Genomic DNA, 206,431 nt, shown 5'->3' with positions numbered 1-206,431 from the left:
GCCCCATCTAAAATGGATGTAAAAGGGCCTGTTTAAAGAAGAGTAGGGAGGTCTCCCTGGTGTCCTGACCAATGTCATTAAAACACATTAGGTGGTCATTTATTTCATTGTTGTTTGTAGGATCTTACTGTGTGCAAATTGGCTGCCGTGTTTCCTATATTACAACAATGACTATATTTCAAAAATACTTCATTAGTTGTGAGGTGTGCTGAAGCAGCCTGAGATTGTGAAAAGCACTAGACAGCTGCAAGTTCTTTCATTAACCCTTTTTTTTCACCTCCAAGTACACACTAGAAGCACATTGCCCCCAACTTGTTCATTAACCTGTCAACCAAGCCCACTCTGTAAACCGACCATTCATTTCAAGAATATGGATCTGATCTTGCAATTCCATTACACCTTACATTTGGCAACGTTCCTTCCTTTAGTACATATCCTCATTGTAAAACTGAACAACTGACAAAAGAACACAAGCCTCTTAACACATCAGTGAAAGAAGGCCCTTAGTGACTATCTTGTGAACTAACATTTAGATCAATGTAAACACCATCAGCTTTAGTTTTGCGAAGAGTACTTTGAAGATTAGAGAGAGATATTCTAAACATCAGCTTTCAGAAAATGATCCATCTGTTCATTTGCAAGATTTTTTATTTTAACAAATGCATGCTGTAAAGGGGGTGGTGGTGGGATCGTAAGTTGATATATAACAGAGACATATATGGAGTCATAGTCAGCATTGATAACAGTCAATGATGTCATCGAGATAGCAGTGCCTGCCCAAAATATTATTATTCATGCACACAATTTAGCATTAGCATTAATGATTGGGATTAAGTCTCTCTCACTATTTTTTTCCAGTTCAGGTTTTCTTACTTCTTTTTCCGCCTCAAGTTTTTTCATTTCTAACTGAATCCTAGACAATGCCACTGCATCACTTTCCGACCTTCTTGTTCCTCTTATTGCCCTTCATCATCATCATCATCATCATTTTCTTCTAATTCCAGATGTTTGGCTACTATGTCAATTTTCTCTGCTTTTTTTGGCATCTAATTTTAATTCCACCCCCAATTTCACTGCCAATTCTTTTAATTTGTTTTTAGTTAAAGTTATCAAGTCACTCAGGGTAACATTCTGCTTTCCCAAAAACTCTGCTGCAACCATTAATGCCATTACAGTAGTATAGACTGTACCTTATTATACAGGAGACCTGGTTCTTTTATTTCTTTGTAATTGGCGTTAGATTTAGATCCTAACAATCAAGTTTCCAATTGAAATGATCCCAAATGCGAGAGAAATTAAATATGATGCCAGACACCAGACCCCAATTTAAATATGTTATTCCAGAAATGAGCAGTTAATGTGATTCCAAATGCGAGCCCTCCAATTAGTCTGATTCTGATCCCAGACATGAGCCACCTAATTAAATATGATTCAATCCTGGACGGTCCCCCAATTAATATGTTATGACTGACTGCTCAAGACAAAGCCCCCAATCAAAATATATGATTCTGATTGCGGTGGGAGAAATGCACTGTCAATTCAGTCCTGTCCCTCCACAGATCGTCTAACATATCACTTTAAACTTTACAAATTAAAGAAAGACACAGCCAACTTGAACCACCAAATGAGGTGAACCAAACCAGGTGTCTTTAAATCAACAAATTAACTGTTTATTAGAGAAAACTAAATTCTTAAACACTACTAAGATATAAACAACATTTTTTTAAAAAGTAAATACAATAAAGTCCATGCAGATTTACACTCCTGCCGAAGTGGAATCTTCCAATGTGGAACTGTCCAAGGTTGCTTGAAGTCCTCGCAGCCATCCAATGGGAAATTTTTAAAAAGTCCAACATCCGAAGCTGCAACTCCTCGTTCATTCAGTGATGACCACTTGCAAACACTTTTCAATGAATCAATTTGGCTTTAGAATTTTTTGAGGGATAAAAGATTGTCACAGTCTAACTTTCCTTCCTTCAGTTTAAATTATCAGAGATCGCTGTTCCGTTCATGCTGGTCCAGCTGTCTGTCTCCACTAAAAGCCAGTTCAAAATTTAATTGCAACGTTGTATAATCGATTCTCAGTCTCAGACACATCACATACTTCCCGAAATTAAAAAAAAGCTGGATCATAACAATACCTCCGGATAGTAATCTGGCACTCGGATTCATTTCTAGAGGGATAGAATTGAAAAGCAGAGAAGTTATGTTAAACTTATGTAGTACCTTGGTTGGACTGCACTTGCTGCACTATTAACAGTTCCAGTCTTCATGTTATAAAAAGAATGTAGAGGCACTGGAGAGGATGCAAAAATGATTTACGAGGATGATACCAGAACTTAGAGGATATACTGATCAGGAAGGTTCAACATGTTGGGCTCTTTTCTATAGAAAAGAAGAAGTCTTCAAGATTATGGTAGGGTTTGATAGGGTGGACTGACTTAGAAATGTTTCTACTTGCAAGGGAGACAAAAATAAGGGCCATAAATACCATTGTGACGAATAAATCCAATAGGGAATTCAGGAAAAACTTCTTGACCCAGAGAGTGTTTTGAAGGTGGAACACACTACTATGGGGAGTCGTTGAGTTGGAGAGAATAGATGCACTTGAGTAGAAGCCAGATAAGTACGTGAGAGAAAAAGGACATGCTGATAGGGTGAGCTGAAAAGGGGTGGGAGGAGACTTGGGTGAAACGCAAAGGCAGCATTAGGCCAGTTGGGTCTTTGCAATGTTAGTTTTGGCAGGAGGAAATGCAAGTAAGAGTTTGATTGATGGCGGGCGGGGAGAGTTGTTGATGTGTGGAGTGCACGGTGGATGCCTGCGAGAGGGACAATGACTGAGAGCCGGTTGTACGGGCTGCTGGGCTCGGTCTATCCCTACGTTTGCCCCATCCAGCAGTTCATTGCAGAGATCGGCGGGGCTGCATCGCCAGCTCTCCTGGAGCCGAGTGACGCCGAAAACTACAAGCGCTTCGTCTCCCATCTCATCGTGTGTGTCCCCGGGGAGGCAAAGGCTGTGTGCCGGCCGCTCACATTTCAGCAGGTATGGGTTCGGGAGGCGAGTCCGCTCTCAAACCGCCAGCAAATGCATTTAGCAGTGGGTGCAAATATAAACGTGTGGCGCCTTCTACAGATCCCAATGGCATTACTTTATCGCGGGAAAGTGCTTTTGGTTCTCTGCAAAATATTAAATTAACTGCCAGCTTGACCTACAGAGCAGTTAGTGAAAAAAAAAGTTTGTTTGCTAATGTTAACAGTGCAAACGTTTTAATCCAGACACAACTGTTTTGTGAATGATTTTCCTGAAAGTTTGCGCCCAGATTTACAGTGTGCAGAAATTTCAGGAAATTATAGGATAACTGACTTTTGCCATTTCGTATCCCACGCCTAAATTTCCTGACCGCCTCCCCGAAACAGTTAATAATCAAAGATGATCATAATTTTGGTGAATTATTGCCTCACCGTATGCCGGAGAGCGTTACGCTCCATGAGTTGGATTTATTTGCCCTGTTTCTCATCTACAAGCTGCCCCTTGGCGACATCGTCCAAGAACACAACGCCAGTTTCCGCGTGTTCGATGACAACGCTCAGCTCCAGCTCACCGTCACCTCTCTCAACGCCCGCCCCCGACTGACATATCCAACATCAGTACCGGATGAACCGAAACTTCCTCTGCTGCCGAAATCCTCATCCATGCCTTTGTTATGTCCAGGCTTGACTATTCTAATCCACTGCTGCCCGCCTTTTTATATTATACCCTCCGCAAATGTGAGGCCGTCCAAAACTCTACTGCCTATGTACTAACTCATATCAAATGCAGTTCACCCATCACCCCTGTGCTCGCTCACCTACATTGGCTCCCAGATAAACAACACCTTTTTTGGCTTTAAAATTCTCATCCTTGTTTTCAATTCCCTCCCTAGCCTCACCCCTCCCTATCTCTGTATTCTCCTCCAGCCCCACAACCCTTCAAGATACCTGCACTTCTATAATTACGGCCTCTTAAGTATCCCTGATTTTAATCACTCCACCATTGGTGGCCGTGCCTTCAGTTACCTATGCCCTAAACTCTGGAATTCCCTCCCTAAACCTCTCCGACTCTCTCCCTTGCTTTCTTCCTTTAAGGCACTCCTTAAAACCTGCCTCTTTGACCAAGCTTTTGGAGTCATGTTTTATAATGGTCCTGTGAAGTGCCTTGGAACGTTTTAATACATTAAAGGCGCTATATAAATACGAGTTGTTCTGCTTCATCTCCAATTTTTTTGAGCCGTAAGCTGCTGGAAGTGTAAACTGATAATGGTGCGGTGCATTTAACAAGGCATCTGGGACCTTGGTGAACACCAGAGCCAACAATCAATCTTAACCAAGCCAACTCTTTGGTAGAGCCAGTTAGTCCCACTCCGCTGCTCTTTGCCCATAACCCTGTAGATTTTTCCTTTTCAAGTATTCATCCAATTTCCTATTGAAAATTATCATTGAATCTGCTGCCACCAACCTTTCAGGTGGTGCCTTCCAGATCAGAACAACTCACTGTTTATAAAAGCGTTTCCTCATGTCATCTGTGGCGCAGTGGTTAGCACCGCAGCCTCACAGCTCCAGCGACCTGGGTTCGATTCTGGGTACTGCCTGTGTGGAGTTTGCAAGTTCTCCCTGTGTCTGCGTGGGTTTTCTCCGGGTGCTCCGGTTTCCTCCCACAAGCCAAAAGACTTGCAGGTTGGTAGGTAAATTGGCCATTATAAATTGCCCCTAGTATAGGTAGGTGGTAGGGAAATATAGGGACAGGTGGGGATGTGGCAGGAATATGGGATTAGTGTAGGATTAGTATAAATGGGTGGTTGATGGTCGGCACAGACTCGGTGGGCCGAAGGGCCTGTTTCAGTGCTGTATCTCTAAAAAACTAAAACTAATCTCTGGTCCTTTTGCCAATTACTTTAAATCTGTGTCCTCTGGTTACCACCCCTTCTGCCACTGAAAACAGTTTCCCCTTATTTACTGTATCCAAACCCTTCAAGATTGTGAAAACTCTGTCTGATCTCCCCTTAACCTTCACAGCTGTAAGGGGAACAACCCCTTTTTCTCCAGTCTCTCCTCACAACTGAAGTCTTTCAGCCCTGGTACCATCCTAGGAACTATTCTCTGTACTCTCTCCAAGGCCTTGACATCCTTCCAAAGGGTGATCAGTATTGACCACAATACTCCATCTGGGGCCCAACCATGATTTACAAAGATTTATCTCCCACTGTCTAAGTTGAGTATTTTCTTGATACAGTTTAAGGCCTGTTAAAGAAGTGGAATTTATAACATCAGAATATCATGCTGTATCAGCAAAAGGGTGCCCCATGGACATTAACAGTAATTAATGACATGAAAAGCCTCTTGGTGCCACATTTATAGGTGAGAATTATGACATTTCCTGCATTTATAGTAAGGATTCCTTTTTAAAAAAGGAATTTATAAATTTGTGTTGTGTGTAGCGAGGGGAAAAAACCACTCGGATATTTCTAAATGCCCGTTTCCCTAAATGACTATTTACAAAAGTGGGAATAATCCCCAGCACCTTGGATCTGCATTGGACATTCACCGTGTTGTTTCACTCGCAGTGATGCTTGTTGTGGTGTACTCAAATGAGTTCACCAGTAAATTTTGGTGTAACTTCACCAGTGGGGGATCAGTGAGCACAACGGTCTTAACTTATGGTTTTCAGAGGCAAATGCACCATTCCAGGAAAACACAGCCTGTTATCTCTGTTGTTAAAGTATCCTTAATCTATCTCGCTTGCTCTTAAAACTCGAAGAATTTCCATGATGCATGGGATAATTGTCAGCCCAGGTTGAAAGCCATGTGTATATACTGGTGGCCCCTCATATTTTTGATGTTTAACCGCAGAATAACTAATATTTTTTCAACTTCTTTTCAGCTATCTGCACAGAGCGATGTGGTTTTGCGAGTAATTCAGAGGATTTGTAACAAGGGGAAAAGAAATGTACTCAACTTTGGTTACGCCTGTGTAAATGAAACAAGCTTCATACGTGTCAGATCTGCCCCCAACATATGTAGTTACCAACCAAATCCCACTACAGTTACTATCAAGAACAGTGTGCTATGGAAAACACTACTCAGCAGGATTGGTGATGATATTATGATGTATTTATTGGAGCACTGCTCCCTCTTTATGCTGGTTCCACCAAGCTGTTGCTTTCAGTTATGTGGGGTTCCCATCTACAGCCTCATTACAAGTGGCACTAGGCTCCCATCTACCTGGCTCAGGCAGAACCCAGTCAAATATCGGTGCAATATTTCGCTCAAATGTGTTCAAAAGAAAGTCAGATATTATAAAGGGTTCCTGTCAAAGAGCAGGAAATGGAAGGAAAGATTACCAGGAGATGGAGTTGCGAATGCAGCACAAGCTGCTGGCTCCAGCAGGCTTAAACGTCGAACAATCCTAAGTGTTCCTGAATGCATATCTGCAAAGAGGGCTAGACTTGAAGTTGGTTTTGGCAGATGGACATCAAAGGATGTGGACACCACAGAAATAAAGTCACTAAAAAGATGTCTGAATGTTGATAAAGTAGAGTCTTCTGCAAAGAGGGTAAACGGAAGCCATCTGTCAGCACTGGCGCAAGATATAGCCTGCCATTCAACAGAGCATGACCACCTGCTTGTGGAAAATAAACCAAATGCGTCTCCTGAAATAACTGAGCAATCTGGTGTTGCAATGGATCAACCAAATAAAGGAGTCTTCGAATGGAAGGGAGAAGATAGCAGTAACATTGATGTTTGTAAACCAAAACATCCCAAATTCGATGCACACTTGAGCACAGTGGAGGAAAGTACCACTGCAGAATACAAAAGACAGGATCCAGGTCCCAAAGTACCTGAACCGTTTGAAGGAAGAGGAGATAAAAGCAGTAGGAGTGGACCCTTCGTGAATAGGGTAGAGATTATTTCTGCTGGTAAAGACCTTTACTCCACTGTAGTTGACGGGGAAAATTCAGAGCACACAAGGCTGCAGGCTAAAAATATAGTAACAGGTTATGAATCTGGTAAGGGCTGTGCTAATTCCATTGTTGCAGAAAGTGGAGAACGACAAAAATGTAAGGAAGTGGACCGAGCAAGAAGCAGAAAGTCTAATCAAAATGGCACATTCTCAGATAGAAGTACAAACAATACACATAGTACTGAATCAGCCACTGGAAAGAACGCCGATGCACATAGACCGTGCCATGGAATGGTCGGTGTGTTAGCAGAACCTATGTTTGCTGGGGTGCCACGACCAACTTCTATAGATGCTGCAGCAGGGAAGAATAGAAGAAAATGGGGTACAATTTATGTTGGAAGAGGGGATATAATGTACTGTAATAATAACAGGGAATGTTTGCCAAACATGTTTATACTAAATCGCTTGCAGGACTTGAGCACAGGCGGTCAAAGACTTGTAGAAACTATCTTCTTGAACAATCATACATTTGGGAAGAAGAAAACCCAAGCACATCCTAGTAACTACTGGAGAAAGAAGCGGTTTCCAAAGCGTTACTGGCAGATGAGAAATATTTTCTTTCGACTGCTGAGAAATCATAAGCGTTGCTCATATCTGCAGCTGTTGAAGAGAAATTGCCATGTTAACACCCAAAAAGAAACTAAGAGCTTTCGTGCTTCAAATGTTGTGGGAAAGGCTGAGTCAAGGAATGAGTCAAATTCTTCTTCCGTCTTGAAGGGGGCTTGCAGGCCTTTCAGCGGTTATGATGCAGGGTTGAAAATGAATCGTTCTGTTGGTGCAACCTTTCACCCAATTGAAAAACAGGGTGAATTCTTGAACAAGAACTTAAAGGATCATAATTCAATGAGAACGGATCTCCGAGGCCATGGTTCTACAATTGAAATGCAATTGGAGGCGCAGACAGATTCTTTGAGATTGTCAGAGCATCCTGGCCTGTGTTCTCAGCCAAGTTGTCTACCTGAACATCCAGCAATGAAACATAAAGCAAATGACAAAGTCAGCGTGTCTAGAGACTTCGACCATAACAAAGAGTCACCTGACTCGGACAAGCCCTTGCTGCACTTGCTTAAACAGTACAGCAGTCCACTTCAAGTTCACCGATTTCTAAGAGAGTGTCTGCTCAAAGTTGTACCAGTTGAGCTGTGGGGTTCTAACCACAATAAATGCAGGTTCCTGAAGAATGTGAAGAAGTTTATTTCCTTGGGGAAGTTTGACAAATTCTCTTGCAGTGAGCTAATGTGGAAGATGAGAGTGAATGACTGCACATGGCTTCAGCTCACCAAAGGTAATCCATTATTAATCCATTAATTGTCTTCATAATGTCACTAGAATTAACTAGTTTTATTTATCTGCACTAATGTTTCAGAAGTGGTAAGGGCTTTATGTGTAGGAGCTTTTACACTCCTTTTTTAAAAACACAAGTCACTTGCAGTTTCGCCGCAGTTGAACAGTGTGGTACCGAATTTACTGATTTAGTTCTTAGAGTTTAGGGGAAAATACGGACCCATTTTGATATCTAAAGTCTTGTTAGGGAGTAACAGGAAGCTATTTGGGGCTCCTCCATGGATTATTGAAAATATTCTAATTAAAACTAAATGCCCATAGATATGATCTAAATTGAATGAGGCTTAAGCTGAGAGCAAGTGTTTAACTCATATGAACAAACAAACTCCTTGTTGTGTCTAGGTTTTTCATTCCACTCTCCTCAATATTTTCTGGTGGTTAAAGCAAAAACAGAAAATGCTGGAAATCCACCATAGGTCCATCAACATATTAGTATCCTTTTTCAGAAATGAAGATTGTAGATGCTGTTTTAGGAAATAGGACTTTGCACCTTCACTTATTCCTTTAGTGTCTTGCCAGCAGCTCGGGACTCCTAAGATTAGGTCAACCCAGAATGAACCCCCTTCATTTTTTTCAAGTTCTTTCATTTCCCACTTGTTTCCATCTGTTAGCCTGTTCGTGAACACTTATTAGCTGTTAACTAATATGGTGGAACACTGCATCATCTTTACAACTTGAATATCTCTATTTTTTAATCCCAGTTTTTTTCACTTTCTCTCCTGACCTTTGCTGGGATAACTTTCCACGAGTGCCGGCATTCCTCTCGTACAACCATTCCTCACCTGTGTGTGTTGGCAGCCTTTTGGTCCACAGAGAGCATGATCTGTGATTCTGATCATGTCCTCACCTACTAGACAGATTTGTCGACAGAAGACAGTCAGGAGAGGAAACTATAACTGAATTTTCCCTTCCTAACCCAAGGGTATCAGAACATAAGAAATAGGAGCTGGAGTAGGCTATACAGACCCCTTGACCCTGCTCCACCATTCAGTAAGATCACGGCTGAACCTTTTCATTAACTCCATTTTCCTCATAACCTTTGATTTCCTTAGTGCCCAAAAATCTGTCAATCTCAATATTGAATATACTCAACGACTAAGCATCCACAGTCTTCTGGGGTAGAGAATGCCAAAGATTCACAAACCTCTGAATGAAGAAACTTCTCATCTCAGCCTAAATGGCCCACCCATTATCCTGAGACTATTTCCCCTAGTTTCAGACTCTCCAGCCAGAGCTAACAGTCTCTTAGCTTCTACCCTGGCGAGCCCTCTCAGAATTTTATACATTTCAATGAGATCACCTCTCATTCCTCTAAACTCCAGAGAACATAGGCCCATTCTGTTTGATCTCTCCTTATAGGACAGACCCCTCATCCCAGCCTGGGAGTGTGGTGGAGGCAGATTCAGTCATGGCTTTTAAAAAGGTGCTGAATAATTATCTGAAGAGAAAAAAATTTGCAGGGCTACGGGGAAAATGCAGGGGAGCAGGGCCAGCTGAGCTGCTCTTGTAGAGGCTGGCACGGACACAGTGGGTCAACTGTCCTCCTCCTGTGCTGAAAGCATTCTGTTGAAGCCAATTGCAGCATCCCAAATATTTACGTGGCTGAGGCCAACCAGCTGAGTAGAGACTGGGGATGGAACCGAGAACCATCTGTTCTCATGGCTCAATATTGCACCCTACAATGCATTCATCCCCTTTGCTGTCAGGGAGCTAATGTGTGGCTTTATAGTGTGTGTGAAGATCCCATGTATCATTTTTGTGCTCATTAACTTTCTCTATGTTTAGGTTTTAACACTTGGTCCAGGCTTGATATAACTGTTGATTAAACAAGACATAATTTAAACAGAAATCTGAGGCTGTTCAATGCTGTAGACCCATAGAATGTTGTAGCACAGAAAAAGGCAATTCGGCTCATTATATCTTTACCAGATCCCACTGCCGTGCGCTCGTCCTGTAACCCTGTATTTTCCTGTGTTGCAACATATTGTGACGTTCAGATTATTTTATTGAGTTGAGTTCTGACTCTTATAACACACATTAAGGATCAATTCCATGTTTATTTTTTGAATCTTCCCCCTTTGTCTTTTGGTGATTGTTACTCTTGTACTATGCACTGCCATGCTTGGAATGCTAGCAAGCTCCTGCACCTCTGAATCTGCAGCTTTGTAGTTTAATACTAATAGACACTTATAATATTTTTCAACCTCTCTCCACTCCATCACTCCTAACCTCCTTTTGGAAAACTCAACTCACATACATTTGTGTGATCCAGATTTGCAGCCTGACAATGCATGGTACTGCGGAGGTAAGTCTAGTTCCTATTGCTTGTTGCACATGTTTATCCTAGATGAGCAGAGAGATCTTGGTGTCCAGGTACATAAATCCCTGAAAGTTGCCACCCAGGTTAATAGAGCTGTTAAGAAGGCATATGGTGTGTTAGCTTTTATTAGTAGGGGGATCGAGTTTAGGAGCCACGAGGTCATGCTGCAGCTGTACAGAACTCTGGTGCGGCCGCACCTGGAGTGTTGCGTGCAGTTCTGGTCACCGCATTATAGGAAGGATGTGGAAGCTTTGGAAAAGGTGCAGAGGAGATTTACTAGGATGTTGCCTGGTATGGAGGGAAGGTCTTACGAGGAAAGGCTGAGGGACTTGAGGTTGTTATCGTTAGAGAGAAGGAGGAGAAGAGGTGACTTAATAGAGACATATAAGATAATCAGAGGGTTGGACAGGGTGGATAGTGAGAGCCTTTTTCCTTGGATGGTGATGGCAAACACGAGGGGACATAGCTTTAAGTTGAGGGGTGATAGATATAGGACAGATGTCAGAGGTAGTTTCTTTACACAGATAGTAGTAGGGGCGTGGAACGCCCTGCCTGCAACAGTAGTAGACTCGCCAACTTTAAGGGCATTTAAGTGGTCATTGGATAGACATATGGATGAAAATGGAATAGTGTAGGTCAGATGGTTTCACAGGTCGGCGCAACATCGAGGGCTGAAGGGCCTGTACTGCGCTGTAATGTTCTATGTTCTAAATATAAAGGAATGCTTTTATCTCCCAGGTCAGCACTTTGTTCCCGCATCAGAACACCAGTTGCGTGAAGAAATCCTGTCTAAGTTCCTCTTTTGGTTAATGGACGCTTACGTGGTACAGCTGCTCAAGTCCTTTTTCTATGTTACTGAGACAACATTCATGAAAAACACGCTTTTCTACTACAGAAAATGTATCTGGAATGAGGTGCAGGCAATTGGTGTTCGGTAAGGGTCAGCTGTTATGTCACGATAACTTGAGCTAATCTGGCTTTCAATCCCCTCAGTTTCAAAGTCCCTCTCTATCAGGGATCCTCTATTAGCTGTGGGGATGTGAATTGGTTAGATTGGTGTCTTCTCTGTATGCGGTCTAAATGGATGTCTGTGATAGGCAAACAGAAGGTGTGATTCATGCTGCATGATTACAGGGCAGAAGGAGGGCCAGAAAGTAAAGATATCCTAGCAAGTTGCATTCAAACGGAATCCATGTGACAGATAATTGTTGTTGGTGTGTTGTAGATGTTAGGAATTAAGAAAGAAAATCCATTACAGACGAACAAATAGCAGAGATAAGATTCACGGCGAGATCTGCAGAAAATAACACTTTTTCCACAGCTAATCACCTCCTTCAGGGGCTAAATAGATTGGCTAAAGGCCATAATTAGCTAAATTGTACATTGCATATTGATGCCAGGTCTAATGGGCCAAATATTTGTTATGTTTGTATATAATCCTTTAAGGTAAAAAAGGGGCGCATTAAAAGTTAGACTGATTAATTGAGTTTAAAACTTAAAAGGAGTCATATAAAACTAGAGCCAACAAATACTAAAGAAAATCATGAGGAATACAGAGCTGTTACTGGGGAAATGAAAGGGGAATTTAGATTGCAAGAGAACATGAAAAGGCTAGGAGATAATATAAAAGGAAATGTCATGCTAGGCCCCCACCTGCCAAGAATGAGGCACATTAATTTTGTCATGAACATTGATTTTAAACTGTTGCTGGAGTGAGGAAATGACTTGTTAAACAGATCAGCTGTTGCTGGAAAAGACATTTACATATTAACAAACAGTGCTTGGAAGGACAAAGGACCATTCCCTGACACATTCAACCCACAATGGACCTTGATCACCAGGTATTGTGTGTAAGAGGAACATTCCAGAGACGGCTAAGGTGATACAATCAAGGACTGGTTAGACCGGCTAGTCACATAACTAACTGGCTGTTTCAGGGTTTTTTGAACTAGCCATAAAGAGTTTGAACAGAAAGACTGCTTGCTCGTGGACTGAGACGATCTCTCCTGTATGCTCCCATCTCTTTCTCACAAGCTTCTGAATCCACTGAAGACACATGAACCCCAAGAGAGAAAAGTCTCCTACAGCGAACAAGGTTTAAGAAGAATATTGGGCCCCAACGAAAAGCAAGATCTACCTGCAATCAAGGACTGTACAGTGAGCTCGAAGAACCATAACAAAAACGCTTCAGATCTTGCCTCAAACTTTTCTACTTTATTTTTCTTCTGCTCTTTTCTGTCTCTATTTGCATGTGTGTATTGCGTATGCATGCTAGTGTGGGTGCGTCGTGTTCCGGTAGGCGTCAACCGAATTAGAGTTTAAGTTCAAGTTTAATAAATTTCAACTTTTCTTCTTTAAAGCTAAGAAAACCTGTTTGTGCTGGTTTATTTGTCTTATAATTGAAAAGCGGTGAACAAGGATTCACCAAAGGGGAGCTAAAAACATGGTGTGTTTAAAAATAAAACCCTGTTATGGTAAGACCTGGTTAAGGCTGAGAGGGACCCCTAGAAACCTTTCTCACCTGGTGGTAACAGAAATAATAACGTTTCTAGGCATACTGTAAGTGAAAGAATGATTAAAGATAGTAGATTGCTCAGAGATGAAAACGACAGTCTAATTTTGAAAGATGTGGCAGTGATATTAAATATTGTGTGTCAGTATTTTCAAATAATTGTAAAATTAAGAATGTCAGTGTGCCAGAAGAGGGTGTGAAAAAATTGTTAAAGATAACTGTGGCAAAGGAATTGGTTCTGGAAAAAAAGCAAAAAACAACCTAAATCACAAGACACTAGTGGCAGCAGTGTGTACCATCTACAAGATGCCCTGCAGCAACTCACCAAGACTCCTTTGACAGCACCTTCCAAACCTGCGACCTCTACCACCTAGAAAGACAAGGGCAGCATGGGAACACCACCACCTGCAAGTTCCCCTCCAAGCCACACACCATCCTGACTTGGAACTATATCACCGTTCCTTCACTGTCGCTGGGTTAAAATGCTGGAACTCCCTAACAGTACTGTCGGTGTACTTACACCACGTGGACTGCAGCGGTTCAAGAATGTGTTTCACCACCATCTTCTCAAGGGTAATTAGGGATGGGCAACAAATGTTGGCCTTGCCAGCGACACTCGTATCCCAAGAACAAATTTTTAAAAATGGGATACGCCCTAGATTGTTGAAAGAAATCACATAGGAGATGGCAAAGGGATACGAGAGGAGAGTCACTAACACCTGTTTAAGAAGGTGAATAAGGATAAAGTGATTAACTACAGACCAGTGGTTTGAGGCAAACTTTTGGAATTTATAATTTTAGATCAAATTAATGAACATTTAGAAATGCTTAAGAACATTAAGGATAGTTAGCAGGGATTTAAAGGCAAATGTTTGTAAATGTAACTTAGAGAAGTGACTGGATGCATAAGGAGAATGCAATAGCTGTCATGTATATGGACTTGCAGACGATGTTTATTGAGATGAATTGCAGTCAAAGTTAATGAATATCAGGCACTGCGTGTGACGAGGTGGCCGAGGCGATACTGCCTGTTCTGCAGCACCGCCAAAGACAAATGTCGATCCCTTAGAGTAAGTCAAGATTCAGTGCCTGGATATGTTAACAAGTATGGGCTTTCTACAGATATTGCTGCACTCTGAGATTCCCTGCAAGTATCGGTACACTTCCAGAGGCCTCCCGTAAATGTTCACATCCTCCCAGAAAACCCTTGACCAAAGACAGTCAGCTATCCAAAGATTTGATTTGATTTTTTCTTTTTAATTTGTGTACAGCAGTAGGCATTATTGATGTTTTAATGTTTCATCACATGCTTCCTCCTGATAAGCATCCAGCAAAGTATGTTCGTTCATGTTGATCTCTACGGAGCGAATGTTGTTCATTCACAAGCCTCCTCATTATTGTCAGGTAAAATGTTGTCTGTTGAGTGACTGGACCCAAAATAGCAGGTCTCTGGGAAGAGCGGGAGGCAAAATAAACTAAAAAGTCAAGCTTTGCTTAATTACGTTTAATATTATTACTTAAGTCAGGGAATATTTTAGGGAGCTTTTATGCTGCAAGTTTAGTTTTGCCATAAATGAAAGTCAGGATCCTACCTGACTCTGCAGTGGGTCTCCTCACACTGTTTGGACTTAAAGCTGCTAAGAGAATAAATCCAGTGTAGTATTAAACCTGATTTACAAAGTTCCTCAGGGCTAAACCGAAAATACTGGAAATACTCAGCAAGTCTGGCAGCATCTGAGCGAGAAACAGAGTTAACGTATCAGGTCTGGGACCTTTCATCCGTTCTTTTATTTATATGCCGTATGCTGTTTTAATATTGTATTCGAAGTGAAAGATGCTAAAGGATTTTCTTTTTGCGTACTACTGCAGAAACCATCTAGCAAAAGTACAGCTGCAACCAATTTCACATCAGGAGGTGGAACAGAAACTGCGACAGAAAACCATCCCACCCCCGTCCAGCCTGCGGTTTATTCCAAAGACAAATGGCCTGCGCCCAATAGTGAAAATGCGGAACATAGCAGCACCAAAGTCCTCTGTGAAAGGGAGCAGATTTAGAAAGGTTAGTGACCACTTTCGTCTTTGTGTGTGGTCTGTACAGCAGATGAGTCTAGAATGCCTCTTCCCTGACACATATTTTTCTAAGATGTTAAGGTGTCAGCCTGGGCTCAGTGGTAATACTCTTGCCTTGTTGTCAGAAGGTTTTGGGTTCAAGCCCCACTCAAGAGACTTGAGTACGTAGTCTAAGTTGACAATTATTATACTGAGGGAGTGCTGCACTGTTGGAGGTGCTGTCTTTCAGATGTGGTGCTAAACCGAGGCCCTGTTTGCCCTCTCTGTGGGAGTCAAAGATCCCTCGGCAATATTTTGAAGGAGAGGTGTTCTCGCCGGTGCCCTGGCCAATATTTTTCCCTCCGCCAACATCACTAAAGCAGGGTACTGGGTCATTATCTCATTGCTAACTGTGCACGTATTAGCTGCTGCGTTGCCACATTAACACAATGCCTACATTTCAGAAGCACTGTAAAGTGCTTTAGGACATTCTGAGGTCATGAAAGTGCTATATAAATGCAAGTCTTTCTTTACGCTAACTCTACACTTTTTTTTCCAAGATGATAATAGAGAAGGTCCCTCCAAGCCCTGTCTGTCAGTATGCAGAAGTGTCTGGTGATTTTTTTTTTTAACAAGTCCTTTCTTCACTCTAGTAACATTTTAATATCAATGTTCATATGACAAAATTAATATGCCTCATTCTTGGCAGGTGGGGGCCTGCATGACACTGTACACTAAATTAAAAGAAATACCAGTAAGTTGCTGTTTTACCTGGAAGGAATGTTTGTGGCTCTGGACTGTGGGAAAGGGAGGTGGTAAAAGGGCAAGTTCTTGCACCTCCTGCGCTTGCACAGAAAGTTGCAATGAGAAGGGAAGTGGGGTGTTGGGGGTGATTGAAGAATGGATCAGGGTGTCTCAGAAGGAAGAGTCCCTGCAGGATCTGCTGACAACTGGATGATTGACTTTTACATTCAATTTTACATAGTGTCTCAGTGTTTCCCAATGCTCAGAAGAAAATGATTGAATATCAGCTGTGTTTGTGTGTGTGTGTGTCTGCTTTTCTCAAGAGAATAAATGGGTGAATTACTTATTTGAACAATACATCCGTTCTCCCTCCCTTTTTAATTCCTTTATCGCCCCCTTAGTCATTCCTCATAGTAACGATGTGGCGTTATTCATTGTTAGACGGCAGCCATGTAATCTAAACAGAAGAGCTGTGACATTGTTGAGTTAGAATCAACTGTTTTTCTGGTTTTATTTTATACTCAGATTAACTGGAACTGGTTGGTCTCCCAATGCTGTCCTTCCTCAACTATAATACGTTGCTGTGAAGAAAGCATCTTGCCACAATTAGCCCACTTGAAGAATAAATGATTTCCAGTTAGTGCAGGGCAGTTGTTATGCTATGTATAGTTGTTGCTCAGATTTTAGGTATTTTAACAGTTTTTAAAAAAATTATATATTCAAAACAGATCCAACACTCGGACTCCCAGATGAAAGTCCTGTTTGGTGTACTGAATTATGAGTGTCAACAGAACCCGGCCCTGATAGGCTCCTCAGTCTTTGGACTTGATGACATTTACAAAGCATGGAGTGAGTTTGTGTTACAGAGTTTGAAAGCCGGAAAAGTGAGGGAGAGACGTCCTTATTACTTTGTGAAAGTGAGTTTAAAGTCCTGATACTACACCAGAATATATGATACCTTGTTCATTATTTTAAACAAATTGACAACAGTGATGTGTTGTCTTGACGGGTATTGATCGACTGCATTGTATTCTTGAAGGTGAACATTCATTTATAAGCACCTATAACTGTTAAAATTGATATATTTATTAGCTATGAGAAGCCTCATGCTTTCCTAATACATTGTAATACCTGGAACTTCAAGTAACTTGCTCATTAAGCATGAAGCTGGAATGATCTCTGAAAATTGGCATGCATTGTCTCATGTAGTACTGAGCCATGTACATCAGAAAGGTCCTGGGTTCAGTCCCTGATTTGCGCTAGGTTTAGATGGGGCAGCAATGGGGACACTATACTTGGTCATAGCTCTTTTGAGCTAAAGAGGAGAAAAGTCAACCATGGCTCCTGCTTCTGGTGCATGAGGGTAGAATTAAGCTTGATGATCCTTTCAATTGCCAGAATTCATTATCCGAACTCACACTTGGGAGAGACACTAGAGGGTGTCTGTGAGTCGTGCCCCAGGATGTATTGGCAGCGACAGGAAAGGAAGGGAGAGCATTGGAGGAAAAGTAAATAACTGTCCTTGCCTTTTAACTGCACAGTGAATTTCATCTCTCAGTCATTCATATTCACTTTCTCCCCACTCCATCAATTATATTACACTTTCATGATGCTCCATAACTTTGTGTATCCTTCCTTTGAGATTGTGCCTATCTGTACCTGACAACTTCTGAAAAACTGACTGTGGCGTGGTGGTAATGTCACTGATCTAGGAATCTAAAAGCCCAGGCTAATGTCCTGGAGGTACAGGTTCAAATCCCACCAAAGCAGCTGGTGGAATTTAAATTCAATTAATTAATAACTTCAATTAATTATTAAAACAAAATCTGGAATTGAAATCCAGTCTCTGTAATGGTGCCATGAAACTACTGTTGACTGTTGTAAAAACCCATCTGGTTCACTAATGTCCTTTAGGGAAGGAAATCTGCCGTCCTTACCTGGTCTGGCCTACATGTGACTCCAGACACACAACAATGACGTTGACTCTTAACTGCCCTCTGCAATGGCTTAGCAACTACTCAGTTGTCAAGGGCAATTAGGAATGGGCAACAAGTGCTGGCCTTGCCAGCGGTGCCCACATCCAATGGATTTTTTTTTAAAATTAGCAACATTGCTGTCTGGGTCAGTGGGCTTATTAGCAGCTGCATGTCACTGAATGTATCCTTCTGTCACTTTGACATTGATAGATATGTCCTAAAGACATTTGGAATTCTCATAATTCCATCTGTAAACTCACCCTAAATATCGAAATGTGGGTAAATTCCATTCCAGCCGACATCCACATGAAAACAAGTGTCAGCATTTGGCCAATTTTGTCGATGAGCCAGGTGCTTTGAAGAGCACCCATCTAATCAATTCAAAGAAACTGTTACTCAAACAAAACAATAGCAAAGTACCGGTTACTTTTAAACAGGTAATCTTCAGAAGAGGCAGCAACCTGAAGCTTCTACCTTCTACAACTACCTGCATTTATATAGCGGCTTTAACGTAACTGAATTTGTCACTAAGCCACATAAGGAGATAATAGGACAGATAACCAAAAGCTTGGTCAAAGAGGTAGGCTTTAAGGAACATCTTCAAGGAGGAGGGAGAGACAGAGGGATTTAGGGAGGGAATTCCAGAGACTAGGGCCTCGATAGTTGAAGGCATGGCCACCAGTGGAGCAGTGACAATCAGGGATGCACAAGAGGTCGGAATTGGAAGAGCGCAGAAATCTCAGAGGGTTGTAGAACTGGAGGAGGTTACAGAGATGGGGAAGAGTGAGACTGTGGAGGGATTTGAAAACAAGGGGCTGCATTTTAAAAGCCTGCTGCCGAAATAGGCGGCGGGTGGGAAAATTTGCGGCCCGCATGCACAGGGCCCACGGCGCGGAATGCCGCAATTCCAAACACGGTGGCTCATTAATATGTCCGGGGCGGCCCCCCCGATGACGTGGGGGAGGGGTGAGCTGTCCCTGGCAAATGCGTCCGGCGCCATTTTTAAAGGGCTTACAGCCTTCAATGAGCATTTACATTTTAAAGGTACAGTGACTTTTAGAGTTTTAAAAATGAATAAAATAAACTTTCCATGCCCTCTCCTACCCCCACAATGGCAATACTCATCATTTCTGCCCTTTTCCCCCCCGGAATACTTACCGTGAAAAATTGACCCCCGCTCCCCCCCACCCCCTCACAAAGTTCAGAATCTTTGTCCTTTACCCCTTCCCATCACACCCCCAATCAATCCGAAGCATTTTAACCCCACTCCCCCCGCACAGAGAAAATCACCTCCTCCTCACTCCCCACAGGTGTCATGCCTCGTTTCCCTGAATGGGGATTCGAAGGCACGGCATTGCCGGCCGCCCGAATGAAGATTGGCGCGGTGAATAAGGAGGTGACGGGACCTTCATTAATTCAGCTAGGTAAATTAATTTAAGTATGCAAATTGTGGTCCCATCACCCAGCAGCAGGGCAGCCACTACGAGGCCTTGCCACCGCTGAGATCGGTACGGGGCCTGCCGGTGGCGGTCCTCCTCCATTGCTGTTTTCATTCCCCCCACCCCCCGCCACTGTTCCTGGCTTCGGAGAGACTTTAAAATCCAGCCCAAGGATGAGAATTTTAAAATCGAGGCCTCGGGGGGTGATAGATGAACAAGTCTTGGTGCGAATTAGAATGCGAGCAGTAGAGTTTTGGATGAGCTCAACTTTACGGAGGATGATAGGTGGAGGTCCAGCCAGGAGTGTGTTGGAAGAGTTGAGTCTGGAAGTAACAAAGGAAGGGATGAGGGTTTTAGCAACACTGAGCTGGGACAGGGATAGAAACCAAGCATTGTGACCTGTGTCCAGTTATAAATCTGACCAATTTTCTGAATCTCACATTGATGTAAATTAAAAACAGTAATGATTCAAATCTGAGCCCTAAAATATACATAGAATGATAGAATGTTTACAACACTGAAGGAGGCCTTTCGGCCTGTTGAGTCTGTGCCAGCTCTTTGCAAGAGCAGTTGAGCTAGTCCTACTACCCTGCCTTCAGGTGCTTAGCCAATTCCCTGTTGAAAGACACGATTGAATTTGCCTCCACCACACTCTCAGGCAGTGCATTCCAGATCCTGACTACTCGCTGCGTAAAGAGAAAGTTTGCCTTTAGTTTTTTTGCCAATCACCTTAAATCTGTGTCCTCTGGTCCTTGGCCCCTCCACTAGACAACAAAAACAACAACAACTTGTATTTATATATCACCTTTAATGTAATAAAACATCCCAAGGTGCTTCACGGCAGCATTACAAAACAAAATGTAACACCAGGCCTCACAAGGAGATATTAGGTCAAATGACCAAAAGCTAGGTCAAAGAGGTAGGTTTTAAGGAGTGGCTTAAAGGAGGAAAGCGAGATAGAGAGGCAGAGAATTGTAGGGAGGGTGTTCCTGAGCTTGGAGCTTAAACAACTGATGGCATGGCCAGCAATGGAATTGATATCGGAAATGCTCAAGAGGCCAGATTTAGAGGAGTGCTAATCTCCCGGAGTGTTGTGAGCTGTAGAAATTTGACCAGTTTCTCTCTATCTACTTTGTCTAGACCCCTCATGATTTTGAACACCTCTAACAAATCTCATCTCAACCTCCTCTTCTCGAAGGAGAACAACTCCAACTTCTCCAATCTATTCATGTAACTGAAGTCCCTCATCCTCGGAACCATTATTGTCAATCTTTTCTGCACCCTCTCTAATGCATTCATGTCCTTCCTAAAGTGCCTTGTCCAGAATTGGAAGCAATACTCCAGTTGAGGCTGATCCAGTGTTTTATAAAGGTTCGTCATAACTTGCTTGCTTTTATGTACCTCGATTTATAAAGCCCAGGATCCCATATGCCTTTTTAACCACTTCCTCAACCTGCACTGCCACCTTCAATGATTTTGTGCACATACACCCCCAGGTTTCTCTGTTCCTGCACCTTTAGAGTTATACCCTTTGGTTTATTTTGCCTCTCCTCGTTCTTCCTACTGAAATGTAATACTTCACATTTCTCTGTATTAAATTTCACCTGCCACGTGTCCGCCCATTCCAGTAGCCTGTCTATGTCCTCTTGAAGTCTATCACTATCCTCCTCACAGTTCACAATACTTCCAAGTTTTATGTAATCTGCAAATTTTGGAATTGTGCCCTGTACACCCAGTCTAGGTCATATATATCAAGAAAAACAATGGTCCTAGTACTGACCCCTGGGGAACACCACCTTTCCCCAGTCCAAAAAACAAATGCTCTCTGTTTCCTGTCACTCAGCCAACTTCATATCCATGCTGCCAATGTTTCTTTTATTCCATGGGTCTGAACTTTGCTAACAAGCCTGTTATGCAGCACTTTATCAAATGCCTTCTGGAAGTCCATATATGTCACATCAGCCATATTACCCTCATCAAGTGACTGTTAAATTTGTCTGGATTATCGTTTCTAAAAGCTTTCCCACCACTGAGTTTAAACTGACTGGCCTGGAGTTGCTGGGTTTATCCTTACACCCTTTTTTGAACAGGGGTGTACCATTTGCAATTCTCCAGGCCTCTGGCACTAGCCCCCTCTCTAAGAGGATTGAAAATTATGGCCAGTATCTCTGCAATTTCCACTGTTACTTCCCTCAACATCCTCCGATGCATCCCATCTGGTCCTGATGATTTATCAACTTTAACTACAGTCAGCCATTCTAGTACCTCCACTTTTATCAATTTTTCACTCATCCAGTGTCTCAGTTATTCCAATTACCTCCTCCTTCACTATGACGTTGGCAGCATCTTCTTCCTTGGTACTTTCAAACAAGGCATCTGAATGAACAAAACTGTAAATAAATGCACTTGGTTGCAGTTTAGTTTGTTTAGATGCCCTATTTGAAATTAAATGTGTTTAAGTTTTTCCACTGTGGATTAATGAGATTGTGCAGGGTGGCATTGTGATCCTGTTCTGCTCTATGTTCTTGCCATACCCCATTAATCCATTGTGGGGGGGAGGGCAGGGAAAGAATCCTACTTCGAAATCGTGTGCCCCTCATTTTATAATACAATGACTATATCATTACAAGTTGATCTCCATACTGATTTTTTTTCAATTTCCAATTCTTTAAAAGACAATTTCTCATTTCTCTCAAGACCAAGGGTTATGAAACCAAGGCGGGTAGATGGAGTTAAGATGCAGATGAACCAGAATCTAATTGAAAGAATGAACAAGCTCAAGGGGCTGAATGGCCTGCTGCTGTGCTCCAACCTAAAGTCCAAATTTAATCTTTCTTGATCTGTTGACATTTGGCCTCACTGTCTCCTTGATCTCATGTAGAACTCCCACATTTTCATTGCTGAAGCTGTAGAAAGAAACACAGTTTCCTCATTCATGGCAATCTCTCTTGGTCTGAACAACTTCTAATTCTCAAGTCTGTCTCAGATTTGAATACTGCTCCAGTATCTGGGAGGGTACTTCTAACACGTGTCTTGCACTCCAGGACAAGATACAAGAAAAACTTTGACACATGAACTCCTCCTTTTCCCCATCCTCCCTGTGTTGTAGCCTTTCTTGTCTTTCTGGTTTTATTGGTAATACCATGGTCAACGATCCTCTGAACTTCCCTCTTTTGTTCTTCCTGAAATACAAATTTGCCATCCAATATGCTTTCATCTCCTGTGTGCTTACTGTTTTGAAATCAAGACCTCTGCACTAAGTCTTTCATTCCCATGACCTCAAACCCTTGGAACTTCTTAGCTCCCTTGGTCTTTCCTCCTATAATTTTCATGCTTGAAAGCCTGATCGCACAGTTGCTGGTTACTTACCTTGTCTTTTGCTCCACTCTTTTCAACCCCTGTGGTGTTCACATACTGTATAGCTCTTAAAATAGAGTATGACACAATATTGTAATCACTGAAATTATAATAATTAAATTCTCAACAGTTGCATGCCTTTACGTAATTCTTTATAATGCTTAATAGAAAATGGCTGTTTTTCAAATATGTGGTACAATTTCATTCTTGCCTTTCTTATTTTTGTATTTATATAGCATCCTTCAGGTCCTTGATATAAACTAAAGCTAATGAATTATTTTTGAAGGTCATGTTTGTTGGTTTAACCTTGTCAAACTTGGCAGCTGGCTTATGCACGGATTGCAAATGAAGTAAATGACCATTTAATCTGTTTTGATGATATTTGCGGGAGAAATGTTGGCCGGGACACGAGGAGAATGTCCTGCTAGCCTATGAATAATTCCATAGGAACCCATACATTCATTTGAACAGACAGATGTGACCTTGGGTTAACATCTGCCTGAAAGACAGGACCTCTGACAATGCAGCATTGCCTTAGTACTGCACTGAATTGTCAGCCTAGATTATAGACTTAAACCCACAACCTTCGAGGCAGGTGCACTGCCACTGAGTCAAGCTGGCATGGCTCGTCTGAAAGTTGCGCAGGGGGTATTGTACTGGGTAGTTAAACATAAAACTATTCTTGTTTCAGGCAGATGTTACTGGTGCCTATGACGCCATTCCACATGCCAAGTTAATGGAAGTGATTTCGGGAATACTAGATCCCACAGTACAAGAGAGCTACTGTATCCGACGCTACACAAAGGTCTGGATGGATTCTAGTGGACAAATTAGAAAGTCATTCAAAAGTCAGGTACAGGCTCGTGGCATTCTGTGTGTGAGCATTAGCTGAGGGTCATTGATCTTACAACTGAAAATAGCTGTGTATTGCTGAAAATAGAGACATGTTGTCGAAGTTTTTTGTCTTGCACTCATCAGGACAATCGCAACAATAACCAATGTAAGGGGAAACAACAACTTATACTGCATGAGAAGAGAGTGCTGATTGGTTGGCAAGTAAACTCTGATTGGTAGAGGCGTTGCCATGGCAAATGCACCAGTTTACGCTGACTGACAGTTAACTGCCAAGCTTGTTTAAAATTTAAACCAGGCAACTTGACCATTTGCCAACCAATCAGCACTCTCATCTCATGCAGTATAAGTTGTTGTTTTCCCTTACATTGGTTATTCTTGTGAATTGTCCTGATGAGTGCAAGACGAAAAGATTCGACAACATGTCTCTATTTTCAGCAATACTCAAGTTCTGTACTACTAAACGACTATTTGAAAATAGCTGCTTGAAAATGTGGAGTATTGTTAAGTTGCCTAACTTTGAATACTGTTTCATCTTCTGTATGTGGAATCTAAATCTAGGATCTGTATACATTTTGGGCCTGAAAGGATCATTTTCTTTTTCAAAAGTGTCAGTTATTTACAAACTTTCTACATGGTGCTTGTGGCATTCACAGTAATATGTTTAGTAGATGCTAGAAGTGCAGCTTCAAATGAGTTGTGAGACTGGTCTGGCAAGTTTCCATGCACTTGGGAGGCTGGTAAAAGGAGAGCTGAACAGAGAATCTTACAGACAACAACAGATCATTTGGCTCATGAAGTCTGCTTTTCCCGTAAGAGTCAATTAGTTTATTCCCAATCTCTTGGTTGTGCCTCTTACCAATTAATATTTTTGTTTTCCAAGTGGCATCTAATGCTCTTCAAAATAATTTATGAACTCTTCCTGACAATAGTTTGTGGAAAAGAATTCCACTGTATAAAGAATTCTTTTCTAACCTCCCCTTTTAATTTTTTTTTTTGTTCCTTATTTACATTCTCGTAAATATTCGATCACCTCAGCTCTTTGAAAAAGCACCAATTTCTCTTTTTTTTTTGCATAACTTCGACCCTGTATCTTTTGTTACTGGTTCTGTCCTGTTTTCAGAAGTGAATTCCACATTCATATTATTACTAATTATTATATTATTACTTGCACAAAGGGGTTAAATAATCCCAGAATTTTCACTCATTTAAAATATCTCATCAATGAAACCAATTATTAATTCTATGTTAAAATGACATAATTGGGTGCACATTTTGTCTGTCACACTTTTCTGATGCAGTGCTTCGAAGCGAAACATTTAAAGGTCATATTTTGACCTGGTTGCCTGAAATGACATCCTCAAGAATGAAAGTATGTATTCAATAAATATCGAGAAATGTGATTTGTTGATGTGCAGATTTTGTAATTATGATTGATTTGCATGAAGGTTTCTTAAACAAACGGAAGGGTAACCAACTGAAGCAGTCACGTTGATCAAAATGCTGTGGGGCAGAGTTTCATTTTGCACATAGTCGGTGGAACCTGCGCCCAAAAAATTGCGCCCATTTTAAAAAGTGATTTCTTTCCCTCAAGTTTTTGCTCAAACATATTTGCATATCACTAAACGTAAAATCTGCCATGAATCTCTACAGTGTTTTAAAACATAATTTTTTAAAAATACTTTTGCTTTAAAATATCCTTTGATACATTTAAGAGTGGTAACTTGGCCTAGTTTGATACATATAGCTGAAAATGTGTTTATCACAAAAAATAGACATTTTTAATTGGTGTCAATCCAGCACTTGAGTGACCCGATCTTAAATTACTGAAAATAAGTTTAAAAAAATATATACAGAACCTTTTGCTCATTATACTGGAGTGCAATATCAATTTCTTAGTAAATTGAAAAAAGTTTTATATCCAAAAGCTTTTGAAGTGTACCTGGTACAGCTTAATTTTTAGGGGCTCATTGAAGGCCCTGCAAACGAGCATCATTAGCAGTAACTCCCATTGGTGATTAATTCAATCTGGGGCTTGTCCAGTTTTGTGAGCAGGGTCAGCTTCTAGCTTGCTGTTTTTAAACTAGCGCAAAAGGTCGTGGAAAGTCATTTAGTACTGAATGTAATTTGTACTCAAATTTCCGTGATCTTTTAATTTCATCCTAATTATGCCAAAAAACCAGAGCAACCATGTGGAAACTCCAGGCATTTTACTCTTAACTGTTCATCATAGGTTGTATCTTACGGACTCAGTGCTGAACTTTTCCATTGTTTTCATTTCCTTCAAATAATGAAGTGTGCAAAACTGTGTACGATACTCCAGTGCTGGTCGCACTATTTATCCCTTTCCTGGGCAGCCTTCAGAGGAATAAGAACAGGAAGCTACAGCCACTGATCCAGCGTCGTTTTCAAGATATGAGATACAGGTTTTTAAAACCCAGTCTTGATGTCACCCCATCACTCCTCCTTGATTTCCTCGTCTTTTCTCCTCCTGCTTTGTAACCATGCTGATGTCCTATGTAAGGGTTTTGGTCCATTACCTTCCCTTCTCACCGCTACACCTTTGTACATTTTTCGAAAAAATAGTAATGTCGCTGTTTTTTCTTCTGCCACGTGCGATCGATATTCAGGTTTCCACTATGATGGATCTATTGCCGAACATGAAGGAATTTGTGTCCCATCTACAGCAGGATCTCTCTCTGCAACACACTGTACTAGTAGAGCAGGTAAGATGAGTTGATTACGCTTCTGTCCGTCTCAGGCTTCACGCCATTTTCCCTGCCTCGGAAGGAAGAGGCTATCTAAGTTGGTTGTGATGTTTTTTTTTGCTGCTGTTTTATATTTAGAAACATTCTCAAATATTTGATTGAGCTCAGAAGCAGTTCTTAAAAGTATCAAACCAATTCTTTTCTGTGGGAGTGCGCTGTATTTAGAGTATTGGCTCTAAATTTCTATCTATTTATCTGCTTTGACAAATCCAATAATACTTCACATCTAATCAACCCTAATGAAATCTCTGCATTGTAGACAGGATTATCTCTGTGCATTGATAGGTTCATAACCTTTTGGGTTTTTTTTCAGGGTCTGACATTGAACGAGTCCTCTGGACAAGTGTTCATTTACTTCAAGCAAATGATTGAGAACAGCACGATCAGAATAGGAGACAAGTAAGCAGCATGTTCTTGGAATATTTGATTGAGAGCTGATAAGCCAGTTTCACCATCACATGAGATACAAGTCTATAGAAAGATTAGTTTACAATGAGTGTCCTTACAGTTGCCAGCAGGTGATGTCAATAGATGCTTGGTTACTCTTACATGTGTGACTTGTAAAGGCTGTGCTCTGTTGTTCTAGGCTGTACTGTTAAGAGTCCCACGTTATACAGTATTTGATTACTACTACCAGTGCAATCCAATTCAGGTTATTTTCTCTGTTTAAAACCGATTGAAGGATTCTCAATGAGTTTGAGCAATTGAACTTGAAATTTATGATTTAGACCAGTAAATGTGCTTTGAGACTTGCTTAATGAAATTACCCATATTTAGCAACCTCAAAGCCCTTTATGGAATTTCAGTCACCGGAATTAAATACACGTTCTCACGCATTCACCTCATATCCATGCTGAGAAATCTTTGCAGAGACTGTACATATTTAATGACTGGGCCATTAAATGCACGTTAGCAAGTGAAAATGAGCAGGGTGCATAGTAAATTGCATTTCTAGTTAGCTCCCAGTAAGGACCTGCAGTGACCCATTGATCTTGAATGCTACAAGAGTTTGCAGGAAAATAGGGCAGAAGGCACTAATTCTGTCAGCACCATCTGAAAGAGCTGAGGTCAAATACAAATAACAGTTAGTCTATTGTCCTGAGCTAGAGAATTGTGGATAGAATGGTCAATTGGACAATGAGCCACACAGGTCAAGTATGGCAAGAAATAGATACCCTCAATTATCAGTACGGTATGGGCATCTCTACCTTATTTTCTACAGAGGCGAATCAAGTTTTTAGTCAGATTAGTTGTTGGACTGGAATTATTTAAATTAAATGTTGGGAAAGAGATCTTCGTCCAACTTTTGCTTATAGTGTTAAATGCGTGGTTATATCGCTCCGTTTACATCCCTTTGAGGGCCCCATTTTGATGCGAATGTATCCAGATCTGTTTTTGTAAGTAAAAGTTGTGTCTGTATACAAGTGAGCTTGCTGCTGTCAATGTCTGTATTTGACACAGGAAGCTGTGTTTAGAGTTTTCCTAAAAGCAGCTAACTTGTTGCATGTATTTGAGGTGCTTCATTAATATTTCTTAAATGTTCTTTCAAAAACTGCAGAAGTGTTTTTTTGGGTATTGAACTGAATGTGATCAAAAACAGTTGAAGTCCAAAATTGCTTATGAATATTGCAGCGATTAAAAAAAAAAAACCTCTTTGTATATAATTATAATATACATTACCTGAAAAGAATTAAACCCACACTCCCTGTTCCCAGGTACTATGTCCAGTGTTGTGGAATACCGCAGGGCTCCCTCCTCTCAACCTTGCTTTGCAGCTTGTGTTATGGTGACATGGAGAACAAGCTCTTCAGTGGAATTCAGGAGGATGGGTAAATGATAGAACCTTTCCATTTAGACATTAAGCTTAAAATGTTTAACAGCCTTGCTAATAGCTTGCGATTTAGAACTGCTTTTTGTTTTTGCAAGTTGGCTTTAGTTTGCAGTTTTTCTTGCTTGTTCCAATGATCAATAGGGATATTTATTTTCTTTAGGTTGATGCTGCGATTGATTGATGACTTTTTGCTGGTTACTCCACACTTAGCAAATGCAAAACGGTTTCTAAGGTATGTCGGGTGGAGCAAGAAGTAACTACACATCAGCTGTGAGCTGAAATGTTAATTCCTCATTCAGCATTCTCTGTACAACAGAGGAGTGTATTGGAACAAGGTTTCCACAATTTAGTTATGGTGTCTTCGCACAGAACACTTTACACAGTGTAGACAGCTATTGGTTTTCTCTGGTGCAAGGATCCAAGACAAACTGGGGTTGTTAAATGTTTGATCGACATTTACTACTATTGTACAATGCAAAACCCCAGGAACAAGTCAAGAGCCACACCACCTGTTCCATAGCCACTTTGTGGATATCTCTTAGTTAGGCTGCAATTTATAATTTATGCAAAACTGTCAAAAGACGTGATCTTCATTGTTGTCTATAATTAATTGCATGTGGCATATTGTTAATTTTGGTTAACTTGTCTTGAAGAGTTACTGCAATGCAGGGTTCCCGCCCATGTAAATTAATAATATTTTAATATGTTTCTGTGATGCATGGAGGATTGAAGAGAGGTACATTATCTGCCTGATGTACATTCTCCCTACATCATGATCCAACCTCTTTGAGCAGTGCAGGGTTGGGTGGAAAATACTCTGTAAGTGGGTGGTTAGTTTTATTTTGGCTTCAGGTCAAAAATGGTGCAGATGCTGGGGCTTTATACCCTGTGGAAGTAGAAGAGCTTCCACTGCATCAGCTATCTGCAACATTGTTGGATGGGTGTGCTTAAGTACTTAGTTTCTCCAGAACTTAAACTAGGCTATGCTGATTTGAATGGCGGGAGTCCATTTGTGAAATGGAGACGACACTGTCAGGTAGGAAATCTAATTCAGTTGTCAAATAATCGAATGACTGTTTTATACAGCTCCCCAAATGACTCATAATGTTGATTAGGAATCGTGTTTGCCTCTGCAGTAATGCAAGGTCAGTTGAATTAAATGCTGCTCCCACCGTGTTTTTCTGAAGATGTGCCGGCTTTGTCAGGCATGACTTGCTATCCTAGCAAAAGCAAATGGCTGTTAGCACCTCAGGGCTCAATGAAGTTTTTGAAGATGGGGGGGAAGGATGGTGCCTGAACAGAAGCATCCTGTTTTGAGGTCCAGCAGCTCAGCAGCAAATAGGCTGAGTGGTCACAATGGAAGGACAAATAACTTTAAAAAATTCTGCAGCATCCATTTGTAACGGGCACTGAGCATAGCTGAGGCATTCCAGCCGTCGTGTTGTCTTTGTAGCTCTTCCGATAATTTCTGAGCCCTCACTGAGCCCTTGCATGCACTTGAATGACAACTGCACTTTTGGGCCTGACTTGATAATATGCTTAACCACTGCGATATTAGCCCCAGTGAGTCAATCTAGTGGCACATTCAGATGAATACAGCCCCTGATGTGATTTGAACTATAGCCTGTTTCGAATTGGCTGATTTGAGCTGAGCATCAGTGAAGGCTCTCCAATTATTTTCACCACCTTCCTGAGTAAAGCAGTTGAAATTTGACCACTGTTCCTGCAGCTGATCACTATTCAGTGACCTGTGCTGGAAGTATGTAGATACGGAGTGGAAGCAGGATTGAACTAGATTGTACACTCTTGGAGATGAGAGCGTGCCAACACTTTCTGTTGAGGCTCAAAAGTGAATAGAATTCGATTGGGCAACACTCTGAAAGTATCCTTGGAACTGTATGCCAGTAAAAATTCCTTGAGAGCGAGTTTTAAATGACACTTTATGTTCCTTCTGCAACTTTGCAAGAGGCTTATAATTCATCTGACTCCACCAGAATAACTACAATTGACTTTACAAAACTGGAAGCAAGAATTGAGGGGGAGAAAGAGTTCAAAAATAAAAATTAGCTCCAGTTTCTGCTTTGTTAATAATTGATAAACTTTTATTAATACTCTAGAATACTAAATTTAGCCTACTCCAGACAAATTTCACTCATGCTAAGATGTTCTTTTTGTTCTTTCATGGGATGTGGGCAGCATTTATTGGCCATCCCTAATTGCCCTTGACAACTGAGTGGCTTGCTAGGCCATTTCAAAGGGCAGTTAAGAATCAACCACATTGCTGGGGGTCTGGACTCACTTGTAGGCCAGACCAGGTAAAGATGGCAGATTTCCTTCCCTAAAGGACATTAGTGAACCATTTGGTATTTTTTTTAATGACAATCGATGATAGTTTCATGGTGGCATAAAACTGAGACTAGCTTTCAATTCCAGATCTTTATTAATTAATTGCATTTATTAGTTCATTGAATTTAAATTCCACCGACTGCCGTGGTGGGATTTGAACCTGACCTCCCAGGGCATTAGCCTGGGCCTCTGGATTATTAGTCCAGTGACATTACCACTATGCCACCATCTGTGATATCTGCACTCTTCCAATCTGGTCTCTTGCGCATGTGATTTTAATTTAAACCATAGTCAGCTGTAATTTCAGTCCTCAGCACTGGAGTTTCTCTCTAAATCTCTCCACCTCTCTACCTCTCTTTCCTCCTTTAAGACACTTGCTAAAACCTACCTGTTTGACTAAGCTTCAGGCTTTTGGTCATCTGCACAACATCTTGTGTGCTTAGTGTTGAATTTTCTTTGACGCTCCTGTGCAGTTCCTTGAAACGCTTTGCCATGTTGAAGGCGCTATATAAATGCAAGTTGTTGTGTCACATTAACCCATTGTTAATGACCTACAGCTGTGCTGACCAGCAACCGATTAAGTCTTCACTCAGATCTGTTTCTCGTACAGTTGCTGCAATTACTTTAGATTCAGTTTAAATGAGTTCAAATTCAGTCAACATTAACTCCGTTTCTCTCTCCACGGATGCTGCCAGACCTGCTGAGTATTTCCAGCACTTTCTATTCTGTTTTTGTGATGTTGATTGAAAGATAAATATTGGCCAGCACACTGGGGATAACTCCCCTGCTCTTCTTCAAAATAGCACAATGGGATCTTTTACATCCACCTAAGAGAGCAGATAGGGCCTCGATTTAACATCTTATCCGAAAGATGGCACCTCTGACAATGCAGAACTCCTTCGGTACTGCACTAGAGTGTTGGCCTTAATTTTTGTTTGTGCTCATGCGCTGGAGTGGGACTCGAACCCGGAACCTTGTGACTCGGAGGCAAGAGCCACGGCTGACACCAAATAGAGAGAATACACTATTGTTTTTTTCCCCATTGTTGTGAACTAATGCTCTGTAGGTCACTTATGAGGTCATACTGATTAACTAATTATTTATGTTTCTTAATGATCAAGAATTCTGGCTGCAGGAATCCCAGAGTATGGATGTTTTATTAGCCCCCATAAAACAGTGATCAACTTCGCTCTTGATGAGAACCTTCCGGGCTTCAGCAAGGTGAAGACATTGCCAGAGCACTCTCTCTTTCCTTGGTGTGGCCTGCTGTTCGATACACAGACACTTGAAGTCTACTGCGACTATTCCAGGTAGGAGATGTATTGCATCGGACCTGTTCATGTAATGACAGTTCCTGAAAATGACAAGTTGACAATCTCAGCCATACAGTTGGGAGGAATTATTGAGCAGTGGCTGAGTGAGGAGTCTATGTGGGAGGAAGGGAGATGATCGAAGACTGTGGTAGCACCTCCTTGTCGGCAGTTATTTAATGGGATCGATTGAAATTGAGAGCAGGTTATCTGATGGCTCCTCTCAGTTGGGGAGTGTGATGAAGAATACATTTTAAAGGGGGCAAGCTTTAGTATGATGCTGAGCAATAGCTTCATTCCTTGATCATTTAATAGCTGAGGAACTGAGGAACCTTTTCTGTCCACTGGTTGTTCCCATCAAAAGACTTTTAGTGAGTAATACTTTCATACAAATCTGGTTTCACAAATTAAATTATAATCTATAATTTCGGGTTTGAATTAATAGCAAAATAAACTGACATCTTCAAATGGATTTGATCTTTATGTTACAGTGGAGGAGTTCAGTGTTATAATCTATGCATGACATTGTGTATATGCTTGATTAATCTATAAAATACTACAGAAAAGAGAGACATGTTGCTGAAGCTTTTCGTCTTGCACTCATCAGGACAAATGCAAGAATGCCAGATTTCAAATGATCACAACAATTTATACTGCAGGAGAAAAGGGTGCTGATTGCCTGGCAAGTTGACTCTGATTGGCGGAGTTGTTGCCATGGAGGAAGCATCGGGGAACTATAAGCTCCCCAAGCTTTTGGGTCATTCAGAAAAGGCGCAAGGCTTGAACATATTCCTTTTGTTTGCAGAGAATGGGTCCCTGTGTGTGATCACGTCTAGCAATTGTAAATGAGCCACTTCACGAGCTCGACAGATTATCTTAAATTGGTTGTTAGTGTAGCTATTAGTGCACTCAGGATTGGGCAGCACTCACTGAACAATTGTAAAATCACAACAGTAGACGTTTTGTTTTGGGTTTTATAAGCATGTGCTGGTTGAGTACGGTCAGTACTCTGCCTATTACGAACAGCCGAAGGAACACGTTGTTTGATCAGCCAATTGTATGCCGTAGATAGCTGGCATTGCACCAGCACTTCAATCCATACACAGTGTTGCTCAATTGTGTGGTAGGTAGAACATCTTTTTGGACTGATGGCACGTCTTATTAGTGGAAATACCACTTGTGTCGCCACTGCAGTGTAGCAATGTGCAATGGCTTGCTTAACCTGTTGTTCAAATTTTTGAGATGCTTACGCTAAATCTATGCTCCATGGTTATGGACCCTTCAACCAAGGGGATCAGGGTCTTTTTATCCACTTTATCTAGAACCCTCATAATTTTATACACTTCAGTTAGGTCTCCCCTCAGCCTCCCCTTCCAAAGAAAACAACCTTAACCTGCCCAGTCTTTCCTCATAGCTAAAATTCTGCAGTCAAAGCAACATCCTCGTAAATTTCTTCTGGACTGTGATAGTGCTATCACATCTTTCCTATAGTGTGGCGACTAGAACCGCATGTAGTACTCGAGCTGTGTGCTAACTGGTAATTTATACAGTTGCAGCATAACCCCCCCAGGTCTTATATTCTGTGCCTCAGCTAATAAAGGCAAGTATCCCATTAAGTATACTTGAGCGTTCACAGGGTTGGATTTTAAGAGCCCACCACCGGTGTCAGCGGTGAGCTCAAAAAATGGCGGGCTTCACACCAAAGCTCGCCGTAGTCTCAAGCGTGGCAGCTTATTTAAATAGCTGGGGCGGCCTGCCCACTCCCCCAATCTCATGGAGGGGGCGGGCTGTCCGTCCCCGGAAATAGTGTCAGCTGCCTGTGCGCAGGCGCTGGCACCATTTTTAAAGGGCAGCCAACCCTGCTGCTGAATTTAAATTTTTAAAGTCCTAAGCCCCCCCCCCCACCTAAAATGAACTCGATACATTTCTAACACCCCTTTCCCACCCCCCCCACAATAACAATTACAATAACTATTTGCCCTTCCCCCTCCCAAAACATTTACCTTTTACATCTGACCTTCCCCCACCCCCCATCCCAAACTGCACAAAGTTTAAGGTTCAACCCTTCCAGCTATCCCCTACACCCATTATGTATTTATGTATATTTGACCACCCCCACCCCCCCACTGCACTGACAAACTTACCTCTTCCCCCCTCCCCACCAGTGTGGTGCCACATTTCCCCGGACGGGGATCTGAAGGCGTGTGAGTGCCAGCCGCCGCCCTCAAGAATGCTGATAAGTCTATTTAAATGTAATAATTTTATTCATTTACTATTTAAATTGTGGTCCCGTTGCCCAGTGGTTGGAGGCCGCCACGGAGCCTCGCCGCTGCTGGGAGGATCGGGATGGGCCCTCATGGCGTCAAGGTCCGTGGTGGGCCTCATCCAGAGCCATCTTCAGGCACATCCCCCCCCCCCACCACTGCCACGGAACCCGACCCCTGGGGGAGAACAAAATCCAGCCCACAATTTATTTTGTCACGTACTCCAGACAAAAGTACAGTACAACTCAGTTCAAATCACATGACACAACAGTGTACCTTCTCACCACCAGCTTCTCAAATTGTGGTATAATAGTGCTGTAGTACAGATCATGGGATTTCATTATGGAAGTTGCAACTATCACTGTCAGTCATGATAACAAATGGAATAAGTAGTGAAATTGATCAGAATACCAGCAACTTTGTCAGAATGACAGCTTCAGAAGCTATTGACAGGAGCAAGAAGAGACTTCTGAGAACTGCAGAAATATTGGCCATGCATCCAGCTGAGTGAGTGTAAATTCCCAATATTGGCAGTGTTGATAGATAAGGTAGTGTCTAGATTATGGTACTGGACTAGAAACCCAGAGGTTCTAAGTTCAACTCTCACCATGGTGCATTGTGAAATTGAATTCAATGCATCTGAAAAAACAAAAATCAAAACTTGCTAAAAAAAACTATCTACCTCACTGAACGCGCCCTGTGTGTGTGTGTGTGTGTGTGTGTGTGTGTGTGTGTATGTATGTATGTATGTATGTATGTATGTATGTATATATATATATATGTTGATGAGCAGGCCTATCTCTCCTTCCCTGAAATGTTTGAGTTTCAGATTATTTCCTAACATTTTATAGTTAGTGAGGGTGATGCCTGAATCATAAATCCAGATCACGCTGTATCCTTCTGATCTGTAAGGCGACTCATTTGCATGACTTTGGCTTGCATTCAATTTGACAGGTTTAATCACTACTGGGAGCATTAATGTACTCACAAGATTGCAAGATAAATTGTGTTAGCTCTTCTTTTGGTAAATTGCCAATATTACCCAGATACGTAGTCCAAATACTCCTGCCGTCCACTTCTAACTAGGTGTTCTTTGCAAAAAGGCTGTCAGTGCAGAAAGTGCCTAGCATGCATGCTTCTGATGCTCTGTCATGCTAGCATTTTTCTGGTATATCGTGCTGTTTGTTTTTATCATGGCTCCTAATTAAATGAGGCTGTATCAGTGATTTCCCCACCGTCCTTGAAACAGCTGTGAATTAGTGCACAACATATACTCTTTAGGAGTAATTAAACTTAAAGTTGATTAGAAATGGCAGTCTTTTCAAATCGTGCGTGTTGTGTTCTCGCCTTTTCGTGCTATCGATGTCCTTTTAATGTTTAGCCTACAGTGAGGACTGAATGATCCTTGAAACTTAATAGGACATTTCAGTGTAAACAACTGTTGCTTGTCAACTGTTGCAGTGTTGAGATTGCTAGCAATGATTTCCCTTATCTCTGTGCTAGGACTTTGGTTAAAAGGCTTTGCATCGTTGGTCAATTTGGATTCTTGAGCTCTCATGGCCAAGCCCTTGATCTGATGGACTCCTTATGGTACTATTTATCAGCTGCTTGCAATATATCAACAGCTATCTTTTCTAAAGGAGGTTAAAGCCCTGTTGGTAAATTGCCGAACCCAAAATATTTTGCATCAATATTTAGATAGTTCCTAGGTGTTGAGTGTATATCTTGCTGTAGTACACCAGAGTTTGGCATTGATGATAATAAACCATCAGTAGCGGTGCATCTTTATTGCTTTGGGTGAAGGTTCTTTTGCTCAATAAAAATCACTGCAGTCTTCAGTATGTTATGACAGTAAGGGCAGGATTTTCATCTGTCAACCACCATGCTCCCACCCCCCCCCCCCCCCCCACACAAAAAATTAGTGGTAAAGGTGGGAAAATGGGGCAGTTGAGCCTGCTGCTGCTTTCCCACTTTATTCTCAACTTCCCTCCTTCCACCCCAACCAGCAGTGACCGCTGCCTGCAACATCCTCGAACACCATGTGTCACTGGGGAGGTGGAGCGTGGAAAGCTGTATCATTTCCTTACAGATACAATTTGATGTCTCAACTGACCCCAGTTATTGCCAGGAGAAAGTTGGCTGTGCCCCTTTGGCAGCAGTGGTAAGTTGCAAGATAGAGGGAGAAGGCCAAGTCGTGCAGTATTCCTTAATATAGGCCCACAATCACCAAAATTTATCAGGGCACTGTGTTCAACATCTTGTTTAGGTAAAGAGCCAAGCATTATTTTTATCACTGTATATTGGAGAAACAATGGGCATAATCTATTCTTGGCAAAATTTCAGACATTGCAACCATTTCTAGGCCCCTACCCCACTTAGGTCAGAGGTGCACTGACGGGGCATCTTCCAGGAGACAGCCAATTAAGAGGCGTCTCCACGTTCGCTGTCCATTTAAATATAGCAGGCAGGAGGAGTGTAGGACATCACGGCCACTCTTTCGGAGACCGGCAGCCCCCAGGTTAGACCAGTTGGGAACACTACAGAGGGCCAGACTGATGGAATCACAGAGAGGTACTGCAGCCATCATTAGGCCCCGCAAAGCACTTTGAAAAGGTGAATGAATATGGCCAGCGAGACATCCATCTCCATTATTTCATAGCTCAATGGCAAGGCTACGATATGGACAGACAGCAGGCCTTGCCATTTGCTGCCACGGAGTTCCTCCACAGCCTGAACATTAATGAGACTCCAACCTCCCGCTCTGTGGCCGCCTCCTCTCACCTGCCGGGGGGACTGACACAGCGGCGGGTCCACACACAAGATCACCTAGCACTCTGTTCAACTCTTCCAAATTGTATGTAAATTAGCCTAATTGCCTATAATAAAAACAGAAAGTGGTGGAAATATTCAGCAGATTAGAACCTTTGAGATGAGGAAAACATTAAAAAAAAGTTCTGTATTTGTTACTCAAGCTTTTAAATTAGCAAGAATTATATAAGATGATGAAAAATTATCATTACTCCAAAACAGTAATGTGCTCTGAAACTTTGTGTCCAGGATTCTATATGAATAAGTTCATGTATTTTTTAATTTAGCTATGCAGACACCTCCATCAGATCAAGCCTGACTTTCAACTGTAGTTCCGAAGCTGGAAACAATATGAGGAGAAAACTACTGGCTGTTTTGAAGCTCAAGTGTCACCAAATCTTCTTGGATCTGGAGGTGAGATGTGACGTGCATCACATAGCACAGTTGTATGTGATTTTCTTTTCCTCACTTTGTGAGCAGTGCTTTCCTGCTGTTGAACTTGATAGCAACTTGGTGGATTTTGTATTAAACTCGTCCAGTACCCACTACATCTATTAAAGTCAATGATACGTAATGCGATTTAGATAGTGTAGGCCAACATGCCACATGTGTTCTTGGACACCAGAATTACTACCCAAATGTGTGGGAGCAAATGTTGTTGTTGTTGTAGCCATAGTCCCAAAGGACCATAGGCATCTCTCCCATTTGAGAGGGACAGTTGGTGTTGTCGAGCTTGAGGGTTGCCACTTCACAAGTGTGGGGCAAGGTGAGGAGACAGGCCTAACTCTACTACCACAGACGGTATGGGGATCGAACCTGCGCTGGTGGGGTCTTTTTGCATCACACACTAGTCGTCTCACCAGCTGAGCTAACTGACCCCCCAGGGAACAAATGTAGACTGCACAAATTGGATTGTTTCAATCGATATCTAATTTATTGTTCCTTATACCACAGTGCAAGTTCTTCAAATAACTCGAGAGAGGAAGTGGTGGCGTAGTGGTATTATCAGTGACCCAGGGTATTGCTCTCGGGACATGGGTTTGAATCCCACCACGGCAGAAGGTGGAATTTGAATTCAATTAAAAGCCACTGGAATTAAAAAGCCACTGGAAACAGCTTTCCATTTGCAGTTACATCTGTCGACTACTACCCTTTGTTTCCTGTCCCAATTTTGGACCAACCTGCCACATTCCTCTGTATCCCATGGTCTTTCATTTTTCTGACAAGTCTGCCATGCGGGACCTTGTCAAATGCCTTATTAAAATCCATGTAGATCGCATCCACTGCACTACCCTCATCCTTGTTATGTCCTCAAAAACTCAATCAAGTTTATTCTGTCTCTCAGAATTGATTCTAATAATTTACCCACCACCAAGGTCAGACTGACGGGCCTATAATTATTTGGCCTATCCCTCGCACCCTGTTTAACAATGATATAACGTTCGCAGACCTTCAATCCTGTGACGCCTTGCCCGTATCCAGTGAGGATTTGAAGATGATCCTCAGCACATCCGCTGTTTCCTCTCTGGCTTCCTTTAACAACCAGGGATACAATCCATCCGACCCTGGTGATTTATCCACTTTCAAGGATGTCAGACCCTCTAGTACTACTTCTCTCATTATTCTTCCTTCTCTTTAACTACAATGTCTGCATCAACTCCTTCCTTTGTGAAGACAGAGACAAAAAACTCATTAAGAACATTGCCCACATCTTCTGCATCCATGCATAAGTTCCCTTTTCTGATAGGCCCTACCCTTATTCTCTTGCTCTTAATGCACTGATAAAACATCTTTGGGTTTTCCTTGATTTTACCTGCCAGTAGTTTTTCATGTCCTCTCTTTGCTTTTCTAATTTCCTTTTTTTAATTCACCCCTGCACTTTCTATACCCTTCTTGGCTTTAATCTGTTGCATTAATCAGTTGGAAAATTTAAGCATTTTGATTTAAACAGAAGTATTTGATATCATGGTAAAATATAACTACAGAAGTATTTTGCCTTGCTATACTTCAAAATTATCGGAAGCACATTTAAGTAGCTCTGTGGAGAGCCAGCATGGACTCGATGGGCCAGATGGCCTCCTTCTGTGCCATAAATGACTCTTATGAAATGCCAAACGAGGAAATGGGTCTTCAGAACCCTCTCCCTGCAGGGTTTGGTACAGTTAACATAACTACATTTTTTAACCTTGATTTAGTGTAATTGCCCAGAGATTAAAATACCAAGTACACATTGCATTGTTGCTGCAAACTTGGAAAAAAAACCTATGTGTATATAGACAAGTATAAATCTGATGATCAGCTGGAAATCTCTCAATGCATGTTTGTAATTTCTGCAGGTCAATACACTGAGAACAGTCAGCATCAATATCTACAAGATATTTCTTCTCCAGGCTTACAGGTACTTTCCAAAGAGTTGTGTATCTTTTGGTTATTTTCATTCACTTTAGAACAGTGCATTTCGAAGGGATGAATGGTTGGGAACATGAGACTAGAAATAAGACTGTCTGACCCCTTAGGTTTATTTCAATTTGAAGTTTATTTCATGTGCCATTGTCTTGTCTTTGTATTGCTCTTGCTTCTCTGCACATTCTGTACCCAGCAACTTGTCCCTTTTCTAGTTGGAACATTTCAGACATCCTGTCTGATCCATTCCTTCTTTGCACCAACAAACTGTCGTGCAGAATTAGCTACCAGCCCTGTCGCCATCAGTGTTTAGAACAGACAGGAAAGTTTGTTTATATTCTCTTTTACAACTTAGCATGTTAGGAAGTAAAACGAGATTGCTTTTTAACAAAAGTAAAGGGTGAATAATCTTTATCAATGAGTTATCTGAACCTGGCTGACAAATAGTTTTGCCACATATTCTGCGTTGTGGATACGGGTTATGAACACAATGCTGCAAATGCGTCATTTGACATGCACATTTTGGCCGGGATTTTATGTGGCCCCCTGAGGCAGGGTTGAAGACGGGGGGGCACGGAGTATCATGGTGGGGAGGCAAAGAGCCCCTCGCCTCCCTGTCGCCAAGTGATCTTCCGCGGTTGGGTTAGGCCGATGACGGCCTTCCTACCCAGAGTTCAGTTGGGACCCTTAAGTGGCCTACTAACAGCCAATTAAGGGCCTCTTCCCGCCGCCGCTGAGATCTTACCAAGACTAGGGATGCCTTCGCCACACGGGGAGGGCACTTTGTAACACGGAGCGCACCTCCTGTGGGCTTGGGGTGATGGGGGAGGAACTCCACTGGGAACCAGTTTAACCCACTGGGACACCCTCCCCCTGGACTGCACGACCACACCCGCCCCATCCTCCCTCGCCGGGGCTTTCCAGACTGGCCCCAGCGACCCCATCTCTCATACCTGAGGCCTGGGTTTCCAGTGCTGGGCCCGTGTCCAAGGACTCTGTAGTACCAGCAGTGGCCACTGTGGTACTTCTGATACTGCTGAGCTGCCGGCCCTCTGATTGGCTGGCAGCTCTTGGAGGCGGGATCCCCGTCTTTAAAGGGACAGGGTTCCCAGCTCCTGAAACTTAGATTTAAAAAGACCGGAGGATCGCTCCTGGGGGTCAGTAAAAGGCAGAGCCTTTTTGGCCCAGCGCTGGGAGCCCTGCCTCCAGCACAAAATCTAGCCTTTTGTATTTTGTTGCCAGGCGAGTATCCTATTTTTCACAGGCTTACCAGGCCATAAGGTTTTTGCCTTGCATATGAAGTTGAATGAAGCGATTGCTAGTGACCTTTGCAGAGTGAAATCTCATGTTTGAACAGTCAAAGTCGTCATAAGTACAAAAGCAAAACACTACAGGTGCTGGAAACCGTAAATAAAAACAGAGAATGCTGGAAATACTCAGCAGGTTGGAGAGAGAAACAGAGTTCACATTTTAGGTCAATGAATCTTCTCCTTTGGACTCCTTGTCTCGAGAGGTAATGGGTAAGCGCCTGGAGGTGGTCAGTGATTTGTGAAGCAGCTCCTGGAGTGGTTATAAAGGCCAATTCTAGAGTGACGGACTCTTCCACAGGTGCTGCAGGTAAAATTGGTTGTTGGGGCTGTTACACAGTTGGTCTCTCTGTGCACTTCTGTCTTTTTTCCTGCCATCTGCTAAGTCTCTTCGACTTGCCACTCTTTAGCCCCGCCTTTATGGCTGCCCGCCAGCTCTGGCGATCACTGGCAACTGACTCCCACGACTTGTGACCAGTGTCACAGGACTTCATGTCGCGTTTGCAGATGTCTTTAAAGCGGAGACATGGATGGCCGGTGGGTCTGATACCTGTGATGAGCTCGTTGTACAATGCGTCCTTGGGGATCCTGCCATCTTCCATGCGGCTCACATGGCCAAGCCATCTCAAGCGTCGCTGGCTCAGTAGGGTGTATATGCTGGGGATGTTGGCTGCTTCGAGGTCAATGAATAGTTCTGATGAAAGGCCATCAACCTGAAACACTAACTGTCAGGACATTTTGTGGCACTCGTGCTTATCTACATTACCCAAATAGTGTGTTTGAATATGAATTTACCTTATAGGGCAGATTTCTAAAAATCACTTTGATCTGCAATGTCTGTCCTGTCCCATACACCCAAGGTTATAAAATAGTAACATTGCATATAGATATAGCCTAATTGTGGCATTAGGAGAGTACTACATTGTCTGAAGTGTAGTCTTTCAGATCACGTTAAACCAAGGCCCTGTCTTCCTGTTGCGGTGGATGTATGAATTCTCACTCTGATCCCACTAAGAATACAGGGAGTTCTTCTGATGTTCTGACCAACATCCATCTCCAATACCACCAAAAGCAGACGAACTGTTCATCTCACCAGCTGTTTGTAGGATATTTCTGTGAGACAGGTAACTACAATAATCCTTGTGACGAGCTTTGACATAATAAGGCACACTATAAATTCTTCCTTTCTTGGGGAAAGTAACACATCACAGACATGCGATCCTGGCATTCTTCTGTTCTACCCACTTTTTTTTACAGTGTGTTAAAGATCAAGTAGAGCCTGAATTGCTGGGTTCCTCTGCCAGCATCGTGTCCCACGATATGTGAGCCCAGGTTATACATTAATCTACAGTATTGATGCTGTGATTCTGTGCTTTTACACAAAAGGATCTGACACTAACTAGAATCGTACAGCCCAGAAGGAGACTATTCAGCTCATTGTGTCTCTGCTGGCTCTTTGAAAGAGCTATTCAATTAGTTCCAATCCCTTATTCCCATAGCCTTATAAATTTCTCCTTTTCAAGTATACAATCAAACCGGTAAATTGTGGACATCTAAGGGACTGGCATCAACTGTCTTTTTTTTGTAGGAGTTGTTAGTTTCAAAATGATTATTATTTGTATTAATTTTTTTCCAAAAATTTTTCAGAATGAGCTGAGATTATTGTTGGCATCTAGTCAGCTGCAACAATGCTAAGAGCCATCTGTAACACACCAGCGTTCAGCTCTTAACAGTTTTGCAGTCTAAATTTCCCTTTCATTTCAAACCACAGCCACTGGACAAAAAATAAGGGGAAGTGTGATGACAGGTTGTGCTGGTGTATTCAAGCTTCCAATGGCAAGTCTTAGAACGATTGAGAATATTTAGGATGGAAAACACAACAGGTCACATCGTGTGTAGCAGTGAAACTGTAGTTTTCTGGTTGAGCAGCAAGTCTGCAGGGACATTGACTGCTGGCTGGGACTCTCCAACCTGTCCATCTCTCTACAGAGCAGCAGAGAACGAGCCCAGAGACAGTCTTCCGCCATCATTCCACAAAGCCAAAGCACCTCAAAGAAGCAGGTGCAGCCAAGGGAAAGCCAATGGCAGGGTCAGGGGGAGAGGAGCTGCCAGGAGCCGCTGAAAGAGTGTATGGGCACGGTGTGGGAAAGGAACGGAAGACTGCTTTCTTAGTTTGCACGCGCTTTCCGTGATTTGGGAGGCTGATGAGTAGGGTCACCAACACAGGTCGGAGGAAATCCTGGAGGTTTGACTACATGACAGCTGAATATGATGTTTGAGCACCTGAAGTCGGATCACTTGACACCTGATCACAAGCTCCAAGTCTCTGTCTCTCCTATCCCAGTCCCCATTCCCCAGTCTCCATCTCTCTCTATCCCAGCCCCCATTCCCCAGTCTTTATCTTTCCTATCCCAGCCTCTATTCTCCATCTCTCTCTATCCCAGTCCCCATTACCCAGTCTTCATCTCTCTCTATCCCAGCCCCCATTCCCCAGTCTTTATCTTTCCTATCCCAGCCTCTATTCTCCATCTCTCTCTATCCCAGCCCCCATTACCCAGTCTTCATCTTTCCTATCCCAGTCCCCATTCCCCAGTTTCCATCTCTTGCCAACTCCTGAGGCCCACCAGTTTCCGCCCATCGAGTGATTGCGACACATTAGCCGGTCCCGCTCTCTGTGTCGGTGGGGGAGGGGAGTGTGACATCATTGGGCTGAAAGCGTAAAGTTACACTACACAGTAGATCCCAGTGCAATTGGCAACTGAATAAGAACTGAAGGGGAGGTAGAATGACGCCTGTTTTTTAAGTTGTAAAAGGGCATGGTGCATTGGTTCGTAATTTGCAAGTGTCCGTGGTTTCAGAGTGCCTCTTGTGTATTTCATCAAGTAAGTTATTTAGGCCTCTCAGTAAGTGTCCGTTTATCATTGTTTTCACTGCATAACCAATTCCCTTTTCAAAGTTTCTCTTCAATCTGCTTCCTTCGCCTTTTCAGGCAGTGCATTCCAGATCATCATAACTCTGCATAAAAAAACTTATCCTTATCTCCCCTCTGGTTCTTTTGCCAAATACCTTATATCTGTGGTCTCTGGTTACAGACTGTCCTGCCAATGGAAACAGTTTCTCCCAATCTACCTTATCAAAACCCCTCATAATTTTGAATGTCTCTATTAAATCACCCTATAACCTTTTGTGCTCTAAGAAGAACAGTTTCAGCCTCTCTAGTCTCTCCACATAACTGAAGTCCCAGATTCCTGGTGTCATTCTGGTAAATCTCCTCTGCTCCCTCTCCAAGGCCTTGACAGTTGTGCTAAAGTGTGGTGCCCAAAATTTGGCACAGTACTCTAGCTGAGGCCTAAGTATACTCAGTAGGGTGTATATGCTGGGCATATACACCCTACTGAGCCAGCAGTGCTTGAGATGGCTTGGCCATGTGAGCCGCATGGAAGATGGCAGGATCCCCTAGGACACATTGTACAGCGAGCTCGTCACTGGTATCAGACCCACCGGCCATCCATGTCTCCGCTTTAAAGACGTCTGCAAACGCGACATGAAGTCCTGTGACATTGATCACAAGTCGTGGGAGTCAGTTGCCAGTGATCGCCAGAGCTGGCAGACAGCCATAAAGGCGGGACTAAAGAGTGCCGAGTCGAAGAGACTTAGCAGTTGGCAGGAAAAACGAATGAAGTGCAAGGGGAGAGCCAACTGTGTAACAGCCCCGACAACCAATTTTATCTGCAGCGCCTGTGGAAGAGTTGTCACTCTAGAATTGGCCTTTATAGCCACTCCAGGCGCTGCTTCACAAACCACTGACCACCTCTAGGCGCTTACCCATTATCTCTCGAGTCAAGGAGGCCAAAGAATAGTATATTATACTAGTGTCCATGTGGAGCTTGTGAACGTCTCAGAAATGCACATACTGGTAAAATATCTGCAATCTTTGAACTCTCTGTGTTTATGGAGAAAACTACCTGCTGTACACCTCCCATTGTCCTGTAACTGGGACACAGAAATGACTTTTGAATCATCTCACATAGACGTCCTGTGTAACCAGGCTGCATTGGGAATAAATCCTGTGATTTGACACAAGCTGGGAATTCACTTGATTTCTGTATCCCTGACTTTACTCACGTGTTCCTGTCTCTGCCTTAAAACAAACCAATATCATTAGGACTAACAGATGGTCCCAGAGTAAATGGACAATTCACTTTAATGAAAGGAAAATCCACAGTTTCTGTTTCCTGTGTGCAGTATGCCCTGTCAGCATTTCCTTTCTGTGCTCTGCCCAAAGGCATGATCAAGCTACTGTCCCTGGACAGTAGTCTTTTAGTATACACTGCCAGCCTAATACAAACAACCCTCAATTGTAACATGTTCACTTGAGAGGACTGAGGTCATAGAAATATAGAAAAATAGGAGCAGGAGTAGGCCATTCGGCCCTTCGAGCCTGCTCCACCATTCAATACGATCATGGCTGATCATCCAAACTCAGTACCCTGTTCCCACTTTCGCCCAGTATCCTTTGATCCCTTTAGCCCTAAGAACTAACTCTTTCTTGAATATATTTAATGATTTGGTCTCAACTGCTTTCTGTGGTAGAGAATTCCACAGGTTCACCACTCTCTGGGTGAAGAAATCTCTCCTCATCTCAGTCCTAAATGGCTTACCCCTTATCCTTAGACTGTGACCCCTGGTCCTGGACTCCCCCACCATCGGGAACATCCTTCCTGCATCTAGTCTGTCCAGTCCTGTTAGAATTTTGTAGGTTTCTATGAGATCCCCTCTCATTCTTCTAAACTCTAGCAAATATAAGCCTAATCGACCCAATCTCTGTTCATACATCAGTCCTGCCATCCCAGAAATCAGTCTGGTGAACCTTTGCTGTACTCCCTCCATAGCAAGAACATCCTTCCTGAGATATGGAGACCAAAACTGCACACAATACTCCAGATGTGATGGAATGTAATGGAAGATGCTTGCTAGCACTGCTGCTCAGTTGTGGGGAGTGGAGTGGAGTGGAATGTACTGCACCAATTATCCCTCTTCAATCTATTCCAACTTGAATCAATGAGCAACGTTCGGAATGGAGTTGACTTTAATCCTGGTTTTTTAAGAAGTTAGTTAGCATTTAAGTTTACTTTACTGAATGTGTTATTGATTAGCATTTTATAACCCTCTTTAAAAAAAAATGTATTGACGGTTAACAATTTAACAGCTTTGTTTGCCTCCATGATCATTCACTTGAACTTTAATGTTTAGAACTATAGCAAGAACCTCAGGACTCATCATGCAGGTTTTACATTGATTGTTTATATAGTCTTCAGGGGCATTAGCAGTTCTATTGTGTGAAAATTGACTTATTTTCCAGACTGATTTTGTACAAATGTCCTAATTGGTTAAACTGCCAGTGAGTTGGAGGGGCAGGACTTTGTTTAAAAAGTCAGTTTAACAAAGTAACATTTAACAATGTCTGTCTTTGTATGGAGTATAAAAATTGAACAGTTAACTGTTTCAGGAAATACAAACACTTTTTTTAAACCAGTTAATAGGCACATGTAGGATGGAATGATTTGCTACAATTGTGTCTCGGTTTGCATGTCTGAAATTAAAGCAAAGCAAAAGCTGTGTTCTGGTTATGCTAGTGTACGTTGGCACAACTAATGAATCTATTGCACTTTGAAAAGCTGCATCAAAAGTTAACCTGTTTGCATTTATTTTGAGAGCAACATAAAACCACTACTGTGCATTCAAATCTTATTCCAATCCAGTTTTATATCCCAGTGAGCAACTCAGTAATGGCTAAATTTGCATTCTGATGTCAATGATGGGAAATCCATTGTAGCCAAAATAGACATAAGAATTAGTTATATTGTGATGCTTTCCCTGCTGTCCTAAGACAACTTTCTGTTGCCTTTAACTTCTAGAAAGAACTGCATTTGTATGCAGTATTATACTTGCACCATCTGCACTCAGCATGGGCAGCTGCAGATATCAGACAAATGACATGAATGATTTTCCATTAGACTAGGTGTCCGTTACAAGGCAAAGCTTGTAATGTGTTAAACATGCCGATTATTTCAGACAGGTCAATAAGTACTTAGGCTGCACTTGCCCATTTGAAAGGCTCTGCTGATTTTGGCCAAAGCTGGGTCTTATAGCAGTTTCAGTCAGCTGCTCATGCCTCATTTAAAGTCTGACCATCTTAGTGATTGAGATTCTCGATGCTAACAGTTAGGAGAGGCAGTTGCGAAGAGATTGCCTTTCCTTCCCCTCCCTCTCCACTTTTTGCTTTTACTGTGCACCATGTATAGCGAGCAAATCGTGTTAGCTCTCATAGCGCCGTTAGTGCAGGGGATTGTCATGTCTTTCAGGACGTCCCAACAATCTTTAAAACCGATGACGTACTTTTTGAACTGTTGTTACCGTAGCGGCTAATTTGCACACAAGATCTCACAAATAGCAAAGAAATAAATGAACAGATTTTGCATTTTTGGTGTTGGTTGAGGAGGGATCAATGGAATCAATGTTGGCCAGGACTTTGGGAGACCCCTCCGTTCTTTGAATAGTGCCATGGAATCTTTTATGCCCATCTGAAAGGGCTGACAGAGCCTCAGTTCATTGTTCCCTCTGGATGACAGTATCTTCATTTAGTACTTAGGTTCCAAGTTTTGACAACACATCAACGTTTGCTGGAGCTCAGACCTATTCTGCAGGTTAATGTGAAAGGCTTTAATGTGAATTTTCAGTACAGGCTGTTCCAAGGCTCTTTGTACCTTTCCTTGTGACCCCATCCCCAGTGCAGTGACAGCACTTCTTGACAATATTGTACTCCGGTGATACAGCATTTCAGTTCTTCACAATTAACCCCATTTAACTTCTGGATGGTGAAAGGTAGTTTGTAACTTGGTAGAATTAATAGTGACTGTTCTTTGCTGAGAGAAAAATGGCAGTCTTCCATCCATGAACATTCCCTTTCATTTGGAGGAGGTTGTTCATTGATGACACAGCTCCAGTGCTTTTGTGAAGTGATTTATTGATGCTCGTCTTGTGTTATCTATAGGGGCAGGGAATTATTTTTTAACTATTGCTACAAAAAGTAATTAATTGATTATGAGGTGCTTTGTAATGTCCTGAGCGCATGAAAGGATCTGTAAAAACGCATGTTGTTAACTGGGAATCAAGCTGCTAATCTAATTCAGTTTGTAGTATTCCACTGTGCACAAAATGGCCGTCATGTTTGTGCACAAAATGGCCGTCGTGTTTGCACCTAAAATAGATGTTGTACTTCACAGTAATTCATTGCGTGTGAATGTTTTGAGATATCTGACTGGAATGGTAAGGTGCTAAAAAAAAAATCCAATTCTCTTTTCTTTCATTAATGTGAATTGATAAAAAGAAACACACACCACTTTTATTGATTATTTCCAATGCTCTTAGGTTCCATGCTTGTGTTCTAAGGCTCCCATTTGGTCAAAGAGTAAGAGACAACCCTTCGTTCTTCCTTGAGGTCATCTCTGACATGACTGTTTGTTGCTACTCCATTCTTAAAGCTAAAAACCGAGGTGAGGTTTTTATCTTCAGTGATGGTGGGGGGCAGTAGACTAAATAGGTTACCACAGAATGCTTGGTATGTATGTAATGTGGGAAGAATATACTGTGTGTAGCACAGAATCATATAAAGCTGTTTTTTTCTGGATGGAATGGGTTTCTACCACACTGGGGATGGTTTGGCAAAAGGCTGGTTTGGCTAAAAGAATTGTATGGAAACATGGCTTGTGCCACAGGACTTTGCTGAAGATACCATTTCCTTTTTAAGAATATAAAGATCAGAATGGTAATATGTAAAGGAGGCCAATCCACTTAGTCAATTTTCTTTTAATTTAAAAAAAAAAGATATTTAATAGTAAGAGGAACTAATGCGTTGTTTGACTTTGCTTATTGAAAGAAAATCACCTGTTATAGAATAAATAATGTTTACATCCATTTTTAGCTGGTTTTATTCAATTCATAGTCCATAATAAAGGTTAGAATACAAGTTGTGGCACTTTATGCAGTGATCTTTCATTGCCAGACTGACATGTGTCACAGTATGATTAAGCATTTTCTGTGACTCTGGTAAGTATTTGTAAAGAAAGACTAGAAAATACATAAAATAGCAGTCATTACTTTTACTGGTGTATACATGATAAATTAGAAAAGTTCACTTACACTGGAGCAAGCAAGAATGAATTGTATTTTCTATTTTATTTAAAATGTCTTGAAGAATAGTGATTTTTAAATTAAAATTTACAAGACACTTTTTTTTTCAGGGATTTCTCTCGGATCCAAAGATGCTTCTGGTCCTTTTCCTTATGAAGCTGCCCAATGGCTGTGCTGCCGTGCTTTCACTGTCAAACTGTCCAATCACAAGGCTGTTTACAAGTGTCTGCTTGGACCGCTAAGAACCTGTAAGTATCTGTTGATGAAACACTCACGTTGACTCTTGAGCAGTGATTTGATTCTGTTGCTTTTTCAGCAATCATTTGGGAAATATAATGGGCATGAACAAAATGATCAAGTTAAATATTAAATTAAACAATCTGCTGGTAAAAGCTGTGTGTGTGTTCAGTATTATTTACAAAATGTTTGTTAGACATCGGAAATCCATTATATACTGTAGACTCCCTTGTTTAAAACTGGTGGAATAGATAGTGAGTAATTGAGAAAGGCCATATAATAAAACTAATAAGCACCAGAGATATGACTGACTTGTGTAGCTAAACCTGGCATGCAACATAAACTGTGAAACATATCTGCCAATTCATCTGTTTCTTCTTGTGTGAAGCTTTGTTCTTTTTTAAATTAAATCATATTTTGCTGTCTTTTTTTTGAATTGCTTTTATTATAGTCATACTACCGTGCAAGCTAAAGGAAGGCTGAAATACCAGTTGTAACTCTTTTTAAAAACTTGGGGGAATAGGAGGGACGTATAGTTTGGAACATCACCAAGATTGAAAAGGTTTTGAGAGGACAAACTAAATCAGAAAGTGCTGAAAACATGACCCTAAGTTTGGGTTTTAAACGCTTATAAAATCGTAGGGGACAGGGAAGTCTAAGTGTAGACAGTTCTATGGTTTTCGCATGCAATTAAGGAAAAATATTGTGTTCGAATGGAAGATGCTTTTTTGAGTGGGAATGCCGAAGGAGTACAGGATTGCGATTGCATATTGGCAACTTGTGAGAATAAGTGATAGAGTTTGGCGAAGGACTTCCCTGTAATGTGCTTTATTTGCCTTTTAAGATAGTATACACTCCTGAATAGTTCCTCCCATTTTGTTCTGTTTCTATTCATAGATTAAATAATTACGACTTAGGGATTTTTATCCTGACCTTATTTATATTGACATATGTAATAAAACCCAGCCTATCGCCTTTGTAAAGAAGTTGGTATCTTAACTCTTAGTACAGTCTGACGTACACACATGTGTTTCGGGCTGATGTTTACTAATCAGTAGTAATAAATGCTCTATTTCCACAGGTAATTAAGATTCATTTTGGTACATTTAATTCAGAAAAGATGCTTGATTAGTTTACTTACTGTGGAAGTGAAATGGTACCTAATTGCCTTCTGTGTGACATCATTTTAGTTAAACATTTCCCTTTGTATGATATGAACTTCCTTCTTCAATAAAAAGGACACTCTTAATACAGGCTTGGAAATTTCCACTAATTAACTAGTTGATAACCAAGGAAATTCTCCAGGTTGCAACTAAGCATTAGTTTGTGTGCTTTATCTTATCTCCATTTCTTTGTTCATTTCTCTGTTTCTGTTTTGCATGTTTAACCTTGTCATCAAACTGGCAAATGCTTTTTCTGTTCTGATGGTGCATTTAATTTCTTTTTTAGGATTAATTTCCTTTTGAACAAAAGTTATCAGACAAGTTTGCAAAAAGTTCTGCTTTTTCAGCAACAAGTACCCTTAAAAATATTTTGTAGCGCTTTCCTTCAACATTTGTCCTTCTTAAGATAGGTTATAGTAATCAATTTTGTCAATATTTCACACCAGTCATGGTGCATTCTTAGAGTTTGTGTAGGTCTGTTATAAGACATGAGTGAATTAATGTGTGATATCTCTTTGTACTGAAGAGGCGGTCAGTTTATGCAATGTCCATTATCAATAATTGTGGGTTCTTACAGCTACTGATGGATATGATAAGTGGAGAGCCTTACTGACTCTCTCGCCGTAGGAATTTTTCACTACTATGTTTAAATGAAGTGTTGGACACAGTTCGATAAAATAACAACAGGCCTAACAGGCTCAGGGGTCAAAGGTCAATAGGTATTTTTGTGACTGGAAGACAGTTTCCACAGGGCTTGGTACTGGGTCTCTTGCTATTCATGGTATATATCAATGATATATGTAGGGAGCATGATTAAGAAGTTTGCAATTGATACAAAAATTGGTCATTGATAATGAGGAAGAAAGCTGTAGACTGCAGGAAAGTATCAATGGACTGATCAGGTGAGCAGGAAGGTGGCAAATGGAATTCAACATAAAGAAGTGTGAGGTAATGTATTTGAGGGGGGACAAACAAGGCAAGGGAATACACAATGAATAATAGGATACTGAGAAGTGTAGAGGAAAAGAGGGACTTTGAAGTCCACAGGTTCCTGAAGGTAGCAGGACAGGTAGACAAGGTCATTAAGAAGGCATATGGGATATTTTCCTTTATTGTCCAAGGCATAGAGTATAAGAGCAGGGAGGTTATGCTAGAACTGTCTAAAACACTAATCAGGCCACAGCTAGAGTACAGCTAACAGTTCTGGTCACAGCATTATTGGAAGAATGTGTTCATATTAGAGAGGGTACAGAGGAGATTGATGAGGATGTTGCCAGGGATGGAAAATTAGAGCTATGAGGAAAGATTGGATAGGCTGGGGTTTGTTTTCTTTGGAACAGAGGAGGCAGAGGGAACATTTAATTGTGGTGTACAAAATTATGAGGGGCCTGGATAGAATGGATAGCAAGGAAATATTTCCATTAATCAGAGGACATAGATTTAAAGTAATTGGCAGAAGGTTTAGAGGGGATTTGAGGATTGAGGAGGATTGTTTTTCATCAAGAGGGTGGTGGGGGTCTGGAACTCATGTCTTGAAAGTGTGCTCGAGGCAAAAACCCTCATTGCATTTAAAAAACACTTGGATATGCACTAAGTGCTGTAACCTACAGGGCTATGGACCAAGAGTTGGAAAGTGGGATCAGACTGGATCACTCTTTATTGACTGGCCATAAATTTCCTATGTTTCTGTAGCATTACAGTTTATCATTCAATATTTCCAATCTCCCATAGTGCCTCAACAATAGGTGTAATAAGGTACATCCCAGCAGGCTTCATTTCTGACACAGTGAAACAAGGCAGTTGACAGTATAACGTAAAGGGTACAACTCTAAAAGGGATGCAAGAGCAGAGGAACCTGGAGGTATATGTACATAAGTCATTGAAGGTGGCAGGACAGGTTGCGAGAGTGGTTAATAAAGCATACAGTGTCCTAGGCTTTATTAATACGGGCATAGCATACAAGAGCAAGGAAGTTATGTTGAACTTGTATCTGACATTAGTTTGTCCTCAGCTGGAGTATTGCGTATAGTTCTGGGTGCCGCACTTTAGGAAAGATGTGAGGGCATTGGAGAGAGTACAGAAAAGATTCACAAGAATGGTTCCAGGGATGAGGAACTTCAGTTATGAAGATAGATTGGAAAAATTGGGACTCATCCTTGGAGAAGAGAAGGCTGAGAGGAGATTTGATAGAGGTATTCAAAATCATGAGGGGTCTGGATAGAGGACAGGGAAAATCTGTTTCCTTTCGTGAAAGGATCGAGAATAAGAGGGCACAGATTTCAAGAAGCAAAAGCGACATGAGGAAAAACTTCTTCACACAGCGAGTGCTTTGGGTCTGGAATGCACTGCCTGGGAGTATGGTGGAGGCACGTTCAATCGAGGCATTCAGTAGGGAATTAGACTGTTACCTGAAGAGGAAGAATGTACAGGATTATGGGGAGAAGGCGGGGGAATGGCACTAGGTGAAATGCTCATTAGGAGAGCCAGTGCAGACACGATGGGCCGAATGGCCTCCTTCTGCACTGTAACAATTCTGTAATTCTGAGTTGTAAGTCAGAAACCAAAGCAATTTAGGTGCTATTCAGGATCAATTTCTCACACTCACTTTGACAGACAGTGCAACTTTGGATGAGGCAGTCCATGCTAAAAGCTCTCTTATTGCTCCTGTGTAAAGTGGGAAGTTAATATCTAGATGTTATTGCCTTCCTGTAAATATTTCCCTTAGTATTTCAGCAGCCAGAGAAATGAAAATTTTCCTATTCCATGTTTTCTCATTCTCAATGTATATACCTATCAAAAACTACAGACTATATTTGTCTTTATGACTATTGTTCTATGCCTTTATTCTGAATTATGGTTACATTATTCCCACCCATCTTTCAAAAGAATTTCATTAAAAACAGAAGTCTGGATTTTCAGTTTGCACATTAGCCTGACCAGAAGGGCAGCGATGGGAGAATAACAGCTGCCTGGAAAGGGAATCCAGAAGTCTTCTATAGGCATATAAATAGTAAAAGGTGGTTAGTGGAGGGGTGGGGCCAATTAAGGACCATAAAGGAGATCTACAGGTAGAAGCAGAGGGCATGGCTGAGGTACTAAATGTGCACTTTGCATCTTTCTTTACCAAGGAAGTGGATGCTACCACAAAGTCATAGTGAAAGAGGGAGTAGTTGAGATACTGGATGGGCTAAGAAGTGATAGAGCAGAAGTTCTAGAAAGGCTGGCTGTACTTAAAGTTGATAAGTCACCAGGACCAGATGGGATGCATCCAAGGATACTGAAAGAAGTAAAGGTGGGAATTGCAGAGGCACTGGCCATGATCTTCCGATCCTTCTTCCATACAGGGCTGGTTCCAGAGGCCTGGCGAATTGCAAATGTTACGCCCTTGTTCAAAAAAGGGTGTAAGGATAAGCGCAGCAACTACAGGCCAGTCAGTTTAACCTCGATGGTGGGAAAGCTTTTAGAAACGATAATCTGGGACAAAATTGAAAGTCACTTGGACAGGTGTGGATTAATTAAGGAAAGCCAGCGTGGATTTGTTAAAGGCAAATTGTATTCAACTAACTGGATTGAGATTGTGACGAGGTTGATGAGGGTAATGTAGTTGATGTGGTGTATGTGGACTTGCAAAAGGCATTTGTTAAAGTGCCACATAATAGGCTTGTCCGTAAAGTTGAAGCCCATGGGATAAAAGAGACGGTGGCAGCATGGATATGAAGTTGCCTGAGCGACAGAAAACAGTAGTGGTGAAAGGTTGTTTTTCAGACTGGAGGAAGGTATATATTGGTGTTCCCTAGGGGTCAGTACTAGGACCTCTGCTTTTCTTGATCTGTATTAATGATTTAGACTTGGATATACAGGGCACAATTTCAAAATTTGCAGGTGACACAAAACTTGTAAGCATTGTGAATCGTAAGGAGGATAGTGATAGACTTCAGGAGGACATAGGCTGGTGGAATGGGCAGACACAATTCAGATGCATTTTAACGCAGAAAAGTGTGAAGTGGTATATTTTGGTAGGAAGATTGAGGAAAGTCAATATAAAATAAAGAATACAATTCTAAAGGGGGTGCAGGAATAGAGCGACCTGGGAGTATTTGTGTAGAAATCGTTGAAGGTACCAGCGCAGATAGACAAAGTGGTTAAAAAGGAGTGTGGGATCTTGAGTTTATAAGTAGAGGCATAAAGTACAAATGCAAGGAAGTAATGCTGAAATTTTCTAAAATACTGGTTCACCGTCAACTGGAGTATTGTGTCAAATTCTGGGCAGCACACTTTAGGAAGGATGTGAAGACTTTTGAGAAGGTGCAGAAAAGATTTTTGAGATCAGTTCCATGGATGCGGAACTTCAGTTATGTGGATATATTGGAAAAGCTTGGGTCATTCTCCTTAGAGAAGAGAAGGTTGAGAGAAGTGGTCAAGATCATGAGGGATCGCGACAGAGCAGATAGTAAGTGGAGGTTATGAGAACCAGAGGACACAAATTTAAAGCTATTGGCAAAAGAACCAAAGGTGACATGAGGAAGAGCTTATTTTACACAGTGAGCAGTTAGGATCTGGAATGCACTGTCTGAAAGGATGATGGAGGCAGATTGAATCGTGGCTTTCAAAAGGGAGTTGGATAGCATCTGAAGGGAAGAAATTTGTAGGGCTACAGGGAATGGGCAGGGGTGTGGAACTAGCTGAGTTGCTCTTGCAGAGAGCCGCATAGACACAATGGGCCGAATGGCCTCCTTCTGCGCTGTAACCCTTTTATGATTCTAGGATGATTCTGTGATCCATAATGTGCTGACCCTGCACACAATTCCAGGGTCAGTGTTAACTTGAATAAAAGGCATGAGCTCTAGCTTAAAGGGGCAAGCGTTGTGGTTTGGAACGCAGCAAGCTTGGTTGTAAGAAAACTAGGTCCTGAATTTCTGCAGTGCTCCCCCAAACTCCAGCCTTAATTTTGGTAGGAGATAAGTGGAACTTCGAGGGAAATGGTCAAAAGGCTGATTTTAACCGTTTGTGCTATTTCTTGGAGATTTCCACAGATCTCCCACTGGAGAACCCCTATGGGGTTTACAGGGATTAATGTTTGTAAGACATGCCGGAGGACAGGGAGGATCCCATTTCCTGGAATGGGACCATTTAACTTCCCCTGGAAGAAGCGAACAGGGATGAGACACCACAAAAAGCAGATGGCACCCACTTGTCAGCTGTCCCACTCTAGAATACGTAGATATTCTAAGCACTCTGACCTCTTGCTAGCCCAGTTTCAACAACTACTTACAATTATAATTATAATTCATAATTTTTTTTCATGTTAATGTAATGAGAAGCTTTTTATGTTGTCTGGCAACATAAGTGAGTTGCGTGGAGTTCAACTGATTGAAAATCTCAAACAAGTTTTTTAAACAGTTATCGAGTATACACAGAGCAGAGCTAACTATTTACAGGACTTGCCTCTTGGTGTTACAGTTACAGAGTGCCTCTGGCAAGTAGTCACATGGCTGCATCTTGGCACTTAGCTCATTAGCATACTAAAATCTTAAAGGGACATCACTCTTAAAGGCAGTCACACAATAGTTAATGTTAATGCCTTGTTAGTGTTCATGAAACAATATCATTATAAAAGACGGTGGTTATGTTGAGGACTAGAAATTTGTACTGTATCGTCTTGAAACGTTATAAATCATGCTTTCATATGCCATTTACAGTTTTCTCTATGCTGTGTGCATCCAGAGTTATTAAAGTTTAAAGTTGCCCATGGACTTTACAAACACCCTGTACAAAGAAAAAGAGCGGGAGATACAAGTGTTCCTTCAATTATATTTTTATATTCTAATTATCCTGTTTTCATTTAAAGGCAGGACCAAATTGCAGCGGGTTCTTCAACGCTCCACAGTCCTGCAGCTACAGTCTGTAACAGAACCTGCTCTTCATCAAGATTTTGCTGTCATCTTGGATTAAAGAGAAGCTGGTATGCAGGTCCAAAATTCATTTGTCAGCAGACAGCATTGTAAAATCGTACAGCCCATCATGCCTGTGTCAACTCTTTGAAAAAGCTATCCAATTGGTCCCATTCTCCTGCTCAATACCCATAGCCCTACAAACTTTTCCTCTTTATGTGGTTATCCAGTTCCCTTTTGAAAGTTATTATTGAATCTGCTTCCATCACCTTTTCAGGCAGTGCACTCCAGATCATCATAACACACTTCTTAAATATGATTCTGCTTATCTCACCTCTGGTTCCTTTGCCAATTAGCTTAAATCTGTGTCCTCTGGTTAACAACCCATCTGCCACTGGAAGTAGGTTTTGATAGAGAAATTAATGATAAAACTTTCATAGTTTTGAACACCTCTATTAAATCACCCCTTATCTTTCTCTGCTCGAGGAAGAACAAGCCCAGCTTCTCTATTCTCTCTACTTAATTGAAGTAATGCATTATTCTAGTAAATCTCCTCTGCACTCTCTCCAAGGTCTTGACATCCTTACTAAAATGTGGTGCCCAGAATGGACACAATACACTCCATCTGGAGTCTAACCAGTGATTTAAAAATGATTTGTATAACTTCCTTGCTTTTGCATTCTATGGGCTGGATTTTACCAGCCCCTTGTGTCGTAGATCATGGCGGGGAGGCCTGTAAAATACTTGTGGGAGCGGCCCGCCATGACCCATGACCCCGGAAGGCCTCGCCGCATATTACCGCCGACAGCAAGGCCTTGGTGCGGCACAGCAGGGCCTTCATTTAAATGATCAACTTCGTTTAAATTAAATGCAAATTGCCCTACCCGCTCCCGGCGGCCGTCCCAGGCCGATTTTACAGCCGCCGGCCGCAACTTGCGCACCTTCAAAACTCTGTATGGAGTTCCGAGGTGAGACACTGGTGGGGAGGGGGGAGGACTGAAATTATCAGGGCCGGGACGGGGGAAGGACTGAAGTTATCAGGGCCGGGACGGGGGAAGGACTGAAATTATCAGGGCCGGGACGGGGGAAGGACTGAAATTATCAGGGCCGGGACGGGGGAAGGACTGAAATTATCAGGGCCGGGACGGGGGAAGGACTGAAATTATCAGGGCCGGGACTGGGGAGGGGTGGTGGAACGGGAAAATCATTTCTTATTGGCTGTGGGGATGGTGGGAAGGGGCTTAGCGTCAAAGGGAATAAAGTTCGGGGTGGGGGGGGGGGGTGGTGGCGGAAAGGTCGTGAGTGAGAACTCATTTTTTTGGGAGTGATCGCGCAAAAAACTGTTTATTCATTGGGGGGGGGTGGGAGAGAGGATTGCAGGTGTGAACAGATCTTTATTTAAATTTGTTAACAAACCAGTCCCTTTAAGCATTGAAATTTCATCTAAGGGCTTGAAGCCCTTTAAAAATGGCAGTGACGCTGGACACCATTGCCAGCAGCCGCCCCCTCTACGTCATTGAGGGCGGCCGTTCCACCCCCTCCATTTAAATGAGCCCCCACGTGTAATATCCTTTCTGTCTCTCAAGCTGCCGTTGTCCTTTAATCCCATCGGCTTCAGTTTCGATAACAAGTGGTGCTTTATCAAATGCCTTCTGAAAATCCATATAAACAATATTAACTGCACTACCTTCATCAACCCTTTCTGTTACTTCATTAAAGAAGCCAATTGGGAATTAATGAAACACAATTTGCCTTCAACAGATCTGTGCTGGCTGTCATTTATTAATCCAAGGGACAATTAATTTTGTCTCAGATTATTGTCTCTAAGAGTTTCCCCACCACTGACGTTAAGCTGACTGGGCTGTAGTTGACAGGGTTTATCCCCTTTTATGCAGAGTATAACATTTGCACATATCTGAGGACAGCAGCCTAGAATGCATACCATCCAAACTGGGTGACTTCTCTACTTTGAGCAATTCCAAGCTTTTAAGTATCTCATATCTATTTCTATCCTCTCTAATTTCTCTACTAGCTCCTCCTTTACTGTGACATTGGCAGTGTCCTCTTTAGTGAAGACAGATACAAAGTACTCACTTAATACCTCAGCCATAAACTCCGCCTCCACAAGAAGATCTAATTTTTGTTTCCGAATAGGCCCCATCCTTCTTTTGCCTATCCTGTCACTATTTATATGTTTATAGAATGTTTTTGAGTTCCCCTTTATGTTAACTACTGATCTAATTTGTACCTGCTTTTTGCCCCTTTTATTTCCTTTATCAGTTCTCCTGTGTACTTTCTGCAGTTTTTTACTGTATTATGAACTGAATGTTTGTTTAACATAAGACTCCTTTTTCTATTTCATTTTATTCTCTATATCTTTAGTCATCTAGGGAGCTCTAGCTTCAGATACTTCTACATTTCCCTTGTGGGAATGTATCTAGTCTGTACCCCGAACTATCTCTTTGAAAGCTTCCCAGTGCTCATTTGTAGTTTTACCTTCCAATCTTTGTTTTCAACCCACCTGGGCCAGATCCCCTTTCAACTCATTGAAATTAACCCTCCTCCAGTTGAGTATTTTCACATTTGATTGTTCCTTGCCCCTGTCCATAATTACTTTGAACCTAATAATATTACATACGAATTAGGAGCAGGAGTAGGCCACTCGGCCCTTTGAGCCTGCTCTGCCATTCATTAAGTTCATGGCTGAACTGATTACTCCGCATTTCCACCTACCCCCGTTAACCTAAAATATTGTAACACTCTTTCCCAAATTCTCCCCTACTGAAACATCCTCGACTTGCCCCACTCATTCCCCAAAACCAGATCAATACTGCTTCCTTTCACCTTGGGCTTTAAACATACTGATCAAGAAAGCTCTCGTACACATTTCAGCAATTTCTCTCTCCTTTGCCCTTTAAACTGTTATTTCCTCAGTCTATATTAGGATCATTGAAGTCCCACCACTATCACCACTCTATAGTTCTTGCATATTTCTGAAGCTTGTTGTAAATTTTCTCCTCTATCTCCTTTCCACTCTATACACCCAGCAGCACTGCTGTTCCTCTATTCTTCCTTAATTCTAACAAGATTCTGTCTTTGAACCCGCAAGTGCATCATCTTTTCTAGTGCTGCAACAGTATCTTTGATCAAGAGTGCCACCCCATCCCTCTACTTTTTTTGCACTCTGTTTCCTGGTAGCCAGGAATATTAAGTTAACCAATCCTCCTATTGTTTTAGCCAGGTCTCTGCTATTGCCACCATATTGTAATCCCATGTGGCAATTCATGCCTGCAGCTCACCAACCCTTATTACCGTGCTCCATGCATTCATGCACGTGCACTCCAAACTCATCCTAATCTGCTGAGCATTCCCCCTGTCTGATCCCCCTGTTTCTGAACTACTGTTATGCTGTTTGTCTCTCCCAGACCGCTCTCCAACTCTTCATCCTGGTGCCCCTTGCTCTGACAAATTTGTTTAAACCTTCCCACATGGTGTTAATTGACCTCCCCACAAGGACATTGGTCCCAGTCCTGTTGAGGTGCAACCTGTCCATTTTGTACAGGCCCCTCCTGCCCCTGAACTGGTCCCAATGCCCCAGGAATCTGAAGCCCTGCCTCCCTCACCATTTCTCCAGCTATGTTTTAACCTGTCTTATCTTATGCTCCTATACTCACTAGCACATGGCTCTGGGAGTAATCCCAAAGTTATTACCTATTGAGGTCTGACTGTTTAACTTCCTCCCTAGCTCCTGAAATTCTGCCTACAGGACCTCAACCCTGTCCCTTCCTAACATGGACCATGACGTCTGGCTGTTCTACTTTTTCCCCTGTCCCAATGAATGCTATGCACCCATTCCCTAGCATCCTATTAGATAGCAACAAAAATTGCTTGAATCATATGTTGTTGAAATGTTAATTCATTAAAGCACACTCATTTCTGCATGCTTCATGCACTTTAATCAATTCACAGTCCCTTTTTTTTATTCCTGTTGATAGGAAGAACAGTAATGGATGCTGGGAAGTCAAGAGTTTAACCAACAAGTTGAGCTGACATTATTGACACCTTGCCATTACCTTTTGCGGACTATAAACTGTTATCTCAACCCTGCTGTTTACAATATTTTATAATGTACATTGTGCTTGTTGATTGTTGCTATATTCGTGCCCTTGATAAATGATTAAGTAATGTTTGCAGAAGAATATTAATAAACTTGCATTGATAATGTAACAAACCAACATAAAAAGAATCTTAACAGTGTCATTTCCCAGTTAGGCTATGCCTATTTGAACAGATATGCTTACCAACATTAAGGCTGGGTGCCACTTATTCATCCAAGGTTGAGTTGGTCCAAATGGATGAATTTCAATAAAACTGCATTGGGGCAATAAATGTACCTTGTGTCTTTTCCATGAAAGCATAATTGCTCTTTGGAACAGCTGTCAGCAGTTTTGTAAAAGTAAACCTGTTGGATCTTCCATGACCTGTGTTTTGAAACTTGATAAAGTGCTAGTTAATGCCTGGTTAGCTGATAACGAGTGCAGAGATAACCTGAATTAGCTCCACTTACACAAGGCTTTACCTAAGTGCTATGGGGCAATTTCAGTTGTGTTTTTTTTTGAAAGTCTGTGGGGTGGATTTAAAAGGGGGGGGGGGGGGGGGGTTGTCGTGTTGGGCTATCATCGCCTCGGTGAGAGTTACAGAGATCCCAGAAAAATGCCCTGATCAATGTTTGTCATTTTCTGGAGGTTCTGCAATTCCTCCCTCATAGTTCAGCAGATGAGTGAGAGAACCTCTATGTAAATTCAACCTTGGTTTCTTTGGTGGACTGGCCAGTCTTTTGGGGGAATTGTCACTGTTCTAGATAATCCTCAATGAGGGGTTCTCTTTGCCACAGTTTTAATGAACCGCGATAATAGCTGCCAGTATTAAATATTAGGAGAAAAACAATCGCAGGAATGAACTGTAATTGGTTGTTGATCTGTTTTGAAGATAATATGATTTGTTTATGGTCCATGTATGAGAGGAACTCATGCAATGCTCCGAGGTTTCAACTACAGAATGTGTTGATTGGAAACTCTGGCACCTTTGGACTTTTCAGTATGTGGGTGTTTATGTCATGTTTACTGTCCTAGAATGGCAGTGTAAATAAATGTGATCTTTAACTGTATTTGGCAGTCACATCAAGGTCGTACAGCACATCAGTCACAGTATGAAATGATTTTGAATGATCACTGCACTTTTGAAACTTTCCAACATGTTAACCCAGAATTTTTTTTATCATCCTTGATTGTGAGGAGTCAGTTGTCCTCGCTGTGGTAAGATTGAATTAGTGACCACAATTGGGCTGTCTTCCAAAGTCTTTATGGGACTTGATAAATTTGATGTATTTTTCTTCTCACTAAATCAAAAACCAAACGTGATCATGGATCATGCATTACTCTATTCTGAAATAGGCATAGATAATTACAATTTTTTCAAATTAACAACTTTCACTTAATGTAGAAAAATGTCCTGAGCCTTTTCACAGAAGGGAATTGGGCAAAAATGGATACTGAGACAATGAAGGAGATATTTGGAGGGGTGAAAGAGGTGGATTGTAAAAAGGCCTTCGAGGAGGAGAGGTGAAGCAGTTTTACAAAAAGCAAACTAAAGTACGAATTCGAGAGTATGTAATTGAAAAATGATTTTATGTAAGATGTGCTATATCATTTGACTCATGAATCCTCTCTGGGCCTGCCTGTGTTTATAAGATGTCTTTCTGTCTTGGTTCTGGAGACTGAATCCGTACCTGAGAACGAGAGGGCACAGATTTAAAGTGATTGGCAAAAGAAGCAAAAGTGACACGAGGAAAAACTTCTTCACACCACGAGTGGTTAAGATCTGGAATGCACTGCCTGAGAGTGTGGTGGAAGCAGCTTCAATCGAGGCATTCAAAAGGGAATTAGACTGTTACCTGAAGAGGAAGAATGTGCAGGATTACGGGGAGAAGGCGAGGAAATGGCATTAGGTGAAATGCTCATTCGGAGAACTGGTGCAGACACGATGGGCTGTTACATCCTTCTGCATGTAACAATTCTGTGATTCTGAAATACTGACCCAGATTTTGCTGGAGTGAGGCATCTCAAGGCATCCTGGGTTAGTTGGATGCTTTTCCTCCCCCTTCAGCTTGATAAATGTTTGCTTTGTAACTTTCTAACTTTCTGAAAGTGTGAAGGCATTGGGATATCTGGAACCTTGGTGAATGATGGGTTCAATGGTCTTACTCCCTAACCAATGCAATTTAAGGATTGAGACTGAAACAGAGGAACACCAGAGAAGGAAGTAGGGTGAATTGAGTGAAATCAAGTCTAGAAAGAGAGGGAGGGAAAGCAAGACGGGATGAAGAGGAGGAGGGGGTGGGGTGGGGGGAAAAGAGAATGGAAAAGAAATAAATTTTTTAAAAGTTAAAGTTTAAAAAACTCTAAGATTAATTTACTACATTTAGGAATGAGACTAAATGACTTCAATTGACCCCTATCTAGCCGTCTTTAAAAAGATACGTATGCTGTTAAGTACTGGCCTTAACTTTCTGCAGCAAGTTTAATTGGGAAGTGCAAATGCAGAAATTTCTTGGGGAAAAAAGACTTGCATTTATATAGCGCCTTTCAAAGCACTTTACAGCCAATGGAGTACTTTTGAAGTGTAGACTTTGTTGTAATGTATGAAAAGTGGCAGCCATATTGCACAAAGCAAGTCCCACAAACTGCAATGTGATAATGAGCAGATAATCTGTTATTGTGATGTTGATTGAGGGAGAAGGATTGGCCTGCACACTGGGGATAACTCGCCTACTCTTCAAAATAGTGCCATGGGATCTTTTACATCCAGTTGAGAAGACTGACAGGGCCTTGGTTTAATGTCTCATCCAAAAGACAGCAACTCCAACAGTGCAGCACTCCCTCAGTACTGGAGTGTTAGCCTTGATTTTTGTACTCAAGTCTTGGGGTGGGACTTGAACCCACAACCTTCTGAATCAGAGATAATGAGTGCTACCAACTGAGCCACAACTGACCCTCACAGCTGAAAGTCACGGGGAGGTTTATGGCGAGCTGCGGTCTTTGCAAGGGTATTGGTGGAGTGGCGCAAATTATCAGCAACATCTGACAATTCACAATTCATGGACTATCTCTTCCTTCCCAAAAGTCAGTGGAAGATTAACACATTAATAGCGATGAGTGTCATTAAACGTGCCTTTATTTTGGCAGCAAAATTTGAGCATTTCAGACTTCCAACATCTGCAATATTTTGCTTTTTATTTCTACATGTGACTTGTTTCATCTCTGGATTTTGGTGAAGGGCACAGCAGGTGTAAAATGCCAAGCTGGAAGAGAATGTATAAATCCCAATGTTGTATCCCAACCATGTCTGCTTTCAAATTGTGATTGGTGCACCAAATTTGGAAATATTTTTTCTATTAGATGACAGACAGCATTGAATATTCTTAACGTAGCTTATTTAGTTATGTTGTATCACCTAATGTCCCATCCTACCTTTATTCTCATTATATCTATCTTTTTACTTTTGTGGCTCACTGTGACTCCAGAATCACATTGATGCGCCTATACATAGACCATTGGAATCCAGATCACAGCATGTCCATTTTCCTGCCCAAGTCCGCTATGCCTGCAAACAGGACTGATTTAAGCCAAGAAGTAAAAACAATACTCAGCAGGTCTGGCAGCAACTGTGGAGAGAGAAACAGAGTTAATGTTTCAGGTCTGTGACCTATCATCAGAAAGGCCAAGGTCATGGCTGAGACATTCAATATGAAAAGTTTTTATCTCCTCACCTGTATAAAAGTGGGCATATTTGTGTGCTCTTTTGGGGAAGGGCACTGCCAATCCTTTGGACCCAGCACCCATTGCTGCAATTTTCTGCCTCCCACCTCTGGCAGGCAGGTGCCGAACATTAACCTTGCCTGGTTTATCTAAAAGAAGTGTCTTGACTCTGCCAAGTGGGTGCCCACTGTAAATGGGCTATGAATGGCAGCCTGCGTTGTTTTGTTCCCCGTTATGTTTTGCTATTTTTAAGTGGTCACTGACCGACTGCAACTGAAAGATAAGTTTTTGTTCAAAAAAAAAATTGCGATGGAGCCAGGAGGTGTAGTAGTTCTTCCCTGTCTGCACAGTATCCCATCACTCCCCCTCCCATTGCCACTCCACCCCCACCTTCTTGGGGGAAAACATTTATTTCTTCAAATGGGCAAGCTCCCTCTGGAAGTGCGGTAGGCACCCAATTAATATTAATGAGGCTCAAGGTCCAATTAGGGGCTGGCCAAGGGCCTCCGGGTTTGGGTGCATGTTGTCACCTTTGTGATCCGGACCAGGCGCATTGAAGAATTTATCTCCCTGACCCTTTTCATGTAGATGAGAACTCGACTTCAGGAATGTTTCTGTTTCCGTATGTCTTCTTATCCAGAAACACCACCTGAATATTTTCGTAGTTAGCGTCCGGACACTGTGTAAGAATTACCAGTCAGTGTTGCCAAGAATGACAACAGGATTTTTTTGAAAATGATTAATGAGGAAACTGGCAATATTTTTCTTCAGATTTTTCATTAGTCTAAATTCCAGTATTTTCATTTCACAATATCCTGAAATGTTCCGTCATTTCACATTCCAAGCAGAATACAATACATTCTTTAAAATTGAGATCAGTAGCAGCCTGGATACCATTTTTAAAAAATAATATTTTAGCAAAGAAATGTAATAAATATTAACATGAACTGAAAAATAGTTTAATCATTATAAATCATTTTGGGTGCGCCAGCCAATGAGATAATTGGTATAAGTGTAATTCTTGTCTGCAATACAAAGCAGTGTCGTGGGGAAGGAAAGCTGAAACATTTTAAATAACCACTAGCACATCTTGACCTGAATTCGAAGGGTTAAATTAGATGCGGCTGAAGGCCCTGAGCTAAATGGCAGCAGGTGGCAACAGGGTGGTAAATGCAGCACTGAGATTTTAAGATCACAACACCCTAATTCTGCTGGGCAGGTGTTCAGTATAAATTAACTGAATAATAGCTAACTAGCAAATGAATGGTGTTTATTACTGAGCAAAAACGGTTCCTTCACAAAAGCGCAAAGGAGGATAAATACAAATCGGAGTTTCTACAGTACATGGAATCCTTTATAGTTGAAAAGCTATGTTGTCACAGGGATTCTCTGCTCTTTTCCTGTGTCTTCTGAATTTAGATCTGATGAGATGATAGAGAGCAGTAAGCGGGATAAACATGGAGGGTAGAGTGACCAGGAACACACAGATAAATACCACCCAGCTTGTATAATCCTTCTCTTCTTTCTTCGGGAACTCTACCTGTTGGTTTAAAATAAATTGTTAGAAATATTTCATTTTGAAACTCTTGTATTTTGGATGCAAATATTTTAATTACTCTGTTTCCAGAAACAGCAGCAGACTTGTTGGCCCACCAAGCCGACTGTCATTTTGTTAGCCTTGGAAATTCTTTTAAAAACCCTTGCCCTGACCTTTCTCTATATCTCTCAACACCTTCACTTCACAAGTATCTACCTCCATTTTAAGCCTCAGGTGTCTGTGTCTACAGCCTTCTTCTCTGTGTGTTCTCACTATTCTTTGTGTGAGGAATTTTTTCTCAGGAATTTTTTTTTTACATGCTTAGTTCAAATCCTAACATTATATCCCCTAGTTTCTGGATTCTTCCAAAGAAAGGAAGAATCATTTGCCTTCTACACTTCCCTCCATTACTTTAAGCACCTCACTCTGAGCCTACTCAGATCAAGGGAATAAAACTAAGTTTACTCTGTCTCATCATAGCTATGAATTCGCTTCCTGGATATCAGTCTGGTGACCCACCGCTGGACTTCTCTAAGTGATTACTAAAGTGATGTTCCAAATGAGATCTGATAAACACTCCATGGGTGGAATCTTCTCTGCCCCAGCAAGGCATCAGAACAGCACCCTCCTCCCCCTCCCCCACTGAGTTGGTTTCCCCTCCACACTGATGACACTAAGATGTGTGGCCCTTCTGAATTTTTAACTCTGAGGCAGGCTTCAAAGGGCACCTCCATTTAGTGGTGCCGTCACACTCCCCCATCTGCTTCAGCAGCATCCAGTGCTGCAGGCCCTCTGATTAGGCCTCCCGCCTCAGGAACCCACTCACTTTCCTTAATTGGACAGCGAATGTGGAGGCGGCCTCTCCATTGGCTGCCTCCCTGAAGACTCCCCCCCTCCCCCCACCACAGCTCTGACCCACGCGGAGTCGGGACCCATAAATGGTCCCAACTCCCAAAATTTTTCAGAGTGCAGAAGATTCTGCCTCATACGTACAGCAGTATTTACTTGTTCTTCTATTCAGTACCTCATGTGATGAAGCCCAGCATCCCATTAAGCTTATTCAATCAGCGAGCCAGCTTTTCCTGATGCAGGTACCTGGACCCTAAATCATTCTCCATCTTTCCACACTCCTCCCCTCCTCCCTATGTCCTGCTATTGGTGGCAAAGCCTTCAGTCACCTCAGTGCTGCTCGCTGGAAATCCAACCCTAAGCTCTTCCACCTCTCTGCTTCTGAGTCTTCTAAAATCCTTCTCATAAGCCATCTTTCCAATCATGTTTTGGTCACCTCTTTTAACACTCCCTCCATGGCTCAGCATCTGTTCCTTTCTCCATTTATTTTTTTGCAGTGCTCTGAAGTGCTTTCGGAAATTTTCTACACTGCAAATACCATGTAAATATACGTTGTTATGTATTATTTTTACACAGCAAGTTGCTGTGATCTGGAATGCACTGCCTGAAAGGGTGGTGGAATTTGATTCAACTGCATTTAGATTCAATAGTAATTTTGAAAAGGAAATTGTATTTATTCTTCAGAAAGAAAACTGCAGGCCTGTGGGGAAAGAGCCAAGGATTCATTGGGTAACACTTTCAAAGAGCTAACACAGGCATGATGGGCAGAATGGCTGCCTACTGCGCTTTAAAATTCTTTAACTTTGAACAGGGAATGTACGTACATGCAGATCCAAGAGGCTGATTAAAAAAACACATCAATGGGAAATTTTAATCTTGGCTATTGATCAGGAGAGACCAAAAGGTGTTGCAGGGGATATTAGGTTGGAGGTTGCACAAATAAGCTGGGCCGAGGATCTGGCCAATTTGAAAATGAGAATAATTTGAAGTGTTGGGGAGTAGTGAGTATGGTGGGCGAGGACAGGTTGTCTCAGTTCTGGACATATGATGAAGGATGGAAGGCCAGAAAGGAAGACACTGGAGAAATGAAGTCGAGACTAAAGAGTGGATAATGGTTTCAATGGTGATGTGGTTGAGATAGGGTGGAGGCACACAGTGTTATGGAAGTCTTGGTGATGGATGTGATGTGGGGTTTGAAACCAGGCTCTGGGTCAAACAAGATTCCATGATTTTGCATGCTCTGGTTCAATTTGAACTGGCTCAGAAATAACTGTGGAGTTTGTGGTGGAGATCAAAAACCATAATACTGGTGTCTCTAATTTTGGCTTATCCATGAATTGCCATTGGACGTGCTGTCTGACAGAATAGAAATGGTTGTCAGGTTAAATGAAGAGATGGACCTGAGTCTCATCCGCATACAGATAGAAGCTGATTTCCACAGCCACGTAGATCAGGAAAAGGAAAAGGATTAGAATTATCTTGTGGTACTCTGAAGGTGTCTGTGTGAGGGTGAGAGGACAAACCTTACCTGGAAATGCGTTACCTGTGTTTGGATAGGTAGGAGTAGGAGCCCATGAGGGCAGTCCCACTTAACTGTACAGCAGAGGAAAAAGCGATGGAGGATGATGGTGTGGAGAAGATCAGGACGAGGGAGGGATATCTCATTGAGGTCAGTCATGACTTTGGCTAGGGTAGGCTCTGTGCTGTGAGACAGTAGGAGACAGATTGAAGGATTCAAATAGACTTTTGGGAGACTGGGACATTGAGAAAGGATGGCATTGACACATTTGAGGACCTTAGGGAGGTAAAGATAAGGTGATAGTTGAAGATGATGGATTTTTTTTTTGAGGACCAGGATGTTGATTAGTGTTTTGTAAAGAGGAGGATTGCAGACTGAACAAGAGCACTATTAACAAGATAAGGTAGTCGAATGGTCGAGAGTTTAGTGGAAAGGAGATTGAAGGAGTGGGGAGTGTTTCTGATGCAAGAAGTGAGCTTTGAGAGGTTGGTTGAGAATCTGCAGGGCGACAGAAGATTGGAGCTAAAGTGACAGCTACAGGGAAGATATCAATCTTAAGGAAAGAAATCCATGAGTTCCTCGCAGGCACAGTTAGTGATAACTCACTGAATCAGGGTTGCTAGAATGTTCTTTAGACAATATAATGTCTCATTAGTACCCCAACACAAATTCCACAGGCTTTTTGTGCTTGATGAAACCAGTTGCCATTATGTTACCCAATATACCTTCCAGTATTCAAACCAATGATGTCATTTGTGGAAATAATAGTAAACTAAATATGATCTAATTTAAAAGAATACTTCATGGAAAAATTAAGAAATAGCTACTGCCAAGTGCAGTAGGTATTTCAATATGTATATACATACATAGTTGGGATTCCATGCCTCGTACGATAAGCGATGCTGAACTTCAATAGCAACATAGGCCACAAAGACTGAAAACAGAAGTAAAGGGCTGATAAATCTCCAGGTCACGTGCCAGTAAAGGTTGGGTCTCCGACCAGTCATAAATTCCAAATCATCACAAAATCTGAGGAAAAGAAAATGTAACGTTCAAGTCATGTCTTTAGTACAAGTTCAAATTAAAAATAATAACTGTCCTGTTCAGATAAGTATGTTATATATTTAATGTAACAGCACAACCAGTTAACAGAGGTAGAATACTTGGTTGTAACCACAGTTCCCTACATGGTGAGCAATGATGTAAATTACCACTATTGCTTGATTTTCTTTCAGGAGAGAAAGGGGAAGGAACTTGGAGAATCCTTAAATTATGGAACCAGTGGTTTAATCTGCAATAAAAAAAATATACATGGAGATTTTGGATGAGTCCTGCCATGTTTCCATTTATTTTTTGGGATGCATCCTCAGTTTCTGAGGGAAGAGAGGGATGAAATTCAGGAACTGCTGGTTGCAGAGGTGCTGCTAAAGTACTGGAAGATTGCAAATGTTACCCCCTTGTTCAAAAAGGAGGAAAAGGATAAAGCTGGCAATTACAGACCTGTCAGTTTAACATTAGTGGAAGGGAAGCTTTTAGAAGTAGCAATCCAGGAGAAAATTAACAGCCAATTGGACAAGCATGAACTAATAAATGAAAATACATTAAGGGCATATTGTATTTGATTAACTTGATTGAGGGTTTTTATGAGGTAATAGAGAGGGTCAATGTAGGCAGTGCAATTGATGTGTATATGGACTTTCAAAAGGCATTTGATAAAGTACCACGTATTAGGTTTGTTAGTAAAATTGAGGTCAATTGATGAAAGGGGTGATGACAGCATGGATACAACATTGGCTAAGATATAGGAAACAGTGTTGTGCTGAATGGGCTGTTTTTCAAATTGGTGGGAGGCATACACTGGGATTCCCTGAGGTTCAGAACTAGGAATACTGCTGTTTTTGATATACATTAATGACTTGGACTTGGGGGTACAGGGTATCATTTTGAAATGTGGAGATGACATGAAACTTGAAAGTGTAATAAGCACTGAGGAAGTTAGTAATAGACTTCAGAGAACATAGACAGGCTAGTGGAATGTGTGGATACATGGAAGATGAAATTCAAAGCAGAAAAATGTGAGATGATACATACTGGTAGGATGAATGAGGAGAGACGATATATGCTAAATGGTACTATTTTAATAGAGGTGCAGGAAGAGAGAGATCTGGAGGTGTCTGTGCACAAATCTTTGAAGGTGGCAGGGCAATTTGACAAAGCAATTAATAAAATTTATGGGAATAGAATACAAAAGCCAGAAAGTTATGCAAAACCTATATAAAACACTAGTTTGGCCCCAACTGGTGTATTGTGTCCAATTATGGGCACCACACTATAGAAAAGAAGTGAAGGCTTTGGAGAGGATACAGAAGATATTTATTAGAATGGTTCCAGCGATTAGGGATTACAGTTATGTGTATAAACGGGAGAATCTGGGGTTGTTCTCCTTACAGCAGCAAAGGCTAAGAGGAGACTTCATGATTTTACATACATCTATCAAGGGTTTAGATAGACTAAATATAGCAAAACTTTCCAATGGCTGAGGGGTCAATAACCAGAGGGCACTGATTTAAGGTGATTGCTGAAAGAATCAAAGACGGCACGAGGGAAAGCTTTCTCATACACGAGTGGTTAGGATTTGGAATGTACTGTCTGATAGGGCGGTGGATACAGATTCAATAGTAGCTTTCAGAATGGAATTGGATAAATAATTGAAGTATAACTTGCAGGGATATGGGGAAAGAGCGGGAGAGTGGAAATAACTGGCTTGCTCTTCAAAAGAGCCAGCACAGACTTGGGCTGAATGGCCTCCTTCTGTGCTGTACTGTTCGATGATTCTATGATTGGATGGAGCAAGCATAAGGTCTTTTCTCACTCTCGACATTAGTCAGCTACTGTTGTTCCTGGGTTAGTGTTTCGCCTCTGAGTCAGGGTTTCCCGAAGGAGCTACATCGAAGATGTTAAACTATCCCCCTCTTTCGGTTGTGCCTTTTCAGTATTTTCAATTTCTATTTTAGATCTCCAGTATTCATGGTTTTCGCAAGGTGAGTTCAGACATTGGCAAATTTAACAGGGTGAAGCGCTAAGAAATGTAGGGTAAGTTACAATGGGACGTTTCTAAGTGCTTGCTCAAGGATGGATCCAGGGCAGTCTGGAGCCAATAAGAGATTTAAGAAACTAATGATGAAATGATATTATTCTGACATTTATTCCAGCAGAAGGAGGTTTAAGGAGAATGGAATAAAATAAACATTTCGAACAAGAACAAAAAACCAAAGATCATGATTCAGGAACACCATCCAAGGCAGTGGGTAAATAGTTATTCTAAAGTTTGTTACTTACTTATTAATTCCGTATACATAAATAACCCCAATCAGCTCAAAGAAGGCAATGATCAGTAGAGGAAGAGCAGTTCCGTAATTGTCAAAAATGGTCAGCCAGTAATTCCCAGATGCTGTAGTGAAAATGAGCGCTATCAAAAAGGACACCAGACATATTATGGCTAAAGAAAAGACAAAAACAATTGATTAGTTTTTGACAAACCATTTTTCTAAGTAATACACCTACAGAGTAAGGGAACAACCTAAATCAGATGGGGTGAAGTTTTGCGCATGTTCTCTCAATGGTCATAACTTTGGCGGAAAAGCCAAAGAAATCCTGGAAAAACATCATAAACAGTTTCCATGATTGATCAGGAAATTCTCTGTGGAAGTTCACCCCCGATGAGTCATTGTGGCTGATTCAATGCTCAATTTCAATGAGTTTTGACTTAGAGTAGAGCCGTATAGACTCCCTGCAGCTGTGTAGGAGTAACATTGGCAGTGGCTGGGATTGTGAAACCAGCACTCTGCTTATATAATGAACAGCATTGTAATTTTACTGATAAAATGTAAGGGGGTAGTAATTGGTTCTTGGCCCATTCTCAGAGGCATATCCAAAGGCACCGACAATCTCCTGCACAGCAGGGCTACACACCTTGCCGCTCAACTCATTCCTCTCTCTGCACGTACCTCACATCCCCATCTGAGCAGCCAACACTCACCCTCAACCTAGTGCCCTCTCACACCCTTGCCTCCACAAATGGGGTCCTTCACGCCTCTGAACATTCCTAAAACCCCCACCTCCCTATTTACTCTCCTTGCAGGAGAAGTGAGTGTCACAGACACGCGGTGGTGGGGGTGGGGAACAGGGGAGGCGTGGGCCTTCAGAGGAAGACCTCTTGTCAGGCACTGGCAACGCATGGCCGCCTGGTCCGCCATGAAGGTGGTCAGGCAGCATGAGGATGCAGATGTCAGCAGCAAGCTGTGGTCAGACCCTAAGCCTCCTGAGGCTCAGGTGTTCTCACATGTTGGGATAACTGGTCCATTGCCTGCAGAACCTTTGTTGGGGATCTGGCCTCCTTCCACCCGTAACTCAGTGCCCACTCCTTCTGTTCTATGGAGGGGCATCTGATGCGAAGTAGGCAGCTGGTGCTGCACTGGAGCATGTTGCATGGGAAAGCCCCATGCCTTGATGCTCAGCAGTGGTGTGGCTGCATAAAGCTGCTCCCTTGCCACTCTGAAAGTTGGCAGCAAGGAAGTGCAGCTAAGGGTAGGTGAAGTGCTGGTCAGATGAAGTGCCTTCCTGGCAATTGGCAGTATAATGATCAAAGCCTTCACAGCTTCTCAGTTTCACTGAGGCAGTCCGTCCTGCTGTGCCTTCTCCTCACTGCTGGGTTGGGGACACAGTGTGAGACTATTCCGCTGTTGGAAAAGAGGGTTTTTGCTGGGAAAATCCATCTTAATTGGCTTCTTAACAGGTTCCTGCCACGGCCAAGCAAATGGCCGCCAGGGCACGCAACCCGCCCCTGGGAAAAGTGGGAGAAGGTGGGAACACTTCAGGATAGCTGTCCGCCAGCATTTTTTCTAATTTCCTTCCCGCCCCCCTCCCCCCTCAATCGCGCTCCCCCCTCCAAAACTGCCCCCATGGGCCTGGAAAAGCTCCCCCTAGTTGTTCAGATGTGCAGCGGTGCCAATTTAACTGAAAGAAGCTAATTCAGGATAAGAACCTTATATTTCAATGATGCCTGTATTGTCACCATGGACACCTATCAAGCTGCATTGTGTACATTTCTAGTGCACCACTGGTATGGAATGTCAGCTGCTGTATTGGACTTGGTGACATCCCAAAAACATGTGAGATGTATGGCAATTTCTACCCCATGATACCCAGTTAGAATCACCAGTATGTTACACCCTGAGCTTACGCTATCATATAACTGGAATGTTGGACAGCATAGGCACACTCCTGAATATAAGACCCTCAGACCACTTACGGGAGTAATCAGCACCACTGCACCCAAGACAATATCTAAGGCAGACATGAAACTTGTATCAGGGTGAATGACCTGCTTCCAGGGTTTTCTCTGCAACTGGCTGTAGGGAGGAGTGGGAGCGTGGCCAATCCTCTGTTCCTGTTATAAAGAAGCTCCTTCTCCTTGCTCAGAAACTCCTCTGATGGTTTAAGTAAGACAGGCAAGTCACCATGGATGGAATTACAGGGCACAGTCATGCTGCTCTCCAACAGACTGCAACATCACCTCTAGAAGTATGGGAAAAACTAGTAGAAGGAAGAACTTTCATTTATATAGCAACTATTAAATCCCCAGAACATTCCAAAGCACTTCACAGTCAGTTGTTTTATAGGCAAAAAAATGGTAGTCAGTTTACAGCAATAAGATGAATGATCAGTTAATCTATTTTTGGGGGTGATGGTTGAGGAGAGAACGCCGTGCTGCTCTTTAAACCGTGTAATAGGATCGTTTACGTCCACCATTACAGTTTAGCATCTCATCTAACAATACCACAATCTCTCAGTACTTTACTGAAGTATTAACCCAGATTATGTGCTTGTGTTTGGGATTGGGGCTTGAATCCATAACCTGAGTCAAGCTGACTCTTCTACTAGTTTTATTAGCTTTATTTACCTTTTGCCGGACCATCCCGATTTTGGAAATTTTCCACCACATCACTTTCCTTTTAAATCCTTCCACTGGAAATGTTCCCCCCCACACCCACCCACACTCGCCACCACCCCCGCCACACCCACCCCCACCCCCTCCACCCACCCACCATGCAGCGGAAAGATTCTTAACTCTGCCTTATGAGAGAAAGAGTTGCGTTATGATCACAGCACAATTTTGAAAGTCGCGTGTGTTCTGGGCAATGACTTTATAAGCCCACTGGATGGAAATGATGGTGGCGCAGCTAAAAATTGCTAATATGCTTACGGAATTAGCCACTGCTATGACCTTATTCAATAGTTAGCCTCGCGAGTTGTAACACAATGGTAGTCAATGCATCGTACAATGAGAGTGACCATTTACCTGTAATGATTTCTTTAGGAACACATTTTGGAAACACCTTTAGATCTAACAACGGAGTAAGAATTCCCTCTATGTTGCCAAACATGGATGACAGGCCCAGATTAAACAGCATGATGAAGAACAGGATGGACCAAACCTGAGAAACAGGCATTCGGACAATTGCTTCAGTAAAAGATATAAAAGCAAGTCCAGTGCCTGATGTACTCTGAACAGGAGAACGAAAAAAAAGAATGTTATCAAACATTTTATATTTTACATGAGCAAATCAATAAGAAAAATGATTCACATCAGCTTTGGCTGTTCCTTGCACGAAGACACTCCACCTTCGAAAGGATTGCCATAAGCTCCTTTGTTCTAATGAACAAAGACCAAAGTCTTTGCATTTGTATTTCCTCATACCAGACAGCATCCTTGTGAGTCTGCATTGTATTCTCAACATCCTGACAATAGCATAGAGTCCAATGCTGCACACAGTATTCTAAATGAGGTCTTATTAAGATTGTGTAATTGGGGAAGGGTAGTTTCAGTCTGTAGTGTTTTGATTCCACAGCGTGCGTTGTTTCTTTGAACAGATTTCTTTCCCAGAAGCCAACCTGATTGACAAGCTTGGCTCCCTGTCGGGAGTGGGGGGGTGTTTTGGAGGCGGCCATAGCTGCAGGAGCAGGGAATGTAAGGGAAGGAGCATGGGGGCAAAGGTTTGCGGATCTTGGGGGGTGGGGTCCAATCCGTGATCCTGGTGGGGGGCCAGATCCCTGTCAGGCAGAGTGTCAGATCCCTAATTCCGGGGGTGAGGGGTATTCGGTCCCCAATCCCAAGGGTTGGTGGGGCGGGGTCTTTTTGGATTAGGTGTCTGATCTCAGGGAAAAAGGCAGTTTGGTAAGCCAGGGAGGTGGCAGCACTCCTGCTCCCCCAGGCCCACAAACAGTGCTATGGGGCACTCACCTTTTCCTCAGAACTGTCCTCGCCTCCCTTCAGCTGCCAGATTTCCCAAATCCTGGGAAACCTGGCGGGCCAGGGTTAAACCTGTAAAACAGATTTTATGTGAGGCTCCCAGTCTCAGTATAATATTTGAAAGTCCAACCTGCCTCCTTGGCATACATTGACTGCCTATGCCATGCCACAGCTTTGTTAAACCTGGAAGTGGGTAGGTTGGAGGCGAATTGGGATCGGGTTTGAGACTTTTTAAATTATTACATCTCACCCATAGCCAACCCACCCATTTTGGGGGTTAAAGATCTGTTGATCCAATACCTGAACCAAACAGATCCACAGAAATCCAAGGCACTGTTAAAGTTGATCACCCCCTAGCTAATTCACAAATGAGACTGATTCTTTTCATTTGGCCCCAACACGCCCAGTGAGAAGATTCTCCAATGGATAGCTGATACTTACTGGGCTAGCAATGGCAAGCAGTTGTCCTGTAGGACAATGCTTTAATGATTTCCAGCTTCTGCAGTATTTTGCTTTTAATTTAATGTTTTAATGATGTTGGTTGAGGGATAAATATTGACCAGGTCATTAGAACGCCATGCTCTTCTTCAAATAATATCATGAGATCTCTTATGTCTACCTGAAAGTGGTTTAACCTCATCCAAAATACTTCCTCAATACTGCACTGAATTGTCAGCCTTCATTGCATGTTCAAGGCTTTAAGTGCAGTTTGAACATATGACCTGCTCCTTCAGTGGCAAGATGCTGCCACTGAGCCAAGGCTGACATCTCATCCTCCCCACTATTCCTCTCTAACATGAAAAGTCAAACGTTAAGTGCAACTCAAACTCTAATCCAACAGCACAACAGCAAAATACTGCAGATGCTGGAAATCTGACTGAAAACAAAGACAGAAAATGTAGGAAAATACTCAGCAGGTCAGGCAGCATGTGTGGAGAGAAAAACAGTTAACGTTTCAGATCTGTGTGACATTTCATCACAACTGGCACCTCCGTTCAGTCTGCAAGTGCGACTGTGAGCTTCCTGTCATTTATCATTTTAATTCTCTACCTTGCTCCCACTCTAACCTTTCAGTCCTTGGCCTGTTACAGTGTTCCAATGAAGCTCAATGCAAGCTTGAGGAACAGCACCTCATCTTTCGACTGGGTACTTTACAGGCTTCTGGATTCAACACTGAGTTCAACAATTTTTGATCACAACCTCTGCCCCTTTTTTTTTTCTATTTTAGTGTTCTTTTTTGCTGGTTCGCTTTTTTTACCACACCCCTTGTTCTTTTCTTAATCCCTTTGCTTTGTGTTCAGACGACTGCTTTCCTGTCATTTACACCTCATCCAGACACATCTTTTGTTTCTTCACTTGTCCCATTACCACTCCCTTTGGCCTTGCACGACCAACTCTTTTGTCATTTCATCTCTCCTGTCTTTCATCTTATCACAGACCTTCCCTTTTGTTCTTCTATGCCCCCAACCCCCACCCCCCCACATTCACTTGCTGAAAATCTATTACATTTCTAACTTTTGTCAATTCTGATGAAAGGTCACACAGACCTGAAACATTAACTCTGTTTTTCAAACTCTAATCTCTCTCAACCGATCCTCTGTCTCTCATTCTCTGCTTTCCCTATCTCACAGATTGCTAAGGCAACTCTCCAACTCCTACTTTAAACACACCTATATTTTGGAAAAAGTAGCATCTTGTCAGCATTTTGTTATGTCTGAGTCAGGAATATTTCTAACTATCAGCGTAATGTTCATTTTACTGAGAGATAAAATATGCAGGGTAAAGGTCAGAGAGATACAAAACAAGTAATGTAACTTAATTGGTTGGTTACGATAATTTATATTGGTCTTCTGACATTGCTTAAACCATGGATTAAATTACAGTCCTATTTCCTGCTTCTTGCTATTCATAATTCATTTTTGTTCTAGTCATTGCACAAACTATTCAAATGCATTCATCAGCTTGTATGATATCAGACACGTAACTCATTATTTGATTATGAATTTATATTTATGAAGCTATTTCAGTTAGATGTTCAGGTTGAGGGGTGTTATTTGTACTATTTTTTCTTGTACTCTAGCCTAACAATGTAGCTGAACTGCAACTGTGGTATACAGTAGGGAGGGAGTTGCCCTGCGAGTCCTCAACATTGACTCTGGACCCCATGAAGTCTCAAGGCATCAGGCAAGGTAACCTCCTACTGATTACCACCTACCACCCTCCCTCAGTTGATGACTCAGTACTCCTCCATGTTGAACACCAATTGGAGGAAGCACTGTGGGTGGCAAGGGCACAAAATGTACTCTGGGTGGGGGACTTCAATGTCCATCACCAAGAGTGGCTCGGTAGCACCACTACTGACCGAGCTGGCCGAGTCCTAAAGGACATAGCTGCTAGACTGGGTCTGCGGCAGGTGGTGGGGGAACCAACACAAGGGAAAAACAGACTTGACCTCGTCCTCATCAATCTGCCTGCCGCAGATGCTTCTGTCCATGACAGTATTGGTAGGAGTGACCACCGCACAGTCCTTGTGGAGACGAAGTCCCACATTCACATTGAGGATACCGTCCATCATGTTGTGTGGCACTATCACCGTGCTGAATGGGATAGATTTCGAACAGATCTAGCAATGCAAAACTGGGCATCCATGAGGCGCTGTGGGCCATCAGCAACAGCAGAATTGTACTCAACCACAATCTGTAACCTCATGGCCTGGCATATCCTCCACTCTACCATTACCATTAAGCCAGGAGACCAACCCTGGTTCAATGAAGAGTGCAAGAGGGCATGCCAGGAGCAGCACCAGGCATAGGTCAAAATGAGGTGTCAACCTGGTGAAGCTACAACCCAGGACTACTTGCATGCCAAACTGCATAAGCAGCATGCGATAGACAGAGCTAAGCGATTCCATAACCAACGGATCAGATCTAAGCTCTGCAGTCCTGCCACATCCAGCCGTGAATGGTGGTGGACAATTAAACAACTAACTGGAGGAGGTGGCTCCACAAATATCCCCATCCTCAATGATGGGGGAGCCCAGCACATCAGTGCGAAAGATAAGGCTGAAGCATTTGCAACATTCTTCAGCCAGAAGTGCCGAGTTGATGATCCATCTCGGCCTCCTCCTGAAGTCCCCAGCATCACAGATGCCAGACTTCAGTCAATTCGATTCACTCTGCGTGATATCAAGAAACGACTGAAGGCACTGGATACTGCAAAAGCTATGGGCCCTGACAATATTCCGGCAATAGTACTGAAGACCTGTGCTCCAGAACTTGCCGCACCCCAGCCAAGCTGTTCCAGTACAGCTACAATGCTGGCATCTACTCTGCAATGTGGAAAATTGCCCAGGAATGTCCTGTACACAAAAAGCAGGAAAAGTCCAACCCGGCCAATTACCACCCTATCACTCTACTCTTAATCATCAGTGAAGTGATGGAAGGTGTCATCAACAGTGCCATCAAGCGGCACTTGCTTAGCAATAACCTGCTCAGTGATGCTCAGTTTGGGTTCTGCCAGGGCCACTCAGCTCCTGACCTCATTACAGCCTTTGTTCAAACATGGACAAAAGAGCTGAACTCAAGAGGTGAGGTGAGAGTGACTGCCCTTGACATCAAGGCAGCATTTGACCGAGTATGGCATCAAGGAGCCCGAGCAAAACTGAGGTCAATGGGAATCTGGGGAAAACCCTCCGCTGGCTGGAGTCATACCTAGCGCAAAGGAAGATGGTTGTGGTTGTTGGAGGTCAATCATCTCAGCTCCAGGACATCACTGCAGGAGTTCCTCAGGGTAGTGTCCTGGGTCCAACCATCTTCAGCTGCTTCGTCAATTACCTTCCTTCAATCATAAGGTCAGAAGTGGGGATGTTCGCTGATGATTACACAATGTTCAGCACCATTCGTGACTCCTCAGATACTGAAGCAGTCCGTGTAGAAATGCAGCAAGACCTGGACAATATCCAGGCTTGGGCTGATAAGTGGCAAGTAACATTCGCGCCACACAAGTGCCAGGCAATGACCATCTCCAACAAGAGAGAATTTAACCATCTCGCCTTGACATTCAATGGCATTACCATCGCTGAATCCCCCACTATCAACATCCTAGTGGCTACCATTGACCAGAAACTGAACTGGAGTAGCCATATAAATACCATGGCTACAAGAGCAGGTCAGAGGCTAGGAATCCTGAGTCGAGTAACTCACCTCCTAACTCCTCAAAGCCTGTCCACCATTTACAAGGCACATGACAGGAGTGTGATGGAATACTCTCCACTTGCCTGGATGGGTGCAGCTCCAACAACACTAGACAGCACCTTCCAAACCCGCAACCTCTACCAACTAGAAGGACAAGGGCAGCAAATACATGGGAACACCACCACCTGCAAGTTCCCTTGCAAGTCACACTCCATCCTGACTTGGAACTATATCGCCGTTCCTTCACTGTTGCTGGGTCAAAATCCTGGAACTCCCTTCCTAACAGCACTGTGAGTATACCTACCCCAAATGGACTGCAGCGGTTCACCTTCTCGAGGGCAATTAGGGATGGGCAATAAATGCTGGCCTGGCCAGTGACGCCCACATCCCATGAATGAATAAAAAAAAAGCTCTGCATTGATGTGTCACTGCCAGCTCACATGACCCATGCTTACGGCACTGGCCATTTATTGGGGTGAGTTGAGATTGGGATGAAATTGCTCTGTTTCATATAGATTCCTTGCAGCCAGCAAGATGTAAGCAAAATGTCATTTCATGAGCCAGAGCTAGATGTTTGATGAAGTAGTGGAGGGGATTGATGAGGGTAGTGCAGTTGATGTTGTGTATATGGACTTATAAAAGCTGTTCCATAAAATACCACGTAATAGACTTATTAGCAAAATGGAAGCCAGTGGGATTAAACGGACAGTGGCTGCATGGATAAGAAATTGGCTAAGGTACAGAAAGCAGAGAGTAGTGGTGAACAGTTGTTTTACAGACTGGAGGGAAGCATGCAGTCATGTGCTCCAGGGGTTGGTATTAGGAGCACTGCTCTTTTTGATATCTGTTAATGATCTGGACTTGGGTATACGGAGCATAATTTCGAAGTTTGCACATGGCACAAAACTTAAAAAGTGAGGAAAATAGTCAAAGACTTTAGGAGGACATAGAAACACTGGTGAAATGGGCAGACAAAAGGCAAATTTAATTTAATGCAGAGTGGTGTGAAGTGATACATTTTGGTAGCAAGAATGAGGAGAGGCAATATAAAATAAATGGTCCAATTTTAAAGGGGTGCAGGGACAGAGAGACCTAGTGCTATATGTGCACAAGTCTTTGAAGATGCCGGTCTGTCAATAAGGCATACGGGATCCTTGGCTTTATATATAGAGGCATAGAGTACAAATGCAAGGAAGTTATGTTAAACCTTTATAAAACGCTGGTTATGCCCCTGCTGGAATATTGTGTCCAATTCTGGGCAGCAATCTTTAGGAAGGATACCAAGGCCTTAGAGAGGGTGCAGAGAAAATTTATTAGAACAGTACCAGGCATTAAAGATTTCAGTTACATGGTGAAACTAGAGAAACTGGGGTTCTCCTTAAGGCAGAGAAGATTAAGAGGAAATTTAATAGAGGTGTTCATAATCAGGAAGGGTTTTGATAGAGTAAGGAGAAACTGTTTTCAGTGTCACAGTATGGTAACCAGAGAACACAGATTTAAGATAATTGACAAATGAACCAGAGGCAACATGAAGGAAAACATTTTTATGCAGAAAATTATTATGATTTGGAATGTACTGCCTGAAAGGGTGTTGAAAGCAAATTCAATAATTGCTTTCAAAAGAGAATTGGATAGATATTTCAAGTGGAAAAAAATTGCAGGGCTATGGGGAAAGAGCAGAGGAGTAGGACTAATGGGATAGCTCTACCAAAATGCCAGCACAGTCATGATGGGCCGAATGGATTCTTTCTGTGCTGTACCATTCTATAATTCTATGATGTGAACAGAAGTCTCAGATTGAAGTGAAAGGAAAGCTAATCTACTCTGCCCTCTGGTCCCAGGAATTCTGACTTTAGGAAACTGACCTAAAATAGGCAAGTTTGTTGCTAATGGAAAATGTATAGAAATACCTGATCAAGAAAGTCCTTAAGGACGCAATTCTTTAAAGTAAGAACTGAGATTCTGTCTTGATGGGTAGCATTTAGATCATCGACCCAACGAAAATAATTTTCTCTTGTAACATTTCCATCCTGAATTTCGAATTCATTTGAAATGAGTAGTATATTCCTGTTGAGAGAAGTTAATGTAAATACACATAAACTACAATGATCAAGCAGCCACCATCTTCATGAAAAAGGCAAACTTTTTTTTTCATTCACAACCATGCAATGCAGTGAAATAAAACACATCCAAATGCATCACTGCTTTGTTTATGAGTCATATCTTTGTGTTAAAAATGAAGCAGCCAGCAGCAGGCTACTTGTGGCTGGGATTTTGGAGAAGAATTCTTGTCAATGCGTAACTCATGGGAATTCATTGCAGAGATTTTGACCCTCCACTTGGCTGTCTTGCTGCCTTTTTCTCCCCCATCCTGTATGGTCCTCAGCCATCTCCACTCCATTGCCTCCAATCATGTCATTCCATAGTACCGCCACCATCCGTCCCAATCTCATTTCTTTCGTGGGACCCACCTCCTGGATTCTTGATTCTCCCCTCAACTCTCCTTCTAATCATTCTACTCAGCTCAATGTCATTATCTATGGCTCCTCTGTTCAGACACTGGTCACCTGAGAAGACTGGTGTTATTACCTCTCTCCTCAAAGACCCTTCCTTAACCCCTCTGTCTTCTCCAACCTCCTCTATATTTCTAAAATCCTTCAGCATGTTGTGGCACCCAGCTCACTGCAAACCTCTCCTATCCATTCATCTTTGAATCCCTTCAGTTTGGCTTCCAGCCAGCTCAGTGCTAGGACTGTCCTCATCAGCTGCCAATGACACTCTTGGTGACTTATTTTCAGTGCCATATCCCTTTCCATCCTCATTGATCACACTGACCCTTCCACCATCTCTCCTCTGTGTATCCTTCCTCCCCTTCCTGTCTGAACACATTTCCTATAATGACCAGGACTTCTCCTTTAACAGCTTACTGTCATGCTCTAGTATCCTCATATCGTCCATGCCCCAAAACTGCACCCATGATCCCATCTTTTCCATCGATCTTCCACCAAAGTTATGGCTGGTGATCTGAAATATCACCACGGAAATTCAATCCCCAAGGGTTTAAGAACCCAATAGGACATTAAGGTTAGGGGCCATTGCAAGTGTTTGGCCTGGAATTCCTGCTGTGACATTGAGTGTTCCCCAGGGCTAAGTGTACAGCAAAAAAAATGTATTAACATAGAAACATAGGAAATTTACACAGAAGGAGGCCATTTGGCCCATAGTGTTTTGTGCTGGCTGGAAAAGAGCTATCCAGACTAATGCCATCTTTGAGCTCTTGGTCCATAGCCCTGTACGTTATGGCATTTTGGGTGCATATCCATTAACATTAACATGCAATAAAATGCTTTCAAAGTAAATATGTAGGGTTCTGAAATTAATACATTTTTGATTAAACTGGTATAGATAATAATTAGTGCAAGTACACAGTAGGTTGTGGAGTTCTACTTACTTGTCTAAGCATTCCCAGTAAGCTGCAGTTGCCTTAAACCCAAGGATGGAGAAGATAGGAATAGAAGCAAAGATAGAGGTAATGCTGTTGATAATGGCTACTGTCACGGCATCTACCTCACAGTCATTCCTGAAAAGCAGAAGAGTCTTTTTTTTTAAATCACATCTCTTTTTTGTAACCCGCTTTCTCTCCTCTTTCACCTCGCTTGTGCATTTGCCCAGAACAGGAATCTGAATGTCAGCATTCAGAGATATCCCTATTCATTCAGCTGCCTGATCTATACCACAGAATAGTTTCATGCACAGAAAGGGAAAATATAACTGTGGCCAAGAATTTTCTTTTATTTGTTCATAGGATGTGGGCATCGCTGGCAAGCCCAGCACTTATTGCCCAACCTTAATTGTCCCTGAGAAGGTGGTGGTGAGCTGCCTTTTTAACCACTTCAGTACATGTGGTGTAAGCATATACACAGTGCTGTAAGGGAGTTCCAGGAACAGTGATATATGTCCAAGTCAGGATGGTGTGTGGCTTGGAGGGGAACTTCCAGGTGGTGGTGTTCCCATGCGCCTGCTGCCCTTGTCCTTCTAAGTGGTAGAGGTCGCAGATTTAGGAGGTGCTGTTAAAGAAGCTTTAGTGAGTTACCGCTATGCATCTTGTAGATGGTATACTCTGCTGCCACTATGCGCCAGTAGTGAAGAGAGTGAATGTTTAAGGTGGTGGATGGGATATTGATCAAACAGTTGCTTTGTCCTGGATGCTGTTAAGCTTCTTGAGTGTTGTTAGAGCTGCACTCATCCAGGCAAATGGAGAGAATTCCATCACAATGCTGACTTGTGCCTTGTAGATGGTGGAAAAAATAATCCAAACTGTTAGGTACGAAGGTAAGGTAGTCACTTACTCTTATGTTTGTTCATGCCATTAATTCAGTGGTTAAAACCCATTGAATAGGGGCTGGAGTTCTAGCTTTGGTCCAGACTAAGACTTGCCATAACAATGGTTGCAAACCATAATACTTTTTTTCTGGCAGTTTGATTTCTATTTGTGACTATAATACTCTCCTTATTACTCAGTGGTGAATGGAATAAGTGTACCTTTCTATTGTGTTTAGCTGACATTCACTCATTTTATATTCCATGCTCTTAGAAAGTGCACCCAAGTGCACAGTTGCATGTCTGTCTGTACTGAAGGGCAATTTCTAACACTGGGTCCATTTCCCCAATCTTGGGTGTCAACCATGACTCAAAGGTAGCACTCTCAACTCTGAGTTAGAAGGTTGTGGGTTCAAGCCCCACTCCAGAGATTTGAGCTTGAAATCTCGTCTGACACTTCAGTGCAGCAGTGAGGGAGTCTTTAGAATGTGATGTTAAACCTCACTACCATCTTCCCACTCAGGTAGACATAAAAATATCCCGTGGCACAATTGAAAGAAGAGCTGGGGAGTTTATCTAGTGTCCTGACAAGTACTTATCGCTCAATAAACAGCACTAAAACAGATTATCTGCTTGTTTATCTCATTTCTGTTTGTGGGAATGTCCTGCCCTACATTACAACAGTATTGACACTTCACAGTGAAATGCACTGGGATATCCTGAGGTTGTTAAAGGTAGTACAAAAATGCAAACTATTTCAATTGGTATAAATCCAACTGCAACTTACTACTATCTTCTCAGGTCCGGAAAATTTGCTGTCATCTGCAAGTTTAATTATTAGGAAGCCGATTTTCACCTTCAGATGAATTTTATGAACAAGCAGTACTGAGCACCAAACCCTGGGGGATGGCACTTGTGACTGAATGGACCCCACTGGGAAACTACCTCATTTAAAATGACCCCTTTGCTTATGATCCCTCAGCCATTTTGTCTTCCACACAATAACACCTAATTTTCAGCCGCAATCCGTCATGCGGCACTTTATTGAAACTCTTTAGAATTCTCACATCGTGAGATATTAGCATTTGGATTTTTAACACATTCGCATGAAATTTCTGTGTCCACTATTTTAATGGATGCTATTTTGCCGGATGGGTTAACAGTTTTATAAAAGTAGCAGGGAAAGTATTTTCACATGAACATGGCAAGCTAATATGACAAGGTGTGATCTCCAAGTTAATCTCCAAGTCTTTGTAAATTCCTATAATATTCCTCTGGTCTGGGAGATCCTTTACTTGAGAAGGCTATTACAGAAGGTAACATTCTTACATCAATGCTTACTTTGGTGGGTTATAGCTGGAGAATGCAATAAGTCCTCCAAAACCTAAAGACATTGAGAAAAAGATCTGGGTCGCTGCATCTAACCACACTCTTGGTTGGCTCAAAACAGTCAGCTGGAATAAAATGAAATGAAATGAAAGAACAAATGCATTTACTAGAAATAATCAGTTATTATTAACTTTAGCTCACGTAATTTTCTTGGTCAGCTGGATGTCTGACGCATGTGGAAACTCATCATCACATATAAAAATCTCTAAATCAAGCTACTGAGATATATTCCCTGTCTCTCCCCTGTAGAAATACACCCCAAAGTCCAAGTCTGGACACCTTAGTCACAGGTTATCAGAGCCAAGGTTTAGAACTCTGAAGTGTGTGCAGGTTTTTACTGGAGTTTGAGTAGCCTAAATCACAAATCTTACCGATACAGAGCAATGAATATATGAGCACATGTTCTCATACCTGGCCTCCAGAATAATGCCTTCCTATAGCTGTCACTCCAAGTGTCCTTACATGTATGGTGGGCATTTGCCTTGATGGTGAAAGGATCTACAAAGAGCAATTTGAATTGCCAACTGCCTTGGTGTTTTAGCAGTTCTAGGTACAATGCTGCATTCCAGGCTTACTCATCGCCACCTACATAGTCCAGATTCTTATGTAAAGGGCTTAACCAAAGAGTTACAGTGGTTGTAAGGCTGACTTCTCCACCAACTACACTCCCCTTACTCCCAGCACACTCAGTGACATTTCAGTGTAGATCAGCATCTTAGCTTTCTCCTGGGTTACGTGCATAGGCCAGAGATAGTTGGTCAATTTGCATGCCTGGGATGTCTGAACAATGAAAGGGAATGATTTGGACACATGCTTTATAAGCCACAAGCTGAACTTGCTTTTCTTCAATTGCACCAAAAGTCAATGAAAGAAAGATCAAAATGTCTTTTGCCCCATTCAGCACAATTCAGAAGAACTGCAAAACAGCAGCAAAATTCTGTGGTTGCTGGAAATCTGAAATAAAAACAGAAAATGCTGGAAATACTCAATGGGTCAGGCAGCATCTGTGGAGAGAGACACAGAGTTAACGTTTCAGATCGACGACCTTTCATCAGAAGACTTGACCTGAAATGTTAACTCTGTTTTTCTCTCAAAAGAACTGCATTCATGCCAACCCAGAAAACCAGCAAAAGCTGAACAACTGCTTCAAAATGATAACTCAGCATCAAAAATGCTAACAGCTCAAGAATATCCTTCACACATTCATGGACTATTGTCTCTCATCCAATTCCACACCCCTTCACAGAAAATATATCTTCTACTACAATCCTCCTTGTATATACTGATACTCTTCCCATTTAGTTCATTCTGGTATTCACTATCTCTGCTACCTTAGTTAATGCTGCCAATCTCCTTCATTCCCTACTGTACCCTAATTGACACAGAATGTAATATACCACAGATATATCTAGAGGCAGTCCCGACACTCATTATTGTCATACAATTATATGTACTTACATCTGGAGTAATTAGATAGACCAAGCCATGTAAGGCCCCAGGCAGTGTTAATCCTTGTACAAGGAGAATGAGTAGTACCAAGTAAGGGAAAGTTACAGTGAAGTAGACGGCCTGCAATAAAGTAAGATTTTAAGTGGTTGGCAAAGTTTTCGCAACTCTTGAGCCCTGAAATTGCTCGATTATTAATCCTGCAAGTTTATGCTGGAATCATGCCCAAATATGCCCCGCCAGAACTGACACCATTGACATTTTGGGGTCAGTGAGTGGGCAGCTAACTAGCCTGGGGCAGGCAGGTGCAAGTGCCACTTTGGACACATCTCTGGTGCCCACCTGTTCCCTGCTAATAGAAACCTGGGATGGGGAGGTTGTTATTTGCCTGTAAGGGTCTCTGCTGTTTCCCTGGGGTGATGGAGAGGGAGAGTGATTGGGATTCCACAAACTCCTGCTTAAGTTATGTCACATATCAGTCTGAAGAATCGCACCTGAAGTCACAGATTTAACTTTAACAAAGATTTAACAGGCTTTAATAAAAAGACTTCTGTAGAGTTCTTGCTTACTGCTGCTCACTGTGGCTACATAGCCCATCTGACCTTACAACAGCCCCCAAGTCAGGTGTTTTCCCCAAAACACCGAGTTACTTTCAGTTTCACTTCCGAGTACCATATAGTTTCTCATACTCAATCCCACACAAAGAATCACGAGAAGTTATGGTGAGAGCCGAGTGGATCCCCTGATGAATTTCAGCCCTCTGGTGACTAATGTAAGATTGATGTGATTGCAGTCAGGTAAAAAGTAGGTTTTAGTTTTATAGAAATCTTCCTGTGGAGATCCAAATTCCATCCCCAACAGCCTATGTGGAACTGATGCTTTGAGACCGGTGGGGATCCTATTCACTACCCTGTGTAGAGATAACAGCCTTTCAATGAGGTAAAAAAAAAGCTGAAGGAAACTGCTGACAGAACTTACAAACTGATGTAATGAAAGATTTGCATTTTTATAGCCGTGTCCCAAAACTTTTTATAACCAATGATTGCTTTTGAATTGTTGTATTGTAAGAAATGCACAGCAAGATATCACTAACAGCATAATAACCACATAAGCTGTTTTAGTTACATTGGTTGAGGGATAGATATTGGTCAAGACACTGGGGAGAAGGCCCCTTTTTTAAAAATAGTGGTACTGGATTTTTTCCATCCACCTGAGAGGGCAGAGGGGAGCTCAATTTAACATCTCATCCAAAAGATGGCACTTGCAACAGTGCAGCACTCCCTCTGCATCGGATTGCCAGCCTAAGTTATGTGGTTAAGTCCCATGGAGTGGGATTTGAACCACCACCTTGCTGATTCAGTAGATAACAGTGCCACCACTCAGCCAAATTTTACACTTGTAGGGCTGGACTTTAACAGCCCGCCGCTGAGAGTGGTGGCGGGCGAAAAGAATGGCGGCCCGCATGTACGGGCTACATGCCTCAGAGCCACCGCGATCTCCCGTGCAGTGATTCATCTAAATAACCGGGGAGGCTCAAGCCCTGCCCCACAATCACTTGGAGGGGACAGGCTGTCCGACACTGGCAATGGCGTCAGCTGCCTTTGCACAAATGCTGGTGCCCTTTTTAAAGGGCAGCCGGCCTTGCTGGTCAATTTGAATTTTTGAAGTAGTATCTCCCCCAATATCTACCAAATAAAATTGTTAAGCCCCATTCCCACCCCCAATAACAATTACATTAACTATTTGCCCTTCCCCCAAAACACTTACCTTTGAAATCTGACCTTCCCCTCCCACCAAGACTGTAGAAAGTTTAAAGTTCACCCCTTCCCACCATCCCCTACACTCATTATGTTTATTTGACCCTGTTACCCCCTCCCCACCCACCACACTAACAATCTTAACTCCCCCCACCCCTCCCCTCCCCACCAGTGTCACGCCAGTTTTCCCCAGATGGGGAGGTGAAGGTGCACGAGTGCCGGCTGTCGACTGAAGATCGCGGTGGGCCCGGCAGATTGGAGGTGAGTGTATTTAAATGTATTCATTTTATTGATTTACATATTGAAATTCAGGTCCTGTTGCCCAGCGACGGGGGTGCCACCACAGAGCCTCGCCTCCGCTGGGAGGAATGGGCTGGGTCCTCCCAGCTATGAGCTCCGTGGCGGGCCTCTGCCAGAGACATCCTCTGGTCCCCCCCACCGCCACGGAACCCAATGACACGGCCGCAGGGGTTAAGTTAAAATTGTATGGCAATTCATATGGCTAAGGTTGAGGTTAATGTGCAGATAAGTAGGTTTGAAAATAGTTGGGAGTGACCTTCATCTGAGATGCAGACCGGAATTTTCCCAGCACCTGGGAATCGGATTTGGAGGCGGGGGTGCCTGAAAAGTGTCGGGCAAAGCATCGGCCAGGCTCCCGGTATCTTCCCACCTCCATCTTTCACCTGTGTCATGGCATTGGAGCACTAACAGCTACCTGCTCTTTTTTTAATTTATTCATTCATGGGATGTGGGCGTCGCTGGCCAGGCCAGCATTTATTACCCATCCCTAATTGCCCTAACTGAGTGGCTTGCTAGGCCATTTCAGAGGGCATGTGAGAGTTGCTGTGGGTCTGGAGTCACACGTAGGCCAGACCAGGTAAGGACAGCAGATTTCCTTCCCTAAAGGACATTAGTGAACCAGATGGGTTTTTACAACAATCGACAATGGTTTCATGGCCATCGTTAGACTAGCTTTTAATTCCAGATTTATTAATTAAATTCAAATTCCCCCTTCTGCTGTGGCGGGATTTGAACCCATGTCCCCAGAGCAATACCCTGGGTCTCTGGGTTACTAGTCCAGTGACAATACCACTACGCCACCGCCTCCTCTGCAGTGGCGAGAAGCTAATTAAGGCAATTGATGAGGCAATTAAGGTGAATTTTCCTGTGCCATTCCACTTTTCCCTGAAGTGACCAGGACCTCTGCAGTGTGCAGGACTCACCAGCTTCCAGGAGGCGAGTGCACAGCAGGAGGACCCAGCACCTTGAGCTTCCCATGCAATCTGTGAATGATCTGATGAAAACAGGAAGCCCACAGTTAGCAGTAAGCAGAGTGCTGCTATTGCTGCACCCTCTCATGGAGCCTGCTGCCACTGAGAGTGCTGAGGCTTAAAAGCAAAGCATCTGGCGCATTCATCCCCACCTCCATTCTTGTTGTGGTTCTCCCTCTTGTGTCCCATTCACTGTAGCCACCCTCCTTCATATCCTGGTTCCTGATTGACCGTCCCAGCTCCTTAGCCCACCCACCAACCCTAATTGGACGGTAAATGTGGAGGCAGCTTGTTAATTTGGCCACCTCCTGTAAGATTGCACCGGAGGGCACACGGCAGAAGCCAGAAATGGCCCCAAAGCCTGAAAATGTTTTAAGTGGAAAAGATTCTGGCCACAGTTACAGACTAAGATGTAAATAGTAAATATCCTTACCAAATATACTTCAATTACTACTAAACCTAAAATACAGTACAATTATTCATTTAAAACTCACCTTTCCCAAACTTTCAATTCCTTTTAAAACACAACTGTATACAATCAACCAAGCGACAACAAGGCATATAATCAGCCACCATTGCTGGCCATCTCCATTCACGGTAATATCAGGGCTGATATTCAACGTTTTCCTGTACCAGAAGTAATCCACTGGAGTGGCCTGCTCGCACTCTTTAATAAACCCTACAAAAGATATGAAACAAGATCAGTCGATACCCAAAAGCCAAGGTGTCAAAAACATTGCTTAATGAGTGGGGTTAGATATGGTAAGGAATTTACATTAACGTACATGGTCTTGGAAGTGATGAAACTGAGAGAATATAGATGTTTTAATTTCACTGCAATGAATAATCTTGGAACTCAAGATATGCATGTGAATTTAGTAAGTGGGCCAAACCAGTGAAACAGAAATTTGAATTATATAAGAGAATAAGTTTGCAACAATCAAAGACTGTTCACTCGATCAAGCCCATTCCCTTCATAGACCATGTACCAGTTCGCCTGACTGTGACATCTTTCCAACCCACTCAAACCCATGAGTGAAGGGATCAGTCAAAGCAGGCCTGCAAAAGAAACCTCTGCAAAACTACCTAACACCATCAAATAATCAAGGAAGCTCCCGTCTTTTAGTTCAACCCTTAAACCACACCATTCAACTTGAACCATGGATAACATTTTATTGCTTCAAACCTCAAAGAACTGTTTTGCAACACCGAGCAATTCATCATCCATTTCGAACTTTATAAGGACATAAGAAATAGGAGCAGGAGTAGACCATACGGCTCATCTGGTCCATATGGTCTCTCTACACCTCCATCCCCCACCAGGACAGTTTGAGGGCTCTCCGCTTCTTCCTTGAACAGAGGCCCAACCAGTCCCCATCCACCACCACCCTCCTCCGCCTGGCTGAACCTGTTCTCACATTGAACAACTTTCTCCTTCAACTCCACTCACTTCCTTCAAGTAAAAGGTGTTGCTATGGTTACCTGCATGGGTCCGAGTTATGCCTGTCTTTTTGCAGGATATGTCGAACATTCCTTGTTCCAGTCCTACTCAGGCCCCCTCCCCCAACTCTTTTTCCGGTACATTGATGACTGTATCGGTGCCGTTTCCTGCTCCCGCCCCGAACTGGAAAACTTTATCAACTTTGCTTCCAATTTCCACCCTTCTCTCACCTTTACATGGTCCATCTCTGACACTTCCCTTCCCTTCCTCAACTTCTCTGTCTCCATCTCTGTGGATAGGCTGTCTACTAATATCCATTATAAGCCCACCAACTCCCACAGCTACCTCAACTACACCCTGCCTCCTGTAAGGACTCCATTCCATTCTCCCAGTTTCTCCGTCTCCAATGCATCTGCTCTGATGACGCTACCTTCCATGACAGCGCTTCTGATATGTCTTCCTTTTTCCTCAACCGAGGATTTCCCCCCACTGTGGTTGACAGGGCCCTCAACCGTGTCCGGCCCATTCCCCGCACCTCTACCCTCACCCCTTCCGCTCCCTCCCAGAACTGTGACAGGGTTCCACTTGTCCTCACTTTCCACCCCATCAGCCTCCATATCCAAAGGATCATCCTCCGCCATTTCCGCCACCTCCAGCGTGATGCCACTACCAAAGGCATCTACCCCTCCCTTCCCCTGTCAGCATTCCGAAGGGATTGTTCCCTCTGTGACACCCTGGTCCACTCCTCCATTACCCCCACCACCTTCCCCTGCAATCGGAGGAGGTGTAATGCCTGACCATTTACCTCCTCTCTCCTGACTATCCCAGGCCCCAAACACTCCTTTCAGGTGAAGCAGCGATTTACTTGTACTTCTTTCAATGTAGTATACTGTATTCACTGCTCACAATGTGGTCTCCTCTACACTGGGGAGACCAAACACAGACTGTGTGACCGCTTTGCGGATCACCTCCGCTCAGTCCGCAAGCAGGACCCCGAGCTTCTGGTTGCCTGCCATTTCAACACTCCCCCCTGCTCTCATGCTCACATCTCTGTCCTGGGACTGCTGCAGTGTTCCAGTGAACATCAATGCAAGCTCGAGGAACAGCATTTCATTTACCAATTAGTCACACTACAGCCTGCCGGACTGAAGATTGAGTTCAATAATTTCAGAGCATGACTGGCCTCCCATTTTACTTTTATTTTTAGTTATTTTTTTCTTTTTCCTTTTTTTAATATTCTTTTTGTGTTTATTTTATTTTATTTCATCTTAGTTTGTTCAGTTTGCTTATCCACTTTTTTTCACGTTTGTACTTGCGGCTGTTCAATTTTCAGTCCGTTAACACCCTATCTGTACTAATGCTTTGTCTTTCAACACACCATTAACATATTGTTTGCCTTTGCTCCATGACCTTCTGGTCAGATATTCTGTGACCTTGTCCTATCTACACCTTCTCCTTTGTTATCTCTTGCCCCACCTCTGCTTTACTTGCTTATAACCTAATATTTGCCAGTTCTGATGAAGGGTCACTGACCTGAAATGTTAACTCTGCTTCTCTCTCCACAGATGCTGCCAGACCTGCTGAGTATTTCCAGCATTTCTTGTTTTTATTTCAGATTTCCAGCATCTGCAGTATTTTGCTTTTATTATATGGCCCATCGAGCCTGCTCCGCCATTCAATACGATCATGGCTGACCTTAGGCTTCAATTCCACTTTCCCACCCACTCCCCATATCCCTTGATGCCCTGAGAGACCAAAAATCTGTCTATCCCAGCCTTAAATTTAACAATGGAGCATCCACAACCCTCTGGCGTAGAGAATTCCAAAGATTCACAACCCTTTGAGTGAAGACATTTCTCCTCATCTAAGTCCAAAATGATCGTCCCCTTATCCTGAACACTGTGCCCCTGTGTTTTAGATTCCCCAGCCAGTGGAAACAATCTCTCATTGTCTACCCTATCCAGCCCCTTCAGAATATTGTAAGTTTCATTGAGATCACCTCTCATTCTTCTAAACTCCAGAGAATATAGGCTCAATTTACTCAGTCTCTCAGCATAGGACAACACTCTCATACCTCAGGGACCAATTTAGTAAATCTTCATTGCACTGCTTCCAATGCAAGTATATCCTTCCTTTAATATGAAGACCAAAACTGCACACATTCCAGTTGTGGTCTCACCAAAACCCTGTACAATTGTAACAAGACTTCCTTATTCTTGTACTCCAATCCCCTTGCAATAAAGGCTAACATGTCATTTGCCTTCCTAATTGCTTGCTTACCTGTATGCCAACCGTCTGTGTTCCTTGAACGAGCACACCCAAGTCTCTCTGAACATTAACATTTACAAATTTCACACCTTTTAAAAAATATTCTGCTTTTCTATTCTTACGACCAAAGTGAATAACCTCACACTTCCCCTCATTATACTCCATCTGTCCCCTCACTTAATATCACCAGGTTTCTTGTTTTAACCTGATATATATCCAATATAATCACAATATTTATTGTGGAGTCTTTGGAAATTATCCCTGGGAAAAATCTTCTCATTACCAACTTCACTGAAAGCTTGCCTGATTTCTACTTACCCTCCAGGTTGGTAAACACAAACCAAATTAAGTAATCTGCTTAAATGCCTAGTACATATGCCATTTATCATTTTAGATACCTTGACTTGGTCCCTTCTTTCTCCTGTTTAAACATGTTAAATTCTGTAAGTTTTTGCTCATGGCTAAAACCTCGATTTAAACTGGGAGCAGGAATCGACCAGGCCGGATGCAGAGAGTGCTGAGCTACCCTAACTTTCAGCAGAGTGAGGCCTATCAGATTTTAACTTCCCCGTCTTGAAGTGTATTCCCTCAGTCAGTTGACCACTCCAAATCAATGGGAAGTGCCAGTTGGCCGGTGGGTAGGAGCCTAATTTTGGGTGGCAGGAATGATCCCTGGCAAACAGGTAATTCTTCGGGAGAGGGCTTCCGGAGCCTCTCGTGATCAGGAAAAGGTAGAGCTTATCCTGAGGCAGGAGAAGCTAAACATTACTTGTGGGACCCAGAGGAATATTTCTGCTCCTCTTGGCCCCATAAGGAAAGGAAAGGTCTTTGGACCTCTTCTAACCCCAGCTTCTCTTTACCACTATCTTCATTTGATGGGAAAGCCACAATGGCTTCCCTGATCAAGCCACCAGTTAAAATTGCTCTTTGGGCAAATATGCCATCAGACCCCAATCTGCATATTAAAAGAAGGACTCCAATCTGCCGGTTTCAGGTGGGTCTCCTTGCCGCCTGCTCGGAAGAGCAGGTTAAAATAGGAAATGGAAGGAATGGAACAGGACATTGGCGGGTAAGTGTCCCGTCAATTTTAACTGAGCAGTTAGGTTTAATATTGCCTAGAATTATCATATGGATGTCATATATCCAAATATGCTACAGTAACATTTTAAATATATTTAAATAACTTTTATGTTAATACAATATATGTGCAATTTTGTTGTGTGGAGTTTAACTCTGTGGCATCATAGGAAAAACCCCAGAATCTTTACTGTGAGTCAGTGTTATTTACACATTAAATGTTTCAGGTCAGTGACCCGAAACGTTAACTCTGCTTCTCTCTCCACAGATGCTGCCAGACCTGCTGAGTATTTCCAGCATTTCTTGTTTTTATTTCAGATTTCCAGCATCTGCAGTATTTTGCTTCTATTTACACATCTGCTGGGCCTGATTTTAACTCTGTGCAAGGGAATGTGTTTTGAAAGAGTTAAAATCTTGTCCTGGTCAGTGTTGGAGACAAGAGAAAGAAGGACAGGTAAAATTGGAAGGATAGAGGCAGCAGGATATTATAAAGAGAGTGAGTTCCAACTGTAGTTTCAGAATATACATTAGAATAAGAGATATTCAGCACTGTGCTTTCAGCAAGTGTATTTTAATACAGTTTTGTTAACATTTTGTGCAGTTTTTTTTAGGAAGCCCAAGCAGCTTGTATTTCGTCTGTAGAGAATCTGATTACAATAACATTCATGATATTGAATGGACATGCCACACAAACATCCCAATATGTCAAAATCCAGGCCCTGCTGCTGTAAGTGAATACATTCACAGAACCAACCTGAAATATGTGGCACTAGTCTAAAAGTAAGAACTTCCTACTGATTGTGCTTATCTGTTCCTTTAAAGCAATGGATTGTCAGACTGGGGATACTCAGCATTCTGTTATCAAAAGGTCACCACAACGCCTAACAATCCAGTAAAGCATTAATGTGATAAATGCAAAAGGTACTAGGTGTGTATTTTCTAACAATTTTTCGGGAGCTACTGGCAGCCATCCACCCTTCAGGTAGTCAAACAGCACGGCTATAGGCAGCAGCTAACCACCAGCAGCAGCCAGCCAGCCTGTAGCTGTCAAACCATCACCGACAAAAGGTAGCTAGCTTGCCAGCTTGTGGCCATCAGGCCAACACCAGCAGAAGATGATGGAGGGTTCAAGTTCCTCATATCTTGCAAGCATGAGCATGAGCAACAGAATCATCAGTGACAGAATCTGGTGTCGGAGAGTCAGTCAAAGCAGGAGTGGGAGAGTTTCGAGAGACACGCTGAAGTTCTACAGTGAACTTCCTGTTTAATAAAAGGCTAGCTCCTACTGCTGTTACTGCCCAGATCCTGTTGGTGAGCAGGGAGAATCGTTGCTGTATTGGCCAAATTCCACAATAGTTTCCACAACAGCAGAATTGAGCATAAGGAGTCCTCGTTATACTTTCTGGCTCTTGTACTGAAATGTGGAATTTCCATCAATCATACTATACCACCCCAAAGGAGAAAAGTGGCAGGAAATTATGTTAAGCCTTCACTTTACAAACAAAATACCAATGGGACGATGACTCTGACTTCTGTTAAACATTCACTTATCGTAATGGATTGGGTGGCGCCGTGGTTAAGCACAGTTTCCTTTAACCTTTAGGACTTGATTTTAATTCTAGATTAGATTCCTGCCAGGAATGTTTCCTTTTACAGTGGCTGTGTAGCGTGTCTGTGAAGTTACGATGTTTATCCACGCTCAGTTCTTCGTAAGTGGTTCCGTGCACAGCACGAATCTCATAATTTAACAACAAGTAATCTCACTTATAACCACCAACAGATTTATGGGAGGCAAGTTTTGTCTTGTTTCTGCCTCAATTTCAAGTGGTAACTGGATCCAAGAGGGAGGGAAATCCAATGGAATGCAGTTCCGCTGGATTCCCACTCAGTTAGGGCCCTGCTTGGTATTTACATCATCCCTAGGATGGCCATCTGAAGCTCCCCCCGCCATCAAAGCTTCATTACCATTACCAGGACAAAGCAGCCCGCTTGATTGGCACCCCATACACAAACATTCACTCCCTCCACCACCGATGCACAGTGGCAGCAGTATGTACCATCTACAAGATGCACTGCAGCAACTCACCAAGGCTCCTTAGACAGCACCTTCCAAACCCACGACCTCTACCACCTAGAAGGACAAGAGCAGCAAATGCACGGGAACACCACCACCTGCAAGCTCCCCTCCAAGCCACACATCATCCGGACTCAGAACTATATTGCTGTTACTTCACTGTCGCTGGGTCAAAATCCTGCAACCCTTCCTAACAGCACTGTGGGTGTACCTACCCCACATGGACTACAACGGTTCAAGAAGGCAGTTCACCACCATTTTCTCAAGGGCAATTAGGGATGGGCAATAAATGTTGGCCTAGCCAGCGACGCCCACATCCCACGAGCAAATAAAAAAAACGGGACATGGAAGGGTTGCACATCACTTTCAGTCTCAAGGACATGTTAGATGCCTAGTCTCCACTATGCCTTGGGAAACCTGGTGGGCAGCAGGACATTAGGCAGACCTGCAAATTGGAGAGGATTTAAAAGGCCCACATACTTTTTCAAGCTTATGTGCATTAGACATTTTAAAGCCACTTTTTGTATTTTTCTTGTTTCCAGCTGGCACCGACATGAACCTTAGTGCTAGCTGGAATTATTTATTTACAATACTGCATACTCCCTTTTTTGGCACCGGAAAGTTTGCCACCAAGTTTCAAGGTGATGTGTTTGCAGGAAAAGTGGATCCTTGGAAGGATAGTAGGCAGGTCAGGATACTCTAGAGGGGGGCTGGACCCTCCCAGCCGCACCTGAACTCTCACCCCAACACATGCAGAGTGAGGTAGAGAACCTCACTTGGTGCAGTTGTTGTTGGAGGAGCTTTCTATCTCCAGTGAGGACTGTGCCAGCAGACCTCCCAGTGGCATCACAAGGAGAGGAAAATGCCAGCCTAGCTTTTATGCTGGAAGGTAACGAAGACACATCAGGCTGATCAGGAGCCAGTGGTAATTATTTGGCCAGATGGACCAACCATGCCTGCAGGTCCTGGGAAAACCACCTGAGAAAGACTATGGTAACCTGCCCATTTGGAGTCTGGATCAGCAGGGGGCAGGATGGGGGGAAAATACCAATCTCTGCCATCTGCTGCTAGGGCACCTGAAGCTACTGTGCAGCATAGAGCTTGCACATTTGCAGAGTCCATAATGTTCATCTGCAGCCTGAAACTTGGTTGCACCTTCTTGCAGGCTGTGCTGATCTGTGGGATGGTGCAGACTGGCACAGAGGAAACCCCCCCCTCCCCCCCCCCACCTCACTAGTATCTGGTGCTGCACCAACTTGACTGCAGCAATCACCAAAGAGGAGGCAAAGTGCTGGCCTGCAATGTTGCCTGTCTATCGATTTATGCCTGCACCTACATCTCGCTCTACCATTACTTAATCCCATGCCTCTTCAGCCTTTGCAAAGATTGCTCAGAGAAATAATGCCTTTCCCAGAAATGATCTAATTTTTTGAGCTTCCTTGTGACACTCCCCTTTATTGAACCCAATCCTTTAAGTTCAACTTCCATGCATTTTATATCTCCTACCTGCGTAGAACCAATGGCATTTGCACCCGGAATTGTAAATCATTATCCAACTCAGGTTAGACACAAGATTTTATTTTACTCGCACTTGGAATTCTGATCAAACTTAAAGCAGTGATAACTGAAGTAGAATCATTGAGTCATTGAAACATTTACAGCATAGAAGGAGGCCATTTGACCCAACGAGTCCATTCTGGCTCTCCACAGAGCAGTCCAGTCAGTCCCACTTACCTGCTTGATCCCCCTAGCCCTGCAAGTTTATTTCCTTCAAGTGCCCACCCAATTTCCTTTTGAGGTCATTGATTATCTCTGCTTCCACCACCCTCATAGGCAACCAGTTCCAGATCATTACCACATGCTACGTAAAAGAATTCTTCCTCGCATTCCCCCGAATCTCTTGCAGAAAACCTTCAATATGTGTCCCCTAATCCTTGTACCATCAGTTTAACTTATCTTAGCCTGTCATAATCTTGTACACTTCTATTAAATTTCCCCTCAATATCCTTTGTTTTAAGGGGAACAAACCCAGCTTTTCCAACCTAACCTTGTAACTAGAATTTCCCCATCCCTGGAGCCATTCTGGTAAATCTTCCCCAACCCTCTCAAGGACCCTCACATCCTTTCTCAAGTGTGGTGACCAGAACTGGATGTAATACTCTCGTTGGGGCCTAACCAGAGCTTTAGAAAGCTTCCTAGAATCATACAGCAACAAAGGAGGCCATTCGGCCCAGTGTTCCAGTGCTGGCTCTTTAAAAGAGCTAAGCAATTGGCCCACTGTCCTGCTTTTTTCCAATAGCCCTGCAAATATTTATGTGTGAAAAACTTTTTTACACTTAATGATGCAAATTGCCACCATTGTAACTTTTTGCTCTCACCACCTGGGCAGTAACCTGGCTACCCATTGTAGTACCTGCCCAATCTTCATCTCATTGATGGGGGGGGGGGGGGGGGTTCTCCAGTGGTAGGGGAGATGGTATCAAAGTTAATTATTCAATGTTTTTCACAGATCAGGCGGGCGTTCTGGACACCTAAGGAGAAGCTCGATCCAATATGGCAGGTGGCGCACTTCCAGCTCATAATGAGTATGTGCTTCCTCCTGCCATATTGCAGACTTAGGCATGTGGTATGTGAAAATCAGGGGTGGCACGATCAACTTTCTAGACCATTGCTTGCTTTGAGCAGTGGGAGTTTTACTGTGCATAGGGCTGATTTACATTCCAAAATTTGGGCAGGAACAGGTCAGTAGCTACTTACCAGTGATATGCCCGCCGCCATTTCTATCCGGTCCTGGAAATGGATGGCCAGAGGACCCAGTCACAAATTCAAGGTACAAAGGACAGAGCTTGGACTGTGCATGTTCCCGCCATTGGTATTTGGCATAGAGAAGTCTCAGCAACAGTCCTTGAAGGGATTGCTGTAGGCTACTAAAGGTGTTCCCACTTCCTGCTAATCCCTCTGTCGCCAACAGAGATCAAGTGCAACATGAAGCCACTTAAGGCTTCAATTGCAACTTGGCTCTGCATAGGTGCTAACAGATCTCCCTCCTGCCTCCCCTCTGTGATTGCTGAGCTGTGTGTCAAATGATGCCCGACTTTGAAAATGGTTCAGACCTCACACAGAAGTGGTAGGCTCTCAATTTACAGTTCCTGCCCGATGGAACATAAGAACAGGAGTAGGCCATTCAGCCCCTCGAGCCTGCTCTGTCGTTCAATTTTATTATGGCTGATCTATACCTCAGTTCCATGTACCCCACTTTGATCCATACCTCCTGATACTCTCATCAAATAAAGTTCTATCAATCTTGGTTTTGAAAATTTCAATTGACCCAGCATCCACAATATCTTTGTGGCGGAGAAAGTTCCATATTTCTACAACCTGTTTTGTGAAAAGGTGCTTCTTAATTTCACTCTTGAATGGCCGAGCTCTAATTTTAAGATTCTGCCCCTTGTTCTGGACACCCCCAGGAGAGCAGATAGTTTCTTTCCATCAACCCTATCAAATCCCCTTATAATTTGAAAGAACTTGATCAGACCCTTCCTCAACCATCTCAATTCAAGGAATACAAAGCAAGTTTCTGCAACCTGTCCTCACAATTTAACCCTAGAAATTGGACACATGAAAATTTACCCCCCATGTGTTCATGTTGTACTTGATCAAGTAATGATCACTGTTGATAGTGAATGTAAAGTAAAGTTCCATTACCCAGCAAAGGTGTCCCTCATCATAGCAGACACAAAGATAAAAAACAGTTACATGTCTCCTCACTGGATGATTGATTAAATATTTCTAAATTTTTAACCTGTTTTATTGTTGTTTAAAGGACAATTTTTCCATGGTAGTGGTTCCTCGAATGAATGAAAAAAGTACCAGAGTACCCATGCAAGGATGGTGTTATAATACAACCCCAAGAGGAAGGAAACCAGCATGGAGGCGATGCCTGCAACATAATAAATTAAAGAAAATTGATCAAAAGAATTGCAAGTTTCTTTAATGATGTGCATGAGACATAATGAACTGCAGTGCATTTTATGCTAGAATTGGAGATTAAAAATACAAGCATAAACATACTGGAACTTTAATTTGCTCTTAACGTTAGCAGATAAGTAGCACTTTAGAAACATGAGCTTTTACGTCACTGTAATGGCTGCTTGGTTTTATAGAATATATCAACTAATGGCCAATGAGTAGCTACTTACCCTCCTCATTACTGCTGTAATCCATTCATTCAAGTGCACAGCAGATAGCTATGCGTTTGGGCTGTGCTCAACAAATACGCCACTTTTTTCAAGGATTCAGGTTGACGGGTATTGAAATTGTAATCTTCCTGTTTTTACAATGGCGAATATTTTCCAATATAGTTATGAGATTGGGCTAATCAGATACAGATCGAAAACACTAAGGTCACACAGAAATGTGCATGTTTACAAATGGCAGATGAAGATATGTTGATGATTGTAGAGTGGTCCATTGGATTTGAGGCAAACAAGAGTTGGACGAGGTGTGGCTGCTCCAGCTTCTCTCTTTGTGGCTCTCTAGCAAATGGATTGCAAAAATTAAACCAAATGGACAGAGAGCTGCAGCCATTATGTTTGTTAAGGATGGTGTCATGCAAGCCAAGAATGAGGCACATAATCGACATTAAATTTTAAAATGGTTGCTGGGAAGAAAAGAAGGCCTATTACAAGGGGTTGCCAAGCCCCTGGCTGGAAATACATTTTTTTTCATACTGGCGGACAGTGTTGGAACAAAGGAACCAGTCCTTGCTCCCCAATACACAGAAGAGACCGGGTCAAACTAGTCAGTCACGTGACCACCTGCTGGCCAACTAGGGGAGTTTTAAATTGGAAAAACAGTGTTTGAAGACAGAAAGCTGTTTGCTCCTGGACTGAAAAGACCTCTCTCCTGTCTGCTCTCATCTCGTTCTCAACAGCTTCAGAATCCATTGAAGACATATGAACCCCAAGAGAGAAAAGTCTCCTACAGTGAACAAGGTTTAAGAAGAATACTGGGCCCCAACGAAAAGCAAGGACTACAGCAAGCTCGAAGTACAGTAACAAAAACCCCTCTTCAGATATTGCCTCAAACCTCTCTATTTTTCTTCTGCTGTTTTCTGTCTCTGTTTGTATGTACATATCACATGTGCATGTTAGCGTGGGCACGTCGTATATCCGTAGGTGTTAAACGAATTAGAGTTTAAGGTTAAGTTTTAATAAATTTCACTTTTCTTCTTTAAACCTGAGAAAACCTGGTGCATTGGTTTCTTTGCCTTATCGTTGGAGAGCGGTGAACAAGGATTCACCAAGAGGGAGCTCAAAACACAGTGTGTTTAAAACAAAACTCTGTTACAATAAGACCAGGTGAAGGCTCAGAAAGACCCCTAGACACCTTTCTCACCTGGTCATAACAATGATGTCAGTTTGAAAAGCAGACCAGACCATCAAGTTGGCACAAGCATGATGCTATGGAATGAAAGGACTTAGGTGTTTACATGGAATTTCCAGCATTGTGAAGTCTTCATCTCTGCCATTAGGAGAAGGACTAGCCATTCCTCAGATGAAAGAGAATCAGCAGCTGACCACCCTTTGGCCACTCCTGCAATGCTTTCAATGATCAATTCAATATTTCTTCCATGTCCACACCATGGCTCAGAAATTATTGGAAAGATAGTGGCAAGTTCATGGTGCCTACCGCTATTCGTGAGTAAAAATCGCAGCAATTTGTAGCAAGGAAGAGGTGCGGCGTGATTTGCCAACTGCCACAAATTGCTGGATGAATCACGCCTTTCCATCATTAGCCTCACAAAAATAAATAATTGCCATCAACCTCCCCATGAGTGTCAAGAAATAGCTGGATTTATGTGTAAATACGAATGAATCTTGTCACAGATTCGGGCTGCTATTTCACAGCATAACAACCCTGCTAATGACGTGATTGAGGTCCCGACATGAAGCTCAACGGTGTAGGTTTAGAATAAAAACAATTGAAACTGTGCAGCCTCACTCCTGCAGGTAGTAAATTGTTTCTAGAGGTTTCTTGAATTTTAAATTTTAACATTTTTTCTTGCTTTTCCTTTCTGAATCTTCTTTCAATCCAATCTTTCTTTTGTCTCTTTATTTATCTTTATCTAATTTGTCACCAATTCACCTTATTTTCTTCTCTGTCTTTCCCTCTGTTTCTTTCTCTATCCTTAAATTTCATTGGTTAAGCTGATAGACCATTGGACCCACGTTAATGAGGCCCTGGATGCCCTGTTGATAACGCCGTGCCATTATCAATTTGCACTTCCAGCAATTTGTGGCACAAAAATAATACAGCCTGAAGGGTGAGGAAAATAATCCAATTCATGTGTTCCCATGGGATGTCGCAATTCAGCAATTTTTGTGCCCTCGTTTCCATGGTGCTGTGTGCCAGTAACAGCTGTACCATGAAGCAGTGTTACGCAGATTTTCATCGTCGTTATTTATTACTTTATATTTTCTATGATTGTTTGAGATGTGAAATGATTTGCTTAGACTTTTATATTAGTTTGTATGTTTGGCCCTTGTTAATATTGCCCTGGAAATTAAACTACTGCTTATTAAATGGTGTACAACTTCTGCTGAAATCAGCAACCAACCTCATAATAAAATAGGACACTTTTAAATCAAAAGGTTAGTTTCCCTTTTGCAGCACAAACTCTTATAGTCATCTTACGTTTAAGATTGGAGTCTCTGGGAATCACAAATACTTTTTACAATTTATATAGATGACCTGGCTGAAGGGACCGAAGGTATGGTTGCTAAATTTGCTGATGACACAAAGATAGGTAGGAAAGTAACTTGTGAAGAGGACACAGGGGGCAACAATGGGATATAGATAGGTTAAGTGAGTGGGCAAAGATCTGGCAAATAGAGTATATTGTGGGAAAGTGTGAAATTGTCCACTTTGACAGGAAGAATAAAAAAGAAGCATATTATCTAAATGATGAGAGCTCTGAGATGCAGAGGGATCTCAGTGCATGAATCGCAAAAGGTTAGTATGCAGGTTCAGCACATAATTAGAAAAGCTAATAAAATGTTATCGTTTATCGAAAGGGGAATTGAATATAAAATTAGGGAGGTTATTCTTCAGCTATACAGAGGATTGGTGAGACCACATCTGGAGTACTGTGTACAGTACTGCTCTCCTTATTTAAGGAAGGATGTAAATGAGTTGGAGGCAGTACAGAGTTGGTTTACTAGACTAATACCTGGAATAGGCGGGCTGTCTTACAAGGAAAGATTGGACAGATTAGGCATCTGCTGGAATATAAAAAGGTAAGAGGAGACTTGATTGGAACATATAAGATCCTGAGGGGTCTTGACAGGGTGGATGTGGAAAGGATGTTTCCCCTTGTGGGAGAATCTAGAACTAGGGGTCACTGTTTAAAAATAAGGGGTCCCCTATTTAAGACAGAGATGGGGAGAAATTTTTTCTCTGAGGGCCGTGAGCCTTTGGAATTCTCTTCCTCAAAAGGCGGTGGAAGCAGAGTCTTTGAATATTTTTAAGGCAAAGGTAGATAGATTCTTGATAAGCAAGGGGGTGGAAGATTATCGGGGATAGGTGAAAATGTGTAGTAATCAGTTCAGCCATGACTTTATTGAATGGCAGAGCAGGCTCGATTGGCCTACTCCTGCTCCTAATTCGTATGTTCGTACAATCATTTTTTAGGACATCAAAGATGTCCATTTGCTAAATAAAAACAGCACCTAATTTCTTTTTAAATGTTAAAAGCAAGACCTTACCGACTCCTCCGAGGTAAGGGGAAATGGAGTTCCAGACACCGATACTACCTTTCCGGATACGCTGTCCGATTGCCAGTTCAAGGTGGAGTAGTGGAATTCCCTCAAAGATCAGTGCAATGAGGTATGGAATTAAAAAGGCTCCTGTGGTCGCAAACAGTAAGAACAAAGAAAGAACTTCAGCCAGTTTTCTTTTACTTATTTACACTTATGCATCTTTCTTTTCTCTCTGCAATTCTTCACCTCTTTGACCCAGTTACATTTTGAGATTTTTTTTGAACATTTTCACTGCAGAAAGTATTTGGAAAAAGAGTTGTTTTTAATTGTCTTTAAAAGCAAAGTGTATTTTCGTAACTTAAAAGGCACAAGCTGATAAGTGGTTAAAAATCTAATGAGCTGAGATTTGATGTTGCTTCTCCTTACATGTAAATAATGAGCAATTTCTTAGCTTGTCTTCATAATGGATAAACACCTCACAACCATTGCGTTGAGAAGTCTCTGATCCCTTGTGATTAAAAACTGAGAGGCATAAAAAATAGATGCAGAAACGAGGGCAGTCAGGATTTTTAAAACAGAATGCTGTGAAGATTGTCAATCACAGCAAAGGTTACAAGAAGGTTACAATGAAGGAAACTAATTAGAAGTTACTTTGTTGAAGCCCTGAAAATGGGCGTGGTGATCTGGGTAGCTTGTTCATTATTTTATTTTTACATTAATACATGTTGGAATAAGTGAATCCAAAAATAACTGTTACTCTGTGTGTTCACATACTGTAAGCCAGCAGCTGAACAATTTGTATCTTTTCTTGTCTCATCAAGCACTATTTCTGTCTGCTTTCAAAGAGGTTGAAGTTGGACATGTGTTAAAGACACAAATAACTAGCTCAGCCCGCACAAGAGGATATATCCCTGGGTTACACCATCCTAAAGTTAGCAAGTGGACAATACAAGCTAACCCTGAAACATTTTTAGTTCTGTACCCAAGAGAATACCTAATGGAAAACTTGAAACTTTTGTAGCAGCGACCTCGGACATTGGCTTACGCTGGTGACAATGGCAATTCAAAATGTTTAAAATCTAAAAGCAAAACGGATAGAAACACTGACATTTAAATAATTCAAAGAAGCTGAACTTGACTGGTGAAGGGGAAGAGAAGAAAAGCGAGCTTCACCTGAAAGATGGTGGCAGGTGGCATTTTTGGCTACCGCCTGTAATTGACAGAATCTACTGGATGGCCACATCCCCCACTGCTGAACAACAACAACTTATATTTATATAGTGCATTTAATGTAATAAAGTGCCTCAAGGTGCTACACAATCATTAGGAAATAAAGTATGACACCGAGCCACAGAAGGAGATATTAGGTCAAGTGACCAAAAGCTTTGTCAAGGAGGCAGATTTTAAGGATTGTCTTAAAGGAGCAAAGTAAGGTAGAGAGGCGGAGAGGTTTAAGGAGGGTTTCCAGAGATTAGGGTCCAGGCAGCTGAAGGCACGGCAACAATGGTGGAGCGATTAAAATCGGGAATGCTCAAGAGGACAGAATTAGAGGAGCGCAGATATCTCAGAGGGTTGTAGGGCTGGAGGAGACTGCAGGCATAGGGAGGGGCTAGGCCATGGAGAAATTTGAAAATAAGAATGAGAATTTTAAAATCAATGCATTGTTTAACCTGGAGCCAGTGTAGGTCAGCAAGCAAAGGGCTGATATGTGAATGACATTTGGTGTGAGTTAGGGCACATGCAGCAGAATTTAGGAGGACCTCAACTTTACAAATAATAGAAAGTGGGAGACTGGCCAGGAGTGCATTAGAATAGTCATGTCAGGAGATAAGAAAGGCAAGCATGAGGGTGCCAGCAACAGAAGAGTTGAGGCAGGGGCGGAGATGGGCGATGTTACAATAGAGGTCTTAGGGATGTCATAGGTATGTGGTATAAATCTTATCTTGAGGTCAAATATGACGCTGAAGTTTTTTTTTTCATTTGTTTGTGGGATGTGGGCATCACTGACTAGGTCAGCATTTATTGCCCCACTGGGTGGTTTGCTAGGCCATTTAAGAGTCAACCACATTGCTGTTGGTCTGGAGTCACATGTAGGCCAGACGAGGTAAGGATGGCAGATTTCCTTCCCTAAAGGGCATAGTGAACCAGATGGGTTTTTACGACAATTGACGATGGTTTCATGGCCATCATTAGACTAGCTTTTAATCCCAGATTTTTTTTATTAATTGAAGTCAAATTTCATTATCTGCCATGGTGGGATTTGAACCCATTTCCCCAGAGTATTAGCCAGGGCCTCTGGATTACTAGTCCAGTGACATTACCACTCTGCCACCACCTTCCTCCTTTGCATTCCAGGTTGTGAACAGTCTGGTTCAGCCTCAGACAGTTGCCAGAGAGAGGGATGGAATCGGTGACCAGGGAGCAGAGTTTGTGGTAGGGACTGAAGGCAATGGCTCCAGTCTTCCCTATATTTAATTGAAGGAAATTTCTGCTCATTATAATGCTGGATGTCGGATAAGCAGTCTGATAATTTGGACAGTGGAGGAGTCAAGAGAGGTGGTGATGAGGTAGAGCTGGTTCTCATCAGCAAACATGGAGAAACTGATGTGTATTCGGATGATGTCGCTGAGGGGCAGCATGTAGATGAGAAAAAAGAGGGGTCCAAGGATCAATCCTTGTGGGACACCAGAGATAACTGCGTGGCAATGGGAGGAAAAGCCATTGACAGCAATTGTCTGGCGAGTGCAGTTCCACCCAACTGGACGACAGTGGAGAGATGTTGGAAGAGGATGGTGTGGTCACTGTGTCAAAGGCTGCAGACAGGTCGAGAAGGATGAGGAGGGATAGATTACCCTTGTCACAGTCATACAGGATGTCATTTATGACTTTGATAAGATTGTTTTTGGTACTGATTGAAGGGATTCAAACATGCAGTTCCGGGAAAGATGGGCACCAATTTGGGAGGTGACAATACATTCAAGGACTTTGGAGCGGAAAGGGAGTTTGGAGATGGAGCAGTAGCTTGCTAGGATAGAGGGGTCAAGGTTTTTTTTAGGATAGTGGTGATGAAGGCAGATTTGAAGGACATTGGGTCAGAACCTGAGCAGAGAGAACCATTAACAATGCCAGTTAACATGGGAGCCAGGAGGAGAAGTTGGGCAGTCAGTGGTTTAGTGGAAATAGTGTTGAGAGAGTAGGAGGTGGGCTGCATGGACAAGATGAGCGCAGAGAGAACAGCTAATGTGGTCCCACTATTTCAGAAAGGTTGTAGAGATAAGCCAGGGAACTACAGACCAGTGAGTCTCACGTCAGTGGTAGGGAAACTATTGGAGAAAATTCTGAAGGAGAGAATCTATCTCCACTTGGAGAGGCAAAATTTGATTAGGAATAGTCAGCATGGCTTTGACAGAGGGAGGTCATGACTAACAAATTTGATTGAATTTTTTGAGCATGTGACCAGGTGTGTAGATGAGGGTAGTGCAGTTGCTGTAGTTTACATGGATTTCAGCAAAGCCTTTGACAAGGTCCCACATGGGAGACTTATCAAGAAAGCAAATGCACATGGGATACAAGGTAACTTGATAAGGTGGATTCAAAATTGGCTTAGTTGTAGGAGACAGAGAGTGATGACAGACGGCTGTTTTAGTGACTGGAAGCCAGTGTCCAGTGGCGTACCACAGGGATCTGTGCTGGGTCTCCTATTGTTTGTCATTTATATAAATGACATAGATGACTATGTGAGGGGTAGGATCAGTAAGTTCGCGGATGACACAAAGATTGGCCGAGTGGTTAACAGTGAGGTGGAGTGTCTTAGGTTACAGGAAGATATAGATGGGATGGTCAAATGGGCAGAAAAGTGGCAGATGGAATTTAACGCTGAAAAGTGTGAGGTGATACACTTTGAAAGGAGGAATGTGACACGGAAGTAGTTTAGTGAATGGCCTGATACTGGGAAGTTCTGAGGAACAAAGGGACCTTGGTGTGTTTGTCCATAGATCTCTGAAGGCAGAAGGGCAGATTAATAGGGTGGTGAAAAAGGCATATAGGACACTTGCCTTTATCAATCGAGGCATAGATTACAAAAGCAGGGAGGTTATGTTAGAGTTGTACAGAACTTTGGTAAGGCCACAGCTGGAGTACTGTGTGCAATTCTGGTCGCCACATTATAGGAAGGATGTGATTGCATTGGAGGGGGTGCAGAGGCGATTCACCAGGATGTTGCGTGGGTGGGAACATTTAAGCTATGAAGAGAGGTTGGATAGGCTTGGGTTGTTTTCACTGGAGCAGAGAAGACTGAGGGGTGACCTGATCGAGGTGTACAAGATTATGAGGGGCATGGACAGGGTGGATAGGGAGCAGCTGTTCCCCTTAGTTGAAGGGTCAGTTACGAGGGGTCACAAATTTTAGGTGAGGGGCGGGAGGTTTAAGGGGGATTTGAGGAAGAACTTTTTTACCCAGAGGGTGGTGACGGTCTGGAATGTACTGCCTGGGTGGGTGGTAGAGGCAGGTTGCCTCACATCCTTTAAAAAGTACCTGGATGAGCACTTGGCACGTCATAACATTCAAGGCTATGGGCCAAATGCTGGCAAACGGGATTAGGTAGACAGATCAGGTGTCTTTAATGCATCGGTGCAGACTCGATGGGCCGAAGGGCCTCTTCTGCACTGTATTATTCTGTGATTCTGTGATTCTGTGATATGAGGGGCCTGCTATTGTTACTATGGCATCATTCGATATTGGGCAATGCTGGTGCTAAACAGAAGATGCTCAGTCTGCTTATGGGAACCAGTGTCTCTGAGAGAGGGTCTATGAGTGAACTTGTAACTCTTCCTTCAGAGTGAGAATTTAAGTCACAGAACTTGCTTTAAATTCATGTTTTGTTGAATCATTGGCTCATTGTGCCTGTGCCAACTCTTTGAAAGAGCAATCAAATTAGTCCCACTCCCCTGTTGTTTCTCCCTAGCCCAGCAATCTTTTCCTGTTCAAGTACATATCAAATTTCCTTTTGAATTACTATTGAATTTGCTTCCACTGCAGTGCAATCCAGAAATAAAATAACGCGTTGTATAAAAAAATTCTCTCATCGCCTCTTTGATTCTGGTTAACCGACCCTCTTGCCAGTGGAAACAGGTTCTCCCTACATATTCTATCAAAACCCTCCACAATTTTGAACACCTCTATTTGATCTCCCCTTAACCTTCTGTGCTATAAGGAGAACAAGCCCAGCTTCTCTAGTGTCTTCATTCACATAACTGAAGTCCCTCATCTCTGGTATTGCTCCAGCAAATCTGCTCTGCACCCTCTCCAATGCCTTGACATCCTTCCTAAAGTGTGGTGCCAATAATTGAACACAATGCTCCAGCTGAGACATTTTTCTCCCATCTTTTATGTCGGTCCAACTCATTCATAGAATCATAGAGCAGAGAAAGAGGCCATTCGACCCATCAAGCCCATGCTGGCTCTCTGAAAGAGCTTTCCAATTAGTCCCACTGCCCTGTTCGTTCCTCATGGCCCTGCAAATGTTTCATTTAAAAAAAATATTTATTCAATTCCCTTTTGAAAGTTATTATTGAATCTGCTTCCATTGCCCTTTCAGGCAATGCATTTCAGATCAGAGCAACTTGCTGAGTGAAAAGAATTCTCCTCATCTCTCCCTCTGTCTTTGTTCCGATTTTCTTAAATCTGTGTCTTTTGGTTATTAACCATCCTGCCAGTGTAAACATTTCCTCCCTATCTACTCTTATCAAAATCCTTATAATTTTGAACACCTCTACTAAAGATCAAACCTAAGTGTAGGCTCTGAGGTCAGTCTTTGAGGATGTGCAGCAACAGACAGGTGTGGCTGTGGAACCTACTGCTTTCATTTGAAGAATTGAGGAAGCTGTTTCTTCATTGCAGACATAAAGAAATGTGCAGCAGCTGTTTAGGAATGCCTGACGGGTCACAATTTCAGAACCATGCCTCCTCTTCCTTCAGCACAGTCGCACAACCTGTTGCGATGGTGGTACAGGGGGAGAGAATAGTCTTGCACCCTTTGTACCATCTTTAAGACATGGAAGGGCTAGAAGGCAGTATGCTGTCTCTTGGGGTTCACAGGATCTGATTGTTGCTCATTGGGCCAGTGGATATGCAGTGATGCAAACAGCCTAAGAAAATACCACGACAGAAATTGTTGTTGGATGAGTGAGTGCCATTGGACATTATTCATAGGGAGGCATTCACTCAGGTTCCACACAGGAGACAGTTAACAAAAATGAGAGTGCACGGAATTGGAGGCAAACTATAAATATGGGTAGGAAATTGGTTAGGAAGTAGAAGATGGAAAATAAGGATAATGAGTATGCACAATAAGTGTGACTAATGGTGTCGCCCAGGGATCTGTACTGGGGCCTCAACTTTTCACTATGTTTACAAATGACATGGATGAAGGAATAGGGAGCTATATATCCAAGTTTTCTGATGACGCAAAGTTAGGTGGCACAGTAAATAGTGTAGATAGGAGCAGGAAGTTGCAAAAGGCCACTGATAGATTACGTGAGTGGGCAAAATTGTGGCAATGCAGTTCAATGTAGGAAAATGTGAGGTCATTCACTTTGGACCTAAAAGGTAAGAAGCTGGGAACTGTGGAGGAGCAGAGGGATTTGGGAATCCAAGTATAGAAATTACTAAAAGGTAGTGGACAGATACAAAAAATAATTTAAAAAGCTAATGGAAAGTTGGCTTTTATTCAAAGGGGCTGGAATACAGAGGGGTGAAAGTTATATTACAGCTATGTAAAGTTCTGGTCAGACCCCATGTAGAGTCCTGCATCCACTCTGGTTCTGCATTTTAAGAAGGATTTATTGGCCTTTGATGGAGGTACAGCTCAGATTCACCAGAATGTTACTAGGGCTAAAAGCATTAAGTTATGAGGACAGGTTGCATAGATTAGACTTGTATTCCCTCGAATATCAATTAAGGGATGATCAAATCGAGGTGTATAAGATGATAAAACGATTTGATAGGGTAGATGGAGAGAAACTTAGGAGTCCAGAACAAGGGGGCATAACTTTAAAATTCGAGCTAGGCCAATCAGGGTTGACGTCAGGAAGCACTTTTTCACACATAGCGTAGTGGAAATCTGGAGCACCCTGCCCCAAAAAGCTGTTGAGGCTTGGGATTGTTAATTGTATATTAATTGGATGTTTAATTGTATTTAGGTAGAGGGCATTAACTGGGGAGTCACTTGTGCTCCTATATATATAGTACCAGACTGAAACTGTGTTTGGAGGTGCATATGTGTAATGTGTATCTCAGTAAATCAATGATTATAAGTGTGTAAACACTAGGCTGCAGTTCTACCCTTCACTGCCCAACTATCTGACATGTGTCTAAACTGAGAATGCCCAGCTTTTATTCGGTAAGGGTATTAAAGGATATGGAAACAAATTGGGCAAATGGAGTTAAGATACAGATCAACTACGATCTAACTGAATGGCCGAACAGTCTCGAAGGACTGAAGGCCTGCTCCTGGTCCCATGTTCCTATGATATTACAGATGAGCATTTAACAGACATGTACAACATTTCTGTGTCCATCACTTTAATGAAGTTATGAATCTATTGAAAAGAAACCAAGTTAATGTCTTTGTTGTTGTCATATCTTCACACTCTTCCCTTGGAGAATAATATATTCACAGGCTAATTAAGAGTCTGAGGGAGGAACAACATGAATGCTCCATCCATGGCTGTGACTGTCTTTATACCAGCCGGTAAGGTGATCACTTCTTTATGGTGGGAGGGTTTTATTGGATCCCACAACACATATGATGATGAGGAACTGGGGGCAGGGTGGGGTGTCTTCCATATCCACTGGATGCAAGCATCTCACTGGATGTCAACCCGTGTTCCTATTGTACTGCAATTGGCACTGCAGCTGGAAAATGAGAAACGTTCCAATGATATCTTCAGCTTGAGAAGCTTTTATTACACCAAATGAAAAGCATAAATGGCTAGAAATTGGTCACAGGCAGTGGTGCAAAATGAGTGATATCTGATCGGCCACCCATCACATGCCCGGCCTGGCATTCAGTTCCATTGCAGTCAATGGAATTAAACCTCAGGTTCTGCTTATAACGGGCAGTTAATCCAATAATGCCTATTTTGCACCACCATCCATGATGAATTTCTAGCCCTATATCTCTTTAGAAATTGCAATATACTTGGAAATCATTAATGGGTCATCCTTTGGCGAGTTGCAAAACGATTGCCACGATTTCAACAATTTAATGTGTCCCAGGAACAGACGCGCACGCACTTACACACACATATACAAACATGAACGTATCAAAAAACATGCAAACATGCGCACAAATACACACTGCACCAGTGGGCCGGGGTGGGGTTGGGGGTTGTACTTTAACAGCCTGCGGGTTTGCAGTGGGAAACTGCTGCTTTCAGTTATTTTCCCGCCTGGCCATAGAAGAATGAGGCCACACCACTGTAAACCACTGGGCCTCATCAATAAACCTTCCAGAGTGAGTGGGAGGTGGGCAGGAAGCAGTAACTGGTCTCAAGAAATTCACACAGTCCCTAGCTGCTTGTTGGCACTCAGGTAATTGTAATCCAGTAGGGAAAGGTGAAGGAGGCTTTCGATCCGGGGCAGTGAATGCCAAAAATATTCTTATAGGCAAAGAGAAAAACTTACTTGGACAGTCTCTATAGCTTTCTGATCATTTCAGGCTGGCCTTCACCTAGCAGGAAAGCTGCAGCACCATGCCTGCTGAGGCCAAAGTTATCATCACTGTCAAAGCCCAATGACGTCTTTGAACTCCTGCAACTTAGGACACCTCGGCAGCGGATGGGTGGCTTAGCCGCCTTCCAGAGGTTTCTGTTAATATTCAAAATGGGGGGATCTGGGCGGTTTTTCAGTGGGTAAAGTAACACAGGACGTTTTAGCTGCCCATTCACATAGGGCAAGTTAAAATCGGGCCCATTGCCAGGTAGGCAGGGGCAATGTTACCACCATATATACACACATACACGAACACACACACACAGTACACTCACATATACATAGGCATACATACACATACACACATAGATACACATGCATACACACACAGACATACATGCACACACATAGACACACACATACTTAGACACACAAATGCATAGACACATATATACACGCATACATACATAGATACACATATACATGCATACACACATACACTCACATACTTATTCAGACATAAGTACATGGGGAAAACCTTGCAATGGCTGGCTGTCTGTTCCTCGCCTGAAATCTGGAAGGGGCCTTCGACAGCTGTTTACCAACTAGAATTAACTTTCAGGCAGAAGGCTTTTCAGATATGCAAATTTAAGTCTTATGTCTGTTGCAGGACCCCGATTGCAGCTTTCAGAGAGAATGGGCAAAGTATGCTTCATGCATTCAGTTCCATTTCTTCAGTGCTAAGAGCCCCAACTCATGGTCTTTAGAGGCCCATTGGAGGCCTCTCCAATATAGAGCAGGAGTGCTCCTACAGGCCTCACAAATATCTACTAGCCTACTGCTGGCCTGTAATTGGACATCTATCGCTGTTCCTTCATTGCCACTTGGTCAAAATACTGGAACTCCCTACCTAACAGCCTGTGTGGAGTTTGCAAGTTCTCCCTGTGTCTGCATGGGTTTCCTCCGGGTGCTCCGGTTTCCTCCCACATGCCAAAGACTTGCAGGTTGATAGGTAAATTGGCCATTAGCAATTGCCCCTAGTATAGGTAGGTGGTAGGGAAATATAGGGACAGGTGGGGATGAGGTAGGAATATGGAATTAGTGTAGGATTAGTATAAATGGGTGGTTGATGGTCGGCACAGACTCGGTGGGCCGAAGGGCCTGTTTCAGTGCTGTATCTCTAAACTAAACTAAACAGCATTGTGAGAGTCCCTTCACCATACAGACTACAGGGTTCAAGAAGACGGATGACCATCACCTTCTCAAGGGTAACTAGAGATAGTCAATAAATGCTGGGCTTGTCAATGATTCCCACATCCAGGTAACAAATAATTTAAAAAACTAAACATCTCTCCTGGTCTACTGCTGTTTGTAAGTATTTGTGCCATTTCTCTATGGTTCCACTGATCTTCTACCAAAATTACAGCAGCCGATCGGGAGGAACGCAGTGGGAATTGTTTGTTCCAGTAGAAGTATCAAACTCAAGAATACTTATCAAATGTGGGATGTCACTGCAGATAGAGGAATTCTTATCCCCTTGTGTTTACTTTTCCATGGAAATGCATTTATTGAATTCAGCAAAGAATTTACATATTGTTTCACTGAACATTTTAGGTTACATGCTCTTCAAAAATACATAAATTGAGGGTCTTACATAGTCCATGTATTTTGATACTTTTATGTGTTAAGGTTTGACAGGACTTGTAATGTTCCATGGCTGACAGAAAGAGCTTAGATGAAACAGGGAGGGTGGGCTATGGGACTTGGTGTGGATGAAGTTTGGACAAGGTGCAACGTCTATAGTTCTTTATGTGTCGGTCTTCCTGACTGAAAATCCTGTGCTCTGTTTGCCTGGGGTGGGGAGGGGGTGTTATTTAGCTGCACAATGACCAATTTGAGTCTTTAGCCAAATGGAGAATGGAACATTACAGCCCTGAGACACTAAAGGCTGCTCTGAAAAGCTTACACTTAGATGTTACTGCATTTTAAAAAGATTGATCACACCGTTCCCCCATTTTATTGATAACCGCTCACTTCTGGCATACGTCTAGGAGCCAGGTCCCTGTGAACACAATACTGGCAAAGTCAGGTTGTGGCACTAAATGGCTTGTTTTCTTATGGTGAGAAAAACAGTGAACAAGATTAAACATTTGCTGTATTGAGTAGAACTGAGTTAATATTTTACACTGTGAGGCACAAAAGAAAGTTGTATTTTTCTTTTCAAAACAGTAAATGCACTGGAAATAAATCAGACTCAACTACTTTGTGGGTTACAAGTAACCCATCAATCTTGCATCTGTAGGCTTAATCATTTAAAGATCTTCCATTTTGTTGTGGATGGTACTAAGAGGAGTTCATAGGCTCCACCAATGGCAGATCTATCTGGCCAATAGAATCATAGAATGGTTACAGCACAGAAGGAGGCCATTCAGCCCATCATTACTGTACTGGCTCTCTGAAGGAGAAATTCAACTAGTGCCACTCCCCTGCCTTCTCCCGTAGCCCGCACATTCTTTCTTTTCAGGTAATAATCCAACTCCCTTTTGAAAGCCTCAATCATACACGCCTCCACCACACTCTCGGGTAGTGCATTCCAGATCCTAACCACTTGCTGCGTGAAAAAGGTTTTCTCTCATGTCACCATTGCTTCTTTTGCCAGTTACCTTAAATCGGTATCCTTTGGTCTGTATCCTACCACCAATGGTAACAGTTTCTCTCTATCTACTCTGTCCAGACCCCTCATGATTTTGAATACCTCTATCAAATCATCTCTCAGCCTTCTCTTCTCCAAGGAAAACAGTCCCAACTGTTCCAAACATGGGCAGGCCAATACCCTCTGCTCTTGAAATATTGTGATTCCTACCATTAACCTGAACTACTGGAACAGGCAGATGGGATCTTTGTTTATTTATTTAACATTTCAATATAACAGTACCCTCAGCAGAGTTAGTCCTGGACTCAGAATTTTCTGACTCAGATACAAGAATGTTACCAAGCTGATACTCCAGTAAATTATTCATTCACATTGGTTAATAATCCTCCACAAGCTTCACACAACAAACATTTCTCTGTATGTGTTTTATATCCCCCTGACCCTGGAGTCAACTGAAAGTGCATAACTGATTTAAGTAGACAGTGGGAAAGGTGTTATTGGGGTAGGATTTCTTCAAAATTTGGTGTTTCTCTCGGGTTACTACCTGCCTTCTGACAAAGTTATGGCAGTCGACCAGAAGAATTCTGCCAGAAATTATTAGTGTTTGTCAAATTCTATTTTGAAAACCTAACTTAAGCTGCCACAGTCAACTGGGTGCACAAGAGGCAAAGTAACACTTTGATAGTCACATTTTTGTGCTGCGGGACTTCTCATCCTTGGATATTTCAACCTGGACCAGAAATGGAACCATGAGAGCAAGTGTGGACAGAGATTGAAAAGGACAGGTGGTGGAGGAAAACCGAGTGGCTGACCGTGTCAAAGATGGCAGAAAGGTCAAGGAGGACAAAGTGAGCCACAGTCACAGTCGCACAGTGGTGTAATTGATTACTTTTATCAGGATAATCTTGGTGATGTGGATGAGTCAGGAAGTAGCCTGGAAAGACTCAAAAAAAGGTAATGCTGGGAAAAGGTGAATGAGGAATTAGGGAGCACCAATGTGCATAGGTACCATGGAGGAGGAAGTGGGGAAGGTGCTTCTTATGCCCCTTCCATGAACACAACAGAAGAAGATGCAAGATTTACAGGATAGTGCTTTCCACTGGAATTCCTGCCAGTTCCACTTTCTTCCCTTGTCCAATGCTATGTAAGCTTGCATGAAGCTGGCTTGGCTTGCTTATGCACCAGGACATGATTCTGGCAGAAGAAGGGCCCATTCCCCTCTCAAGTCTGGTTTCTCTACTGCAACTGACCACAGAGCGATTGATTGCAATTAGGAAAGTGGCAAACTCAAAATTGGTGCTTTACATTTTTTTTTAATAGATCTTCGCCTGGCGCAGCCTGCTTGTTCCAAGGCAAGGAGCTGCAACAATACCCCTCCTCCATTGTTGATGTGGGACTCCCAATAGCACTGAAAATGGTGCAGGACTTACTACTTCACCTTGGTGCAATATCAGACTATAACAGTGTAACCCAGGGATGTAACATTGACTTCATTGGAAATAAAAACTGAGAGCAACTGATTTGATATCACACAAAGTCAAAATTAGACCAGTAAAGTCTAACTACCCTCCTTCTTTGTACCCTTCTGAGCTTTTGCAAAACACCCTGGCAACAAAACCGGGCTGATTGTCTGTGTCTCTGTCTCTGCCTTTTATCTCTCCATGTTCACAACTTGAGAGGAAGGTTTGTGATAGGCTACCCCAGGCAAGCACTCAGGATATGGGTTCCTCTCAACACACTGAGTGTAGGGTGTTTGTCATTTACAGAAACAATGAGACCAGCTAATTAATTGTGGAATATTTATGGTCTATAAGGAAACATAATTAAAACCTAGCTCATTAGTATTTTAACCCTCTTTTATCTCAGTGCCTTTTGAAAAATGATTTGTGAGAACACAGTTTGCTTTAAAACACAACCTTTAAATATAACTCTATTTTTCTAAATCCTTTCTAGGGTGAAATAGTCAATCACATACTGAGGGTAATTGTATGAAAAGAGATGAACTAACATACTCATATAATTAAAACCTGTTAACTCAGCTTACTCACATGTTGAGACACAGTAACCCCATGCCACCACATATCCGGTCACTTTTTCTCGAGTTGATTGACCAGACTGGGCAACTTGTTGACAAACTAGCAACTAAGTGTTGACTAATCCCCTGGTTAACAACACATTGAAATGCCAATGGATGAAATTATGCTGTGTGACAGTAACTAACACATTAACGAGCTTATGCTAGATGGCAAACTTGTCAACAGCAACATTTTTTGCAAAAGGAATTCATGCAAGTTATCTTATTGTGAAGCCCGGTGACATCCTGACTGGAAAACAATTGAGGAAGCTGAAAATCATACTCTAGTATAACCAAACCATATGCTATTGTCAAAATGATAGGTGTTTCTGATGGATAGAAAAAGAAATATGATTAACTTTGTGTTTTGGTAATTTCAACATACAAAAACCCAGCATAGAAATTACTGAAGATCCTTAAACTTAGCAATCACTGTCGATATATTGGTAGACAGACATTGAATTTGTTTTAATGACATTCCTTTGTATATTATTTCCATGCAGGTGTTAAACTACTTATTTTAAATGCTTAGGTGCCTCTGCTAAAACAGTGAACAAAGGAATGTTGTCTTCTGTAGTACGTGTTCACCCTCTCGTTGCACAGTGACTTCCAAAGAAACTCCAAAATACAGAGAAATTCACATAGGTTAACCATAGCAATCTGCATACAAGTTTCCCCTCCATCTTTGTGCTTGTATACTCACCACCTCCATAAGTCTGACAAAGGTATGGGAACCTCCATATGTTTCCCAGTCCCACAGCAAATCCAACACAGCTCAGGACATACTGAAACTTATTGTCCCACTTAGGCCTCTCCTCCATCAAAACATCAGTGTTTTCACCCATAACACAATCATTCTCCCTTTCTGCTGCCATCTCATCCAACTGGGATCATACGGAGGGATATGTTCAGATTCCTGTTCTTAGCTATTCTGTAACTTCCTACTTTTCTTGCAATTAATATGTTATCTCTTTAACAATAAAGTACTGGATAATCTGCTACTGAGAAAATCCACGATTTATATTCAGATGGAGGGGAGCTGGGAGGAGCCAAATCTTACAGAGGGTCAACGTCATTTGTTTAGATGTCCTGAATATAGAATTGGGAAATCACGAGGATAAGTGATTAAAATAAAGCAATCTGTCAGGATAGATGTGTCAAATACAGAGAGATATTTGTTAATCGATAACAAGGTGACAAATGTAAAGTAAGCCCTGAGTTTGATAATAAAACATACACAATGTGGGTTGTATTGAATGAAGTCGGAATGCAGTCGGATCTCTGAAGTTGTTCTTAGTTTCCTCTTACATGTGGATTCCTTCAAAAACTTGCAAACATTGTGGTTACCCTTAAAATGTGGCTGTTATCAGCAGTACCTTTTTTAAAGAAACAAACGCCATAAAGCAATCCATTCCCATCCACAATATTTGGACTTTTCTTTGACCAGTTTCCTTCCCTTCTTCTGAAGGTAGTGACTCTTGCTACCATATAGTTCCACAGAGATGTTGGCAGCTGCCCAATATCTCACCCTTTTGTGAAGCAGAACAGCAAGTGTTAACAGGCGGCTTTCTTTTAAGCGGAGAGGATGTTGCAGCCACAACTGAAGTTATCCTTGGCTCGATTAGTGTGGGTAACTGGATAGTGAACAGAAACCCACAGCTAATTCCTCCCTTTTTAGTCAAGGGCTATTGAAGCTATTTGACACATCTCCCTCGTGATGGCTAACTCAGCAGGAAGCTTTCAGTGAGGATCTCTATGGTTCAATACTACACATGGCAGTACGTTTACCAAAGGCTCATTGTGGGAAGGATCCACAGCAGCTAGGTCGTGGGGTTTTTTTTGTTGTTGATTTAAATGAGTGTGGAGGACACAAAGGGATTGAAGTGGGGGGAGTTACTGAGGCCTATGTTATAAAGTCCATAATACATCAGTAATCATTTCCCAGACAGTGTCACTGATTTTGTTATTTTAACTATGTCTGTTGTTAATTTAACACAGCTTCAGTCACAATGACATCGCTGAATAAGTTCACCCAGTGATTTTGGCAAAACCCAAAATTCTAAACAATAGTATGTCACAAAAGATGTTTACATATCAATATCCATTTGGTGGAATGGTTCTACTACAATTTAAAATCTTTTAAAGATTCTGTTGGAGGGAAATGATGGAAAATCAATGCAAAACTAGAATAGTTGGGCTTTCAAATTAAGCATTAAGTAATCTTTAGCCACCTTTATCCATAGACCTGAAGTTATGATCTGGGTTCAGGACTTAAGTCCGGAATCACTGATCCATCTTGTATCATCACTTCATCATAATGGGGCTCCTACACATATTGAATTTATTACTTGCTTTAAATTCAGATTTGTACTGATGCTGATAGATTGTTAAGCTGTAACATTTGGTTAAATGCTCATCATTACCACCGGGGTGTTAAACAGCACAATACAGGAAGGAAAATCGAGTAGGGATGATCAGATCCCCTTTACAGAACCCAATGGATTTTCTCTCCATTAATTTCAATGTAAGGAAAAGCAAGTGGCCTCTACTGCTGCTGGCTGATCCACCCTGCCAGATTTTCCTTTCCCATTCCCATTACATTTAGTTTAACTTTTAGCCATTCTTTTAAAAGTGACTTTCAACATTCCTTCAGTGGACTTTAATTGGAATGAAGTTACTGTTTTACATGGGCAAGTATTTTTGGATCGTGTGCTGGTGGATTGAGCTGCTGTTTCCGATTAGTTGTTTCAACCCCACAATATGATGTTCCGGCTGCTCACCCGCTACTTTCGGATGCAGTGATCAGTTGGCTTTATTGATAAATTTGGGATCTGCTCAGGTCAATCATTATAACCGGATTCCACTACACACACTGGTAAATCAACATCACCATGGTTATTATAATACATTGCCTTGCTTCAGTAGGCTGAATTTTCCTGGTCCTTCAGCGGCAGGGTAAGAGATGGGACCTGGAGCAAAGTTGGAAAATGGCTCTAAAATAAAAGCAAAATACTGTAGATGCTGGAAATCTGAAATAAAAAGAGAAAATGCTGGAAATAGTCAGCAGGTCTGGCAGCATCTGTGACGAGAGAAGCAGAGTTGACATTTCAGGACAGTGAGCTTTCTCTTGCCTTTGCCCCATGACCTCCTTGTCAGTTAATCTCTCTGGCCCTCTGTCCTATCAACACCTTCTCTTTTGTTCTCTTTTCCCCCACCCCCCGTTTTATTTGCTTAAAACCTATTACATTTCTAACCTTTGCCAGTTCTGATGAAAGGTCACTGACCTGAAGCATGAAGTCTGTTTCTCTCTCCACAGATGCTGCCAGACATGCTGAGTATTTCCAGCACTTTCTCTTTTTATTTTGGAAACTTGCTGGTCAGGTCGGCTACGCAATGCATTCCTGGCTCCAAGCGATCTTGCTGGAGATGGAGTCAATGAGGCAGAGGCTACCACCCCCGCCCCTCCAGCCCTGGCAGCAGCAGGAAGCCAATCAGGCCCATTAACGGGCCAACTGGGGGAAAGGTGATGCCACGCTGTCATCTTCCCCGACAGCGGATGGGCATCCTGCTGAGGCCGACAGCCCACAGGTAATTTGAGGTGGCCTCCTAGCAGCAGGACAGAGTGGACCATTGACGCCTCCTCTCTATCACCTTGGTACAGACCTGCTGGGATGGAACAGCCACAGTTGCAAGCCATCCTGTGGAGGGGATCCCCTTTACAATGATGGCCTGAAGCTACGTGTATTTTTAAAATATTTTTACAATGTTGCAGAGAGCACCTCCATTTTGAGGCGTCCATGCGGTCTTCTGACGGCCTCAGCAGTGTCCACATCTCCCGATGGGACTGCTGGCTGGACATCGTTTTAGGCTGTCCTATTGGGCTGCCCACCTCTCCAGTCCACCCACTGTCCTTAATTGGACGGGTTCCCAGAAGTGGGTTCTTAATTGGTTGCCTCCAGGAAGTTTGCCAGCGACATCCTGCCATGGCCACTTCTGGGTTCACAACCTGGAATTGAAGCTGACGTTGAGATCGCAACCCAACCGGGAAAATTCAGCCCTGGTAGAGTGAGGCTTTGTGCCCAGGGCGCAGCCTCCCAAAAGAGACTCTGTGGAATTCCAGTCTCCGACTGTGCAGTGAGAAGTGTTTCTTGTGTACTCTGACAAAACCTTAGATTGTAATTTATCTTTTAGAATGCCTTTCCAAAAGAACATCAGTTTGCCAGGGGTGAACTTCAGGAAACTTGTGACCATTGACCTATTTGGGAGGATTTCATTCAATTTCTGGACAAAATGAGATCAATGCAAATTTCCTTGAAAGCACATTGGGTCTCCAAATGAAGAGGTTTTATTTTGCAAAAACTTATCAGGTATTTCTCCTTTAAATTTCTTCTAAACATTTCTGAAATGTGAAGAAAATAAATATGCAAATTTAGTCTCTGTAATTGGTCATGCAGGAAAATGACATAAAAACGTTTATTAACTTCATTATGATCTGTACAGGGACCTGCAAGCACCCTTGTCTTTCCCTTCATCTTTCATAGTTATCCCACCATGCAGGATCACAGCAAGTTCACAATCCACATGATTTGATGACTCACTGGCAAGAACAAGCAGCAAAGTTCACAATAGGTTCCTTGCCAACTCTGGGCCTCCATGGCAGTTTGGTCTTTTAAAACATTAACCTTTGATTTTGCAAATCAGAAAGAAAGAGGCTGTACTGGTTTGGGTCGGGGGAGGAGGTACCATATCAATCAGTTTAAGCAGCCTGAAAACATTTGAAATTAAAGTTGTCTTTTCATTTACCTTCTAACAAAGGTCTTGGTACATATTTGCAAAAAGCCATGTTATATCACCACACCTGCTGTATTCAATAGAAGTGAATAGTTTAGGTGCCCAGTGGCAACTGTGAGGGAGAAGGTACAGTAGTTTCAGAATTAGAATGCTAATACTCTGTTGATGGTGATTGTGGTGTCCAATCCAGTAGTAAGCTAAGGCATTAATAATAATGCCCATTTTTGTCTCCTTAAGTTAATGGCATAAACATAATTGGCTCAGTGTAGCCAAATGACATATTACTGATCGACTATTAATGCGAATTAGACAACTGACCTGATTACCAATATATTCTTCTTCACATAAAAACCGCAGTACAGGGGCGAAGGAAACTAAACAGCGAACATCACTTTTTTACAACTGTTAAAGAACGTTGCTCCGAATAGCAATTGATCCTGAGAGTAACCTCTTGTACAGAAATTAATAACTGCCTCTATATCCCTCTCATTTGCCGTTGCAGGACAAGCCTGATCGCTATGGTAACCTTTGAAGCATCAAAACATTTTAACAACAGTATACAGAACTGTACGTATATCACTGGTTTAATTGAGGTTTTGTGGCCAGCAGATGCTGGACCCTAAATGAATATAGATGTTGATATGAGATAACTACTTCAACAACAACCTGTATTGATATAGCACCTTTAACGTGGTGGAACGTCCTAAGGTGCTAATAGCATGAAGTAAACACCTGCAGCACATTAACTGGCAATAGAGGTATCCCTTTCACTAATGGTACAAAATAACAATTCAGAGCATCTAACTTCTGTTTCTGACTCATTTTCTGTTAAGATATACATAAACAAATGGACATTTCTCTAAGCAATGATGTGCCAGGAAGTCATCTACTGCATCATCATATATAAAAATATTGTCTTGCATCAAAATAAAAATAAGAAGAAATTTAGATATTTGTCATGCTCCAGTAATGTGCTTTTCTTTTTGTTTGAATTCAGTGTTTGCTGAAAGTGGGCAGTGCAAATTGCCATTGTTGCTTTGTAGAGTCCCGTTAAACCCCATTGTTGACTATTCCATTCAGTGAGGCAACAGATGCTGACTGGACAAGGCCCTGCTTGTCATCCTTCTTCCGGCACTTGTTTCTGATGAGCATGTAGATGGCTGTACAAGGTATGACCAAACTTGGTATTCCGGCCACAATTACTATGATCACAGTCACCCAACCAGGATAAGGCACCTTAGAAACACTGGGGAAATATTCCTGTTGAGAATCACAGTTAGTTAATTAGACACAGCATGCAATTAGAGTGCATATACAGTCAGGATTTTCCAATAGATTTTTTAGCCCATTCTGAAGACTGAGCAGTCACATTAGCAATGTTATTATAGAGAAAAGTAACTGCAAAGCTTGGAGGAGATACCAAAGAATTCAGCCAGCGCTGAATTCCCTGGGTAGGCCACCCACTGTGGGGCTCACCCCCTTTAAAATTGGGACCAATGGCACAGATTAGGGCTGTCCAGTACTTTTCCAATGGAACAGTCACTCTATACTCACTCAGAAATGTTGGTTTGACAATATAGTGTGTTTTACTAGTTAATCCACTTAAGACAAATTCATTCCAACTTAGAGAACTAATATTTACTAACCGTCTGAACAAAGTTGACATACTCAAAATCAGCCTCAAATATAGGCCTTATGACTTACAATGGTCGGTATGCATGAAAACAAGTGTCTGGAGTCAGTTTATCCGAGGTATCAAATAGTGATAATCGGACGGCAAATTGTAGGCAGGAGCAATTGCTGTTACAAACATGTTTTTGATTAGAAATTCAACTTGCTCCTAAGAGAAATTGGCCTATATTAATTTAAAAGTATACTTACATAATCTGGATCCCAAACGATGTATAACAGCTCCTCTTTCACTTTAACTACAAAGTAAAACACGAATATGACCAACATTATGAGTGGGCTAATGACTCTCCAGGTAGCCTGCCAGAAGATATTTGGCTTGTGACCAATCATCCATTTGATGTCGTTGTTGAATCTGTAAAATAGATAACATAATACAGATACACAGATGTATAAATACAAAGAGGCTCTTTATCAGTATCTAGCAAGAGATGGACAACTATTGAACTTCATGTTCACCATTCTCTTCCTCATAAGTAAAAGAATTGGTGGAAATTTCTTGTTCATTCTAATGCATCATTGTTTAATTTCAGAATGATAGCCAAGCCAAGCATTTGGTAAAATATGCCTTCAAAACAGTGGTGCAGTGGTTAGCACTGCAGCCTCACAGCTCCAGTGACCTGGGTTCGGTTCTGGGTACTGGCTGTGTGGAGTTTGCAAGTTCTCCCTGTGATCGTGTGGGTTTCTGCCAGGTGCTTGGGTTTCTGCCACAGGTTTCCTCCCACAGCCAAAGACTTGCAGGTTGATAGGTAAATTGGCCATTGTAAATTGCCCCTAGCGTAGGTAGGTGGTAGGAGAATTGTGGGGATGTGGTCAGGTATATGGGATTAATGTAGGATTAGTACAAATGGGTGGTTGATGGTCAGCACAGACTTGGTGGGCCGAAGGGCCTGTTTCAGTGCTGTATCTCTCCATGAATTACTTAGACCATGAGGCTTATTTAGTGGGAGCAATTTTAAAGATGTAATTACACTTTTGGTGCTTTCCCCACTCACTCCCAATTTTGTTCCATTTTCTTCTGTGGTTGAGTACATTTCTACAGGGGGTACCAGCCCTCTGGCACCTGACCCAAGTTCTTACATACGCATGTGCGACTGTCCTAGAACCCACAGGTCAGTTCTACTGTAGTTCGATATGCTAGATATGAATTTATTCTGGTTTAAAAAATAAGTGGCATTTTGAAATTCAGGCATGATAGCTGAATACCAGATCAGTTAAAAACAGTTCACATCAGTGTCAATGCTACATACTTCATGTATTTTATAATACAGCCTACTCCGATTAATTCAAAGTCAGTTTGCTCAATAAATCAAATTATCTCGTGGTTTAAATGAAACAATTTTGATAAAATAGCACATTTATGTAGGAATATGTCACAAGGTGCTTCACAGGAGCATAATAGACAGAAATGAACACCAAGCCAAAGAAGGCAGTATTAGGTGGAGTGACTAAAAGCTTGGTCAAAGTGGTGGTCTTTAAGGAGGGTCTTTAAGGAGAGTCTTAAAGGAGGAGGGAAAGGTGGAAAGATGTAAGGAGGGAATTCCAGAGCTTAAAGCCTATACAGCTGAAGGCACGGGCACATATGGTAGGGCAAAGGGAACTGGGTACATGCGGTCAGAGTTGGACGACTGCAGAGCTCTTAGACGGTTGCAGGGCTGCTGATAGTTACAAAGATCAGGAGGGGTGCAGGCATTTGAAAACAAGGATGAGAATTTTTAAATTTGAGGTAGTGGTGAACGTGAAGCTAATATAAGTCAGCAAGCTCAGGGGTGATGTGTGACCAGAACTTGGTGCAAATTAGAATAAGGGCAGCAGAGTTTTGGGTGAACTTGAATTTACGGAGGTTGCAAGGTGGGAGGCTGGCCAAAAGAACATTGGGTTTCAGCACAGATGGGATACGGTGGAAACTGGCAATGTTATAGAGGCAGTCTTTGCGACGGAGAGAATATAAGGCCAGTAGCTCACGATCAACTAGGCTGCCAAACAGTCTGGTTCACCCCAACATAGTGGCCAGGAAGGGAGATAGAGGTGGCGAGGAAATGGAGTTTGTGGTGGGGGCCGAAGGCAATGGCTTCAGTCTTCCCAATGTTTAATTGGAGAAATTTGCAGATAATCCAGCATGTTGGACGAGCAGTCTGACAACACAACAGCAGTGGAGGGATCGAGAGAAGTGGTGGTGAGGTAGAACTGGGTGTTGCAGTGTAAAGGCCTGCTCGGGTCTGCAAATGAGACCCGGTCCGAGCCCGACAGAACGCTATCTGACTCCGAGCCCGACCCGATGCGATGCGAGTCCTTCCATTTTTTTCCCGTGCTGGACCTGACCCAACCATCAGTTAACTTACCTTCCATTTTTCACTTTGTTCCTTACCTGCACAAGCTTAAAATAACTGTAACAAAACCACCTTTAAAGCCCAAAACGTAAATTAACATTAGAGTCACTTGCCTGAGGTGGTGATAGAGCGTGTCCGATCCGGCCCGAACCGACCTGAGCCCGAATGCTGGACCCAGAATTGCAACCCGACCCGAACCCGACACATGTCATCTGATCCCATCGGGTTCGGGCCGAGTAGCAGGCCTTTATTGCAGTGTACATGCAGAACCTGATGTTATGTCTTTGGATGATGTTACCAAGAGGCAGCGTGTAGACGAGAAACAGGAGGAAGCTAAGGCTTAGATCCTTCGAGGAGTCCACAGGTAAAGATGTGTGAGTGGGAAAAGCAGTAATTGGACAGGATTGGGATCAGCTGTTATGCCACAAACCCTCCCCCACACCCCAGCTAGGAATCAAGGCCTTCATGAAAGGCAGGGGAAAGGGAGTGCATTGTTGTTTTATTGACTGGAAGCAAATATTGAAGAACAAACATGAATGATAAGTGTATCGGCATGAGTGGATAAAAATGATTTTAGCCAAAGGACGGTCAACTGTGAAGTGCAGAATGATCTATTTCAAAAAGCTTTGTAGAAGATTTGCAAACAGCATGATGGATATACAACTAATTCTAATCAGTCCATTTGTAGTAATCACAGTGCAAGGTTAAAATAGCCACTGAGGGTCAAAGCATTGCTAAAAGTATCATGAAATGCATTAGTTTTTTTGTTAATTTACATCTTAAAGGTTTTTCATCTTTTCTCTTGCTTTGATACTGTGATTAGAGTGAATACAATCTGCTTCCCTTCCTCCCAAACAATTCTCAATATAAATCATATTCCCACTGGTATCATACATCGACAAAGAACAAAGTCAGGGAAAGGTGAGGTAAGCCTGGGAATGTCCAAGGTTTCCTAATACAGCTCAGATGAGCATTTCCACTCTTCCTTGCTCACTAGGAAAAGACAGCACATCAAAAAATTCCACTTTCCTGGGTTTCATCTGGGCATCATCCTGGTTTCCCAGAAAGGTCCCGCACTAGGCTATCAGGAGTTAAGATTGCATCGGGGTCCAATTGACATCATCGGACCCAAATATTTAAATACTAATGAGATGCTCGGCTGCCTGTAGCAGGACCCTTAGCCGCCTGGAAAGCTGACGGAGATAAAAATGGTACATCAAGCTAGTAAGAACACCTCCCCAATTTTAACCCTTCCCATGCACTGTTCCCACGCAGCAGGGGTTCAAATTGACTACACTGTGTGTGGTACATTTTGTTGCCCAAGTATCTTACAAAGTGAGGTAATTTTCTGTGCATGGACTGGGGAAACTTGATGCATTTTAATGGATGGAAAACCATGGGCAGTGTGTCAGCACGTTTCTGATTTGCAATGGCGGTGGACGAAACTGCCTCCCAGCATTATGGACTTGGACAATTACTCCCATGAGTTCCAAGAGGCAGTGAAACTGTCAGTCTCTAAGCAAATGTAACCGACATCAAATTGCTCTCCCTAATGATATCATAAAACAGTTTGTGCATAAATATTTCCAAAATCACCAAGTTAATTTTTCAATAAAACATAGTATCTGACCCTAGAACACAAGAATGATAAACAGTGATGTACAGAGATGGAATTTATCCCCGTGCATTCATGAGTGTTCCTCATCTTCCTCAATTGCAAATCCCAATAGTGCCACAATGCATCAAGTGTTACCAGCCCTCCAGGGCTGCCCTGGAGTCTCCAGGAATTGAAGATTAATTTCCTGAGCTCTGCTGTGAGCAACCCAGGAGAAAAATCACAGGGGCATTAAAAAATGTTTTTTTTTACATATTCTTTGAATACTTTAGTTTATTCACTATAGAAATATTGGAAATGGGAAAAAAAGGCTGTTTGCCTGTGCAGGGCTGTTAGAGAGAGGAAGTTATGTGGTGAAACTTTCAGGAATACATCCAACAAGAGCTGGCAACCTTAAAAGTATCATCAAAATAAACATCATTTGAAAACTCTTGTTACATCTGCAAAGCTGAGCTTCATCACTTGGTTAGAGTGAATTATGTATGAATTACTGAATAATTTATAATGCATGAATAAAAGAAATAAGATGGGATGATAATTAATTCTTCTTTCTGAAACTGGAGACAGGGGAGCAAGGGGAGTAAAGAGAACAAGAACATACTATGCAAAAACTATCTGCACAGTGTAGTATTTTGAGAATTGCATTGTACATGTTGTTCACTTGAGGCTAGTATGCACACATGAGCCAAAAGGGAAAGTGAATGTAAAACGGAATAAAGAAGGCTCCATTATGATCAGCAGCCTGCTGCCTTTGTTTCAGTCTCTGCCTCATATTTCTTACCAAACTCGGCTAAACATCACATACAGTATTCTCCTTCAACATAGAATTTTTTTTTTATGAACGAAACTCAAATAAAAGTGTCATATTATTACCTGTCGATGCCATAAATATATACAACAGACGTCATCTCACAGAAAGCGATGATCAGCAGAGGTATGGAGCCAGCATAACCGTCAAAAAGGGCCAGCCAGTAGTTTCCGGAATTTAAGACAAATATGAAGGCAATGAAAAAGCACACCAGACAAATCATGCCTGTAAGAGAGAACACGAGAATTTGTTTAGCTCGACTGAGCAGAACCATCGCATTCCAACACAATGAGCAGTGACTTTCATCTCCCTACAGCCCCACCTAAAAATGAGGCAGTATCAGGAACAAACTTGGGCGGGAAAGCGAAGAGCTGACTTATGGCTTATTATCCGTCTGTTCTGAATTTTTTTTGCAGGCCTTAATCCTGACAGCCAGAACTCCCCCCGAAACAGGCTCATGAATAAATAGAAATCAGGGTCAGAGGTTTTGCTTCCCGCTGCCATTTTCATCTCTATCCACATGGCTACCACCTGTTCAATCTCCCACTCACTAAGAAGCCAGGGAGCAGTCAATTTGAGTGATGACTTTAACATCATCCTTAGCTGCAGTCAAGGAAAATTGGGATGTTTACTCGTGTGTTTTGAGCCTTAAAGGTTTTCAATGTTTGATCTTCTTGCTGCTGTCGGTGCTACAAAAATCTTGCCCAGCCATTATAAGCTGCTGCTCCCTTGCCCCCCACCGCCACTTCCCCTTCAAGGTGCTGCTGCACACCAGCCCTGTCAGACTTACCACTCATTGGTGAGCTCTCTAAAAGGAGTATATTTCACACTGGCAGTTCACTAAATTTATTCAAATGAGACCCAACGATAAAAATGACTGGAACCTCACGCCACCTCCAATGGGAAGGCCGTGAGCTTCCCCCATCCACTGCCTGGCAAAAAAGCACTATTTATGAAAATCAAACCCGACATAACATACACAGGTAGGTTTCCTCTGTTCTGTAATGTTACTGACAAAGTATCAGTGAAAATAAAGTGGGATTCCCCATGTTATTTTTCACTAACATAAGCAATTGGAGGAAACTACCCCATCCTTTCTCTACATACAACTTCTCATTTTCTCTGATTGTACAGGGACAGGTCTCAATTGTAAGTAAACTTTGGTCTGGATTTAATGCAGTCGGCGGGGGTCCCGATGCTGGGCCAAAAAGTTGAGGGGAACCCCACCTTGGCCCTTTGCCGTATCCCCAGCTGCAATTCACAGCACTGGGGCAATTAACTGCCCGTCGCCGTAACCCCATCCCTTTAAGGATGGGGATCCCACCCTCAAGAGCTGCTGGCCAACCAGAGGGCTGGCAGATCTGCAGTCTCAGCAGCACCACCGACAGCAGTGGCTACTGCTGAAACTGCAGCAGTCACTTGAGGAAGAGCAGTGCTGGAGCCCGGACAGCAGGTAAGTGAGGGTGGGTTTGCCAGGGCCACTCAGGCAGGCCCCGGTGAGGGGTCAGAGGAGTGGGTTTATGAGGGCAGAGGAGTTGGTGATGCCACAGGGGCAGCCTGTGCCACTGGGGGGCCTCTATGAGCCACAGGTTGCCCACAGAGGAGGCCCCCACCCCCAAGCCCACATGGAGGCTCCCATGAGTTACTGGGTGGCCTTCTCACGTGACGGAGGCACCCCAATGCCACCGGTAAAATACCAATGGGGACAGGAAGAGGCCCTTTAGTGGTCTTTTAATTGGCCACATAAGGGCCTCAATTGGCCTCTGGGCAGGAAGGCCATCCTTGGCCTTCCCTGCCCAGAACTAAATTGGAAGATATCAGGAAAATGGACACTCCACCCCCTTGCCTTCCTCGCAGTTTTATAGGCATCGCCACCTCTGTTCCAATCCTGAGAGGGCCCATCAAATTCAACCCTTTAAGATCTCCCATTTGGATTAATATTTGTATGTATTTGTTTAAAAATCACAGAAACATTTTTGGTTTCAGCAATTATTTTGAAAGGAAATCACATTTTTTGGAACCCTCTACTCATATGTGTGAATTAGTTTTTAATCCAACAGTAAATCATGTGTGTAAGTTAAGTCTATTTAAGTTCCTAGAAGCTTGACAAACCATTATAGCCTGATTTTTGTCCTATCAGCGAAACCAGACTGAATATTTACAGATGTGACAAGTAGATACAGAAAGAAACTGTCCACTCAATTTAAAAGAAGTTGTTGAACTTTCTCTCCAATATTTAGCCTGGGTTTTAAAGTTCAGGCTTTGTACTAGTTTGAATGTTGTTAATGTTGGGTTTTTTTTACAACTGGGAAGTTCTGCAATCAATATAACAACATCTGGGGCTGTTTGATGTTTAGCAAAGACATAGGTCCCACTATATTACACTTTTACTCAAGAATCGATAAAAATAAATAAATGTTTACGCTTGGAAATGCTGCTCTTTCTGAGCTTGGATGGTAAAAGTTGACGGGTTTGGTATATTTTATAAATAAAACCTCATTATAACAAAGTCATATTAAGTTAAAATACAGCTACTAAAATAATGATATCAATAAAATTAAACTAGTTGCTTCCCCACAAGGCAGGGAAAATACCACTAACCCCAGGTGATTTTCTTACACATGTTTCTCAGCCCTCAGAGCATTTTCTGAGTCCCTTTACATTGCCAAGCGGGGCCTTGACTTGGATGAAAGACTAGAGAGTTGTCTATCCAATATTGCAGATGACACTAGGTTAGGAGGGACAGTAATGCAGATGAGAGCAGAAGTTGGAGTGGGACATGGACAGACTAAGTGAATGGGCAAACCTATGACAAATGGAGGTCAATGTGGGCAAGCGTGATGTCATCGACTTTGGACCCAAGAAAGATAAATCTGAGTATTTTCTAAGTGGTGAGAACTAGGCATCGTAGAAGGGAAAGGAAATTTTGGAATCCAAGTATGCAAATCACTAAAAGATAATACACAGGTGCAAAAAGCAATCAAGGAGGCTAATGGAATATTGGCTTTTATCTCAAGGAGACTGGAATAAAAGGAGGAGGAAGTTATGTTAAAGTTGGATAAAGCTTTGGCCACATCACATCTGGAGTATAACGTTCAGTTCTGGGCACTACAGCTCAGGTAGGATATACTGGAATGGCCTCGGAACAGGTTCAGCCCGGATTCACCGGAATGATACTGGGACTTAGAAGTTTAACTTATGAGGACAGGCTGGGTAAACATGGTCATTATTCCCTTGAGTACGGCAGGTTGAAGGGTGATCTAATTAAGGCGTTTAAAATGTTAAGAGTATTTGATAGGGTTGCTATGGAGAAACTATTTTCTCTGGTGGGGGAATCAAGAACAAAGGGGCATAATCCTAAAATTAGAGCAAGGCCATTCAGGAGGGAAATCAGGAAGAACTATTTCCACACAAAGAGCAGTGGAACTCTGGACCTCTCTCCCCAGAAGGCTGTGGATGCTAAGGGACAGTGGGAGCTTTCAGGTGAGATTGAATAGTAAGATTGCTTGATAAACATGACTCAAAAGGAGATAATAGTACCAGTGAACATCAGTGCAAGCTCGAGGAACAGCACCTCATTTTCCCATTAGGCACTCTACAGCCTTCCGGACTGAACATTGAGTTCAATAATTTAAGAGCATGACTGGCCCTTTTTTATTATTATTTTATTATTTCATTTTATTTTATCTTATTTTTTAACCATGTGCCTGCCTTAAATTTGGTTTTCCTTGTTTGTGCTTTTGGACAGAGCTGTTCATTATTTAGTTTAGTTTAGAGATACAGCACTGAAACAGGCCCTTCGGCCCACCGAGTCTGTGCCGACCATCAACCACCCATTTATACTAATCCTACACTAATTCCATATTCCTACCACATCCCCACCTGTCCCTATATTTTCCCTACCACCTACCTACACTAGGGGCAATTTATAATGGCCAATTTACCTATCAACCTGCAAGTCTTTGGCATGTGGGAGGAAACCGGAGCACCCGGAGGAAACCCATGCAGACACAGGGAGAACTTGCAAACTCCACACAGGCAGTACCCGGATTTGAACCTGGGTCGCTGGAGCTGTGAGGCTGCGGTGCTAACCACTGCGCCACTGTGCCGCCCTGTCATTAACACTCTCTCTGCATGAATGCTTTGTCTTTCAGCACAACATTAGCACACTCTCCAGCCCTCTGCCCTATCGCACACCATCCCTTTTGTTCTCTTTCACCCTCCCCCCCCGCCACCCCCACTTCACTTGCTTAAAACCTTTCTAAACTTTGCCAGTTCTGATGAAGGGTCGCTGACTTGAAACGTTAACTCTGCTTCTCTCTCTACAGATGCTGCCAGACCTGCTGAGTATTTCCAGCACTTTCTGTTTTATTATAGGAGATAATAGTAGTTGTTTTATGGTCTAGACTAACAGCTGAAACAATAGATAAGTAAATGGAGGGTTTGTGTTTACCAGTAATAAGTTCCTTGGGCAACTTCTTTGGCAAGAGTTTCAAATCTTCAATTGGTACCAGCACACCTTCTATATTCCCAAACATTGAAGAAAGTCCAAGACAGAATAGCATTACGAAGAACAAAATTGACCATAAGGGAGAGACGGGCATTTTTGTAATAGCTTCAGTAAAGACAATAAAGGCCAACCCAGTGCCTTCGACGCCCTATATAAAAGGAGATTGGAGTTAGTTGAAAAGATTTGTGAAGAGGCATCGGCACTTGATTATGTGCCAATCAGGTTGGATAAAGAGCCAGACTAAGCCACAAAGCCATGGACATACATCGCCATTGTGGTGTGTGCCAACATACATCTTGTGAATGCACAGTGACAACCATTGGTTTCTGTAGGAGACTGCAGAATTAATAGCGATTAATAGAGAAACTTTAAAAGAGTTGCAGAGCACAGAAAAAAATATACCAAAGGCTTTACTTATGAGGATTATCTTTGCCTCATTTAGAAACTGACTAAAGGGTGAGGGTTCAGTGATGCCACTGTGTGATGAAATATAGGTATAATAGGCTTAATTAGGTAGAATTTAGATATGATTAATAAATTATACCTTTTAGAATTAAAGATTGAATAAATGGTCAGTTTCCAAGACTCACTGAAATTCCCTTTAAGGGCAGAGTTAAAAATCCATGAACATCCCTGTTACAATGGAATGTGAACCAGAAACACCTTTTAAGTTAAATGAGACAGGCTATACATGGTCTGTACTGATAACTATAATCCTAATTAGTTGATAATATTAATGATATAGACAGACTGACTTAAGGAGGTGGTGCAAGGTACCATCAAAGAACCATCACAGATGATCAATCACAAAATGGAATGTTACCTACAAAAACAATTACTGCACAAATTAAATTAAAAATCTTTTAAGTATAAAACATATTTATAAAGTTAAGTCTTAGTGTTACTATAAAACACTACAAACATTTGACCAGATAAAAGCTCACAACACCATGAGAAGGGAACGCTCAGCAGATAATTAATCGGGAATAAGTAGCTAATGATATTACCATATATGGATAACGAAAGCAGGAAAAACACGCACAGAAAGGTAACACCTACATTCCAAAAGATGAGTTAATAGATTAGGAACAGTATAAACATAAGAGTTTTGAATTGAAAAATCAGCGGTATTGAAATTCCTCATCAATGCTTCTCAGCCTATGGTCAGAACGGCTGACTGCGTGACAAGAGAATTCTGCTCTTAACCGAGAGTGTTTTGTTTTGTTTTGTTAAGCAGGAGGTTTACTCGGGGAATTTAAGGTAACAGTTTACTCTGAATTTTGATGGATATTCTAAGATATTTTGCTGTAACATTGTTAAGGTTGAACTTTTGGATTCTATTTTAGAAATAAGATTATGTTTTACATCTCTTCGTAATCTTTGATATTGTAGTATACTTATGCACTTAAAAGTGTAATGCATGTTAAATTCTTTAATAAATATATAAAAGTTAATAAATCATCTCATGTAGCATTCTGTATACAACTACAAGAACCCCCACTGTGTCTCTTAAAGTGGAGAGATACGTATTGAAGAGAGTTTCCCAGACTCTTATAAATCTGCAATATTTATGACTTAGCCATAGTTATTTAAAAATAGGCTATCCGAAAAATGGTAATATTCTCTGTTAGTTTTCTTTCTTTGAGGGAAAACTAGTTCAATTTTTTTTGGACCCAAATAAGTATCTATAAGAGTTTGTCTGGTTTGAACATAATTTAAGGAGATTCATAGGGATGTACCCCTGATTTGGTTTAGTCCCTATAAGGGGTTAAAGTCATAAATCACTTCAACTGAGCTGATGACATTAACCAGCTTCCTTAGCTTAGAATGTTGTTCCAGGAACTGAACCTCTTAAGGTAATAATGCTATAATAAAAGCAAAATACTGCAGATGCTGGAAATCTGAAATAAAAACAAGAAATGCTGGAACCACTCAGCAGGTCTGGCAGCATCTGTGGAAAGAGAAGCAGAGTTAACATTTCGGGTCAGTTACCCTTCTTCGGAACTGGCTAATATTAGAAATGTCAAAGGTTATAAGCAAGTGAGGCGGGGGTGGGGCAAGAGATAACAAAGGAGAAGGTGTAGATTGGACAAGGCCACATAGCTGACCAAAAGGTCATGGAGCAAAGGCAAACAATATGTTAATAGTGTGTTGAAAGATAAAGCATTAGTACAGGTAGGTTGTTAACGGACTGAAGATTGAACAGCAGCAAGTACAAACATGAAAAAAAAAACAGTGGGTAAGCAAACTGAACAAACTAAGATGAAATGAAATAAACATTTAAAAAAATTGTAAAAAATGCAAAAAAGAAAAAAAGAACAAAGAAAAAATAATAACTAAAAATAAAAGTAAAATGGGGGGCCCATCATGCTCTGAAATTATTGAACTCAATTTTCAGTCCAGCAGGCTGTAGTGTGCCTAATCGGTAAATGAGATGCTGTTCCTCGAGCTTGCGTTCATGTTCACTGGAACACTGCAGCAAGCCCAGGATAGAGATGTGAGCATGAGAGCAGGGTGGAGTGTTGAAATGGCAAGCAACCGGAAGCTCAGGGTCCTGCTTGCGGACTGAGCGGAGGTCTTCCGCAAAGCGGTCACCCAGTCTGCATTTGGTCTCCCCATTGTAGAGGAGACCACATTGTGAGCAACGAATACAGTATACTACATTGAAAGAAGTCCAAGTAAATCACTGCTTCACCTGGAAGGAGTGTCTGGGGCCTTGGATAATGAGGAGAGTGGAGGTAAATGGGCAGGTATTACACCTCCTGCGATTGCAGGGGAAGGTGCCATGGAATGGGGATGAGATGTTGGGGGGTAATGGAGGAGTGGACCAGGGTGTCGCGGAGGGAACGAATCCTTCGGAATGCTGACAGGGGAAGGGAGGGGAAGATGTGTTTGGTAGTGGCATCACGCTGGTGGTGGCGGAAATGGCGGAGGATGATCCTTTGGATATGGAGGCTGATGGGGTGGAACCGTCACTTTCCACCCCATCAGCCTCCATATCCAAAGGGTCATCCTCCGCCATTTCCGCCACCTCCAGCGTGATGCCACTACCAAACGCATCTTCCCCTCCCTTCCCCTGTCAGCATTCCGAAGGGATCGTTCCCTCCGCGACACCCTGGTCCACTCCTCCATTACCCTCCCCCCCCCCACCTCATCCCCGTCCCATGGCACCTTCCCCTGCAATCGCAGGAGGTGTAATACCTGCCCATTTACCTCCTCTCTCCTCACTATCCCAGGCCCCAAACACTCCTTTCAGGTGAAGCAGCGATCTACTTGGACTTCTTTCAATGTAGTATACTATATTCGCTGCTCACAATGTGGTCTCCTCTACATTGGGGAGACCAAACGCAGACTGGGTGACCACTTTGCGGAAGACCTCCGCTCAGTCCACAAGCAGGACCCTGTGCTTCTGGTTGCTTGCCATTTCAACACTCCACCCTGCTCTCATGCTCACATCTCTATCCTGGGCTTGCTGCAGTGTTCCAGTGAACATCAACGCAAGCTCAAGGAACAGCATCTCATTTACCGATTAGGCACACTACAGCCTGCTGGACTGAACATTGAGTTCAATAATTTCAGAGCATGACGGGCCCCCCATTTTACTTTTATTTTTAGTTATAATTTTTTCTTTTCTTTATTTCTTTTTTGCATTTTTTACAATTTTTTTTAATGCTTACTTCATTTCATCTTAGCTTCTTCAGTTTGCTTACCCACTGTTTTTTTTTTCATGTTTGTACTTGCTGCTGTTCAATCTTCAGTCCGTTAACAACCTATCTGTACTAATGCTTTATCTTTCAACACACCATTAGCATATTGTTTGCCTTTGCTCCATGACCTTTTGGTCAGCTATGTGGCCTGGTCCAAACTACACCTTCTCCTTTGTTATCTCTTGCCCCACCCCCGCCTCACTTGCTTATAACCTTTGACATTTCTAATATTTGCCAGTTCCGAAGAAGGGTCACTGACCTGAAATGTTAACTCTGCTTCTCTTTCCACAGATGCTGCCAGACCTGCTGAGTGGTTCCAGCATTTCTTGTTTCTATTTAAGGTAATAATGCTGTCTCATTAGTGAGGGGTGGCTAATATTCCATATACACTTATGACTGGTGGCCTTTTAATGTTACATAAAATAGACATCTTTGACTACGTCAGCATTTACATTTAGAAACTACTTTAATGAGACAGAACTTATGGAAAAACAGCAATATTGAATGATAGAAAGTGCATGATCATTAGTTTTGACTATACTCATTTTTATCTGCCTTCTAAAAAAAGCTGCTGAGAAAGAAGTAAGAAGGATCTGAGGGCATTTAAAGAATTCACTGCTGAGGCAGTTTGAACAAATAGTCTGTGCTAAGGGCATTTACCTGACTCAATAGTGTTTGCAGGTCACAGGTCTTCAATTTCAGGTCAGATACGATTGCTGGATAGGTACTGTTTAAGTACTGAAAGACTTCATCATAGTTCTCCTGGGTCAGATTGGTTTCTGGCAGATCAAAAGCATTGGTCAAGCTCATGATATTGCTGTAAGGAAACAAAGAACACAGAAATGAATGTATCAGACATGAATTAACATTACATGATTCTTTATAACACACAGCATTTTCAGATTTGTTTTGTGCTCATTAAGAATATGAAGGCATTACCCTCTCCTCAAATATCCCACCTTTGACCCCTCTGTCCTGACAAACTACTGCCTCATCTCCAACCACCTTTTCCTCTGCAAAGTCTTTGAATATGCTGTTGCCTCTCAGATGCGTGTCCATCTTTTACAGAACTGCATGTTTGAATCGCTCCCATCAGGTTACTGCCCCTGTCACTGTACTAAAATATCTCTTATCAATGACTTCTTATGTGACTGAGAGGGTAGTAAACTATCCCTGTTTGTCCTTCTCGACCTGCCTCCAGCCTTTCACAGGTTGACCACACCATCCTCCTCAAATGCCTCTCCACCGTTATCCAGCTGGGTGGACTACATTCACCTGGTTCCATTCTTATCTAATCCGGCCATAATCAAAGAATCACCTGCAATGGCTTCTCTTCCCACTCCCGCACCATTACCTCTGGTGTCCCCCAAAGATCTAGCTTGGCCCCTCCTATTGCTCATCTTACATCATCTGAAAACACAGCATCAGTTTTCACATGTACTCTGACGATACTCAGCTCTACCTCACCACCACTTCTCTCAACCCCTCCAAAGTCTCTAAATTGTCAGACTGTTTGCCCAACATCCAGTTCTGGATGAGCAGAAATTTCCTCTAACTAAATATTGGAAAGACCAAAGCCATTGTTTTTGTGCCTTGCCACAAACCCCGTTCCCTAGTCATTGACAGCAACCATTTACCTGGAAAATGTATGTAGCTGAACCAAACTGTTTGCAACCTTGACCTCATATTTGACCCCAAGATGAGGTTCTGACCAAATATCTGTGTCATCACTAAAACCGCCGATTTCCACCTCCGTAACATTGCCTGACTCCGCCCTTGCCTCAGCTCTTCTGCTGCTAAAGCCCTCATTCGTGCCTTTGTTATCTTTAGACTTGGCTATTCCAACACATTCCTGGCCGGCCTCCCATCTTCCATCCTCCATAAACTTCAGCACATCCAAAATTCTGCTGCCATGTCCTAACTCACACCAAGCCCTGTTCACCAATCACCCCTGTGCTCACTGACCTACATCGCCTCCCAGTTAAACAACGCCTCAATTTCAAAACTCTCACCCTTGTTTTCAATTGCTTCCATGGCCTGGCCCGTCCCTATCTCTGTAACCTCCTCCAGCCCTGCAACCCTCTGAGTTACCTGTGATCCTCCAAATCTGGCCTCTTGCGCAGTCCCAATTTTAATCCACACCTTCAGCTGTCAATGCCTTAAGCTCTGGAATTCCCTTCCTAATCCTCTTGGTCTCTCTCTCTTCCCTCCTTTAAGAAGCGACTTAAAACCCTCTCTTTGACTATATGCTTTTGGTCATGTGCCCTAATACCTCCTTAGAAATGCAGCAAGACCTGGACAATATTCAGGCTTGGGCTGATAAGTGGCAAGTAACATTCGTGCCACACAAGTGCCAGGCAATGATCATCTCCAACAAGAGAGAATCTAACCATCTCCCCTTGATATTCCACAGCATTACCATCGCTGAATCCCCCACTATCAACATCCTAGGGGCTCCCATTGACCAGAAACTGAACTGGAGTAGCCATATAAATACTGTGGCTACAAGAGCAGGTCAGAGGCTAGGAATCCTGAGGCGAGTAACTCACCTCCTGACTCCCCAAAGCCTGTCCACCATCTACAAGGCACAAGTCAGGAGTGTGATGGAATACTCTCCACTTGCCTGGATGGGTGCAGCTCCAACAACACTCAAGAAGCTCGACACATCCAGGACAAAGCAGCCCGTTTGATTGGCACCCCATCTACAAACATTCACTCTCTCCACCAGTGACGCACAGTGGCAGCAGTGTGTACCATCTACAAGATGCACTGCAGCAATGCACCAAGGCTCCTTAGACAGCACCTTCCAAACCCGCGACCTCTACCGCCTAGAAGGACAAGGGCAGCAAATACATGGGAACACCACCACTTGCAAGTTCCTGTCCAAGTCACACACCATCCTGACTTGGAACTATATCGCCGTTCCTTCACTGTCGCTGGGTCAAAATCCTGGAACTCCCTTCCTAACAGCACTGTGGGTATACCTACCCCAAATGGACTGCAGCGGTTCAAGAAGGCAGCTCACCACCACCTTCTCAAGAGCAATTAGGGATGGGCAATAAATGCTGGCCTGGCCAGCGACGCCCACATCCCATGAATGAATGTAAAAAAAATGTGTCTTATTGTCACATGTTGCTTGATAATGCTTCTGAGAATTGCCTTGGAGCGCTATGCCACTTTAAAGGTGCTATATATATACAATTTGTTGTTGTTGTCGTTACTGGTTTCTGGCTGAGGGTAGCAGTCATATAACCTTCAGGCCCAACTGTCTTGTTGCTGCACCTGAAAAAGAAGGAACTTGCCTTCTACCTGGCTCCGACAGGACCTCAAAGCTATTAATCCCTGGATTACTCTCAGTGTTATGCACTAGTGAGAGTAGAAATGTGAGGTTATGACAGGTTAATGTGTGGTTAGTGATATGGTCCAAGAGGGAGAGCCTCTAATTCCTGAGACATATTGTCCAGGTCTGTGGCAGGATGGATCTGTTAAAGATGGACAGGTTGCACCTGAATAGAGCTGGGACTAATATCCTCATGGGCAAGTTAATCTATGCAGAGTGTTTAAACTAATTTGGCACTGGGTTGGACACCAAGTTGCAGTATTAAAAGGTAAAAACAGGGTGCACAGAGGACTAGGAGAGACAGTTATAAATAATACAGAATTAGGTGGAATCATAGAAAATATAACGTGTTTGGAGTGCATTTGGTTAGTAAGATTGGTGAGCTGCAGATCCTCGTAGGAATATGATGTGAGGGCGATAAGGAAGGCTTGGCTCAAAAAAGGAGAGGATTGGATACTTAATATTTCTGGGTACATGGTATTCAGGATAGAAGAAAAGGAGGAGGGGTAGCAGTTTTGATTAAGGAAAATATTACAGTGCTAGGAAGAGAAAATGTCTTTGAGGGGTCAAAGCAGAATCTATTTGGTTTGAGTTAAGAAACAATGGAGGGGATAATACATTACTTGGAGTATTTTGTAGGCCGTCAAATATTGGAAAGGAGACAGAGGAGCAGATTTGCAAAGAAATTACTGAGAGGTGCATAAATAAGACTAGTGATAATTGGAAACATAAACTATCCCAATATTGAGTACAGTAGTGATTGTGTTAAGGGCAGGGGAAAGAGAGGAATTTCCAAAGTGTGTTCAGGAGAACTTTCTTGATCAGTATGTTTGCTATTAAATGAAGTAGGAGGCGTTGCTGGGTCTAGTCCAAGGGAATGAAGTGGGTCAAGTGGCGAAGTCACAGTGGGGTGCATCTGGGGAATAGTGATCATAGTAAAAAATTTAGATTAGTTATGCATAAGGGAAGGAGCAATCTACAATAAAAATACTTAACTGTAGGAGGGTTAATTACAACAAATTGAGGAGGGAACTGGCCCAGGTAAATTAGAGTCAAAGACTTCCAGGCAGAAATCTAATGGAGGATGGACAGCCTTCAAGGAGGAAATGGATTGGATACAGTCTAGGTACATTTCTACAAGGGAGGGCAACAAAAGCCAAAATCCCCTGGATGATAAAGGAGTTAGAGAGTAGGATGGAGCAGAAAAAGGGAGTGTTTGACAAATGTCAGCTTGGTAATACAAGGGAGAATCAGTCACTTCTGCCTCATTTTCATGCTATCACCTAGAAGGACAAGGGCATGGGAACACCACCACCTTCAAGTTCCCCTCCAAGTCACACACCATCCTGACTTGGATCAGAATCACCCGCCGTTCCTTCACTGTTGCTGGGTCAAAAATCTGTAACTCCTTTCCTAACAGCTGTGGGTATACCTACACCAGATGGACTGCATTGATTCAAGGCGACTCACCACCACTTTCTCAAGGGCAAATAGGGGTGGGAAACAAATGCTGGCCTAGCCAGCAATGCTCACATCATATGAAAGAATAAAAAAAACTATAGAATGCCCTCCACTATAGATCACCATCCAATATAGAATACTTTTCACTGCAAAACACCTTCCACTATAGAATACGATCGACTATCGTCCGCTGTAGATCGTTGTCTACTGTAGAATAATGTCCATCACAGAATACTGTCCCCCATAGAACACTGTCCACTATAGAACACTGTCCACTATAGAACACTGTCCACTATAGAATACTGTCCACTATAGAATACTGTTCACTATAGAATATCGTCCCCGATAGAATACTGTCCACTATAGAATACCGTTCCCTATAGAACACCATCCCCTATAGAATACTGTCCACTATAGAATACCATCCACTATAGATCATTGTCCTCTATTGAACACTATCTGTTATAGAATATCATCCACTATAGAACACTGTTCACTATAGAATATTGTCCACTATTGAGTACTGTTAGAATTTTAATGGAATTTATGAGCATTACTGTCAGCTCGATATAAACACACGCACCCTATCAGCATAGATGCCAGTCTTCAGCTAATTCAATCACTCCATGTGATATTAAGAAATTGCTGAGCACAGCAATGGCAATGGGTGCCAACAACATCCCAGCTGTTGTGCTGATGACCTCTACTCCAAAAATAGTTGTACTGCTAGTCAAGCTGTTCCAGCACAGTTACACTACTGGCATTTTCACAATAATGTGGAAAATTACCCTGGTATGTTCTGTCCACAAGAAGCAGTGCAAATCCAACTCAAACAGTTACTGTACTATCTGCCTACTCTCAATCATCAGCAAAATGATGGAAAGAGCCATCAATTGTGTTATCAAGTGGCACTTACTCGCCAATAACCTGCTCACTGATGACCAGTTTGAGGTTTTGCCAGGAACACTCAGTTCCAGACCTCATGGATGCCCAACGACCTGAATTTCAGAGGTGAGGTGAGAGTGACTGCCCTTGGCATCAAGGCAGTATTTGACTGAGTGTGGCTCCAAGGAGCCCTAGAATAAGTGAAGTCAATGGAAATCAGGGGGTTATCTCTTCTCTGGCCAGAGTCATTTCCTGCATAAGGAAGATGATTGTGGTTATTAGAAGCCTATCATCTCAGATCCATGGCATCGCTGCAGGAGTTCTTCAGGGCAGCATACGAGAACCAAATACATCCTGCTGTTTCATCAAAGACCTTCCTTACATCACAAGGTCAGAGTTGGGGATGATTGCGCAGTCTTCAGTTTCACTGGCAACTCCTCAGATAATTAAGAAGTTTGTGGTCTGAATGCAGCAAGGTCTGGACAACATCCAGGTTTGGGCTGATAAATGGCAAGTAACATTCATGCCACACAATGACTATCTCCAACAAGACAGAGGCTAGTCACCTCCCCTTGACATTCAATGGCATTACATCACCGAATCCCCAACTATCAATGTCTTGAGGGTCGCCATTGATCAGAAACTCAATTGGACCAGCTACATAACTGCTGTGACTAATAGAGCAGGTCACAGACAGGTTATTCTGCAGTGAGTGGCTTACAAAGAACAAAGAACAGTACAGCACAGGAACAGGCCATTCGGCCCTCCAAGCCTGCGCCGATCTTGATGCCTGCCTAAACTAACACCTTCTGCACTTCCGGGGCCCATATCCCTCTATTCCCTTCCTATTCATGTATTTGTCATGATGTCTCTTAAACGTCGCTATCGTATCTGCTTCCACCACCTCCCCTGGCAGCAAGTTCCAGGCACTCACCAACCTCTGTGTAAAAAACTTGCCTCGCACATCCCCTCTAAACTTTGCCCCTTGCACCTTAAACCTATGTCCCCTAGTAACTGAATCTTCCACCCTGGGAAAAAGCTTCTGACTATCCACTGTCCATGCCACTCATAACTTTGTAAACCTCTATCATGTCGCCCCTCCACCTCCGTCGTTCCAGTGAAAACAATCCGAGTTTTTCCAACCTCTCCTCATAGCTAATGCCCTCCAGACCAGGCAACATCCTGGTAAACCTCCTCTGTACCCTCTCCAAAGCCTCCACGTCCTTCTGGTAGTGTGGCGACCAGAATTGCACGCAATATTCTAAGTGTGGCCTAACTAAGGTTCTGTACAGCTGCAACATGACTTGCCAATTTTTATACTCTATGCCCCGACCAATGAAGGCAAGCATGCCGTATGCCTTCTTGACTACCTTATCCACCTGCGTTGCCACTTTCAGTGACCTGTGGACCTGTACGCCCTGATTTCTCTGCCTGTCAATACTCCGAAGGGTTCTGCCATTTACTCTATACCTCCCACCTGCATTGGACCTTCCAAAATGCATTGCCTCACATTTGTCCAGATTAAACTCCATCTGCCATTTCTCCACCCAAGTCTCCAACCGATCTATATCCTGCTGTATCCTCTGACAATCCTCATCACTGTCCGCAACTCCACCAAACTTTGTGTCGTCCGCAAACTTACTAATCAGACCAGCTACATTTTCATCCAAATCATTTATATATACTACAAACAGCAAAGGTCCCAGCACTGATCCCTGCGGAACACCACTAGTCACATCCCTCCATTCAGAAAAACATCCATCCACTGATACACTCTGTCTTCTATGACTGAGCCAGTTCTGTATCCATCTTGCTAGCTCACCTCTGATCCCGTGTGACTTCACCTTTTGTATAGTCTGCCATGCGGGACCTTGTCAAAGGCTTTACTAAAGTCCATATAGATAACATCCACTGCCCTTCCTTCATCAATCATCTTCGTCACTTCCTCAAAAAACTCAATCAAATTAGTAAGACACGACCTCCCCTTCACAAAACCATGCTGTCTCTCGCTAATAAGTTCGTTTGTTTCCAAATGGGAGTAAATCCTGTCCCGAATAATCCTCTCGAATAGTTTCCCTACCACTGACGTAAGGCTCATCGGCCTATAATTTCCTGGATTATCCTTGCCACCCTTCTTAAACAAAGGAACAACATTGGCTATTCTCCAGTCCTCTGGGACCTCACTTGTAGCCAATGAGGATGCAAAGATTTCTGTCAAGGCCCCAGCAATTTCCTCCCTTGCCTCCCTCAGTATTCTAGGGTAGATCCCATCAGGCCCTGTGGACTTACCTACCTTAATGCTTTGCAAGACACCCAACACCTCCTCCTTTTTGATAATGAGATGACTGAGACTATCTGCACTCCCTTCCCTAGGCTCATCATCCACCAAGTCCTTCTCTTTGGTGAATACTGATGCAAAGTACTCATTTAGCATCTTGCTCATTTCCTCTGGCTCCACACATAGATTCCCATCTCTGTCCTTGAGTGGGCCAACCCTTTCCCTGGTTACCATCTTGCTCTTTATATATGTATAAAAAGCCTTGGGATTTTCCTTAATCCTGTTTGCCAATGACTTTTCATGGCCCCATTTAGCCCTCCTAACTCCTTGCTTAAGTTTCTTCCTACTGTCTTTATATTCCTCAAGTGCTTCGTCTGTTCCTAGCCTTCCAGCCCTTACAAATGCTTCCTTTTTCTTTTTGACTAGGCTCACAGTATCCCGCATTATCCAAGGTTCCCGAAACTTGCCAAACTTGTCTTTCTTCCTCACAGGAACATGCTGGTCCTGGATTCTAATCAGCTGACTTTTGAAAGACTCCCACATGTCAGATGTTGATTTACCCTCAAACAGCCGCCCCCAATCTAAATTCTGCAGTTCCTGCCTAATATTGTTATAATTAGCCTTCCCCCAATTTAGCACCTTCACCCGAGGACTACTCTTATCCTTATCCACAAATACCTTAAAACTTATGGAATTATGGTCACTGCTCCTGAAATGCTCTCTCACTGAAACTTCGACCACCTGGCCGGGCTCATTCCCCAATACCAGGTCCAGTATGGCCCCATCCCTAGTTGGACTATCTACATACTGTTTCAAGAAGCCCTCCTGGATGCTCCTCACAAATTCTGCCCCATTCAAGCCCCCAGCACGAAGTGAGTCCCAGTCAATATAGGGGAAGTTAAAATCACCCACCACCACAACCCTGTTACCTTTACATCTTTCCAAAATCTGTCTACATATCTGCTCCTCTACCTCCCGCTGGCTGTTGGGAGGCCTGTAGTAAACCCCAACATCGTGACTGCACCCTTCCTATTCCTGAGCTCCACCCATATTGCCTCGCTGCATGATCCCTCTGAGGTGTCCTCCCACAGTACAGCTGTGATATTCTCCTTAACCAGTAATGCAACTCCCCCACCCCTTTTATACCCCCCTCTATCCTGCCTGAAATTTCTAAAGCCTGGAACATTTAGCTGCCAATCCTGCCCTTCCCTCAACCAAGTCTCTGTAATAGCAACAACATCATATTTCCAAGTACTAATCCAAGCTCTAAGTTCATCTGCCTTACCTGTTATACTTCTCGCATTGAAACAAATGCACTTCAGACCATCAGTCCCACTGTGCTCAGCAACATCTCCCTGCCTGCTCTTCCTCTTAGTCCTACTGGCCTTATTTACTATGTCCTCCTCATTTATTTCACTAGCTGTCCTATTGCTCTGGTTCCCACCCCCCTGCCACACTAGTTTAAACCCTCCCGAGTGACGCTAGCAAACCTTGCAGCCAGGATATTAGTGCCCCTCCAGTTTAGTTGCAACCCGTCCTTCTTGTAAAGGTCCCATCTGTCCCTGAAGAGAGCCCAATGGTCCAGATATCTGAAACCCTCCCTTCTACACCAGCTGCTCAGCCACGTGTACCTCCCGACTCCCCGAAGCCTTCCCACCAGCTAAAAGGTACAAGTCAGGAGTGCAATGGAATACTCTCCACTTGGTTGGGTACAACTACAACAACACTCAAGAAGCTCAATACCATCCAGGAAAAAGCAGGCCACTTGATTTGCAGCCCATGCACCACCATAAACATGCACTTCCTCCACCTGGTGCACAGTAGCTCGAATGTGCGCTATGTGCAAGATGCATGCAAGAACTCACTGAGACTTGTTCAACAATACCTTCCAAACCTGCAACCTCCACCAAGTAAAAGAACAAGGGCAGCAGGTGCATGGGAACACCACCAATTCGATGTTCCCCTCCAAGTTACACAACATCACAACTTGAACATATATCCCTATTCCTTCATGGTCGCTGGGTCCCTACTGAACAGCACTGTGAGAGTACCTTCACCACACAGACTGCAGCCATTCAAGAAGAAGGCCCACCATCACTTTCTCAATGGCAACTAAGGATAGGCAATAAATACTGGTCTTGCCAACGACACCCACATCCCCAGAATGAATTGAAAGGAACACAAGATAGAAAAGGGAAGCGCAAAAGATGATTCTAAGTACATTGAGCAGTCTTGAACAAACATACCATAAAATAAATGTTTAAAATTATGTTTATGTTTTTCTACATGCTGTCTGCTAATGTGAAGTCTTTTTGAGCTGAACATTTGAATGACCCAATAATGTGAATTAAGCAATCTAATGCAGCAAAGTAGAAACAATTAACATTGATAGCTTCATTCCCTGATAATTTACTTACTTATCAAAACAATTATCAAATTGCTCCGTTGCTCGGAAACCAATAATGGAATATATTACTGTGGCTGCGTACACTGATGTGAAGCCATTGATAACTGAGATTATCACAGCGTCTCGCTCACAATTGTTGCTGTGGAATAAAGAAAAGAGGAAATCAGTTAGTCGTTGATTATTTATCTTTTAATTTAAATGTTTGGGTGATGAGCACATATCAGGTGCTACTTACTGAACAGAGTTATAACTGGAGAAGGATATGAGACCTCCAAAGGCCAAAGAGAAGGAGTAAAATACTTGCGCTCCAGCATCTAACCAAGTGGTTGGATTTGATAACTCTTCCACCTGGAAATCATAGGAAAAGTGATGTATTATTTTCAACAAAAGGGCTTCGACAATAAGAATTTTTGGTTTGGTAATAGGCAAAATGGCTGTGCAGAATTTAGTGAATATTTATTTTTTATAAGCCATATTTTTATAAGCCATATATTAGGAGTGCCTTTTGGAAATTTGCTGATGACAGAAGTAGGAGGCTTGTCAAGCAATGAGAAGCACTGTAAACATAGGAACAGGAGGAGGTTATTTAGCCTCTCAAGCCTGTTCTGCCATTCATTGAGATCATGACTGATCTGCGACTTAACTCCATAAATCCACCTTTGCCTATCTATCGCTCTCAGTTTTAAAATTAACGATTGATCTAGCATCAATTGCTGTTTGCCGAAGAGAGTTTCAAACTTCAATCACCTTTGTGTGAAGAAGTATTTCCTAATTTCACTCCTGAAAGGGATGACTCCTATTTTTTGACTATGCTCCCCAAACAGTGGAAATAGTTTCTTCCAATCTACCCTCTCTGTTCCCCTTAATATCTTGAAAATTTTGATCAAATCACCCCTTAACCTTCTATATTCCAGGGAATGCAACCCTAGTTTGTGTACATTTAATCAACATCGATTGTTTAGCAGATTGGACAGACAGGTGGTAGATAGAATTTAATCTGGCTAACCCAGTGCAGACATTTTGGAAGAAAATCCAGGAGTGTGGATATACACTCAGTTGGAAAGGTATAAATGAATAGGGAAACCTAGGGGATGAAATAGATCATTCCCTGTCAATGTGAATGCAGGTTACGGTAGTGCAATGGTTATGTTACTGACTAATAATAATTCAGAATTCAAATCTCACTCTGGCCTTTTGCGAATTTGAATTAATTTAAAAGAAAATCTGGAAATAAAAAGCTGGTATCTGTAAAGCAAATAGTGACCATGAAGCTATTAGATTTTCATTTAAAAAATCAGCTGGTTCACTAATATCCTTTAAGGAAGCAACCTCCTGTCCTCACTCAGTTTGGCCTATATGTGACTCTAATCCCACACAGGACCCTTAGCAGCCCCCTGAATAGGCCAAGGAAGCCACACAACTGTATTAAATCAGGGCAACTAGGGATGGACAATAAATGCTGGCCTTACCAGCAAGGCCCTGAATCTGAAAAAAAAAGTGATGAAAAAGACCATCAGTATTAAAGGATTTGTAAATAGGGGGCAGAGAGCATAAGACTAAGGAGATAGAATGACAAATTTGTACAAAGTATTGATTAGGTCATTCAGCCTATCAAGTCTGTACTGGCAATATCCAAAGTCGTACCATTTCCCATTCACTATCATCACTACGCTGACTTACATTAGCTCCCGTTCCACCAACCTCTGGAGGGGACTGGTCTAATTTCAATGGGGGGAGCAGTCCGATCTTGGGGGTGGGGAGGTTCCAATCCTGGGGTGGAGGGTCTGATCATGGAGGAGTGAGAGTGGTCACCGATGTGAGGAGATCCAATCTCCGATACCAAATCCCAGGGGGTTCTGATTGTGGGGGGCATTCTTTGTACTGAGGGACAGCCCGATCCCAATCCCGCGTGGGGGTGCATCCGATCATAAGGAACAGGGTGGGGGTCTGGTAGTGAGCAGAAAAGCAGGTAAGTTTTGTGGGTTGACAGAAAGCACGTCTTCTCCTTTGGCCCACAAGCAGTGCTATAAAAGCATTGACCTTTCCCGAAGCCAGGGAAACCCAGCCAATCAAGGTTAAATCTGGAAGGCAGTTTAAACATGAGGCACACAGCCTCATTATATTTAATTGACTAACCCGCCTCCTGGGGTTGCCTGTCCCCAACATCCTGCCTCTGTTAAAACCGAAAGCAGGCACCTTGGAGGCAAGTTGGAGTTGGGTTTGAGATTTTGAAAATTTTAACATCTGACCCAAGCCCAATCTACCCATTCTTTTGAGTTAAAATTACCTCCATATTTCATTTCAATAAAAGAAGGCATAATAAAAGTTTCAAAACCTGAAAAGGAAAGAAAAAGAGCTAAAAATACTTACTTTTGGTATAAAGAGAAATTTTATTCCATCAACGGATCCTTTTAGTGTGAGCCCTCGAATCAAGAAAATTGTAAGTACAACATAAGGGAGGGTAGAAGTAACATATACAGCCTGGAGGAAAAGAAAAAAGATTAAAAGTATTGCTCCAGTGCAGCCAAATATGTCAGGCAGTTAGTTCATACATTCTGGTTAAATTTCAGATACTTTCATTAACATCGTTCTTCTACTAGTGAATATAAACACGCGAACTTGAAATGACCTCTTGTCCGCACTATTTTAGTCATAGTCACAGTCATACAGACAGAGCACTGAAACAGGCCCTTCGGCCCACTGAGTCTGTGCTGACCAACGACCACCCATTAATACTAATCCTACATTAATCCCATATTCCCCATTATATCCCCACCAGTGTTTATTTGTTTAGTGTTTAGTGTTTATTTCAAATAGATTAACATTTCCATTGAAACAGCAAAGAGGAATTTGATGCAAATGTACTAATCATTCATCCAGTAACATCATAAGTTTCTAATCAGCTAAGGGGCTTGGAGATGAATTTTCCAGATTTTTCAACCATAATTGGCTTTTTTTCTTTTGCCTATCCCTGGAGATTACATGGCTGCTGGTGAACAGGGGACTGTCGAACTGTGATGCGTCACTCATCATGTATCACAACTTGATAAATCAGTTGGTCTTTTCTGACCCATGATTTTCGGATGTTCAGATACTCAGACCACTTAAAGTGGATGATTGATCCCATCCTACTCCAGCAGCACCCCAGGAAATGCGCAATGCCAGTATCATCACCCTCTATAAAAACAAAGGTGACCGCGGTGACTGCAACAACTACCGTGGAATCTCCCTGCTCAGCATAGTGGGGAAAGCTTTTGCTCGAGTCGCTCTGAACAGGCTCCAGAAGCTGGCCGATCGCGTCTACCCTGAGGCACAGTGTGGCTTTCGTGCAGAGAGGTCGACCGTTGACATACTGTTCTCCCTTCGTCAGATACAGGAGAAATGCCACGAACAACAGATGCCCCTCTACATTGCTTTCATTGATCTCACCAAAGCCTTTGACCTCGTCAGCAGACGTGGTCTCTTCAGACTACTAGAAAAGATCGGATGTCCACCAAAGCTACTAAGTATCATCACCTCATTCCATGACAATATGAAAGGCACAATTCAACATGGTGGCACCTCATCAGAGCCTTTTCCTATCCTGAGTGGCGTGAAACAGGGCTGTGTTCTCGCACCCACAACTTTTTGGGATTTTCTTCTCCCTGCTGCTTTCACATGCATTCAAGTCCTCTGAAGAAGGAATTTTCCTCCACACAAGATCAGGGTGCAGGTTGTTCAACCTTGCCCGTCTAAGAGCGAAGTCCAAAGTACGGAAAGTCCTCATCAGGGAACTCCTCTTTGCTGACGATGCTGCTTTAACATCTCACACTGAAGAGTGCCTGCAGAGTCTCATCGACAGGTTTGCGGCTGCCTGCAATGAATTTGGCCTAACCATCAGCCTCAAGAAAACAAACATCATGGGGCAGGATGTCAGAAATGCTCCATCCATCAATATTGGCGACCACGCTCTGGAAGTGGTTCAAGAGTTCACCTACCTAGGCTCAACTGTCACCAGTAACCTGTCTCTAGATGCAGAAATCAACAAGCACATGGGAAAGGCTTCCACTGCTATGTCCAGACTGGCCAAGAGAGTGTGGGAAAATGGCGCACTGACACGGAACACAAAAGTCCGAGTGTATCAGGCCTGTGTCCTCAGTACCTTGCTCTATGGCAGCGAGGCCTAGACAACGTATGTCAGCCAAGAGCGACGTCTCAATTCATTCCATCTTCGCTGCCTCCGGAGAATACTTGGCATCAGGTGGCAGGACCGTATCTCCAACACAGAAGTCCTCAAGGCGGCCAACATCCCCAGCTTATACACACTACTGAGTCAGCGACGCTTGAGATGGCTTGGCCATGTGAGCCGCATGGAAGATGGCAGGATCCCCAAAGACACATTGTACAGCGAGCTCGCCAGTGGTATCAGACCCACCGGCCGTCCATGTCTCCGCTTTAAAGACGTCTGCAAACGCGACATGAAATCCCATGACATTGATCACAAGTCGTGGGAGTCAGTTGCCAGCGTTCGCCAGAGCTGGCGGGCAGCCATAAAGACGGGGCTAAAGTGTGGCGAGTCGAAGAGACTTAGTAGTTGGCAGGCAAAAAGGCGCAAGGGGAGAGCCAACTGTGTAACAGCCCCGACAAACAAATTTCTCTGCAGCACCTGTGGAAGAGCCTGTCACTCTAGAATTGGCCTTTATAGCCACTCCAGGCGCTGCTTCACAAACCACTGACCACCTCCAGGCGCTTATCCATTGTCTTTCGAGATAAGGAGGCCAAAGAAGACTCCAGCAGCACTGAGACCAATTGCGACTCTCTTATCAGATAATTCAACACACGTTTGCAGCCTAACATGCCCTTCCTGGTGCGTGTGGCTCAACTACTCGCTCTACAAACTCTGTGAGCCATCAGCGAAGCTCATTGGGTATCAGATTATAATATAATTTTAATGCATTACATCTCAGCTGTGGATTATCATGATTATCGTGAATAATATCAGTCCCGCCAGCTGCTGTCACTTTTAACATGCTGACTGTGGGTTGGCTACAGTGACAGATGCAACAGTGAAGATTGACTGTTGTCTGCTGATGAGGATCGGACTGGGCTTAGCTGTGATAACTTCTGCATTCAAATATCCTGACAAAACTATCAAGACTGACACATGAATACTTGAGATTAAAAAATGACCAGTGTTTGTGGAACTGTGACCCAGCAAGGAGTCGACACATTCAGGAGAGAAGGGGAGGAGAAAACTTGGATTTCTCCCCTTTAAAGCAAGATACTTGCTATTGCTCAGGGAGGGTGAGACAAGCAAAATCTTCTGATGGATATTGTTTACCAGAAAACACAATAGCATATTTTAATGATGCATCGTAATACAAATTGACATTACATTACATATGTAGCTAAGTAGTATAAGATGAAATGGCAGTACACACTTTTCAGATGCAATAATATCCCATTAAATGTTTGCCAAGGGTAATTCTGAGCATGAGGAAAAGAATTAAGGCCCATTGCACTGTCAGAGCTGTTTAATTACACAATGGAAAACTTACATTTGTACAAACAGATGTATTAAATTTGTACAGTACCTTGCCAGTTGTTTCAATGCCTCTGATTGTGCATACATACAGCACAGCCCAAGCACATATAAGAGAGAGTAACAGCCACCACTGGATAGTACCTGAATCTTCAATACCAGTTGAAATGTTTAAGGTTTCCCTGTACCAATAATAATCTACTGGAGAGCTCCTGGCACATTCATCTACAACATCTAAAACATAAATAAAAATAGTAGATGAGAATAGTGATAGCCATGAGAATACTGCAACCAGGAGCTTGCCCAATAAAATCCTAATCTTTCCAACCAGGTAGCACAACAGCCTCTCTCCATCAGACTCCCACTTTAGTGCTAAAATAAAACACTGGGGAGACCAAACGCAGCTTGGGTGACCCCTTTGCAGAACACCTCCACTCAGTCCGAAAGCATGACCCCGAACTTCCGGTGGCTTCCAATTTCAACACCCACCATGCTTTCATGCCCACATTTGTGTCCTTGGCCTGCTGCAGTGTTCCAGTGAACATCAACGCAAGCTCGAGGAGCAGCACATGATCTTTCGATTAGGCACTCTACAGTCTTGCGGACTGAACATTGAGTTCAATAATTTCAGAGCATGACTGGCCTTTTTAAAATATTTTTCTTTTTTTTATTATTTTGTTTTTAACCATGTGTCTGTTTTTCATGTAGACACAGCTGCTCATTATTCTGCCATTAACACTCTTTCTGGACTAATGGTGGAGAGGCTTTGGGGAGTTAGGAGGTGAGTCACTTGCCACAAAATACCCAGCCTCTGACCTGCTCTAGTAGCCATGGCTGGTCTAGTTGAGTTTCTGATCAATGGTAACCCCCAGGATGTTGATGGTGGGGGAATTTGGTGATGCTAATACCATTGAAAGCCAAGGGGAGGTGGTTAAACTCTCTCTTATTGGAGATGGTCATTGCCTTACATTTCTGTGGCACGAATGTTGCTTGCCACTTATGAACCCAAACCTGAATGCTATCCAGTTCTTGCTGCATGCTTCCTACTTTACAACAGTGACAATGGGCTGGATTTTACAACGGGCGGATGGCGGCTGGCCACCGATGGCAAACCCACATCCGCCCAGCCAGGGGATCCAACCCATATTTTACGGGTCCCCAGGTTTTAGCTGTTCAGAGGCAGGACTTCCACTCGCTTGAGGGAGGAAGTCCTGCCTGTAGGGGGAAAATTGTGGCCGATGCAGCTAAATAGATATATACATAGATACACATACATACAAAATGGAGCATTTATCAAAGGCACTGTGGAATCAGTTAGAGAATGGTACTGCTAGCCTGACCAAGGATGGCCCCTCATATCAGTGCATAGGACAGCGGCTCTGTCTAATTGCGGACTGCACAAAGCAACTAGGAATGCAGGCCTGATAAAGGTAGAAGGATTCATTATGAAGATTCAAGGATAGTTGATAAGGGGATTTGGTAAACATTTGGGTGGCACAGTGGTTAGCACCGCAGCCTCACAGCTCCAGTGACCCGGGTTCGATTCCGGGTACTGCCTGTGTGGAGTTTGCAAGTTCTCCCTGTGTCTGCGTGGGTTTTCTCCGGGTGCTCCGGTTTCCTCCCACCACCAAAAGACTTGCAGGTTGATAGGTGAATTGGCCATTATAAATTGCCCCTAGTATAGGTAGGTGGTAGGGGAATATAGGGACAGGTGGGGATGTGGTAGGAATATGGGATTAGTGTAGGATTAGTATAAATGGCTGGTTGATGGTCGGCACAGACTCGGTGGGCCGAAGGGCCTGTTTCAGTGCTGTATCTCTAAATGAAATAAATAAAAAAAAAAAATCCTGAGATGGTCAGGGGCGTACCATGAGCTGTTCCCACAACCACATGATGCATAATTAGTAATTTTATTGGTAATGAATATAATGTATGCAATCAATAACTATTATGATTGGATTGTGTCCAGTCGGGATGGGCTGAGTAACTGTATATCTGTTGCGGATTTTCCTTTGTTCATTGGAGAAGCGTATGATGTGCCCAGCATCTTGCTCCCCACCGGTGTAAATCATTAAACCATTTGACGATAGGAACAGACCTGAGTATTGAGTGGTTCATTTAGTTATCCCACTTTAACACGCCTCAATGAGCTGCCGGCCAATCGTGGTCGTTTGCGCGGGGGGGGGGAGTGTCTTGGGTCCTGGGGGTGGTTGGGGAAGTGCCCGATGGTCAGGGCCCCCCGCAATGCGCTGGAAGGCCGCCAGGTATCGCTGGGCGGCCTTTTATGTCTATCGGACGCCTGCCTGCCACGGGTAAAATACCCGTGGAGACGGGTGAAGGCCCTAAGTGGCCAACACTTAAGGGCCTCGATTGGCCTAGGGCGGGCTGCCCATTTCTCGCTCCCCCGCAGCCCACGTAAAGTGGGGTGGAGGCGGGAGTGGGCCAGGAAGGCCTCCCGGAGCCTCCCACTCCATTTTACGCCACCCCCTCGCCACCATCCAGCTCGCTGGAGTGGTGTAAAATTCCAGCCTATATTTCAAAAGTATTTTACTGAATGTGAAGTTCTTTGGGATATCCTGAGGATGTCACTAGTGCTATATAAATGCAATGTCTTAATGGCAAATAGCTGAAGGTAGGCAATGGCCATGTAAAGTTTCTTGTGCCTAACAGTTAGAGTTAACACACTGGTGCTGGTGATGTCTGATATGGACGCCAAGATCCTAGAGGTTATGAAGGCTACTCCAACACTGGGGATAGCTCACTGGTGTTGAGAAAGCTTAAATAATCTGTGCTTGAAATGGGGAATGTTCTGCTACGCAGAAATCATCTAGCAGCAGGAATTAGAAAGGAGAAATTAAAAGATGTGTAAGAGGAATAAGGTGAACCCTGCCTTGTTAGACAAAGACAATCTCTATTTCTAAATTTCAAATTCCACTAATTGCTCAACTCAAACAGAATAAATACACCGGTTTGATTCATTACACAGACACTCTGGCACCTTTAATCTTTAAATACCCACTTTGCTGCCCTTAGCAATATTTCACCAATGGAATACATGAGTATTCCCTGTGACAAATGCTGCTAGGACACAAATTATGGAAACTATGCCATATGACAGAGTTTTGTTATCAGCTTTTTGACTCTATTTGCCCACATTTGCACAGATAAATTCTTGGCAGTCCCCGTGCCGCCCCCCCCCCCCCAACAGCCCCCCCCCCAACAGCCCCCCCCCCCTCTCATCTGCCACATCTGATGGGAAATCCTGGGAATGGCAGACACAAGTGCAAAGCTGGCAGTTACTTCCACCATCTTCTACAGTTCTGCTCACCAGAGTTACATTATTCTGCTAGCAATATGCATGTAACATTTTGGCAACTGCCTATTCTGATTCTGTCCAGATTTCACAACTTGAAGCCCTGTCATTTTCCGCTGATCCTTGTGGATAAAGTGCTGCACTTGAGAAAAAGTAAGACATTTTGTAAAATAGAAGATAAATCTGTACCTGTATTATTTTCTGTCATCGGACATCTGCTCCAGGGCAGAGGATCTTGGAATGAATTAAAGATGTACCATAAAACCAAGGCAATTATGCTGTTGTAATATAAACCAACCAGGAATGAAACTAGCAATGATGCGATACCTAAGGAAATGAGAGTCAATATAAATTATATGAATCTACCAAGGTGAAGAAAAACAATTGTATATAGTTACACCAGCATAACAAACCATTCTGAAAAATTGAGAATGGACAGTACAACATAATTGAACTAATAAATTATCATTGTCCATGATGAATTATGTGCTGATACATTTGCAAATATTGATTTAACTATGGTTATAGAATAAACTAGTATTTGAAGTTAACAGGATTGCAAATATTGGTTTATATCACGTTTTGGAATTTAGCCTCACATTCAGAGACTGGGGGCTGAAATTCATACTCCTGCCGCCACTTTCAGTGGCTGGCGAAAACAATGGCCGTCGTGGAGCCGTCGTGAAATTAAGCGCGGTGGTTCATTTAAAGAGGTGGATCGCCCCTCCCGATGATGTGGAGGGGTGGGCTGTCAGTCCCCAGAATTGGCGTCAGCTGCTTGTGTGTAGGTGCTGATGCCATTTTGAAAGGGCTTTGAGCCCTACCGTTCCATTTAAATATTTAAAGACATTTAATAAAAAAAGTTAAATACATTTATTCTGTCTGTTTCCCAGCCCCTTCAACAACAATTAAATTAATTACTTGCTCTCTCCCCCGCAAAACACTTACCTTGTCCCCCTGACCTTTCCCTGCCCCCATAGTGCATAAATATTTTAAACTATATCACTTCCCAGCAACCCCCGCACCAATGATATTACTTTGACCCCGCTCCCCCCCATCCCTCACTGAGAAACTTACCTCCTCCCCCCTCCTCACCAGTGTTCAGCATCGGTTTGCGGATGGGGATCCAAAGGCGCAGGAATACTGGCCAGTGGCACAAAGATTGCACCGGGACCGATGGCAGGAACATAGGTCTCATTAATTCATTGATTTTAATTAATTAAAATATTTAAATGACGATCCTGTCGCTGAGCGGCGGAGTGGGGGGTGGGGGGGGGGGGGAGTGCCACCACGAAGCCTCGCTGCCACCGGCAATATCGGGCTAGGCCTTCCCGGCGTCAGGGTACGTGGTGACCCTCTCCCGGAGGCATTTTCTGGCCTCCTCCCCACCATGACATTCCCCAAATTGGAAACATTTCTGAGGGACAGGATTAATCTCCACTTGGAGAGGCAGGGATTAATCAGGGATAGTCAGCATGGCTTTGTCAGGGGGAGATCGTGTCGAACTAACTTGATTGAATTTTTTGAGGAGGTGACTAGATGTGTAGATGAGGGTAAAGCAGTTGATGTAGTCTACATGGACTTCTGTAAAGCTTTTGATAAGGTCCCACATGGGAGATTGGTTAAGAAGGTAAGAGCCTATGGGATCCAGGGCAATTTGGCAAATTGGATCCAAAATTGGCTTAGTGGCAGGAGGCAGAGGGTGATGGTCGAGGGTTGTTTTTGCGAGTGGAAGTCCGTGACCAGTGGTGTACCGCAGGGATTGGTGCTGGGACCCTTACTGTTTGTAATGTACATTAATGATTTAGACGTGATCAGTAAGTTCGCAGAAGACACGAAAATTGGTGGTGTCGTAAATAGTGAGGAGGGCAGCTTTAGATTACAGGACGATATAGAGTCATAGAGTTAGAGAGCCCTTCGGCCCATCATGTCTGTGCTGGCCATCAGGCACCTAATTATTCTAATCCCATTTTCCAGCACTTGACCTGCAGCCTTATATGCTGTGGTGTTTCAAGTGCACATCTAAATACTTCTTAAATGTTGTGAGGGTTCCTGTCTCTACCACCCCTTCAGGCAGTGTGCTCCAGATTCCAACCACCTTCTGGGTGAAAAATATTTTCCTCAAATCCCCTCTAACCCTCCTGCCCCTTATCTTAAATCTATGCCCCTGGTTATTGACCCCTCCGCTAAGGGAAAAAGTCTTTTCCTAACTAACCTATCAATGCCCCTCATAATTTTGTATACCTCAATCATGTCCCCCCTCAGCCTTCTCTGCTCAAAGGAAAACAACCCTAGCCTTTCCAGTCTCTCTTCACAGCTGAAATGCTCCAGCCCAGGCAACATCCTGGCGAATCTCCTTTGCACCCTCTCCAGTGCAATCACATCCTTCCTATAGTGTGCTGCCCAGAACTGTATACAGTACTCCAGCTGTGGGATAACTGGCGTTTTATAAAGCTCCATCATAACCTCCCTGATCTTATATTCTATGCCTTGGCTAATAAAGGCAAGTATCCCATATGCCTTCCTAACCACCTTATCTACCTGTGCTGCTGCCTTCAGTGATCTATGGACAAGTACATCAAGGTCCCTCTGACCTTCTGTACTTCCTAGGGTCCTACCATCCATTGTATATTCCCTTGCCTTGTTAGTCCTCCCAAAATGCATCACCTCACACTTCTCAGGATTAAATTCCATTTGCCACAGCTCCGCCCATCTTGCCAGCCCATTTATATCGTCCTGTAATCTAACGCTTTCCTCCTCACTATTTACGACACCACCAATTTTCGTGTCATCTGCAAACTTACTGATCATACCTCCTATATTCATGTCTAAATCATTAATGTACACTACAAATAGCAAGGGTCCCAGCACCAATCCCTGTGGTATAGCACTGGTCACAGGCTTCCACTCACAAAAACAACCCTCGACCATTACCCTCCGTTTCCTGCAACCGAGCCAATTTTGGATCCAACTTGTCAAATTGCCCTGAATCCCATGGGCTCTTAACTTCTTAACCAATCTCCGATGCGGGACCTTATCAAAAGCCTTACTGAAGTCCATGTAGACTACATCAACTGCTTTACCCTCATCTACACATCTAGTCACCTCCTCGAAAAATTCAATCAAGTTAGTTAGACACGATCTCCCCCGACAAAGCCATGCTGACTATCCCTGATTATTCCCTGCCTTCAAGTGGAGATTAATCCTGTCCCTCAGAATTTTTTCCACTAGTTTCCCAACCACTGATATTAAACTCACCGGCCTGTAATTACCTGGTCTATCCCTGCTACCCTTCTTGAATAATGGTACCACATTTGCTGTCCTCCAGTCCTCTGGCACCTCTCCCATGGCCAGAGAGGATTTGAAAGTTTGTGTCAGAGCCCCTGCAATCTCCTCCCTTGCCTCACACAACAACCTGGGGTTCATCTCATCTGGGCCTAGGGATTTATCCACTGTTAAGCCAGGTAAAACATCTAATACTTCCTCCCTTTCAATGTTAATATGTTCAAGTATATCGCAATCCCCCTCCTTGATCTCTATACCGACATCGTCGTTCTCCACAGTGAAAACAGATGACAAGTAATCTCACCTGTGTCCTCCGGCTCCACACACAGATTGCCACTTTTGTCCCTAATGGGCCCTACTCTTTCCCTGGTTATCCTCTTGCCCTTAATATACTTATAAAACGCCTTAGGATTTTCCTTTATATTGACTGCCAATGTTTTTTCATGTCCCCTCTTTGCTCTCCTAATTACTTTTTTATGTACCCCCCTACACTTTCTATACTGCTCTAGTGCCTCCGCTGTTTTCAATGCTCTGAATCTGCCATAAGCCTCCTTTTTTTTTCTGATCCAATCTTCTATATCCCTTGACATCCAGGGTTCCCTGGACTTGATGGTCCTACTTCACCTTAACGGGTACATGTTGGCTCTGAACCCTTACTATTTCCTCTTTGTATGACTCCCACTGGTCCTACAAGTAGCTGCTCCCAGTCCACTTTGGCCAGATCCTGTTTTATCAAATTGAAATCAGCCTTCCCCCAATTCAGTACCTTTATTTCTGACCTGTCTTTGTCCTTTTCCATAACTACCTTAAATCTTACAGAATTATGGTCACTATCTCCGAAGTGCTCCCCCACTGACACTTCTACCACTTGTCCAGCTTCATTCCCTAGGATTAGGTCCAGTACTGCCCCTTCTCTTGTAGAACTTTCTATGTACTGGCTCAAAAAGCTCTCCTGAATGCATTTTAAGAATTCTTCCCCCTTTAAGCCTTTTGCACTAAGACTACCCCAGTTGATATTAGGTAAGTTGAAATCCCCTACTATTATTACCCTATTATTTTTACACCTCTCTGAGATTTGCCTACATATCTGTTCCTCTATCTCTCCTTGACTGTTTGGAGGCCTGTAGTACACTCCCAGCCAAGTGATTGCCCCCCTTTTATTTATTTATTTTTTATTTATTTTTTATTTATTTAGAGATACAGCACTGAAACAGGCCCTTCGGCCCACCGAGTCTGTGCCGACCAACAACCACCCATTTATACTAACCCCATATTCCCTACAACCTACCTACACTCGGGGCAATTTACAATGGCCAATTTACCTATCAACCTGCAAGTCTTTGGCTGTGGGAGGAAACCGGAGTACCCGGCGAAAACCCATGCAGTCACAGGGAGAACTTGCAAACTCTGCACAGGCAGTACCCAGAATTGAACCCAGGTCCCTGGAGCTGTGAGGCTGTGGTGCTAACCACTGCGCCACTGTGCCGTCCAAATTGTTCTTAAGTTCTACCCATATGGCCTCATTTGAGGAACCTTCTAAGACATCATCGCTCCTTACTGCAGTAATTGACTCCTTGATCAACAATGCAATACCACCTCCTCTTTTATCCCCTCCCCTATCACGCCTGAAGATTCTATATACTGGAATATTGAGTCTATACCCTGGAATAGTCCTGCCCCTCCCTCAACCATGTCTCTGTGATAGCAATAATATCATAATCATGTATAGCTAGGACTTGAAACTTTGTTGGTGGAATACTAGTGTATAGGTGCTTAGCATGTTCATCTGAAATTCCTCTCTCTGCTATTTTACCAGAGGATTTATTCTAAACAGATTAACAACTCTTCTAAAATAGAGGACAAAGGAATTGCAGGTGAGCACACCATCTGTTTGCATTATTCATCAGTGTAAATTCACTGATATTAATAATCTGACCTGTAGTTAAATTTTCTTATTCGTTCACAGGATGTGGGCGTCGCTGGCTCTTGCCCTTGAGAATAGAGCATGGCTACCTGACCCAAACCCAACGAGTGCAGGTCGGGTCGGGTCGCTCTTCCGGGTCCGACATTCGGGCTCGGGTTGGGCCAGGTTGGACACGGTGACAGCCAGGACGTTAAGGCAGGAAACACTCCGCACTAGTCTGCAGTGAGCGATTCCATCCAAGGTAGAGCACAACCTCGTCAATAAAGTTAATTATATTCTGGTGGTCGGGTCGGGTTGGGTGCGGGAAAAAATGAAAGGACTCGGGTCGGGTCAGGCTCAGGTCAGATGTGGTTCTGTCGGGCTCGGGTCAGGTTTCATTTGGAGACCCGAGCAGGCCTTTACTTGAGAAGGTGGTGGTGAGCTGCCTTCTTGAACTGCTGCAGTCCATGTGGGACCATGACATCCAAAGGAGGTATGATCAGTAAGTTTGCAGATGACACGAAAATTGGTGGTGTCGTGAATAGTGAGGAGGAAAGCCTTAGATTACAGGATGATATAGATGGGCTGGTAAGATGGGCAGAGCTGTGGCAAATGGAATTTAATCCTGAGAAGTGTGAGGTGATGCATTTTGGGAGGACTAACAAGGCAAGGGAATATACAATGGATGGCAGGACCCTAGGAGGTACAGAGGGACCTTGGTGTACTTGTCCATAGATCACTGAAGGCAGCAGCACAGGTAGATAAGGTGGGTAGGAAGGCATATGGGATACTTGCTTTTATTAGCTGAGGCATAGAATATAAGCGCAGGGAGGTTATGATGGAGCTGTATAAAACGCTAGTTGAGCCACAGCTGGAGTACTGTGTACAGTTCTGATCACCACACTATGGGAAGGATGTAATTGCACTGGAGAGGGTGCAGAGGAGATTCACCAGGATGTTGCCTGGGCTGGAGCATTTCAGCTGTGAAGAGAGACTGAAAAGGCTAGGGTTGTTTTCCTTAGAGCAGAGAAGGCTGAGGGGGGACATGATTGAGGTATACAAAATTATGAGGGGCAGAGAGGGCATAGATTTAAGGTAAGGGGCAGGAGGTTTAGAGGGGAATTGAGAATTTTTTTTTTCACCCTGTTGGAATCTGGAACACACTGCCTGAAGAGGTGGTAGAGGCAAGAACCCTCACAACATTTAAGAAGTATTTAGATGTGCACTTGAAACACCATATCATACAAGGTTACGGGCCAAGTGCTGGAAAATGGGATTAGAATAGATAGGTGCTTGATGGCTGGCATAGACACGATGGGCCGAAGGGCCTGTTTCTGTGCTGTATAACTCTATGACTCTATGGCAGTGCTGTTAGGAAGGTATTTCCAGGATTTTGATACGAAAGCAACAATATTTTAGCAATATTACAAAAATCAAATTATCTTAACGTATTTTCCTACTTTGCCGTAGTATGTTGTTCAGGCTATGACACACTTCCTTACAACTTGAAAAAATACTGCAGTTAGTGCTTAGATTTTTTTACAACATTTACTCCCAAAATCAATTTCATGTAAAACCCCAGTGCAAGATTGCTTTGAACAAGAATACCATTTGTTTGTGCTTGGATCGAAATCGAGCTCAGGCCCATTTTTAAATGCATTGGAAATGCAGCCCATTTTCAAATCTGTCAATGGGTCTTACTCCTAAGCCAACAAATGGCCATCAGAATTTTACACCCTCAAAACCACCTTCCTCATAACTGTCTGCCCTGTGCCCAATCCTGCCACTTGTAAATGGGTGATTGGACATAGCCAAGCAATCCCCACAGTTTCTTCCAATTAGCACCTGTAACCTGACCATGGGAAACAAAGCCACTACGAAAGTAATGGTAGATGCAGCACAGGAGTGTCCCTGAGTTGGATACTGCATAGAGGAGGCTGTTATTGAACAATACTATTGCTTATGCATCCTTCTCGCCATTAGTTGTGCCACTAACAGCTTCACCGATTTGTCAGAACATCTGGGGATTCTCATCACTGAGGACACGCTCCTCCTTTTGCTATAGCAAGTCAGTTTCTACTCTCTCTCTCTCCCTTTCCAATTTATGTACTTGTCGCCCTTTATGGGTCTGAATTGGACACAAAAGAAATTTCAAAAACTGCAGATTGAATAGGTGTTTGGGCTCCTGTTGTTTTCCGTCAAATTTCAAAACATTTGCCTGCTAATTCTAAATCTGTAAGTGGGGCCAAGAATTGTGAGCTCACAGGCTAAATTTGTGTTTAGGCAGATTGCTAAGTTGCTTCTGGATGTATGTGGGAAATGGCCAAAATGCTGCAGGCAAATTACAGAGAAAATCTGCATTTGAAGATCTCGATCCTTACAATCAAATCATTGCATACGAACATAAAATATAGGAGTAGGCCATTCAGCCCTTCAAGCCTGTTCTGCCATTCAATAAGATCATGGCTGATCTTCTACCTCAACTCCACTTTCCTGCACTATCCCTATATACCTTGATACACAAAAATCTATCAATGTGTGTCATGAATATTCTCAACTACTCAGCATCCGTAGCTCGCTGAGGTAGAGAATTCCAAAGATTCACAACCCTTTGAATGAAAAAATGCCCCTTATCTCAGTCCTAAATTACCTCCTCCTTATTCAGAAACTGGGACCACTAGGTCTAGACTCCCAGCCAGGGGAAACATGCCCCCAGCATCTACCCTGTCAAGTTCCTTAAGAGGTTTATATGTTTCAATTAGATCACCTCTCATTCTTCTAAACTCTGGGGAATATAGGCCTAGTCTATTTAATATCTCCTCATAGAAGAATCCTCTCAACCCAAAAATCAGTCTAGTGAATCTTTGTTGCACTTCTTCCAAGGTAAGTATATCCTTCCTTAAGTAAGCAGATCAAAACTGCAAAACTGTTCATAGTGCTCCAGGTGTGGTCTCACAAAAACCCTATATAATTGTAGTAAGTCTTCTTTACTCTTATACTCCGATCCCTTGTAATAAAGGCTAAAATTTGCCTTCCTAATTGCTTGTTGTATCTGCAGTTTAACTTTCTGTGATTTGTGTACAAGGACACCCAGGTCCCTCTGAATACCAACATTTCCCAGTGTCTCATCTTTTAAAATGTATTTTGCATTTTTATGTTTCCCATCAAAGTGGGAAACTTCACATTTCATCACATTGCACATCATCATTATTTTATGTAGACAATGGGGATCTCGGCCACCGGCTGAACAGCCAGCGAGAATCCTGCGTTGCCTCTTTACGGGAAGGCCTGCCACATCACATGCTAATCAGGCACTTAACTGGGCAGCAGTGAGCCTTCCCTGGGGTTAAGGACCCCGGCGATGGAAGTCCCGCAAACTGAGAGGTGTTGGCCAATCAGAGGCTGAGCAGAGGCAGTGGCTGCTGCCGGTAGAGTACTCACCCAAGGCCTAGAATCATTGAGGAATCCAGGCCACAGGTGAATCATAGCGGGAGGGGTTTTGCAGGGTAGGGGTTATGGGGTGGAGGGGGATGGGGGGAGGTTGTAGAGGGATCGGCAGCAAGGGTAAGGTGGTATCTCACAGCGGGCTTCCCCCCCACACCCTTCCCAATGGTGGGGCCCACGATCAGGCACCGTGCCTTTGAATGAGGGACCCACCCCCTCCTCAGGAGCTGGCAAGCAACCTGCACAGTTGTGCTGTCCACATGGCAGCAGGCCTGCCTTTCACTGGGCTAATTGCCCACTTAATGGCCTCAATTGGAGGCTGGCGGAAAGGCCCTCAATGGGTCTTCCCACTACTGAATTAATTGGGGTGGAGGCGGGAAGGTGGTGGTGTTTCCACCCACCACTATCTCACCCCATTAAATCCCCTCCCCACCACCAAACTCACTGTGGGGGATAGCATAAAATCCAGCCCAACCTGTCCATACTCCTTGGCAGCCTCCTTGTGCCTCACTTACAACTTACTTTCCCACCTAACTTTGTATCATCAGCAAACTTGGATATGTTATGAATAGTCCCATTCGCATTTGCCATTTCAAACTCTAGTAACTTACCCACTCCCTTCAAGTAAGGGTGAATAGAACTCCAGACCCCCACACTGCCACTCCGTAAACGCTGTCCAATGGCAAACTCAAGGTGCAACAGTGGGACACCCTCAAGCACCAGTAAGATGAGAAATGGGATCATGAATGCCCCTGAAAAAGAGAAAAAAATGTATTGAGGCAACAACGGAAATGGAACAATTCACCTCCCCACCTCTTCAACATTTTTGAGCTCATCAAGGATGCCTGGTGCTGAGAATGGAACACTTTCCACTCGCGTACCCAGTGTCAGCATCAAGCATTCCACGTCCAGTATAGTACCTTTAATCTGCCCCAGCAGTGTGCCTCAACCTTACCCTCAGAAGAACGCCCCCTAATACCCCTCTGTGCCATTTCTTCTCATTTCCCACACCATTGATCCTATGTATAGAAGACTGGTAATTAGAGCCAAATTTGTTGCAATTTGGTACTGTATGCTCATGCCCTTGTAAACTGAATTGAGATTGTCCAAACTGATTCCACGTGGAATTCTTAAGCCAGCAGACAAAGAAATCCATTAGTCCATTCGTCTAGGTTGAAATAGTACCAAAAGATCAGCATTTAATCCATTGTGCTATCGCATACCCATCATAACTCAATTTGACATGGGGTCATTAAAGAGGTGAAGACAAACATATTGCACAAATTTACAACTATGGCAAACAGTTTGGATTGCAGTTTTCATTTATAATCCATATGTTCATACATTGGTCAACAAAAGTGCTGACATTGTTTAAGTAATAACATTTTGTTGCTAAATTGAAGATAAGCTAAAGGGTTGAATGATTCATTTTTCTGACTTATCCTTCAGTTGTCTCCAGCCTATCCTCAATTAACCAAGATAGTGGGCTGAATTTAATGGCCGCAGTGGTTGCCCCGTCCACAGGCCGGAAAACCGGGGGCAACCCCAGCATGGCCATTTTCGGAAGCCCCAATGGAATTCAATGTCAAGCAGGCAGTTAACGGCCAGCCATCAGAGCTACCGTGCCTTTAAAGGAGAAGATTCCACCTCCAAGAGTTGCCGGCCAATTGAAGGGCCGGTAGCTCAGCAGTACCAGAAGTGCCACTGGGAATGGTGGCCACTGCTGATACTGTGGGAGGCCTGACGCTGCAGCCATGGAGGAGGTCCTGGAATTAAGGTAAGTGGACTCAGGCTCACTATTCGAACTTACACTTCCTGCTTCAGACTGCGCTTCTCATTAACGATTCCTCAATCCGATTGGTTAAGGAGAAACATAGTCGCTTGCCTTGTTCACACAGGTCCCAGGTGCCCTGTGGAGTGTGCTGCATTGTAGGATGTCCTTCAGACAGCAACTTGCTGCTCAACTATGTCTGCTGTGGCTCAGGTGGTAACATTCTGACCTCTAGATTATAAGGTTCTGGGTTCCAGTTCCACTCCAGGGCCTGAGTAAAAAATAAAATCAACGCTGACACTCCAGTGCAGTAGTGAGGGAGTGCTGCACTGTCAAAGATGCCATCTTTCAGATGAGTTGTTAAACTGAAGTTCCCATTTGCTTGGGTGGGTATAAAAGATCCCATGGCACTATTTTGAAGAAGAGCAGGCGAGTTATCCCTGGTGTCCTGGCCAAGATTTATCCCTCAATTAACATCACAAAAAACAGATTATCTGGTCATTATCACATTGCTGTTTGTGGGAGCTTGCTGTGCACATACTGGCTGCTGCATTTCCTACACAGTGACTACACATCAAAAAGTACTTTGTTGGCTGTAAAGTGCTTTTGAGACATCAGGTGGTTGTGAAAGGCGCTATAACAATGCAAGTATTTCTTTCTTTCTTTTTAATATGATCATGACTGATCTTCTACCTCAAATCCATTTTCCCACCCACTCCCCATATCCCTTGGTTCCCTGAGTGATCAAAAATCTGTCAATCTCCGCCTTAAATAAATTCAACAATGGAGCATCCATATCCCTCCGGGGTAGAGAATTCCAAAGGTTCACAACCCATTGAGTGAAGAAATTTCTCCTCATCTCAGTCCTAAATGATTGGCCCCTTAAGTATTTCTACATTAAAATGGTTAGCACCGCAGCCTCACAGCTCCAGCAACCTGGGTTCAGTTCCGGGTACTGCCTGTGCGGAGCTTGCAAGTTCTCCCTGTGACCGCGTGGGTTTCTGCCGGGTGCTCCGGTTTCCTCCCACAGCCAAAGACTTGCAGGTTGATAGGTAAATTGGCCATTGTAAATTGCCCCTAGTGTGGTTAGGTGGTAGGAGAATGGTGGAGATGTGGTAGGGAACATGGGGTTAATGTAGGATTAGTATAAAATGGGTGGTTGTTGGTCGGCATAGACTCGGTGGGCCGAAGGGCCTGTTTCAGTGCTGTATCTCTCTATTACTCTATGACTATTATACAAAACATCTGCATCACGATGGACAAAAGACAATCTTTCCTTCTACAATCAGAAAGGTCATTGTGCTCCAGAATATTCCACAAAGCCTCTTACTGCTATATAATACTCAACTGTATATTGAAAACCTCTATCAATGAGTCCTGGAAAAATACATAACTTTAAAACTTTAAACTGGCAACAGAAACATGAGCTCTCTGCCTTGTTACACAGAACTCCACTTTTTACACATTTTAATGAAAGATTATTCATGGAGAACTCCAGCCTCTTCACAAACACTGTTTGCCAGATGAAAGAAATTCTTTGGACGCAAATAAGAAGTTGTTTGTGTCAATGGAAGCTAAGACAACTGCTGGATATCGTTGGAATTTAAGCAAAGTATGAACGAGAAAAGATTTTCATGAGTATCTGATTAACTGCTTCATGGCAGAGAGTCTTTCATTTATGGGACAGACTGCCATCTAGTGCAATGTAACTGAACTAAGATGAAGCTATCAAGAGTAACTTATGTATAGATTCCTGCCTTAATGAGTCTTAGAGGTAGGCGAACTTGGTATCAAGGAAGCAGGAACATGTAAATGATCCTATTTGGCCAGGACGTGGACTTAAACCATGGACTAAGTTGGATGAATAAATGACTGAATTATCTTTCAACTCTTCCTCTGCAGAATATGGTCATTGTGCTGGTTGGGATTTCATGGGTGGTATACCCCTGAGTGCCTATTCTTCATGTGTAAGATTGGACATAAGAACATAAGAAATAGGAGTAGGAGCAGGCCATTTGGTCCTTTGAGTCTGCTGTGCCATTCAAGAAGATCATGGCTGATCTTCTACCTTAGCTCCATCTTCCCGCACCATCCCCATATGCCTTGTTTCCCAAAGTACCCAAAAATCTGACAATCTCATGACTCAATGACTGGGCACCCATGGTACCCTACGGTGGAGAATTACAAAGATTCACAACCTTTTGAGTGAAGAAACTTTTCCTCATCTCAGTCCTAAGTGGCTGACCCTGCATTCTGTGACTGTGACTCCGAGCTCCAGACTCTCGAGCCAGGGGAAACATTCTCTAAACATCTACCCTGACAATCCCTTTGGATCACCTGTCATTCTTCTAAGCTCTAGGGAATATAGGCCTAGTCTACTCAATGAGGACAGTGAACATTAGTGGATTATTCAGTGATGGGGATGATCAGGTGAGTCGGACCCTCTTCTCCCAGTTTAACTAGGGGCTGCTACATAGAAACCAGGAGCAAAAACCTGGCTGATATTGAGATGTTCCCTCTCAATGTCATTGTAATATCCCCAGTCTAGTGAAGGTGTATTAAACCTGGTATTGCACATCAGATTTTCCTCTTTCCAGTTGTTTTGTATTTCCAGCATTTTCTGGTTTGGTTCCAGATTTAGATCTGAAAGTTGATAGTCTAACAATAAATTATATTTTTAGCATCTGATCTAGCCTGGAATTTGTTCTTCTGCTTCCTTAAGTCACTACAGAGTTTGAAAAAATCAAATAGAATATGGGAGTGCAAGATCACATTAACATATCGACCAATCAATGCTTTATAAAATCATGTAAGTTACTCCCAGCAATTGCCTTGGAGATAGTCTCTTGGGGATTGTCCCAGGCTGTACCCACATCATGAATAAGATCAACTATGGCTTTTTTTCTGTTCTCCCTTATAGCCCAGGAATAACAGATAAAAGACATTTACAAACCTAACTCACCCCCTGAATTGACAACTGCCCTGAACTCCATCTACATAGCAACAAAAGGGTACTCTCTTTAAAAAGTCTGGAGTGAAGGGGAATATAGATTACCATTGGTCCTTGAATCAAGTTTGATTCAAGTACAATTTAATGCAGAAGTTACAGATGTGGCCTCATAACTATTTTTTTTTGTTTTTTCGTGGGCTGTGGGCATTGCTGGCAAGACTAGCGTTTGTTGCCCGTCACTAATTGCCCTTGAGAAGGTGGTAGTGAGCCGCCTTCCTGAACTGCTACAGTCCATCTGGTGCGGGTACTCCCACGGTGCTGTTAGGAGGGAGTTCCAGGATTTTGATCCAGTGAGAGTGAAGGAACAGCAATATAGTTCCAAGTTAGGATGTTGTGTGGCTTGGAGGGGAACTTTCAGGTGGTGGTGTTCACATGTTTCTGCTGCCCTTGTCCTTCTAGGTGGTAGAGGTCGTATGTTTGGAAGGTGCTGTCTAAGGAGATTGGTGAGTTTCTCCAATGCATCTTGTGTATGGTGCACACTGCTGCCACTGTGTACCAGTGCTGGAGGGAGTGAAAGTTTAAGTTGGTGGATGGGATGCTGATCATTAAATTGTGTCCTGGATAGTGTCAAGTTTCTTGAATGTTGTTGGAGTTGTACTCATCCGGGCAAGAGAGTATTCCATCACATTCCTGACTTGTGCCTTGTAGTTGATGGACAGGCTTTGGGGAGTCAGGAGGTGAGTTACACATAGCAGAATTCCCAGCCTCTGACCTGGTTTTGTAGCCACAGTATTTATATGGCTGGTCCAGTTCAGTTTCTGGTCAATGGTAACCCCCAGGATGTGGATAGGCTTTACCATTACAGTATCAAGTTCTTTAACACTTCGAGAGGAAGTAAGAATAAACAATGCAGCAGTCTTTAAAGTATAAAAAATTGTATTTGACAAGCTTTTGTCACAAGACAGGTTGGTGTTGGATGCTCATCAACTCAGTTTCCAACAAGCGGCTGATAATTAGGTGAAAAGGCTACTTGGTAAACTTTTGATACCCATTCACTAATGCTTCTATCTTAATCTCCGAAGTTAGGAACATAGAAACATAGGAATAGGAGTAGGCAATTCAGCCCATTCAATATGATCATGGCTGATCATCCACTTCAATGCCTTTTTCCCACACTATCATATCCCTTTATGTCATTGGTATTTAGAAATCTGTCAATCTCTGCTTTAAACATACTCAATGACTGAGCTTCCACAGCCCTCTGGGGTAGAGAATTCCAAAGATTCATAACCCTCCGAGTAAAGAAATGTTTCCTCATCTCGGTCATATGTGGCTTCCCCCTTATGTTGAAATTGTGTCCCCCTGGTTCTAACTCCCCAACCAGGGGAAACATCTTATCTGCATCTACCCTGTCTATCCCTTTAAGTATTTTGTAGGTTCGTCAGCAGCCTGTGAAGACAAACCAACAACTAATCTGTAAGATCTGCAAGATTCTTTTAAGTAGCACTGGCCAATTAGTGCCACGTGTTGCTGAGTGAGCTCAGCACGTGGCGAGTCAGGTACCTGGGCATAACAAAACCAGAAGAAGAAGAAGTTTAGGACCTTAATTTAGATTACATATTTCCATAAATTTGTCATTTTCTCCTGAAGACAAGAGAGAAACCCGATTCAATATGGAGGGTGGTGCCCCACTAGCTGGAAATGTGTGTGCGTTTCCTGCCTGCCATATAGGGGACATAGTTGTCCTATTACTGCCTGAAAAATGCCCGGGAAAGAACAAAGCCTTCAAAAATGAGAGAATTAGAAGCATTAGTAACTATGTAGGGTTATGATATAGTAGCATTAATGGAGTCATGGCTTAGCTCATGACAGGACTAGACATTTAATATTCCTGGTTATAACAACTTCATGAGACATTGGAAAGGAAAAGTTGGGGTTGAGTGGTGATATTAGTGAAAGAGTCTATGACAACTTTGACTGACAATTTAACCTAAGGACACATTAAGGCAGAATTTTTCTGGATAGTTAACAAATAGGAAGGGAAGCAGCATAATTCTTGCTGTGCATTACAGATCAGTGAAGAGCAGAGATGAAATAGAAGTAGAGATCTGCAGATTGTTCAAAGAGATATATGAACATAACAAGGCAATCATACTGGGTGGTCTTAACGATCACAAGATAGACTCGAATAAAGGGAATGCATTTGGTCTAAGTAGGCAAAACCTCCTATATCCACCAACGAAAGAATCATTGCAGGAAGGTCGGCCAATTAGTATTGGAAGAGTGGGAGAATAATTTGGAAATAGTGCAAAAAATAATGAAAAATTAAAGATGAAGGTGATGGACTGCAAAAAAGGCAAAGTTTAATGAGATAAAATAGGATATGGCTTAAACTAACTGGGCAGAGCAATTAGCACATACGTCAACCGATTAGCAACAGGAAATGTTCAAACCTAAGATGCATACGGTACAAAATAAATATATTAAGGTAAAAAGAGTTGTATCCGAGTATAGAGTTCTGTGGTTAAATAGAGAGATTAAAACTAAATGAAACATAAAAGGGAGGCATATGAAAAAGCTAACACTCACAACACTAAAGAAATATTTGAAGGTGCAGGGCGAGATGGAAATGGGAAGAGCTGAAAGGGAATATAAAAAGAGACTGGCAGATAACAGGAAAGGAAGTAGTAAAGATTTATAAGAGCATATAACATGTGGCAGATGAGTTAAAGAGTGGGCAGTACCACTCAGGGATGAAGGAGGGAATTTAATTGTGAAGGATGAGGTATGGGCGAGATAAGAAATGAATATTTTGCATTAATTTTTACAAATAATGCTGAAAATAAGATCGCAGGATATCATAGAGGAGGGTGTGGAAATATTGACAGAGATACCCAGAAAAAGAATTGGTTCTGAAAAAATTAGCAGCTGTGCCCAGGAACTGCAGAGTTTATTTGTTCAAGAAGGGAGAGAAGGATGATCATTGACTAGGTAATCTGATATTAATTGTGGGTAAACTTTAAGGGGGGATTTTTAACATGCGTGAGCACTTGGGATTTGCGGGGGGGAGTTAAATCGGAAAAATTTGGAAGCTGGCTCCAACCCACCATCTTTCAGGTTTGACAGAGGCAGGACAAAGGCCGTACAGCCAACCCGCTCCCAGGAGACGGGATGACATTTTAAATATGCTAATGAAGCTGACAGCCTCCAATTTAGCCTGCTTTCCATGTTTTACAGTGGGCATTTAATCCCTCCTGCCCTCTGCCCTATCACACACCTTCCCTTTTGTTCTTCTTCCTGTCCCCCCCACCCCGCTCACTTTCACTTGTTCAAAGCCTATTACATTTCTAGCCTTTGCCAGTTCTGATGAAAGGTCACAGACCTGAAACGTTGACTCTGCTTCTTTCTCCACAGATGCTGCCGAACCTCCTGAGTATTTCCAGAACTTTCTGTTTTTATTTCAAATTTCCAGCATCTGCAGTATACTGCTTTTATTTACAGTGCGCAGCTTGGTTTACTGGGCCTCTGGATACCTGGCAGCTGACACAAGGTGAGGACAGCTTCGGGAAGAAGGTAAGTGTCCTTACAGTACTGCCTGTGGACCAGGAGGAGCGGGAGTGCTTTTCCGAGTCCCTGAAGCTTCCTCCCATCAGAATCGCCCCCCATACATAACACCCCGCCACCCCCCGCAGTCGGGATTCCAACTACCGCCCGCCACTACCTCCCCACCCACCCCCTCCCCCACCTCAACTCCTGGAGGCTGTAGTCCTGTGTCCTGCTCCAGAGTGCTCCCTGACCAACCGGAAGGTAAGCCTGTCAGTCAGGCTGACTTCCCGCTGGCGAACCGGGGAACCTGGTATAGTGTTGTGCTCTGTTCTTATTAAGGATAGAGACAGGCTTGATATTCAGGTTCAACACAACACTCTTTATTACCTTCATTACTTACATTCCATTACTCAGGTCCAGGTCTTGTCCATGCTGCTGTGTGTGCTCTGTCTGCAGGTTAAGGGTAAGTTTATTTAAAGGTAAAATCACCACTACACTACATTACACCTGGCAGGGCTAAAAGACACATGCTGTGGAGTCAAAACTCCTCAGCATCCAAGGAAACCCAGACTTCCAGGTTTTCCATTTGAAACAAAGCACCTCACCTCCACACACTACCTCCCCCTGAGCCTACATAACCTGCCCCAGTAAATATCCAGACCTTAGAGTATTTAGACATGCATGGACAGCCAGCATTGATTTGTTAAAGGCAAGAGGTGTTTGACTGCTTTCAGCATTGGCACCTGTTGTCAAGCTGCTGTAGCCACTGGTTGTCATGGCATTGCACACCAGTCCACAGGATGTGTCACCATTTCCCTCTTTCACCAGCTCGTGACTCCCAGGTGCGATTGTCGACATTTAGGGCCTTCATGTCACGCTTGCAAGCAGCCTTGAAGCGGAGCTTTGGGTGTCCCACTGGTTGTCTGAGCTCTGGCTTCCTCACCATACTGAAGGGCCTTGGGTATGTGACCATCTTCCATCCTGCAGATGTGTCTAATCCACCAGTGATTAATGCCAGCACAATTGGGAGCTCTGCCTTTGAGAGGACGGCCACATTTGTGATTTTGTCCTGCCAGGATATGCCCATAATGCGCCGCAGACGGTGAAGATGGAACTTATTGAGCTGCTTTTCCTGGTAGCTATAAGTCACCCATGTTTCACAGCCATAGAGCAAACTGCTGAGAGGCCTTAGATGCAGCAGATGTACAATCTATGGATTCTCAGAAGGTGCTTGATACCATTTCTCACAAGGGGATTATTACAAAAAAAAAAATTCAGGCACTATGGTATAATGTTGCAACATGAATAAATATCTGGTTGCTGGTTGGGAGAGACTTAGGGTAAATGGGTGTTGCCTGGGACTGGAGAAGGGTTAGAAGTGGGATACCCCAGGGATCACTGCTAGGTTCATGTTCTCACTATCTATAGCCGATTTGGGATTGGCGACAGGCAGTAGACTCTCAAACGTTGCCCATGATACAAATGTAGGAGCTTTTGAAAACAGAAGGATTTTGAAAGACTTCAGGAAGACACATTATCAGAATTCCGGATAGATTGCAGTGCAACTTATTTTGGATTATGATGAGGTAATACATTTATGAAAAAAAACATAAGAAATAGGATTATATACTCAATGGAAAGACACTGAAGGATGAGAATGAGCAGAGAGACCTCAGACTTCAAACTTAATTCCCTGAAATTCCGAGTGCAGGCAAATTAAGCGATAGAAAAGGCCAATAGAATTTTGGATTCAATGAATAAGGGTTCAGAAGGCAAGACTAATTTATTAAAAAAAATTGATTAGACAACAGTTGGAGTTCTGTGGTCATTGTGGGTGCCCCGTTATACGACAACAAATTGTATTTATACAGAGTCTTTAACATAGTAAGATGTCCCAAGGTGCTTTACAGGATGGGATGAAGTCAGCGGCTAAGAACTGAATTTGTATATGTATAATTGGAGGAAATTTCTGCTCATCCTGTACTGGATGTCGGACAAGCAATCTGACAATTTAGTGACTGTGTTCGAGTCGAGAGAGGTGGTGATGAGTTAGAGCTAAGTGTTGTCAGTACACAAGTGAAAACTAGCGCTGTGTTTTCAGATGATGTTGCTGAAGGGCAGCATGTAGATAAGAAAGAGGAGGGGGTCAAGGATAGATCCTTAGGGGACATCAGAGGTAATGGTGTGGAAGCAAGAAGAGAAGCCATTGCTGGCATTCTCTGTCATTGATTAGACAGGTAAGAATAAAACCTGGTGACAGCAGTCCTACCCAGCTGGACGACAGTGGAAAGGCATTGGAGGAGGGTGGTGTGGTCAATCATATCAAAGGCTGCAGACAAGTCAATTCGGAGGAAGTGGAATCGTTTACCTTTGTCGCAGTCTCATTGGATGTCATTTCTGGCGCACAGTGGCGCAGTGGTTAGTGGCGCAGTGGTTAGCACCGCAGCCTCACAGCTCCAGCGACCCGGGTTCAATTCTGGGTACTGCTTGTGTGGAGTTTGCAAGTTCTCCCTGTGACTGTGTGGGTTTTCGCCGGCTGCTCCGGTTTCCTCCCACAGCCAAAGACTTACAGGTTGATAGGTAAATTGGCCATTGTAAATTGCCCCTAGTATAGGTAGGGGAAGGTGGGGATGGGGTAGGAATATGGGATTAATGTAAGATTAGTATAAATGGGTGGTTGATGGTCAGCACAGACTTGGTGAGCCGAAGGGCCTGTTGCAGTGCTGTATCTCTAAATAAAAAAATAAAGATCTGTTTTGGTACTGTGGCAGGGGTGGTGACCTGACTGGAGGGATTCAAACATGCAGTTCTGGGAAAGATGGGCATGGATTTCAGAAGCGACAACATGTTTAAGAATTATACAAAGGCTATAGAATGTGTGCGGCATAAATGTCCCACGATTATACCAGGAATGGGATATTTTATTTGTGAGGAGAGACCTGAGTTACTGGGACTATTTCCAATAGAGCAAAGAAGGCAAAAAAGCAGACTTAATAGAGGATTTTAAAATCCTGAGTAGTTTTAATGGAGTGAATAGGCAAAGACTATTTCTTCTGATTGGAGAGACAGTGATGGGTGATCAATTTAAAATTATGACAGAGAGTGAGGAAAGGGATTAGGAGAAATTTCTTTAACTGCAGATTGTTAGAGTACGAAATGCTTTACCTGATTGAGGCAGAGACTGCTGCACCTTTTCAGGAAGAATATTTGAAGCAAGAGGAAAATATAGAGCTGGGTGAGAATAAAGACATAAGTGGATAAATGGCCTATTATGTAAGCTTCTGTGGTTTGAAAGTTGAAGAAACAGGACAATTAGGGAAGAAAAGGATAAGCTGGTGCCCCCTGGTGTTACTCTGTGTGAGAAATGTCAGATAAAGCTTGTCAATCTGTTCCAGGAATGTTTGCCCCCCATTGTCGCACTGAAACTCAATTCTATTGAAATCGTTTGAAATTGCATTTGTTGGCACAATTTATACAGATGGCAGCTGTTTACAAGGCACCAATAGATTATATAGTATCCGCTGGTACTGTTGTGTAAAAGGGTGAGTTAATAATCTACTGTGGAATGCTCAATAAAGCAAAGCAAAGTGCTCTCCAATAAGCTTGTTGTTTAAAAGCTTAATCCGAGGGTAGCAAAACATGAGGAAAAAACCAAACTAGAAAGTTCTCTTCGGTAATTTTGATTTCTAAAACAGCTAGTGAAGTAGTTGCAAACACAAAGGGATTAGTATGTTCAATGCATAGAATCATTAGACACAGATGGTCTCTCAGTTTGTCTGTTTGGAAGATGCTGAGCAACATGGTAGGCTCATTCAGAAAGTATGGGATACAGGGAAATTTGGCTGTCTGGATACAGAATTGGCTTGCCCATAGAAGACAGAGGGTGGTAGTAGATGGAAAGTATTCAGCCTGGAGCTCGGTGACCAGTGGTGTTGCACAGGGATCTGTTCTGGGACCTCTGCTCTTTGTGATTTTTATAAATGACTTGGATGAGGAAGTGGAAGGCTGGGTTAGTAAGTTTGCCGATAACACAAAGGTTGCTGGAGTTGTGGATAGTGTGGAAGGCTGTTGTAGGTCGCAACGGGACATTGACAGGATGCAGAGCTGAGAAGTGGCAGATGGAGTTCAACCTGGAAAAGTGTGAAGTGATTCATTTTGGAAGGTCGAATTTGAATGCAGAATACAGGCTTAAAGACAGGATTCTTGGTAGTGTGGAGGAACAGAGGGATCTTGGGGTCCACGTCCATAGATCCCTCAAAGTTGCCACTCAAGTTGATAGGGTTGTTAAGAAGGCGTATGGGGTGTTGGCTTTCATTAACAGGGGGATTGAGCTTAAGAGCCGCGAGGTTATGCTGCAGCTCTATAAAGCCCTGGTTCAACCACACTTGGAATATTGTGTTCAGTTCTGGTCGCCTCATTATAGGAAGGATGTGGAAGCTTTAGAGAGGGTGCAGAGGAGATTTACCAGGATGCTGCCTGGACTGGAGGGCATGTCTTATGAAGAAAGGTTGAGGGAGCTAGGTCTTTTCTCATTGGAGCGAAGAAGGATGAGAGGTGACTTGATAGAAGTGTACAAGATGATGAGAGGCATAGATAGAGTGGATAGCCAGAGACTTTTTCCCAGGGCGGAAAGGGCTATCACCAAGGGGCATAATTTTAAGGTGATTGGAGGAAGGTTTAGGGGAGATGTCAGAGGTAGGTCCTTTACACAGAGAGTGGTGGGTGCGTGGAATGCACTGCCAGCGGTGGTAGTAGAAGCAGATACATTAGGGACATTTAAGTGACTCTTGGATAGGTACATGGATGATAGTAGAATGAAGGGTATGTAGGTAGTTTGATCTTAGATAGGTTAAAGGGTCGGCACAACATCGTGGGCCGAAGGGCCTGTACTGTGATGTAATGTTCTATGTTCTAACACTTGTTGATTTATGTGTTTTCTAACCTGAGAACCAACTGTGGCAACTCAGAGCATCCTTTCCCTCAGCATAGGAAGGTAGGATTTGGGAAAGGGACCCCCAACCCCCCACTCCCACCTCCGTCCAAGATACCATGTACAATTTGTTTTGTCATTTACACTCCTCAATTTGTAATCAACCCACTACCATTTATTAAATCCACTTCACAGGGAGGTGAATTTAGTTTAAGTTAAGTGCATGTCTGTTCAAATTAAGAGCACTACATTCAGTACAAGGTTGCTATTTGCAACACTGTAATAAGAGAGAAACAGCTAGATACTATAGGAAAAAAAATGTTAAGCACTCCTTTTTTTTAATTCATTCATGGGATGTGGGCATTGCTGGCCAGGCCAGCATTTATTGCCCATCCCTAATTTCCCTAACTGAGTGGCTTGCTGGGCCATTTCAGAGGGTATGTAAGAGTCAACCACATTGCTGTGGGTTCGGAGTCACATGTAGGCCAGACCAGGTAAGGACAGCAGATTTCCTTCCCTAAAAGACATTAGTGAACCAGATGGGTTTTTGCAACAATCGACAATGGTTTCATAGTCATCATTAGACTAGCTTTTTAATTCCAGATTTATTAATTGAATTCAAATTCCACCTTCTGCTGTGGTGGGATTTGAACCCATGTCCCCAGAGCAATACCCTGGGTCTCTGGGTTACTAGTCTAATGACAATACCACTACACCACTCCTGAATAGTATAACAGCTTTTTAGTACGCTTAGCAATAAGATGAATAAAACAGAAGTCCCGTTCACCCGTCAAATAATTTTCCCACACTCTCCAATAATAACTTTTTTAAGCTGTGCATCTGCAGTAGATAATCTTAGAAAATGAAATAATCTTATATTTGTATAAATTATTTGTAATTATTAAGAATCCACATGATTTTGAGGTAATTCTCAATCTATGAAGACATGCTGGGATGGACGCTGTATTTGACTTCTGAGTTTTAATATTGTCTGGTCAACTACCTCCTAGAAAGTCCACACATGTTAAATATGTACAAGTTGTGAAAAGGCAGTGGCTTTCAGTTGCTGCTCAATGACTGCCTAAATCAACCCTCAGTAAAAGAACTGTTGGTTCTTCAGCCTATCCTACCATACAATTATATTGAAATCAAAACAGTTAGAATGAAAAGACGCAGACCATTGGACCTATCCTGGGAATTTAATAAAGTTAGTTTTAAAAAAGTGTGACATCTTAAATGGAGTCGTTAATTTTTGAAGGGTATAATATGTAAAATATTTTATTACAAAGTATTCGTTTTGTTTCCCATTAAGTGGGAAATTAAGTTGAAGAATAGGCACGTTGTATGTTTCTAGCGGATATTTTAGTGTACAATTACATTTCCTCTTCAAAATCTGGTCATTATTTTGGTACGGGAATGACGTGTAGGCTGACATCACCATTGACAGGAAGGAATTAAACTCCAAATATTTGAAAAATATCTTTCTCCCAAACAGTATTCTTACATTTTACTTATGTCAAAATCTGCAACTGTTGCATTGAATGCAAGTCACGTATTCACATCATTTCACACCCAATCATTTAGCAGGCATGTGATGCCAGAAAAGCGTCCTCCAAATATGCATTGATTCAACTGTGCAATTGAATGGACTTTCTGCATCTAACTCACCCAAAGTATCTCGTGCCATTTTTCTATTCTTCCTCACGCTTTATAAATCTGAAAATTTATCTCAGGGAAGTTACCATAAGTTGATCAATAAACCTTGCCTGGTAATGCATCAAATTGCACTGTGCTTGCTGCACATTCAAAGGCTCATTCAGATCATAACAAGTTTCTGCGTAAAAAAAAATCCTCCTCATCTCCCCCTCTGGTTCTTTTGTCAATTATCTTAAATCTATGTCCTTTGGTTGCCAACACTCCAGCCCACGGAAACTGTTTCTCTTTACTTACTCTATCAAAACCCCTCATGATTTTGAACACCTCTATTAAATCACTCCTGAACCTTCTCTGCTTTAGGGAGAACAGTCCCAGCTTCGCTACTCTCACCTCTGGTGGTAACAATTTGCGCGGTGCGGCTGCAGTGGATAATCCTAGATACTTTCTAACCTTTTGGATAGTATGCAATATTCCAACATTTTTCAACAAATGCTTGTGTTAAATAATAAATGCCTGTGTAGAAATGGTTCCAAAAGGAAGTTCTATCGTTAATGACCTCTTTTGGTTAACGTTGATTTTAGTTTTTCATGCTGTGAAATCTAAAAGCCAATACTCCCTATATCAGCCTGACAGTCCATCACTGAATTGTACTCTTGTCAAACCCCACTGTTTTAATATTGCTATAAAAGGGGCTAAAATATTTGCATTACTACTTCCTCCACCTTCTTTAGTCTCATTGACACAGTGTATTATTTGAGTCTTTAGAAGCTTGTACAAATTGCAATTACATTCTATAACACAGCAAATAATTACATTAATTTTCAAGATAACAGTGTAAAAACTGGAAACCTTGGGAATGAAAAAGTGGCCATTCAGCTTCTCCCGTATGTTATGTCTAGTAAGATATTGTTGAATTTAATCATCCATCCTTTCTTCACAAAAAGGAAATAGTCCATATTTTCCTTGGAGCAGCTCCCCCTCAGCCACTGTAACTTAACCAGAGGTTCGGTGGAACCCCTGTTTATATAAGCAGCCGTGTTCCTGTGCACTTCCAGTGATGTTATGACAGAGGAGCAGGAAATTTCAGGCCAGTGGTTTGAGCATGGTGCTCTATTGCATTAGTAATGAACCTATTAGCACATCCATATGAAACACAGCTGTCAGCAACATAATCTGAGCAATTATCTCTACTTCTTTAAGATAGCAAAGTAATTTCCTATAAGCACATAAGTTCTTTGTTAATATTGCACAACGCATCTTAACTTAAAACTCTTTCATGCTTGAATGCATCATCTTTTCATTAACCACCTTGTCAAGGGTAATGAAAGATGGGCAATAAATGTTGGTCTTGCCAGTGACACTCACATCCCATGAATGAAACATAAGTCACCTTCCAACACTTAATTTAGATTTTTTCTTGTCATTATTTCTGGAACAAATTTGTGTTTTGTAACATTCTTTTAGCCTAGCAGTTAAGCCCTCAACCTGCAGGTTATTACATTCATAGAAATTCCAGCTAAAAGCTCACGTAAATGAATGATTCATAAATTTCTGAAACATTAATTACATTTGCTTGAAAATAAAAAAAAAACTGAACATTATTCACCTGTGTAAAGTATTCTGGAGTTATTGCAATTCTAACTGCCGCTACTTCCATAATCTCATCCAATAATTGTTCAGTACAAATAAAAGTAATACAAAATGAAAAAGGACTCAGATAATTGACTTATTCATTTACAGCCAAGAATGAAAGCTGCTTGCAGACATACTGCTCAAATAACTCAGTGGGTAAACTCACTGTCCTGTGTGGAAATGAGTCCATGCATATCAGGGAGGTACCAAGATCAATCCTGTTTTGTGTTGAGGTACGTGACCTGATTTAGGTTGACTGGAGGGATGTACTATAATTGGCCTCAGCATCCCTCAGCTATGGAGAGGAAACATCAGTCAGACTTCTCCTTGTTGCTGCTATGTAGTGACCCCTGCTGAAAAATGGGCATCTGAGCACAGGGTGTCATACAAGAGGGTGGCTGGTGCCTGTGGATCCATATCCCATCTTGAGTTAATGCACTCAAGAGAGAAATTTGGTGGGGAGTGGGAAGATAGGGAAGTCTCTGCTTTGCCACAGGGACTGGTTAATGCAGGGACAATTGCTTCTTTAAGAGAAGTTAGATAACTATTTGAAGTAGAGGAAGGTATGGGACTATGAGAAGAGTGCATGGCAGGAGGATTCGTTCTGGATTTGTCCAGCAAAGAACTGTCATAGACACAATAGATCAAATGTCCTCCTTGTACCAAAACCTTTTTGGTTCTAAATAACACCAGAGCGAAATGAAAGGACATTTGGCATTTTCTAATTCATTATTATGTGTTTAATGCTTCTTAACCCCTTGTTTGCTGTGACACTGAAATTGTGCTGCGGGATAACTACATTCTAAGGGCCGATTTGCTGCACTCACAGTGGGGATCCATGTTCACAGGGATGGATGGATGAAACTATCAGGCTGTGCACTCACAATGTCTCACAACACATATCTCGTGAGTGCTGCTCTCTGCTGGATCAGCACTTTAGTGTGTTCATCTGAAGATCCTCTCTGTGCTCTTTCATTGGAGGCATCAAACCAAGTGAAATAAATGTGTTAACGTCTTCACTAAAATACCAGAGATGGGAATTTCAGACAAGCGCATCAAGAGTTTGTACGATAGTATCCTGTGGTGTAATTTCACAGCCTACATATTTAGAAGTAGAAATAGTCACCAAGAAATCCAATAAGAAATTCAGAAGAAACTGTTTTACCCAGAGAGTGGTGAGAATGCGGAATTCGCTACCACAGGGAGTGGCTGAAGCGAATAGCACAGATGTATTTAAGGGGAAGCTAGACAAGTATATGAGGGAGAAGGGAATAGAGGGTTACAATTGATAGATTTAGATTAGGAAAGATGGGAGGAGGCTCGAGTGGAGCATAAATGCCAGCACGGACTGGTTGGGCCGAATAGCCTGTTTCTGTGCCGTATATCCTATGTAATGAAACTTGAATTCATTGCAAATGTACCGAGGTCTACCTGGCGTAGAGGCTTTCCTACTTCCTCACATTAAAGTCTCCATATTGAAGTTTAAAATTGTCAGAATTATTTACATTTTACATAATTAGTCAATTTGTGTTAATTTTCCTAATAATTGCCAATTCCTTTATTAACAACACACACACTTCCTAGTTTCATTTTATGCCCTAAATATAAAGGACTAGTTTGCCGAATGAATCAAATATGCTGTTTTGCTACAATGGATCATTTCATTACTTTGACACCCGACTAATTTTTACTCTGCGCCATACAGCAGAATACATCAGATTTTAATTTGGGTTCATTTTTAATGGATAATCTAATAGTGCTTCATGAAATAAACGCCCTAAAAGCCTGTCTGCAACAACATAAAAACACTACAGGAGCATAAACGAATGGCACATTAGAGAATGATCTCATTGCACTGGGTTCCTTAAAGTTACTTGAATATCTTGCAAACCCAATGGATGTTTTATTTCTATCTTATTATTCGTGAAGTCCACTTGTTTACTCAGCACATATTATTGAGATCCATAGATTACCAGAGATAATGCTGATGTTAACATTGTAATATAAAATCTTATGAATAACAAACAAAACTTATCAAAACCAAGCTGCTGCACTGTTTTACACTGTGGATCCCATGCCATCACCTACAGGATTAGTTTTATACGTGTGAAGTGACAGTCAGCAGCTCTGCAGAATGCTTCAGAGTTCCCTTCAAAGATACAATTGACGTTTTAGTTGGAGACATGAACCAATAACATTAATAGACTCTGACAAAGAAAACATATACTTCTTCAGATGAGTTACTATTTTTCACATTTCTGCAAGAATTACCCTGATTTGCAGTCACTGTGAGTTAACCTCATTCTGCCCATCCTGGTCTTTCGCATTGCTATCACTCTGTACTTTTCTTTTCCATTTAACGAACACACTTTTACAATACGAAAATATTGAATGAATGCAGAGTCAGATAGATGCTTCTTTTTGTTTCTTTGCACTGTTTACTAATTGATATTACTTACCTCCTCCATGGCTCTGACAGAGATAGGGGAAACGCCACACATTTCCTAATCCCACACAAAAACCAACACATGTTAACATGTACTGAGCTTTGTTGTCCCATTTGGGTCGGTCATCCACCTCTTCCACTTCTCTCCTTTCCAGCTCTTCATAAGAGGGAATTCTATCTTCCAAGCCAGGATTTGGCAAAGCGAGTCTTGGCATTGTGGTTCAGAGACAGATATGCTGCCCTGTACAAGCTCACACTATCTCTGACTGCAAACAGGCGGAAATGGAGTCAGAATAAAGTGAAAGGTGCTATTGTTGACTAAGCGTTTTTATACTGAACCTTTAGTTCCATCACCTGAAAGTGTATATGCTGCAGACAGATGTGTCAGCAGAATGCTTGATTAACCTAGTAAAATCTGGTAATTATTAATGTATTTTATCACCTGGAAGATTACTGCTCGTAGATTCAATGGTGTGTTCAGTATCAGAAGACTACTCAATTTAGATGTATTTGCTTCGAAGTAATGGTGAAGATTGTAAACCATCTTTGTTGCCTTCTCTGTTTAACTTCTGCAACCTGTGCCGTAAATAATTCCTTTACTGCATGGGAAATACAAATCAGCACTTTTTATATAAGTCGTATTAGGAGGTAAGACATTTCAGGAAGTACAAAAATGGAAAGAATGCAAGAAAAGAATTTCAGCAAGCCTCTCGCTAAGGAGCTTTTTCAACTGGTAATGGCATTTTCAAAGTGTGATCAACATAAAAGATCCAAAGTGAAGAAAAGTTAGGACATGAAAGTAAATAAAGTCTTGTTGTCCAGTTTTAATTTTCATTAAAAATACTGATCCACTCTAACTCTTCCATTGTGGTGGGTCTGAGCTGCTAGGTGGCGAGATGTTGGTTGACTTTGTTACTGTGCTTCTTTGCTCTATGGAACCTTGTATTCTACCATCATTTTCCCCATGCCATCGATCTACAAAGTAAAGGCTCTTCTACAAGGGTAGAAGGGAGGAGAAAGGCAGACAAAAATAGAATCTTCCAGCCGCCAACCTCGCATCACTCGAGGACCAATTGTAGAAATAGAGTAGGCACTGGAGCAAGTAAGCTAGCTGGCACAAAGAGTAGACACAGTGGTAAAACATAGTTGGAGTTAAGGTGTGGGAAATTATTGGAACCCTTTGTTGAATTATGACCACATAGACTTCAGGGTTCATTTCAGTGAATGTTTGCAACTTAGTTGGCTTGGCTGATGACATGTAAGAGTACGACTTCTGTATCCTGGAGACAACATATTAGCAATGCAGGTCGTTGAGAGGTAGTTGTTGCAGGGGGAGGTAAAGGCAGGGGGAATTTATTCTATAATTTATTACTGTACGCTGTTTTATTCTGTATTTCATCCTGTATTTTACTTCCGTACTATGAAGACCAGGTACTGGGAGTCAGGACGTTGTGAGGCAGTTGGAATAGGGGGTGGTAAAGGCAGGGGGTGAATTTTTTTGACTTCAGCACTTTTATTCAGTGAAGGTAATCAGCCAAACCCTGTTCTCCTTACTGTAAAGCAATATTATGTAGGACGCATCAAGCAACAATGATTTTGGAGGCTCTTACTGGACTGCAAGACTCCACCAGGTTTATCCAGGCATCTAAATCAGAAATTCATCATGCTTTTGGGCTGCTCTAATAAAATTCATGCAGTCCCAGAGACTTTGTTATATGTGTTGTCCCCTTCTGTCTGTGGATGCGTTATTGAAGTCGTAATTCATGACTGCAGCCATGGCTGATCTGTACCTCAACTTTATTTACCTGCCCTGCTCCATATCCCTTGATATTCTTACCTGACAAAACTCCATCGATCTATCCCTTAAAGGCTCCAATTGTCCCAGCATCCAAACAGCTTTTTGAGGGAAGAGGTCCCGATTTCAATTACCTTGTGTGTGCGAAAAAGTGCTTCCGATTTCCCTCCTGAACAGCCTGACTCTAATTTTAAGATTTTGTTTTTGATTCCCCCACCAAAGGAAATAGTTTCTCTGTATCTACTCAATCAAATACTTTTAATACTTTAAACACCTCAATTAGATTGCCCCTTAATCTTCTAAACTCAAGTGAATATAAACCATATTTATCCAACTTGCCCTCATAATTCCAACTTCTAAGTCCCAGTATGACTGTGGTGTATCTGTGCTAAAACTCTCCAAAGCCAATCCCTTACCTAAAAAAAAAATCTCTCAGTTGTGATCTTGAAAATTTCAAATGTCTGAAAATGCACAGATTTTAGGGGACAGAATTCCACATTTCAACTACCCTTTGCTTCCTGATTTCACTCCTACCTCACTGTCTAACTCTAATTTTTAAAATTGGGCCCTGGGATGAGGGGGTTGTCCTATGATGACAGGCTGAGTAATTTGGGCCTATGTTCTCTGGAGTTTAGAAGAATGAGAGGCTATCTAATTGAGACATACAAGATTCTGAAAGGGCTTGATAGGGTAGAAGCTGAGAGATTGTTCCCACTGGTCAGGGAATCTAGAATGTGGGGGCAGTCTCAGGATTAGGGACCAATCATTCAGGACTGAGATGAGGAGAAATTACTTCTCTCAAAGGGTTATGAGTCATTGGAATTCTCTACCCAGGGGGTTGTGGATGCTCCATCGTTGAGTTCATTTAAGGCTAGGATAGATTTTTGTTCTCACAGGGAATCAAGGGATATGGGGAACTGGCAGGAAAGTGAAATTGAAGCCCAAGATCAGGCATGATCGTATTGAATGGCAGAGCAGGCTTGATGGGCCATATGGTCTACTTCTGCTCCTATTTTTTGTGTTCTTGTGTTGTGTTCTTGTGACCCCTTGATCTGCATTTCTCCAACAGACCATATAGTGGCCATGCTATGAACTAATAACTGGAAGGCAGGGAGTGAGTGGGGTTGGCCGGGGAGGAATGGTAAGCTTTGTGGTCAGCAAACCTGAGGTTTCCCTCACACCCTGCCAGATTTAACTCAACTGGATTGAGACGTTGGTCTTCGGGCACCGGGTTAGGGAGTGGAGAGGAGGGAGATTGGGGGTTGGGCATGGATGGGAGGGAGTAGAGGGTATCATTGGGGTGGAGCTAGAGAGATCAAGGGTCAGTGGGGAACATCAACGGGGAGAGATGGGGAGGAGGGGAGTAGACTGACGGGGGCCGGTGGAGGGCATGGTGGGGGGTGGGGGGAGATCGCTGGCGGACATTGGGAGGGCATTAGATCATGGAAAGGAGTTTGATCATTGTGGTTTGCTTGGGGCAAAGTGGGCAGCACTCCTGCTCCTCCTGGACCCATAAGCAGTGCTGGAAAGACACTTAACTGTTCCCTGCAGCAGTCCTTGCCTCCTTTTAGCTACTGACTTTCCTGAGGCCTGGGCAGCCTGGCCAGCCAGTGTTGGAAGCTGGAACAGGGAAAGAAATCTGAGGCACGGTGCTTTGTGAAAATATTTAAATGAGGAACTTGCCTCCTGGAAGCAGGTTAAAGTCTCACCTCCATTCAGACTGGAAATAAACAGATAAACATCTCAATCAGATCAATCCTCAACCTTCTAAACTCAAGGGAATACAACTTTTATGCAACTTAGCTTCATAATGTAACTCTTTAAGCCGTCGTATCATTCTGATGAATCTGCACTTAAAGCCAATAAATCCTTTCTGAGGTGTGGTGGCCAAAGCTGAACATTGCCCTGCAACTTTTCCCTCTTCAAATATTTATCCAATGCCCTTTTGAAGTTACTGTGTATTTGCTTCCCCCATCGTTTCCGGCAGTGATTTATAGATTATAGCAACTGACTGTGTAAAAAAATTCTCATCACCTCACCCCTGTTTCTTTTGCCAATCACCTTAAACCTGTATTCTCTGGTTACCGACTTTTTTGCCAGTAGAAACAGTTTCTCCTTATTTACTTTGTCAAAACCCTCATGATTTTGAAAACCACTATCAAATCTCCCCGTAACCTTCTCTGCTCTAAGGAGAACAATCCTAGCTTCTCCAGCCTCTCCACATAATTGAAGTCCCTCATTCCTGGTACCATTCTAGTAAATCTCTTCTGCACCCTCTCCAAAACTTTGACACCCTTCCTAAAGTGATGTGCCCATATGGGGCCAGGAGGCCCTCCAGATAAATGTTTTGAAGGCAATGGGACCAGATAGCCAGGAGTCAAGGTCTGAGAATCTGGATGCAGTACAGCAAAAAGTTCAATGACTTCACCTAAGTGGCCAAGATCAAGGAATTTATCTTCAAATGACATGTCCCACCAACTGGACCACTAGCCTTCCACACTGCTCAATGCACCACACCCTCATTAATCAGCTACCAACAATCTCTATCAATCAGGACTCTGACCTAACATTCATAGCTTCACCTCACCTATACACACTTAGCACTACTGCAAGCCTCACACCCAATCTCATACATCCCAGCTATTCAATCATGATAGCCACCCCACCCAAATAGATTGCACCACACTCACTGACACTTCTACCTCTCTTTCAGGACAAGGTGGCTCACAACTGGAGGCAGCGGGAGGTGACTGGCAGGGAACAGGCATGCCTGCATGTCCTGATCTCCATAGAGAAGACAGTGCTGGCCATCAGTGGAGAGGCCCTGACAGAGGCTGTGGCCTACGGCAGGGCTGGAACCATCAAAGATGACCGTACCCTCATATCTAATCCCCCTTCTCATGTCTCACTTCCGCCTCATCCCTCTCTTCTGATTTACAAGCTGCAGATGGTGTAAGTGTGCACCTCTTACTTTCCCCCTCTCCCCACACCACAACCTTATCCTTGTGCCTTTCTTCTTTCAGACATGCAAGAACTGCAACCTGGCCAGACAGTGGTGGAAGAGAAACAAGATGTTGATGATTAAGAAACACCATCAGTCAATTTCACACACAGCCACCAGCTCACGTACTGACACTGCACGTAATTTAGCAGATAGCATCGAGGCAAGATCTGCATATGGTGAGATATTGGGCAGTGCCAGCTCGCTGGAGGGCGAGGTTGCATGTGGGTTCTGCTACAGAGGACTCAGATAAGGTCTTCAAAGGAGTAGCCTACAGAAGAAGGCTGATGGGTAATGCTTGGTGCATGGGGATCCTGTCAGAACGTCTGTGTGCCATGTCAAGGAGCATGGAGGAGTCCAGCATGAACTGTGCACAGGGCTTTGCACAGAGCTGGAAGACCATCCTTTCCAGCATGGAAACAATGGCCAACTCCATTAGCACATTTGTGGACCCAAGCATAATGCAGCATCTGACGGTCAATGTCACACCTTCAATCGCAGCACAAGCAGAAGCCACGAAACGTCTGGCTGCTGCAGTGTGAGCTCAGATTTGTGTTATGCAAGATCAGCTTGATGCCATGCAAATTCAGACTACTGCCATCATGGATGTGGATACCAGTGTTCACAGAGGCCTGTAAGGCCTCACAACAGTCCAACAACCAGTCCTACAACAGATTACTGAGGATTGCTGAGGCGCTGCCCTGGGGGTGTGACATTGTCTCCATGGAGCACGAACCTGCCATCCTCTCTCAGGATGGCAGCATTCATCCTCCCACCACTGCCACTCTGCCAGTGCCCTTGCTGTTGACTGTCAGCCAACCAGCCCCGACTGCTACTGCCCATGCCAAGCTGGCGCAGTCTGCAGCCGGGCCTCCTTGAGCCAGAGCTGCTCGAGGTTGACCTCCAAGGCCAGCTACTGTCTCTTCCACTGAAAGTCTGTAGCCTTCCACCAGCCATGCTGCAGCCACTGGGAAAGCTCTGCGTAGGAGTACTAGGACAGGCAAAGGCACCTGCAAGACAGACACGAAGGGAATGCACAAGTGTGATTAATTTATATTTGTATGCAATTTGGCATGACTTGATCTATAAATTTGGTTTGGAAAGTTTATTTTGTGTTAGCTTTTCCTTTTGCATTACAGCCAAGTGAATGCTGTGATGGTCAGTAACAGAGGAAGGGTAAGGTGTGGGACTGTTGGTGAACGGGGAATTCGGATTGTGTTTACTGGTGTTGCAGTCAGATGAGTTGTTCACTGACAGCCCAGGGAGAAAGGGGCTGTTTCGTTATAAAATAAAAACAGAAAGTGCTGGAAAAACTCAGCAGGTCTGGCAGCATCTGTGGGGAGAGAAGCAGAGTTAACGTTTCGGGTCAGTGAGCCTTCTTCAGAACTGAATTAGCTTACCTCCTCCCTTCCTCTTCCTCTTCCTCTTCTTTCTCCTCCTCCTTGTGCCGCTGCTCTTCCTCCTCCCCCTGCTCTTGTTCCACAGCTGGTCACTGGATTGCAGGTAGCAAAGGCTGTCCCCTCATGCTGGTGAGGTTGTGCAGCACGCAGCAGACCACTACAAATCTTGATACACACTCTGCCCAAGTACAGCAGGGCTCCTCCAGAGTGGTCCAGGTAGCGGAAGTGTTGTTTCAGCACGATCACATGGCCTTCAATTTATACATGCAGCCCACGTGTGCATGGTACACTAGCTTTTAGTGATTTGTGCTCATGAACATCTAAATTCACTTTATTCCACCATAGTTACTAGTCCCTCACCGTTAAGAAACTATTCCAATTTGTATTTCACAGACCCAAACTAGTTCATCATCAGGATGATTACTGAGCACAACATAGACCTGTTGAAGAATTTTGTTCAGGTGTCTCAACAGGGCCAGAGGCACCGTACAATCTGATTCTATCCCACCCCCACCCTGAATACAGAGGCCTACATTCAGAAGCGGCAGAGCAGCAGCAGTCCTTATTGGACCAGGAAGACCAGATAAAGAAGCAGCAGACGAAGGAGGGCTACCTCAACAATTTGCAGCAAGAAAAGTGATCGATTCCAGCGGACCTGTGGGGAGAATGCCGAGAGCGGAGCCTATAAATCAAACCTGAGGATCGAGGCCCAGTCTCTTACTTTCCGGGAGCGGAGCGGAACGGACCTGTGGGGAGAACGCTGAGAGCAGAGCCTATAAATCGAACCCGAGGATCGAGGCCCAGTCTCTTACCTTCCGGGAGCGGAGCAGAGCGGACCTGTGGGGAGAACGCCAAGAGCGGAGCCTATAAATCGAACCCGAGGATCGAGGCCCAGTCTCTTACTTTCCGGGAGCGGAAAGGAGCTCTTCCAGCGTGCTGGAGTTTTGAAAAAAATAGCTAACAGTGACGTTAGAGGAGAGCTGCAAGGTGATTGGTTGGTCAGTCACTGCTGTTAGGGAATAGCTCTAAATAGCTGGGTAAGTATTTCAGGTAAGAAAAGTTTAAAAGTTTAAAGTTTATTTCAAATATAGTAAGTAATGTTTTTTTTTAGGGAGTTCTGTAGTAACGAAGACCAGGGAAGAAGGGCCCTAGAGTAACTGATATTATTGGACATTAAGATCTTCCAGAAGGTTTAATTTAATTTAAAACGTTAAGTCATGGCAGGAGAGCTCAAAGCCGTGGTGTGCTCCTCGTGCTCCAAGTCGGAAGCCAGAAACATTTCCAGTGCCCGGGACCAGCATGTGTGCAGGAAATGTGTCCAGCTGCAGCTCCTGGAAGCCCAGGTTTCGGAGCTGGAGCGGCAGCTGGGGACACTGTGGAGCATCCACGAGGCAGAGAGTATCGTGGATAGCACGTATAGAGAAGTGGTCACACTGCAGGCTCAGACCCCACAGGCAGGAGGGGAATAGGTGACCACCAGGCAAAACAAGAGGACTAGGCAGGCAGTTCAGGAATCTCCTGTGGCTGTTCCCCTGCAAAACAGATATACTGCTTTGGATACTGTTGGGGGGAATGGCCTCTCAGGAGAAAGCAGCAACAGCCCAATTCGTTGCACCACAGTTGGCTCTGCTGCACAGGGGATGAGTAAAAAGTGTGGGAATGCAATAGTTATAGGGGATTCAATTGTAAGGGGAATAGATAAGTGTTTCTGTGGCTGCAAAAGAGACTCCAGGATGGTATGTTGCCTCCCTGGTGCTGGGGTCAAGGATGTCTCAGAGCAGTTACAGGACATTCTGAAGGGGGAGGGTGAACAGCCAGTGGTCGTCGTACACATTGGTACAAATGACACAGGTAAAAAAAAAAAAGGATGAGGTCCTAAAAGCAGAATCTAGGGAGCTAGGAAGTAAGTTGAAAAGTAGGACCTCAAAGATAGTGATCTCAGGATTACTACCAGTGCCATGTGCTAGTCAGAATCGAAGTAGCAGGATATATCAGATGAATACATGGCTGAAGAGATGGTGTGAGGGGGAGGGTTTTAGATTCCTGGAGCATTGGGACCAGTTCTGGGGGAGGTGGAACCAGTGCAAACTGGACAGGTTACACCTGGGCAGGACCAGGACTGATGTCATAGAGAGATACAGCACTGAAACAGGCCCTTTGGCCCACCAAGTCTGTGCTGACCATAAACCAGCCATTTATACTAATCCTACATTAATCACATGTCCCCTACCACATCCCCACAATTCTCCTACCACCTACCTACACTAGGGGCAATTTACAATGGCCAATTTACCTATCAACCTGTGGGAGGAAACCAGGGCACCTGGCACAGTCACAGGGAGAACTTGCAAACTCTGCACAGGCAGTACCCAGAACCAAACCCAGGACACTGGAGCTGTGAGGCTGCGGTGCTAACCACTGCGCCGCTGTGTCCTTGGGGGAGTATTTGCTAGAGTGGTTGGGGAGGGTTTAAACTAAAATGGCAGGGGGATGGGAACCTTTGCAAGGAGTCAGAGGAGGGGGAATCAAAGACAAGAACAAAAGACAGTAAGGGGAATAAGAAAAGTGATAGGCAGAGAAATCAAGGGCCAGAATCAAACAGGGCCACAGTGAAAAATAATGGGAAGAGGACAAGTAATGTTCAAAAGATAAGCCTTAAGGCTTGGGATTGGGAAACGTTACTTAAACGAATGACAGTGGATAGGCAATGGCAAACATTTAAAGAGCGCATGGATGAACTGCAACAATTGTTTATCCCTGTCTGGCGCAAAAGTAAAACGGGAAAGGTGGCCAAACCATGGCTTACAAGGGAAATTAGAGATAGCATTAGATCCAAGGAAGAGGCATATAGATTTGCCAGGAAAAGCAACAGACCTGAGGATTGGGAGCAGTTTCGAATTCAGCAAAGGAGGACCAAGGGATTGATTAAGAAGGGGAAAATAGAGTACGAGAGCAAACTTGCGGGGAACATAAAAACTGACTATAAAAGTTTCTATAGGTATGTGAAGAGAAAAAGATCGGTGAAGACAAATGTTAGGTCCTTTACAGTCAGAAACAGGGGAATTTATTATGGGGAATAAAGAAATGGCTGACCAACTAAATGCATACTTTGGTTCTGTCTTCACAAAGGAGGACACAAATATCATACCAGAAATGTTGGGGAACACAGGGTTTAGTGAGAGAGAGGAACTGAAAGAAATCAGTATTAGTAGAGAAATGGAGTTGGGGAAATTGATGGGATTGAAGGTCGATAAATCCCCAGGGCCTGATGGTCTGCATCCCAGAGTACTTAAGGAAGTGGACCTAGAAATAGTGGATGCATTGGTGGTCATCTTCCAAGATTCTATAGACTGTGGAACAGTTCCTACAGATTGGAGTGTAGCTAATGTAACCCCACTATTTAAAAAGGGAGGTAGAGAGAAAGCAGGGAATTATAGACCAGTCAGCCTGACGTCGGTAGTGGGGAAAATTCTAGAGTCCATTATCAAAGACTTTACAGCAGAGTACTTAGAGAACAGTGGTAGAATCGGACAGAGTCAGCATGGATTTACGAAAGGGAAATCATGCTTGACAAATCTACTAGAATTCTTTGAGGATGTAACTAGTAGAGTTGATGAGGGGGAGCCAGTGGATGTGGTTTTTTTGGACTTTCAGAAGGCTTTTGACAAAGTCCCACATAAGAGATTAGCGTGTAAAATTAAAGCGCATGGGATTGGGGGTGGTGTATTGCGATGGATAGAAAATTGGTTGGCGGACAGGAAACAAAGAGTAGGGATAAATGGGTCTTTTTCTGAATGACAGGCAGTGACTAGTGGGGTACCACAGGGATCGGTGCTAGGACCCCAGCTATCCACAATATATATTAATGATTTAGATGAGGGAACTAAATGTAATATCTCCAAATTTGCAGATGACACAAAACTGGGTGGGAGGGTGAGTTGTGAGGAGGATGCAGAGAGGCTTCAGGGTGATTTGGACAAGTTGAGTGAGTGGGCTAATGCATAGCAGATACAGTATAATGTGGATAAATGTGAGGTTATCCATTTTGGTAGCAAAAACAGGAAGGCAGATTATTATCTGAATGGCTATAAACTGAGAGAGGGGAATATGCAGCAAGACCTGGGTGTTCTCGTACACTAGTCGCTGAAGGTAAGCATGCAGGTGCAACAGGCGGTAAAAAAGGCAAATGGTATGTTGGCCTTCATAGCGAGAGGATTCGAGTACAGAAGCAGGAATGTCTTGCTGCAATTATACAGGGCCTTGGTGAGGCCACACCTGGAATATCATGTGCAGTTTTGGTCTCCTTATCTGAAGAAGGATGTTCTTGCTATCGAGGGAGTGCAGTGAAGGTTTACCAGACTGATTCCTGGGATGATGGGACTGACGTATGAGGAGAGATTGAGTCAGTTAGGATTATATTCGCTGGAGTTCAGAAGAGTGAGGGGGGATGTCATAGAAACCTATAAAATTCTAACAGGGCTTGACAGGGTAGATGCAGGAAGGATGTTCCCGATGGTGGGTAAGTCCAGAACCAGGGGTCATAGTCTAAGGATACGGGGTAAACCATTCAGGACTGAGATGAGGAGAAATTTCTTCACCCAGAGAGTGGTGAGCCTGTGGAATTCGCTACCACAGAAAGCAGTTGAGGTCCAAAACATTGTATGTTTTCAAGAAGGAATTAGATATAGCTCTTGGGTCTAAAGGGATCAAAGGGTATGGGGCGAAAGCAGGAACAGGTTACTGAGTTGGATGATCAGCCATGATCATAATGAATGGAGGAGCAGTCTCTAAGGGTCGAATGGCCTACTCCTGCTCCTATTTTCTATGTTTCTATGTTTCTGCACCCCAAATCCTCATGCAAAGCCTTGCTGCATTAACCATCCTTGTTACCTCCTTCATCACTCTCTTACTCTCGCATTAAAGAATATTGAAAGCATTCAGATAACTTCTATATCAATGGCATACTGATAATGCCCACATGCGATTCTCTCAACACTATTGCGGCACAGTGGCGCAGTGGTTAGCACTGCAGCCTCACAGCTCCAGTGACCCGGGTTCAATTCTGGGTACTGCCTGTGTGGAGTTTGCAAGTTCTCCCTGTGTCTGCGTGGGTTCCCTCCGGGTGCTCCGGTTTCCTCCCACATGCCAAAAGACTTGCAGGTTGATAGGTAAATTGGCCATTGTAAATTGTCCCTAGTATAGGTAGGTGGTAGGGAAATATAGGGATAGGTGGGGATGTGGTAGGAATATGGGATTAGTGTAGGATTAGTATAAATGGGTGGTTGATGGTCGGCACAGACTCGGTGGGCCGAAGGGCCTGTTTCAGTGCTGTATCTCTAAACTATTGCAATGAAATCCGGGCGGAAGGGAATGCAATCTCACTTAGAAAGATGCAACTCCGCTTTAAATAGGTCTTGGGAGGCGGCCCGGAAATTGCAACATGTAGATGGATGATCTGCATGTTTCCCAACACTATCAGGTGGGAAGCCCATCAATCGTATTAAAATGACGCCTGGCAGTTAAAATCGCCTGGACCTCATGGTGACCATAAATGGGGGTTTGCTTCTCACCCATCCCCACCCACCCAACCAATTCCCGTCCTGAGTTAATATTTTGATCATGGTGTTTTCTTATCCATTTAGGGAAGGTTTTGTAAGGGAGATTGAAAAGAAATCCTCCATCTTTCGATTATTGTAAATGATTTACCAGATCACATTGACTAAATAGACGAAATGCTTTTCAGTGTCTCAGCAGTTCCTTTAGTCTGTGCTTCTGAAGATTGGCTTGTAAACTAATTTAAATCCCCTTCAACAATCTACATGCTTGTTAAAACTGTGCTAATAATGTTGTTCTGTAAAACATTGACAAGAATGGATAATCTGCACTTTTAAAAAAATCTGATATTATCCTTTAGATTTGAGCCCATCCAGACATGCTTCGGATATCTGACAATTTAAAAAGACATTTTAAAACTTAAATAATCAAAGCATCTGAGCATTGATCCAGATTCTGAAGGTCTGCTCTTTTTCTCAAATTTTCAGGGAATCATGTAGACAATGTGCACATTTCTAAAATCTGCGCTGCCAGTGGCAATGGCTCAAATCCTTTACAGTCCCCAGTCATATTGCCCACGCTTATGGCAAGCAACTATCTATAACTGGGCAATTAACCATAACCATTTTCCGGTGCTACAGGGTGAACAGTCGAAGCCATCTGTGCTGCAGCATGAACACTTCCTGAAGAAGCTTCCTGAAGTAGATACAAGTGTAAAATTACAAAGAGATATTGATAGATTAAGTGAATGGGCAAAGCTGTTACAAATGGATTTCAGTCTAGGCAAATATGAGGTCATTCACTTTGGACATAAAAGGGATAGAAAAGGGTACTTTCTGTTTGGGATAGAAAAGCAATACTATACCAATGTGCCTCCTGGCTTGCTGTAGTCACGTGACCTCTACCATGAGGCACTCTGACTGGGGCCAGCCATTACAGTCAGTTTCAATAAAGACAGAGTCCACACCAGATTGGTGTCCTGTGAGCTTGTAACACTTTCTAAATGGTGAAAAGTTAGAAACTGTGGAAGTCCAAAGAGACTTGGGGGGTCCAGGTACACAGATCATTAAAATGTCATGAACTGGGACAGAAAATAATCAAAAGGGCTAATTGAATGCTGGCCTTTATATCTAGGGGACTAGAATACAAGGGGGCAGAAGTTATGCTTCAGATATACAAAGCCCTGGAGTACTAGGAGCATAGGAAGGATAAATTGGCTTTGGAGGGAGTGCAGCATAGATTTACCAGAATAATATCTGGACTCCAAGGGTTACGTTACAAGGAGAGATTAAGCAAATTAAGGTTGTATTCCCTGCAATTTAGATTTATTAACATTTGATCAAAGTTTTCAAGATGTTAAGGGGAACAGATAAGGTTGACAGAAACTATTTCGATCAGTTGGGGAATCTAAGACGAGAGGACATAGTCTAAAAATCAGAATCAGACCTTTCAAAGGGCAGTAGAAGTTTGTAACTCTCTTCTGTAAATGGCAAATTGATGCTAGAGCAATTGTAAATTTGAAAACAGAGATTGATAGATTTTTTTAAAATCAAAGGTATTAAGAGATATGGGGTAAAGGCAGATGTAGTGTTGTAGCCAGCAGTCTGCGTCTCTCTGTCTTTGCCTCATATCTTATACTAAACTCGGCTGAACCTCACTCCAGTCCTGAGGACATCACAGCTAGTATGTGACGTTCGGCCAATGATCTCAATGAACAGGCATGAGGGGCTAAATGGCTGATTCCTGTCTCCGTATTCTTATGAACTGCTGCTGCCAACTTTGTAAATGTCTTTCAAAAATTAACACGGAAGCTTCAAGTACCATTTAGTCAGCTGGCAAGGAAATGCATACAGTTGCTACTTTTATTCTCTTAATAGCCTCTGCCGCATGTTCCAAGTGAGAAGGTATAACATGTGTGAATAACTGTTGCCTGCATCATGGTGAGGAGCACAACACTTGCAGGGTCTCTAAGGCTTTGATACTTTTACTGTCCAGCGCTCATAGCGGGCAAATCAAATTAGCCCCAATACGCCCACTATCAGTGCAGCAGACTGTACTACCATTGAATTTTTTTAGGTAGAAAGAAAAGGAAATGGCGATTCAGTGTAAAATCAGATGGAAAGGTCAATACCAGGACAACAAGAAACCTCTAGCGGTCAGACCTTGTGTCAGTTTGGGGGAGTTTACTGAAAGGTTGTTTTCGATCACAACCAGGAAGAACTTAGTTTACAAAAGATGTAACTGTGGATCCTCTAATGAAGGCTTGCACTGCATTTGGCAGGAGAACAAGGATTTTATATCACCACCTTAATTTTATTTTAAACTGTCATCACCTACTCAGTGACATTGGATACACATTGGGGCATGAATTCCTCTGGTCACTATGTGTAGAGACATCATGGGCTTGATTTCCAACCCTCACCAGGGCCGGAAGTGGGGGTGGATGGGCGCTAAAAGAAGTGCCGCCGGCTGGAGTGGCAGTTTCCCGGCTCCATCTCTTCCCTGGGCCATTTTCACAGAGGAAGAATTGGGGGTGGCAGTGGTGTAGGGGTGGTGGAGGGGTGCAGCAGAGCAGTAGCCAATCAGGCTCATTCAGGGCCACATAAGGCCAATTAAAGTAGGCCAACTGGGATTTTCCAGTTAACCTCCAGGTTCCCACAGGCAGGGGACCAGTTTAGCTGCCTGGAGGTGGTCTTCTGGCAGCAGATGATGGGGCCAGCACTCTAGGCAGAAGTTCTCCCGCAGGCCACCCTGTAGAGGGGGCCCTCCCCCAACAGTGGTGACCTGGCTCAAAAGCCATTTTTTATTTAAACTTTCAAAAAGGTTCGAGAGAGGATGCCTCCATATTGAAGCACCCTCTCCCTCACTAACCTTCCATTATATCCTGCTGCTGTTTTCAAAATGGAAGGCCTCTGATTGGCCTTCCAGGTTCAAGAGCCCGACACTGTGCTTAATTGGACAGCGAGTCTGCCCTCTGGCCATTAATTGGCTGCTCCAGGGAAAATCACAATGAGTGACTGTTTCCCACAAGGTGCGGGTTTCTGAACCACATGTGAGTCTGATGGCGGAGTTCAGAAACTCTCAGGGAAAATCCCGCCCAGAAATGTATCAGTTCGATATCTCCAGCAAAATTCTAAAACATGTTCTGTAAGAACATGTTAGGCTGACTGTGGAAAAGGACAAAGAACAATCCAGAGTAAGAATAATTAACTGGGGGAAGGCCAACTTCAATGGGGTAAGAATGGAGCTGGGGCGAATAAATTGGAGTCAAAAGTTGGCAGGAAAATTGATAGCTGAACAATGGGCTACTTTCAAAGAAGAGATAGTTCGGGGACAGTTAAGGTATGTTACCTCGAAGGGGAAAAGTAGGGCAAACAAATCTAGAGCTCCCTGGATGACAAAAGAGATAGAGATTAAGATAAAGAAGAATAAGTGTGCTTATGACAGATACAAGGTAGAAAATACTATTGAGAACCAGGCTGAATATAGAAGGTCCAGAGGGGAAGTGACAAAGCAAATAAGAGAAGCAAAGAGAGAGCATGAAAAGAAACTGGCAGCTAGCATTGAAGGAAATCCCAAAGTTTTCTACAGACATATAAATAGTAAAAGGGTGGTAAAAGGAGGAGTGGGGCCCATTAGGGATCATGTCTGGAATTTCACGTTGGGCAGACGGGAGCCAGCCATTGACTGAAAAGTCGGTGGTGAACCCGCTTCCGCCTCGCCTGGAGATCTGACCTGCATTTTATGGGTCCCCATGCTTTAATTGTTCCGAGACGGGACTTCCACCTGCTTGAGGGAGGAAGTCCCGTCTCATTGAGCTGCTGGCCAATCAGTGGGCCGGCAGATCCTAGTCCCAGAGTGCCACCGGGAGCAGTGGCTACTGCTGGGACTGCAGCCCAGCCTAAGACATGGAGCCAGGAAGACAGGTAGGCTTTGGTTGCCTCTCCGGGAGTAATCGATCGGGCCCCAGCGAGGCAAGGGTGGTTGGTTGGGGGGAAGGGGGGCATATTGGGTTCTGGGGATGATTGGGGTAGAGCGGGCAGCCCTCCATCGGGCTCCCTGTGCCCAATGAACAGGGCATTTGCGCCCCCCCCCCCCACCCCCAGGGACAATCGCAGCTGCCTAATTTTCACAGGTGGCTTTTCCCAGCTCCAGGACACCTGCTTGTCACGTGTAAAATCCACATGAAGGCAGGTGAAGGCCCTTAAGTGGCCGTTAAGTGGTTACTTAAAGGCCTTGATTGGCCTGGGGCGGGCAGGCCGTTTTTCGCCTCTCCTGCCCTACGTAAAGGGGGGTGGAGGCGGGAGCAGGTCAGAAAAGCCTCCCGGAACCTCCCACTCCATTTTACGCCACCTACCTCCGCCACCATCCAGCTCATTGGGGTGGTGTAAAATTCTGGACCATAAAGGGGATCTACACATGGAGGCAGAGGGCTTTACATATGAATACTTTGCATCTGTCTTTACTAAGGAAGAAGATGCAACCCAGGCAATGTTGAAAGAGGAGGTAATTCCGACACTAGAAGGGTATAAAATTGATAAAGAGGATGTATTAGATAGGCTGTCTGTACTTATAGTGGATAAAGCACCAGGACCGGATAAGATGCATCCAAGGATACTGAGGGAAGTGAGGGTGGAAATTGCAGAAACACCGGCCATAATTTTTCAGTCTTCCTTAGACTTAGGGGTGGTGCCAGAGGACCAGAGAATTGCAAATGTTACACCCTTGTTCAAAAAAGGGTGTAAAGATAAGCCCAGCAACTACAAGTCAGTCAGTTTAACTTTGGTGGTGGGGAAACTTCCAGAAAAAATTATTTGGGACAAAATTAATAGTCACATGGACAAAGGGTTAATTAAGGAAAGCCAGTATGGATTCCTTCAGGAAAAATCATGTCTAAATAATGCTGGAGTTTTTTTGAGGGGGTAACAGAGAGGCTTGATGAGGGCAACGCTGTTGATGTGGTGTACATGGACTTTCAAAAGGCATTTGATAAAGTACCACACAACAGACTTCTGAGCAAACATATAGCTGATGGAATAAAAGGGACGGTAGCAACATGGATATGGAATTGGCTGAGTTACAGAAAACAAAGAGTAGTGGTTAATGGATGTTTTTCTGGCTGGAGGAAGTTTTGTAGTAGAGTTCGCTAGGGGTCAGTGTTAGGACCCTTGCTTTTCCTGATATATATTAATCACCTAAATCTGGGTGTACAGGGCACAATTTCAAAGTTTGCAGATGATACGAAACTTGGAAGCATTGTGAACTGTGAGGAGGATAGTGTAGAACTTCAAAAGGACATAAGTTGGTGGAATGGGCAGACAGGTGGCAGATGAAGTTCAATGCAGAGAAATGTGAAGCGATTCATTTTGGTAGGAAGAACATGGAGAGACAATATAAAATAAAGGGTACAATTCTAAAGGGGATTCAGGAGCAGAGGGATCTGGGTGTATATGTGCATAAATCATTGGAGCTGGCAGGGCAGATTGAGAGAGCGGTTAATAAAGCATACAGTATCCTGGGCTTTATTAATAAGGGCATGGAGTACAAAAGCAAGGAAGTTATGTTGCACTTGTATAAGACACTAGTTTGGCCTCAGCTGGAGTATTGCTTCCAGTTCTGCTCACCGCACTTTAGGAAAGACATGGAGAGAGTGCAGAAAAGATTCATGAGAATGATTCCAGGGATGTGGAACTTCAGTTCTGAAGATAGATTGGAGAAGTTGAGACTGCTTTCCTTGGAGAGGAGAAGGCTGAGACGTGATTTGATAGAGGTATTCAAAATCATGAGGGGTCTGGATAGAGTAGATAGAGAGAAACTATTCCTACTAGTGAAAGGATCGAGAACGAGAGGGCACATATTTAAAGTATTTGGTAAAAGAAGCAAAAGCGAGTGGTCTGGAATGCACTGCCTGAGAGTGTGGTGGAGGCAGGTTCAATCGAAGCATTCAAAAGGGAATTAGACAGTTATATGAAAAGGAAGAGTGTGCAGGGTTACAGGGAGAAGGATCGAAGGGAACTGAGTAAGTTGCCCTTTCAGAGAGCTGGTGCGGATACGATGGGCCGAATGGCCTCCTTCTGCTCTGTAACAATACTGTGATTCTGTGAACACATTCATAATTTCACAATTGAGCAAATCTTTTCAGTTTTTTCTAAATGGCTTCAGAATTATTGTCAATGCTGTGCTGTGATTGTCTTGGAAATAGGTAAATGTTGGGCTTCGGTGTATGTGCAGTCATCTAGTGAAGTGGATCATTGGAAATAAAAACAGAAAATGCTGGAAATACTCAGTAGGCTTGGCAGCATCTGTGGAGAGAGAAACAGAATTAACGTTTCAGGTCGACGACCTTTCTTCAGAACAGGGGTCGGAGTGGACGACAGTTGCTGAGGAACGAGATACAACTGTGAAAGCGAGTTCTGGTAGATACCTGATCAAACAGAAGAAGGGAAATGGAAGACAATGAAGGTGAACAAGGTAAAAGAGACAAACAAAAATCCCATCGAGAGAAGAGCAGAACTTCCACGATGTGGGCATTCCTGGAAGAGAAGTAGCAACGAATTAAACACAAATACAAAAGCAAAATTTTGCGGATGCTGGAAGTTTGAAATAAAAACAGAAAACGCTACAAATACTCAGCAGGTCAGGCAGTATCTTTGAAGGGAGAAAGAGAGTTAATGTTTCAGGTTGATGGTATTTCATCAGAACTGGGAGTGGATCATCTGCCAGTTATAAAGCCACATAATTGTCATTCCATTGAAATCATTCGGTAAAGATAAAAATGTATCCAGGTATTCTTCTGCTGAACTTTCAGCTTCCCTTTACCACACTGGAGTATTCACTGAATTTAAACATTTGAATAATTCAGCTGAGAAGAAGAGAATTCATTGACTAGAGCTCAGGCAGCTCCAGTATTCCTAATGGATGAATCTGCTACTCACAATGTTTTGAATGCGATCTGTGCTCTGCTTGGGTTGCTGCCGAATCAAGATCTCAGCGTAATTATTTTTTTAGCTAACTTTCCACCCGCGTGTAAACTGTCGTGGATTGCTTTCTCACTATAGGAACCACACATTTTTAATTGCCATGGATTTCACGCCTGAAAAACGATAAAACTCTGGAAAGTTGTGAGAAGAGGGCTCCTGCAGTAGCCTTGTTCATTGGCATGAATAACAATGTCGTTCTTTGTGCTGATGCTGTTTATTTTGAGGGTGAAAAGATGTTGGACATGGTTATCAATGCACGTGGAGGCAGGAATTGTTAAGCTGAAGCACTCTTCAATGAGTTTCTGCTGGGATCTCTTTGGCCACTTTGTATGCCAACAGTGTCTTCATCCTCTTCTCTCAGGAACCCACACCTGGCAGCTGAACTGCATTACAGTCAGCTCCATTGGTCATCTAGAACCTTCATCGAAGAGATTATTGGAGTCGTCAAGCACTGATTCCACTGTCTGGACAGGTTTATTGGCTTCCAGTAAAAGAGTTCAGAGAGCGTATCCCAGGTGATCATGGTTTGCTGTATTGCTTCATAACGCTTACTCTGCAATGGAGACAATACATGGAGCCACAGTGAGGCCCTTTAGCATGATGTCATGAGCCACATGCGCATGGCCAAAGCAGTCAGCGGCTCACTTGCTATACAGGGGAAAAGAGTGGTGGGGGTGGGGGAGGAGGGGAGAGGGGGGATGGAGGATTGTTACAATATGAAGCATTTGGGCAAGTTCAGAGCTATTGGAAGGAGGGGGATGTTTGGCTTGGTAGAGAAGAGTAAGGGGGAAGCAGCAAAGGCAGCTGCGCGGATGGTCTCAATTGGATGATCAGGTATGTATAGATACCAGCCATCCACTTTGGGAGCAGCTGGTCAGTTTTTCCCACTTCTGTTCATGCTGTTCACGCACAAGTCCAAAAACAGCTGATTCTGAGACTACCTAATTCCTCAATCCTTCTGCTTCTGGTGTGGCTGTCACTCATCTTGGTTCGCGTGTGTTTGAGACTACAGGATGATCTCACACTCCCTTTCCTGTGCTACATGTCAGAGAGCAGCTCTCATAGTCTTACGAGGAAAGGCTGAGGGACTTGGGGTTGTTTTCGTTAGAGAGAAGGAGGAGGAGAGGTGACTTAATAGAGACATACAAGATAATCAGAGGGTTAGATAGGGTGGATAGTGAGAGTCTTTTTCCTCGGATGAGGATGGCAAACACGAGGGGACATAGCTTTAAGTTGAGGGGTGAAAGATATAGGACAGATGTCAGAGGTAGTTTCTTTACGCAGAGAGTAGTAGGGGCGTGGAACGCCCTGCCTGCAACAGTAGTAGACTCGCCAACTTTAAGGGCATTTAAGTGGTCATTGGATAGACATATGGATGTAAATGGAATAGTGTAGGTCAGATGATCGGCGCAACATCGAGGGCCGAAGGGCCTGTACTGCGCTGTAATATTCTAATCTAATCTAATCTAATATGTGTGGACATGTTGGCAGCAGAGGGTTGTAGACAGCAGCTGTTTGCTTAGGGAAACCTGATGACTGCTCACATCATGCTGGATTGAACCATGGGCTTTTCACAACTCTGTACCCTAACAACTGGCACAGCACTACTCTGACATTTTAAAGCTAAGGAAAGCAGTACTAGCAAGGAAGCAGTACCAGGAAAAGATGCCAAAGAAATTGTCACATAGAAGACACAGTGTCCCATTATGCCAAAGGCATTGTCAATGGTTTTATCAGCATTCTGGGGAGAGCATATGTTTTAAAGTTTCACATAGAACATAGAATATAGAACATAGAACAGTACAGCACAGTACAGGCCCTTCGGCCCATGATGTTGTGCCGACCCTTTAACCTATTCTAAGATCAAACTACCTACATACCCTTCATTCTACTATCATCCATGTACCTATCCAAGAGTCGCTTAAATGTCCCTAATGAATCTGCTTCTACTACCACCGCTGGCAGTGCATTCCACGCACCCACCACTCTCTGTGTAAAGAACCTACCTCTGACATCTCCCTGAAACCTTCCTCCAATCACCTTAAAATTATGCCCCCTGGTGATAGCCCTTTCCGCCCTGGGAAAAAGTCTCTGGCTATCCACTCTATCTATGCCTCTCATCATCTTGTACACTTCTATCAAGTCACCTCTCATCCTTCTTCGCTCCAATGAGAAAAGACCTAGCTCCCTCAACATTTCTTCATAAGACATGCCCTCCAGTCCAGGCAGCATCCTGGTAAATCTCCTCTGCGCCCTCTCTAAAGCTTCCACATCCTTCCTATAATGAGGCGACCAGAACAGAACACAATATTCCAAGTGTGGTCTAACCAGGGCTTTATAGAGCTGCAGCAGAACCTCGCGGTTCTTAATTTCAATCCCCGTTAATGAAAGCCAACACCCCATACGCCTTCTTAACAACCCTATCAACTTGAGTGGCAACTTTGAGGGATCTATGGACGTGGACCCCAAGATCCCTCTGTTCCTCCACACTGCCAAGAATCCTGTCTTTAAGCCTGTATTCTGCATTCAAATTCGACCTTCCAAAATGAATCACTTCACACTTTTCCAGGTTGAACTCCATCTGCCACTTCTCAGCCCAGCTCTGCATCCTGTCAATGTCCCGTTGCAACCTACAACAGCCTTCCACACTATCCACAACTCCAGCAACCTTTGTGTCATCGGCAAACTTACTAACCCAGCCTTCCACTTCCTCATCCAAGTCATTTATAAAAATCACAAAGAGCAGAGGTCCCAGAACACATCCCTGCGCAACACCACTTTTCACTGAGCTCCAGGCTGAATACTTTCCATCTACTACCACCCTCTGTCTTCTATGGGCCAGCCAATTCTGTATCCAGACAGCCAAATTTCCCTGTATCCCATGCCTCCTTACTTTCTGAATGAGCCTACCATGGGGAACCTTATCAAATGCCTTGCGAAAATCCATATACACCACATCCACTGCTCTTCCTTCATCAATGTGTTTTGTCACATCCTCAAAGAATTCAATAAGGCTTGTGAGGCATGACCTACCCCTCACAAAGCCATGCTGACTATCTCTAATCAAACTATGCTTTTCCAAGTAATCATAAATCCTGTCTCTCAGAATCCTCTCCAATCTCGGATTTTAAATGTGACGCACAAACAGACCTTACTATCGGGGATAAAAACAAGAAATGCTGGAACCACTCAGCAGGTCTGGCAGCATCTGTGGAAAGAGAAGCAGAGTTAATGTTTCGGGTCTTCCGAAGAAGGGTCACTGACCCGAAACGTTAACTCTGCTTCTCTTTCCACAGATGCTGCCAGACCTGCTGAGTGGTTCCAGCATTTCTTGTTGTTATTTCAGATTTCCAGCATCCGCAGTACTTTGCTTTTATCTTAGTATCGGGGATTTTGGACAAATCAGAGTTTATGCTCAGTGAGGAATCGAAGTATCAGATGGAGAGCTTTGAAGTAATTGGGTGTGGAGGTGACAAAAGCATGGATAAAGGTTTCAGTGGCAAAGGAATAATGAATATTATTGTTTAATTTCATACAACTTATTGAAATTTAATTTCTTTTTACCATTCATATTTGTTACTTTAAAAAGAAATTCAATGTGACAAATACTACCACTAGTTTCTTGTACTTCTTTTTATTTTTATTTTATTTAGAGATACAGCACTGAAACAGGCCCTTCGGCCCACCGAGTCCGTGCCGACCACTTCTGTTTAAGTTGTCAACTTGCAACCATTAGGACCGAGGCCCACTTCAAGCAAAACACATGTTGAAATAAATGGTCCAAGTGATTAGAGTATTTTACTGGCTAAACACTGATCATAGAATCATAGAATGGTTACAGCATAGAAGGAGGCCATTCAGCCCATCCTGCCCATGCCAGCTCCCTGCAAGAGCAACTCAGCTA

General features: G+C 43.0%; 3 protein-coding genes across 6 annotated transcripts; 1 reads left to right on the top strand and 2 right to left on the bottom strand.

The window, feature by feature from the left end:
* Positions 1 to 2,699: 2,699 nt before the first annotated feature.
* On the top strand, positions 2,700 to 60,677 carry tert (telomerase reverse transcriptase). 3 transcript variants are annotated; one of them, XM_068055200.1, is made up of 18 exons: positions 2,700 to 3,043; positions 5,918 to 8,282; positions 10,614 to 10,646; positions 11,400 to 11,595; positions 15,043 to 15,232; positions 16,695 to 16,883; positions 23,430 to 23,591; positions 26,221 to 26,316; positions 26,672 to 26,757; positions 28,074 to 28,187; positions 28,350 to 28,421; positions 31,657 to 31,845; positions 37,205 to 37,331; positions 39,254 to 39,315; positions 48,059 to 48,183; positions 48,931 to 49,068; positions 56,069 to 56,182; positions 60,107 to 60,677. In XM_068055200.1, the coding sequence occupies exons 1-17, from the start codon at positions 2,816 to 2,818 to the stop codon at positions 56,170 to 56,172; spliced, it is 4,476 nt and encodes a 1,491-aa protein (XP_067911301.1). In that variant the 5' UTR covers positions 2,700 to 2,815; the 3' UTR covers positions 56,173 to 56,182; positions 60,107 to 60,677. The 3 variants fall into 3 exon arrangements, with proteins under 3 accessions (XP_067911301.1, XP_067911308.1, XP_067911317.1); XM_068055207.1 differs by lacking the exon at positions 10,614 to 10,646; XM_068055216.1 differs by lacking the exon at positions 16,695 to 16,883.
* A 4,009-nt stretch (positions 60,678 to 64,686) lies between these two features.
* On the bottom strand, positions 64,687 to 118,630 carry LOC137382770 (sodium-dependent neutral amino acid transporter B(0)AT3-like). Of its 2 annotated transcripts, XM_068055182.1 has the most exons (12): positions 118,284 to 118,624; positions 104,148 to 104,288; positions 100,184 to 100,321; positions 90,016 to 90,200; positions 86,506 to 86,616; positions 85,000 to 85,112; positions 82,790 to 82,918; positions 81,249 to 81,405; positions 74,195 to 74,399; positions 71,173 to 71,332; positions 68,700 to 68,862; positions 64,687 to 65,468 (listed from the first exon to the last, which is right to left on the bottom strand). In XM_068055182.1, the coding sequence occupies exons 1-12, from the start codon at positions 118,453 to 118,455 to the stop codon at positions 65,283 to 65,285; spliced, it is 1,860 nt and encodes a 619-aa protein (XP_067911283.1). In that variant the 5' UTR covers positions 118,456 to 118,624; the 3' UTR covers positions 64,687 to 65,282. The 2 variants fall into 2 exon arrangements, with proteins under 2 accessions (XP_067911283.1, XP_067911291.1); XM_068055190.1 differs by lacking the exon at positions 100,184 to 100,321 and having other exon boundaries at positions 118,284 to 118,630.
* Positions 118,631 to 122,019: 3,389 nt separating this feature from the next.
* slc6a19a.1 (solute carrier family 6 member 19a, tandem duplicate 1) lies at positions 122,020 to 184,111 on the bottom strand. Its single transcript, XM_068055170.1, has 12 exons — positions 183,812 to 184,111; positions 165,479 to 165,619; positions 156,425 to 156,562; positions 152,975 to 153,156; positions 149,772 to 149,882; positions 147,637 to 147,749; positions 147,412 to 147,540; positions 137,691 to 137,847; positions 133,267 to 133,471; positions 128,879 to 129,038; positions 124,253 to 124,415; positions 122,020 to 123,631 (listed from the first exon to the last, which is right to left on the bottom strand). The coding sequence occupies exons 1-12, from the start codon at positions 184,011 to 184,013 to the stop codon at positions 123,422 to 123,424; spliced, it is 1,911 nt and encodes a 636-aa protein (XP_067911271.1). The 5' UTR covers positions 184,014 to 184,111; the 3' UTR covers positions 122,020 to 123,421.
* Positions 184,112 to 206,431: the final 22,320 nt, after the last annotated feature.

The sequence above is a fragment of the Heterodontus francisci genome, chromosome 2, assembly GCF_036365525.1.
Source record: "Heterodontus francisci isolate sHetFra1 chromosome 2, sHetFra1.hap1, whole genome shotgun sequence".
Classification (NCBI taxonomy): domain Eukaryota; kingdom Metazoa; phylum Chordata; class Chondrichthyes; order Heterodontiformes; family Heterodontidae; genus Heterodontus; species Heterodontus francisci.
This window is presented reverse-complemented; position numbering and strand designations above follow the sequence as displayed.

What these genes read in the sequence shown, in the direction of transcription:
- tert (XM_068055200.1), top strand. Translation starts at nt 2,816, where the DNA reads ATGCCTGCGAGAGGGACAATGACTGAGAGCCGGTTGTACGGGCTGCTG. An exon ending in GGCCGCTCACATTTCAGCAG is followed by an intron (nt 3,044 to 5,917) that starts GTATGGGTTCGG and finishes ACTTCTTTTCAG; the next exon opens with CTATCTGCACAGAGCGATGT. An exon ending in AAATCTTCTTGGATCTGGAG is followed by an intron (nt 37,332 to 39,253) that starts GTGAGATGTGAC and finishes TAATTTCTGCAG; the next exon opens with GTCAATACACTGAGAACAGT.
- slc6a19a.1 (XM_068055170.1), bottom strand. Translation starts at nt 184,013, where the DNA reads ATGCCAAGACTCGCTTTGCCAAATCCTGGCTTGGAAGATAGAATTCCC. An exon ending in CTGTCAGAGCCATGGAGGAG is followed by an intron (nt 165,620 to 183,811) that starts GTAAGTAATATC and finishes TCTCTTTTTCAG; the next exon opens with GGGCATTCATGATCCCATTT. An exon ending in CCCTTACTTGAAGGGAGTGG is followed by an intron (nt 156,563 to 165,478) that starts GTAAGTTACTAG and finishes TCATTTCCTTAG; the next exon opens with GTATCGCATCATTGCTAGTT.
- LOC137382770 (XM_068055182.1), bottom strand. Translation starts at nt 118,455, where the DNA reads ATGGCAGCAGAAAGGGAGAATGATTGTGTTATGGGTGAAAACACTGAT. An exon ending in TTTAAACAACAATAAAACAG is followed by an intron (nt 90,201 to 100,183) that starts GTTAAAAATTTA and finishes TATCTTTTGTAG; the next exon opens with GGTTTATTAAAGAGTGCGAG. An exon ending in TTAAGGACTTTCTTGATCAG is followed by an intron (nt 74,400 to 81,248) that starts GTATTTCTATAC and finishes TCTCCTGTTCAG; the next exon opens with AGTACATCAGGCACTGGACT.